At 37.8% G+C, this 221,077-nt stretch overlaps 13 protein-coding genes and 3 non-coding genes across 27 annotated transcripts; 8 read left to right on the top strand and 8 right to left on the bottom strand.

Moving 5' to 3' along the window:
• The first annotated feature begins 1,145 nt into the window (after positions 1–1,145).
• On the top strand, positions 1,146–15,248 carry LOC127645637 (E3 ubiquitin-protein ligase HECTD3-like). Of its 3 annotated transcripts, none has more exons than XM_052129310.1 (21): positions 1,146–1,753; positions 2,047–2,207; positions 3,543–3,635; positions 4,269–4,404; positions 4,513–4,631; positions 5,472–5,585; positions 6,410–6,492; positions 6,603–6,768; positions 6,957–7,038; positions 8,195–8,377; positions 8,470–8,522; positions 9,259–9,323; positions 9,417–9,520; positions 9,664–9,777; positions 10,212–10,301; positions 10,443–10,649; positions 11,219–11,348; positions 11,886–11,960; positions 12,047–12,128; positions 12,230–12,301; positions 14,621–15,248. In XM_052129310.1, the coding sequence occupies exons 1-21, from the start codon at positions 1,406–1,408 to the stop codon at positions 14,703–14,705; spliced, it is 2,562 nt and encodes an 853-aa protein (XP_051985270.1). In that variant the 5' UTR covers positions 1,146–1,405; the 3' UTR covers positions 14,706–15,248. The 3 variants fall into 3 exon arrangements, with proteins under 3 accessions (XP_051985270.1, XP_051985269.1, XP_051985271.1); XM_052129309.1 differs by having other exon boundaries at positions 4,510–4,631; positions 14,621–15,246; XM_052129311.1 differs by lacking the exons at positions 11,886–11,960; positions 12,047–12,128; positions 12,230–12,301; positions 14,621–15,248 and adding an exon at positions 11,721–11,865 and having other exon boundaries at positions 4,510–4,631.
• Positions 15,249–16,238: 990 nt separating this feature from the next.
• On the top strand, positions 16,239–18,642 carry LOC127645230 (40S ribosomal protein S8). Its single transcript, XM_052128778.1, has 6 exons — positions 16,239–16,290; positions 17,096–17,202; positions 17,438–17,537; positions 17,760–17,935; positions 18,170–18,299; positions 18,484–18,642. Exons 1-6 carry the CDS (start codon positions 16,287–16,289, stop codon positions 18,591–18,593), a joined length of 627 nt encoding a protein of 208 aa, XP_051984738.1. The 5' UTR covers positions 16,239–16,286; the 3' UTR covers positions 18,594–18,642.
• LOC127645882 (small nucleolar RNA SNORD46) lies at positions 17,254–17,359 on the top strand. The gene has a single exon (XR_007970849.1). It is a non-coding gene; the product is annotated as a small nucleolar RNA SNORD46 (small nucleolar RNA).
• Positions 17,981–18,051, top strand: LOC127645880 (small nucleolar RNA SNORD38). Its single transcript, XR_007970847.1, has one exon. It is a non-coding gene; the product is annotated as a small nucleolar RNA SNORD38 (small nucleolar RNA).
• On the top strand, positions 18,337–18,408 carry LOC127645881 (small nucleolar RNA SNORD38). Its single transcript, XR_007970848.1, has one exon. It is a non-coding gene; the product is annotated as a small nucleolar RNA SNORD38 (small nucleolar RNA).
• A 7,311-nt stretch (positions 18,643–25,953) lies between the features above and the next one.
• Positions 25,954–31,595, bottom strand: LOC127645371 (uncharacterized). 2 transcript variants are annotated; one of them, XM_052128971.1, is made up of 3 exons: positions 31,455–31,595; positions 28,584–28,747; positions 25,954–28,349 (listed from the first exon to the last, which is right to left on the bottom strand). In XM_052128971.1, the coding sequence occupies exons 1-3, from the start codon at positions 31,465–31,467 to the stop codon at positions 27,558–27,560; spliced, it is 969 nt and encodes a 322-aa protein (XP_051984931.1). In that variant the 5' UTR covers positions 31,468–31,595; the 3' UTR covers positions 25,954–27,557. The 2 variants fall into 2 exon arrangements, with proteins under 2 accessions (XP_051984931.1, XP_051984930.1); XM_052128970.1 differs by having other exon boundaries at positions 25,954–28,747; positions 31,455–31,592.
• A 1,444-nt stretch (positions 31,596–33,039) lies between these two features.
• Positions 33,040–68,608, bottom strand: LOC127645416 (zinc finger protein 432-like). The gene is made up of 11 exons (XM_052129026.1): positions 68,534–68,608; positions 55,446–55,590; positions 55,302–55,366; positions 54,234–55,183; positions 51,759–51,920; positions 45,745–45,855; positions 44,114–44,258; positions 41,085–41,217; positions 35,276–35,415; positions 34,270–34,377; positions 33,040–33,548 (listed from the first exon to the last, which is right to left on the bottom strand). The coding sequence occupies exons 2-11, from the start codon at positions 55,463–55,465 to the stop codon at positions 33,475–33,477; spliced, it is 1,908 nt and encodes a 635-aa protein (XP_051984986.1). The 5' UTR covers positions 55,466–55,590; positions 68,534–68,608; the 3' UTR covers positions 33,040–33,474.
• Positions 68,609–68,951: 343 nt separating this feature from the next.
• LOC127645170 (nucleoporin NDC1-like) lies at positions 68,952–92,377 on the bottom strand. Of its 2 annotated transcripts, XM_052128683.1 has the most exons (18): positions 92,236–92,377; positions 91,807–91,927; positions 88,526–88,627; positions 87,687–87,858; positions 85,527–85,656; positions 85,252–85,360; positions 85,112–85,163; positions 84,864–84,996; positions 84,655–84,747; positions 79,780–79,861; positions 79,502–79,666; positions 79,141–79,398; positions 74,704–74,816; positions 74,403–74,453; positions 71,241–71,304; positions 71,052–71,152; positions 70,771–70,931; positions 68,953–70,594 (listed from the first exon to the last, which is right to left on the bottom strand). In XM_052128683.1, the coding sequence occupies exons 1-18, from the start codon at positions 92,272–92,274 to the stop codon at positions 70,531–70,533; spliced, it is 2,010 nt and encodes a 669-aa protein (XP_051984643.1). In that variant the 5' UTR covers positions 92,275–92,377; the 3' UTR covers positions 68,953–70,530. The 2 variants fall into 2 exon arrangements, with proteins under 2 accessions (XP_051984644.1, XP_051984643.1); XM_052128684.1 differs by lacking the exon at positions 74,403–74,453 and having other exon boundaries at positions 68,952–70,594.
• Positions 92,378–96,855: 4,478 nt separating this feature from the next.
• Positions 96,856–97,602, bottom strand: LOC127645680 (uncharacterized). Its single transcript, XM_052129360.1, has one exon. The coding sequence runs from the start codon at positions 97,600–97,602 to the stop codon at positions 96,856–96,858; it is 747 nt and encodes a 248-aa protein (XP_051985320.1).
• A 13,920-nt stretch (positions 97,603–111,522) lies between these two features.
• LOC127645679 (low-density lipoprotein receptor class A domain-containing protein 1-like) lies at positions 111,523–112,240 on the bottom strand. The gene is made up of 3 exons (XM_052129359.1): positions 112,120–112,240; positions 111,870–111,998; positions 111,523–111,671 (listed from the first exon to the last, which is right to left on the bottom strand). The coding sequence occupies exons 1-3, from the start codon at positions 112,238–112,240 to the stop codon at positions 111,523–111,525; spliced, it is 399 nt and encodes a 132-aa protein (XP_051985319.1).
• Positions 112,241–113,026: 786 nt separating this feature from the next.
• LOC127645197 (transmembrane protein 59-like) lies at positions 113,027–117,811 on the bottom strand. The gene is made up of 8 exons (XM_052128733.1): positions 117,578–117,811; positions 117,265–117,370; positions 117,063–117,157; positions 116,705–116,857; positions 115,232–115,304; positions 114,851–114,983; positions 114,598–114,715; positions 113,027–113,696 (listed from the first exon to the last, which is right to left on the bottom strand). The coding sequence occupies exons 1-8, from the start codon at positions 117,728–117,730 to the stop codon at positions 113,541–113,543; spliced, it is 987 nt and encodes a 328-aa protein (XP_051984693.1). The 5' UTR covers positions 117,731–117,811; the 3' UTR covers positions 113,027–113,540.
• A 2,655-nt stretch (positions 117,812–120,466) lies between these two features.
• On the bottom strand, positions 120,467–148,362 carry LOC127645233 (U2 snRNP-associated SURP motif-containing protein-like). Of its 4 annotated transcripts, none has more exons than XM_052128781.1 (26): positions 148,295–148,362; positions 134,824–134,922; positions 133,065–133,176; positions 130,024–130,142; positions 129,842–129,909; positions 129,668–129,756; positions 129,472–129,507; positions 129,265–129,347; positions 129,019–129,184; positions 128,680–128,891; positions 128,023–128,066; positions 125,752–125,856; positions 125,222–125,288; positions 124,961–125,139; positions 124,668–124,830; positions 124,504–124,583; positions 124,293–124,380; positions 124,044–124,181; positions 123,661–123,841; positions 123,381–123,464; positions 123,219–123,282; positions 122,901–123,057; positions 121,750–121,860; positions 121,557–121,666; positions 121,125–121,292; positions 120,467–120,980 (listed from the first exon to the last, which is right to left on the bottom strand). In XM_052128781.1, the coding sequence occupies exons 1-26, from the start codon at positions 148,337–148,339 to the stop codon at positions 120,842–120,844; spliced, it is 2,907 nt and encodes a 968-aa protein (XP_051984741.1). In that variant the 5' UTR covers positions 148,340–148,362; the 3' UTR covers positions 120,467–120,841. The 4 variants fall into 4 exon arrangements, with proteins under 4 accessions (XP_051984741.1, XP_051984742.1, XP_051984743.1 ...); XM_052128782.1 differs by having other exon boundaries at positions 123,381–123,461; XM_052128783.1 differs by lacking the exon at positions 129,472–129,507.
• Positions 148,363–151,251: 2,889 nt separating this feature from the next.
• On the top strand, positions 151,252–155,294 carry LOC127645269 (alpha-tocopherol transfer protein-like). Its single transcript, XM_052128830.1, has 5 exons — positions 151,252–151,624; positions 151,980–152,133; positions 152,217–152,410; positions 152,690–152,800; positions 152,890–155,294. Exons 1-5 carry the CDS (start codon positions 151,430–151,432, stop codon positions 153,097–153,099), a joined length of 864 nt encoding a protein of 287 aa, XP_051984790.1. The 5' UTR covers positions 151,252–151,429; the 3' UTR covers positions 153,100–155,294.
• A 1,604-nt stretch (positions 155,295–156,898) lies between these two features.
• Positions 156,899–175,226, top strand: LOC127644943 (probable serine/threonine-protein kinase kinX). Of its 3 annotated transcripts, XM_052128392.1 has the most exons (11): positions 156,899–157,044; positions 162,210–162,365; positions 163,455–163,499; positions 164,175–164,243; positions 169,306–169,377; positions 170,198–170,260; positions 170,598–170,830; positions 170,873–171,461; positions 173,889–173,930; positions 174,940–174,984; positions 175,080–175,226. In XM_052128392.1, the coding sequence occupies exons 1-11, from the start codon at positions 157,005–157,007 to the stop codon at positions 175,085–175,087; spliced, it is 1,362 nt and encodes a 453-aa protein (XP_051984352.1). In that variant the 5' UTR covers positions 156,899–157,004; the 3' UTR covers positions 175,088–175,226. The 3 variants fall into 3 exon arrangements, with proteins under 3 accessions (XP_051984352.1, XP_051984351.1, XP_051984353.1); XM_052128391.1 differs by having other exon boundaries at positions 170,598–171,461; XM_052128393.1 differs by lacking the exon at positions 163,455–163,499 and having other exon boundaries at positions 170,598–171,461.
• A 1-nt stretch (position 175,227) lies between these two features.
• Positions 175,228–182,497, top strand: LOC127644944 (inositol monophosphatase 1-like). Of its 3 annotated transcripts, none has more exons than XM_052128395.1 (9): positions 175,228–176,200; positions 179,519–179,612; positions 179,755–179,888; positions 180,014–180,118; positions 180,283–180,328; positions 180,512–180,620; positions 181,294–181,402; positions 181,852–182,003; positions 182,168–182,497. In XM_052128395.1, the coding sequence occupies exons 1-9, from the start codon at positions 176,172–176,174 to the stop codon at positions 182,296–182,298; spliced, it is 909 nt and encodes a 302-aa protein (XP_051984355.1). In that variant the 5' UTR covers positions 175,228–176,171; the 3' UTR covers positions 182,299–182,497. The 3 variants fall into 3 exon arrangements, with proteins under 3 accessions (XP_051984355.1, XP_051984356.1, XP_051984357.1); XM_052128396.1 differs by lacking the exon at positions 175,228–176,200 and adding an exon at positions 178,283–178,543; XM_052128397.1 differs by lacking the exon at positions 175,228–176,200 and adding an exon at positions 178,283–178,550.
• Positions 182,498–182,645: 148 nt separating this feature from the next.
• LOC127644942 (uncharacterized) lies at positions 182,646–194,967 on the bottom strand. Its single transcript, XM_052128390.1, has 21 exons — positions 194,734–194,967; positions 193,471–193,561; positions 193,133–193,198; positions 192,863–193,029; positions 192,606–192,772; positions 192,407–192,483; positions 191,745–191,915; positions 191,563–191,667; positions 189,290–189,535; positions 188,878–188,969; positions 188,618–188,800; positions 188,312–188,491; positions 186,607–186,705; positions 186,421–186,510; positions 185,749–185,863; positions 185,547–185,665; positions 185,347–185,460; positions 185,073–185,136; positions 184,866–184,959; positions 184,336–184,504; positions 182,646–184,224 (listed from the first exon to the last, which is right to left on the bottom strand). The coding sequence occupies exons 1-21, from the start codon at positions 194,776–194,778 to the stop codon at positions 184,054–184,056; spliced, it is 2,625 nt and encodes an 874-aa protein (XP_051984350.1). The 5' UTR covers positions 194,779–194,967; the 3' UTR covers positions 182,646–184,053.
• Between the last annotated feature and the right edge of the window lie 26,110 nt (positions 194,968–221,077).

Raw genomic sequence — 221,077 nt, 5'->3', positions numbered from 1 at the left:
TCATTTACATAATATTAAAGGTGCAGTCTGTAATTTTTTTATGCATGTTGTCATGGATTTACACTGACATCTAGAGGCATGGATGTAGCAAATGTCGTCAGTTACTATTATTGTCTTTGTAGAAATTCACTATTCAAAATCAGTCAGCCATGATTAATTGAACCCATTAGTGAAAGTGTCCAATAATAGTGCGGTTTTTGAGTTTGGAATTGCATACTACCATACTATTCTTAATATTTCTACCATAGACAGATATGGTAGAAGAAGTACAAGTGTGGTAGCAGAGACGATCACGGGTCTTTCATCTGAAGTCCGAGTCAAGTCTGAAGTCTCTGATGGACAAGTCTGAGTCAAGTCTCGAGTCTTTTAGCACAAGTCTGAGTTGAGTCTCATGTCACCAAACATTAATTCTTTCATTATATATTTTTTAACATATTTATTTATTTTCACATAAAAATCCTATTTGCAAAAATTGACTGCACAGCCAAGAGTAAATAATGGAATTTCTTAGAAACTTCCACTATAAATCTACCAATAATCCACTGATAGCATCTTTTAAAGGTAATTGTGTTTCTGACCAGTAAAATTGATTGTTTGTGAGTCTGAAACTTTGTCAAGAAGCATTTAAAAATTAAGATATATATATATATATATATATATATATATATATATATATATATATATATATATATATATATATATACACTTTATGATAAGCCAATTTTCTTTTTCTATCTTTACATCACTCTTTTTATTCTTTCTTTCACTCTATCACTTTAACACCCTAGCAACTGCATACAAACTAGCAACCATTTAGTGCACCCTAGCAACCAAAAACCCATTGACTGCCCTTCAAAATGGCTTAGATGGATATCTCCTGATCAGAATGTCATAGTCTTCAGGTTTGACTCATTACACTCAGTCCAGCAAGCAGCCTTTTTTGCTGGATTTACCCTGACAACTTTCTGGCAACCAGATGGACTTACCCTAGCAACTGTATAGCAAAACACATATCTCTGCACCACAACAGCGAAGAGATTTTAGTAATTTTTATACTCATTTGAGGAGACCACTGCGTGTATGTGTAACACGATCTATCCAGTAGGGGGCAATGAGCGGGATAAACACACATGAGTGGACCGATTCATAGCTGCCTTGACAGATGCCAGTTGGCGCTGATATCAGTCTCCACGAGACAGATCTGCCGGGAGTAAAAATTCTTGACTTTGACTAGACTTTTGTCACATGGTATGTTTGTTGCACCGAATCTGAGTTAAAGCCAGGGAAACAGGTGGAAAAACTAAAAGCATATATAAGCGTGATGTTTGCTGACGGCAGAAGTGCTCAGTGTTGTTGACACATCCTCAGCTACCCGTCCGGTCTAGCGTACTGAAACTTGTGGAGAATGACTCCGGGCGACAACCCTCACACTCTCCTGGGAAGGATACGGTTTTTAAACAAGTGCATTGAATGTTTCCGAAAAGGTGAACCTCTGCCGGAGTCTTTATGTTACGTGGCGAAGGAGGTTTGTTATAAAATCTGTAAAGATTCGTCATCGGGCTCCGCTTCCTTGTCCTCGTCAACAGCTGGTAACTCAGGTGGGAAGAGTGTCGTGTCCGTATGGGAGAGCCCACATCAAGCGCCACATAAGAAATTATGCAAGTGCAACATCGAGCCAAAGAAAGGGACGTGCATACGGACAACAGGGGAAGAATACTGTAACAGCCATGGCCTGTGGGTCAAAATAAGCAAGGTAACACCCCTATATGGTATATTAATTCCTATCGTGAACTGATGTCAGAAACCATTCTGATTGATCTGCAGTTTTATTATTGCTAATATGTGCACTAACCATGATGGCACAGGACTTCCTGGTGCGTGACGTCACGGCCAGTAAAGTGTCGATTCATGTATGGCTTTCAGAATTTTCCAGTCTCATAGTCAGAGGCTGCTTTAGTGAGGTGGGCATTCAAATGAGAACCAGCATGTTTTGTTTGTCAATTAGCCTTTGTCATTGTGTTAGTTTGACTGTCCTGTCCATTGCAGGAGCAGTTGGAGGAGTATCGTGGTGGTCTGGACATAGAGGAAGGCTGGATTCTGGTGTGTAAACACACAGAGGGTGGAGACAGGCTTGTACCAGTGGAATCTCCTGATACAATCAGTCGACAACAGCAGCTGTTTGGCTATGACCACAAGCCTTGTAACAGGTCTCTGTACATTTGTCATTCTTTGCCACCCTTGTATAAAGGTGTGTCTCAATCAGCTCCCCATGTCGTGAACAGGGTTGGGAGGGTTACTTTTGAAATGTATTCCACTACAGATTACCGAATACATGCTGTAAATAAATGCTGCAGCATTTTAGCTACATGTAAAGCTGACAATTTACACAAGGGTTCTTTCTATTTCTTCTGCTCCAAACGTCAAACTTCTCTGTCTTCTCGTATAAGAAAGTGTTTCACCGCTGTTCAAATACACTTTGGATTGCATAATTTATATGTATAAATGTTTTCCATCTGAAAGGAATAAATATTAAATGAAAGAAATGAAAATAAAATGCAAAGTAATCTCTTCAGTAATCAAAATAGTTTATAAATGTAACTGTATTCTAATTACCAATTATTTAAATTGAAACTGTAGTGGAATACAGTTACTTATATTTTGTATTTTAAATACATAATCCAGTTACATGTATTCTGTTACTCCCCAAACCTGGTTGTGAATCAGTATATTTTGAACTCAAATTCAGGCACTGGCAAGGGTGTTTATCCATTGAGCATTGGAACACTGCTGACTCGATCACTTGCGACATGATAATAAGCTTGTGCATTAAAACACCGCTTGTATAATCAACAATATCACTGTATACATTTTTTACATTCTAACAACTCTAATATTTAAAAGATTGTTTCTCTTTCATGATCATTATGGATGAAAGACATTACAAACAACATCTCTTTTAAAGAGAAAATAGGGCTTTGACTTCATAGTTTTACACTTGTGCTTGTCTTCTAACGACTTCAAAAGGCAGGACAACATTTCCGGTAAGGGAACATGTGAGCAACGGTGCCCCCTGGAAATTTTAGTGAGCGAATGTTTCAGTGCACTGGAACGATTTTGTGATTGAGACAGCCTTAGACTCCCAGACTACCTGATCAGTGCCCAGAATCCATGATTCATGCTAGAACACATGGTTATTGTAAAGCTTTTATAATTCACTGTAACCCAGATTTTTGCAAGGGAAGTTTTGCTAATCAACATTATCCCACAAATGCTGTCGATTGAGCTTAATTTGTATTGATCTGGGAACATATCTTTAAAAATGAAAGCATTAGATGCCATTAAAAGTTGACTGGGAACAAAGCCTTTTCAGCTTAATAACAGCTCAGCACTTGAATTGCTCACTGTTATTAGCAGCCAAGGTGATGAATGGGACACACTTACATCAACATACAAAAATGTGGTGATTGTGAATGACTGTGCAGCTTGCGATTTTGATTATTTTCGCTGTTAAATGACATTTGTCGGGTTACTTGGCTCTGCAGATGGGAGCAGGTGGTAGATGTGGAGAACTCCTTGCACATGGGTGCCAAACCTAAGGTGGCAGAGCCAGATGAGGCTGCTGTTCATAAATTGAGGTGAGTTGGATTTTGTTTACACAGTGGAAAATACAAAGGAAAATGTTTCAGATGCTATTATCCAGATTCTGACAAAGTAAGAGATGTCTTTCATAACTTTCGGGCAGTCCTGTTATAGTTAAAATGCATGGCCAAAAGTATCTTAATGCTATGTTATACAATTACTTTTTAGAGAACTGTGTGCTTCCAACTTTGTGGCAACAGTTTGGGTAAGTTTTTGTTCCAGCATGACAGTGCCCCTGTGCACAAAGCAAGGTCCAAAAATAAATGAATGTCTGGTGTGGAGGAACTTTCACAAAACTTCACAAAAATCAGATCTGAACCATTTTCAACACATTTGCGATGAACTGGATTGCCAACTGTGTGTCAGGCCCGATCGCCCAACATCCCTTCCTGACCCCACTGATGCTCTTGTGCCTGAATGAGAGTACATCCCTGCAGCCATGTTCCAACCTTTAGTGAAAAGCCTGTAATTTTGTTGATCCTAAATGTTCAAGTTAGGTGCTACTTTTGTCCTATTGTTACTTTTGTGAATATGGGTCCAGTCTGGTGTTACATACAGTACTTTTGGCCATTTAGTTTAATTGATTGATGGATGGTATGCATTTAAAGTGAACACTCTCTGTTTCCTAGGTATGTACCTCCTACATGGACATTTGAATGCGATGAGGACCTCGTCCGCTACTTCTATGACCACATCGGGAAGGAAGATGAAAATCTCGGCAGTGTTAAACAATGCGTGACCAGCATTGATGTGTCTTCTAGTTCGGTATGAGAGTGCTGAGGATCATGTTGCTTAATAATGCAGAGCAGCAAGCTTTTAATACTGTATATCAGATATTCAAGACTAGTAAGTGAGTTGTTATGCTTGAAGGAGGACCCCAGTGGTGGTGTAAGTTGCCTGACGGATGGGGACACTGAGACGTACTGGGAGAGTGATGGCATGCAGGGACAGCACTGGATCCGTCTGCACATGAAGAGCGGCACTGTGGTCAAGTAAGAACCACTGATCTGCTAATGACTATTTCAAATATTATGTCTCACTTAATAGTAATTGCACCGTTAAAATGCATGACCCCTGCAACTGTATTACTCAGTCTTTTATGATGTTTATTAAAGGGATAGTTCACCAAAAAGTGAAATTTCTCTCATCATTTACTCGCCCTCATGTCATCACATATGTGTATGACTTTATTTTTCTGCTGAACACAAATTAAGATTTTTAGAAGAATATATCAGCTCTGTAGGTCCATACAATGCAAGTGAATGGTGAACAGAACTCAGAAGGCCCGAAATTACATAAAGGAATCATAAACCATAGACTCCAGTGGAGTCATAAACCATAGACCCATACCTTCTAAAGCAATCAGAGTCCATTTTTACTATCAATCTCCACCTTTGACCAGCCCCAACACCAGTAGGTAGCTGAATGTATAAATGAAAGTCACTTTCAAACCAGAATGTTGAAGTGAAAGTGTAGATTTACAGTTTTAAAAAGACTTAAATATTTATCACCCACACCTATCACATTGCTTCAGAAGAAATGTATTTAACTACTGGAGTCATATGTATTACTTTTATACTGCCTTTTGGCCCTTCAAAGTTCTGGTCACCATTCACTTGCGATGTGAGGACCAACAGAGCAGAAATAATATTTTAAAATGCAGAAGAAAGTCATACACATCTGGAATGCCATGAGGATGAGTACATTATGAAAAAAAAAAAAAAAACATTTTTGGGTGAACTTTCCCTTTAATCTTATGTATCAATTAATTGACTGCATGCTGATTATCCACATCCTTGTTTTAATGTTTGTTTATTTTCTCTTACTTTTAGCAAACTGATATTAACAGTGGATTCAACAGATGATAACTACATGCCCAAAAGAGTGACTGTGTATGGTGGAGAGGGAGAAAACCTCAAGAAATACAGTGACGTCACAATAGATGAGTAAGTCTCACACTACAGATATACAGTGGCCCCAAAATGTTTGGAGCATACTTGAAAATGTATGAACATTGCACTATGACTATGCAAATGACACTACACCATTTCTCAGAACTAACTTAACTCTTGGAATGTTTTGATTGGAATTTTTTTTTAAGTAAAATGGGTGAATAAGTATGTCTATACATTAAATACAAAGAAATTGTGAAATTCATGTTTGTTTATTCACTATTTTACTGAAATTGTTATGCTTATATAAGCAATAAGGTACAAGAGGACTTGTGATGTTGTCAGTACAGTCACGGCTGAATAGCGATTTTATGCACGATGCAAAGTGAAGTGCCTGCAACCTCTTCAGTCGTGATTATATTCACAATATGCCGTAACCTTTAGTGCCTTATTGCTTTTATAAAATGGTTACCATATACTACAAATATTAAGGACACAAATGCAACAAGAAATGCTGTACAGTGATACAAATAGATGCTCTGTGAGGTGGCCATATTTGTGCTTTATCCAGGACGAGAACTATCTGATTTATAAAATACTTTTCAACCTGTAATATAAATATTACCTGTATTAATCTAGAAAAATTCTAAATAGGAGCATGTTCACGAGTGGAGTAGACTCCACTTTGTTTGACATATTCTTACCTAATGCATTGAGTTACAAACATTTTTAAGTGTGGCTTAAAATACATCCAAATACATTTTGGGCCCACTGTATAAATGTATCATTTTACATTTTAAGTTCTAACAAAGCACTTTTTAAGGTTATAAATGTGTAAAGGTTAAGTAATGTTGCAACGGTACGCCTTTCACTTGCAGCAGTTTAATAGGAGAGGTTTGTGTTCTGGAGGACATGATGTCACACTTGCCTATCATAGAGATCAGGATTGAGGAATGCAGAGGTAAGACTGATCTGAAATTACATGTGCTCTCATCTGAGAGAGAAAGATATACTCATGACTAGTTGCCTCTCTTCATAAGTGTTTTTTCTTGGAATTGTGCTTTTCTCTAGATGAGGGAATAGATGTACGGATCAGAGGTCTAAAAATTAAATCATCCTGTGAGCGTGACCTGGGCCTAAATGCAGAAGTTTTCCAGTCTCCCAACCTAGTGCGTTACCCAAGACTGGAGGGCACACCCGCTGATGTCCTCTATCGGCGTGCACTGGTCATTCAAAGGTAAACAATGTGTGACTTCAGGTTTGGCTCACAAACCACATTTGAAAACACAGTTTAGTAGAATCAAGTACTGTTATTGGAGAAGGGGAAACAAATCTTTTTATTTCAATGAATTGTTTGTTATATACATAATCCCTCCCTGATTGCATAGTGCATTGTATCTCGCAATGTATTCTGTATGCCAATAGGTTCATCACACTCCTGGACAGTCTGTTGCCTCATATGGTGCCTGCATGGGACTACAGCCTTGGGACATTCAACCAGATCAAAGTTAGTATGTAAACAGCTTTATTAGTTATAAAGTCATATGCAGGTCTACACGGAATTAGTGCTAACATAAATTCTTTGGAAGATCTGCAGATTTCCGAAGAAATGTTTTAACGCCTTTCATGTACCAAGTTCTACACTTCCTGTGAATATGTCTTTGGATCTTGTTTTGTTATACAAGAGAAATTGGTTCTATTGTCCATGTGGTCATCTGTCACACAATTGTAATGATTACTTTCATGATTATTAATATCCAGTGTTAATGACTGCGTTTATTTTATTTGTGTTTGATTGCATAGAAGTATGTATATTTTACTAAATGTCTTTGCTTTCCTCACAAATGTAAAATCAGTAAATTCCATTGTGCCTTTAATTTCTGTAGCTCAAGAATATTGGGTTTTATTTTTAAGGAATAGTTCACCCAAAATGTATTATTTTATAATTTACTCACCCTCATGCCTTAAATGTTTATGAATTTTTTCTTCTGTGGAACTCAAATGAAGATATTTAGAATAATATCTCAGCTCTGTAGGTCCACACAATGCAAGTAAATGGTGACAAAACGTTTGAAGCTCAAAAAAGCACAAAGGCAGCATAAACGTAACCAATAGGATTACTTGTCTCTTGGCTCGCTCATGATTTCGAGCTTGATTACACTTCCTAGTGCTTGACGCTTACACAGTATTTTAGTTTGAAATGATTGCTAAGGAAACTGCTGATGTCAAGATTTATAATGAAAAAGGTGTTACATTTGGTTCTCACCCAAATCCGATTAGAGCGATTCTGAAGGCAATGATTAAACCACTGGAGTCTTATGGATGACTTTTATGCTGCCTTAATGTGCTTTTTGGAGCTTCAAAATGTCATCATTCACTTGCATTGTACTGACCTACAGAGCCAAAATATTCTTCTAATAATCTTAATTTTGTGTTCTGCAGAAGAAAGTCATACATATCTGGGATGGCATGAGGGTGAGTAAATGATGAGAGAATTAAAATTTTTGGGTGAAATATTCCTTTAACTTTTGTTTACTGTGTTTCGAATTTGAACACTTCTCTATAATGATCACAACATTACACTATGCTAAGTATGTCTCAAATTTGAGCATGCTTCAAACTCTAAAGATTTTCAATCTTCGAGTCTTTTTTTTCTTCTTCAGTGTATAAAGCAGTTTCTGTTGTTGTCCAAGCGTCGTTCTGCCCTAATCACCCAATGCCTGAAGGACTCTGAGACCAGTAAGCCTAACTTCATGCCACGCCTTTACATCAACCGTCGCCTCGCCATGGAACACCGTGACAACCCCACTCTGGACACCACATGTAAAAATGCAGTCTTCACTCAGGTATTTCACAAATCAAGTGCCAATTAAGTTATAAAAGCAACCCTCTGTTTGATTTTAGAGGACAAAACTTGAAATACTTTTATATCATATAGGTGTATGAGGGTCTGAAGCCATCTGACAAGTATGAAAAGACTCTAGACTACAGGTAGTTGCTCTCTGTTTTAGACAAGCAAAATATATCGTTAAAGGTATAATTCATCCAAAAGTGAAAATTCTCCCATCATTTACATTTCAGATTTGTATTACATTCTTTCTTCCACAGAACTTAAAACAAAGATTTTTAGAAGAATATCTCAGCTCTCTAGGTCCATACAATGCAAGTGAATGGTGATCAGATATTTGTAGCTCCAAAAATCACATAAGCAAACATAGAAATAATCCATTTGACTCCAGTGGTTAAATCCATATCTTCAGAAGAGATATAATAGGTGTGGGTGAGAAACAACAATGTTTATGTCCTTTTGTGTCTGTTTTTACTCTAAATCTCCACTTTTACATCTGAAAGTTAAAGTGGAGATTTAGACTTAAATATTGTTCTTTTTCTTACCCACACCTATTATATTGCTTCTGACAATATATATTTTACCACTGGAGTCTTATGGATCACTTTTATGTTTGCTTTATTTGATTTTTGAAGCTACAAAGGTCTGGTCACCATTCACGTGCACTGTATGGATCTACAGAGCTGAAATATTCTTCTAAAAATCTTCATTTGTGTTCTGCAGAAGAAAGAAAGTCATACATATCTGGAATGGTATACGGGTGAGTAAAAAATAAGAGAATTTTCATTTTTGGGTGAATATTCCTTTAACTAGTTACTATCATGTCGTTATCGTCACTTTATTTACTTTTACAAATAAGTATTTTTCTGCTTGTTCCAGGTGGCCAGCACGGTATGACCAGTGGTGGGAGTGTAAATTCATTGCAGAAGGCATCATCGATCAAGGTAAAATAAGCTTCTTCACACCCATGTGATTCACACAGAAACATTTCTGAGATAAACAACTATATCCTAACCTGCTGTTTCTCTTTCTTGCAGGTGGTGGATTTCGAGACAGCCTGGCAGACATGTCTGAAGAGCTGTGTCCCAGCTCATCAGAGTGCTCCATGCCTCTTCCATTCTTCACTCGAACTTCTAACCAGGTAACACCTCATACATATCACACACTATCCTGTTTCTTTAGCCTATTGAATTTAGGCTCACTCAGTGTTGTCTGATGTAAGTGACAACCTTTCAATGTTTGTGCATAATAATTCAACTGTTTTTGAACTTATGATTGTGTTAGGGAGCTGGAGAGGCCAGAGACTTCTATGTGCCGAGTCCTTCGTGCAGAGAATTCCACAAGTTTGAGTGGATTGGGCGACTTATGGGTGCAGCTCTTCGTGGGAAAGACTTTCTTGTCAGTGATTGTCTTGTATTGTAATTGCAGTGGGGTAGTTAACATGATATTTCAAGCAGTGGCCTGCAGTGTGACATGACATACTTCATCTAAAATATTTCAAACAGCATTTTCACTCATGCAGATTTGCCATTTCAGTTATATTCACTGAGAGATTTAAGTCGAATATTTGCACTTTACCAAATTTTACTGCAGGACTATTTAAGTGTAGTGCAAAATGGCTGGTTTATAAATGCAGGACAAATACATAGTGACCAGTAACCGCACCTAATATATACACTTTCCATTATGCTAATCTAAAGTGTTGAGATTAAATCCATGTAAATATATCCATGCTATTTGTCAACTATCCAGTAGCACCCTTGTATTAAGTTAATGTTAATGAACATTTGATTGGAGGCAGGGTGTAAAAGTATTTATTTATTTGTTTTCAGGTTCTGGCTCTGCCAGGGCTGGTGTGGAAGCAGCTAATTGGACAAGCTGTCAGCTGGAGCAAAGACTTCCCTGCAGTAGATTCAGTGCTGGTGAGAAGCTGAAACATCTCCCTGCACGTTCTTTTCTATGCATCTTGGCTCCTTGTTAATGCTAATTGCTTTCTCATTCAACATGGAATCCGTGGGACTACTAGCAGTGTGTGATTGAACGTGTTTGGTGTGATTCTTTAGGTGAAGTTGTTAGAGGCTATGGAACATATGGACAAGGAAACGTTTGACTTTAAGTTTGATCAGGAGCTTGTGTACACCACACCCTTGAGTGATGGCCAGCTGGTGGAGCTGATTCCAGGAGGCAGTGGAGTAGTGGTCCGATATGATGATCGCAATGAGTTCATACGTCTGGTACAGAAAGTGAGGCTAGACGAGAGCAGAGAACAGGTATCGCTACATACAGTCTGTATAGTTCTGTTTTGTCATGAACATTATTATGTCGGGAATTAGCAGTAAAGCAGCATGCTGGTAGCAACCCTTTTTCAGGATTCCCACGATTATGGAAAACCTGGAAACATAATTCTAAAACTCATGGGAAAAGTTATAGAAAGTAATAAAATATTGAAAGTCATGGAATTTTCTCTATTTTTTTGTTTTTATAGGTTAATAATTGTTCTTAAATAGTTGTTCACAACCCATATTGATGCCTGATTTGTGAGTGAATTATTATTTTGAACATTCTATTGAATGTTCTTGTCAATAAATCGGTCAAACAGGTTCACAAATCAGTATGAATGATTCATTATGAGTCTGAATTTAAATTATTTTAAATAATACATCCAGAAATCACATACAACTTGTAAAGTCGTTAAAATTTGTGGGAATGAATTTGTTCCAAAAAAAAAAAAGTTGAGCCTTTTTTTTAGACTTTGTTCTTCCTGAGGACATGCCAAGAGGATGTTTCACTATCATCCATAAAACCTGAATTTACTCAAGGCTGTATTTCTGTACTACAGATAGCTGCCATGCAGGCGGGACTAGTGAAGGTGGTGCCACAGGCTGTGCTTGATCTCCTAACATGGCAGGAAGTAGAGAAGAAAGTGTGTGGAGACCCAGAGATCACAGTGGAGGCCCTTAAACGCCTCAGTGAGTCTTGCAGGCACTGAATTAAAATAGTGGTTTGAAATGAAAACATTACTGCTCTATAAAGCAAAGTAATAAAAAAATACCATGTTAAAATTATTAACATGACATATTAGGCTGAAAATTTACAATTTTGTAAATGCACAAACAGCAGAAGTGTGGTTTATCAGCAGATTAATCAAATACTTAGCCTGATATTTGTATTACTTTTTGCCTTATTACCAATTAGGATGTGAATTTGTGAGTTTCATTGTGAAAGATATGGCATTTTATCCTCCATTTTAAAGTTGATAAGCCTATTTATTTTGCCATCCTACTGGTGCACGATTATATGGTTGGGTGCACTTTATTTGCATTTATTTATGTTTTTTCCAGCTGTCTGGGACCATATCAGAACAGATCTGTGATTCACCAGTTGTAGAGTCGAACCACTGCTATAGAGGATGCATGATACAATTTTATCTAAATGTTTTTTAATATAATTTATGTTGTCATACACTAATCCAAAATTGAAGTGTTAAATTGTTTACTTTCAATCAGCACGCTATGAGGACTTGGAACAAACAGATGTCAGAGTGCAGTATTTATGGGAAGCCCTGATGAACTTCACCAATGGTTAGTTAGGTTCCTTGTTGTGCAAAGGAATGGTTCTAGTAATATATTCTATGTTGCTCATGCTGATATATTAATGCTTTTACCAGAGGATCGTAGCAGGTTTTTGAGGTTTGTCACTGGCAGAAGTCGTCTTCCTGCTCCAATCTACATCTTCCCAGACAAACAAGGGTATGTAAGCTGACCTTAAAATAACACAGAGATCATAATAATCATGATAATCTTTTAGCTTGTGGTCTGAATAAACATTGAACAAATGCATTTTAATCAAGGTCTGAAACCACAGATGCACTTCCACAATCATCCACTTGTTCCAGCACTCTTTATCTACCCAAATACCCAAGGTATGTTTATGTACTATAAAATAAAGTATATTATACACTGGTGGCAAAAATTTGGGGATAATGTACAGATTTTGCTCTTAACGAAATTGGTACTTTTATTCACCATAGTGGCACTAAACTGATCACAATAACGTGAAAAATGACTATTACAATTTGTTTTTAAAATACTTAAACTAATTAATTCAAAGAGTTCTCAACGAAATAATCCTCCATGTTCAGCAATGACAGATTTGCAGATCCTTGGCATTCTAGCTGTCAGTTTGTCCAGATGCATTTCACCCCACGCTTACTGTAGCACTTGCCATAGATGTGGCTGTCTTGTCAGGAACTTCTCACACATCTCACAGTCTAGCTGATCCCACAAAAGATCAATGGTATTAAGATCCATAACACACTTTTCCAATTATCTGTTGTCCAATGTCTGTTTCTTTGCCCATTCTAACCTTTTCTTTTTGTTTTTGTGTTTCAAAAGTGGCTTTTTCTTTACAATTCTTCCCATAAGGCCTGCACCCCTGAGTCTTCTCTTTACTGTTGTAAATGAAACTGGTGTTGAGCAGGTAGAATTCAATGAAGCTGTCAGCTAAGGTCATGTGAGGCATCTATTTCCTAAACTAGCGACTCTGATGTACTTATACTCTAGTTTAGTTGTACATCTGGCCAGCCAAATCTCTTTCTGTCCTTGTTAGAGCCAGTTGCCCTTTGTCTTTGAAGATTGTAGTGGACACTTTTGTATAAAATCTTCAGTTTTTTTTGGCAATTTCAAGCATTGTACAGCCTTCATTCCTCAACACAATGACTGACTGATGAGTTTCTAGAAAAAGCCATTTTTTACCTAATCTTGACCTTAAGACATGCCAGGCTATTGCATACTGTGGCAACTCAAAAACAAATACAATGTTAAGCTTCATTTAACAAACCAAATAGTTTTCAACTGTGTTTGATATAATGGCAAGTGATTTTCTGGTAACAAATTGGCAATCAGTAATGTCCTGACTATACTTGTGATCAGGTGAAGACCACTTTGGTGAATTAAAGTACCAATGTCCTTCAGAAGCAGCTAAATCTGTACATTATTCCAAACTTTTGGCCGCCTGTGTATGTATATGTATATTAGTTGAAGCCAGAAGTTTACATACACATAGGTTGAAGTCATTAAAACTAATTTGTTAACAGCGCCACAGATTTAATATTAGTAAACTCTAGTTTTGCCAAGTTGTTTAGAACATCTACTTGGTGCATGACATGAGTAATTTTTCCCAAAAATTATTAACAGATGGATTGTTTCACTTTTAATTGACTATATCACAATTCCAGTGGGTCAGAAGTTTACATACACTAAGTCAACTGTGCCTTGAAGCAGCTTGGAAAATTCCAGAAAATTATGTCAAGCCTTTTAGCCAATTAGCTTCTGATAGGAGGTGTACTGAATTGGAGGTGTACCTGTGGATGTATTTTAAGGCTTATCTTCAAATTCAGTGCCCCTTTGCTTGACATCATGGGAAAATCAAAAGAAATCAGCCAAGACCTCAGAAAAAACATTGTGGACCTCCACAATTCTGGTTCATCCTTGGGAGCAATTTCTAAATGCCTGAAGGTACCACATTCATGTGTAAAAACAATAGTATGCAAGTATAAACACCATGAGACCACACAGCCATCATACTGCTCAGGAAGGAGATGCATTCTGTCTCCTAGAGATGAATGTAGTTTGGTGCAAAACTAGGCTGCAAATGGGTCTTCCAAATGGACAATGACCCCAAGCATACTTCAATTTCACAAAGCCCTGACCTCAATCAGATAGAAAATTTGTGGACAGAACTGAAAAAAACTTGTGTTAGCAAGGAAGCCTACAAATCTGACTCCGTTACATAAATTCTGTCTGGAGGAAGGGGCCAGATTCTTATTGTGAGAAGCTTGTGGAAGGCTACCTAAAACATTTGAACCAATTTAAACAATTTAAAGGCAATGCTACGAAATACTAACAAAGTGTATGTAAACGTCTGACCCACTGGGAATGTGATGAAAGAAATAAAAGTTTAAATAAGTCATTCTCTCTACTATTATTCTGACATTTCACATTCTTAAAATAAATTAGTGATCCTAACTGACCAAAGACAGGGATTGTTTTCTATGATTAAATGTCAGCAATTGTGAAAAACTGAGTTTACATGTATTTGGTTAATGTGTATGTAAACTTATGACTTTGTGTGTGTGTGTGTGTATTTATTAGTGGTTGGATTTATTTTTCATAAATACTGATTTAATAAGATGTTGTGTCTCTTTGTTTGATTGCATTTTATATGTAATCCCAATTGGCAGTGCTAAAGTTTGTGAAGAGAAGCTTCGCTATGCTGCATATAACTGTGTGGCCATCGACACAGACATGAGCCCATGGGAGGAGTGACCTGATCTTGACATGTTTACGACACCAGAATTTTTTCATAAAAGAACTGTAGCCTTCAGCACCGTGCACATGACCATGTCTACACTATTGCCAATTACATCTGTACAGTATAAATAAATATGTTATGAATGGACCCTGGTTTTTACTTTTTCCATGCTTATTTAAACTGTTTAAAATGAAGTTGGAATTCATTAAGGACAATAAAGAAATGTATATAGTAGGGACCAAAAGTCTTAGGCCTATTAAGCCTTAAGTCTATTTTGCATTCATTGTTAATAATTAAAAACAAAAAATATATGTATGATTATCAGCATAACATATTGAGTGAAAGTTTTAGGTATGTTTCTTTAGCTTTTATAACTTCACACAAACTGGCAATGACTCCAAGTTTGTGCAAAACCTAATGATCCATGTTATCCCAGCATGATTTACGAATGATCCAAAGAGCATCTTGTGTGCTTAAAGGGAAGCAATGGAATCACCTTTTGTACAAAGGAGTTAATGGACAATGTCACAAATATGCTTGCATTTGATTGGAGACCTAGAAATAGTGTAGAATTTTAAATATTTCTTCATTTTGCATCATAACATTTCTTTGTTTTAATTTTTTCAAAATCCAAAAATATATTATTCTAGAAATGTTATGTTATAGAATAAAGGTATTCTATAAATGCTGTACATGTATTTGTTGGGTTTAAATGGGTGTGGAATCAAGATTGCCAATGTCAACTGGACAGCTCAGCCAAAAATCAGTAATTTCTGTGCTATATTAAATGATTTAATAGATGCTTAAAGGTTATTTGTATTACACTCTCACTGGAGCATCTTGGTATCAAGTGCCTTACTCAATGGGGTTACAGTGGGGGGTAACACGTGGATTGTCTAATGCAGGGTTTTTTAATGGGACCGGGGACCCACAGGGGGTCAGAAGTGGGTGGTAGGGGCTCCACGCAAAATTTTAAAGAAACATTCAAACACTCATTCTTCTGCTTTGCAAAAACTGGTCGGAAGGACTGACCAAAAAAAAAGGCTGCAAGTCTGCTTTGGAACAATTTTTATTGCTATAAACACTTTACAAATATATTTTATTTTAGTTTCAAATGTTTCTCGTCAGGTTTATACGTGTAACATTGTATAAACTGTAAACTTAATAAATTAAGAGTAATCTTTAGTATATCATTTATATAGGATCATATAATTTTAAAAAAAAAATGGCTTTAGTACAATGATAATATAAATGCCAATGCTTTTTTTATAATATCTATATTATGTATATACATTTAAAGTTTAACAACTCATTGAGAAACATGCGCCCTTAGTGTATTTTGTGCTCTCGGGTCCTCCCAAGCACTGCACATTTTGTCTCTCTTATATCAAAACACACTTCCAGCACTATATGGGAAATTATTTAGCTAAAAAACTACTTATACATGGGGTGAAGTGTTTTCTCGCTGAACAATCAACAAAGGATGTACACGGAATAATTTCTCACGTGAGTTCTCCAACTATCTCGCGATATGTTGTTGCTTGAAACCCGCCCATGATCCTTTGCTGTTTCTCTTTCTAGCCGGGCGCCTGAGAATGGGTACGTGTTTTCACTGTCTGATCGCTGCAACAATCCGTCATCATCTGTGCTATGTGATGAGCGTTTTCATTACAATCGTTCTGTGGTACATAGCTAAAATGTTTTACCATCGGTATGGTTTGAAATCGTACTGTTTAATGTATATTTTCACATTTTTGCGTTAGAAGTTTGCCAAGTGATTGGAGACATGTCTCAAGATGGCTGCACTCCTGGGGTACAGTGCTCTCAAATAGCGTTTAGACTGCAGATAATGCTGTAGTTATGCACCGGGACGCGTTCAATGCAGGTTTTCTATGTATAGTTATACCTACATAACTAGGTTTTCTGTTTTTGAAGTATAATTTAAAGGAGAAATGTGTTGGCATGGCATGCTACACAGACATGCGTCACGTATCAACTAATGGGAGCCTGCATGGCGAGCTAACGTTAACTGAAAATTTGATTTGGATGGTTGATATTAGTTTCTCAACTGTAGTTATATTCATATATTTTCGTCATAAACGATGTTTCTATCATTTAAATGGCAATTCGCGTTAACAAATTTGCTATTAAGCGAAGCTTCCTATCAAGTCTGTTAGCTTGATGCTAAGGTGAATATGTTTGCTTTGGGACGAAGTACACGGAACTGGGTTGGGTTTTTTTTTTATAAGCTTGAGTGTGTATGATGAATCCTATAGCGGAATCCTATTTTATAATGCGGATAAACACCTTGGAGAACTGAACACTCAAGCTTACTATATAAATAGATGGCTTGTGTTCACTCAGAAGAGATTCTAACGCATTTGACAATCTCATTATATTAAAGGTATCTCAAGGGATAACTGGCACAAACGCCGTAAGACCGGTGGAAAACGCAAGCCCGTTCACAAGAAAAGGAAATATGAGCTCGGGCGTCCTCCAGCAAACACCAAGGTAAACCTGCATGAGCACGTGTGGCCTTGATAATGTAGCTTTCTCTTTGGCAATGTGAGTGATGTAAACACATCCTTAGGTTGGTCATTTTTGGCCGTTTTGGTCGAAGTTTTTGACCTTCCAGTGTTAGGATTCGTCATAGTTACTCTGACACATGGCCACACTTATTTTTTTTTTTTTATGCTGCTGTATATGTTTATGTAAGGTTGTTTAAATCTTACTTTTTCTTCTGTAGATTGGACCTCGTCGCATCCACACAGTAAGGGTCCGTGGTGGAAACAAGAAATACCGTGCTTTGAGGCTTGATGTGGGCAACTTCTCATGGGGTTCAGAATGTAAGCGTTTCTAAGTGTTGGAACTGTTTGTACAGGTATAGATCACTTGTTGGTCTTTCAATGAAGATATCCTGTCCAGTTCTGCTGCTGAATGTCAATGATGGATATGGTTATGTTCCAACTCTGAGAAAGGCATGTTTGACTTGATCTTTCCTGTGTCTGCTGAGCTTGATGCATCGCATCTGGCTGCTTTTTATACTAATGTGTTATCAATGATTACAGGTTGTACTCGCAAGACCAGGATCATCGACGTGGTGTACAATGCCTCCAACAATGAGCTAGTGAGAACCAAAACCCTGGTCAAGAACTGTGTGGTCCTTGTGGACAGCACTCCTTACAGACAGTGGTATGAGTCTCACTACGCCTTCCCACTTGGAAGGAAGAAGGGTGCCAAGCTGGTAAGCTAATGATTAACTTTTTTTTTGTTGGTTCTGATGTTGGTCTTTCATTGATGATAACATTGTCCAGTTCTGCTACTGAATGAAAGGTGATGCAGTTTAAGACTCTGAGAAGACCTGCTTTAAAAAAAAAAACATAAGAATATTGGTATTGACATTTTTTGAGCAAGAAGTGCTCCTGAAAATGTGATTTATGCAAATGACTGATTGCCATTTTTTTGTGTGTCAATCCAGACCCCTGAGGAAGAGGAGATTCTGAACAAGAAGAGATCGAAAAAGGTCCAAAAGAAGCTTAATGACCGCCGAAAGAACAGCAAGATCAGTCCTCTATTGGAGGAGCAGTTCCTGCAAGGAAAGCTTCTTGGCAAGTCCCCTTTTTACAAGTCTTGAAATGTTATTAATGTCGATATGATGAAAACTTTAACCAGTTCTGCTACTGACACAACAGTGATGAGCTTATAACACTTCTGATAATGCACTGAAATGTCTGCAGTGATCTTGACTACAGATTTCAATGTTTTAATGTTTGGTTTTGTGTTTCTCCCCAGCATGCATTGCCTCCAGACCTGGACAGTGTGGTAGGGCTGATGGCTACATCCTTGAAGGCAAAGAACTGGAGTTCTACCTGAGGAAGATTAAAGCCAAGAAAGGCAAATAAATGTACAGCACTCTTTGATATGACCATTAAAGAAAATACCCAAACTCTGCATGTTTCTCTGGTCTTTTCATAAAGTTTTATGTTGGTTGGTTATTTTTCCTTTTATTTGGTTCAATGTAAACTGGTAGGTGTGAAAATAATTAGTTTTTAGTGTAATGACCAGTGGTGTGGCTAAAGTTTGTCAGCAGAATTCTTGAAAGTTCAGATGAGGGAACACTAATCAAATAACCTAAAATCACTTAACAGAAAATAACTTGCTACGAACTTTAACAATGTTCAAAAGCCTGTATTAAAAATGGCTAACGTGTCACAATGATAAACTTTTTATATAGCACTTTTCATGCGAAAAACGCAGTTCAAAGTGCTTTACGTACAAATTATATAGTCTAATATCAACAGCAATGTCACGTTTAATGAAAAGCGTGCATCAATCATAAGATAGAAAAAGATACTTAGTCATGAATGACAAATAAGTAATCAGCTACAACACAAAAAACAAAGACAGATCTGCCTTGACCAAGCGTGCAAAATTTAAGTGCAAATGTTTATGGATATCCCCCATAATCTTTTCTTCTTGGTACATTTTGAGTTATAAATACTAAAGTCTTTTCAATCTTGAGACAGAAGAAATTTAAGAAACAAAAACAGTAGGCTATTTGTGTTCCAATTTGTTAATTCAAGTAAAAAATAAAATTAATAAGGACCACTTTAAAGTGCTATCAGTCCTCTTTTCCCCATATAAATTGTACTCTTAAATGGATGAATTTCAATTTTGGAACATTTGTATAAAATCATGACCACCCAAATGAGATGAAGACCTCAGTCATATCACTAATCTTATAAAAGATGTCAAATTCTACATAGAGCAAGTCCCGTTATGGGGATAGCCATATTGGGATCACATGACCAGCCGAATTCTACTCGCTAAACTCACCCCGTTTTTGGACTTTTCATTCATGGATGAAAATAATCATGTTTGACTATAAATCGTAAATTTCTGCAATGGCATTGGTAACTGAAAGCTATTGACTTTGAATGTTGCTGCATTCATGGCACTAGGTGTCAGTATAAGTCCAGGACGACATAAAAATGACTTAGATGCACATTTAATTATTTTTTGTATTAATGACAACTTTAGGGTTTATAGTGTAATGGTAACTTGACTAGCGAAACATATAAAAAAATAAAATAAAAAAAAAAATTTGTTTGAGCTGTTAGTATTTACAGTGTATGAGAGATGAGGTTAACAAATGTGTCAAAATGTAACTTCTGATTAAAGTTGAAATATCTGAAGGTTATATATATTTAGTATATAATTTAGGGGACTTCTTGATTAGCTGTTTCTGTAGATTCCGGTGACCCCATCCATTCCTGGTGTTGACTATATATATATATATATATATTTTTTTTTGCCGAAGTAGTGGCTAGAATTTAATCTTAAAGGATTTTCAAGTGTTCTGACAGAGCGTTCACGCTTACATTTTGCTCAGCAGCAGCAGCAGAGACACAGTTACTGTAGGCCTTTACTCCTCTGCTTTTGTATTTTGTGTGTAGTTGGCCACACACTGATGGCAAGCATTGATTGATTTGTTGGTACAGATTCGTCATTTTCATCATCAAGTATCCTAATAAATATAATATCATGAATATATACAGACAATAGGAGATCAGTCACATTTTCACGGCTCTGATGCACAAATGTAGATTTAGGTGAAATCTGATGATTTTACAGATGATATTGTATTTATATCTTAACACATTTTCCTCACATCATGGTGCCTAATTAAACATGCTTTTTGCCATTGCCACAGCACCTGTCTGTCTCTATGTTTTCTTCTTCAAGGGTGATTCCACAATTGCGGTGCCATTTGCATCCCACTGTCTTTACATTTGCTACTATGCATCTTAAGTAAAAAACTCCTTTTTAGAATTAAGGTGAATGACATTCATGACAACATACATGTATGTTAAAAAAAAAAAAAAAAAAGGTAAAACATGAAGCGCTTATAAATGATCACTCTTTTTTTGCATTAATTTTTAGAACCATTGTTTGATTTATGTTTAAAACACATTTGGTCATGAGCAATTAACTTATTTTAGGTGTGTCTCCTACTATTGACCTTCTTACATGAACACATTCACCCATATTATTTGTGGAAGCTGTGGCTCAGGTGCTAGAGTGGGTTGTCCATTAATCGCTGGGTTGGTTGTTTGATTTCTGGCCCTCATGACTCCACATGCTGAAGTGTCCTTGGGCACTGGACCCCAAGTTGCTCCCAATGGCAGGTTAGCGCCTTGCATGGCAGCTCTGCCATCATTAGTGTGTTTGAATGTGTGTGTGAATGGGTGAATGAGATGCAGTGTAAACCGCTTTGAATACTACTAAGGTGAAAAGGCACTATATAAGTGCAGACCATTTACCTCTTAAATATTTGGAATATTCCATAAATCACATGTTCAACAGGAAGACATTGTCTTATCTAGTGAATCCCATGGGAAGATGGACGGTATTGATTTCATTCTTTTTTCTGTGTTTTCAATTATATTGTGATCTTTATTTACACTGGAGGAACTGGTCAAATTTCAACACTATTACCTAAATGATAGATAAAAGCCATTTAGTAATTACAAATAAATATATTTTATGGGAATCTGTTGATTGCCCTCAATGTCCACATGGCATTAGAATAGACATGTGCTTGCATTATTTTGTGTGTAAAAACTCAACCATGTTAACCCATGTACATTCAAGAGTAACAAGGTTGAATATATATATATTCCACTACAGATTACTTGCTGTAAAATGTCATTTGTAACGTATTCCATTAGATTACACAAGGCCATTCGCACAAAATAAATATTTGCGTCCGTCCAAGCTGTTTTTTTAAATGTAAAGCAGTGTCTCACGCCATTCCTACAATTCTGTGTCAGTTCCCATTACAAGTGTGTGTGGTATTTATATTGTTTAATTTCACCCAATTACAATTTTGATAGGCTTGTTAAAAAACTGTGTGGACATGTGTCAGAGTAACTCATTTTACAAAATGAAATAAATAAATAAAATGTTATGAAATTTGGGTAGAATCTAGCTTGTAGGCTCCATTAAAAGGAAAAACTGACTTTGTTATTGCAAAAATAAATTACATGAATATGTAGATTATGTACTTTTGCATATACATAAAAAAATAATATATTAAAAATAATAGTCACTGTTCATTTTTTAGAAACAGTGTTGAGAAACATGCAGCCATTCTCCACCAAAAAAACACTTGGCCTGAGAATTTCCTTAATGGCACTGCAATTGTTGAATCACCCTCAAGAACTTAAAATTCAATACCAATGTCTTTGATTAAAGATACATTTACTGTTGAAAAATCCATACTAATTATAGCTCATTAGTTTTTTTTTATTATTATATAGTTAACCAAACCAAAAATATCAATAATATACTGGCAGTGTCAACATCACATGAAATTTATGTGAAGATTAAGCCATTGGGAAAATGCTTCTGTATTTTGACCTTCTCCCTAATATATAAACCTGGGTAATTAATTAATTAATTAATACTTAAAAAGTATTACAGCTAATCATTTTACCTCATGTCATGTGTTGATCCATGAAGATTGGCTTCATAGTGGTAGAAGGATATGAGGGGCCCTTATCCACCCACTATTTGCCCTTTTCAAGGGAGGAAGGTTTTGGTACATGTCATCTACAGAATAGAAACCTATTAAAAACAAATGTTGCCATAAGTGATTATGATTAATTGTCTGAGTCCTTCAAAATTGGGAGGGAATTTATTATTTACTGACCTGAATGTTTTGATCTATAAGTTGGTTAGTTTCAAAATCATCATCATCTTCTCCAAATGGGTTGATAACAAGTTCCCCTACCTTCAAAAACACAAAATCTGCATTTGACATGTTGCAGCCTTGATCTTCAGGAAAAATTACACATTTTGCATTACAATATATACAGCATGCTACTCCATCATACCTTTAACCAGCCCGCATAAAAGAAGAATTCCAGTAGATTGAAAACTGGAACATACAGGTCCAGATGAACTCTTTGCTCATCATGATTCTCAGATTTCACAAACCATCACCCAATTAGACAATGTATAGAAGGAGTACACAGCCGAGGTCACAACATATATCAAGACACAATTTAGATGACGTGAGAGGCATACATTTAGCCATACCCAAGATTATTTGGATAAGCTATATGTAAAAATATAGATTTTTTAAAGAATCCCATAGAATAACATTGACGGAACTTTTGTGAATTCAAACCCCTACCTATATCTATATATATATATATATATATATATATATATATATATATATATATATATATATATATATATACACTGTAGGTATATCTCAGATGGTTTATCTGATAATCTTTCTGTCTAGCTATCTATCTAGCAAGCAGGAGGTTTTTCTTACTGTAATGTCTGTTTAACCATCAAACTATTAAAACTAGTTTAAACTTTCAGACAAGGCTTTGTCAAGCTGACATCAAAGGTTGTCTTGACAAACTGTACCTATCAACTTTATTTACTGTAAGTGTTGCTATCTAATCTTTTGTATTTAGCACACTCGTTGGGTTCTTTACCACCATAGTAGAGAAGAGCCTGGAGGTACCATCACAACATGGCATTTTCTAGAATCTTCAGTTGTGGTATCTTCCAAGCTCTACTTTATGGGCCTCTCACAATCCTCAAGAAAAACCTAAAGATAGCACTTCCATGATTACCTGAATCATAACCCAATCTTATTCTGCTTAAAAATGAACTTCTTCTCTACTCTATCGTATGCTATTCTGTCTCTTAATTAGCTTGTAGCCTATCGTTCTGGTTAACCTTGTAAAAGTGTCTTACAACTTTTCTAATGTTGTTAATAAGTTTAAGTAATTTGTCTGGATACAATTGTCATTTTCATTAAGTGTAAATTAAGGTTATTGGTACATTTGATCAGATTATTATAAATATCTGAACTTAAAAATGTCATGGTACCTGTATAAAACACTGAAGAAGCTGTACATTAAACAGAAGACAAGGAATTTTCTGTACAAAAGCTTGTAAATGCTTCCTCTCCACCTGAAGAGCAACTTTGTGCACACTCCAAACCTAGCATTTTCCACCTTAAGAGTGTAGGACACAGCCATGATAAACTAGAAACAACACAAAGAATTTGACTGAAAAAAGTTTCTACTCTGAAGTCACACTTTTGTTATTGTAGTACAAGTAATTCTTACATCAGTGTTTCAAGACAGTCTACTATTAGAATGACATTTCCCCTTTTGTTTTCGCCTTTATATCCCTTCTATCAATCCATCATCTGACTTGATTTATATTTGTTTTAAAGGAACATGTCCAGCTGGTCATTGTCAGTTTTACATGAATGATTACTCTGGAGAGCACAAAGAGTAAAGTTCTAATTTATGACAAGGTGTTTATCATGGGAAATGCATTTGTTAAATTATCTTTTATTGAAGATATTTGGTCTTTATTTAGAATAATGTTTCAAAACAGCAAAAAAGAATGTATGTAAGAAGACCGTTGATCTCTGACAATACACTGTACATTCGTGCTAGCCACAAACTTTGTGTCTGCCCCAAGGGGATCACTCTATGGGAACCCATGAGCTGTAATGCCTGTATGTTAAGTAACATTATATATAACAAGGGAAAAAACTTAGGTTCCAATTCAGCATGTGCAATAAAACTTTAATTCCCTGAATGGCTATAGTAAATCATGAGTATAGATGCAATGTACAAAAGTGTTTACTCACAAATACAACTGTTATAAATCCTCTTACATGTACTTAAACCATTATCGTGTGAACAAATACACACCCAAAAGAACACAGTGATTATATAGCCACTACTAGTGCTTTTTATACAAAAAACTAAACACACACAAGCAAGTTAAATCAGTGGAATGTACTTGTCCTGAGAAATTCACTTGGTTGGAGAGAGCTTAGTTTATTAACATTGTTTCTTAACAACTCCCTTTTATATTATAATTAGCCTAAATCATATTGTAAATCTTGCACTCTTTGTGAGTCTTTGTCACAAATAATAACTAAAGATATTTATTTCCAATTCTTGACACACAATCGATCCAAATGGTTTCAAGCAAGAAAAGTAAACTTAAATTTGCTCAAAACCTCAGGCTCAAAGTATATGTTTTTAATATATGTATTTTCCTTTAAAAAACTTGGGATAAGATTATATAGGTTTGAACTATAAGGAGAAAGGAGTATATTTCTAAGTTTCCTGCAGATTTAAGTCGAACTGTTTAAATGCTTTTAACCCTACAGGAAAGAAGAACCAGTCTTTGCTGGTTTAAACTAGTCACCCACCCAGGTCAAACTGGTGCTCAGCTAGTTTAGCTGGAAAGCCAGCTGGTCTCAGCCTGACCAGCTATAATGTGCCCAAAACCCATCTAAAACCAACCAGCCAGAACAGCTTGTGCACCAGCCAAGAACACACAACCATCTTTAGCTGCTTTCTTCTTATTCTTCTTATTCTTCTTTTTCAGCAGGATTAAAAGCATTCAAACTGTCTGATTTAAATTAGCTGGACAATGAGAAATATACTCCTTTATTCAGCAGGGTTACCAAATATCAGATTAGATTATCCTGAAAATAACTATTTCAATCCTTTGAATGAGAATAAGAATTAGTCACAGTTCTCTGATTGCAGAAAAATCAATATCACTAGGCGGTGTCAGCACACGCAGTGAACTGACAGAACAAGCAGTAATCAACCATTAATTCACACTGTATTGTTCAATAAATATTTACCACCAGACTTCACTTTGGGATACTATTTTCAAGCTGAATTCAATGAGGTGAGAAGAAACGGGATAACAAGGTCCTATAGGTATATTTTGTAGTAGTACTTACATTCAACAATGAAACCGTAGGCATCCCTTATTAAACTTAATTAAAACTTGATTAGCAGAAGCAATCATTTACAGTATTTGAAGAGGAAATAATGTGAAGGAAAAGTCACATCTTCACTGTCCCTATGATCTTTGAAATTCCTCCATTCAGCAATGGATTAAGTATTAAACAAGCTAAGACAGCATATGTGTGTTTTTCATAGCAACAGTCACACAGGCCTTACAGCCTTGTGTACAAGTTCCTGGTTTTCATAATGCCCATGCTACTTCTATATGAATATATTTTCTATGTTTAATAAAAACATGCTACTAGAAGCAAATACATGTGTCTTGTGAAGGCCAGTGTGAGACTCTGAAAGTGGTATATTCATGTCATATTTAATCCAATTATTTTGTCCCTTAGGGTAAATGTGTCCAAGAACAATTAACAAATTTGACAGTTGTATATTAAAGAGTTTATTGTATTGCATATACATATACATTTATTGTATATGTGTTTGCATTAGAGTGCAGATTTTGCAATTAAGACTAAAAGAACTGAACATAAGCCTTTAAAACATGAATATTTGTCCAATACATTTTTGAAGCCAAGAATTAAACATCCTTTCACAATTTCAGGATTACCTATTAATACTCAAATGAATTTCATACATAAATTATTTTCCAGTGGAACTCCACACACCCATAATTCCAAGTATCCTTTAGTTCACAAAAAAGTGAAAAGATAAAGAAGTCCTTTTTAGATATTGGCCTAGATTTGTTGTTCTACCATTTCATTTATAGAATTACCGTAAACAAAAAGCCATGAAACAGCACCCCTGGAGCAGATAGGATCAAGGGCCTTGCTCAAGCGGTATCTTGGCAGTGCTGGGGCTTGAACCCCCAACCTTTCAGTCAGTAACCCAAAGCCTTAACCACTGAGCAACCACTGGTCTGTCTTATGAGTTACATCAAGTAATCAAGTAACAGATAGAGAATTGCAGGTGACCACTTTTTTTTCAGTGCAGCTGCAGCAGCAGCCATGATACAGTGACTATGATAAAGATTATTTAATAGGTAAAGGTTGAGTGTTGTTTAGTGATAAGTTCTGTCAGCTAAAATAAGACTACTTGACCTTTTTTGATATATTCACCCTTTCCTTTAAAAGCTGCTTATGTAAAAGTTTGTTTGTTAAATTGACTTCATCTTATCTGAGACTGAGAGCAACTTAATTTGATTATAACAGTTTATTCAACATGTTTACATGCTAATAGAAAATTAGTTTACAAAATCTAAATAATTATTACACATTGTAGACCAAACATATATGCAGTTTCGGAAGGCACTGCAGTACCAAATGCGGCTGTTGCCAACATCCGTACTAACCAGATCTTATGGTCATTGTTTTATACTCATTTACATTTAGGTACATAACTAGTAACCTTCCATATTTCTCTTTGTGAAAGAAATGTGAGCAAGTCACATCTCAAAACAGTAAATTGTAGCAAAGTACTTAGTTCAATTTTAGTTATCATGACAAATTTGCTTACTTATGATAAGGACTGGGCTGGGCTGTGGTTGTGTTTAATGTCCTCTTGCTCTAGAGTTTATCCATGAATGCAAATATATGATAAATATAAATATTGTTCTGCTTTATAATTATATTTTATGCAACAACATATACATATGCACTATAACTGAATGCGAAACACAAAGTAATATTATGATAATAAAACATTCGCAAAACTTTTTTTGCAGGACATACAGTATAAAAATCTCAATATAACGAAACTATCCAGGTGACAGCTATATGATAGCTTATCTTGACAACAGACCGAGTCTGCAAACAGCTCCATTTGGCAAATTATCAGTGCAGTAATTCATTCATGTTGTACGCAAAAGGAATGGTTTTGCATTGGTGCAGTCACTTCCTTTACAACAGCTGCTGTACTTTTTGCATCCAAAGACAAGTTTAACCACATTGTTGTTTAACAAAATTGAACAATATAGACAACAAAAAAAATCCAATGTACTCGATCTCCCATATATAAAATGAGGGCATTCCTTTAATGTCATGAGAGGTCCACACTCTCATACTCAGCATGGTCTGAATCCTCAATTTCCATCCCCGGTACTAAGCTGTAATATTCAGTGGACTGTGTCAGGTATGCTTTCTCCCGATCAGCTGAGTCCTTCATCACCTCGCTCACACTCACTGCATCCAGGTCCTGCTTGCCTGCAGTCCCTTTAGTGGAGCAAGTGGACGATGGACGGGCCAGCGAGTCCACAGAGCCCAGTTTGATCTCCACCTCCTCATAGATGTCCTGAGTGCTGTCTAGCAGGGTGGACGAGGGCTGAAGCATCATCTGGTTCCTCAGTATGACCTCCTTTCCACTGTCTACAGATGCTGGTGACTCCCCAGTGGGCAGTTTGGCATGTGGCCACCATCCATTGCACTGTGAGCTGCTGGACCTTTTGCGAGCTGGACTGAAAGACAGGGTCTCTTTCCTTTTCTTCTTCCTGCCACAGCACCAGCAGAGCACCAAACTGAGGAGAAGGAGAAGAGGAAGAAGAATGAAGAGAGCCGTCAGGTTGGCCAATTGGCACATGTCACTTCTCTGCAAAGACCATACCGCCCGTCCTGCAAGCTTTTGAGGAGAGGCACAGGTCAGATTAACAACTAGATCCTGAAAGCTGCTAGAGTTTTCATGTTGATCACCCTGAAGCCCTTCCCACAGTGTGCATGTGCAAGCCCAGGGATTTTCAAAGAGCTCCACATGTTGTAGAGACGGCTTAAAGAGCGAGCCCGGGAGAGAGCTCAGCTGGTTCCGTCCAAGGATCAGCACCCGCAGGTTGTCGGAGTTCTGCAGAAATTGGTCGGGTAGATGTGTCAGATAATTAATTCCCAGGTCCAGCACTTCTAGACTATAGGCTTTGGTGAGGAAGTCAGCTGGAAGAGATGACAATTTGTTCTGGCTAAGATATAGCTCTCTTAAGAAAGTCTCTCCAACTTCACTGTGATCAATGTGACTGATATTACAGTTAGTAAGATCCAAAACTTGCAGGTGTGTCTGAAATGAAAAAGCCACCCAAGGCACCTGGTTGAATGTGGATCCCGAGTTGTTTAAGCAGCAGGTGTCCTTAGGTATATTTGATGGAAATTCAGTCAAAATGGTGGCTGCTGGACACCCACATTCCCCAGATCTTCCTTCAGTCACGAGCACCATAAGGAGAGTGAACAATCCCCAAAATAAGGTAAGTCCTACAAGAGAGAAACACAAGCATAAGATAAATCATAAAATTTGTCACATTTATGTTACAATACCAGTTGAATATCTGGACAGTGGACACACTTGACTGAATTTATGCTTTTCCTGATCTTAATCCTTTTGATCTAAAGACATCTGCTTAAATGCTTGAATTTATATTTGTACACAATGGATGGAGTTGGACAGTTAAGGACAAGCAGCCAACAAGTGCATACATGGAAACTCCTTCAATACTGTTTAAAAAGCATCCCAGGTGGATACATCACAAAGTAGGTTAAGAGAATGCGAAAAGTGTGCAGAGCTGTAATAGGCAAAGGGTGGAAATCATGACGAAGCTAAAATGTAAAATACTTCGATTTTTCTTTTTTTTTATATATATTTTTTGATTTAGCATTTTGGTTAGAAACAATATACTTCCATCTGTGTTATTTCGTAGCTGTGATTTTGTTTTTTAAATATGGTAAATGGAACTAAGTATGCTCCATCTTTCAGTGTTTGTACAAACAGGTAGTCCTGTCCCAAACATTAGTTGAGCCAGAAGTTAACATGTCAGATTGCTCTAACAAACAAATAAATGTTTTGACACTTTTTCGGTATGTGAACAAACAAATTGCTTTTAGGAGAAAGTACTTTAAGAATGAAAAAATTTACACACTTCACAGATGTCAAACTACATCTTATTCTACATATACTGTATATCTGAAGAGCTGAATATACCAAATGTCTCATGCATGCCTAATCTATTCTCTCTCTTTCTGTTATGTTCTTGGTTGACCTCCAGGGATCTGTTAGCTCAGGTTGAGCAGAGCGCTAAATTTCCTGTGTGCATAGCAACACTGCTGGGTCTTCGACACTGTTGTCATTTGTGTGAGAGCTGGCATGGTGATGAGTTGACTCTGGGATCAGGAGTCCACAGTTCATGGAGAAACATCTTATCTGGCAACCATATGCCTCATTGTTGGTTGGAAACCGAACAAATACAAAGCAAGCATATACTTTGATGGCTGAGGTGCAAGACAATGAGCCTCCATCAGCTAGTGATTTAATGTTCATGTACTAAACATAAGAATATACTAACAATTCTAAAGCTATGACAACATAGAATGTATGCAAGCACTGATTATTGACAGTAATCACTGCCTTTAGAACAATATGACATTCATCCATTTTACTTATTTGTAAATTGTTACTTTTATTTTATTTTTTTACATTATTGGTAAATGGTTTTAGCAATTTGGTAATTGTCGATTCATTTCAGAAACTATTATAAATGTTGTTGTCTTTTAGAGAACTGTGTTTCAATATCTTTTTTCCTGCACTGCAGAGAACTGCACATCTTAAATCCAGCAGTATAGCACTGGCATCCAACTTTCCTGATGTAACCAATGGGAGTAGAATGTGCATACCATCTGACATCACAGAGCATCCTCACCAGGAACAAGGCATGAGAAACCAGGCCAAACATACAGTACTGCTGAAACACTCATTTCATTATAGATATTATCTACAGGTGTGTGTTTACCCATCACCAGCCTTAATACAACTGTAACTATAACCATTTGGGAATTTCATCGGTACATGTTCAGAATATGTAATAAATAAAAATTTTATAAAGGCAATCAAAAAGTTAGCTAATATTATTATAAGAGCAATAACATGGAATAGAGCAGTTAGACCATTTAGAGATTTAATCTAATATGCCCAATCCAACATTAAATCCATAAATTCATAAAGTGCTCTAAATGATTTCTTTTAAGCACTTAATGCCATTTGAGGGAAACAATTATAGCTTAAATAACATCTTGGTATTGACTCAGCATGCAAGTCCTAACAAAACAAGAGCCCAAAGTTTGAGCCAAGTAGATAAGTGCTGATCTCTGTTTCAAACACATTTTCACTATATTAGTGAGGAAATGACGCAATGGTTTGTGTACAGCTGAGGTTTTCCTTTATATGTTAGTGGATCTAACTGAAACAGTCTTCAATACAGCATGAGAACACAATTTCTGAGCAATTATTTCGGAATGACTGTTGATTGCTGTCAACAACAATCAGACAACGTGGTGTTTTTTATGTGCTCTGGAATAAATAAACATGTAAACTGATTTTCTTTAAAATCACGTCTGGCATTCTGACTGATTGAGTTATCCATATATTGTGTAAAGAGGATCAATTCTGTGGGGTTAAAGGTAAAAGTGCGTTTGTAGCGCAAGGTTTGTTATACCTAAAACGGCGGGGAAAGGGGAGAATGTTACATGCACACTAATAAGTTATCCTCCTAATGTGTGACCGAATGCATTAAAGCGATGGGTAGGCTATATTCAAACTTACCCCACATGACCTCATGCAACAACAATGCGCGCTGCTACACCCATTCCGCCAATTTCCTCTTGAGATAACGGAGCTTTTATTTTCCTCAAGCGCAACTTCACAATGGGCCTGGTTAACACTGATGAAATACAATATAAAATCCTCGAAACACAATCTAATTTTCATTGCAAGGCAGAAAACGTCAACCTTATGATGTGTCTAATTCTGAAATGTATTTGTATAGCCTAATGACCAAAAGACCAAATACTCTGCCGGAGCAATATAAACTTCTCGCAACTAAACTTCTCTCAGGCAACTACAGTACATAGATGTATTCAGAGGCAAGCTATAGTGAACATAGTGCGAATAGCATGTACATGTGACGCTTACCTTCAGGGGTCATTGTGAGCTGTTGCTCCTATGATAGAGCTGTCATTCAGATCAGTGCAACACAAAAGCGCTGAGAGCAGCTCTGTCGCGTCACTACTGTATGTGCGCTGCCTGGGTGTGCCTAGATCTAACACAGACTGGAATGTGGAAATTCGGCTTCCTGTGCCTGTGTTTGAGAGAGTGTTGGGGATACAGTAGCTATAGGGAAACTTTGACCACTTTGAAACTAAGTGACATAACACAGTGAGAAAGGGGAACGTGCCTGAGCAGACTTTCATCGTTTGCTTTATTGCGCACTCTCTGGTGCAATCATTAAATCACTGTTTAAAAAATGTTTTATTCACATTTCTTGCATAAAATGGAATTCTATTGAATAAAATAGAAAAATACATTTAGAAAGCGATAATTTAAGAGGGCCCAAATTAAATATGTTGCTTGAAGGCAACAATGGAAAGAATGAAATAAAGTTTTTTGTTTATTATTATTTATTATAAAGTGGGGAGTGACTCGTGAGTAACTACATTTTGTGGCTGTCAGAATATTAAAAATGGTATTAAAACAGCAATGTATAATGCTGTTCAACAATTAATATACATTTTAGTTTAAAAAAAACTTCTGCTGTATTACACATGTAAAATTAGTTTTTCATAAATGTAACATAAATGCTGAAAAAAGTAGATAGTTTGATGTAATTTTAAAAAGCAAAACAATAATAATAATAAAAAAAATTCCCACTGCAGTGAGTGCACCATGCTAGAAAAATTAAATAAAAAACTTTTTTGTTTTATTCAAAACCATCCCTTTATAACTCACCATGTTACTGCCATCTTATGCATCATGTGCTTGCAAAGTAATAAAAAAGGGTTTGTTACCGAAAGGCAACACGGTATAATAGAGAATTGAAACATCCTGTTGAGGAATAATCTGCTAAATCTTTTTATTTATTTATTATTATTTTACTCCCCAATTTGGTATGCCCAATTCCCAATGCGCTCTAAGTCCTTGTGGTGGTGTAGCGACTCCACGTGGCAGTGGAGGAATATCAGTTGCCTCCGCTTCTGAGACAGTCAATCGGCGCATTTTATCACGTGGCTTGTTGAGCGCGTTACCACAGAGACATTTCGCGTGTGGAGGCTTCATACCATCCACCGCGGCATCCACGCACACTCCCCACAGAGAACAAACCACATTATAGTGGCCACAAGGAGGTTACCCCATATGACTCTACCCTCCTTAGCAACATAATCTGCTAATTCTGATTCTATTCTAAAAAAAAAAGTGAAAAATTAAGAAAATTTTGCTATAAAAGCTCAAACTTAATTTTAGAACAATATAATCAAAAAGACGGATTATTAAGAGAAAGTAGAGCTATGCATCAAAAGATGACAATTTTTCAAGTGTTCTATTCAAGCAAACCGCAAGGTGGCGGCATACCAACAGATCATAGTTTAGCGAAGTCTTCTGTAAAACTGCACACTGAAGCAAAGTCCACTTTTATTGCTTGGGTTTTTCTAATGGTAACACTATACTAGAAAGCAAAATAAATTAGTCAAAATGAACAAAAAAACATTGGCAAAGTCTCTTTCCTCTTCGGTTTATTTGAGAAAGACAAAATGGTAGCCTACATAATGTAATGTTGAAGAAAAATACAACATAAATATTACTTAAAGAATCGTGTCCTGTTACTAACTCATTGTAAACAGTATCACTCCTTAATCTTATTCTCTGGGCAAACTAAACATAAAAATTCCACTGTTTTGAATCCAAACATAAGGCTGCATCATCATTATCAGTACCAAAGTTGCAGAATTTCTCTTTCAAGAGCACAGCTGTCATTAAAGGTCTGACTCACTGCTCAAGGAATCTTTGAGAGGATATTGCCCAAGCAAAGTGTTTTTCACACAGTTCTGTTGTGATTGGAGAATCTTTATCCAGAATTCCACTTCCTTAATCACCCATGTCTTAATGTATCGTCACCAGTTTTTAAACCATTCCTCCACAGATCTGACTGAGGCAACGGTCATAGATCCCAACTGGAACATGGAGGGGGGTGATGCCCACTCACTGGCTGTGCATCCTGGGTTAGGATGTGGCCTGTCAATAAAGAGAACCTTTGTAGGATTTACTATATTTTTGAAAAAAGTAAAAGAATATATATTTTTTTAAATCAAGGTAACAAAGCATTAATATTTTCGAGCTCATAATATCTAAAAATAATTAATTATAATAACAATAGTCTTAATATTTGTCCTCAGTACACTTAACCCTGCTTTGTTTGGCCAATTTGGATTTGTTTGTTCACTACAAGCTAATATAGACTGTTGTTCATCCAAGAAATTCTTGTCCAGCCAATTATCAAAAAGTTTCATTTGTACAAGTTCATGGCTCATATGAAGTGCGCTCTGTCAATCTCGTCTTTGAAGAAGAGATGTGTCATCTTGCCAAGCGAAGGCATGGTGACCTCTAAACTTAATACAGAGCTCTGAACATCATCAAACAACAAATAACTAACTAATGAAAAAAATCAACAATGACAGCATAATGAGTCAGCAAACAGCACAAGCCTCTATAACATTTATTCATGTTGCAATGTATTCTGTGAGACTGCAAATCAGCAACATTGTTCAATTTCAAACTGTTTGTTCAGATGACTGTTAACTAATGGGACATTTGGGGAATAATGCAAAAACCTTGTTTTTATGTAGATTTAACGTAAGTTAGATCACTGTATCTTCGTAACATTATTATTTTTTTTACAGTATTAGACCAGAAATGGAGGTAAAGAGTTGATGAGAAATGACTGACATGAACATACCAGAGGAATTTATACAGGTTAAAGGGAATCCATTTTGGTCAAAATTGTGCAGATCATCTCTTCCATTACTGCAAATCTGCTCAACTCCATTAAAAGTGGCCTGAAAAACTAGAGAGAAAAAAACAGTCATTGTGCACTATTTTTAAGATTTATGCATTTCAGTGTCATAAAATTCCATCAGACTGAATTGGATAATCCTTAAAATTAAAATATTAAATTTTGACCAAATGTAGGTTTTATTATTTTATTTTGTTAAAGATCACTAATTTGATAAATGTGTATATCTGAAAAATAGGCTAAAATATATTAACAGGATTAGCTAAATACAATTCAATAACAGTAGTCCCATCTGTTTTATTTGAACAATACCTGATATTAGTTGATATCGTTATTCTGCTCTGGCTGCAAAACCAAGCTTAATACATCTACATTAACCCAATAAAATAGAAGGAACACATATTTTAAATGACATAACATCAATATTTAATTAAAGGATTTCTGGACCATCCTAAAAATCACATTGTGTTTACAAAGGGGTCTAAACATCGTCTCTCCAGCTTAAGTCCTGGCTAACACGCACATGGATCTGATTAAATGATCTAATTTAGTGGTTTTCAAACTGTCACTGAACACTGATTTAACAGAGCCAGATTTAAATCATTACCACTTGTTATTATAAACTAACCACATAGACAATGGGAAACAAGCAAATGCAACCATACATTTTTAACAGCAACAATGGCCATCTTCATGAAACACTATGTGTACCCGTAAGGCCATCCTGAAAAGGCTGTCAAAGTGGTTGAAGTATTGTCCCCAGACTTCAGTCCACCTACTTTGCTGACTAACGCTGCCTCGTTTAGAAAAGTTTATGCATATTCCACCATCAGTGCCAACAACTTGTCAGTTTGCGGAAATACATTTGTGAAAAAAGTTGGGAGTATAAACTGCCATAAATGTTTTTTTTTCAGACACTAATGAATGTAATACAGAATAGTTTACAAACCTTGGTGATTTATTGGTACTTCATTAAACATCTGGTTGAGTTTTTGATGTGGGTTTAAGATGAAGTTGTGCTTGTCAGACACAGCATGGAGCTCATTTGTACCACTGACCAGGCTGATTCCACAAACCAGAGGAGAAAGTCTGAAAGAAGACAGCAGTTGACTTAAAAATGTAATGTATGTGAAATCATGAATGCTTAACATCTCTTAAGTTCATTCACAATCTACAATATAAGATATGGCTATACTATTTTTTTTAATTACAATTTAACAACTAATGAGGCCATTCTAGGGACTTCTTTCAATTCACATGGACATATTGTACATGTATGGATCAAACAGAATCAAGTATTTCACAAAGGATTTATGAAATATATGGTAAAAACACAGACAATTGGGGGAAAATTTCTTAAGAAAGGTAGAAATATGGAATAGCCACAATGTCTTATGTCTTACTTGTACAGTTGTGGCCAAAAATATTGGCACCCTTGGTAAATATGAGCAAAGAAGGCTGTGAAAAAAAATCTGCATAATTTATACTTTGATTTTTCATTCCAAAAATTCACAAAAATCTAACCTTTAATTGAAGAAAAACAATTGAAAGAGAGGAAATATCTCATTATTAAATAAATATTTATCTCCAAAACATGTTGGCCACAATTACTGGCACACCTAGAAATTATTATGAGTAAAATATATAGTAAGTATATTCCCATTCATATTTAAAAATTGTTTGTGCAACTGGGTGACTAGGAACATGAAATTATTAAGCCATGACTTCCTGTTTCAAAGGGGTATAAATATGAGGTAACACACAGGTAAAGTTCCTTTAATCATCAATCACAGTGGGTTAGACTAAATAATTTAGTTCTGATGTGAGGCAATAGGTTGTTGAGCTCCACAAAATGGGAAGTGGCTAAAAGAAAATTGTCAAAGCAATTCCACCATCAAGGCAATAATTAACATGTTCCAATCGACTGGAGATGTTAAGAATTGGCCTGGAAAGGACGTGTGTCAATATTGTCTCCACGCACAGTGCCAAAAATTCTCCAAGGATCACAGCTGGAGAATTGCAGCAATGATCTTCCAGCAGAACAATGATCCAAAACAAATATCAAAATCAACACAAAAATGGTTCACTGACCTGAACCCCATAGAAAACCTGTGGGGCGAACTAAAGAGGGGAGTCCACCAGCGTGGACCTCTGAATTTAAAGGATCTGGAGAGATTCTGTATAGAGGAATGGTCTCAGATCCCTTGCCAGGTGTTCTCCAACCTCATTAGGCATTATAGTACAAGACCCAGAGCTGTTGCCTTGTCAAAGGGAGGTAGTAAAATGTATTAAATAAAAGGGTACCAATAATTATGGTCAATGCTTTTTGGAGGAAAATATGTATTTAATAATGAGCTATTTCCCCTCTTTCAATTGTTTTTCTTCAATTAAAGGTTAGATTTTTGTGAATTCTTTGAATCAAAGATCAAAAGGACAAACGAAGCAGATTTTTTTCACAGACTTCTTTGCTCATATTTACCAAGGGTGCCAATATTCTTGGCCACAACTGTATATCCATTTTGCACCTTATTATTTATTATCTTCAATTAAAATACTAAATAACAAGATGAAGATGCAAAAAGAATATTTCTTTTGGAGTGTTTTTATTTGAGGTATTTTATGTGTCTGTATACTCTTAAATAAGGCATTATGTTTATAGTTTTATAATGTATTCTTTAAGATTTGTTGAGATGTTTTAACTGTTATTAATATTTACCACTCTTTTTTATAAAACATATATATATGTGTTGTACTGTATGTGCACAACACCACAATTCCAAGATAGATTTTACTTCAGAGACAAAGTATTTGAATCTGTTTCAGTTCTATTCGCTGATTTTTATGCTAGTTTTTAGCCCCAGCTTAACAACCATTCAGAAATAACGGAAATTCAGCTCAGAATTTGGTCAAGTGCACAGAAAATAAAATGTCTCCAGTTATCAAGTGCCTTTTACGTGGTGTTGTGTTCGATCAGTGGGCTACACAGTAAGAGGGGCCAATATGTACAGTGTATGGGAGCCCTGCAGCTCTGCCATGTGTGTTGTGTCCCAATGGAGCGGTTGTCAACACAAACTCAGAAAACAGGTCCACTCTTCATATTTTTACAGCCAGCCTCTCTATACACACTAATCACAGCCAGCTGCCAGCACCCACCCTTAGGCAGGAATGAGAGGAATCTTTCATGCAATGTTTAAAATCCCCAATTTACGCATCACACTGATTCTCTTGGTTGTCAGTGCGTTATTTTCGCCAGCACTCTGTAGTAAACGACTTGCTTAAAGAAGGCTGAGTAGAGTATTCTGTCATGTTTGAAGAGCCCAATAAAACTGAATGTAAGGGTTCAGATATACACAACAGGAACATTTATTCTAGAATTATGTGGATCCAATGATCCTCTTTTTAAGTACACAGGTTACCACATATACCAAACACATACACTGGTCAAGATAATTTAATATTGTATTTTTAAGTAACTCTAATTCTATATAGATACAATAGCAAAATAAAAAGGCTGATCTACTTTCAAAAGGAAGAAGAACATGCATTCCATATCTTTTGTTGTGACATCAATGGCAGTGTGTCCAATCAAACTCTACTGTATTTTGCCGGAATTCACTTGGTAGAAGGTTGCCAAGTTAGGCAGATTCCAACATGGACAAAATGACACAATGTAAAAACATACGGTCAGATGCACAGATGCTGTCTCAACCTGCTGGGCTTTATTTCCTGCTGCACCTCCACCAGTGCCTTCAGTCATCCAGCAATGGGGCCATCACCTGGGATCCACTCATCACAGCTGTATCACCCCATTAATCCCGGAACATCTCCTGGTGGTGTGGCAGCAGTCAGGAACATCTCCCTGCCATCCCCACAGCTGGACACCATATCCTTTCCATTGTTTCTAGCTCCTTCATCCCCATCAAAAAATTCCTCCTTTAAAGATCATACCATGCAGCCAGGGTTCGAGCCACCCTCCATGAGCAGACCTACACTACATCCAAGGCATGTTAGAAAATGCTTTTTTCCAAGACAAGCTTTCAGAATACACCTACCAACTTCTAATGCCTATCCGTTAACCAATCCCACAAAAGAGTAAGTGGAAGAGCGGCATGAGAGGTGTCGTGGAAAAACAAAAAACAATATCTTTCAACCATGTCAGTCCACTGGCGGCCATCTTTAGAACATTCCCGGGAAGCTATTTCCAGTCATGACAGTGTAGCTCTTATCTACTTTAATAGGGAAAGACGAAATCCCCTAAACTGTTGGTCTAGATTACGATCAAAAAACATATTTCAAATTAGCAGTAAAATCTGAAAACACTGGTCTCATAAATTGTATCGTAATCTTTACCTCAGGTTAGTCTTAAATGTGCAATTCTCCCAGCTTGCATAGATAATGCACATTCTCAAGATGATTGACAGGTGATGTCTGCATATAAAAGATGATTGGCTCTTTTAAATGTAAGATGGGACTTCCTTTCTACATCAGTTGAACATTGGGTGCTAGAGCTCCTTGGTTGAGTGTTCCAATTTCTCCTATTCATTTTAAAAGTGGCCCGTCTCTGAAATTATTCAGACTAAATTAATTACAAGTTTATCTGCAAGAAGATTTAACATGGTTTTGTGCAGTGAATTATTGGCTGCTGGGAGCATGAAACAATATTAAGACATAATTATTATACCACCATCATAAACCAACTAATACATTTCAGTGTTTAGTTTTAAGGACATTTTGTATGATAAATAATTTTGGTTCTGGGTAGGGTTGCCACTTGATGTCCAATGTAAAATTTGGGTCCTAAAACAAAACTGTAAACTATCAAAATGACTTATTCTTTTGGCAAGAACACTGAATAGCAAAGACTGATGAAAGCCTAAATATTGTTTCCAGAGGAACTATAAATTATATACTATGCCACATCTTATGGCAGAAATAAGTCAAGGCAGCATCTTTTTCTGATAACTGCTTTATAAGCTATAATAGTTTCATTTTAAACAAATGCCAAACACATTCACCAGGTCATTCAATAGCCTCATATTTCATAACAAGGTTTTGAACTAACAACAAAACTCTCAAAATAATCAAAGCATCCTAAATCGTTACATCTTACCAACATATTTATATACAGTATATACTGTATATATACACTACTGTGCAACAGTTTTAGGCACTTGTGAAAAATGTTGCATGGTGAGGATGTCTTCAAAAATAATTACATAAATAGTTTTCACGTAGCCATTGTAGCCACATTATAATAGTTATCATGCAAATTCCAGTAAACATAAAAAAGTGAAATCAATAATTGATTAAATCAATATTCGTGTGACCACCTTTGCATTTAAAACAGCACCGATTCTCCTTGGTACACCTGGACACAGTTATTCTTGGTTGTTGGCAGATAGGACGTCCCAAGTTTCTTGGAGAATTCGCCACAGTTCTTCTATCTATTTAGGCTGTTTAGGATGTTGACTTTATTTTGGCATCAAAAAAACTGAGCCTTTATGTGTTTTGAATCCATCTTAAGATAGCTGGTAACTGACAAACATGAATTGTGTCATGAATTGTTTAGGAAGTTCTGCTGAGATGCTAGTTGATAAATCAGATTTCCAGTTCACTGCCATAAAATGATTGTTGTTTACATAATACAAATCATGACACATGTTCTCTTTCCATGTGTTTGGATAAGTAAGTACAGTAACAAACACTGTCCTGTTTGTGTTAAGTGACAACAAAGATCTTTTCAAGCTGAGGTTTGTAATTCTAAAGTTTGCGCCATAAACATAATGAAACAGAATTGCACAAATAATGACTGTTTTTTATTCCCTGTTTCCTAAACAATCCCCATCTGCCATTAGTTGGACATGCATAGAACCCCACCCCAAACTCACACCATTGGTTGGGCAAAAGTTACTGTTTAGGACTTGTTAGGATGCTCAAGCAAGACTATCAAGTTTTGAAAGCACCACAGTGCTTTTGGAGAAATGAACCTTCAATTGGCTTACTTAGAGCTGACTCTGCATATGAGACTGGGATTTAAAAAGTGTTTTAACACTGAAAACATTACACATTTCAGCTTAATGATAAAGAAAAATAATGTAGCAAATTAAAATAGTCATGTCCACAAAGCTTATAGCGACCATGCAAATTATACTCAGACTGAGGGTATTTAAATTTTCCATATGGAATTAGATAATGAAGAAATTAAGATCAGATCAAATCACTTCTCAATCTGCAAATATTTGCATGACAGCACAATAGCAATAGATAAAGTAGAGGTCACGGGTTATCTGTTTGTTGTAAAAAGACCCATGCAAATGCATTATGATTATGATTATAGTTTTCAAGTGAAGAAACATGTGCTGCCGCTCTTCATAATGACATCATTCTCAGGGCAGGGAGAATCTGCCATATCGACCATGTTATTTTAATCGAACAACACATGCACATGTTGCTAACACTGCCAGTTACTGCTCTTGAAGAATCAATTATACAGTATATGTGTTGCATATGACTCTAACAGTCACTGACAAATAGCCAAATAGTCACAAATAAAATTGGTCCATATATATTGAAGAGACAAGCTGGACTAGTCCATGTTGTATGTTTTTAAAAATGTATGTTTTCACAATGTTCTGAAGACAAGCCTTTCAGAATTCAGTCAGCCATTATTTTACCTAGATATCCTGCCCAACTCTTGAAATGCAGCAGTCCCTAATCACATTTACCATGTACATATTTTCAGATGTGTTGATCCTTACCTCGGCTGATTAATCTTGTTATTGGGTAGATGGTTGTGGAGGCTAATACTGCAGTGTCTGGTGGATTGCTCCAGATTCATATTGATGGATCCTGATAAGACTCTGCTGAACGATTCATCATCCGCAGAGTATGCTGTAAACCCATCAGAACAAAAAGGATCTCTTTAATTTCTCTAAGGTCACTTTAATACATTAACTGTTTTTTATAGAGAGCAATGAGAATAAATGGACAGTGAATGGAGAATTTTGCTTAGAGGTAGAGACACACAAAAATCTCATGTTGCTTTAAATAGGACTTTCTTTTACCACATGGACCACATTAATAGAACTTTTAAGGCGCTTTTTTTGACAGACCCGGTCCCCATTCAATTTCATTATATAATGTAGAAGAGAATGGTCATGATATTCTTCAAAACTTCTCCTTTTGTGTTAAAACAACAAAATAAGGAAAAAACAAATGGGTTCGGAATGAGTGAGTAAATGATGAAATAGTAAATGATGTACATTTTAGGGTTAAATTCTTTTAAATCTCCTGAAGTCCTCTAGAAAAGAGAGTCAAATGAGGGCATCCCAGTCGTCATACCGAATATAGAAATGTCACATGATGCGTTTTGCTAAATTTGACTGATTCAGTAGCAGATAAAAAAAATAAAAAAAACATGTTAAAGATGTTACATGGAGTGGTGGTGGTGTAGTGGGCTAAAGCACATATCTGTTAATCAGAAGGTCACTGGTTCGAGCCCCACGACCACCACCATTGTGTCCTTGAGCACGTCACTTAACTCCAGGTTGCTCCGGGGGGATTTTCCCTGTAATAAGTGCACTGTAAGTCGCTTTGGATAAAAGCGTCTGCCAAATGCATAAATGTAAATGTAAAGAAATCTAAAATCATTAGGTTCATTAAAGAATTATTCCTAGAGAGTGCTCTAAAATGAAAAACCAACCATTGCCTAAACTGATCAGGAAGCAAGCGTCACAATGTAGTATTTAAATATCACCTATTCCTCCTGATCTAACATTCATCAAGGTTAAAAATGAGTAATGTAGGCAGTTCTGCTTGCTGAAGTAAATCATCTTTTACAACCACTCTTAAGCTGAAACACTGAGTTGTTTGTTTCTCATTCAGCAGAATCAGACCACTGAAATATCTGCGGCTTCTGTCTGCCTGCCACATCTCTTCAAAAAGTAGTGAGCAGTCTAAGGGAATTAGTGCAGACAGCCCTCCTGGATTTTCACATCAGGTGTTGGCTAAAGGAGCTTTGCTCTGTCTGACAGCTTCTTGACTCAGTCACAAGCATTTGAAGGGAAAAGCGGCTGGAATGGAACAGATTCTGGAGAGTGCGAGAGACGTGCGTGGGGCTGGCCGCTTGCCAACCGTGGGTGCCCAGTGACTGAATAAACACTGCTCTTTTGAGCTCATGGAACATCTGATGTCAGAAATAGTATGTAGTGCAAATGATGGGTATAGGGAATGAGGAAGGGAGAGGACAAGGCTAGTCTGAGAACATTCTCCCTCATACACATCTGTAATGCTAGATGGCATTTACACATAAAAGAAATTTCAACCGACAAACATAGGCACACAGTGCACTTGGATTTAAAAAAAAGTGGATAGTGTAGAATTATACAGTGTGATGTTCTATAATGTCATCTTTCACTAACATTGGGTGCATCTACACTCATTGACCACTTTATTTGGTACATCTGTACACTCTCATGCAATTATCTAATTAGCCAAATGTGTGGCAGCAGTACAATCCATAAAATCATACAGATACGTGTCAGGAGCATCAGTTGATGTTCACATTAACCATCAGAATGGGGAAAAATATGATCTCAGTGATTTCGATCGTGGCATGATTTTTGGTGCCAGATGAGCTCCATTGTGGTGCCATTCTGAATAAACTCTAGAGACTTAAGAGTGAAAATTCCAGGGGTCCGCGGTTACCTAAATACTCAAACCAGTCAGTCTAGCACCAAAAATCATGCCAAGGATGCTAAATCACTGAGCTCACATTTGTCCCCATTCTGATGGTTGATGTGAAGATTATCTGAAGCTCCTGTCCCATATCTGCATGATGTTATACATTACACTGCTGTCGCACGATTGGCTGATTAAATAATCACATGAAGAAGTAGGTGTAGAGGTGTACCTAATAATAGTGCATATACCTCTTTAGCTAATCATGACACCCAAAAATGAAAATTCTATCAACATTTACTCACCCTAATGTCATTCAAAACCTTATGATTCATCAGCTGTTATGTCAGTGAGTGCGTTTACATTTTTAAACTGATTATGTTTATTAAGTTGACAACGTATGTGGTCTTGTAAACAAATTAAATGGCTTTCAATCATCGGTGTAGTTGAATAAACCGCTTGACACGGGTAGGTTTGCCATTACACAGATTCCGCTTTACATGTAAATGCTTTTACCAGAGTTCTTACGGACTTATCCAATGTACTCACACGTTGTGCACATGCCTCTTCACGGTTTGACGTCAAAAACTGAGAATAACTCGGTTATTTCAAATGTCACGTAAACATGCGTTTCATGCTTTGTTGGATTTTTTAAATAAGCTGATTTATGTGAGTTATCATTTGATTGGTGTTCATGCAAAAAGGCTCAATGAGCTGATTTGTTAATGAATCATTCAGGCCGGTTTTGTGATAACCAATCAATTGAAAAGATGGAACTCAAAATAAATTATTCGATTGCAAATCGGACATCGCTACTTCTTTCATAAATGTGACAAAGAGAGCTAGGCAGGAATGCTAAAGTTTTTGTTAATTTTAACGGCATGAAAATCAGTGACCATTACAGTCTAATTTTCCAAATTTCTCCTTATGTGTTCCAAGGAAGAAAGCAAGTCATACAGAAAGTCTTACACAATGTACGCAGGAATTATTTGGTACTTTTACATTCAGTAGTACAATACAAGCTCTTGAAAGGGTTCTCAGGCCTTCTACCAAAGTCAAAAGCTCAATTCAGTGAAGGCACACGAAGACCATTCAAGAATAAACCTACCAGTAAAGCTTTCCTGATGAATCTTAGTGAGGGAGCTGGAACACCTGTGGTCTGGGATGTGTACTGAAGGAGTAGATCCATGGAGATGCTGCAGGCCAAAGCACACATCCACAACTTCCTGCTCCACCTTATTACGTAGCTGGCCCTGTCGTACCACAGAAAGCATATAAATAGTGGAGACCAGGGCAAGATGTCACACTTTTAACTCCAGTGAATGTTTAAAATCAATTACTGTATAGCCAGATACTTATGTCTCGACTACAAAAAAAGCAGTTTAACATTTTCACCATTAATGCCCAGGAATATATATATATATATATATATATATATATATATATATATATATATATATATATATATATATATATATATATATATATATATAGTTGACTGAACATGCATTAACCTTTTTTGAAACTCACCCCAGTAGTGGGGAATGTTGTCAGACTATATGGGGAAAGTTGTCATAATCGAATCTGTCATGAAACCAGTGGAGGGACACATTCCCCATAACACAACACTACATTCACTTATGTAACACAGAATAAAATCTATGCCTTTCTTTTAAACCACACCTGCATTAAATATCCTTGTTTATAGGCTTGTTTAAATGTAAATAGTAAAACAATTATTAAACAAAATTTGTATTAAGCAAAAAACAACTGAAACAACAAAAATGAATGGAAGAAAATTTCGATAAATTGTATACATTTATGACATTCACAACACGTGACAACCTGCCCTGTTAAAAATTTAATAAAATGGTCCGACCTGACATTCATGAAAACTGTCTTTTTTCTTTAGAACAAATTAAAACCTTTTGGTAAACATCTGCTTTATTAATATAGTTGACCCTTGCCTTAATGTATGCTAGTGTGATTTGATTATCTTCACTTGTTTACCCAAGAGCTATTCCAAAAATATGATGATGGTAAAAAATGTCCCTTTTGAGGGCAGAATTCACATAAATGTTTCTAATTTAAGAGGGGTTTTGAACTAGGTATTTGAGACTAATATACAAAACTTCCAGTAGACTAAATATTAACATTCCTGAGATATAGCCCTAGTGACAACTTACCATTGTGACAACTAGCCCCAGTCACCGCTATACCTCTGATGTGCTACTCTGATAAAGCAGACAACACAGCCTATTGCTCAGAACACATCTCTGGAAAGAGATACTGTCTGACTGAGTGCAACAAAGTCCCATTGTGGCTGAAACAACTTTCTGTTCCTGATTCATTGCAGCATTCAGTGGAGCTGGTGGTGAACATGTTTGTTATTTGCATGTCACATCTGGCCTCCTGAGGAACATCACTGCACTGCTTATTAACTATATTACGGGTCGGGAACACATGTGCTCTTGCTTAGAGTTCCAAAGCCATGGGAATACACAAAGATCTGCCTCATTCTTCTTTGTTTGAGAGCAGGAACAGCCCATAAAACAATAGGCATTTTCATTAAGGATCCCTGGGATATAGAAGATTAGTGATGAAGTTAATGCATTAAACGATGTGACTTCATTTTTCAGGTCATTAAGCTTATCAAATTATATGCACATTGCATGTTATTTTAGATTAAGTTATAATGAGACTCTTGATATAAAACTAACAAACACTTAAGAATGTTACCTTGTCCTGTGCCTGCAGGGCTTTACTGAAGTGGGCCTTGACGTGTTTGCGCAAAGAGCTGGGGTCCGTATAGCGTTTGGTGCACCCTGGGAGCTGACAAGCATATGGCTTCTGCAAGGAGTACGACAAAAATGAATGAAGCACGAGCCACAGCAGAAGAGAAAATCATGAATTATTAGTCACTCAGATGCATTAGAATTAACTGCTTTATGAACAGTGAACTAATGAATGAAAATATCCCTATATGGCACAGCGTTGGCATATGGCAAAAAATAATTATTCTTAAATTGCATTGTTGGAATTAAAAGGGCAGTTTTTTAATAACATTCTGTTTTTAAGCCATGTAACATTACATTTTCTGTGTTTTGACAAGGGTCACCCTTACAGGAAAGATGCAATCATGCTGAAATGCCCCTGAAAATTTCAATATTAAACACATTTCTTCTACAGTACATCTGGATTTTTATGCTGCATCATTGCTAATTTTAATAGATGTGTGTGTGTGTGTGTGTGTGTGTGTGTGTGTGTGTGTGTGTGTGTGTGTGTGTGTGTGTGTGTGTGTGTGTGTGTTCACAGATCAACTTTATTAAAGCAAAAATGGGAAGTATGAATGAAATTACATTTCCTCACCGGGACTTTTTATAGATAGTGGCATCAATTATATTATTGTAGTTTTTATTTATTTGTAAGTGGTTTTGTATTTATGAATAAATAACATAATTATTATTTGTTTCATATGTTTAGAAAAATTAACATAGTTGTATTTTACCGAAAGGCCAAAAAGGAGTGCGCACAACTACTCTGACAGTGAGAATGATCAATATTAAATGAAAACGGGGGGCCTGGGTAGCTCAGCAAGTATAGATGCTGACTATCACATATGGAGTCGCAAGTTCGAATCCAGGGCATGCTGAGTGACTCCAGTCAGGCTTCCTAAGCAGCCAATAGGTTGCTGGAAGGTAGTGACACATGGGGTAACATCCTCGTGGTGGCCATAATGTGGTTTGCTCTCAGTGGGGAGTGTGGCGAGTTGTGAGTGGATGCCGCGGAGAATAGCATGAAGCCTCCATACGCGTTAGGTCTCTGCGGTAACGCGCTCAACAAGCCACGTGATAAGATGCGTGGATTGATTGTCTCAAATGCAGATTTGTCCTCTGCCACCCAGATTGAGGTGGGTCACTACGCCACCACGAGGACCTAGAGCACATTGGGAATTGGGCATTCCAAATTGGGGAGAAAAAAAAAGAAAATCATTTTTAATGAGAAAGTGCTCCAAATGTATAAATATTTCCCAATTCATAAATGAAACATAAATTGGTTCAGAAGAGAAATTCATACTTTTTTTAAAATGTCTATTTGTAAAAAATTTATTCATTTATTGGAAAATAATGGCAACATTTCTCCAAAATGTAAGCATTGTTTCCCCCGAAAAATCTCAGGTCAAAACTATCTAGAGGGTTAAAATATAAAAAATTAATATGTACCACAATACATTAGTTATAAGATATAAGATACATAAAAAAAATTATCATTTATAGTGTTATGAAAATTATAGAACTACTCAGGTTTCTAAACTTACAATGTCTCTAGAACCGTTCATGACTTTAGAACTATGGAAAAAATGATGAGTATTTCAGATGCTTCACATAGCATACATACATCAAACTCATCCTCAACAGGATGTGACACAGGTGCGGGGGATACACAAAACCGACTTTGTAAATATTAGGATATCGCCACATCTGTCCATTCTAAACATTAACCACACGTCACCCTGTGCTGTACAAATTCTGAAAACAGCGGCAAGGCTATTAAGTAGTAATGACATGGAAACATAAGTTTCAACTGCGCATTCAGAAAGCATGATTGTCATAGAGAGTTGGGTGAGAAAGAAGAAAAGTGAAATGTAATAACTTTCCTAATGTCTTCACGCTGAGGATTAAACATTGTTTAAATTAATAACAAAGTGACAAAGATAACAACCCTGAACAATCACTCACACAAATGTGCTCCACTAATGTAGACTTGATACAATTTAATTTATATAGTGCCTTTCCAGAACTCAAGGGTACTTTAAAATAGTAACACAATAATACACAAACAAAGACACAGTTCAGATAGCACAGTCATTGAGAGTGAATACATAACACATTAAGATAAATAACACTGAGAAAACAAAAAAGTTTTAAGCTGAGATTTAAACTCAGTGATAGAAGAAATGCTGTGAATTGTCAGAGTGAATTCCATATATAAGGTGCTACTAAACTGAATGACCTGCCACCCATAGTAGAGCGGTTACTGAAACAGTGGCGGTGAATGAGTTGACCTAAAGGCAGTACATATATAATGAATAGTAGAGGTCCAAGAACCAATCCCTGAGGGACACCTAATTTCAGGGAAACAGTAGGTGACTGATAATTTTGCACTGAAATGTAAAACCGATCTATTTATGAAATATGAGATAGGTGCAGAGATGACAGAATCTCTGTTTCTCCAGAAGTTTGAGGAGTGGTCTGGCAAAAAACTAAAATCTGAAGCCTCATCTATAAAGCACTGGTGGACAGCATTCAACTTTTACTTGAAATAATTCAGGAAAGAACAACAAAGTTCATCAGATGCATGAACATCATGAACTGGAGTTTGGGTGAGCTTAACAAACAAAGTGTAAAAAAAAAACCTTAACAAAACCTTAAGTGTCAAACAAAATCTTAAGTGCCACAGCTGCCATCAAAAGCTTACTGACAGCAGTGAATGAAACCACCCTACTGTGAATAAATCAGCTCTGTTGATTTAAGTGTGCTGTGGAAACAGATATCACTCAAGGGCTGGTTGTTACACAGCTTTACAGGCTGGCACATGACCTAAAGTGGTAAAGCTGTAGAGAGATGAGCAACAAGGACTGGTAGCCGCTGAAGTGGTGCTCTTTTTTTCCCTCAAGTCATTAAAGTGAAAGAAGATCTCTCCGCAGTGATAGACTATAATTCCTTACTCTGAATTTATTGTAAATAAATCCGTTATTTTAGAGGACTACAACATCTGGAGAAAATGACAAGTAAGCTTCCCTCACTTGGTTGTTTTCATTAGTGGTGATATGGTTGATTATACCCTAATGCCTTAGAGTAGGAAGACAAAGGCAAAGACGTGAGGAGAAATACATTAATTTAAAGTGCATTTCGTTTAAACATGTAAACAGAAAGAGCTAATGAACATATTTTAACCATTCAGACTGAGGGGACACATGCCCATTGCTACATCCTGTGGTCCATACAATAGAGCATGGCACTAGAAATGCCAAGGCTGTGGATCTGACTCCCAGGAAACACATATACTGGAATAAGGTATACCCTGATTCAATTGCAAGTTGCTTTGTATAAAAACGCCTTCCTAATGAATAAATGTAAATGCGGACCCTCTCGCATTTTTTGAGCCAAATGGATTTCCAATGTAATTCTTTTTTACCATACAATGAAATTGCATGGTGATTAATGGCTGTCAAATGTAGATGCTTTATTATGAAATTGTATGTATTAACATTAAAATATATATATATTTTTTTTTATTTTAACCTGGGACTCCTTGCACGCCAGACCAGGGGTTTTAAACATTTTTGATACCAAGGATCCCCAAATATGGTGGTCCCCTTGTAAAGGACCCCCTTCTTAAAGTATAAAGGCATCTACTGTATACAGTTGAAGTCAGAAGTTTACATACACTTAGGTTGAAGTCATTAAAACACATTTTTGTACATTAAATACATTAAATATTAGCAAACTATAGTTTTGGCAAGTCTTTTAGGATATCAACTTTGTGCATGACTTTTGCACATGAACTTTTCAAACAATTGTTTACAGACAGATTGTTTCACTTTTAATTGACTATATCAAAATTCGAAAGGGTCAGAAGTTTACATACATTAATTTAACAGTGCCTTTAAGCAGCTTGGACAATTCCAGAAAATTATGTCAAGCCTTTAGACAATTAGCTTCTGATAGGAGGTTTACTGAATTGGAGGTGTACCTGTGGATGTATTTTAAAGCCTACCTTCATACTTTGTGCCTATTTGCTTGACATCATGGGGAAAAAAATTGTGGACCTCCACAAATCTGGTTCATCCTTGGGAACAATTTCCAAATGCCTGAAAGTACCACGTTCATCTGTACAATCAATAGTATGCAAGTATGCACCATGGGACCACACAGCCATCATATTTCTCAGAAAAGAGACACATTCTGTCTCCAAGAGATTAATGTAGTTTGGTGCAAAAAGTGCAAATCAATCTCAGAACAACAGCAAAGGACCTTGTGAAGAGGAGGAAACGGGTAGACAAGTATATATATCCACACTAAAACAAGTCCTATATCGACATAACTTGAAAGGCTGCTCTGCATGGAAGTAGCCACTGCTCCAAAACTACCATACGAAAGGCAGACTACAGTTTGCAAATGCACTTGGGGACAAAGGTCTGATTTTTTTAAGAAATGTCCTCTGTTCTAATGAATCAAAAACTGAACTGTTTGGCCATAATGACTATCGTTATGTTTGGAGGAAAAAGGGTGAGGCTTCCAAGCCGAAAAACACCATCCCAACCGTGAAGCATGAGGGTGGCAGCATCGTGTTGTGGGGTGCTTTTCTGCAGGAGGGACTGGTGCACTTCACAAAATAGATTGCATCATGAGTAAGGAAAATTATGTGGATATATTGACACGACAATCTCAAGACATCAGCCAGGAAGTTAAAGCTTGGTCCCAAATGAGCCTTTAAACTGTACAATGACCCCAAGCATACCTCCAAAGTTGTGTCAAAATGGCTTAAGGACAACAAAGTCAAGGTTTTGGAGTGGGCATCACAAAGCCCTGACCTCAATCCATTAGAAAATATGTGGGCAGCACAGAAAAAGCATGTGCAAGCAAGGAGGCATACAAACCTGACTCAGATACACCAGTTCTGTCTGGAGGAATGGGCTAAAATTCCAGCAACTTATTGTGAGAAGCTTGTGGAAGGCTACACTAAACATTTGACCCAAGTTAAACAATTTAAAAGGCAACGCTACCAAATACTGACAAAGTGTATGTAAACTTCTGACCCACTGGGAATGTGATGAAAGGAATAAAAGCTGAAATAAATCATTCTCTCTACTATTATTCTGACATTTCACATTCTAAAAATAAAGAAGTGATCCTAACTGACCTAAGACAGGGAATGTTTTCTACGATTAAACGTCAGCAATTGTGAAACACTGAGTTTACATGTATTTGGCTAAGGTGTATGTAAACTTATGACTTCAACTATATATTTTCATGTACAAAGACCCATTTATAGTGTGTAAAAAAAATTGTAAACATGACATTATAAAGACAACATTAAATAATTGGCTTTTATATTGCCATTTTACGAAAGCCACAAGCTATATTAAGATATAGTAGGATGTTGTTAAATTAATGAATTAATTAATTAATTAATTAATTAATTAATTATTTTTTGTTTTTCAGTTATTGTTCCCCGAAATTTCCAGGGACCCCCTAGTACCCCTATTTGGCCCCGGAACCTAGTTTGAAACCCCTGCACTAGATGGCAACTGTAGCACTAGACTAATACACCTTACATTTATACAAAGAACAACAAAGTTGTTAAAAATGTCTCTTTTTTTCTTTGGCCATGTCTTATCTCAGCTACAGCACTAAGTGAATCAGTACAATGACTGGTGCCCCCTCAGGAAAAGTGCATGATGCCTCTGATTTTAATATACAATTAGCGGCCAATTCATAAATATTGTATACTTTTCTAGGTTGGACCTTATTTGCCCCCAAAAAAGCCTAAGATCTTCATGGCATGAATTCAACAAAGTGTGCATAATAAAGTGGCTATTGAGTGTATATTCATGGTGAACATATTTCATGATTTAAAAAGAAATACATACATCCATACATATTTATATTTATTATATTTGTTAAGACATTAATTTATGGCTTGTGTATTGACCTACTGGACAGTGAGAATGGCATTGTCATACGTACTGTGTCCAGGTGTGTCCGCTGGTGTTTGGCTCGATCACTGGAGTTGCTGAAGGCTTTGAGACAGCCGGGGTGCTGGCATATGTAAGGCTTCTCACCAGTGTGGCTGCGTAGGTGGATCTTTAGGTTTTCCAGACGGGAAAATGCCTTATTACAGCCTACAAACTACAAGAGAACACCCAAATAAACATAGGCACATGAGAAAAAGCCCTAAATTAGGATAACATCTTAATATATTCAGGTCCCCTGATTGAATTCCCATGTACAGACACATAAGCATGCAAATTATGACATATGCTTTAGTGGCAGACACCACGGAATGATTTGCGCTATAAGCAGGGGTTAATAAAGTACATAGCAAATCCATTTAATGAGAAGTAGGAAGAGATAGACATGATAGAGAGAGAGACAGAGACTCAAGATGAAAAATTCTGTTTGGGGAACTATAGATATCAAGTCACACAAAACTGTTCTCATCCCTTCGTTGTAAATCGTAATAAGTGCTATTCATGTTCCCAATTCATGCACATTTAAAGGCCTCTTCTGAAGATCCGCACACACGCTCATAGATACACATGCCACTCTAAAAGTTAATTAAACAGAACATGTTCAAAGCTGATTCCTGTTAGAGCACGCCTCTGCTAAAGATGTTTGAGTTGGAGACAGGCCAGCGAGGGAGTCAGTAACAAGCCCAGCTGATTCAAGGTGGCAGCAGCAGTCATGCTGACTTATGGTTGGAGCAATTCTGTAAAATTATAAAACACATTTTGGCCATCACATGTGTGATGTCATGATGAGGTTATATGAAAAATGAAAAAGCTTTCATTGAGCATCTTGTGTCTCTGCGTTTACAACTTTAAAATGTAAGTACACATTTATGTTTATATTTATTCATTTGGTAAAGTACACTCACAAGTGAAGTACACTTTTCTTGCATATATGTGTATGAATAGAAAGAACACCCTCAGAGTCTATATTAAAAGCAGACTTACTGCACACAATATACTTTTTGTATACATTTATATCATACTTCAATGGAATTTTCATCATATATCTACAATCATGATTGTTTTACAAAATCCATATGGCTGATTATTTTATATTTGATGGCTGTGCTGTTTTAAGAATCATATTAAAACATACAACATTTTTAAATCATATTTATTCACTCTTGATTGATGGTCACAAACTCAAAATCTATGTACGTATGAGTCAAGATCATTATGACTTACAAGCACATAATATTTATTGTTCACATAATGGTAGCCAATAGAGAGCAGCATATGTATTTGATATCTTCCTGAATTATAGTGCTCTGGTTATCATTAAAGCAAGAAATAAAAACAACCTAAAAACAAAAAACAGTAAATAGATGAAATTATATCCCATGGCTACCTTACATCACAAAAAAAAAAAAAAAAAAAAGAAAGAAAAGAAAACTTATGTTGCTCATTTGATTTAGGAGATTATTTTCTGTCTTCCATAAAATCTAAAAGCACGTAATGCTCTGCATATCTCAAAACAGTTGGAACAGTGTTTAATAGTGTTTAAAATGTTGTTATAACTTAGCATACATTTTTGCAAAAAAGCAAGTACTTTCTACTGACAATTGTTGACCGCATTAAAAGCAATGAGGCAATGAATCAGTCTAAAATCTTAAACATTTAAAACTGAAAGATTGTTTCTCCATAGTTGTCATGGAAAGAGTTGATAATATTAATCATTGCAATCTCCAAGAAGGCAACTCTCACAAATACAATTTGTATGTGAAATATAAACAAGAATAATATTTCTAAATCTCTAAAATCTGCAATACAGAATATTTGGAGATGAAGAGAGATTGGGACCACATGCCAATTTTCTCTATTATAAACACTTAAATCACTGAATTGGCAGTTTTAAACTAAAACTGTATAGTTGTTAATCCTTGTTGATTGATACAAGTTATAAGTATTATTAAAATGTACTGTGTTCAAAGGCTGGTTCAAAATTCAAGTGAGTTCCAAGAAAAGGGTACAAAATAGGCTTTGAAACTGCTAAAAAAAAGCTAAGCTAATCTGAATGTTTCAACCAAATGGTCAGTGGACTTTACCTTCAGAAAATGTTGTTTGTTCACATCCAGAGGTCAAAATAAATGTTATATGTTGTTTTATTTTCTATTAATTTATAAGCAAATGTGAGACACCCCCAATAAGTTAATAATTCACAATATAATATTTTTTTAGATTTAAAATCAATATAGACTATAGCAAAAATATTATTTTGTATGAGCTGGATACAGTTGCAATGGTCAGGAGGGGGTAACAGACATTTAATGTGTATACAACTAGCTACTTTTCATACTATCTCAATCTTATGTTAATGTTTAACATATCTAATAGACCTCTCTCTAAAAAACATGGGATTTTTGCCTTTACTGCCCAAAAAAAGAGGGATACCCATTTGTGGATACAATTTGGATGTAAAAATTTAACTCACCATGCACTTGTTGGGTTTCTCACCAGAATGGACTCTCATGTGAATGAGCAACTTGTATCGAGCATTGAAGGGCTTGTTTCGACGGACACATCCTGCCCAGAAGCAGGTAAAGTCCTCCCCTTTTCGCTGATCTATGTGAACCTTCTCTATGTGCTGCACCAGTTCTTCTTTCAGCCCATAAGTAGCCTGACAATCCATCCACCGACATGGCTGTTTATCCTTAAGGTGGCCATTCATTCCCTCATCTCCATGTGGCCAGCTCAGTCCCAAGTCATTCTTACATTGATGCAGTATTGGAAGTTCCTTAGATGGTACTGTCTGACTACTGTAAACATTAAGGTGCCTGGTTTGCTCATTGGTTGCATTTGAGTCAGAGCAGAGATACCGAAGCAGTTCCTTCTTGTTTTCAAATTGTAGAAGCTTCTTGTTACAAATCTGAAATTCAGCAGCAGGTTCCTGATTGGCAAACACACACCCTTCTGGGGGTTTGTTCTGATGCTGCTGTGTACAACTGAAGAGAAGGTCTTGTTGTTCCACAGATGGACCACAGAGGGTTGAAAGTGATGGAGAGTTCTGACAAAACTCTGACAAAGAGCCAGATGAGAGGCTGGAGGAAGGGGAAGAGAAGGATGGAGAGAAGGCATTGAAAGATGACATGGACACCGCAGAGCAGAATAAGGAGGGGGACAAGGTATCGATAACTTGTGATAGGTTATCTCCAACTGAAAGACTGCAGGATGAGTCACTCTTCACTCCATTGATATACAACCCAATGGCACTTTCTGTGGAACAGACCAAATCAAGATCATCTGTTGTTATCGACACAGGTGACTCAGACAGTTTGCACATTTTCAGACCTTCCATGTGCACTGTCTGATCCAAATGCCCATTTAAAAAGTACTCTTCATGATTGCTGTGGCTAACAAGCCCACACTGTTCCAACTCTGCAACTGTGGGACAAAGCATAGAAGGCCTCATACATTTTTTTGAGTTATTTTCCTTACAACTGGAGTTATGTGAGCACATCCTTCTTAATGAGGATCTTCAAACTTTCATTATAGTAATTACTTAGTGGGTTCTGGCCTCTCAAACGGTTTTCGGTAGTGCCACATCTGTTATGATTCTCAAGGTACCTGCAATAAACATCAGTAATATTGAAGAATTTGGACCATGGCTTTGGGAGATATCAGATTAAGTGTGTATGTGAAAGACCTTAAGATGTTCTGGTGCATGTTGAGGATGAATGCGAGCTGGTCACGAAGTTCAAGTTCTGTCCTTTCATCTTCTAAAGTGTCCCTCCCAAAATGCAAAGAGCGGTTTAGATATTTCGCCAGTCACTGTTTAATGTTGAGGCCTCCTGTTTTCACCACAAGGGAGAAAAATTAACTATAAATTCTTTCTTCAATATATGCCAAATTCAGCCTGATCTCATGAATATTTCATGAATGTGGAGACATTTTTGCAAAAATATATTATGTGGTTCCTTATACATTTTGTGACAGTTCTGAGGTAACGTGTCCACTGATTAGTGCTAAAAGTAAGTACAATTTTCTCCCAAATGGATGAGGTTTTATGGTTTATGTGCTATTGAGTTTTAAATCAACAAAACAAACCTCCTTACCCTAAACCTTAAACCAAACTGATAGTGTCATAAAATGCTAATGTGATTGAATAGACGTAATTGTTAGCAGCCATGTCATTTTGTTCTGCTTCTATGACACTTTTGTCTCATATGTTGACTACTACGCTCTTTAGGACTCGTACCAGGGTCCGCTGCATTGCAAGTACAACACTCTATCAGGTGAATTACTGTGCAATTTGATCACACTTGAACAAGCTTGTGAATGCAGATTATGTAATACAAACCTTAAAATATGTTATGCGCTTCAGTAAATGTGTTTCGATGTCATAAGACAGTATTGTGTGAGGAACAGGGCAAACAGTAATTGTTTAAGACCTGATAAACTGCCGATTTATCCGAGATTTGTGTGAAAGGGAATAAAAGTAATTATTCTTTTGGCACCTCTAGAGTTAATTTCATCAGGAAATTGCTGAGATCTGTAAAACATGCCACGTAGAATCTTTTTTCAAAAAGGTACTTGTAGAAACGTCTAGGTTACGGATGTAACCTCCGTTCCCTGATGGAGGGAACGAGACATTAGGGGTCTCTCTTGAGCACCGAATATGCCTCTAATCTATGAAAAAAGGCCAATGGGAATTAGGCAGACAGTATTTGCATAACCCGCCCCCAGACATACGGGTATAAAAGCGGGCAAATACGTCGAGTTCATTCAGGAATTTTCTGAGGAGCCGGAAATGGTCCGGCCACTACAGTGGCTCAGCTCAGCGACGTGGCCGGGAGTACACAATGTCTCATTCCCTCCATCAAGGAACGGACGTTACATCCATAACCTAGACGTTCCCCGTCTGTCGCACACTTCGACGCTGAGTCGAAGAAGCGACACTAGGGGTCCAATTAAACTCACGCCATGCGATGAGCCGTGTACGTGTACTGCTGACACAAGAGAGGGCAGGTACATTTACGTGCAAAGTTGTGTCAGTCTGCACGTACCCTTCCCCAATGCCCCATAAAATGTCGTCGGAACCCTTTTGGTTACCCTAAGCAGGGGAACAAGGCAACGCTTGCCAATCTGGGAACGGGCCGAGCCTAGCCAGGCCTCTTTTCTCTCTATGTTTCTCGCATAGAGCCAAAGCGGCTGGGGCCCTTACACGCATCGTGGGAAGGGGGTCTTACCCAGTTTCCTATTCTTTAAGGGGGAAAAGACCCTGCGGAGACCACACCCGCCCAGAAGGGGGAGGTAAGTGGTGAATACATCACAAGGCCATTCAGATCACATGTGGAAACATGACGCAGTGGTAGATCCAGCCTCAAAGAGGGGGGAGTTGCTACAGTACGGCGACCGGGGGGCAGCTGGAACTGCCCAAGGGAGATGCGAGTCCACTCGCAAGGGGACCGTACCATGGAAAATACACACAGGAGGAGTCCAAGCAGGAGTCCCGACCTGTGGAGCACCTATTCCAGTACAGGGTAGATTGAGTACCCGCAATGGATTGGGTCAGCGAATTCCTCCGCTGAATTGCGGACCCACAAGGGCTAGGGAGGAATCGTCCAGGGATCTGAATGTACGGAATCTCCTGGGAGAGAAAGCGCCCAGTTTTACCTCGACCGAGGGAAAGGGCGCTAGGTGCAAGCGATCCACCCGGCCAATCCATCAGCGTGTTACCGAGTTCTACTGGCTCGGACCTGAGAAAACATGGGATGATACTGACTCAACCCTGAGACTGTAAAATCTTGCAAAGGTATTAGGTGTTGCCCAACCCGCTGCTCTGCATATGCCTGCCAGGGAGGTGCCTCTGGCCAGTGCCCACGAGGATGCAACACTCCTTGTTGAGTGTGCTCAGACCCGCAGGGGGGCACGTCCTGGGTGTGATAGGCCAATGAAATGGCGTCACTACCCAGTGGGAAAGCCTCTGTTTGGAGACAGCGTTCCCTTTCCGCTGTCCACCAAAGCAGACAAAAAGTTGCTCAAAACGTCTAAAGCTCTGCTTGCGGTCCAAGAACATACCGGACACAGCAACAAAGGGGCTCCTCCTGGGGCAGCACTTGCAGGTTCACTACCTGGTCGCGGTCTTAAGATCACATGCGTATCTGCCGGCCCCACAACACACCCTTCAAGGTGGAAAGGGACAGCCTCCCCTCCAATCTATCCTGCAGGAATAGGAGTACTGACCTAACTGCGCACCTCAGTGGGTCTTCAACCCGGGAAGAACCCCAATTTGCGAACAAGCGCCACTTCAGGGCATAAAGTTGCCTGGTAGAGGGGGATCTGGCTTGGCTGATCGTGTCTACGGCGGCAGGTGGTAGACCAGCTAGATATTCCACGTCCCATCCAGGGGCCAGACGTTTAGGTTCCAGAGGCAGATGCCAAAGCGTGCCCCGTCCCTGAGATAGAAGGTCTTTCCTCAGGGGAATTCGCCAGGGAGGGCGAAGGAGTGCGAGGAGTACGAGGTCCGAGAATCAGGCCCGGTTGGGCCAGTAAGGAGCCACTAGGGTGACTTGTTCCTCGTCCTCCCTGACCTTGCACAGCACCTGTGCAAGAAGGCTCACTGGGAGAAATGCGTACTTGCACAGCCCCGAGGGCCAGCTGTGTGCCAGCGCGTCTGCCCTGAGGGGAGCCTCTGTTTGGGCATACCAGAGCGGGCAGTGGGAGGTCTCTCGGGAGGCAAAAAGGTCTACCTGGGCCTCGCCGAATCGTTCACAAATCAGCTGGACCAACTGGGGGTGAAGCCTCCACTCTCCAACGGGCCAGAGTCGTCATGACAGTGCGCCCGTTGCACTCGGTGCCCCAACCCGATCTGGAGGCATCGGTCATGACCAGGACGCGTCGAGACACTTGCTGCAGGGGCACTCCTGCCCGTGAAAAGCAAAAGTCTGCTAGGGTTTGAATGTTTGATGGCAGGCAGGGGTGATTGTTACCCGGTGCGTGCCATGGTGCCATGCTCGTCTCGGGACTCGAGTCTGAAGCCAGGGCTGAAGCGGTCTCATACGCATCAACCCCAGTGGCACGACCACCACGGAGGATGCCATATGCCCCAGGAGCCTCTGGAAAAGTTTTAAAGGGACCATTGTGCCTGGCCTGAAGGTGGCGAGGCAGTCCAGCACTGACTGCGCACGCTCGTTGGAGTGATCTGCTAACATTGATAAAGAGTCTAACTCCATGCCGAGAAAAGAGATACTCTGAACCGGGGTGAGTTTGCTCTTTTCTCGGTTGACCTGAAGCCCCAAGCAGCTGAGGTGCCTGAGCACCTGGTCTCTGTGAGTGCATAGTAACTCTTGGGAGTGGGCCATTATGATCAAGTCGACGAGGTAATTGAGTATGCGGATGCCAGCTTCTCGGAGCGGGGCAAGAGCTGCCTCTGCAACTTTTGTGAAGACGCGAGGGGACAGAGATATGCTGAAGGGGAGGACTTTGTACTGATACGCCTGGCCGTCAAACACGAACCGTAGGAAGGGTCGGTGTCGAGGCAGCATTGAGACGTGAAAGTACGCGTCCTTCAGGTCTACCGCAGCGAACCAATCTAGATGCCAGATGCAAGTTAGGATGTGTTTTTGCATGAGCATTTTGAATGGGAGTTTGTGTAAGGCCCGGTTGAAAACTTGCAAGTCCAAGATCGGTCGTAAGCCGCCGCCTTTCTTGGGTACGAGGAAGTAAGGGCTGTAGAAACAGCGGAGCGGAGCAGATAGTATAGCATCGGGAGGCGCAGACGCGTCCTGAGGCTCTGGTACTGAGAAAAGACTCGAAGCACGTAACTTGCTCTGCACTCCCGGCATGGTGTGGGTTAGTGACTGAGGAGGAGGTCCTGTAGCGGCGTCCTCTGGACTCGTCAGAACCGGCCAGCCGAGGAACAGTCGTGGATCTGAGGGCGGAGGGTCTGCGTCCAGCGTGCCAGGACTATTGAGCTGTGGTGGCAGAGTGCCGTGAAAACGGCATTTGCAGGTCAGGTGACCCAGAGACAAAGGAAATAGCTCTTTTACTGAGAATGTGGGTACACAGGGCTGCGGCAAATTAAATAAATTCAACAAAAGATTCTCCTCCCGGCCCTCCACCGGGGTATGGAGCGGAGTGCTTACTCACTCCGGAGCTAACGTCTTGGTCCCTGGATCGATAGTCTTAAGAGCACCTGGGAGCCTTATGGGTCCTAGAGGGGGTCCGTGAGACGGGGGGGCGTCGACTTCCTGCTGGGTGGGCTGATAGCTGGTTCCAGGCTGAGGTGGAGCAGGGCGTTTCTTCGCCGCAGGAGGAAAGTTAAAGTCCCAAAAAGCATAATAGGGCCTCTTTAAATTTTGTATAAGAACAATATTCATTACACCGAATGAAAAACTTGCCAATAATCGGCATATAAAAACTGAGTAAAGGAAATTTGCTTGTTCACTGGAAAAAATACAAAACAAATATATGCAAGTCCTTTCTTATTTAATATCACCAAAGTTCACTAAACACAGTTGTATAATTTTAGGCTGGAAAATGAGTACTAAAGCAATAGTCTTAATTTTACATTTATTAGAAAATGTTCAAAGCACTTATTTTCTAGAACAAGTACACAATAAGGTCTCGATTCATGGCTCGATTTCGATTCATTAAACAAATGGAAATTATGTGCTGTGTTGATTTTCTTTCTTTTTTTTCATGCTGTGTAATCTGTCATGAGCCAAAATTGTAGATGACATGTTTGTTGCTTCCAGAACAGTACGATTATGTGACATAAATTAACTTGCTTTTAATTGCTCTCATTTATTAGTTCACAGCAGGTGCCAGGCAGCTGTTAACAGAGCACTATGCAGAGGGAAAAACTGTGATGTTAAAGTTTAGAGAGTATTGGGTCGTTTTCAACACTGCCACTTTCAACCAGCCAGGCATCTCTGAAGTACATTAAAAAATGTGATTCAAGCAAAACTAGCAGAATTATCCATCTCTCTTTACTGTGCTTAAAACATGGTTGACGAGACAGATGTGGTCTTGTGGAGAAGAATAATATCACTGCGCTGAATGTACTCATCTTCATAGAAAGCTTACTGAGGTTCATTGTCTGCATATTTAACTCTGTTAATGAGGAATCACTTGGCACAACCAATAATAACAAGGACATTTAATTAATAATTACATCAGTGCCATCAAGAGCTATATTTTCATATAAACTCCTCTTATTTAGCATTTACTTAACTTTAATCAAGCTTTTTATAATTTACGTACTCTCATGTTGTTCCAATGCCATATGATTTTCTTCCATGGGACACAAAAGAGATGTTTGGCAGTATGTTACTAAGACACCCTTCACTTTCATTGCATCTTTTTCTTTTTTTTTTTTCTTTTTTTTTTTACATACAATGAAAGTGGTGACTGAGATAATCTGTCACACAACTACTTTTGTTTTTCTTCAGAAGAATATAGTGAGTAAATAGTGACCAACCCTTTAAACTGAACATGATGCAGTGACAAATTCCAGATACATTTAATGTTGTCATTGGAGGTTAACTAATTCAACAATAACACAAGCCAACTGATACAAACAGTAAAGCATCCTAGTGCTGTTATACTAAATATTAGCATTACTGAAATGTCGCTAGTCCAATCAGATTTGAGGACAGCAACTAACTGTTGTATTACAGTATAGTATACAAATGAAAACACTCATAACACTCGAGTGAAACCGCTGGAATCCAACATTATATTCTTAAAAAACATGAATAATAGTTTTGCCATAAGAACTGGATGTACAAAATTGATACCAGCAGAGTCAAGTTAGAATGGAAACCGCTTCATTCAACGAAAGTCTTCTCTTCTCTTGTCAGTCACACTACAGATATATTAGCGAAACTGATATATCTGTGAGAAAACTCAGCTTAACTCTGAAGCCAGGAAATTCCACTAAAATGACAGTGGTTGAATCCAAACCACTAGACATGTTTTCTCTACAAAATATGGTAGGTGGACAGTGGAGCTGGTACTTGCACATCTGCCAATGGCTTGGCCCCTTAAGCCAAGACAAGCACTCTGTAAAATACAACCAGTTAATTGGTTGTGACTTGCATTGCATATTTCAATAAAAATATTCTGGTTCTGGCTAAGTTAATGTCTATGATTACAGAGTAACAAAAGGAAATTTTTAAATAAGGAGCATCTTGAGCACTGACTGTGAACAAACAAATGAATGACAGCTGATTTAATTTAAGCCATATTATGTTTGCGTTGTATAGTGTATCAAGCATTTCACTTGCACTGCAAGGATTGTGTACAACCAGAGAGATGGGAGTTTTTTGGAATCTGTTCGAAAACAGTGATTATTTTTTAAATTTTGTTCTGTGAAGCTAGTAGGACAGAAATTACACACTTTAGCTTAAAAACCCCCTCAGCTATAAAAAGCCTCCTCTCCTGTATTTTCAACCATGCTTCCAAACCTCAACTCCTTTAACTTTTGTGAATTTAAACAAATCTTTAAACATAAATGTGTACTTGTTTACAGGTGTAGAGTCAGAGGGGCACATTTAAAAAATGCAAATTTGAGTTTTACCTATTAAATACACCACACAAATAAAATCCTAGCAATCGGGACTCACAAATGAATCCTAGGCATATACAGTACAATGGTGCTTTTGGGCTTGTTGCAGAGAAATATGTCATGATCCCCTACAGTCTACTTGTTGGTCTCGGATCATATTTCCAAGCATTCCATGAAAGTTTATGGAATTTTGGTTTATTGGCAAGATGTGATTTATTTTTTTTTTTAAATTTATGGTTTGAGCCAGAGTCAACAGGAACATCATATTCGATAAACTTTAAGAGTGGACCCAAACAATACAAACAGCCAGAGTAGTATGTTTTTAATACATAGACATGAAAAAAGTTAACTGAACCATCTGTTTTATAAGAATATTGTCTTAAATAGCCAATAAAAATAACAGGTCTCAGCATCGCTGATTAGAAAGACGCAATATATAACAGCTAAGAGTTTAAAACTGAGTTGATCGATTTTGTAATGTCCCAAATACTTCAAAAGGGAATTTAAGGAGACTTGTGAATGAATATTTAATTTAAACCAAACAGCATTTTATATAAAATGAATGTAGCAACAACAGAGGTAGGGAAAAGTCAGTAGAATTTTAGTACTACAAGCCATTATAATAGGATTTTGTAATGAGAATATATCACTTATTTTGTCACATCATGGTGACATGGTGATTTTTTTTTTAACTACCATACTCAAGCTTTGATTACTATAATCATATGTCTAATGCATTTACTTACATTCATGAATTGTTTCTAAAAAATGGATAGCATGTGGAGTTTTTTTTCTTGTTTTTTTTTCCTCTAAGTTTTTAACAGCTGAATATTGCAATATTATCATAAAACCAATTTAATCAAAAATTAATTCACATTGAATAATCGTTTAGTTGGACTAGGACCAGTAAAGTGTCTTATCACACCAAAAGTATTGACCAGGGGTCTTCAACCATTTTCAGGCCAAGAACCCCTTGGTGGGTAGAGAGACGGAGCCAGGATCCCCGTTACATATTGTATAAAATTGTGTTGTTTTTTATGCCTAAAATAAAACGTGTATGCATACCATATTATTGTATGTACATATTTAATGATGTTTGCATTGCAAAGCCATTGAAATAATTATTAAATGCTGCCCTGATGAAAAGACCAGCTAAAACCAGCATAAGCTGGCTGGCTGGTTTTAGTTGATTGTCCAGCCTGGTCATAGCTGGTCAGGCTGGTTTTAAAGGGGATTTGAACACTTTTTTTTAGCTGGTCAGGCTGGTCTTAGTTGGTCAGGGTGGTCTTATCTGGTCAGGGTGGTCTTGGCTGGCCTTAGCTAGTCTTACAGTCTGACCAGCTAAAAAGTGTTCAAACCCCTTCAGAAACCAGCTAACTGACCAGCCTGGCTAGGCTGGGTGACCAACTAGAACCAGCTTAGGATGGATTTGCTGGTCTTTTAAGCAAGGATGTACCTCAGGGTTCTACAACATTTTTGGCATGAAGTGACCTTTTCCATTTTCCATGTTAATCCCTGTGCCAAACCTCATCCAAAAAGAAAGCAAAAGACAGATAGATAGATAGACAGACAAACAGAAAAACAGATAGACTCAAAAAAAAAACTTTTATAAGGTTACTAAACTTAAAATTTGTAATGAGGAAAACGATGATTGAGTGCACCTTTAACTATGTTGTTTTAAGAGTCAACATTGTGTGTGTGTAAATTTAAGGATTGTGTATGCCAGTTTGATAATCTAAGCAGTAACTATTTACTTACACCATGCAACCAAGCTATTGTTGAAAATATTTAAAAACGCAATATGTGTTTAGTTTATGTGAAAAGCGCCGCTTTTTACACTTTTTAGCTTGGCATATTACACCATTAAAAACAACATACATATATACAGTATACTAATATATATATATATATATATATATATATGTATATATGTATGTATGTGTGTGTGTGTGTGTGTGTGTGTGTGTGTGTGTGTGTGTCATTTCAATCATTTCTTGATTAAAAAAATGTAATATACAGGTGAAACTCGAAAAATTAGAATATCGTGCAAAAGTTCATTAATTTCAGTAATTCAACTTAAAAGGTGAAACTAATATATTATATAGACTCATTACAAGCAAAGTAAGATATTTCAAGCCTTTATTTGATATAATTTTGATGATTATGGCTTACAGCTTATGAAAACCCCAAATTCAGAATCTCAGAAAATTAGAATATTACATGAAATCAATAAAAAAAAAAGGATTTTAAATACAGAAATGTCGGCCCTCTGAAAAATATAATCATGCATATGTACTCAGTACTTGGTTTGGGCCCCTTTTGCATTAATTACTGCCTCAATGCGGCGTGGCATGGATGCTATCAGCCTGTGGCACTGCTGAGGTGTTATGGAAGACCAAGATGCTTCAATAGCGGCCTTCAGCTCTTCTGCATTGTTTGGTCTCATGTCTCTCATCTTTCTCTTGGCAATGCCCCATAGATTCTCTATGGGGTTCAGGTCAGGCGAGTTTGCTGGCCAATCAAGCACAGTAATACCATGGTCATTGAACCAGGTTTTGGTACTTTTGGCAGTGTGGGCAGGTGCCAAGTCCTGCTGGAAAATGAAGTCAGCATTTCCATAAAGCTTGTCTGCTGAAGGAAGCATGAAGTGCTCTAAATTGTCCCGGTAGACGGCTGCGTTGACTCTGGACTTAATAAAGCACAGTGGACCAACACCAGCCGATGACATGGCTCCCCAAACCAACACAGACTGTGGAAACTTCACACTGGACTTCAAGCATCTTGGATTGTGTGCCTCTCCATTCTTCCTCCAGACTCTGGGACCTTGGTTTCCAAATGAGATGCAAAATTTGCTCTCATCAGAAAAGAGGACTTTGGACCACTGAGCAACAGACCAGTTCTTTTTTTCTTTAGCCCAGGTAAGACGTTTGACATTTGAAGCCCATGTCCAGGACCCGTCTGTGTGTGGTGGCTCTTGATGCAGTAACTCCAGCCTCAGTCCACTCCTTGTGAAGCTCCCCACACATTTGAATGGCCTTTTCCTGACAATCCTCTCCAGGCTACGGTCATCCCTGCTGCTTGTGCACCTTTTTCTTCCACACTTTTCCCTTCCACTTAACTTTCTATTAATGTGCTTTGATACAGCACTTTGAGAACATCCAACTTCTTTTGCAATTACCTTTTGAGGCTTTCCCTCCTTGTGGAGGGTGTCAATGATGGTTTTCTGCACAACTGTCAGGTCAGCAGTCTTCCCCATGATTGTGAATTCAACTGAACCAGACTGAGAGACCATTTAAAGGCTCAGGAACCCTTTGCAGGTGTTTAGCTGATTAGAGTGTGACACTTTGAGCCTACAATACTGAACCTTTTCACAATATTCTAATTTTTCGAGTTTCACCTGTAGTGAGCCATTTATAATGATTTGTAAAGAATTGCTTCTTTTTACCCCATTAATTCATCTTAATGCACCAGTGTTGTTTTTCTTCTCTATTTTTCTGAGGTAACATTTTGAATTGATGATATATTATTAATGAGTTACGGTAATGTTTTCATCTTATTAATGATTGTTATTGATATCATCAGTACTTTTAGTAGTCGGATGAGGACACTATTTGTAGTAAATTGGCATTGTTATTTTTACAATTTTCTCCCCAATTTGGCATGCCCAAATCCTCGAGGTGGCATGATGACTTGCCTCAATCCGGGTGACGGAGGACGAATCTCAGTTTCCTCTGCGTCTGAGACAGTCAATCCACGCATTTTATCACATGGCTTGTTGAGTGCGTTAATGCAGAGACACAGCGTGTGTGGAGGCTTCATGCTATTCTCACCACACAGCCCACGGAGAGGGAGAACCACATTCTAGCGACCACAAGGAAACTCTATCGACCATAGCAACCGGGCCAACAGGTTGCTTAGGAAGCCTGACTGGATTCACACAGCACACCCTGGATTCGAACTTGCGAACTCCAGTTGTGGTAGTCAGCGTCTTTACTCACTGAGCTACACAGGCCCCCAGCTAACAATTTTAACAAAGCATTATCCCATTGGCATATTACCATTGTGATAAAATATCACATTTAAAGGCAATTATATCAAAAGAATATGAACATGTTTAGTCATGTTTGTTTTTTTATTGAATACAGTTGAAAGTCTATTGAAGATGGTTTGCACCACAGTTGATTTAATAAGTGATTTTGTAGGTCATTATAATGAGACTATTTCTCTAATGAGATACTAATCATTATTATGAAACCGTTTTTTTGTGTTTTGAGATAAGGTACTAACTTAATTCACAATAATGTTTTTATCAACTTTTTATCAACAAATTATTCTGACTTATGGAAGCCATTGGTTTTTTTTACCCTTTCATAAGTTCAAAGTAGCTCATATTGATAATGCGCTGAACTGTTAACTGATCATATTAATTATGGCTGAGTTCGAATCTCCTGCATCTGTGAGTTTTACATTTTTTATCTTGCATACTTCTGCCGTTCAATCTAAAAAAAAAAAAAAACACTTATTTTAATCTGTACAATGATGCAAGCATCATTTAGTAAGTTTACATTTGATGGAGAGCAAAATACTGAGTCAGGAGCATGATTTTCGTAATCAACGAATCTACAGCCGGTCATTCACATCTGGTATAAAATGGAAGGTCTCCAGTTAACATGAAAACCAGTTGACCTGTACACCAGCAGCAACACAAAATTAAGTTTCTTCTGGCATTCTTGATTTGATTGAATCAGGCAGAAATAACCTGCAGCAGTGAACTGGCCTGGTCTGACTCAGTTCATCATTGATTTGGTGAGAACACCTCAAACTTTACTGGCTGTGAAAACCAGCAGGTAGGGCTCATTATACTACACTGTAAAAAAAAAAATCCTGTTAAATTAGGGTAAAAACTGGCAGCTGTGGTTGCCAGAAATTCACTGTAAAAAAATACTGTAACCATGTTTAAGGCTTTAAGGGATGTAATATTTATGCCTGTATATTTTATGGTGCATTATCATTGATTATGTTATTAATTATTAATTAATGTATTGTTAAATCACTCTAGTAATTACAAAAGTGCACATGATGACAAAGTTCATCAATAGGGCCCTTCCAGAAGCAATGACCAACAAACAAGTAGAGACAGAGCTCAATTTCACTCAAACAAACACTAAACACCATCAGGGTAACACATGTGAAATTAAAATTATGCAATACACATGAACTAAACTACATCAGATATAACACAGAACACCCCAATGTACATAATATTTATATATAAATCTCCACTTTCACATTAAATCTTCTTTTGTTTTTTGGCGATTTGAATTCTTATAGAGTATTTCGCCACATACTGGTCAGGTTTGATAAAAAAGGTGGAGATTTATAGTAAAAAAAGGACATAAATATTACACCCACACCAATCATATTACGTCAAATGACATGGATTTAAACATGAGTCATATGGGTTACTTTTATTCTGCCCTTTATGCTTTTTGGACCTTCAAAGTTCTTGACACATTCACTTGCATTGAATGAACTAACAGAGCTGTGATATTTTCAAAAAAATATCTAAATTTGTGTTCTGCAATAGAAAGTCAGTCATAATCTGGGATGGCATGAGGGTGACTAAATAATGAGAGAATTTTCTTTTTTGGGTGAAATATCCCTTTAATAAAAATTATTAAAAAGTAACAAAAAATAAAATAAATTAGCCATTATTTCAATATTTCATCTTGTTTTGTATTCTCCTATGATACCGTGGACCATTTCTGCAAACCAGTCTCTGATTGCGGCTTTTGTACGTTTAATAAAATCTAATATTTTGTTTTTTAAGAACCACCTAACTGGTTTATATTCTCCTGAATTGGAACATACAAATCACTTCATAAAGATAACAATAGTGAAATCAAGTGTATAGCCTCTCTATAAGAACATCAAATAACCTTGAGTGATATCCGCAACCAAACCACATTTTTCATGATCACTAATTTCATTTTTTTAAATTAAGAACAAAACAAGATATGAAACACACATTTGTTAACGGTTCCCACGAACTGACCCTAAAATATGAAAGTTGAACACTGCATGTTTCACTAATCTAAGTTTAGAGATAGGTTAAAGTCATTTTATCTTCATTTACAAACAAGTTTACAGTTGTATCTGTCGAAAACAGTTTATTTAACTTATTTGTTAAATATTATGAAGTTCATAAGCAATAAACTCACCCGAGTTCGAATCACTGTTGGACTCTTGCTCTCTGCTGCAGGACAAACTTCATGACATATCATCATCCATCCTTCTCAATGTGGAAAGACCAAACCCTACACAACAGCAACTACGCCATCTCATGCTCTCATTAAAAAAACGATAGAAAAAAAAAAAAAAAAATAAAATAAAATATATCTATATATAAAATCTATATTTATATTTATATATATATATATATTCTCTCAACTTTAAAAACTACGTAAACCGGTAATCGAATGGATAAACATGATAAAATAACAATAATAGTAGAGACAAGTCGTTATAAGGCGTCGTGGTCCATAAAGTTTTAATGGACTGTAGACTGCTGCAAACTTTAATTTACAAACAAAACTCCAAGGGAATTACGAAACTACCAAGTCATTAAACCTTTCTACAAAACATCACCACGGAAAATGTTATTATTTAGTACTAACATTATGCAGATACTCCCTGCAAAGGAGAGCGGTCAAAACAAAATATTCAGTCATTAAACCAGTTATATTTAATTGGATTTAAGTTCTATGCAATATTTAGACAAATACGTGTAGCATGTACGCTACATCCGGCAGAACACAAACAGCGCCCCCTACCGTAAACCGGAGGCACTGAACATGACACTTCACAGTGAAGCAAAACGTGACTCCAGCCATTTACAGTACAACATTTTAGAAAACTTTATTTTCATGAAGGCTTTAACCTTCTAATACTTCAAACAAGATATCCAAAAATATGCTATTATGGTAAATAACACAGAGATATTAATGTGGCAAACAGATTCATAAATGGAAGATCGTTGAACCAAAGATCAATGTAACACACCTAGAGAGGCCAATGAAAATTTGCATCCAATTACTGTGCTATTAAAACACACACAAAAACAGAACAATCTGGAAACAATTAAAGCAAGATGCAAAAGTAGAAAAAAAACAAGGTAAGTGTTTAGGCCCACTAAGGGTTATTTCAACTAACATTTTTATTCTCTCATCATTTACTCAACTTCATGCCTTCCCAGCTGTGAAAGAATTTCTTCTGATTGCACACAAAGATTTTTAGAAAAATATCTCAGCTCTGTTGGTCCAAAAAGCACATAAAAGGCAGCATAAAAGTAAACATTAGACTCCAATGGTTTAATCAATTTCTTTAGAAGATAGGTGTGGGTGAGAAACAGATCAATATTTAAGTCCTTTTTTAACTATAAATTCTCCTCCTTGCCCAGTAGGTGAAAATGTGCACAAAGAATGCGAACTGCCAAACACAAAAGAATGTGAAAGCGTAGATTTACAGAGCAAAAGGACTTCATTAATTATCTTTCTTTCTTTCACCCACACCTATCAAATCACTTCTGAAGACATTGATTTAACCACTGGAGTAATATAGATTACTTTTAATCTGCCTTTGTGTGCTTTTTGAACCTTCAAAGTTCTGGCCATCATTCACTTGAATATTTCAGCTCTGTAGGTCCATACAATGCTTCTAAAAATCTTAATTTGTGTTCTGCAGAAGAAAAAAGGTCATACACAAATCAGGATGGTATGAGGATGAGTAAATTATGAGAACATTTACATTTTGGTGTGAACTATCCCTTTAAGAGGGCACAACAGTTCAGTTTACTCTGATGGAGTGTAAAGTCTTACACCATTTCCTTATCACCCCAGAATGGTTTTGAAAATCCTCATCACATCCTTGCACATGGGCACATAACCGTAATAGTAATTACAGTTATGTGTCCATTATTACACAATAATATTCCACATTATAGAATTATATTGTGCATGAAAGATTTTTTGAATGTTACTAGGATTTCAAGGTGCAGAACCAGAATAAATAACAATATACTTTATAAGACCTTGGGTAAAGTACAGTGCTAATCCTCCATATATCAGATCTTTTTAAGACGCATAATTGTCCTGTGAAGTGATGTCCTTCTTTCTTCTCCTGATAGGCACACACATTTAAATCTGAGTGGCAAGGTGCACTATTCTTTGAATTCCAAGAACTGCTGAAGCCTTTTTCGATGTTCTGTTGATATATTCACAGCGCTGAAAACAAAGAAAATCAACATGATTGAGCATAAGCATCCAGCAATGCACTGTGTACAGTATATGCCTGGCAAAGTTCAGAGACATGAATATTTTAATAGTTACATGGCAACAAATTCGACATCTTAATCATTCCCAGAACACTGAGGCACAGTGCTAAAAATGATTGGACTTACTTTAAGTGCTCTCCAAAAGTGGTAGTTATCCTGTATATAGATGTCTTTAGTGCAGCCCGCAGTGCAAATCTTTGAGTTTTGTAGGTGGAGTCACCCATACTGCAGGTAGTCCTCACAGGTTTGCTGGAGGCATGGGGGAGTTTAAACTGTCTGTCAACAGCCTGAAATAAATCAAATTAATAAACCAAATGATAATAATAATTAGACAGTCTCTAAAACCAACCTATCTGAATCTTGATCTAATCAGTCCATTAACACCTACAAAAGCTATGTTGCTTTACCTCAAGCAAGAATACCAAGCTGCTAAGAATGTTTGGTAATGTAGTCTGCACCACTCCAAACTGGTCCTCAGAGAAAGAGGCCACCACCAGATGAGACAGTCCTAAAAACAGATATCGCAAGAGATAAATGTAAATATTCACATATTCATATTAGATGGCATTTCTTAAAAAGGAAAACTATTTTCTGACCTTCGAGAGCCCAGATATGAGCTTGGCTATCAGCAAACAGAGCTTGGCTGGAGGCTTCTGGAAGCTTTTCAATAGAAAAAACTTTTTTTTAATATACAGAAAATACATGTTAAAATACTTTCAGGATTAGATATTAGGTCGGAGCATTGAATTAAATTAACTTTGTGTGACACCGCGGTCTCATGCGAGGACTCGCTATTTTTGATTCGTTATGCGCAATGCATCATTTAAATGAATTTAAGCCCATTGCATACTGTTCAGGACATTTAATTTAAGGGGTAAACTTCTGACGCACAGCAATTTCAGTGAACGGTTTCTATGGGTGCAGCACAACAAAAGCCTCTGGTAAGAAACTTTGCTGTCTTTTTCTGCATATCTCAGCACCGTTTTGTGGTCCATTCTGCATAACGAGGTGGCTAATTTTAGCTTATCACAGCCCACTAGGCCCGTTTCGTGGCTGACCCACCGGCCCGCTCGGTTCTCCCGATGGCCAGTCTGCCCCTGATCGGCCCCAAAGTGCATTGGCCCACTAGGAAAATGCCCGGTATGCCAGATTACCGAACCAGCTTGTCCACTGCATCTTCAGTGGCTCTGATGCCGGGAGTACATGAAGACTCTTTTGTTCACTTTTACAGCCAACAACAGAACACTTATGATGCTTATGAAGCTGAGACATTATTCTTCTCACTGTATCTGCTCCGTCACTTTAGAGCAGAAATGAAAACCATTCATTTTGACACACTGCTTTTGATTAATAGAAATATAAGAAAGAGGAGTGGGTGGACTTTTAACATTGTAGGGTGGTTGTGTAAACACACTGCAAACTCACATTTATGTACAAACGCCATGTAAAAGTGAATTTTGCATAATAGGTCCACTATAACATTAGTAAATGCATTCCTATATATTTACAATGCATTTTCACATTGGGAATAAATGTATTCATGCAAAAGCGGAAAATATTTGCTTTCAGAGGCTTTATATTTTGAACTGTTCTGAGACCAGTGTAGACAGACAGCACACTGGAGGTTAAGTCATTCAGTAAATAGGGAGCATTCTATAGCTTTCTATGCAGTGAAGTGCATTCACTCCAAAAATCCGACCAAAAGTTCAGTTTCAGGCTGCAGATGATGTTTTGACCACTCAACATGTTTGGCAGACATGGTGCTACAATGATAATCAGTACAGAGATTCTGAATTTTATAAAGATACATTTTAATTTAACATGGTAGGCAGTGATTTGATGATGCTGACCATTATTTTTTAATCAGAATTATTTATTAAGCTTTATAGAAAATCAGCTGTAATGACTATAACGTCTCAAATACATTAATAATTAACACTCCTGGACACATAATTAACAATTTGCTGAAAAAAACTTTCTATAGCTAAAAGACTTCATATAGCTTGTTATTCCTTACAATTTCACACCTTAGTCCTGCTGTCCACATATGTGGACATATATTTTTAGTAAAATTGCTTAGGTGCTACCAGTTACAAATCAAAAAGGGAAATGAAAAATGCACACAGCAGTCACATAGGTGTCTCAGTTGGTTAAGAAAATAGATATTGATTTTGAGGTATATCGTAATAGTATTAGTAGAAATATATTGTAACATGAGTTGACAAAGATTAAAACTTTGTAATACAAAGCAAAAAAATGCATGATGATTTGTAAAATTGCATTATTTTTATTTTATTAATTTTTTCATTTAAACTGGGTAAAATAGGACACAAAAATGAATCTAACAACTAGTGCCCGACCGATTTATCGGTTGGCTGATATTAGCCTTTCATGGATATATTGGTATCGGCGTATATGTTTTCCAATATGCGCAGATATTACAACTTTTTTCAGAACATATAATGCGGAAAACAATGCTTGGGGTGATTTTGAATTGGTGTCATTATGTAGTTTGTCCAGGAGAGTGCGCTCCGACTCCATCGTTTACAGATATGAGTTTACAGTGATTCTGCAGACTGTGACACCACTTAACGGAGTTAAGTAGTGTCATCATGGTAAGTTGCTAACTAGTTTGTGAAATACATACTGGAAAGTTAATAAACAATGACCCCATCATTTTCCCTTTTCAATATAACTAATATAACATTAACCTTGTCCCTGACAAGCACGTCACTCATGTTTATCACATCTGTTTGCTATGTTAGCCAGCTATAGTTTGTCAGTGCAGTCAGTAACATAGCAGATTTAAATGCGTCAGAGCATCTTTTTGCAGCTCAGCAGACAACAGTGCGGTGGTGGATTGTCTCTGTTGAGTGTTGATTTCACACTATGTTACCTATTTAGAGATGCAATGCTGGAAAGTAAATAAACAACATCCATCTTTAATTTCCATGACAACTAGCTTATAGCTAACTAGCTAACCACGTAGCTATTTTCATCCCTTGTCAGCTGAATGGAAGCTAATGTGTAAAAATGTATTCACCAATCTGTTTTGTTCAGTATTCAGTTTTGTACACCCTTCAACCAAACAATTCCAGTCATTGCATTTATAAAACGTAATATTTAGAAGTTTGGTTTTCCACCATTGAAAGTTATCCCTGAACATGTATAGCAGAATATAGTGTAACACTGCTGTTTTTCTCTTGTCTCGGCAGGTGTAAATGCGTCTTGTTTTACAACCTGCCCCTAATTGACCGGCAGTATTTAGCTATTTATTTTATTGGTATTTATTTATTTTCTCAGTGTTCATTTCTAGAATTTGTTGACAATGTCTAATAATAATCTCAAATATTCTTTGATAAAAATATTTGTTTAAGAAAGCAGTCTGCCGAGTACATTTGCATAGTCATATCAGTGCAAAATCAGTGCACAATCCACATAGAAAAGGTCTGTTTTCATTCTAGCTATATCGGCCACCAAATCGGTAATCTGTGAATTTCCCCCGTCTAAAATCAGTCTCAAAAATCCCATATCGGCCGGGCTCTACTAACACCTACAAACTAAACACACAACCTTCCACACACAGAGAGACAGAGACACATGGAAAGAGAAGACTAATGGTGTCTGTGCTAATTTAAACAAGGGCAGAAACTAGACACATGCATTTATGATTCCCATGACTAATAATCTATTGTGAAAGCATGCAACATGCAGCTTGAGACAGATCATCCATTCAAGTAATGTATGCTTAACCTTACCTTGTTAAATAAATACACTATCAGCGCCCGCTTTGCCAAAAAGCTTTTAACCTGAGCAGAACAATTGAGAGTATGACAGGAACATGAGTTAACATGTGTCTCTAGGCCATGTAATTGTATCTCTAGGCCATGTAATTGTATCACACTGAAACGTTAACTGGCCTTTGCCACAGCAACCGAACTGGACACGCAAAAGCTGGTCAGTTTTGGTTTCTATGGATACATGCTTGGAAACCAAGTAAGTCCCAAGAAATAATAAAGAATTAATTTACTGTTCAGGTAGAAGAAAGTAATGTAGTACCTGCTCTCTCCTGTTCTGCAGCCACTGGGCCAAAAAGCTGGGTTTCTGTTTGGCTGGAGGAGGACTAGGAACGGTGGCAGGGGAGGCAGAAGGACTTCCATTGGCCTGTGACACTGTCCAGTAAGTAAAATCCAAATGAGCTAGATTAGATAATACTGTATTGTTTACCATTTTAGACATTTGTCTTCAGCTTCTCACAAAGATTTATGAAGGAACAGAGGTCATTAGAATCACACAGAACTACATTAAATCAAATAAAATAAGTACCACAAAAAAAAAAAAAAAAGAATATAATAAAATAATAAATCCCTCTCCGGGAACCAGCACCTTATCGTGGTGGAGAGGTTTGTGTGCCCTTATGATCCTGAGGGTTGTGTTGTCTGGAGCCATGTGCTCCTGGTAGGGTCTCCCAAGGCAAAGTGGTCTCAGGTGAGGGGCCAGACTAAGAATGGTTCAAAAATGACTCATGGAAAAAACGGCAAGAGGAGGAGTTACCCTGCCCGAGGAAGCCCGGGCCCCTGTCTGGAGCCAGGCCCAGATGGAGGGCTCGCCGGCGAGCCTGGTGGCCGGGTTTGTCACGGAGTCCGGCCGGGCACAGCCCGAAGAAGCAACGTGGAACCCCCTCTACATCCCTTGGGCCCACCACCCATTGGAGGAACCGCAGGAGTCGGGTGCGCTGCCATATGGGCGGCAGTGAAGGCCGTGGGCCTCGACGGACCAGACCCGGGCAGCAAAGGCTTGCTCTGGGGACGTGGAATGTCACCTCACTGGGGGAAGGAGCCGAACTAGTGAGGGAGGTGGAGCGCTACCAGTTGGATCTGGTGGGGCTTACATCGACGCACAGTTTTGGCTCTGGATCCGTACTCCTGGATAGGGATGGACTCTATTCTTCTCTGGAGTTTCCCAGGGTGTGAGGCGACGGGCGGGTGTGGGGATACTCACGAGTCCCCGGCTGAGCGCCACTACGCTGGAGTTTACCCCGTGGATGAGAGGGTCGCCTCCCTACGCCTCACGGGTTGTGGGGAAAACTCTGACTGTTGTCTGTGCATATGCACCTAACAGCAGTTCAGAGTATTCGGCCTTCTTGGAGACCCTGAATGGAGTCCTGAATAGGGCCCCAGTAGGGGACTCCATAGTGATGCTGGGTGACTTCAACGCACACGGGAAATGACAGGGACACCTGGAAAGGCGTGATTGGGAGGAACGGCCTCCCTGATCTGAACTCAAGTGGATGTTTGTTATTAGATTTCTGTGCTAGTCATGGATTATCTATAACAAACACCATGTTCGAACATAAGGATGCTCATAAGTGTACGTGGTACCAGAGCACCCTAGGCCGAAGGTCGATGATCGATTTTGTAATCGTGTCGCCGGATCTGAGGCCATATGTTTTGGACACTCGGGTAAAGAGAGGGGCAGAGCTGTCAACCGATCACCATCTGGTGGTGAGTTGGGTCAGGGGTGGGGAAAGACTCTGGACAGACCTGGGAAGCCCAAGCCAGTAGTGCGGGTGAACTGGGAACGCTTGGAGGAGGTCCCTGTCCGTGAGATCTTCAACTCACACCTCCGGGCGGAGCTTTTCAGGCATCCCCGCGGAGGTTGGGGACATTGAACCGAGTGGGCAATGTTCAAAGCTTCCATTGCCGGCCGCAGTGGAGAGCTGCGCCTCAAGGTTTTAGGTGCCGCAAGGGGTGGTAACCCTCGAACACCGTGGTGGACACTGGTGGTCAGGGAAGCCGTCCGACTGAAGAAAGAGGCCTTCCGGATTTGTTGTCCCGGAGGTCTCCGGAGGCAGTTGCAAGGTACCGGCAGGGCCCGAAGTGCTGCGCCTCGGCCGTGAGGGAGGCAAAGCAGTGGGTGTGGGAAAAGTTCGAGAAGCCATGGAGAAGGACTTTCGGTCCGCACCAAAGTGCTTCTGGAAAACCGTCCGCCACCTTAGGAGGGGGAAACGGGAACCATTCAAGCTGTATACAGCAAAGATGGGACGCTGTTGACCTCAACCGAGGAGGTTATTGGGCGTGGAAGGAACACTTTGAAGAACTCCTAAATCCCAACACGCCTCTATGGTAGAGGCAGAGCCGGAGGATGATGGGGGATCAGATTCTATTTCCCTGGGGAGGTCACTGAGGTAGTCAAACAACTCCGCAGTGGCAAAGCCCCGGAATTGATGAGATCCCACCAGAAATGCTGAAAGCTCTGGATGTGGAGGGGTGTCATGGATGACACGCTCTTCAACATTGGCGTGGAAATCTGGGACAGTACCTAAGGAGTGGCAGAACGGGTGGTGGTTCCCTCTTCAAAAAGGGGGATCAGAGAGTGTGTGCCAACTACAGGGGTATCACACTTCTCAGCCTCCCTGGTAAAGTTTACTCCAAGGTGCTGGAGAGGAGGGTTCGGCCGATTGTCGAACCTCAGATTGAAGAGGAACAATGCGGTTTTCGGCCCTGGTCGTGGAACGACGGACCAGATCTTTACTCGCAAGGATCCTGGAGGGGGCCTGGGAGTATGCCCATCCGGCCTACATGTGTTTTGTGGATCTGGAGAAGGCGTATGACCGGTCCCCCGGAGAGACTGTGGGAGGTGCTGCGGAGTACGGGGTGGGGGGTCCTTCTTAGGGCTGATCCAATCCCTGTACGCCCAAAGCGAGGGCTGTGTCCGGTCCTCGCACAAAGTCGAAGTTCATTCCATGTGGGGTTGGTCTCCGCCAAGGCTGCGCTTTGTCACCAATCCTGTTTGTGATATTCATGGACAGGATATCGAGGCGTAGTCGGGTGGGGAAGGTGTGCGGTTCGGTGGGCTGGGGATCTCATCGCTGCTTTTTGCAGATGATGTTGTCTTCATGTCATCATCGGTCCAGTGACCTTCAGCTCTCACTGGATCGCTTGGCAGTCGAAAGTGTGAAGCAGCTGGGATGAGGATTAGCACCTCTAAATCTGAGGCCATGGTTCTCAGCAGGAAACCGATGGAGTGCGTACTCAGGTAGGGAATGAGGTTTTGCCCCAAGTGAAGGAGTTCAAGTACCTCGGGTCTTGTTCACGAAAGTGAGGGACAATGGAGCGGAGGTTGGCCGGAGAATCGGGCAGCAGGGGCGGTATTGCACTCGCTCTATCGCGACCGTTGTCACGTAAAAGAGAGCTGAGCCGAAAGGCAAAGCTCTCGATCTACCGGTCAATTTTCGTTCCTACCCTCACCTATGGTCATGAAGGTTGGGTCATGACCGAAAGAACTAGGTCAGCGAGTACAAGCGGCCTAAATGGGCTTCCTCAGAAGGGTGGCGGGCTTCTCCCTTAGAGATAGGGTGAGGAGCTCAGTCATCCGTGAGGAGCTCGGAGTAGAGCCGCTGCTCCTTTGCGCTGAAAGGAGTCAGTTGAGGTGGTTTGGGCATCTGGTAAGGATGCCCCTGGCCAGCCTCCCTAGGGAGGTGTTTCAGGCACGCCCAGCTGGGAGGAGGCCTCGGGAAGACCCAGGACTAGGTGGAGAGATTACATCTCCACACTGGCCTGGGAACGCCTCGGGTCGCCCAGTCAGAGCTGGTTAATGTGGCTCGGGATAGGGAAGTTTGGGGCCCCCTGCTGGAGCAGCTGCCCCCGCGACCCGACTTCGGATAAGCGGTTGAAGATGGATGGATGGAATAAATCTTAAAAACGTTGCAATTCAACAGAATGTAATTTAAGTAAATAATTAAAAACTCCATCCAAATGAAATCTTCCAAGTGCTTCCCAATATTCGGCTTTGTTTGAATAATTTGATGTCCATTGTGAAAGTGTTACTTGTAGTTCTTTGGATAAAACATCTGCTAAAAGACTAAATGTGTCCCGATCAGAAAAAATTTAATAAAGGACAAGCAATAAAAGCTCTCTATTCCAAGTATATCTGAGTTTTTGTAAAAACCAGCCAAGACCACAACAAGTGTGCTGCGGTAGGACATTCCATCAATCACTTGGTTCAAATTTCTGCGGTATAGGCTGTGATTGTGTCACCAAAGAATATGGACAGACAAATGTCTTGCCACTGGAAATTTGTTCTGTCATACTTGTTGGTAACAGATGGGCAGGTTTGAGTATTTCTGTAACTGCTGATCTTCTGGGATTTTCATGCACAACAGTCTCTAGAATTTACTCTGAATGGTGCCAAAAACAAAAAAGATCCAGAGAGCGGCAGTTCTGTGGATGGAAATGCCTTGTTGGTAAGAGAGGTCAACAGAGAATGGCCAAACTGGTTTGAACTGACAAAGTCTATGGCAACTCCAATAACCGTGCCGTACAATTGTGTTGAGAAGAATAGCATCTCAGAATGCTATTCAAAGAAGCGGGTTGGAGCTGTTTTGGCAGCATGAGGGAGACCTCAATAAGAAAGATAGGTGTTTCTAGGACACAATATTAGGCAGGTGGCTTTAATGTTGAGGCTGATTGGTGTATGTTAGGCTGTGTGCCTCACCTGTGGAGGCACTCCATAGTTTGGGGCCTCTCCTCACGATCTGGGGGCTCTGCACAGTGCCAAACCAGGGAGACTGGGGTTCCTGTTTGCCAGACAGGTGGCGAAGAGCAGGGGAGGAGAAAGGGCTGTCCAGATCTGGGGTGAAAGGAGGAGTCAGCACACTGTGCCCCATCGATGACTTAAGGAAGACTGATCCAGGAGTCCTGAGTGGCATATTTGGTCGCGGTGTCTCAGGTAGATTCTCTTTACCTGATATCACTGCAGAAAAAAAGGGCAGTTTGATTTCTCTGGTATGTTACCATGGTCAGTGCTAATCTTATGTTTAGGATCATATTGTTGAATATTATTCAAGCAGTCTTACCTGAGCTGGCTGTAGAGCTGGATTTGGTGACACTGCTGGCAGAATGAGACTTGACTCTGCCGTTAGAGGCAACTGCATCCTGATGAGCCACCAGTCTGTGTGTCAGCTCACTCAGCAGAGACAGACATTCCTTACTGATCGCATTCCAGTTATGAGGGTGACCACCTACATACAGATGTTACCAGTGATGAAAAGGAAGGAATGTTTTTAGAATTCATTGGTAGCTGGTATGGAGGAATACGATTTTAAATGTTACACAGAAATTATATAGTTTGTACCTGGCTGGCTCAGACTGAAGACTTCCAATCTACGTGGGGGAGAATGTTGGGATAACAGAGCCAGGTCCTGCAGAGCCAAAAACTGCAAAAAAAACAGTTTTTGGGTCATAACCAGTTAAAAGAATGGTTCACCTGAAAATTTTAATTCTCTCATAATTTACTTTTTTTCTTGTGCAGAACACAAATTATGATTTTTAGAAGAATATCTCAGCTCTGTAGGTCCATTCAATGCAAGTGAATGGTTATCAAAACTTTGTTGTTTGTTTGTGGCTTAACGCCATGCCAGATTCTATGGCACTTTTAAGGGTTGCAACATCCAATCGATAAAATCATAAAAAAATTATATCATTGACAACGAATTTCATTATTGATTAGTTGGATATATGCAGCCAGCACGGAGAAGCTCTACCTGTGATGTCACTTTACAACCCAGTGAAAAGTAGGGGTGTTAACAAATCAGCGATCTGCATCGTTGATATCGATTCAACACATAAATATCGATATAGACATTTTTTTTAAGATGTCAGTCACATCCATAACCTTATTACATTAATTTAACATTAGGAGCGCTAAATACGCTTTTCATGTGGGACACGGATATGCGCAGGATCTTTGAAGACAAATTGTGCTCTGCTATCCATGCGGATCCGTGCGAGCACGTCAACTGGGCGCTCCTTAAAATCCGAGCTCTCATGACAAACGCAGAGCGGCTCACATGCACGATTAATTCAGGCTTCCATCGATTTTGTTGTGCATGCAACACATTTGAATTTGACATGAGAATTAGCTATTTTAAAAGTACCATGAAGATGAAATGTGGGACTTCGATATATATAAAAAAATCTATTCTAGAATACATCTTATGGACTGATGAAACTTTTGCTTCACTATGATAAAGGACTGAGTCCATCAATAGATTAGATATAACTAATATTATATCATGAGGGGTGCCAGAGGCTTGCAACATCCCTGCAAGATCTATAAAAAAAGCCCTGATCATCACAGTTAGGTGCACAAATATTAGCCAAAATCTAATTTTGCCAAAGTAAAAAATGTCTCTTCCTAATATATCTTTAATATATCTTTAATCTGTTTGAGACATTTGAATTGTAGATGTTTACTTATCAATGTAATGACTCCCCTGCTCTTACTTGAACCAGCACTAAAGAAAGCATGACCATACCATTTCTTCCCAAATTTTTCAGCTTCCTGCGGGGAAAGATGCGTTTCTTGGAGAAACACTATACCAAATTTATTTCGCTTAAGAAAAGAAATAACATTCCTTCTTTTTATGGGGTGTCCCAACCCATTCGCATTCCAAGTAGAGAGAGATACTCCACTCATATTAACATCTGACATTTTGACATGTGAGAAAAAATTTATAGTGTCAAAAATACAATTATAAAGACCACATTTCACATTAGTGCAACAATCAACCACGAACTTTCCCCAGAACAAAACAAACAGAAAAAAGAAAAACATGCACAGTAACCCTGCATATGACACCGCCAACAGCATTCATCTCTCTAAACTCAAACAGTCCACTTAACTGTCCAAGGTGTGTTCCCCCACCAAACAAGCTCCAGCCGATAGCAAAACCAGTACAAAAAACAGGCCATTCAGTTCTTCTGGCAGTCAAAGTCATTCCAATATCCCACACGAAATATTCAACAAAACCAACTCCAGCCAACAGGAGGCATAATTACCCAAAACGAGCAGATTAATCCACAAGCTGTCCTGAAAAAATAATATTACACAAAAACTCCAGTCGCTAAACGGAACCAGCACAAAAATAAATTAAAAAAGGTGCCCAGTTTCCTCGGAGAGTCAAGTCTATGTTCAGTGAGACAGGTCCACTAGGCGGCAACATGAAAGTCAGCAAATGCTTACTAACTCCAATGTCTTTATGTAGGATAATGCTTGTGTAACACTTGAGCAGGGAGGCAGACGAGGAGATGCGGATCCAAATGCAGTTAAGAATTTATTAAATAAACAAATAAGTAAACACAAAGGAACAACCCTCAATGGGGAAATAAAACATAAAACTGAAAACTAAACACGATGAACACAAACAGAGAACTCAGGCAGGGAACACATACCAGGCTAACAACATACCTCCATTAACAAACAACGACTGACAGAGACTGAACAAACAGACAGGGTTTAAATACATAAATGTGGGACAAAGGGGCCAATGAACAAACAGGACTCAAACAAGATAACAAGGAGATTAACAGAAACCAAAGGCAAATTAACAAGGGCAGGTGAAAACAATGAACAGTGAACACGAGGGAAAACAAGACTGTGGAGCTACAAAAGGGACAAAAGTGAAAACTAAGGAGTACAAAAGTGACAAAAATGGTAAAGAAAAGGGCAACAGTGGAACAAGACAGGGTATACATAACAGCTTGCAATAGCCATGTAAATTCTCTATGGCCATCCTTAGCATCTATTCTCAGTTTGGTCGGAAACATCAGAGCAAAAGTGATCTTCCGTTAATGTAAGAGAAAATAATGTGGTTCTTCCAAGAAAGCTTTCCTTTACTCCTCGCTCTTTATCGGATGATCTCAGAAATTTGGCCAGAATTTATCAGGGCCTGTCTCCCTCAGTGGATCTGCGAGCAAGAACTCTGTGACCTCGCTTGATTTCCAGCTTATGGCCTGTTATGTCGAGCAGACTCGGGAATTGCACCATATCTCTGCCTTCATCCTACTCAGGAATTCCAACAATTCAGACGCTGTTTCGTCAATTACGAACACATTCCAAATCTATCTTGGTCACTGGCGGATTAGCAGATAATACCCTCTCTAATGACTCCAGATAATCGACCTCTAACAATCTTGAAACCAATTCAGAGAATTTCCTCTCTATGGAAGTGATCGATCGACACATTACCGCCAGATCCTCCAAGTCTGCAACAACCTTCGTCAGCATTGCCAACACATTCATCAATTGAATTTTTTGGACATATTGTCTTCCTTGAACATTTAAGAATCAGGGTGTATCGAATCTCACCAGTTTATGACACAAATAGTAATAAAACTAGCAAACTGCAAACGTTCACAAGTCTGCTCCTCGCATAACGTCACGTGACATATCATTTTACTCTTTTTGTCATCAAAAATCTATGGCGATAGTTACGATAGTGTTTTTTTTTTTTTTACCATTTCTTAATTTCAAAATATTAGTCCCTGGTGTGTTTTGGGCTTGTATATTTTTAAAAGTCCCATGTTATGCACCAAATAATCAGTTTTTCTTATTTTGGGGATTCTGTTTGAACAATAAAATGCCTCTGGTATTTTGTTAATCAAGCATTTTGTCTCACTTTCTTTTTAATGTGTATATAGCATGTGACAAGGCTAAATACTTACGACATTATATAACAGATGACCTGTCTGATAGGGACATTTACAGACAGTGTCGTATGATGTATGCACAAGCTAATATGTTGATTTTCAAATTTAGTATGTGCTCAGGATCTGTGAAGACTACACTTTTTAGAGCATAATGTACCTTTATGTGTACTGCCCATTTGTGGGGGCACTACAGAAAGAGCAGCAGAAACTCAATGTAGCGTATAATGATGGAATGAGGTTGCTGCTTAAAGTGCCACGATGGAGCAGTGCAAGCCAAATGTTTGTCAGTGTAGGCATGCTCACCTGCTGTGCAATGTCATGTACATATGTCTGTGTAGGTTATCAGACTCTGCAAACAGTATATTTTCAACAATGACGAACCCAGCACTAAGTTCAGTAAGGTTCTTCTCCAGTATGTTGAAACATTGGCATTTTAGCTTATATGTAAATGGGTGATATTGTGGACTATGTCTGTTTTTTTTCCTCTTTTATTTGTTTGTTTTATTGTTTGTGTTTTGGACCATGTGTGTCCTTAATAAAGCTTTGATTGATTGATATGCAAAACAGTTCCTTTCCATTACATGTAAAACTTAAGTACTGTTTATTAAAGAGTAAAATGATATAAAATGAGTAAAACTGATATATATAACCGATATTCAGTGTAAATATATACAGTATATATATATCTCAATTATATAGCATAAAAGTAATTTATACGACTCCAGTGTCTTAATCAAGCAATCTAATCGATTTTGGGTGAGAATAGACCAAAATATTACTCCTTTTTCACTGTAAGGCAAGATGGTGTATTCTAACCCAAAACTGATTAGATCGCATCAAAAGACATGGATTAAGCCACTGGAGTCGTATAAATTACTAGATGGCGCAATGTGTAATAGAGTTTGAATTCATGATCGCATAGGAGACGGCAGAGGTGAATAAGGAGTAATATTTTGGTCTGTTCTCACCAAAAATGTATTAGTTTGCTTTAAAAGACATGGATTAAACCACTGGAGTCATATGCAATACTTTTATGATGCATTTATGTGCTTTTTGTCATTTCAAAATTTTGCTCACCATTTTCTTGCAATGTATGTACGTACAGAGCAGAGATATTTTTCTAAAAAGTCATTCACGTCTAGGATGGCATGAGGGTGAGTAAAAGATTAGATAAATTACTTTTTTGGGTGAACTCTTTCTTCAAGAAGAAGAAAAAAAGCTACAACATCTGCAAAAAAAGCCCATCAATGAAATTTTAAGATCTCTTTTCAGGGTTCCCACATGTTTTAACCAATGCATTTGCATAAATATTTCCATTGTTCGTATTAACAGGATTTAAAAAAAGAAATCCTTTCATAGAGGGTGTACTAACACAGAGCCATTTCTATCCAACAGTTGAACATTGCTAGAAAAATGTATACATACTATGGAAATGTCAAGTCATATTTTAAAATTCTCTGATACTTGATCACCATTGTGTTGTGCAGAAGAAAAAAAAAAAAGTAAAAACAAAACTGACCCTCATGACTAAAGTGTTCTTCTCAGACAGAACTTTGGGCAGACACTGCTCTGCATCCTCAGTAAATATAGATTGTACTGGAAAACTGTAGGCCTGATGGTGCACAAACATTAATCAGAGATTATTGCAAAATCAGGTTCTTGAGAAATGCCTTTTTTTTTTTTTTTTTTTTTTAGATATCCAAGAAATATAACTTTATATTTATATACCTCTGTGACATAGATCCTGAAGAGAAGCACTGTCATATACCAGGTTAGGTACAGGAAGGTGCCACAGATCAACAGGTAGTAGAAGAAGGAGAAGTCTAAAAGTCCAGTCAATGAATCCAATGGTTGAAGAGAACTATAAGGTTGTAAGGAAAATGAATGTATGTATGCATGAAAAGTTGTTGCTACTTGTTTAGTTAAAATGGTAAATATATTAGTTATTTCAGGCAGTCTTAATCTTCAAATCTGACCTGTCTGTATGTAGATTAAGTGTGCTGGAGATCCATGCCTTGGGAACATACCCTAAAAACAAAGACAACATTCAAATAATCAACTTCTCCCATTAGATTCTCTTCAAGAGGATGTATATTTGATCTTCAGTATAACTTACCGAAAAAGTAATAGAGGACGGCGAAATTCCTGGCTGAATACAAGGACTGAATAACACTGCACTTCACCACCATGGGTAGGGAGCCCTTGAAGCGGAGGTACTTATGTTGCTTCAAAGCCAATGTGACAAAGACAACAGTTGATTTCACATTAATGATTCAGTTAATTCTCTATCTAATGTAATAGGAGACTTTGCAATTATCAGCACAGCCAAATCCTTAATTGATACTTGACAATATGATATTTAGCAACTGTGGTGAATAGCCAAGTACTTACTTGTATGGGTTGAAAGGACACATAGTAAATATTCTGAACCACTCCCAGAAAACTGTGACTGTATCCCATGAAGGCTCCAGTCAGGAGTAGGAACAGATGATACTCATTCAGACAGGTCACTAGTTCACCACTAAAGTAGGCAACATAACATAAGGGACAGTTATTATTATTCATGTAATGTTAAATACCAAATGCCGGCAGAAACTGCTCAGGAATATTTAAAGTCATCTTATGCATTTTAGAGGTGCACTTGTCCTACATTCGGGCAAGACTGACCTCCTGGTAATTGTGGGGATAAGATTACTGACAGCGTTAATTGAAAGAACTTAGTTCTTTCAATTAACGCTGTCAGTAATCTTATCCCCAAAACTGCATATGTGTCATTCGCCTTGCCTGTGTGGAATGACAGGAATACCTAGAATGCAATTAAAGAAACAAGATTCAGTGAGGTTGTTCTTTGATGGACAAACAGAATCAGGTCATGTCATAGACCCGTGGTTCCAAAAGCGGATGATGGTTAGGGGTGCCACAGAATCTCTGCTCAGTTCACTGATGTTAAAAGTACTGGTAGTATCGGATACTGACTGAATTCCCAGGCTGTTTGACTATAGACGGCTGCTTTCAAACACTCATATGTCTGCTCGTGCTCTATAGACCATTTCAAGATGGTTTAAAGAAGAGACTTTTTTTTTTTGTTCGTTTAACATTTCCTGCTAGTTGTGCAGCTTTTCATTAATCCATATATGAATTTTCCTTACAACCTTATAGTTCTCTTCAACCACTGGATTCACTGACTGGACTTTTAGACTTCTACTACCTGTTGATCTGTCACCTTCCTGTACCTAACCTGGTATATGACAGTGCTTCTCTTAAGGATCTATGTCACAGAGGTATATAAATATAAAGTTATATTTCTTGGATATCTAAAAAAATAAATAAAAATGGCATTACTAAATAACCTGTTATGCAATCATCTCTGATTACTGTTTGTGCATCATCAGGCCTACAGTTTTCCAGTACAATCTATATTTACTGAGGATGCAGAGCAGTGTCTGCCCAAAGTTCTGCCTGAGAAGAACACTTTAGTCATGAGGGTCAGTTTTGTTTTCTTTTTTTTTCTTCAGCACAACACAATGGTGACCATGTTCATGGGATTTATCACCCTCCGAAGGGCACTTTGAAGGGAGAACAATCATGATAGTCAGGCTGCAAGATCGCTTCAAACAGAATTTCCAATAAAAAATATTTTAAAAGGGAGTTCCAAATTACCCTTATTTTTGAGCCTTTCAAAGCTCTCGCAGAGGATGGTAAAGTCTTTGAAGTGCATAGGGATGATTACTTCTGAATAGAACGCACCATTCATAGTGACTTCAACACGATTACTAAGCTCTGAAAGTCATTTACTTATACATTTAGTCTATAAGCAGATTCTTTTATCCAGAAGAAAGAGACAAAAGCATTTTAATCATTAAAAAATAAATCCTATCCTTGTTCACGGTGACACAGAAAGCTTAATTGATTAACACAGAAACGGCTTCATTGATTATAAACATAGACAATTTAGCAGAGACATTTCACTTCTATTAAAATTAATGGGAGAAACTGAAACTCCCAGCGGATGTAGAAAGTCCTGCCTTACAGGTAAATGAGCCAATTGCCTTTTAGATACAGACATCAAAAAGAGAAAAGTACTCACTGTCCTTGGCTGGACAACTTTAGTAGCTTTAAGCTCAATAGATTTCAATGACACGTCTCTTTCAGACTAGTTCTGATTGCATTGAATCAATATAAATATATATATATATCTATATCTCACAGGTATAAAGTAGATTTATTTAGCATTAGATAACGTTTTTAATGTTTTAATATTACATTAGTTTTTAAATATTTAATTGGTGCTGTTCCTGAAAAGCCTAAAACACTATTTACATTGTTCTCTATTTTATTATTGGCTCTTGAATAACATCTTTAAAAAGCTAAAAGCAATGTTTACTAAGAAACACTTAAAGGCTACATTATTTTAATGTAATTTGTACATTTTTTCAATAGCATATTTGTTTATTTATTTTTCAGTGGTTTGGGTGCCGTGGGCAAAAAAACACTATAAAGGGGTGTTGTAGTTTAAGGATCCACTGTCATAGATCAATGCACATAACCCACCTCTCACTCCTGCAGGGAGTTCCTAGAGTGCTATAACGTCCGCCAATTATTACAGAGGCACACCACATCACCAGCATGCCCATGGTACAGTACACCAAAGAGTGGACACACTGTCGTGGGTGAAGCACCGTCCACATGAGTGCCACACGTGAACACGGAATGGAAGGAACCACTAAAAGATGTACAAATAGATAGAAATAATTAATCAGCACTCAATGGACCTTAATCAGGGCAGACATCATATTTAATTTACACAAAATTGAAGGCTGTGAGGGATATCCATACAGTCCGTTCCTGAGTTTTTTCAGTTCCTGGAATTTTTTTAATGTTTCATTTTCTGAATGATTAACAACAAAGTAGGGGCTGCACAATTAATCAAATTTATAATGGAAATTACAATTACAGCAAATACAATTTACTAATTGTAAAAAGTGTCAATTTTAGCAGTACATGTAGGTCATGTTGCATCAAACTTTTCTATTTAATCTTCTATTTAACCTGTGTTTTTGCTGTGGTTGAGGATTGTAGCTAATCACAGACAAGTCACAGCAATTACAATTTTTGTCATAATCGTACAGCCCTACAACAAAGTACACAATAATACAACAGTGGAGCAAACAGTACATCAAATCCTCACAGCCTCCAGTTCATTCAGGTTAAATTAAATATAAATCTACCTTGACTGAGGTCTATAAATACAACGAAAGAAAACATTACCATACCACTCAAAATAACTCATGTCATGATCCTAAACAGAACAGTAGTTTTCTTTAGAGAAAGTATTAATTTGTCCATCCAAAAATAACAAATCTAGCCAGGTTCTTCTCCGGTTTACGCACATGTGTAGAACTCCATGTTGAAAATGCCAGTCATCAGAACCACTCCACACAGCACGACAAGAGAAAAGATGGTGCTTGAGGCAGTAAGAAGGCTTGTGCATTCTGAAAGCAAGGTTTGTGTTGATCACCAAAGTGGAATTCAAATATTTACATTATGTATATTGGACAGTTCAGACAGACTAACATTAGCCTAGTTTCCATCCTCTTCTCACGCTGTTTTGTTAAAGTGAAACAAACAAAAAACAAAAAACAGCAAAGGGCAAAATATTTATGCCATCTTCTGCCTGTTTCCATTCAAATGGGCTTTTATTGATAAAATTGGGGTGCGTGATGACGTCATGCCTAAAAACACCTTGTCACATAAGTTTTGGTTTATCGCAAAAGAAATCTGCCCTTAAGCCGTTTCCAATGTTTTTTCCTTTGAAGTTTTGGTAAAATGGGGAGAGTATTGAGACATTCATTGAAATTAGCCAGCTTACTGTCATTTTAATTTCACAAATAAATGCAAACAGAAGACGAGGAATTGCATTCAAAGGGAGCAGTTGCCCTTCTGATAGGACTGTAATATTGGTCCTGATGTTGCGCCTTTTGCAGGTTGCCAAAGGTTCCGACCAGAAAGTGAATCATCGTGGCCCTTTTCAAGCTGGCAACCTACACCAAGTATTGGGGGAATTTTTCGTCTTCGTATAAGGACCATCCATCCATGTGTTTATGCTGTGTGCTATTGAAGAAAAAAATATGCTGTGTAATATCAGGGTTTACATATGATACATTACTGATATTCAATAGGCTATTTTGAACAATCATCTAAAACATTGCTATCACAACTGCATTATGTCCCGCAACTTTGAATGACCAAATTAACTTGATTGTCATCTAAAACTAATTTTAGTGTCATAATGCAATTTACATTTTTCTGATGAAGCTCAGGAAATGCTATCCGAGGTAAAGAGGGATAGATTTAAAATATTTAAAAGTTTTCAAATGTTCAAAAGCTCGTTTTTTTTTAATTGAAATTAGCATTGGACAAATAGTTCTGCTTATAGTCTTGAAAAAGTCTAGAACATTCCCAGAATGTCATTCAGTAGACTTTTTTCATCTACAGAACTGGGTAAAGCTAATTTAAGTTTGTGTAAAGAAAAAGCACATATATAAATATAGGTCTAAAAATATTATTTGGCAATTCATTTTTTGATTTAATGCTTTATTCACTTGGTAGGCTAATTTATTTAATTTAATAATTTTTTTCAAACGTTAGTGCTCCAAAACAGCAAACTGAAGCTTTTCTCCAAGTATTGTGTATTTATTTTTAATTTAAAACATCTTTGTGCACATAAATGATGTTTGTTTGTTATATTTTATGTGGGCTAATTGCATGACTGCAGTCTATTATTTTGAATGGTGTGGAAAAGAAACTTTATAAAATAAAAGGATGGCTACTGCAATTAAATTAATCACAAACAGTGGCCATTAATTTGTTCTCAGTCCACTTGTCGATGTCCATGATACAATTCTGTTGGCAGTCCTGGAAGTGTCAGGTTTTGCAGTTATGCCGTTAAAATCAATCCATAATCACGTACAATAAATTGGCTTTCAAGGATGTATACCGTCATCATGATTAACAGGCTATTGGGGTAAACTCTGTCATGTGACAATACATTTTTGCGTTAATGCCAATTTTCTTGACATAAAGTGTTTCAAAAGAAGTTTTTTGCGACATTTGAAGTATCGACTAGAGTTAAACTGAAAATATTATGTCGACACTTGTGATATTTTAGCGATAATTTACGTTTCCATCAGCTTTATTTTGGTGCGCTAAAACATTTTTTCCATTTAACTCTAGTGTATAAACTCTATGTCGATACATCAAATGTCACGAAAACTGGTTTGGAAACACTTTTTGTCAAGAATATTGGCATTAACGCAAAATTGCAGTGACAAGTTATACATTCTTGAAAGCCAATTTATTGTACGTGATTATGGATTGATCTTAACGGCATAGATCCCATACCGCAAACATGACATTTCCAGGACTGCCAACACAAATATTTTGTATCATGCACACTAACAAGTGCACGGAGAACAAATGAATAGCCACTGTTTGTGATTAATTTAATCTCAGTAGACATCCGTTTATATATTAAAGTTGCTTTTCCACATCATTCAATGTAAATACACAATACTAGGTGAAAAGCTTCAGTGTGCTATTTATTTTTTTTGGAACACTTACATCCCAATTCTATTAAATGATTGTTTAGTTTACTTTTGAAAAAATGCCAGCAAAATTCCCTGTATTAAATTAAATAAATACCTATACATGCCTTTTTTTTACACAAACTTAAATGAGCTTTACCCCATTCTGTAGATTAAAACATCGGCTGAATGACAGTCTCAGAATATTCTAGACTTTTTTCAAGACAATAACTATCAGATCTATTTGTCCAATGCGGAGTTCATTTTCAGAAAACAAGCTTTTGAAAATTTTTAAACATTTAAATATTTTAAATCTATCCCTCTAATGACACTAAAATTTAAAAGTTAATTTGGTTGCTAAAAGTTGCGGGACAAATATGTGGGACATAATGCAGTTGTGATGGCGATGCTTTAGATTAGATGATTGCTCAAAATAGCCTATTATATATCAGTAATGTATCATATGTAAACCCTGATATTACACCGCATCAATCTTTCTTTAATAGCTGTGCACACAGCATATACACATGGATGGATGGTCCTTATAGGATGACTGAAGTTCCCCCAATACTTGGTGCAGGTTGCAAGCTTGAACAGGGCCATGACAATGCACTTTCAGGTCAGAACTGTTCGCAACCTGCGATAGGTGCAACATCGGGACCAATATTACAGTCCTATCTGAAGGGCAACTGCTCCCTTTGAATGCAATTCCTCGTCTTCTGATTGCATTTATTTGTGAAATTAAAATGATAGTAAGCTGGCTAATTTTAATGAACGTCTCAATACTCTCCCCATTTTACCAAAACTTCAGAGGTAAAAAAAATTAGGCGAATTAGCGATAAACACACATTTATGTATGAAAACAGCTTACGGGCAGATTTCTGTTGCGATAAACCAAAACTTATGCGACGGTGTTTTTTTTTAGGCATGACGTCATCACGTATCTTAATTTTAACGATAAAAGCTCATTTGAATGGAAACAGAAATTAGAGGGCATATTTCGCATAAAACCTTTACGCATTTGGATGGAAACTAGGCTATTGTAATTAAGCATGTACTTAGGAGACACTCTTGCCCATTTTCCTCACCTGAAATCCACTGGATAGGGTGAAAAAGGCTAAATCTACTGAAGAACACAAAGAGCGCAGTTGTCACAGGTAGGAGAATCACTGACCATGCAATACTCGCCACCGCCCTCCATATCACAACCTGTAAATAAATATTAAGCGAATTTAGACTCAGTATATATACATTATACACTCCACACACAACTTTGCTTTTTAGCCTGAAAAAAACACATCATTCTACCATTCTACTCTAAACTTTGTATTATTATTATGTACAAACAAGCAAGAGTACACACAAACATGTCACTAAAGCATTATTCAGTGCAGAACAACCCACCATCACACCGAAAAGGTGCAGAACATGTATTGTATTACACTCTGATGACTAACCACTACCTAGTTGTTTTCAGTCGAGTTCTCGAAACCATTACATATTTGACCAGTCTTTACCTTTCTTATGAACCAACAATTGTGTTTGAGGGAAAACATTTTGTCACGCTTGTGTCAGTCCCAAAGCACTCGTGTAAAATCCATATAAACATGGCAAAAGTGAGAGCAATACCCGCGCTACAAATTCGAAGGACCTCGTAAGGACCACTGCGAGTGTCTAACTTATCGCCAGAGTAAAATAACATTGAGCTTAACGGAATAGTTCACTCAAAAATGAAAATTGTCTCATTATTTACTCACCCTCATGATATCCCAGGTGTGTATGTATTTGTTTGTTCCTTAGAACATATTTGAAGAATTATTATTTATTTATTTTTTTAGCTCAGTAGGTCCTTAAGGTGCAAGTGAATGGAGATTTCTCTTTTGAAGGTCCTAAAATCACAGACAGTCAGCATACACTTCATCCATATGACACCAGCTGTTAAATAAATGTCGTATAAAGCGATACGATCGACTTTAGTGTGAAAAAGATAAAAAAATTTAAGTCCTTTTAAAACTCTTGCTTCCAATCGGCAGCATCTACGCATGTGACGTAATCGCATTGGCATTTGAGGCACATAAGTACTGACGCACGTGGAGCACACATTGAAGAGCAGCAATGTTTGATTTTAGTTTAGATCTGTTTTTATCTGTTTCTTTACTCACAATGTTGTGTTTATGTGCTTATCCTGGATGTCTCTACCGAGTGTGATATTACCTTTGTATCCATGGCAACGTGAATACATCGCAAGAGAGACCGCTTGGACTCCACCCTCTCCTGAAGCGTTGGATTATCGTTAAAAAGTTTTTCTTTCGCAACGAAAGCAATCGTACTGCTTTAGAAGACATCAGTTTAACAGCTGGAGTTGTATCGTTGACGTTTATTATAACTGTCTGTGAGTTTTGGCTTCAAAAGAGAAATCGCCATTCACTTGCATTTTAAGGACCTACTAAGCTAAGAAATGTTTTATTTACTCTTCAAATGTGTTCTGGTGAAGAAAGTCCTACCAAAGTCTTTCTGCTGCCATCTTTGGAACGCTCTCGGGAAGCTATTTCTAGTCAGCTCCTATCTACTTGAATGGAGAAAGACCAAAATCTCTGAAATGATTGGTCAAGATTACAATCAACAATAAAATCTGACAATATTGGACTCATAAATTGTGATTCTTAACCTCATATTATGCTAAAAACGCGATTTTCCTGGCTAGTGCATGCACGTTCTAGAGTTGATTGACAGGTGATATCTGTATCTAAAAGATGATTGGCTCTTTCAACTGTAAGGCGGGACTTCCTTTCTACATCCGTTGACCGTTGGACGCTAGAGCTCCTTGGTTGAGCATTCTAATTTCTACCATTCATTATAATAGAAGTGGCCCATCTCAGCAATTACATTTATGCATGGCAGACGCTTTTATCCAAAGCGACTTACAGAGCCTTTATTACAGGGACAATCCCCCCAGAGCAACCTGGAGTTAAGTGCCTTGCTCAAGGACACAATGGTGGTGGCTGTGGGGATCGAACCAGCAACCTTCTGATTACCAGTTTACCAGTTATGTGGTTTAGACCACTACACCACCACCACTCCATGTGGTCCACTCCATATCATGAGGGTGAGTAAATAAGATAATTTTAATTATTGGGTGAACTATCCCTTTAACCATGGCCAGAGATTAAGAGGGCTGGCTTGTGGCAAAAGTTCCCCCAAAAGTGACAAAAATGCCCCTGAAATTGAAATTGTGGGGGCAAAAAAAAAATCATCCGATATAGTTATTAATATTGTGTTATAAGCTTATTTATTTGTTATTATCACAGAAAATATTATTTGATGTTGATTTAATTTTACTGGTAGGTCATAATATATATTCTCAGTCTAATTATTCAAATTCAGAACTTATTTGAATATATGAATGACACAGAATATTATATATACATATATACAATATCAGCCACAACATTAAAACCGCCTGTCTAATATTGTGTAGGTTCCCCTTGTGCTGCAAAAATAGCACCAACCAGCATCTCAGAACAGCATTCTGATATTCTTTTCTTCGCACCACAATTGTACAGAGCGGTTATCTGAGTGACCGTAGACTTTGTCAGTTCAAACCAGTCTGGCCATTCTCTGTTGACCTCTCTAATCAACAAGGCATTTCCATCCACAGAACTGCCGCTCACTGGATGTTTTTGTGTTTGGCACCATTCTGAGTAAATTCTAGAGACTGTTGTGTGTAAAAATCCCAGGAGATCAGCAGTTACAGAAATACTCAAACCAGCCCATCTGGCAACAATCATCCATACGATTATCTAAATCAAATCAAATCACTTTATTGTCACACGACCATATACACAAGTGCAACAGATAAGATTAATAAAGTGCAGTGCTGATATATTGTTTATGAGAGATCAAGTGTTCAAAAGTCTGATTGCTTGGGGGAAGAAGCTGTCATGTAGTTGGCTGATGCGGGTCCTGATGCCTGCGTGACAGCTTCTTCCCCCAAGCAATCAGACTTTTTCATGTGGCAGCAGTGCATAAAATTATGCAGATATCGGTCAGGAGATTGTTGGTGCTAGATGGGCTGGTTTGAGTATTTCTGTAAATGCCATCTACTGATTTTTTTATTTTTACGCTCAACCGTCTCTAGAATTTAATCTGAGTGGTGCCAAAAACAAAAAAAAAACATCCAGTGAGCGACAGTTCTATGTACAGAAATTATTTGTTGATGAGAGTGGTCAACCGAAAATGGCCAGACTGGTTTGAACTGACAAAGTCTACGGCAACTCAAATAATATCTCTGTACAATTGTGTTGAGAAGAAAAGCATCTCAGAACACTATTCTGAGATGTGGGTTGCCGCTGTTTTGGAGGCATGAGGGGAACCTACACAATATTAGGCAGGTGGTTTTAAAGTTGTGGCTGATCGGTGTATATACAGTTGAAGTCAGAAGTTTAAATACACATTAGCCAAATACATTTAAACTTAGTTTTTCACAATTCCTGACATTTAATCGTAGAAAACATTCCCTATCAATTAGGATCACTACTTTATTTTAAGAATGTGAAATGTCAGAATAATAGTAGAGAGAATTATATATTTCAACTTTAATTTCTTTCATCATATTCCCAGTGGGTCAGAAGTTTACATGTTTTACAAGTTTAATATTTGGTAGTATTGCCTTTAAATTGTTTAACTTGGGTCAAATGTTTAGTGTAGCCTTCCACAAGCTTCTCACAATAAGTTGCTGGAATTTTAGCCCATTCCTCCAGACAGAACTGGTGTATCTGAGTCATGTTTGTAGGCTTCCTTGCTTGCACATGCTTTTTCTGTGCTGCCCACATATTTTCTAAGGATTGAGGTCAGGGCTTTGTGATGCCCACTCCAGTACCTTGACTTTGTTGTCCTTAAGCTATTTTGCCACTAATTTGGAGGTATGCTTGGGGTCATTGTCCATTTGGAAGACCTATTTGTGACCGAGCTTTAACTTCCTGGCTGATGTCTTGAGATTGTCGTGTCAATATATCCACATAATTTTACTTTCTCATGATGCAATTTATTTTGTGAAGTGCAACAGTCCCTCCTGCAGCAAAGCACCCCACAACAGGATGCTGCCACCCCCATGCTTCACGGTTAGGATGATGATCATCAGGTTGCAAGCCTCACCCTTTTTCTTTAAGAACCAGACTTGTGGGGGTCCACAATTATTTTTTCTGAGGTCTTGGATGATTTATTTTTATTTTCCCATGATGTCAAGCAAAGAGGCACTGGGTTTGAAAGTAGGCCTTAAAATACATCAGGTACAACTCCAATTCAGTACACCTCCTATAAGAAGCAAATTGTCTAAAGGCTTGACATAAATTTCAGGATGCTTAAAGGCACAGTTAACTTTGTGTATGTAAACTTGTGACCCACTGGAATTGTGATATAGTCAATTAAATGTAAAGCAATCTGTCTGTAAACAATTGTTGGAAAATTACTCATGCCATGCACAAAGTACATGTCCTAAACAACATGCCAAAACTATAGTTTGCTAATATGCAATATGTGGAGTGGTTAAAAATAAGTTTTAATGATTTCAACCTATGTGTATGTAAACTTCTGGCTTCAGCTGTATATATATATCCCTTATAAACATTAGAAATGCCCCTGAAAATGAAATCCAGGGAGAAATTATTGCCCCTATATGAAAAAGTTTGTTTCTGACATTGAGCTGAACCCTGAGACTGAGACATACAAATTTTAAAACTTTAATAGTTACTACCCTGAGAAAGACATACATTAGTGACATTTAAATTAAATGACATACATCACTTTATTACATGATTATCCAAACTGGAGATGAGAAAAGATGAATTACATCTATCTTAAAAAGATCTTATATGTTTTTGTAGACAATAAACATTAACCTATAAAAGTAGAGTAATACTTGAAACTACAGACAAAAAAATAATTGTGGTAAACCTATATACAATAGTCCTGGCTTGAATCAGGTATCTTAATTATTTATACATACAATAAAATGTACTATATACAACTGATATATACAAGTATTTATACATGCATAAATATAAATAATGTAGTTATTTAGTAATAATGTAGTTTTGAATCGTTGCTATGAATTAGCCTCATGTCAACAGAATTAATTGTCAGTTGTGTATTCCTTTTGCTTCATTCTGAATCAATGCATTTTTCTCCCGATGAGTGCCGTTTGCTAAAGTGGTGCTGCGTCTTTCCAGACTGGTTCTGCTCTTATCAATCTCTCGACGTGTCTTGGTCTCAAATGCATTCATTGGTAATATCTGAGTGGAACTGATGGACATCTCTGTCTGGACACCTTTATGAATTACAGGCTTTTGTCCAGGTCTCTGAGGAATGGCAGGCAGTGACAGCTGTTCCCTCTGCGCCTTCTTATCTTCCCATAATTTCAGAAGCCGTCGCTGATTGTTTGTCATGTCCTTCAGATTTTGTTGGAGTGACTGAACTTGGTCCTCCAGCAGAGTCTTTGAGGTCACGGTGTTGGCCAGTTCTGAAGTCAGTTCATCAATTGTCAAACTTAATTTCCCTGATTTTTCAACCAGTGAATCACATTCCTTCTCCTTTTCATGCAACTCGCTGATTATGTCCTTGGTGGTTTTACCATGAAATTTTGGACTGGACTCCAAACCAATTTCAGCCCGTAGGACTTTCACCTGTTTGCGCAGCTCCTTGTTGTCCAAAGTCAATTGCTTCAATTTCTGTTTGAGAGCTTCGGTTGACCTAATTCTAGATTCATATTGTCTCAGTTTTTCCCTCATCAAATTCTCCCGGTGCAAAGCATCGTCTCTTTCCTTTCTACACTTTTCCAACAGCTTCAGAGTTTCGTACTTAGAGACCTTTTCCATTTTCACAGCCATCTTGCAGTCTTAAATCTTATATTGAAAATGCTTGATCCTTGTTGATGGTTGAAGCCTTTTTAAATAAGTTTTCCATGTGAGGTCAAGTTGAGTAATTCAAATAATGGCAACAGATATCCTCCCATGCATTCAAAAGTGATAAAAAAATAAAGTCACATTTCAAATTTTTAATCCACCGGTTCAAGGAAAACTGTGCGCCACAGTGACTTGCGAAGCTGGCATTGCTCCACAGAGGTTTTCGTTAGGCAGCCAGCATCAGTGTAACTCTAAGCTAAGGCTAGAATGACCATTAATTAGGACACACCACACATTGGCACAGTTTCAAGTGACACAATTTTCACATCGATTTTGTTAATTTGGAAAATGTAGCTAAGCCATTTCATAATACTGGTGCCAACTTTTAAAAAATAATTTATCTAATTAAAATGAATGTGATGGATAAAGGTTAAAAGTGCACTGCTGATGGCACTCTGAGATACATGAAACGGTGCACTGTATCAGATCCTGACATCAAAGACAACATAGATTTTATCTAAGACAATATACCTTTGTTCCTTTTATCTTGATGGGGCAGAAAAGGAAATTCTATGATCTCCACCAAAACCATGTGGCTATCACTATCACCATCAATCCCTGAGACATTATCTGGGGAAAAAAGCCCTATGCGCTTAGCATATGCTCACCACTACCCATTAGTCTATGTTTGTGTGCATGTAAAAAACAAAGAAAACTACTAAATATTTATTACAAAGTAATATCTTGAAACACTGTTAACAATTAATTGGTCTAGGCATTGTACAGTATCTACATGTACAGGCACATATCTAAATACAAATCTCTCATAAAATACACAGTGTACACAAGTATATATATATATATATATATATATATATATATATATATAAGGGCTGTCGATTTTACGTGTTAATTCCATGCGATTAATTTTATAAAAAAATAATAATTTATGCAATTAATCGCAATGCCCCTGGACCATATTAAGGAAGATTCCTGAGAAATGCAAGCTTGTAGTACCACCTGTTTACTCCAGAGGGCAGTAAGTGAAACTTCAGCTGTATGGGCAACACGCTTCAATACAACTATCCAGCAGCAGCACAACACAAACATGCATTACATTCTTGCATTCAAAACACTTGATGGAGCACAAATTCAAACTAAGAGATCTCAAGATGCGTTCTAAGAATTAGATATTTAACTTGACACAGTGACCTAAAAATATATTTTTATGACGCAACACACCCGAGACGCTACACAAGCATGTCTGACGCAGGTGTGACGGGTCCTTAAACAAGCCCTCATAATAAATCTCAAACTGACAAATTCACTTGTGAAATGGATTGCTATGAACTGTATGCCAATGATTGACTTATGTTCAATAATAATGATGAACTCTTCTGCCACAAGAATGTAATGCATTTTAATTATCTGAATATTTTCTATTTTTTATATATATATATAATAATATATATATATATTTAATATTTAAAGATAACTATGTATAATTATTTTATCATTATATATTGAATTATTATATGAGGGATTTCTCAGCAAATATTGTATATGCGATTAAATGCGATTAATCTTGATTAATTAATCGGGACATCATGTAATTAATTCGATAAAAAATTTATTAATCAATATATATATATATATATATATATATATATATAAAACAACGCCAAAACAGCACCAACCCGAATCTTAGAACAGCATTCTGAGATGTTATTCTTCTCAGCACAATTGTACAGAGCGGTTATCTGAATTACCGTAGACTTTGTCAGTTCAAACCAGTCTGGCCATTCTCTGTTGACCTCTCTTACCAACAAGGCGTTTCAGTCCACAGAACTGCCGCTCACTGGATGTTTTTTGTTTTTGGCACCATTCTGAGTAAATTCTAGAGACTGTTGTGTGTGAAAATCCCAGGAGATCAGCATTTACAGAAATACTCCAACCAGCCCATCTGGCACCAACACAAAACAGTAAATTTACTCAGAATGGTGCCAAAAACAAAAAACATCCAGTGAGCGGCAGTTCTGTGGATTCAAGTGTATGTACACGTTCCCAAAGGAGAGTGATCCTTTTGAAAACCATCTCAAACTCAATTATCACATAAATATTTAAACCACAGCTATATACATATCCTCTACTCAGTAACACTACAGTAACATGTGTCTTTAACTGTTGCAACATGTAGATGACTATCTAGAGTTTACTCTGCTCACACACATGCACAAAAATGTGTCAAAATTAGACAATTACCTTCACACAAGACCCTAAGAAGTAGTGAATTCCAGACAACCCACAAGCCCATTATCAAGATATCTGATTCTCTCTAATAAGGCAAGAAGAGAAGCAGCAATTACAGGAGAATAACAATGGCTTGAGGAGCAGAGATTATGTACAGGAAGTCTTGTCTCAAGTGTTAACATGTTGAAAAATCTTGTCAATTGCAATGTCTTATTTTTACATCAGCAACTATAATCAAATGACCGCTGAAGTGCTTGCATAGCCATTCACACATGTTTATACCATTTCAGTGCCACACAACTGAAGTCTTGTATTTTCCCTCAGCTCTATTTCAGTTTGCCTTTGTGGGTGATTAAGTGTTGGTCGTTCTCAGTGACTCAATGTGATCCTCTGGTAGATCCGTCTCATTTGTACTGAAAAAGTATGCCTTCCAGAGAGAAAAGGGAGAGACGGCACAAATCTTTCAGACTTTGACAGCACTTTTGTTCTTTAAACTCCACTAACATTGCATTCACTAATTAAATGAATGTAATTGATGGCATATGATAGCCATAAGGATATGGTTCTGCTCACCTACTGGCATGTTTCCAGACCAGTCAATGACTATTGCCAGTGTTTCCAAGAACACACACCTCTACTGGGAGAACACATTTGACACCAACAACTTTGATCCTTTAACGCTGCAGGAAACACTGCCAATTCTGATAAGCTACAAGCTTGAGTGTTTCAAAGACCCTGTAGCAGTTTTACAGCACTCAATTGTTGAATATTTTGTCAAGTCAATTTCAAACTGGAAGCTAAATAAATGCAAACTTTAACATGAATGATTCAGTTTGAAACAGTAGATACATGTAGTATTTCTTGTTGTAAATATTTGTATAGTAGATACTGTATATGTAGTAGATTAGTTGACATTAATATAATATATATTTTGGATAAATTGTAAGAGCTGTCAATACAGTGAAAATGCTAATGCTCAAAATAATTTAATGTTTTGAGTAGGGAAACATTAAATCATACAAATTAGTTCAAATAAATTAACCTTGATGCATATTTAGAACTTTCTCTTTCTGTTGAATTCATGAAACGTACACCTTTTTAGTAACCTGAATTGTTTAATGTTTTGAGTTTAATGAAAGTGTCTCTTTAAATTCACAGGAACATAAATTTAACTGAAACTGGGAAGGGGCTTTTTATTTCCCAGCATGCTTTACATGGCACTCGACAGGGAGAATAAATGTAAAAATTAAGTGTTATATAGCATGTCTTTGTGTAAGATGAATGTAAAGGGAGATGCTTGTTTGTGTTTAATGTTTTGTTGTGTTGTTTAGAAGAGTTGGTGAATATTGGAGCTTGAGATTAGATTGAGGACACAATATTAGATCATTCTTCAGTATAATGATGTACTTGGTAAGCAATTGCTGTTCAGTGCATGGTTTATTCAATATACATTGATTACATTGCTAACATTCACTGTACTGGTTTGTTCTAACTAGTACTAGCAAGCTAGGTTCCCTCTACTTGACATATTTAAGTTGAGCCTACATGGTGATTTTAAATTCAGCCAAATTTTAAGAAATTTAAAGTGAAGAACCATTAAAATTAATATGTTGGCTTATTCTATATTTCAAGTTAAGAAACAAATCAACACGCATGAGTAGATCAAAATCTGACTGTTCTGCTTACTTAAACTTGTATTTTAATAAACGTAAAAATAAAATGTGTTTGAGTTCTGTTAACTTATTTGGGTTTACAATGTAGATAATTTTAGAGTTAATTACTTGATTTCCAGATGAATTAATCACATATACTGTATCAATATTTGCTGAGAAAGGCTCATTTAAAATAAATAATACATAATAATTCAAGTAAATGTAATTACAATAGCCTATACTGTTATATAATAAATATAATATTGCAGATATTCACCTTGAATATATTGTATTACTGTAGCAGATGAGAAAAGTATTGATTAGACTGTACAAAAAGTGGCTTTAGTAGTCAATATATTGTTTGTTTTACTCACATATAATTGAACATAAACCTATCACTGGCCTACAGTCCACATCAATCCATTTGGGTTTGTCAATCTGTCCAGGGTAGACTTAAAGGGATAGTTCACCCAAACATTTAAATTATCTCATGATTTACTCACTCTCATGACATCCCAGATGCATTATGTTTTTTCTTCTCCAGAACACAAATGAAGATTTTTAGAGGACTATCTCAGCTCTGTAGATCAATACAATGCAAGTGAATGGTGATCAGAAGGTCCAAAAAGGACATAAAGGCAGCATAAATTAATCCATATGACTCCAGTGTTTAAATCAATTGACCAGCCCCAACTACTGAATGTGAAAGTCACTTCCGCACCAGAATGTAAAAGTGAAAGTGAAGTTAATTTTTGGGTGAACTATAACTTTATGTTCTCACAGGACACGTTCTTGTGTTCCTTCTGCACTGTCTGCAGTGCCCTCCACTAATATTGGCACGCTTGGTACATAGGAGCAAAAATTGCTGTGAAAAAAATTCTTTATTGTTTATCCTTTTGATCTTTCATTCAAAATATTCACAAAAATCTTTTTTTTAGATGGGGGCTCATAATTACATAAATATTTTTCTCCAAAACCCATTTGCCACAACTATTGGCACTCATAGAAATTATTTTCTTTGTAAAATATATCTTAAGTATATTCCCATTCACATTTTTTTTTTTTTTATTAAAACACCTGGGTGACTAGGAACATAAAATTGTTCAGCCATGACTTCCTGTTTAACATAAATATGAGGTAACATATAGGACAAATTCCCTTAGTCGTCCATCACAATGGGTAAGACCAAAGAATATAGTTATGATGTGCGGCAAAAGGTTATTGAGCTTCACAAAATGGGAAGTGGCTAAAAGAAAATAGCTTAATAGCTAAAATGCCAATTTCCACCATCAGGGCAATAAATAAGAAGTGCCAATCAACTGGAGATGTTACAAATCGGCCTGGAAGAGGACATGTGTCTTTATTGTCTTCACGCACAGTGAGCAGGATGGTTCGAGTGGCCAAAGAATCTCCAAGGATCACAGCTGGAGAATTGCAGAAATTAGTTGGGTCTTGGGGTCAGATAGTCTCCAAATCTACAATCAGACGTCACCTACATCACCACAAGTTGTTTGGGAGGGTTTCAAGAAAATGGCCTCTACTCTCATCCAACAACAAACTCAAGCATCTTTAGTTTTCCAGACACAACTGGAACTTTAAATTGGACCTGGTTCTATGGCCAGATAATACAAAAATAGATCTTTTTGGCAGCAAACATCAGAGATGGATTTGGCGCACATAGAGAGGAAGCCATATGGAAAAGTACATCAAGCCCACAGTTAAATATAGTGGGGGATCTTTAATGTTGTGGGGCTGTTTTTCTGTCAGAGGTCCTGGACATCTTGTTCGGATATATTGCATCATGGACTCTGTCAACTACCAACAGATAAACAAAATCTAAACCTGACTGCCTCTTCCAGAAACCTTAAAATGGGCCGTGGTTGGATCTTCCAGCAGGGCAATGATCCAAAACACACATCAAAATTAACACAAAAGGGCAATTCTTAGACTATGGGCACTTTCATGTCCTTTGATCATATTTTATAAAAACATTTCATTTTGAAAAATTCACACTTTCATAGTTAACTTTACAATGAAAGTACGTTAGGAACTTTTTACCGGTAGTCTACGATGATTTTTTCACCTTTTTAAACATCATTATAGATGCAAATATTGCTGTTTTGTGCTTGTCCCACACCCAGACTTCTGATCTTCAATAATGAAAAAGAAGTGTAAAAAAATTATTTATCTATTTTTTTAAAATATGACTGAATAAAGTATCAGTAAAATAATCAAAACCTAATTGTGGTATTTAAGGTCAGACAACTATTAATGTGATTTTATATTCAAAATGTAGTTGTCCCACAGTATTGCCGTCATTTCCACCACAACGCTGTAATGTCCCTTTAAAAAGTTTTTTTGAAACATTGTTTGGGTAGTTTCTATGGAGATGAACAATGACATCACAGCACATGTCTGACATGGAGGAGATTTTGAATTTCTTCACCAACTTGAAGAAGAAAACTCAAGGTAAATATTGCTTGAAATGAAAATATTTTTATTGTATGTCATTTCCAAACATGGCGTAACATCAACTGAGTTTGTAAATAAATAGATTTTTTAACATAAATAGATGTATTTTGCATGCATGCAATGCTAGCTATCAATTCATAGCTAATCTGTAATACTAGCTTGGATTTTTTACAAAATACTGCAGGATTGTCATTTCCACCACCGTCATTTCCAACACATTACCTTCTTGGGTGGAAATGACAAAGGTGAGGTGGAAATGACATTTATGCTTACAAGCTGCAATTCATAGATTGTGTGGCTACATATGTATATTTTATTTATTGAAATTTACAATGCTAATGTATTTATTCAAATATATATTTGTTGAAATGCCTTTTCATCTATTTTTAAGATGCCGTGGAAGTCAACTGCTGAAAGGTCTCAGTCCTATAGGGACAGATTAAAAGAGGACCCTGTCAAATATGAAGAGCGACTGAAGAGAGACAGGGAGAGATACATGAGGAAAAAAGAAAGAGGGGTTGTAAAGCCAATTGCAGATTTGTCAAAGCGAGAACAACGCAAAAGAAGGAGACAATGGAGAACAAATCAAAGGAATTATCGGGAGAAGATGAACAAAGCTCATAAGGTACAGGCCTACCTTTCTACCACTACACCACCAAACTCTCCAGATTTTGTGCAGCCAGAACATGATGTTGATCCACCTGCCACACCACCCTCACCCCAACGTTTAAGTCAAAAACAAAGGGGAAGGAAAAAGGTTCTAAGAAACCGTTCAAAGTTTATGCAGCATTGTATAAAAGCAATGCTAAGCTTGGGAAGGCTCTGCAGAAGGTCGAGAGGTACCGCAAACGGTATGACCGATTAATGAAGAAAGTGAAGCAGGCTGACTCCCCAAATGCCAAGTCAAAAAAGCAGATGACAACACCACCACACACTCTAAGAAGAACTTTGGTTTTCCATAATGCTCTTCTTGCTGAGCTGAGAGACAGATATGAAAATCTGTCCTCCGAGAGAGAAAAACAACTTATTTCGAAGATAATGGCAGGAAAGATCCTCAAGAAGTATCGCATACTGAAAATGGCTCTCTCACACACATATCGTCTGGTCACCATAATTGCCCTCTGGACAAACCTCCATGCGTACCTCTCTCTCTTTCTCTCTCTCTCTCTCTCTCTCTCTCTCTCTCTCTCAATCTCTCATGCACACACAGCCCTTGTGATCAAGATGCTTTACAGTTCATGTTATGATATAGTTTAAGGTGTCTTTTAAATGTTCTCTTCAGAACAGTGTTCATCTAAGAGACTGATTAGAATTTTACAATACCAAACTCACTCACACACAGTGTGTGCATGCTCAAGATGCTTTATAGTTCATGTTACAATGCATTGGCATGACTAAAGTTTAGTTTTTTTTTTTTTTAAGAATTCCAAAATTCAAAACTGTTCATCTAACCAATTAGAATGTTACAATGTTACAATTTTACAATCACAAGTTATGTGTAACTTACATTTTTCATGTGACTATTTGTGGTTAAAGTTGTTTACAGTAAGACTGTAAATGTTCATCTGGTTATGGAACCAAACAGACTAATGAGACTAAAGATTTGTTGGAATTGTCTGCTTCAGAAGGTTTCAAATAAATGTCTTCTGTTTTTCTACATGGACGTCCATTCATTGTCATTTCCACACCACCCAGTCATTTCCACCACCTTGTATGTTTTTTGAAAATATTTACAAAACTCTAATCACTCATTAAAAACTTCTGCATAGTTTATGGGCTAATGGTCCACTTAATGTAATAACACAAGTAGTTATTTTTCTGAAATGTATCTAACCAATCCAATATTATATTTCAGGTTGTGGTGGATGTAAGCTTTGTGTTTGGGCCTCATGACAATTCATCCATCCATCGTCAACCGCTTATCCTGTGTACAGGGTCGCGGGGGGCTGGAGCCTATCCCAGCTCCTCATGACAATTAATTTACTTAATCCACAAATCTATGGTAATTGCAATATAGGTATAAACTGGTAAAACTATGTGTGAAAGTGGTCTTACACTGTTAAGAAATTATGTATATCATAATATTTGTAAATAATAATCAAATATTTACATGTGATGGAAATGACATTTGTTCAGTGCGGATCGGAAAACATGTCAAAAAACACCAATTTGTCTTATAATGTAAGTGTGTTCTCTTATGGATCATTAAACTAGACTAGTTATATTTAACTGTTAGATTGTGAAAATTTTGATTTGAACACTTTTTTTCCCCCCTCAAGTTCACAAGGCTAAAAGTGCCTGTAGTTGAAGAACCACCCAAAAATGGTTCACTGACCATATTTTGAATGAAAAGATCAAAAGGATAAACAATACATATTTTTTTTGCTCATATTATCAAGGGTGCCAATATTAGTGGAGGACATTGAAAGTACATATGCGTCATACAGACACCTTAGGAGCATCTCACTGGATTTCAGCATATTAAACATCCCGTTTTTAGTCAAGTTAAAAATAAATTGAAACTTTGAAAATCGTGTGTCAAGACAGATCTAGCTGTCAAGAACAATTCTTGTGTGGCTGTGCTACTTGTGAGGTTTGTTGAGGCTTAATTTATTATGTGTAAAAATTAATTAAAATATACCTTGCAACCAACTGCAAGTAGGACGTGAAGAATCACATGGCAGACGTAATTGCAATTCTAATCCATGGTTTATTGTCCCTGATGGCTGGCCAGAATGTCATTACCAGCACAAATCCTGAGAGACACAAAGCTACCACAATGGAGCACCACCTCAACTTTTCACTTGGTATTATCCATAGTATCTGTTAGGGCTGCACAATTAATCGAAATATAAATCGAAACCGCGATATGACCTTGTGCGATTATTAAATGGCAAAGGGCTGTGATTTAATTAAATAAATAAATAGTCTGCTCCCTTCAAAGTTTATTTGCGCTGCTCAGTCCGGTCTATATTAAACTAGCGCATTGTTACAGTGTTTTCAGAGCAGTTCTGTGCTCCACAAATCTCTCTCATGCTTAGAGTAACAGAAGTGCTCTGAGTTCGGTTCCATTTGCTTATGTGCGCTAAAAGCTTTATTTACACTAAACTGGAGCGTCCCGCGTGAAGTGTTTTTTATTATTATCTGTCGTAGCAGCATCTCAGTCTCTGCAAGGCACAGGTATCATATTAATATCGCAGAATACGATGGGATATAATTCAAACATCTTTATTAAATGATTGCTGAGCAAACAGCATTAACAGTAACACCTGTAGAGTTCAGAAACACTGTTTACCTCACGAGAGAGAGCGTGTCGCACTTATTACACTCCCCACGGAAACAAGTGAAAGCGGAACTAACATCCAACAAATTGAAAAGGAACATACATATAATAAATCTATATAAAACATTTAGTTACTATAATATAATGCATTGCTAAATGTAATATACTTAAATAATTAATACAAATAATTAAATGAAATGGTGACAAACTAACCAATATTTTCACTTTAAATTTAATTACGCAAATAGTTATCAGTTCAACTTCAGTTTGACATTAAGCCTCATTTAGGACTATCTTAAATACAGTAAAGAATAGTTTGTATAAGCCTACTAGTTTTTAAGGCCTAGAATAAAGAGTAACATTTATATTTAGCATTTACTGAATTATTCAATCAATCAACATTATGTTTGACAGCAAAAACTAGGCATCAGCTATGGTTTTACCAACAGGGAAATGTAGTTAACAGTGACATTGAGCTTACATAAAACCAGTTTTGACAGCTGCTGATAAAAAGTTAAATGATCAGTATCGATTGATGAGATGAAAATTGAGATCCGTATCGGATGTTAAAATCCTGATTGGAGCATCCCTAATATTCAAGTTGACCGTTTCAAAAACTACTGATGATGATTAGTGTGCTGAGATCCTGTCACAAAATGGATAAAAACAGGTACACGGTGGATGGTAACAATTGGATATGAAGAAGACTGTTTCACTGTTTATATATTTATTTGTTTGTGGTTGAACTGAAAAAAGGTTTGTTTGGTTCTTTTTAAGAGGGCTCAAATGTGAAACCCCAGTAGCCTTTTTGCAGTTGAACATGTGGAAAACATTACCATCACAATCGCAGTTCAAATCGCAATATTTTTCAAAATAATCGCAATATGACCTTTTTGTCCAAATCGGGCAGTCCTAGTATATCTTTTTCATAAATGCACACAAACGGGTAAATAAGCTGTAACGGCGATTTAATAACAAATAATGATGAAAAACAATTCATCAAACTGTGATGCATCATATTTTTGAACTGATGTGATAATTATGCACATATTCATGTATAAAGATTGTATTACTAACCACCGCAGGAATGTAGATGAAGAGGGAGTAACCATAGACACAGACTATCTGCAGGAAGGAATAGGACACCAGGCTTGTGACCTTCCTATTTCGCTATGTGAGAAACCCCAATAGAGCTAATGGTACTAGCCATGCGCCCATGGTTACTTGAAAAACAAGGCAAAAAGAACAATTAAATTTTTTTTAGGTAAGAATTATGGGGTTTGTTATTTGCAATCTTCACAGCATACCAAACTTCTTTTTAATATTAAATGAATCAAATTTAATTTCTTGATATATGTTAAACTAATGTAATATATTGTATATAGTTCACGCAAAATTCACCCTTATGCAGTTTAAACATCATAGATGTATGATGTGTTTATATCCATACATCGCACACATACTGTTTCGAAAGCTTTATTAATTATAATGGAAGAGGTTGCGTCGCTTTCAGTGCGTCAGCGCACAGCCATTTTCAGATCTCTCCAGAGATGTTCAATCGGGTTCAAGTCTGGGCTCTGGCTGGGCCAATCAAGGACATTCACAGAGTTGTCCCGTAGCCACTCCTTTGTTATCTTGGCTGTGTGCTTGGGGTCGTTGTCCTGTTGGAAGATGAACCTTTGCCCCAGTCTGAGGTCCAGAGTGCTCTGGAGCAGGTTTTCATCAAGGATGTCTCTGTACATTGCTGCATTCATCTTTCCCTCGATCCTGACTAGTCTCCTAGTTCCTGCCACTGAAAAACATCCCCACAGCACGATGCTGCCACCACCATGCTTCACTGTAGGGATGGTATTGGCCAGGTGATGAGCGGTGCCTGGTTTCCTCCGGACATGACGCTTGCCATTCAGGCCAAAGAGATCAATCTTTGTTTCATCAGACCAGATAATTTTGTTTCTCATGGTCTGAGAGTTCTTCAGGTGCCTTTTGGAAAACTCCAGGCGGGCTGTCATGTGCCTTTTACTGATGAATGTATGGCTTCTGTCTGGCCACTCTACCATACAGGCCTGATTGGTGGAGTGCTGCAGAGATGGTTGTTCTTCTGGAAGGTTCTCCTCTCTCCACAGAGAAATGTTGGAGCTCTGTCAGAGTGATCATCGGGTTCTTGGTCACCTCCCTTACAAAGGCCCTTCTCCCCCGGTCACTCAGTTTGGCCAGGCGGCCAGCTCTAGGAGTCCTGGCCTGAGTTTCCCGAAACCTTCTTAACGCTACGTCGTTCTTAAGTTACACCTTAAGCTGTACCTTATCGTTAATACGTATTTCCCGAAACGTTCTTAGTTAAGTATACCTTCTGTAAGTCATACGTTCGGAAGGTTGGTCTGGAGCACTCTTAGCTATACCTTTTCACTGTTGGCAGTTCACTCCGCTAGTGGGCACCACTGCAAAAAGCTTCTTTACATCTTAATCTATACGAATATTATTTTAAATTGAATACACCCAGTGTTCAATTAGGCTAATTCAAGTGTTTTCATGCAAATGATAAAATTGTCATCACACTGATTGTTGTTAGCTTTTTAATTATATTATCCAAAGGTACATCAGCTGGCAAACCATTCGAAAGTAAAGGCTTATTCGTCTATTTAAAGAGAATGACTGTGGTGGGGAATTTGGTCAAACTATGGCAGCGATACAGCGAATAGTTGTGCTAAATCAAAGACGGCGCCATCCGCGAAGCCATTTAGTGTATGAGCACTATTATATTCGCGAAAACTTTAGTCCCCTGGCTACCATGTCAGAAGATACAATTCAAAAGAAATTTCGCCTGGCACGACAGCAAATTCAGCAGCTTTTAGATCTTATTAGTCCGGATGTGTCAAGACAAACTCCACGGAACCACCCCCTCAGCCCCGAAATACAGCTGCTTGCGGCTCTCCGTTTTTATGCAGTGGGGAGTTTTCTGGAGGTGGTTGGGGATGGATATGGACTGAGTAAGACCTCGGTGTGGCGGTGCGTTCGTTCAGTCACAAACATCCTGCTCCGTCATACCACAGATTATATCCGCATGCCTTCCGCCAGGCATGAAGTGATGGAGGCGCATCAAAGCTTCCATGCCATTGCCGGTATACCACAAATAATAGGGCTTGTCGATGGGACACTTATCCCCATAGCCAACCCATCAGCGCTCAACCAGGCCTTCATCTGTCGTAAGGGCTTCGCGGCCATCAATGTCCAGGTGGTGGTGGACCACAGGGGGATGTTTGCAGACGTGGTGGCAAAGTGGCCTGGTAGCGCACACGACAGCTTTGTATGGGCCAATTCAGTAGTGGGTTAGACGCATGACACGTTTGAGCACGAGGTTGTGCGTTCGCGCACTCTTTCCGAAATTATATAAAATATCCAGGGTTTAATTTAGTTTGCAATTTGTAATTTATAATTTTTTATAATATCCCATGAGTCCAAATAAATGCAATTTCCACTATTTCTGAAGTGCTTCTTTTAAAAAAGAACACCGCTTTCTCACATAACGCAGTGAAGCAGCTCCTGCACGAAAGAATAATTGATTCTCGAGCCATCGATATCAACAAATTCAGCACCATCGCCACGGACAGCACCGGGTAACGTCGCACGTAAGAAGGTATATCTTAAGCGGCTTCCTAAGGCATGGGTCGAGGAACACACCTAGAAATGGTATACCTTCAGTTAAGTTATACCTTAAGAGTGTTCGTAGCGCGCTAAGAGAAAACGTTATCGGGAAACTCAGCCCTGATGGTTCCAAACTTCTTACATTTACGGATGGAGGCCACTGCGCTTGGTTTGTGCTCTGACATGCACTGTTAACTGTGGGACCTTATATAGACAAGTGGGTGCCTTTCCAAATCATGTCCAAATTAAAACTAAATTTATTCCAATCTAGTTGTAGAAACATCTCAAGGATAATCAGTGGAAACAGGATGCACCTGAGCTCAATTTTGAGTGTCAGGGCAAAGACTGTGAATACTTAAGTTTTTTATTTATTACATTTGCTTTGCTCATGTTGTCATTGTGGGGTATTGCTTGTAGAATTTTGAGGAAAATAATGAATTTGATCCATTTTGGAATAAGGCTGTAACATAACAAAATGTGGAAAAAGTGAAAACTTTCTGGATGCCCTGTAAGTTATGACAGACAGCAGAATTTCACACAATAGTGAAAATGGAAAATACACATTCTGACTTGTACGCAGGACAATGTATTTTGAGGAATGTCTGTATTTTAGTCTTTGATGCAGATGTGTTCATCAGACCAGTCAAAACAGTGCTGTCTTCCGTCCCTACAAAGACTGCGGGGTATACAATAACAGTATTGAAAGCGCACAGGGATGCAGGCCCACCACTCTGCTCCACAGGAAGGGCAGCTTGTGTCTATCCAGAAGCACAGAATTAGTATATGAATCTTAACAGGACAGAATGATCAATTACTGGGCATTATCACCATGATTAAAAGCTTTACCGACTTGTGATAGTTACAGCTACAGTAAATACCCAAGTGACTGATAGACTAATTCAGAAATGTTGGAAACATGTTGCAAATTAGTATTATATATAATAAAAAAGACTTACAAATTCCAGTTTCATCCGAGCAATCTCCATAATCATTAATAAAATTAAATTTTTTGTCAACGAAGATCCAAAAGCGTGGATTGCCACAACGGAAAATAATGTTACTTGGAAGGTTGTTTGGTAGGTCATCTAAAATAAAAAATGGCCCGCTTTGCATGAATACATTGTGAAACACTGAACACTGAACTTTCAGCATACAGTACGTATGGATTTACATGTGCCTCTGTTACTAAAACAAAATGAAGCTTACTACATATGAGCTTGTCCTCATCTGTTCCACTGGGACAGTTGGGAGCTCCATTACAAAGATAAGAAGGTGGGATGCAGGTTACTCTGTCATCACACAAAAATCCAGATCCATTTTGTGGCATCCTACAATCTCTATTTACTATCCCAAAAAACAAAACAAAAACACCACAATTGTCTGAAACAAAGTGCAGATTTTTCATTTTTACTAAAATCAATGTACACAATATTACAAGGACAAAATGTCAGTGTAAGAAAAACAGTTGTCCACATAAAAATGAATGAGAACATAATTAAGCTTGATGAATTTGATCAAATGAATATTTCTGTTCATACAAAAAGGAACTTAAAAGTCCAAAAGAAAAGTACATCTTACCTCCCTCTTGTGTTTCATTTTTTCTCAGATGTTGTGTCATCAAACTGTCTCAGCTTGACAATCAATAACAGTATAAATCCAATTACTACTGAATTAAAGATATCCCTAATATACTGTATATATATTCCCAATTCGATTTGCAGTTTGAAGTGTTATGTAGCCTCAATTATAATTTGCTTACCTGAGGACATGTTAGGTTTCATATTTATTTGGATAAAGATGATTCATAGCTCTAGTTAATCTGATTTACAAAATACACTTCTTGAATCAAATATCATTCAAAAAAAACGTGGAGTCTTCAGAAGTCTATATAAATGGTCAGAAGTGTGTTTCAAGCTAGTAACTTACCAACTACATCAGCACATGTACATAAACAGCTTTGTTGCCAGCACTGACATGCCCACACAAATAAAAATTATGACAGTATGGACAGTTCCAAACAAATGACTAACCACAAACACTGTACTGCTGCAAAAACAAGGGCTACTTCAATCTTATCTGGATTAGTAGAAACAAAGGTACAAATGAGACTGAACACATTTTGGTATTTTTCTTTATTAACAATTTCAAGATGACAAATCTGAGGTTGCTAAATATTTTCATTTATATTGCCTGAAATTCTACTATGAGTGATTCTGTAACAGTTCAACAAACTTTCACCCACCAATGGCTAAGATTTCTGAGATAGCATAAATCGAAATAAAATTTCACTGTGCAACACAAATGTTGTACCACAAATCACAAAATGTTATTGATTTCACCAAGAACACACAAAAGAAAAAAAAAAAAAAAAAAAAACACTTTCTCTCTACAAATGGGTAGAAAACACTACAGTGCTTTCATTATGATTGGTAATGCCTTTAAAGTGCCAAAACAATGAAAATATTCCCCATAGTCCATACTTATCAAATTTGAAAAAGGAGAAACCAAAATATTAATAGTAAATAGCAATATAGTGTTTTAAGCAACAATCACAAAGTTTGGACTGAGAAGACCAAATATCTATCATTAAGACTTAAGGAGTTCCTTTGGATGATCCTACTAGACTCTTAAATGTTAGATTGATCTAGGTTGACCTTTGATGGAAGAGGTCCTGCTTCCTGCTCCTCTCCCCTAGGAGATCTGATAATCACCAGAGAGGACTGCACATAAGACATCAGTTTCTGGTCCTTCTTGTCCTCCATATCCCCATATATGCTTAGTTTCTGATAAAGGAAAGAGCAAATATGAACACAACCCGAGATCACATTTTTATCTGACTTGTTGCTACCATCACTAGTTGGTGCATGACTAAATGGCCTGCATGTGTAAACTGGGTCAATTCCCTTGTCTCAAGATCATAACTACTTATCTGTTTAAGATAATAGCTTCAGGATACTACTAACAGCTATTACAAGAGTTTTCCACTTACTGAATCTTTGCCTTGTTGACAAGTCTTTCTTAAAGATCCTGCAAGAATGTAACAACTCAAAGTGATTTCTCACTAAAGATCAACTAATATTGTTTGTTTTACAACCAATGTGGAGAATTTACTTATAACCAATAATGTTTTTAATAAGTGTTAGATGTGTCTAATAACTGATTTTTTACTGTAACAAATTACTGTTTTATTTCAGCTTCTTTACACAATAAAAAAAACTGACTACAATGATGAAAATAATCAATAATTTTGCTTAAATTGTTGTCAGTTACATATAAACTGTAATGATTTCAAATGATAAGTGGCAAACACCACTTATTTAGTAAATCTACCTTGTTATACATATACAACAATATACATTGTTTCCTGTTGAATGCACAACAGGTGGTGTAGTGGTTGGCTGCAATTCTTTAGAGACTCTCCAGATGGAATTTATCAATAGACCCAATATTAAAAACCCCTTAACCGTTTTATCAGGTAAAAATATACCTCAAATATCAGATTAATTTTATTAAGTTTTTCTAATAATCAGTAAAAGAAAAACTAGTGGTATAAACAATCTTCAGTCAAACTCAGTTTCTTACTGATAGTATCGCCTCAATATACAACCACATTAGCAAAACTAAGTTGTGTGTATCCCCATTTATAACAACCATGATAAGGTTGTTAAAGGTCAAGCAGTTTACCTCAGCAGGGACATACTGCTCAACAGCTGTGGACACTGTGGCACAGCAGATCCAGATTAGAACAAAGACAGATAAAATCAGTGTGGTGGTCAGGATCCAGCCAGGCAGCCACGGGTTCCTAACAGCAAACATGTGGTTGATGATGGTGGTGGTGGTGGTTCACATTCAAAATAGCCAACCGATGTAATAATTGCAGTACATTCTAACTAAAAAGGCCAACATGATTTTCTGTACAGATCAAGATGTGACCAACCTTGAGAGGCAGCTGAAAAGGTTGTACTTGTCCTCGGAGTTGCTTCCATCAATGAACATGTCTCTGTCTCTCTCCTGGATGGAGCTCCTCGGAAAGTCTTTATAAACAGGATTGTACATTTCCCGATTTGCAACTTTGAAAAAACACAAGGGGTCAATCAATGGTGTGATTTTGAAACCAACTATTTTATGTCACTGACAGTTTGATGATGCTAAGAGATGCTATCATAATTACTTGGGCTGGAAAGCAGTAATGACTAGTCAGAAGAGGCCCTTGGAGAAACTAGTAAAACTGTGACATTTTTCAAAATCTGTTCATTTATCATAGAGGAAAAGAGAAAAACCCAAAGAGACGTAGAAGGGAGTCATTTTAATCACTTACAAATGCTCCGTGCCTCATCTGTCTCCTCTTTCTGAAACTCAAACTCAGGGATAAACTGAACTTGCGGCTCCGACTGCAAGTATAAGAGAACAAAACTTAAGCAATGGCACTTTCAAATAAACTTTATTATTTATTATACATGTATTGCCATGCAGAAAGAAAATAAATCAGACGTATACTGTTTGCTTGCTCAAGTCACTGAAATAATACATATTTTGGCATACTTTTGATTCTCCAGTCTGGACAAAAACAAACAAACTTTTTTATTTTGCTGACAAATGAGAAGTGTTCCATTTTCATATCTTATGAAATATTATTATTTTCTGCACATCATACTGTCAAACATAGTCAAATTAGTGCCCGACCGATTTAACGGTGCAGTGGTGGATTGTCTCTGTTGGGTGTTTATTTCACACCATGTTGTTACCTAGTTGGTTAGACACAATGCTGGAAAGTAAATAACAACATCCATCTTTAACACGTAGCTACTTTCATCCCTTGTCAGCTGAGTGGAATACATGTGTGAACATGTATTCACCAAACTGTTTTGTTCAGTATTCACAGTTTTGTACCCCCTTCAACCAAACAATTCCAGTCATTGCATTTATAAAATTTAATATTTATAAGTCTGGTTTTCCACCATTGAAAGTTTCCCCTGAACATGTATAGCTGAAAAGTATAACACCGTTCCCGCTGTTTATCTCTTGACTCGCCAGGTGTAAATGCTTCTTGTTTTACAACCTGCCCCTAATTGACTGGCAGTATTAAAATAGTCAGCATTTGAATGATACTAAACTCAGTACTGCTGATGTTTATTTAGCTATTTATTTTATTTTTTAATTATTCTGTTTTAAATGGTCAGCAACTGACTGATACTAAACATACAGTACTGATACAGCCCATTTGGCACCAACAATCATGCCATGCTCCAAATCACTGAGATCAAATCTTTCCCCGTTCTGATGGTTGATGTGAACATTAACTGTAGGTCATTTAATCACTTTTTATGCTTTAAAAATGTGTAGATCATCCACGTTTGTATCTCAGTGTCAGTATTGGGTGCTTTAGGTGCAAAACTTTAATGTGTTGTAAGATCACTGAATGAAAGACTGATGACAATAAACACCCTTATTATTATAACTTAATTAAACAAAATGTTATAAATCAGCAATATGCCCTTACATATGGCTTAATGATTGTGTTTGCGATGGCATATTAGCATTATATAGTAGAGTCATAACGTGATGAAGTAAATGACCTGGTGAATCAGTTTTTTTAAATGAACCATCCGAAAGAACAAGTTCACGGAAAAGTATCAGACTTCTCATCACTAGTTAACATTTATTCAGTCACCTTGGCAGTCATAGGGCTGAACAACTGCAGTAAAAACCCACCTTACAATTCTTTTTAACAATACATATGAACGAGAAAGCCCAACAGTAAAAGTTTAACATAACGTTATTACAAAATTACCTGGAAAATGACAACTTTACCATCATCTGCCTGGAGGTAAAATGTCCAAGACGAGGTGATGAAGTTGTTGGCTTGACTCATCATCTCTTCCCAAAAACCCCTAACCAGTGTCAGCGGGTATAAGAGATGGATTTTGGGCAACATTGTCATCAACTTCCCATCCAAAAATAAATAAATAAAAAAGTTACTTCAAATAACATCCTCCATCAGCATTTTTAAATAAAAGTGGAAATTATAATATTTAGACATAAAGCGTATGAACAGACAAAGAGGCAATTATTGTAGATGATCATGCAAGCAGGCAACTGTACTATACATAAGGCGATGACTGTGTATTCAAATATGTTCCTCACATTACCTGTTCCATTCTTTGCTCTGCAAATGGTAGTTGACTCTGACATCCTAGATTGCATGCGTACTGCTCATCTGACTGGGCGTATGCTTCACGACAGGCTGCGGGAAGACAAACATAACAGGTTGCATAACAATTGCAATGTTATTTCTTTCTTTGAGAACGCGAGAGCTTGAGGAGTTAAGAAAAAAATACTACTTTATATTACCTGACTCGCATTCAGATTTGGTTTCATTGAGATCTTTGCTGTCACCTACAAACTGGCAGATGGAGAAGAGACGGCAACCTCTCTGGCAGGCGTACAGAGTTTCCTCCTATCAACAACACATACAGGCCACATAAACACACGCACCTCATTCCGCCTTTCCCACGGTCTATTTTCACAGTTACAAAGTGCAATCTCTTAAACAGTTTAATTAATGGGTCAAAATGTCAATAACGTTGGTCAAAATATTTCTTTGAATATTAAACAAGTCGAAGCTTGTTGAATGCTTCGCTGTTGCAGGAAAGCTTGCACTCACCCGTGGATAAGTGTGCAAACTGTGCATCTGACATGTATTATGACAAGACGCCGTGTTTCCCAAAACACTATCGAACACATCGGAAGATCCGGAGGCGCTCACGATTATGCAGCATAAACTCAGCAAAATCCGGAAGGACTTTATCGCTCCCATTTTTGAGAACCACCAAACATCGACTAAACGAATCTTTTCCTTGTTTGTGACGAAGATACCGCGAGAGCGACATGCAAACGCGCTCTTCACGTCGCGTTTCACTGCGCATGCGATGCACAGTCAGCGGCTGCGTGTCGTTTGGAATGCTGCGGCCTCCGAAGGTCGCGTTTGTGGGCTGCATACGTCATCGAAGCTGTCTCTTTTCAGAAAAGGGAAGTAGGTCACATTTTTTTTTATTGCTTTAATCAACATAACATGACAGTCAAACCAACTGAAAGCATCAGAAATAAAATAAAAACAAACTAAGAAAAAGGTATATCGACAATATACATAATTCTAAAGGCTATAAATTATAAAATATACAATGCATATAATATTAAGATTCAAAAGGGAATATTCAAGGCTTTATAAAAGTTCATACTTTTTAGTTCTTTACTGTTTTTTTTTACTCCAGTTAATATATTAAAGTCATATTTTACTTCTATTTTGAAGTGTGTGAACATTGGTTTCTGTGACGACCATTTACATTTATGAATAAAACATTTTCCATAAATCAACAGTAAATTTATAATATACCATGTTTTATGTTCAATTTTACTATATAAAAATAAAACAAAACACCGTCTTTCCTTAAATGCATAGGCTATCAATACCCGTATTCATCTTAATAATATATTCTCAATCACACCAAAACATTTTTGTATAGATTTACATTTATGCATTTGGCAGACGTTTTAAAGCGACTTGCAGTGCATTTATTACAGGTACAATCCCCCCGGATCAACCTGGAGAATGGTGCTGGCCGTGGAAAACGAACCAGCGACCTTCTGATTAACAGTTATGTGCTTTAGCCCACTACGCCACCACCATTTATTTAAATCTTGCAATAACTTGATAACATTAACAGGGTAAATTCTGTGAATAATCTTAAAGAAGACCTCACGAATCTTACTGGTCACACAATATCTTGTAATTTTAAAGGTTTCTTCCCAAATATTTCATTCCAAAATATTTTGGCTGATGGAGAGCAATGTTATAGTTTAATAATTCAATAAGTTCAAAAGGTATAGCATAAATCACAGTCATAAATTAGGTAAAAGATACTGGGAAGAAATATTTTTCAGAGAATTCAGAGTAAGAAAATTACCATTAATATTAAATAGTTGTGTCACAAATAAATTATATTTATATATTTAAATTATAGACACAACTGTCAAAAAAAAAAAAAAAAAAAAAAAAGAAGGAATTATTCCCATGATTAATGTATTTATTGTTCCAAATTAAACATTTGTGAGGGGAAAGTTGTGCCTATACATTATTTTTGTACAAATTGTAATACCCATATAAGAGATTTGGTCTTTAATTGGTATACCATAGAGTTCATACAAATAATCAGGTCTGCTTTTGAGAGCAAATAATTCACATTTCTTAATATTTATGTTTAACCCAGATACTAAAGAAAAATCATGGAGACACTCAAGTGGCAATTTTAATTCTTTTTCGTTTTTTAGAAATATAGCTGTATCATCTGCCAATTGGGAACATTTAATTTCATGATCAAATATCTGAATGCCTTGAAATGTATTCACTTTAATATTGAGACACATTACTTGCATGACCATCAAAAATAATAAGAGATACTGGATCACCTTGCTTGACTCCTCTGCTTATATTAAATCTGGGTGGTCCCAAAGGGTAATTTAATAGAGATATTACAGTTATTGTATAGTGTTTGAATTGCACGAATAAATGTATTGCCAAAGCAACAACAACAACAAATAAAAAAGTGTAGGACACTTCTAATACAGCCTTCGACTGCGACCTACTTTCTCGAGAATTCGGATGCATGAGGTGTATCCTTCGTGGGCACTTACAACCCACAATTCTTTGCTTTAACTGAAATGTCTTTAAAAAAAAACAAAAGGCTAATTTGCCTGTAAATTATGATGTTCAAACGCCAAGGAATGTTAATTCCCAAGTTGAAGTACCTCAGTAGATGGGTTTAGAGTATATCATATGTATAATAATGTAGAATTAAAATATAGTATTAGACTAAAAGTACACATGTAAAATCTATTTTCTTTTCTCTCCACATAATTATACATCTCCTAAAATGTACCTCATATATTCCATTCCAAAGGAACTTTGTTCCCTTGCGCTCGTGCTTGTAAGGAGTGGCTGCTGTCATAGCAAACATGACACGTTCAGTTTTTGCCTAGGAATGCCGTCTCGTTTAAACGAGGCTTGTTTAGAGGATACTGTATACTGCAGCCTTCAAAGGACGAGTTCTACCTAGCTCGCAGCCTTCAAAATGAGACACAGCCAGTTATTAGCGATGGTTAACAATTAAAATATGATTAAAATAACCTAATGTGTTAATTCACGGCAAAATATGAATTCCTTCATCCTCGTGTTGTTCCAAACCCTAGCGTTGAACTCAAAAGCAGATGGACAGCCCTCAGTCGCCATTTTTTTTTTTAAGGTTAAAAAGTAAAAACAGTTAAGACTGAGATTGTCTGTACAGCTTTTGTGTTCCAGAGAGGTTTGAGAGCCATGCAGGTTTGAAGTAACAATGGGGAGAAAATAACTATTCATTTTCGTGTGAACTTTCCCTTTAAAATAAAATTACCTCTAATATCCTAATTTATCATCAATATATTGCATTTTAATATTTTGTAGCTTTTATACAATATGTCTTAAACTTGCATGTTTATCTAAAATCTCATCTGTGCAAAAACTGGCATTTCAAAGAGGTCACATAAATTGTGTCTTTATTGAAAAGCAAACACCTATACAACTGAAACTTGCACTATTTTAATAAGTCAGTTTCAAGGGATCTAAAAACCATGACAAAAAAAAAAATACAATAATAAAAATAAAACAATAGTTTTCATCTTGGAGTGCACCAGCCACTGTAGTTATTTTCTTTTCTGACACCCTGAACATCAAAGGAAGCTGTCAGCTCAATGACATTATAAAACACCCCACAGATTACCCTGGTCAATGTGAGTGAGCTCCAAAACGGAGGTGGTAAAGGGAATGTCTCCCACACTGATTTAAAGGAAAAATTTCAGGCACAAAAGACAATCCAGGCAAATTTTCATAACAGTCTCAGTGTTTGCTCTTTTTGGATTTCTTGTGAGAACGATGAGGCGATCGGGACAGAGATCGGGATTTCTTTGAGGATTTTTTGGGTGTTCTTGATTTGGACCTGCGTGACCTCTTGGGTGTTCTTGGTGGGGAAGGAGACCTACAAAAGAAGAAAACATGTTTTTATTTTTTATTACTTCTTCCAACAGGGAATAACTCCATAAACAAGCATATGACAAAACACCACAATATTTAAGAATTCAAGTTTATGCTATGACTATAAACAGATTAATCATAATTTTACCTTTTAGTTGACTTCCGGTTGCTGTCTCTTGGAGAGTCTCTGTAAGAAGATCGAGAGCTGTCCTTTGTGTACGATCTATCAGAGCGCTCTGATCGTGGTGAGGGCGACCTGCCACGTCTACTGCTACTACTTCGAGTGGGGCTGGGGGAGGGACTGTGCCTCCGTTTTCTGTGTGTGTGTGGAGGGGGGGAGGAGGGGCATGATTACGTTAAGAGTCAAACACACTGCAGCTCATAAGCTGTTCACATTCAACACTTTTACATAACTACTGTAATTTCATCATAGAAAAGAAGTATTTGTAAGTATTTCTGAAGATGCACAATCTTAAGAGGTAATAAAAGAGTAGAACATTTACAAAAGCACATGCCTCAACATTGAGATTTTTTCATTCATATGCTGAATGAGTTTTGGGTTCTTATGCATTTATCTTACTTTTCTTTTCTACTTGGTGTGGAGTCATCTTTGTCCTTCTCTTTGTGCGACACATCAGATTTGTCTTTGTCTTTTTGCTCCTTTTCTTTCTCTTTCTCCGTCTCCTTCTCCTGAACAATAAAAACCCAGTAGTTTCGACAATGGCAACAAAAATAGAGGAATGTGATTCTCAAACTATTTAGTTGATACCAACCCTCTGTAGTAATTTGTCCCGATAGAGCTCTACTTGTTCTTGAATAGTCTGTCCAGATTTTTTGGGTCGCTTCCCAGATTCAAGCTCATCTTGAAACTTCATGACTTTAAGCTACAACACAAGAAAATAAGGCAAATTATTTTTGCACATTGCTTTCAGTAATGTTAAAAGGATAGTTCAACCAAAAATGAGAAATCTCATCATTTACCCCTCATATCATCTCAGATGTTTATAACTTATTTCTTCTGCTGAACACAAAGATTTTTTAGAACAACATCTCAGCTCTGTAGGTCCTCACAATGCGAAGTGAATTCTGACAAAAACTTTGATGCATAAAAAAAAAAAAAAAAAGCACAAAGGCAGCATAAAATGAATCCATAAGACTCCGGTGGTTTAACTGTCTTCTGAAGCGATCCACTTGGGTTTGGTCGAGAATGGAACAAAATATATATACACAGTGCATCCTGGAAAGTATTCACAGCGCTTCACTTTTTCCACATTTTGTTATGTTACAGCCTAATATACAAAAATAATTTATATAAATTTGCAAAGATTTCAAACAAACTTCTTTCACGTTGTCATTATGAGGTATTGTTTGTAGAATTTTTAGGAAAATAATTAATTTAATCCATTTTGGAATAAGGCTGTAACATAACAAAATGTGGAAAAAGTGAAGCGCTGCGAATACTTTCCGGATGCACTGTATTTTTCACTATAAATCATGACATCTGCAGTCTCCTTGTCGATCATGATTTCAAACTCCATTACACTTCCTAGCATCACATTGCGCATGCATCAAGCACTAGGAATTGTACTAGAGGTTGAAATCATGATCGTGCCTTGGGAATAAGGCATTATATTTTAGTCTGTTCTCACCCAAAATCAATTTGATTGCTTCAGAAGACATGGATTAAACCACCAGAGTCTTTACTTTTAGGCTGCCTTTATATGCTTTTGGAGCATTAAAGTTTTGGTCACTTTTCACTTGCATTGTATTGACCTACAGAGCTCAGATTCTTCTAAAAATCTTCTTGTTCAGCTGCAGAAAAAAGGTCATACACATCTGGGATGGCATGAGGGTGAGTAAATAATTTGTTTTGGGTTAACTATTCCTTTACGCTTAAGGTTTAGTACATTCAGCTTAAGTATACCTCAATTTCTCGCAGTTTGGCACGTTTCTCCTCACTCATCTCAGAAAACTTTGCCGACTTTGAATCATATTCTTCTCTAATAGGATTAGAGTAAGATTGCTGTTCTGTGGAGCTGGAGCTCTTGAAAGAATCTTTGCTTTCAGATTCATGTGTTGTTCTATGACACAAAGTATGTAAAAGTGAGTTCAAAAATCCATGGCAGATAGCAGTTTGTGATACACAATCACAATCTTTTTTTCAAACCAATCCAGAAATTACCAATAGAGTATAAACCGCTAAAATAAAATTAGGAAAAAAATGAGAGCTAACAGATCATACCCATCTTTACATTTCTCTGATTCTTCGGGCAGATCAAAGATTTCCCATTTTGATGTGGTTACGGCTAAACAACAAAGTAAAATCATCTTTCTGGATTCATATACAGTATATGAAGCTGGAAACTGAGGTTTAAATAATGTGATCAATGTAATTTGAACCAACCTTGAGCCTCCAAAGCAGCACCATCTACTGCCTCCCATTTTGACGGTGCTAACTTAAAACCTGTTTTTTGCCCTGAGTGATCTACTGAAGAAAAGAAAAAAAAAGATTTATAATTCAAGTTTCTTTTAGAGTGTCTGCCACTACATTATCATCAACTTCTGCAAGTATGTCAATGTTGATGAGATTCTGTAAAGTACTTCCAAAACAAGAGTGTTATGTAAAATAATGAACAAATTGGGAAGTGACAGTATGATTAGTAATGAGTCATGAGAATGCTTACAAGGAACACCATCTAGATCATCATCTGCTCCCTTGATGGGCACTCCATCCAGATCATCGATTGGCGCTCCATCAATTGGTGCTCCATCGATGGGTGTGCCATCCACATCTTCCAGAGGAGCACCATCCAGCTCCTCCTCCACAATAGCAGCACCATCAATGTCCTCTGTTCTTTCTGGTTCCTAATTCAAATCGCATAATATGCTCAATCCTCCAGCCCATGAGTGCTACTCTGACTAATTAGAACAGCCAATAACTATTTGATGCCAAAAATTACAGTGACCAGAGCAAGAGAATCCAGAATGGGTGATATAATATATCCAAGCATCTATTCTTAATCTATGAATCAGAATAACTGAATCTGATTATTTCTACCAAACTAACCTCTGGCACTGGCTCTACAATCTCCTTCTCTGGATCGAGACTCACAAGCCCCAGGAAAATGTTCTGCAGTTTAATCAAGAAAGGATCAGGATACACTGCCCAGTCCTCCCATGCACGAAAACAGGACATTACACGTTGCTGTGGAGATGAGGAAAAGAAAAATAAACTCTAGACTGTGCATTCTGTCTGTGTTCGAAATCCATCTGATAAGAACGAGGAAACAGAAGTGTAACAAACTGGAAAGCACACCTTGAAATGCTCTGATTGTAAGTGGCCCTGTATTGTCTTGTAAGTTGCATTGAGGTCAGAAAATATCTGACTGAGTTTTATTTCAAAGCTGTAAAAGAATGGCAAGAGAAACATTATATAAACAGATGAACAAAAACTAAAACTTGAGTATGTACTTATTATGTATAAGAGGAAAAATTGAAAATGAGTACTGAAATCAAGCCACACTTACAATTTTCTGTAGTAAGAGGCATTAGCAACTTTTGCAGAGGAGTTATACAGAACGTCTGACACCAAATACAGTCTTGCAATCTAAAGGGGGGACAAAAGTGCACATGAATGAGAAAATGCATGCAGAAATATTAGTTTATCCTAATTTTGTTGCACAAGTCTAACCTTCTTTGGCAGAGGTGTTTTAAGTATGGACAGAGACTCAGCGATGCATTCCACAATCTCCTCGGCCGCATCTGCACGCATGAGGCAGAAGAGCATGGCCCCAGCTATGTCGCTCTTCCTCAGCGTGAGACCTCGCAGCATCTCCTCCAGTTTATCCCTCTCACTGCAATATAAAAGAACCCTAAGAACATACACCAAAAATCCTGGTAGCTCTATTCTTGCTGATGAGTTCATATCTCCATGGAAGGATCCAAGATTAGGAAAGCAAACAACATTTTGACACTGATACATACTTGTCTTTCAAAGCACCCTTCTTGCAGGTTTCTTCATCGGCATCATCATCATCATCATCTTCAAGTTCCACATCTTCAGGAGTGCCATGTAAATATGGGTTGAGAGGAGGTGGTCGCCAATGAGAGCCATTTTTAAACATTCTGAAGTCCTCCGTTTTCCATTTTGTAGGAGATTCGCCCTAGGAACGAACACATTTACCTTGATTTTTGGACACCAACAACTAAATTCCTGACAAGTAGGCAAAGATAAATATCACTAACCTGTAATATGGTGTATAACTTCCATCGATAGTAGACGTGAGCAGGACTTTGATTTTCAAATAAAAACCTGTTGAATCCGTGAAGACAAATGTTTGTTGTGAAACTTTTCTAAGAGTACATCTTCAACCAAGACAAGTAGAGATTGTGAAAATGTAAGACTTAAAGGGATAGTTCACCCAAAAATGTTACTTGCTTTATGTTGTTCCAACCCATAAGGATTGACTCAAACAGACATGTTAGTCATAATATTAGTGGCTGACACACTCAGTCGGCTTTCATTTCCATTGCATCTTTTTTTACATCCAAAAAAGTGAATTATGTCCCAAGCTAACATTCTGCCTAAAATCTCCTCTGATGTTCCATGGAACAAGGAAACTCGAGAGTTTGTGACAACATGAAGGTTGAAAAATGATGACAGAACTGTAATTTTTGGGTGGACTGCCCCTTTAAGATTTAAAGCACTGAATTTGTTGCAAATGTTTTGAGTTGGAAAGAAAACAGGTACAATAAAAAGCATGCCTTTAACTCACCGGTAGAGCGAATTGTTGATCTCTTTGTTCATGATCATAGCCTCAAACAAGGGTCCCTCACGCACCACAAACTCGATCATTCGATGGATGAGAGAGAGCAAATTCCTACGAGAAAAACACAGTTAAAGCGAAACAGATTCAGCGCCATCACAAGCCACATCTAAACAGCTCCTACTGCTTCAGTATAACATCTGATGAAATATGAAATATTTTTGGCACTGCTATCCATAAGTCAATAGACATGTTCTTTTGAGCTTTTAAGATTTAAAACTGACTGGCAGTGTGGCCAATTTTAACAAAACTTAAGAGTCTCAGCCATAGCATTCTTCCCTCATAACTTCTACTTCTAGTCACCATTTGTGAGGCAAAGTGTCAATTCTTCATATTTTCTTTGTTAACAAACAAGTGTGGATGAGAGGGACAAATAACCATGTAATCACTTCTAGAGTCAGTTAAGGGATAGGGACAATAATAGGGTTCCAGAGCTGGCTCGTGAAGTGGCCGATAAATCAACAGATGATGTTTCTCAAATGTACTGAAACACAAATCACAAGTATTGGAGCCGATCATACCAATGTGAGGCAATCATTCTGTATACTTTCCCCATTCCATCCAGTGACGCTTTTCTGGTCCCTCGCAGCTGCAGACAGTTCAACTTCTGCTGCTCACCAAGGCCAATGTCAAAGGTCACTGAGACTATGGGGGATTGGGTGTCGATTTTGAACCATGCTACTGTGGTAGTTTAAGTGAGCAATAGCCAGAGGTGTGGTCTGTGTGTAACTGAGACTAAGTGAATGTGTAATAAGTGCATTCTTTAATGTTTCAGTTGGTAAATTAGTAGTAGAGGAATGGATCACATCAGAGCAAATGTCAGTCAAACCCTTAGCAACATTCTTAAGGCGCGAGTATACTTCAGTTTTCGCATTCATGTTCATATTCACTCGTGGTCAAAAGAGTATACTTTCAAAAGCTGAACACTCAACAATCCAACACATTAAGTATACCCAAGGCTTTGATGTGGTAGTTCACCCAAGCATGAAAATTGTGGCATCATTTACTCAGCGTCATGTTGTTCCAAACACAAATGACATTCATTCTTCTGTGGAACATAAAAGGAGATGTTAGGCAAAAAGCTTGTTTCAGTCACTATTGTCTTTCATTAAAATTAAAGTGAGTGGTGCTTGAGGCTTACATTCTGCCTACAAACTCCTTTTGTGTTCCACAGAAGTAGTCAGTCAGTCAGTCATACGGGTTTATAACAACACTATGATAAGTGAAAACAGAACTTTCAATTTTGGATGCAATATTACATCTCACTATCAAACTGTCAAGCATGCCTTAACATTGACACCTAAAATACACATACAATATTGATTCATAATGTCCACAGAAATAATAAACTCACAGAATTACCTCCTTAAAAAAAGAAAACAACTTATTTACAAAGAATTCCTAATGAATTTCTCAATTTAAATTCTCAATTTACTGACCCTCATGCCATGTTCTTCAGCAGATCACAATGATTTTTAGAAGGATATCTCACCTATGTTGGTCCATACAATGCAAGTGAATGGGGGCAAAACCTTTAAGCTCCAAAAAGCACATAAAGACTGCATAAAAGTAATCAATATGACTTCAGTGGTTTAATCCATATCTTCTGAAACCATCTAATCTATTTTGGGTGTCCCTTGCAGTCTCTAGGCACGATCATTATTTCAAGCTCGATTACACTTTCTAGTGCTTGATGTATGCGCAGAGTGCTAGATGGTGCTAGGAAGTGTAATCGAGTTTGAAATCCAACTGGACCACTTCAGCAGACTTTGATTTACCAACTGGAGTCTTGTGGATAAATTTATGCTGCTTTTATTTTATTTATTGATGCTTTTTTGGGCTTTAAATTTTGCACACCATTCACTAGCATTGTGTGGACCTACAGAGCTGCGATATTCTTTTAAAAATTGTTGTTTGTGTTCTGCAGAAGAATGAAAGACATACGCATCTTGGATGGCATGAGGGTGAGAAAATGAGAATTTTCATTTTTGGGTGAACTTTTCTTTTAATTTCACTATCTGAGCAGTATGACACAAACCCTTTGTAGATAAATGCAATGTGTGTATACAGCTGATGTACTAGATTTTCATGCAAGGCCTCAACTTTTGCTCACCCAAACCAGCCTCTGGTAGCGTGCGTATATCCAATGTTTCAAACTACAGAGATGGGGATAAGTTCTCTACATTTCATAAGAATTTGGAAAAAAAGAAAAACATGTACCTTTCTGTTGGGATAACCACTTTGACTATGGCTTGCGACAGAGTCTGGATATGAAGTCACATCAAATAATAAACATAGAATATATGTGAGTATTGTTAAAAAGAAACAAGCATAACACTAAATGCAACATATACTCCTACAAAAACAGATGTGTTCTACAGTGTCAGTTTTAAAACTTGACAGAACACATTCCTTAGAGAAAGAGGCACTGAAATGCTACACCATCTGAATCAACAATATAATTTTTTTTCATTCTAGGTTCTCTTTACATGTCTCTAAATATCCTTTTTTTTTTACAAAAAAACTAAACATTGCAACAATCAGACAGTATCAAAAAGAAGCACAGTTCATCCTAACTAGACTTTGGAAAACACCATGGCCTATAAAATGATTTGTCCAAAGAATATTCTACACTCAAAAACACTTACCAGTACAATCAGCATGGTACATATTTAATTGATATAATGATTTAGTAACAAAAGTTGCTAAATTTTGTAAAATTACAAGTCTAAAGCAAAATACTTTAGTATAAAGGAGAATAAAACTAAAGTATTTAAGCCTACACCTCTTTCAAAAACATTACAAAAAGAAACTTATTTCCCCTAAGTTTTTGACCATGCTAACCGAAATCTTTTTGTCCCACGTATGCCAAGTTACCTTCTCAAACTCGTCTTTGCTTTTTGGCGGGGGAGGCATAGAAGCACTGGGGTTCTTCAGTCTCTCTTTGGGCTGGGCATTGAAAGGCAGTCCAGAGGGTGGAGGCGGTAGAGTGTGCTCCATCATAGAAGGTGGAATGTATATTGGGTGTGGTGGAATTGGTACACCTTTACCCCATCCCAGTTTCATTTCAAAATTCATTAACATTTTGCCTGAAATGGACAGCATTTGCTTAAGTAGTCATAGATTTCAAAAGGGGCAACAGTAAGTCCTAAGGGATACCAATAAATATATAGACAGATAAATGAACAGACAGAAAGATTAGATAGATAGATTTACCATTTAAATTTTTAAGTGCACGTTCAGCATCTCTCCTCGTCATGAACGCAACAAAGCCACAGTTCCTCTCTCTGGCCCTCTCTTCATCAGTCCTGGGCCACATGATTTTCACACTGGCTAATGGACCATAGCGACCAAATTCCTGACATAGCATCTCCTCGTTCATCTGTAATATTAAAGAGTATTTTTTAGGATGAAACATGATGGGGTTCCGTAAAATTCTGTAAAAAAAAAAGCTTTAGTTACCTGTGGATTTATGTTCCCCAAATAAAGATTTGTAGTTGTTGGATCACCAACATCATGTGAGCCAGGAGCGGACTCATCCAAAACTGAAAAACAAAACAACAGCACTGAATAATCACCACACTTTTTATAATTTGTCCTCCATGATGTGTTACATATACACCAAAATGGTCATTTAATTGCATTACACAGTATATAAAACAAAATTACCACTGGACGGACGGTTTCTTCGTGAAGAACCATCCGCTAAAAGAAGCAGAGAAGCAGTGTGAATTTTGTTTCCTTGATTAAAGAATAAGCTGCTGAATTGTGGGAGTGGCCATGATATGCGGGTCGAGTCTGACTCCATGAAAAAACAGAGGGGACTTTTTTTAGTGGGAAAAAAATATACAAAGAAAGAACTTACAGGATCGTCTTCCTTCCATCGTGGAAAGAGGCTCAAAACGACTGACACGGCCCTTCAACTTGTGACGTTCATCACGCTCTTCCTGTATTCTACAAAAACAACGGAGGATACCATTTAATTTCATATTAAAGGGCAAAGTGTTTGTTAAATATTCAAAAGGCAAATAACACCAACTGTTTGAGTTCTTCTTTGAAGAGTTCAAGGTTGCTCTTTTTCTTTTCCTTTTCTCCCTTCTTCGATGTCTAAGTAATATAATTGGAAAATATTGGGTAACAGGATGAAAAAAAAAAATTGTGAAATATAAATTAAACAAATAATAAATAAATAAATAAAACAGGAATAAAAAAAGAACATACATTGTGTTTGTCTAGTTCAAACTGTGCTGGAGTTTCCAAAGGTAAAACACTTTTTGTCTCCAAAATTCTTGACTTCGGTTTGTAAAGCTTTCCTTTCTTATCATCGACTGCCACTTCCTCTGTAAGGGAAAAAGCAGTTAAAATAAAAGTACGTAAAAATATTTATCCATCTTGCAGTACTATTGTAAATGTCAAATTAACCTTGTTCCTATATAGATTTATTTATATTCATATATGTGTGCATCCATGGCATTTGTTTTTCTATTGTTTTAATCTACAAAATGAACACACACTTTGGCCAGGAAACACATAAGGAGACAATAAAGGTGTCTTTACACAGCTGAAATAAAAGGATCATTGACCCAAAAATGAAAATTCTCTCATCATTTACTCCCCCTCATGCCATCCTCGATGTGTATGACTTTCTTCTGCTGAACAAAAACGAAGATTTTTTAGGAGAATATTTCAGCTCTGTAGATCCTCATAATGAAAATGAATAGGTGCCAAAATTATGAAGCCCCAAAATCCACATAAGGGCAACATAAAAGTATTCCAGACAACGCTGGTGGTTAAATCCATGTCTTCTGATGCGATATAATAGGTGTGGGTTAGAAACAGATCAATATTTAAGTCCTTTTTCCATCACCTTCTCCTTCAGTTTTTGGTGAGTCGCATTCTCTGTGCATATCACCCCTACTGGGCAGGGAGCAGTATTTATGATAAAAATAACTTTTATATTAATCTGTTTCTTAACCACACCTATAATATAGTGTCTGAACACATGGATGTAACCATTGGAGCCATATGGATTACTTTTATGCTCCTTTATGTGGATTTTTAAGCTCCAAATTTTGACACCAATTCACTTGAACTGTACGGACCTACAGAGCTGAAATATTCTTCTAGAAATCTTTGCTTGAGAATGGAGAGGAGTTCCATAGCCACCGTTATTACAACTAACTAGCTGGTAGCCTGCTACTCAAGAGGACTGCGCTAATTTTAAAATTCCATTAACAGAAATAAAGGATCCAAAGGAAATCACACATTTTGCATTTCTGAGCTTTCATCGCATCTGTACTGTGTGAAGAAGATAAATTGATTTCTAGATTACTACAACTTTTTCCTGGGATGACAGATATAAATAACCAGATGTTTATCGAGAGTGGGTAATTTAACTTTATTATACACTAAACTGTCATTAAATCTAGTTCACATGAGGGAAGAATTGCATGCCTGATACTGCATAGTTAACTTGCATCAAGACATCATTTTTAAGTCAATGAGTGAGTATTTCAGTACAGGCATTTATGCAGAGTTATAAAAGCTTTATTGTAAAAGATTGTTGATAAATAGGTTTATAGTGCATTTTCAACATGTTGTACACTGAGTTCAACATGAACTCCATGGTTCAAGCATGCTTTCACTATCTTGTCTCTCCTCTCCTTCCGGCTGCAGCACGAAGCACCTCATGCCCCTAATGAGCACAGTTTAAACTGTAAGCTGAAGACACGAGCTGCGTCCAAAAACTGGAAAATGCTGCCTTTAGAGGCTGTATAAATATATATGAAATAAGGTGCTTTTTAAACTGTTAAGATAGTTCCATTCAACCAAAAACACTGTTGTGTAACCCATTAACAAAAGGGCAGCTGCCAACATTTTCCGATGCAGCCAGTTATTATAAAACAGCCCTAAACAATAAAGGTGTAGCTGATCCCGGTGATCTCTGTCGGTGGTGTAATTTTGTTGTTGCTATTGAAATGTGCGTGCAAATAACGTCAGAAAAATTGTCGATAATAGATGACGTCACTATGGTAGTTCCTTTGTGAATGTGAATGTAACAGGGTGTGAATGTGAAATGCAACAGGGTGAATGCAAAAGTCTCCGTTCCTCGTAAGAGTTCTCATCTAGACTGTTACAGAGGGAAAAGTACCAGGACTGTAGGTGGGAAAGGGCCTTTAGACTGACTTTTTAGCGCCTACTCCAGGGTAGGTACTTCTACCCCAGAAGGATTGTGGGAGATCCTGAAGCCTGTGATTGGTCAAACACAAAGCAATGAGACTCTGCAGCTGTCATGAGTAAACAAACTGTAGCTGCTATCCTGCTTTTTAGAGGACTATGCTAATTTTCCAATTCCCTTAACAGAAATAATATAAAACCAACAATGTATAAGAATATCAAGAGGGGTGAGCAGATGCGTTTTGTGTTTATCGCATCTGTACTGTGTGACAATACAGAAAATAGAGGGATTTCTGGATTACTACATTGTTTTGTTTTTTTCTGGGATAACAGACATAAATAAAAATATGTTTATTGTAAGAGGGTAAATAAGATCTATTATAAACTTAACTGTCATAAAATCTAATTTACATGTGGGAAGTGTTGCATGCCTGTTACTGTGTAGTTAACCTGCATTAAGACATCTTTAGGTCAAAGCATTTAATGTAAAAGATCGTGTTGATGAATAGGTTTATAGTGCATTTTCAACATGTTTTCCACCGAGTTCAGTTTGTGCTGCACGGTTATAACAGGCTGCTCGCCTCATCTCTTACTGCAGCTTCAGGGACACCACAAGCAGACACCGCTCACACACCCAGTTTAAAAACTATGACTGCATGATAACTGAAAGAAATACTGCCTTTGGAGTGTGTATAAGGAGGTAGAATAAAAATAAGGTAACTGTTATGAAACCAGTTTCCTTAGGAGTTCCATTCATTAAAAAATATTATTAATTATGTAAATTAATACGTTTTCGGATGCAGCCACAGTTTGTTTAAAATTGCCCTTACAAAAGTGTAGCTCCAATCCTGGCATGTTCAATCATTGTTGTTGATTTTGTTGTTGCTCTTTAAATTGCATGTGCAAACAACGTCAGAAGAAAAATGGTTGACACAAGATGTCACTACACGTCCCAACATTTATGCCACCTCAGTGCAGCATTAAACAGTCTGTGTAAACACACCTTTTCTTGTTATTTTGCAGTTCAAAGCTAGCTTTACATTAACCTAATGGCCACTGCAGCAACACCCAGATGATTAACTTACCTTTTGTGGCATTGGCAATGCCACCACGGACAAAAGTCTTAACTTTTCCTTCACCTCCCTCAAAGGCAGCAAGAAATTCCTCGTAGATCTCTGCAGCTGCCCTTTCATCCTCCTTTGAAAAATCATAGAATGCTTTAGTAATTTAGCAATATAAATGTTAATATTAGTTCATAAACCTATGAGCATTAAAAAGATGTATCAATTAAAATTGTGTGTGTGTTCTCTGCATTGATAATACTGTTGAAAACTATCTGTAACAGGCACTAGGGCTGCACAATTAATCGAAATGAAATCAAAACCGCGATATGACCTTTTGCGATTATTAAATCGCAAAGGCTGCGATTTAATTAAATAAATAAATAGTCTGCTCCCTTCAAAGTTTATTTGCGCTGCTCAGTCCGGTCTATATTAAACTAGCGCATTGTTACAGTGTTTTCAGAGCAGTTCTGTGCTCCACAAATCTCTCTCATGCTTAGAGTAACAGAAGTGCTCTGAGTTCGGTTCCATTTGCTTATGTGCGCTAAAAGCTTTATTTACACTAAACTGGAGCGTCCCGCGTGAAGCGTTTTTTATTATTATCTGTCGTAGCAGCGTCTCAATCTCCGCAAGGCACAGGTATCATATTAATATCGCAGAATACGATGGGATATAATTCAAACGTCTTTATTAAATGATTGCTGAGCAAACAGCATTAACAGTAACACCTGTAGAGTTCAGAAACACTGTTTACCTCACGAGAGAGAGCGTGTCGCACTTATTACACTCCCCGCAGAAACAAGTGAAAGCGGAACTAATATTAACAACATCCCAAAAATATGTTATTACACCAATGGGTTATCAGTTCAACTTCAGTTTGACATTAAGCCTCATTCTTTAGGACTATCTTAAATACAGTAAAGAATAGTTTGTATAAGCCTACTAGTTTAAGGCCTAGAATAAAGAGTAATATTTATATATTGTGTATACTGAATTATTCAATCAATCAATATAATTTTTGACAGCAAAAACTAGGCATCAGCTATGGTTTTACCAACAGGGAAATGTAGTTAACAGTGACATTGAGCTTACATAAAACCAGTTTTGACAGCTGCTAATAAAAAGTTAAATGATCAGTATCGATTGATGAGATGAAAATCGGAGATCCGTATCGGATGTTAAAATCCTGATTGGAGCATCCCTAATATTCAAGTTGACCTTTTCAAAAACTAATGATGATGATTAGTGTGCTGAGATCCTGTCACAAAATGGATAAAAACAGGTACACGGTGGATAGTAACAATTGGATATGAAGAAGACTGTTTCACTGTTTATATATTTATTTGTTTGTGGTTGAACTGAAAAAAGGTTTGTTTGGTTCTTTTTAAGAGGGCTCAAATGTGAAACCCCAGTAGCCTTTTTGCAGTTGAACATGTGGAAAACATTACCATCACAATCGCAGTTCAAATCGCAATATTTTTCAAAATAATCGCAATATGACCTTTTTGTCCAAATCGTGCAGCCCTAACAGGCACTGTCATTTGTACTATTGAACCCATACTCCAGGACCAGATTTTGCAAAAGGAAAAAAAACTCATGACACTACATGGAGCTAAAACATTGCACAGATATAAATATATGTACAGATGCATAAAGCACTAGCACTAGTAAATGCTATCGTATCAGTTTAACCGAGGAATGAAAAGATAGTTTCTATTCAATCAATCAATACTGCTTTATGAATGACTCAACCCAGTAATAATTAACATTGTGTACTACTTACCTTCTTCTTAAGTTCATCCTGCTCTTTCTTACTTAGTGTTCTTTTTGCAACTGCCATCTTGCCGATACTAAATGCCTTCAACTTACTTTCTAACAAAGCCTGCATGAAAATAAGAAAATAATCCATTAACACAAGTCATACTTGACATTACTTCACACACCTGCATAATCTTGCCAATGTAAATTACATTTGTTAACATTATAAGGACTACTAACAAAATACAACAACAAAAATAAACAACATACTAAGAAGCAGAGAAAACAAGAATCAATCTATAGCATCATTTTTATTTCACCTGAACTTGAATTTGAAAAAGCTTATGAATTCATGATCTTGAAGAAAAAAAAAAAAAGTGTAATTTTATGCTATCGAAGATTTTTGCTGTTAATTTGAAATATCTGAAAAAATTGTTAATTCACCAAAAAAAAAAAGAAATCTTTATTATTCAAGTGGAGGATTTCATGTCGTGAAATACGGGTCTCAATATTCAGGTTGTTGAATCTGGGTTGAAAAATTTGAGGATGATATCAGGGAATACAAAGAACAGCTAACGAGCGAGCCTCAATGTAATCCACATCTCTATTGGACAATCGTAAAGCAATGGAAACATCTAAAACATCATTTTAAACTACTGTGACAAAAACATTGTGAAAAAACTAAAAAGGTTTACTTTAGGGATACTTATGTTTCATTAATGTGGTTTGAAGAAAAGATCAACTTGAACCACAGTAAATTGGATCCTTTACCTAATAGCAAGTTTCATCAAGAACCTAATTTCCTTCATTTCCAATTTCATCTGAGCAAAGAACATTTACTAGTGGAAATGAATAAATCAAACTAACTCATTTTAACTGCAAGCCTGCAAAATAAATATAATGAAATCTAATTTTAATAGTCGTATTAGCAGAAGTATTAAATAATAAATCTAAATATAAAAATACATATTTCTATACATCTGTTAAATGGTTAAGATTGGAAATGGTTGAACATTTATATAACTAATATATAAAAATAAATTAATCATTACACCAAGGTCATATGAATCTGGTAGATAGCTACCTCTTGTTGTTACTGTAAATAAGTCAATCCAAAATATTTATAATAATTACATTTCACTTTCTCTTGCACATTTGTGGTAGTGGTGAATGAAAATATATTGAACTCTGTATGTACAACACACATTCTGTACCTTATCGTTTACGTTACCAGTCTGGATTGCTTGATACATGCCCTCTCAATTTTAATTATTTTTATAAAATGCTGGATAGTCTAATCTCATATTTATTACATATGTAGACTACTGATGATTTGTCAGCATCTTATTTATTATTTTCAGGCACATAATGTTACTATACAGATCTGGTCTCAAATGATACTTTACAGGAGTGTTCTGTATTATGTGCATTTGTATTGTACCCCTTACTAAAATCAGACAGCAGTATCCAGTTATAGTTTTTTTGTCTTGCATGTAATGCATGTGTGAAAGGTCAAAATAGAGAAGTGGTCATTACACGAGTCATTTAACCTTAAATGTCAGTAATTCTGTTCCTCATATTTCCTTTTAAGTATTAACAACAACAACAATAAAATAATTAAACAGAGGCCAATATAACAAAAGTATTTTGCCATTTCCTGAAGATATTATTAATCAGGAATTATATTAATTTATTTTCTTTTAAGACACTCAATTTGTACATGTACCAAAAAATAAAATGGTAATGCATGAGTAAATAAACCCGTTTCATGTGACATTACTCTATGACCAGGTTGTGAACAAAATTCTGTTTACTTTCAGACATTGTGCTGCACTGTGGTATGCCACAAAAGTAGGGCTTCCCCCTAATAGTCAACCAAATGATAATCGATGAGAAGAGTCTTGGTCAACCAAGTTTTGATTGGTCTGTTGGTTGCAGAAAAAACTAATTAAAAACTCCACAGGTGGCGGCGAAGTCACGCAGTCAGTGACAGACAGCCATGATCATAAGCACAGCTGGTCTATGCAGTAATTATTTATTCATGTTCAAACTGACCAGCACCGGTATTACAGCTGGTTGGATGGTAGGTGGTACTATGGGGTAATTTTCGTTTAGCAATATCCTCCACAATAATGCAAGGCAGCTTGATTTCAAACTTTGAACATAATTTATTTTAATTAAAATAATCAAATGAAACTGGAAAAAAATTAAGTGCAATTAAAATGTGTATAGATGAACTTTTTGAAAAGATGTCTTTACAACAGTTGTAAAGGGCAACATCTCTCTGGCAAAGGACATCTGTGCATTCTCAACCGATCGGGTATTTCGTTGTCTGGGAAAATACATTGTGTGTGATAAATTAGTTCTGTTCCCTCCTTCACGATTTTATATATATATATATATATATATCTCCATCCATCCAAGTACATTGTGCATGTCCGCAAATTATTTGCAATATTACTTTGATAATAGCCAAATAGTAATAATAAAATACATTAATGGGAAAACAAGCCAAATACCGTCTCGACATCAAAGGCATCAGCTATCGCCAATCACTCTGACAATCGTCAATCCCCGAGATAGTCTGTTGGCACAACTCTGTGCATTTCTCTCTATAAATTAATAGAACATTCAGACAGCCTCCTGGCTGGTTTTTCCAAAACATTCAGGATCATTAGCATTTTGCCGGTGTCGCTGCTGCTCGCTTCAAGCGTGCCCTTGTAAAATGTATATTTGAAAGGCTCATTATTACGGTTTAGTATTTCTCTGTAATGTAGAACTTCTAACATTCATTCTCACCCCTGGAACTCAAACCATTTTCCGATGCCCCCCCCCCAAAAATATATATTTATGTAATTAAATTAATATCATAAACGTGTGACAACTAGTCAACTAATGGCTTAAACTAACGACTACTACAGTAGTGGCCAAAATATTGGCACCCATGGTAAATATGAGCAAAGGCAGCTGTGAAAAAAAGAAACTGCATTGTTTATCCTTTGGATCTTTCCTTGAAAAAATGTACAAAAATCTAACCTTTTAATTTAAGTAAACAATTCAAACAGGGGAAATATCTAATTATTATTAGAGATATTGAGGTTTCCATAAAAAGCTGTATAACCAAAATTTGTCACGTGCCATAACACAAAGACAGCTGTCGTGGTTAAAGTAAAATACAAATAAAAACTGGTGGTTTTGCAATACCATACACAGAGTAGGGCTGGGTTAAACGATTCTTTTTTAAACGATTAATCTAGTGATTATTTTTTCGATGCATCGATTAATCTAACGATTCATTTTTCCAGTCCGATTCGATTTCGATTAGATTATCTCCTCATTAATTGACTAATAGCAATTTATACATGTTGATTTACATATCTGAATGAAAAAAAAAATGAATTCCTTAACATTGCAATATATGTTTATTGTTCTTAAAATCCCAAAATAAAAGACTATACAAGTGCAAAGTAATGCATTCTTAGTCAGAGGTAGCATTGCTTGAAAACACATAGGCCTAGCTTACTGAAAAAAAGTGCATCTTGTAATTCTTCTTTCAGAATAAAATAATGCTAGACATCAAGTTGTTGTTGTCTAGCATTCAATAAAAAATAAAAAGGTCACCCAGCCACCCTTTCTTAGAGCTATTGAAAGAATACAATAACTATTGTAAACTTGGGGGCTTTAAGCTAATACAGAAAGTGCTTTTCCAACAAAAAATAAATGATGAAAATAAACATTCAGAATTCAACATTTATGTTGAACATACTGAAAAAAAAAGCATCTTCATTCACATGCAAAGAACAACTTACACTGACACTTTCCTTTCACCTTAAGAATACTGTGTGCGTGTGTGTGTGTGTGCGCGTGCGGTGCCTCTTAAGGTGCTGGTGCATTGCCGTGGTGCTAGAATGGAAGGCCATCTCCATTTTGCAAAGACGACATATCACGGAATTGTTTCCTTTCATTTAAAGGAATTCCCATACTTTAGAGGAACGAGTGCCTTGCACTTCTGATAGTCTGAGGAGCCACTCGTGTTGCTACTACTCTCCGGCGCCGCCATCTTTGTTTTGGGTCTGAGGAATCGACGCGCATATTTTGGGTTGACGTATTTTCATGCGTTGTCCCAGCCCTAACAGAGGTAATAACTTATGTTTTTTTTTTGCATAATCAAAAATGGTCATGCAACCTGTGCTAGACCAATTGAGATCGGACTGCCCCATTATTATATTCAAATAGTCTTTGATTTAATCACAAAACTCTCACATTACATTAGGCTAATGGCAGCATACTTTAATATGGTATAGAAATTAAGATGATGATATCATATAATTTTTTATCATAGCAATATTTTGTTAGTACCGGTATACCGCACAACCCTAATTTATCGATAGTTTTAGTTGTTGCTTAGGAGACCTGGCTGGAGTCACTCAGCATGCACTGGATTCGAACTCGCGACTCCAGGGGATGGTAGTCTATGTCTTTTCTCACTGAGCTACTCTATAACATTTTTGTTTTATTCTATAAAGCATTGACATTTTCAAAAAAATATTGTAATTTAGAGCATTTATTTGATGAAAATGACATGAAAAAAAAGTGTTAGCATACCTCAAATAATGCAAAGAAAAAAAGTTATTCATTTTAAACAACACAATACTACATGTTTTAACTGAGGAGTACAGAAAACAATATTTGGTGGAATAACCCTGATTTTCAATCACAGCTTTCATGCGTCTTGGCATGCTCTATACCAGTCTTTCACATTACTATCGGGTAACTTTATGCCACTCCTGGCGCAAAAATTCAAGCAGCTCGGCTTTGTTTGATGGCCTGTGGCCATCGATCTTCCTCTTGATCACATTCCAGAGGTTTTCAACAGGGTTCAGGTCTGGAGATTGGGCTGGCCATGACAGTCTTGATCTGGTGGTCCTCCATCCACAACTTGATTGACCTGGCTGTGTGGCATGGAGCATTGTCCTGCTGGAAAATCCAATCCTCAGAGTTGGGGATCATTGTCTGAGCAAAACCAAGCAAGTTTTCTTCCAGTATAACGTGGCTTGATACATGCATCCCTCATAAAAGACAAATCTGCCCGATTCCAGCCTTGCTGAAACACCCCCAGATCATCACGATCCGCCACCAAATTTCAAAGTGGGTGCCACGTACAAGGTTAACCTGGATGAAAACGTTCTTCCTTCTGCTCTGACAATGTTCCCCAACTCTGATGATTGTTTTTTCCAGCAGGACAATAGGGCGGGGCGATATGTAAAACTTATTTTATCAATAAGTTAAATCAATAATTTTTTGTCAGTGAATCTCATTTCTTTATTGTTGTTGCTTTAAAAATGTAAATAAAGTATTGAAACATAAGACACTTCTAAACTCAAATGGCACTTTAAACAGGAAAAAAAAAAAAGTGTTACCCAGCATCAATGAGAAAGATTGGTAGAGAGCATGGCAATACGTATGAATGCTGTGATTGAAAATCAGGTTTATTCCACCAAGTATTGATTTCCAAACTCTTCCCAAGTTAAAACATTAGTATTGGAATGTTTAAAAATTATATGAACTTTCAAGGTCAGAAAACACTTTTTTTGACCAGTTGTCATTTTCAGCAAATAAATGCCCTAAATGACAATATATTTATTAGGCATTTGGGAAAAATGTTGCCAGTAATTTATAGAATAAAACAAATGAGTTCATTTTACTCAAACACATACCCACAAATAGTAAATCCAGAGAAACTGATAATTTTGCAGTGGTCTCAAATGTTTTGATCTTTTCCACATCTTTTACATCTATGGGTGTTGGGACGCATACACACTACAGCCTCACGTGTGAGCCGCATCTCTGGGCATAACCAGGGTAAACTAGCGTTTTTCCTTGATGCCTAAACACAGCCAATCACTGGCACTTTTAGATTTGGGCACATCTAGCATACTACATGCTTAATGACAGTGACGAGATTAACCCCTTAGGTATCGAAATTTGAAAATGTATTTCAGGCGCACCGTTCCCAAGACGAAGTGCGCTCCGAAACAGAACGCAACGAGACAAGCAAAGCATAGGCTACTTTGGGTTTCATGTGCGCGTCTAAACGATCAACTATACACAAAAATATTTCAAAACGATCGGCTTGGAGATTCACTTAAACACATTTTATGTCTTAAATGGACGTAGTTATGGAAATAGTTGGGAGAAAATATGGTGCATCAGGAGCCTATTAGATCTGCACTCGGTTTTAAAGGGGAAGCAGTCTAATAAACATGCTGACGATTGAGCCATTACTGCGAATCAAACAACAAAAGGCAAAGAGAAAATCACTTACAGCTCTTGAATGAATAACTTCTGCTTTAATAAGCATTAATCTATGATAAACTATGCAGTGTTATTTTACAATTGATTACTTTATTAGATTTCCTGAACAGTAATGTTAGTAGACCTTACTGAAATTAAATCACTGTGCCTATATAATGTTTATCTTTGGGTAATTGTTTATCTATTGTTTAATATATATATATAACAAAAAGAACCGTTAAGAATACCGGATCGATAAGCAGTATCGGTAAGAGTAGTAATACCATTAAAACCTAACGATCCCCATCCCTAGTTATGCCTGTGCTTCTCTTGGATGCTCTGAATATTGGATTACGTGTCTGGATTGCTGCTTAATTAAAGCTGCATTTGGATCTCAACCTTCGTGTCTCGGAACAGTTCGTAACACCTGCTTCGTTTATTTAATATATTTGTTAAACATTATTTATACAATATGTTTTTACATTATACATTTTTAATTTAAGTGTACAAGTGCAGATTGGTCAAGTGTTCAATAAATGTATTTGTTGAGAAATTTTGACTAAAGTAGTTATTTGTTTTACATTTTATCTTTCAAATAAAAGGTTCAAATAAGAGGTTAAAAACAAGCACATATCGGCCAAAATAAATCTGCAGCATTTATCGGCCATTGGCTGACCCGGATTTCAAAAGATGAAAAAACCCTTATCGGTCGACCTCTAATGTAGACACACACACACACACACACACACACACACACACACACACACACACACACACACACAAAAGTTTGGATATATACAGATTTTGCTCTTACGGAAAGTAATAGATACTGTTACGTTCCCTCTCCAGTCTAGGGTATTTTAAAGAGGGAGTAACAAATAAAAATTAATCACCAAAAAAAGTTTTATTCACCAAAGTGGCATTCAACGGATCACAGAAAAATATTACAATTTGAAAAAAAAAATCAGAACTTAAACTACATCAAAGAGTTCTCATAAAAAATACTCCATGTGTAGCAATGACAGCTTTGCAGATCCTTGGCATTCTAGCTGTCAGTTTAGATACTCAGGTGACATTTCACCCCATGCTTCCCATAGCACTTGCCATAGATGTGGCTGTCTTGTCAGGCATTTCTCACACACCTTACCATCTAGCTGATCCCACAAAAGCTCAATGTGGTTAAGATCCATAACACTCTTTACCAGTTATCTGTTGTCCAATGTCTGTGTTTCTTTGCCCACTCTAACCTTTTCTTTTTGTGTTTCAAAAGTGGCTTTTCCTTTACAATTCTTCCTATAAGGCCTGCATCCTTGAGCCTTCTCTTTACTGTTGTACATGAAACTGGGAATGAATAATTCAATGAAGCTGTCAGCTGAGGACATGTGAGGATCTATTTCCCAAACTAGAGACTCTGATGTACTTATCCTCTTGTTTAGTTGTACATCTGGCCAGCCAAATCTCTTTTTGTCCTTGTTAGTCAGTTGTCCTTTGTCTTTGAAGACTGTAGTGGACACCTTGTATGAAATCTAGAGATGTCCCTATCAATCGGCCACTAATCAAAATCGGACGATATTAGTCTTAAATCTGTGATCGGCGATCGTGCCTAGATTTAGGGCTGATCTTTTTTGCAGCATGCAGGCAATCACACATACACACTGCTCCTCTAATGAATGAGTGCTTTCTCAGCCCTTGAAGCATGACAGAATGGCCTATGGAGGGTGAGTTGTTTTAGGCACCGACCGAATTGCCTCTAAACAATCAAGTATCAAAAAATGTATTGTTGTTCAGTACAATATTTCGATACCTAAGGGGTTAATCTTGTCAACATCAGTGATAAGCATGTAGTATGCTAGATGTGCCCAACAAAGTGCTGGTTATTGGCTGTGTTTAGGCATCAAGGAAAAACACTAGTTTACACCAGTTATGCCCAGAGACACAGCTCGCACGTGAGGCTGTAGTGTGTATGCGTCCCAACACCCATAGATGAAAAACAGTGGTGGCTCAGCAGTTAAGGCTCTGGTTACTGACCGAATGGGGGTAGGGATGCACCGAAATGAAAATTCTGGGCCGAAACCGAAAATCCAGGATGCACTTGGCCGAAAACCGAAACCGAAACTTTTACCTATTTAAAAAAAAAAAATTAATCAATAAAAATTAATTAATCTGAATTGAAAAACTACAAACCAATAAAATAATCACACTTTTATTGAAAGTAACACCAAAATTGGACAAAAAATATATTAAAACTATATTAAATATTATTCTTTCAGTTCTGTAAAAATCAAATTTTACAGATTTTATTAACAATTATCCAAATAATGTAAAGTTTTAGAAAACTATTATATGCAAAACAACAGTCAAGTAATGAACTTAGCTAGCATCTTTCAAAAAGTTTAAATATGCAACAGTAATTTTAATTAAAACAAAAAGGCAGAACACAGAATGGCAGAGGGCCTCTATTCCACTGATCTATAACTATAATATATAATTATATATATAGATCAGTGCTCTATTCTGTTTATGTAAACGTATGCACACTTTAAGTGAACATTATTGTGCAAAACAGCAGTAATTGAACTAAATCCAAAGGCAACTGTAAACGACAGATGTATCCTCAAGTGAAGAACAAGTGTAATGTAATTGCTTTACACATCATATTGGACCGCTTTCTATTTAAGTACAAGTGACAGGTTTCTCTTCAAGAACAAAAGTTGCTAAACTTTCTGACAGTCTCTCCTGTCAGAAAGCTCATCAAGAACATGAGATGCTGCACTGAACAGTCTCTCACTCTCTGTGCTGGTGCTTGGGCAGATAAATACCTGTGCGCAATCCGCGCAAGCAAAGGAAAGCGGTCTTTGTTTATGCGCCCGTAGTCAAGGGGATTGTCGCTTCTGGCGTAGTTCAGATAAATACGTCTCAAGTTGTGGTGTAGCTGTGCTAGTTGTGACATTTTCCTGTAAAATCTCTTGCTGTACTCTGTATATATATATCTTGAAAGTTCTGCTGAATAAACACTGCAGATCGCAAATTTGATGTCCTTATCAGAAACTTTGAAGAATTTCCACACCGCTGACATGATCGGCCTTTGTTTGGTAGCGCTGTGATAAGGGCTAGATCGATCCAGAGTGAAAACTGAGCACTGAGGGGCGGGGCGAGGAGGTATATATTTTCGGCTCATATTTTCGGCCTTTTTTCTCTTTCGGCCGAAAACAGAAAGTGCCATTTTCGGCCGAAAATTTTCGGCGGCCGAAATTTCGGTGCATCCCTAGTCGGGGGTTCAAGCCCCAGCACTGCCAGGATACCACTGTTTGGCCCTTTACCCTATCTGCTCCAGAGGCTGAAACAGCTTAGTTTGAATATGCGAAAAGAACTGCATTTCATTGGCTCTGTACCTGTACTCTGCACAATGACAATAAAGTTGAATCTTAATCAACAGCGCACAAGATAATTGCTGCCAAGACCGGAAGCATGACAAATCTTTTAAAGCATTTGACAGTGCAATAAACTTGAGCGCACACCAGGTGTGGTAGTGGACATAAGACAAAGAAGCAGCGCATATACACTCACCTAAAGGATTATTAGGAACACCATACTAATACTGTGTTTGACCCCCTTTCGCCTTCAGAACTGCCTTAATTCTACGTGGCATTGATTCAACAAGGTGCTGAAAGCATTCTTTAGAAATGTTGGCCCATATTGATAGGATAGCATCTTGCCGTTGATGGAGATTTGTGGGATGCACATCCAGGGCACGAAGCTCCCGTTCCACCACATCCCAAAGATGCTCTATTGGGTTGAGATCTAGTGGCTGTGGGGGCCATTTTAGTACAGTGAACTCATTGTCATGTTCAAGAAACCAATTTGAAATTATTCGAGCTTTGTGACATGGTGCATTATCCTGCTGGAAGTAGCCATCAGAGGATGGGTACATGGTGGCCATAAAGGGATGGACATGGTCAGAAACAATGCTCAGGTAGGCCGTGGCATTTAAACGATGCCCAGTTGGCACTAAGGGGCCTAAAGTGTGCCAAGAAAACATCCCCCACACCATTACACCACCACCACCAGCCTGCACAGTGGTAACAAGGCATGATGGATCCATGTTCTCATTCTGTTAAACGCCAAATTCTGACTCTACCATCTGAATGTCTCAACAGAAATCGAGACTCATCAGACCAGGCAACATTTTTCCAGTCTTCAACTGTCCAATTTTAGTGAGCTCTTGCAAATTGTAGCCTCTTTTTCCTATTTGTAGTGGAGATGAGTGGTACCCGGTGGGGTCTTCTGCAGTTGTAGCCCATCCGCCTCAAGGTTGTGCATGTTGTGGCTTCACAAAATGCTTTGCTGCATACCTCGGTTGTAACGAGTGGTTATTTCAGGCAAAGTTGCTCTTCTATCAGCTTGAATCAGTCGGCCCATTCTCCTCTGACCTCTAGCATCAACAAGGCATTTTCGCCCACAGGACTGCCGCATACTGGATGTTTTTCCCTTTTCACACCATTCTTTGTAAACCCTAGAAATGGTTGTGCGTGAAAATTCCAGTAACTGAGCAGATTGTGAAATACTCAGACCGGCCCGTCTGGCACCAACAACCATGCCACACTCAAAATTGCTTAAATCACCTTTCTTTCCCATTCTGACATTCAGTTTGGAGTTCAGGAGATTGTCTTGACCAGGACCACACCCCTAAATGCATTGAAGCAACTGCCATGTGATTGGTTGATAAGATAATTGCATTAATGAGAAATTGAACAGGTGTTCCTAATAATCCTTTAGGTGTGTGTACAACAGGCGGGTGTTTCAAACAAATAGACAGAGTGCAGCTAAGCGTCTTCAAAACGGAACTTCAACTTAACACGCATATTAAAACCGTGATGTTATGGCGTCTCCTGTTAAACCAATTTTGCGATTTGAAAATAGACGGTTCTGACGGTCACTAAAAAAAATGGGTGCGCGCTTACCAAGATTACCACAGTAACCTGGAAGAACAACAAATAAACGAACGTTGTTGTGCACATTCTTTCATTGGTAGGGCAGCGAATTTTCACATAATGACAAAATTAAGCATTGTAGTTTGATTATGCCATCTTTTGTACATTTTGTAACAGATTATTTTATAACAGCATATAATAATTAATAACCGATACACTGGAACAAAAAGACGAAATGCAGCAGCCAAAGTCGTTTGCCAGACATGTTATATATAAAGTTATGTACATCATTGTCCCTAGAGTACTCAAGTGGGCAAAATGACCAAAATGCCCATCCCTAGTCATTACATTGCTTAACAAGATTGTCAGAGACGACATCTAAGCAAAAGACGACAGGTAATGTAATTACTTTATATTGTATGAAACTATGGCTTAACTTGCCAAGTAAACGGTTACAGTGGAATCATTATTAACATTGGTGCAGCAGATGGTTTTTACATTTTTGCCATAGCATATGATCTTATTGATTGAGAATCCCTCCGTTTTACTTAACAGATCTTCCAAACAGCCGCGATCTTCCAAACTGAGTCATGAGGGGTCATATATCCCCTTACAGAACAAAACAATGCACAAAATAATATGAACAGATAACAGTTAAAGAAAAGCTAACAAAGTTGGCATATATAACAACACACTGAGATCAGATGCAGAGGACACAGGCGATTCAATGTTTATCACGAGCGTTACTGCCCAGATTAGTTAGCTGGCTGGTCGGTGTCCAAAACATCATTGATCCATCCACTGTTGCTTTTGCTTATGCCCGTCTTATGATCCCTGTACTACATTAAGTGCCTTTCAATTTGTTTATGATTGGTCAATTGACCGATCGAAGGCGGCGTGCATCATGTACTGTATCTTCATTCTTGTGGTGTATTTTCCCTTTGATCTCTCAAGTTTATCTCGGATCTTCGTAAATACCATATCGCAAGTAGAGCTCTCGTTTCGTCGTGTTACCTGAATGGTGGAAAAGGGCTATCTGATATACTTCCCACGAAATAAAAAAAATTAACGGGTGTGATATCATTTAGAACTAAATCTGGCCAAAAAGAATGTGCTTTTGCGTTCATTTCGGTGGTTCGTAACAGCTCGCTTTTCGGCTGCTAAACACATTCTTACTGCCATTGGTCCACGTCATCGGTAGGTGTGACCTGGAGCTCCACCTACATTGAGGCCGATGGCTAATTATTTTTTGTTAGTCTACAAAAGGAATCAAATCTTCTCAAACACTCAAGTGCCCATTCACTCACATGCCATCTGCAGCAAAAGCCATTCACACATCTGTCTAAAGATATGCCTCTATAATCGTTGTTTTATCTTGTTCTGTGGAATCGTATCAGTGTCATAATAAATTACAATAACAAGAGTGTAACTAGCGCATATTATGACCACGTGTAGTATGTTATTAGCATCATAAAATCAAGTGGTTAAAAACTGCTTATTTTACTGACCTCATGTGAATTCTACTCAGAATGAGCCATTACGTCTTTGATAAATTTTTACGGTTTTAAATGTAAATTCCTCATGTTAAAACGTACTTCTAAACGCCTCCCACATCGGTGTGGCGGGTGGGTGTCTGAATGTTCGGAAACATACCGTTGCTTGGCTGTTTAGAACTTCCTTTTAACCCTGAACGAACAACTTCAACGTTAGTATTTGGAGGCCTTTATTGCAGACACGGTTCACGTTGCTAATGATTTTAGCTAGCGATATCATAACCATGTTAACTCTTCTAGCTCTATGAAAACTAATACATTCAACCAACTATGGACATATGCACACATAATATTATTTTAATATTAGCTAAACGAAATGCAGCCATGATACAAAACTATAACGTCCAGTCAACATAAATAGGGTTTCTTCAGGTCCATATTAGCTTTCCCAGCCAACAATAAACACACGCCAACTTATTTCGTTCCCTATGGCCGTGTCAACAATATGTAATCGAAACAAATAAACAGGATCACATGTAGCATACACTGCAGTCAGATTTGAATCCGTTAAATGTTTTATTATTGAAAATATGTGCAGCCGCCGGAATTCTCGCTAACAACACTGCTAGCGAGTTAGAGTCTCAGCCGAGAAGCTTGAAGAGCTAATCATCCTGTCACAAAACAGCACACTACTGACTCAAACACAAAATGACTGCACTTTAATCTTCGTAAGCATGACTTAAGCGTAGTGATATGAAATTAAAATGTGCTCAAATACCTTGGAGTTGGCTTTCTGCGCCCCACCTGGCGTTTTGTCGGCCATTTTGCCCAACACTGTGCTGCGTGAAGCGCGTTCACACTGAGGACGGGGGGGGGTCTCCTTCTTCTTCTGTGGGTTTACTGGCGGGCTGCAAACCAACTAAATAAATGCATGCCGCCACCTACTTTGCTGGAGTGTAACGAGGATGAAGTCTAGGAATAAACAGTTTCCATTTCCTGGCATGCATCACATAAACCCCATTTTATGTTTGCCCATGATGTGAATTGTTGCGTTAAGTTTAGTACTATGACCCATTCTTAAGTGTGTGAGCATGACATGTTCCTCTCTATTTAAGTTATGAGTAATTTTATCTTGACTTACATTGCTTTGTATTTGTAAGTACTTCTGCCATTTGTAATAGCAAGCTTCTGAAATAAAATGTTTCCCATCCGCCCTGCTCAAATTGACTGTTAAGCTTATGTTATCAAATTGAAGAGCTTCCTTATCCAATTTATCTGCTTTGTTGTCTTGTACCCCCACATGTGCTGGTACCCTTTTAAAATTTACTGAGATTCCAATCTGCCTTCAACTATTTAAACTGACCAATATTTTTGTCAAGCTATCATCTCTACACGTTTGAAATGTTTGAAGGCTTAAGAGTGATGCCATTGAGTCCGAACATATATCAACCTTATCTGGCAACACTTCCTTGACCCAACTAAGTGCCATTTGCATAGCAACCAACTCTGCAGTGTACACTGATGTCCCATCCGTTAACCTCCCAAAGTTTCAGATTTAAACTCATAATAGACTGCACCTGTTTGTCCAGCGTCAGGGTTTTTGAGCCATCTGTGTACACTGGAATAAATGCATAATGGGCAGTTCTAATATGTTCCAATGTTATAGATTTTACATTATTTCTACTCTAATTTTTGAATGTATTCATGTAATTTAAAGTCAAATTTTGGCTCACTGAATAATCTCTGGGGCATCAGGGATATTTGTAACAGTTGGTCCAAATATTCAGACCATATTTTCCACGTCTAGTATTGCATTTTGAAGAAATGATGTTTTCCAATCTACATTTCTTCCTCTTTTCCATAAGATGCCATCATCAGCATGCAAAACAGCTCCAATTCCTAATCCTATTTCATTAAAAAATGTCGTATCATAATGTTAAATAATATTGGATTAATCACACTTAATTGTGGTACTCTCTATATTGTTTATTCAATGCGTGGCACACCTTTACCCTGAATGAGCTATTCGTTAAAACTGCAGTATTCAGTTATACATCCTCCCTTGTATCCCCATATTCTGCAGCTTGATTAATAATCTTTCATGCCTTTTAATATCAAAATACACTGTTACTACATTGTAATACACTGTAAATACTCTTCTTTTCTATTTCATTACTAAATTTCGTTAGTGCATCCAATGTAGACCTTCCTTTCCTAAAGCCTCACTGATATTGTCTAATCTTTCTATTATATTCTTGATAAAATTATATTCTATATAACATTTGTGTAAATTGATGGAAAAAAATTCTATATACCATAATTTGTTCCATCAATTTACAAAAATGGGATGTTAGGGCTATCGGTCTGTAACTTTTGGGACTTGTTGGATCTATTCCAGGCTTTGCAAATGGTAGCACAAGTGACCTTTTCCAGTTTGTTGGTATCTTACCTTCTTTCCATATTCTATTAGCTTGAGTATACTTTTAAGTATTTGTGTTGGCATATGTTTTAACATGATATAAAATATTTGGTCTATATTTGCATCCATTAATTGCCAGGTTTAATTCATCTAAACTAAAATCAATATCTAATGTGTCCTCGAAAGGTTTCCTTGGTATATTAAGATCTGTTTAGCTTTTTAATATTTCTTCACATTTATCACTATATTCACTGTCCTTACTCATGTGTTTACTTCAGCAAATGTCTTTCCAATTAAATTAGCTTTGTCCTTATCATTTGCATATACAGATCAATGTTCTGTCATTACTGGTACATTGTTGCAATGAAGTACCAGGTTAAAGTTGAAATTTTGTGTCTGTTGAAATTATGATTTGAAGCCACTGGCATATTTTTTTCTTTCATTTCTTTTTCTTTTTTTTTTAAAGGGAGATGTAACGATGAGTGCCTACAGAGGACACTAACACACTGAGAAATGTAAGTGTAGAGGTGAAGAATAACAGAGTTAATCGATGGGGTGATGTGTCTGTGGTTTGTGTGAGCTAAATGAAACAGCCTAGTTCCGAAAATATCAAGTTACCAATTTTGATGTGTATTTTTTAGATGACCCCCCCCCACCATAAAAAAAACGAACCAAAAAAAATAAATCAAGTGAATTGGAGAGCTGCAGCTATTATTAACCACATTGATGTTGACACCTCCTTCACATAGCCAAGCTCACTGACACAAATAGTGCATGCCTAAATCATACAAGTCAACAAAATGAACATCAACAAGATGATTAATTAAGGGTTCACGCTCCAATTTTACTTTCTTGTACACATTTGGAATAACCAACCGTCTGTCTAAATATCCACGCAATCACAGAACGTTCCCCAAACGTTTGCGTATGGTTCCCGTATGGTTATTTTTTGGGTAACCAATTCCTTTTCGGAACGTTATTTGTTATGTTTATTTTGTTTTAGAACCATTAACTTAAATTCCCAGAACGTTCTGTTAAGATGGAATGCACATTTTGGATAAGGACCAAGTGGGTTAATGTGTCAAGAAGCATCAACTCCAACAAGTCCCGCTGCTGGCCAAACCGTTTACTTTATTGACGTATCTGTATCTGACGTAAGCTGGTTGTGCGCGACTATTACTATAGCTATTTAGTTCGGGAAATATGCTGGTGGTGTTATAACTCTATCTTTACTGGTGTTAGTTGTAACGTACTATTTATTTTCTAAAAAAATTAAAAAAAGTTGGTCTTTGTGTGGGAGTTTGTCTTTGTGCCAGTATGGGAGCGAGAAAGACAAGTCTATAAAGTTGGTTTGGCTAATGTTTGACAAAACTTGACCTGTACAAAGGTAAAACAACACTGAGCTACATGAGTAGTTTTCATGGGATCGGGATGTGAGGGGCTCATTCCCTCCCCTCTTACGTAAGCCATGAAACTCGATCGGGTCCCGCAGATATGAAGTGTGAAGAGGCTGAAAACATTGACGAATTAAATAATATGCCTGTTGATTCTATACGGATCGAACCATATTTATCGAAGCTGAAACTAAAAGCAGAGGCAGAAAAAAGCATTCGATTCTTGGATTCGTCAAAAACCTTTTTGATAAGGTTTTTGCGAGCCAGAGACTTTGATGTTGAACTGGCGCTCAAGGTTTGTTGCACGATTTTGTTGAAATGATGGCTGAACTTAGAGGTGCGAAACGATTCACCACAACGGTATTTGATTTCTGTAGGCTATAGTAGATCCTATACGTGTTTGAGCCGCAGTGCAAACCATGCATGGTTGACGTCTGATTTCTTTTTAGGTTATCATGGTTTACCTTTTTGAAACTTGATTCCCATTGTATTGTATTTGTATGCTCTTTACTCACGCTAACTTAAAATAACATACAGTATATGTAGGCTATGTACAAGATAACACTCCTTCTTTCCTTTTATATCCTGGAGGGAAAAAAAGAGACCTTTTGATAGTGTCACATGTCTTGGATGCTGTCTTCTATCCACAGCTGTTAATTAACTATCATAAATGGAGACAAGAATGTCCAGAAATAACTGCTGATCTGCGTCCATCATCCGTCAGAGGACTGCTCCAAAACAATTACCATGGAGTTTTGACATCACGAGATGATGCTGGAAGTCAAGTTTTAATCTATCGGGTTGGCAAGTGCATACTTAAACGACGTTTGAAAAGTTGTTTCTGCCGTTATAATGGCAAATATCACACATTTTCTATCACTTTTCAGGTCAGTGGAACCCCAAAGAATTCACTGCTTATGAGGTTTTTCGTGTGAGCCTCATTACATCTGAGCTTATCGTTCAAGAACGGGAAACTCAAAGAAATGGACTCAAAGTCATTTTTGATCTTCAAGACTGGTGCTTTGCTCATGCTCTGCAGATAAAGCCTTCTTTGGCAAAAAAGTTATCATCTATACTTACGGTAGGCATCTGTTCAAATGTTTTCTTCTTTTTGAAATAAATTACTTGTTTAATGGTGGTAAATGTTTACAATTATCTGTACATGTAGGCCTATCTGGTTTTAACTGACAGATGGCTTAAGCATAAGCTGGCACTAATAACATTTTAACAAACTTTTTTGTAGTTTGCCTTAGATACTGTATGGGAATGTCATACAACTTTTAACATAAAAAAAAAAAAACATTTACAGCCACAAAGCTCAAATTAATTAAACAGAACAAACATCATATTTGTTTTACAGGACTCCTTTCCTTTGAAAGTACGAGGCATACATTTGATAAATGAGCCCATTTTTTTCAGTCCCGTCTTTGCCATGATCCGTCCATTTCTACAAGACAAAATCAAACAAAGGGTTAGTATTATTAAAGTACATGCAAATAGGACATGATTAATCTAGGCTGATGCCACTAACAGTTCTCATTGCTGTGTTTTTCTATATAGGTTCATATGCATGGAAGTTCATATGCCCAGAGTCTCTGTGATTATTTTCCGAAGGCTATCCTCCCACCTCAGTATGGAGGCACAGGACCCAGCATAGATGAAGTGTGCCAAGAGTGGACAGAGTTCATCATGCAATCTGAAGACTATCTCCATAAGCTCTCTACAGTCTTAGGCAGAGGAGATCCATCTCAGTTATCTGCCCATGAATGAATACAATGAAGGTACAAGATGCCATGTGCTCTTTGTTTTAGGTGATATTACAACTGCTGCTGTGAAAGTATACATTCTTTCTGTGTAATTTCAGTGAAAATCATCAGAATAATATTACAGAGACTTCACACGCCACCAGGCTTACTATGAAACAGATGTTTGATAATGTATTCGGAATGGAATGTCCCAACATAGCATTTTCTATCTTGGACAGAGCTGAGATATACCTATTTCTGACACTTACTATTGCTGAATTTTTCTTATATTGCACAGGATTGAATGGTGCAGCTTTTCAAATTGTCTTCTCATACTCCAGACTGGAAAGATAATTTGCACTGTCAAAAGTGACATTCCCACAGTTACTTATTTTAATAGTCATAGTTTTGGATAATGAGATTTTAATGAAATCTTTATATTTGACATTGCAAGTACTTGATATACCTCTGATGATACAATAATGTATGTGATATCTGTTTGCACAGGAAGTCACTAACTAGAATGTTGTCCAAGATTGTAACATGAAAGTGCCTTCCTTTTACTTCTGAATTACTTTTGTTTTAACAATGGACAAAACTCTGGAATTATAAGTCTGTGTGCTTTGGGAATAAGATCATAGTCAAGCATAGTCATGAGCCACTTAATTATGCTGCAACTGTTTAAAGTGATCATATTCTCTGAAATAAAGGAACTATAACTGGACCTTTTTTTAAATATATTTTAATTAGAAAGCCTCTGTTAGATGAAATGTAAATTGAAGCCTTTTGCATTTACAAAAACAACTTAACACATGTGCTTATTCTGTTTATAGCAAGTAGCACTTTGGTCTATTGCCTTTAGCTCAGCCTCTTAAACAAATAAGACTAATGACCTTACAATAGCTCTTCATGTTGACCATTTCTTTAAATGTTAACATTTTGAAACCATATTTGTACATATTTGTTTTTACACGTTATTTTCTATCACATGCTGTGTTTGAAAATCACTCTTTTACATTAGTATTTAATTATTTAATTGTCCTAATTTGTAACTCTAATCTCACTGTTTACTTTAAGAGGCACTTTTTTATTTACATATAAATTATAATGTGATAATAAAACTCCATCTAGACAAATATATTAATGCACAATGTGCAACTTGACAACCAGATAATTGCAAAGGTCATTGTGTGAAATTCCTTACCAACTAACAGAAAAGGTTTTGTTGTGACATTTAGAGTAATACTTGATTTGATCATACTTTTATCTACTTTGGGAAGTTCTTCATTATTAGCTGCCACAGCTCTAAAGTTTGATTTTATGTGCTTTCCCCCCTAGCCTTTTAGGAGTCTCAGATCACATTTCAAATGTCAGAACTCACATTTAAATACATTCAGAATATACCATAAGGCTAAAAGTATGTGGACACCTAAACACCACACATATGTTCTTGTTGAGGATTTAATTTTAAAATAATTGTCATGAAAACTGAGTTGGTTTTCCCTAACAGCTTACACTCTTCTGAAAAGGCTTTCCTATAGATGTTGGAACATGCTGCAGGAACTTACTCCCATTCAGACATAAGAGCATCAGTGAGGTCAGGCACTGATGTCGCATGCATTCGGTGTTAAATGGGGTTCAGATCCAGGCTAGGCTAGACAAGTTCTTCCACACAAGACTCACTAAATCATTTATGGACATTAAAGGGGCATTATCATGCTGGAACAAGTTGGAATCTATGATGATGTATGGAGTAACATAAAGTTGTCTCTTTACTGGAATCACAGGAATAACAAAAACCTGTTAAACCAAACCTATAAAATCATAAGAAGGAGGTGTCCACATACTTTTGGCCATATAGTCTATATTCAAAAATCATTAAAAAATAGCATAATCTTATTTTTATATCTTAGTAGTTAAGGACATAATATGCTGGGTTGCCCCTATGGGGCAACCCAGCAACTAAGGAGATATGAAGATAACAATCATCACCATTTTGACATTTCGCAATTGGGACATAACCTTATGTTGCTTCATGGGGAATGTCTGAATGTGGAACTGGTGTACAAAAAAGTTGTTTTATATATATATATATATATATATATATATATATATATATATATATATATAAACAGAAGGTTATAGTTCAATTGTCTATTTTCAAAACAAATAATTATTGTGTGAATAGTAAGGTAACAACGCAACATTGTACTCCAGAGAAAGACTATTTTGTTTAAAACTGTATGAATTAAAAAAAAAAATTATAATTATGTTAACGACTCAGAATAATTTTTAAATCAGATTAACACACACACCTCTCTCCTACAGGTGCCAAATGTTATAACAAATGTAGGCTGCTGTATTGTGGGAAAACACCATTTGGTTCACACCTGTTTCACCTAACCATACCCATATTTAAAGCCAATAAACAGCACAAAAATAATATAATTATATTACAATTATAATTAACCTTCTTCAACAAAATCGCAAACTTTAATCCTGCCAGTAAATCCTTATGTTATAATTTTTATGCAAGTAAACATTTGGGACAGATGACCATGTTAGCCTGATACCTGAACTGTTTCATCAATTATTTCCAATGGTTGCCTGAAAGAAAAGAAAATCTGCTGATTTGGTGACCCCTCCTCTTCTCCACATTTTTAAAGTGGGTGATAATAAAGGACACATTGCCCTAACAAAGTGGACTACATAGATAACGTAGAGATGAGAACTATGAATAAAGCCACATTGTCTAAGTGTTCAGAATAGTCCTGATCCAGCCAACCGAGCACACATAAACATTGCAATGGCAAATAAAATCATAGAAGTACATTCTTTATATATTTTGGGACGGGTCATTGCTTAGATAGCATACGTGGGTGTGTTCTGTAGCTGAAGGCTGAAGTCAAATACAGGATATGGTTAAAATAATTAAATTTGAAAAGAAAACAGTTAGTAGGCTACCTCATTCTTTGTATCACATTTGCCACATACTCGTAATGCTGAATTCATATGCTATGCTCTAAAGTTATGATATCTTTTAAAAGCCCAATTTAAGAAAAGTAAGAAAGGAAGTGCTTAATTACAGTTCTGAACATGATGCATAGATAGGAGCATGCATACGGGCATGCATAGAGCCTCGTGTGAGTGTAAAGTTACACAGTGAATAACCTCACTTTAGGATGAGGTGGACAAAAACGGAGAGGGTGGGATGAAACATAGGCTATATATCGGAGTCAGACAAGTAGGAAGCACATTTTTCACTAAGAACAATTAAATAATTAATTTCAACATATAACTCATTATTAAGATGAAACCCAGTTAAATTGCCTATAAGAGTTGATGGCATTAAAATGCACTCGGTCAACCGAATTGTGCATCATCCATGCCATGTGTACTTTATACTGCAGGCTTACACAAGTATGAAGCGTTTACTCCTTAAACCTACGAAAAGATCTTACAGGGTCCGCAGGAAATCCTATGTCGGTATTACCTACCATAGACCACAACAAAATAAATTCAAACAATAATTCAAACGTTAAACCGAACGACATATGTTATCATAATACTACGTACACTGGGAAAAACATCGAGTTCGATCTCGCGATAAGTGCAATCTTCCATCTTGCCACGTTCCAGTGCTGTTAGAAAAAAGGGCAAAAGGGGCGGTATATCCCTCGCTGGTATCCACACGATTGAATAAGGCATCTGCCTGTGGTTGCTGATTGGATAATATTTCAATTAGCTCCACCCACAATGGCTTTGTATGGCTAGCACTGGTCGAATGCTTTGTCGCTCAAAAAGGGGACGGGGTTGCTATGGGCTTCAGTGTATGAAGGCAGAGGGATTTCATTTTGCAGGGCACCAGAATAGAGACAGGAATTTACAGTCTGTTAAGCTTTTACGTATCACGAAGAACTAACCATTGCAATGGCTCAGAAGAAAAATGCAAAAGGGAACATCAAAAAAGGTTTGTATATTTACATATTTTCGTCAAAAATGCGCGCAGTCTTCTTGCAGAAGGCCTGGAAGTTAATCGGGCGAATAGATTTATTATTGTTGTTCTCATTCTAAATGCTTGGTTGTGCTTATCAACAACGATGAGACATTAACCTGATGGCAAAACGGGCTCGTGGAACAAATAATTAACAATATCCCTAGTGCAGTATGTCGACTAAAGCCGTGAATTATATATAAACTATCTTTGGTGCGTTACATTGTAACCGTGCATATTTATTTAATCGTCTACACATTCTGAGCGAACAACGTGTCACTTACAGCAGTCCGAGGTATATTGGCTTGTCATGCTTGTTTACTTGGAAATCAGTAAAAAAGGGTGCAGAGTGTCTGCATGCTCTTGCACAAGCCCAACTTGGCCTAGTTTATTTGACTGTTTTTGTTTAGAAAGCAACTAGTTATAGACCTATATTTCTAGACTCACGTTTGCTCATTGCTGGAGTCAGAGTTGTTCCAGTGCTCACGTGTCAATATTGGGAGAGCGTGGGAGGGGTTACACGTGGCCTCTAGGGTCTCGAGTCAAATCCCATACCCCCACAGACTCCGTAATTAAAAATAAAGCTTTGCTGTATTACTCCAATCTTCTTGGTAATCAACGTCCGTTTGTTGGGGTTAGCTATTATTATTGATTTTCGTAACCGTATGTTTATGTAAGAGTGGTCAAAGTGTCTTAAATCAGACTTGATTTAAAAGTATGCGTGTTATACGTGAATTAACCTGTAAAATTACGACACATGTCTCTAGTTTTGCCTTCTAGTCTGACTTTGGGTGTCGATGTTGCCTCAGACTTGTGAAGTGAAGCACGCTAACTGGGATCGTCAGATATCTGCCCCATATTTCTTCTCAGTCGCTATAAATAAATATATATAATATATATAATCTCTATATCCGTATTCTTGATAATGTAATTTAAGTGCTATTTCGCAACCTTCGCACGTGGAAAGCATTCCAGTTTGTCTATCATCAAACATCTTGAGTATCAAATATTATGAAATACTTTTCTTCTAATGATAAATATCTAGAGCCACGTGAAGGCTCTGAAGTTTATTTTCATAATTAGTGCGACTGTCCTTAGATTGTTGGTCCAGCAAGCATTCATAATTTTTTTTTGACTTTGAAACATGTGTATAAAATAACTGCATAAAACAGGTCTTATTTTATATGGGTAAGGTCTCCTCATTGGTGCTGCCAGGTTGGAATCACATGACCAGCCATATACTACTAGCATCATCTTAGTAACCACCCTGTCATTGGACACTTATACTTGTGGATTAAATTTATCCTGGTTGACTGTGACTGGTCATTTTCTACAATGGCATTGTTAACTAAAAACTATATCAATCGAATGTTGCTGAATTGATTGATATAGTCATCCAAGATGACAAACAAAACATTTACTGAGTGCACCTTTAATGCCTTGCAAGCTGTTCATAGAGAAGTGCAATGCTGCCTTTTTTTAAATTGTTGGAATTACTCCTTCAGGGATCTTTTCAGATGCACAGGATTATTTGCAGACTGCCAAAGAAATGGTAAAGAAACCTTTCATGGTGCATTTGTGTGTTTGTTTGTTTTTCTAAAGCATCTCTCAATTAATTGAATCAATCAAATAACCTTGCATGTTTCCACCCCCAGGGCATTTAATCTGTTGCAGTTCTCTGTTGTGTGTGCTTTTGTAGTAATTTTTATTTCAGTCAGTGAAGCAAATCGGTATGCATCTCTCAGAGACTGGAATTAATGTTCACTTTTCTGTTTCATGCAAAGTTTAAAGGTGTGCAATTTTTAACATAAGTCGAAGTAACATTGTTATTCTTTTGGGTGGAAATACAAAATGGTGAAAACACTATAGAGTGTGCATAAAAAAAAATTAATAATAATAGACTCATAATTAATAGATTTTTAGTCTGCTTCAAGATTCCAGATGGGGGTGTTTGTTGATAAGGTCACATAAGGGGTTAAGGGTCGGGGTATGCTCCTGTGACCAGGCAGGAACTGTTTTTTACTCAGAATGCGAAGCAGTGGGGTGTGTGTGTATGTATGACTGAAGAAAAGAGCATATTTCAAAGCAGACATTCCACTAGATTGATATGTAAGCGTAACAATGAACATTTATTACCCACAAATGCACAGCAACTTCAAAGGCAGTGCTTGAGTTACAAAAAGTGTTTGAGCACAGTTTTTCATAGCAGATTTGTTAAACAAATGGTTGAGTGGAAGATGTTAATAAGGGCACAATGGCTGCCATTTGACTCCCTGTGAATTAAAAAAGGAGTCGATCATATGTGACTTAGAGGTGTGGCTTTTGTAAACATTGCTCAAATAGCATGCAGCATTGACCTGGCTGAAATATTTAAATGCTCTATAAATGTATGTCTTACTGGGTATTGAGGGTTGTTTGATATCATTGACTATATTTGAAATGTTCTCATCTTTGTTTCTTGTGTCCTCACAGGGCTATTTTAAGTACATAATTTACCAGTTTGTTTGACACATGTTTTAAAATTCATTTTATGGTTCCTGCTACATGGCTAAATGTTTCTGACAAGTCCAAGGTGAAGCCCCTGCTAACATGTTTGTTTCAACAAGAAACTAGTGAGACCTGTCCTTGTATGGTAAATTAATAGCTCAATGGCAGGGAGAGTCACTGAGTTTGCCAAGATTGACATGCTCCTCCAGGCTGGAGGCTGTAAAATGCTTTTTAAAGTTTGATTGGCTTGCGATTAACTTATACATGCAATGAAGCAGTAGGCCTCTGTCCTTCCAAACTGTACTGTATGACTTTCTTCCACTGAACGCAAAAGAAGATGTGAGGCAGAATTTTATGGCACTTTTCCACTGCACATTACTGTTCAACTTGCCTCAACTCTACTCGCTTTACTTTTCTGAGTTTGCATTTTCCATTGCAGTTTAGTGCCACCTCAACGTTGGTGGGATTATAGGCTGGTCGTCATAGTTGCGCCACCTCTACTGCCATGACATCGTCTTAAAAACAACACAAACTGACCAAAACAATAACACGACCGCTAGCTGTTAGCTACTAGCTCATTCTGCTGCATAAAGCAGTTGTTGCATGGTGATTTTACACAAGTGTAACAGTTAAATTGGCCTGGTTGTTTTAAAAGCAAGCTTTCAGTAGCTAGTCAACTAAATAAAGTGAAGCTTTCAAGCATAGTATAGAGTTAACATGGCAAAATATACCATCCTCCATCGTGGATCAATGCCAGTCCAGGGTACTCTCCCCGGTTTAGATGGCGTCCATTTGGTCGAACCACTTCCAATTTTCCTTGATGGTTCTGTAGTCACTTAACTTTTCCCTACATTATTGGTAGGTCCGGTGGTAGCCGTGTGCGGCCAACAGCTGATACACTTCCTGAGAGACTTTCGTTTTGCTCATCGCTAACGAGTGGACTGTCTGTACCTTGTGGTTTTGCGCACAGCCATTTTTTCACAATTCGAAAGTCGCGTGAACAAACGATACTGTTATCGCTGTTCCTAACTTTAAAACTAACGGGTTGATGTTGCATGTCTGAAATCCAGTGACGCTGGTAGTGACGATACTCCATGACCAATCGGTAATCTGCAGGATTTTGACTTCACATTTAGTATCGGCTCGGCTCGCTTGGAACCTCGACCGAGGTGGTACTAAAAATGTATCAGGAACCATGTACTATCCACAGTGGGAAAACCCCAAAAAAGCTAGCAGAGTTGAGTCGAGTTGTACCTTGCAGTGGAAAAACCCCATTAGGGACTGATAGCCTCAGTCACCATTCACTTGCACTGGATGGAAAAAGGGTGTAATAAAATTGACAGAGGCTAACATTCTTCTGAACCTCTCCTTTTGTGTTCCATGGAAGAGAGAAATACAAACGGGGTTTGAATAAAAAAAAATGTAAAATGTTTTTTGGGTTGAGCTGACCTTTTTAAGTCAAGTAATTTTGGTGACCAATGAGCTTTTCAGCTTTCATATGTGGCTAAGAAGAGCAGGATGGAGTGGGGTTTACCCCTACCCTTACATATGAGTGCTCGAGATTTTCTGGCTTCAAGCAGACAGTTCTAAAAAATAATCCATTTGCTGGCTAAGTTCCATCTCAAGTTCCAACTCAATTCACCAGGGACACAAAGGCAGGAGACCTGCTGTTCTACAGGTAGGTTTGGGGTGAAAGAGGCTCTTTTGTTTCCCACTTGATCTAGAGGGATGGGGGAGCTGAAGGCAGAGGTCAAGGTGGTGACCGAAGGGACTGATATTATATATATTGAGTGCTTTGAAATAACGAGTGACTAGTTCATTATGACTAGTAGAGATGACATTTAATGAACAGTCGGGGGTATGATATAAAAACGTAACTTGAAATTCCATTATGATATTTTCACTGGATATACATTTTATTTAATCGTTTTTGTAATTTTAAGAGACCGCAGCCACAATTTAATGTTATATTCTAAATGACAAAAGTGCATTAAATGTTTAGGTTTTCTTTGCCTTTGCAAATAATTTATTTGCCTTAATGCTTGGAGTGTTGTAATTACTTTGTATATCTTTAACATTTACATATGCCATTTTTTTTTGTGTGTGTGTGCGTGTGCGCGCGCATGAAGTCGTTAGTGTGGTTTGACCTAGGAGAATGTAGCTGACAAAACACCTGTTCATTCTTCCTTCTAGAGATCAACATGCATATGTATTTATACCATGCTTCCATGAGTGTCAACAGCCCTCAGAATAACTCCGAGCCTTGAAGTTTTGTCACCTTGTGAATACTATAGATGTGTTTTGAGATTTAAACATCTTTAAAGAAATCTTTTGTGTGAGTGAATATGTGATATGGTTTGGATTTTATCCATGCCTAGTAATATGAAAGTAATTGTTTTGTCTAGATTCTCAGCTTCAAAGCTGTAATTATTAACTACATTAACAATCAGCTATGGTGGCCTTAAGAAAATGTGCTTAGTCATGCTATGATTCTAAAAGACTAATCCCGCTTTAAAGGCGTAGCTTTATTATAAAGCATGTATTCCTCTTTGATCCATGAACAGGGTTTTGACTTGATTGTGCTAAATGGCAATCAGTGTTTGTTTTTGTAGTACTGCTTGACTGGCATAATCTTATTCTTTGTTGTTCTTCAGATGCTAAGCCGCAACAGGCGAATAAGAATGGGAAGAAAGCAGAGGCTGCTGGAGGAACCTCCTTCTTCTCCTGGTTCATGGTGCTGGCTCTCCTGGGTGTCTGGACCTCTGTAGCTGTGGTGTATTTTGACCTTGTTGACTATCAAGGTGTAATTGGTGAGTCAGTCATCCATATATTGCACTTTTTTTCATCCTCTTGCAGAATTGATGGATATCATCTTTAGGGGTGGGCAATATACCGGTAGAAATTTGGCAACTGTTATACATTTTTGATTATCGTCTGTATCGTGGTTCCGCAATACCACCACCATGTGGCAAGAAAAGTGTACCTCGTTCTATTCACGTACACATTCTGTCTGAGAAATTGAGGAGGAAGGCGGAGTGGCTTTACGTGAGACTGAGATAATTGAAGAAATCTGTTAGCTAATTGAAGCTATAATTGAAGCTTCTCATAAGACACACGCAGCTGTGTTTTACATGACTTTCGCTCGCGCTGTCTCTGAAGCATGAAAGTGTGCAGCAGGCTTCCAGATTGGGCTCCACAGACTCTTAGCGCTAAACTCGGTTTCTCTCTATCATGGCACGAACTTCAAAACTTGCTTGACCCATTGAATTCTACTGAGTTTTGAGTTTTTTACCTTAAAGCACTATAGAGGAAGTCAAACATCTCAAATATTGAAAGAGCCTGACCTTTTAAGCAACACTGATGAAGAAAACTGCTAAAACTGTGTCATCTGCCCATGCTTATTTATTTATTTATTTATTTTTATATAATGTTAGATGTTAGAAAACAAACTGGCTTTGCTTTCAGAGATTCAAATATTGTTTGCAGAGATGACTCAAACCATTAAGAGCCTAATGAAGTGTTTTTTTTTTTTATAATACTAGTCAACACCATCAGACTGAAATGTGAAATGTAGCCTTGATTACCACTTTTTGAATCCCACCAATTGTTTTGTTTTTTTATTTAAATTTATTTACTCTGTTTGTCAAGTTCCATATAAAGAGAAAATTATACAAGAGGAAGTATTTATTTATAAAGTATTTCAATCAATGACTGGATTTGTCAAAAAAGGCATTATAATATGGTTTATTATAATGTTTTTTTTTTTAAATGTAACTATCGTAGTAAATATCGTTATCGTGATATAAGATCGCCCACTCCTAATCTTCAGAAAGTAAATGTATTTATATGCTCCCTTTTATTTATAATTTTTAAATATCTGGCCTTAATTTTGCATGCAGCCAAAGCGAAGGACTTGCGCTGTAATCTTTCAGAGGCATTACAAGGTATGAAATCTAAACCAATGATTAGGATCACCATCATAAACCTCATTTCATTGATAACCCATCATCCTTAATTATAAAATGAGTGAATGTGCCATTTCAGATTAGTTCTGTTTTTAGTATCCTCGTTCATACTTCAATTACTGTATCATAAGTTGCATAACATCTAACGTCCAATACTTTTTGAGGCATTGAGATCATAGAATCTATATGTACATAAAATAACAGCATAAAGGATAAAATCTGCCCCAATGCATTGTGTGAATGATAAAACGATAACAAGCACAACTTGTAACACTTGTAAAAATATAAAACCTTTAAATTTATAAAAAACATTTAATAATTGTTACACAGCATTATGTAATGCTTCACAGATCAGTAGTTCATGTACATTCATTTATGAACTTGTAGAAAAAATAAAAATTATGTATTGAATGATATGTAATGATGTCCTAACAAGGGTGGAGTTTTGTCTTGAAAATTGTGGGTTTGCAGAGTGAAGCATTTACATGTTTCAATTGATCATGGTATAAATGTTGGGGGGTTAATGCTAATTGTAACCTTAAGAAAGCACCAATTACTGTACTTGGAAAAGTTTAAGAGGATTCCTCATGCTTATGGCATTGTTCACCAACTTGGGTAACAACTGACTAAATCAGGTTCAAATTACTTTACTAGGTAAACTGGTATCCTATGATGCTGATGGTGATGGAGACTTTGATGTGGAAGACGCTAAAGTACTACTAGGCAAGTGCACTGATGTGAAAGAAATTGCTACCATATTTTGCATGACTGACTTTGGTTCACTTTTGTGCAATATTAAAATTAAATCAGACCAATGCACGCGCATGGCACTTTCATGTTTTTGAAATTATAGTTTTTAGCTCAAACACACCATTTTGGAGAAGAGATGACAGGTTATCTTGCATGCGAATTAGATCAACTTTTCATATGCAATATTAAAATGACAACATGATGTCACGAGAGAAAAGAGAGATTTATTTTCTCATGTTTCAGGCAGTTTAGTCGTTTTAACAAATAAGTTACTTAAGCCGTACATTCATCAAGAACCGCTCCATTAGGATTTCTCATGCATGGCCAGTGTCTGTCATTTTCCATACCCCAGCTTATACTTTTAAAGCATCTTCACCCTCTTTGTAGCACTCGTCCTTATCTACTAAATCTTGCCAATCACTTCTATCCTTTCTGTATTTTCTTGTTCTTTCCCCCCCCCCGTCTCTTTCCTTATCACGTTGGCATAGGGCTGACCAAAGATGGCAGCAAAGAAAACTCAGACTCCCTTGAGGAAGTCCTTGATATTTTAGCAGAAGAGGGCAGTGATTTGTTCCAAAGTTTCTTCACCTTCCTTTATGATGTTATGAGTCCCTTTGAAACACTAGAGGATGAAGAAACTGAGGCAGCAGTGGAGGACGTTGCTGGTGCATCACAGACTGAAGAGGTTCAGGGCCAAAAGACATGCATTATTTTAGGTCTTCAAAATCAGTAGTCATGTTTTCTACTGTAACTGTGACAAGCACTTTATTAGAAGAGGACTTGCTCCCTAGAAGACTTGATTCTGTTCCAAACACTTGAAGAAATATTTTGTTGGGAACATCACCAACAGTCATTTGAGGATCTATGAACACTTTTGCGACGATGATGTCATTTTGCACATTTACACCTTTTGTTAATATTGAACTTATGTAGTTAATGCTTTGTGGCTCTTTTGCAACAACCATTTCCTACTAATAGTATACTATTTCGCTTTTTATATACATACGACCGTAGTGCTGTAAGTTCAGCCAATGTAACGTTCCACCTTTACTGCATGTCTCAGTTCTATTATACCATAATCAATATAGTAGATATGTATTTCTCCTTGAGTTTTCACATGTGACATCTTACGCTTTGTTTTTCTGTTTTTGATCTATGAACAGTTTATTTTGAGCTAATTTCATAACCAGCAGTAATTGCTTTTTTGGGTAATTTATATCCTTGGCAATGAAGAATTCTTTAAAAAAACATTGTATACAGAGTTGGTACCTCTAAGCACAGAATGGGTAGTTTGACATATCATTGTCAGTTATTACTTTTTTGTGTTTCTTTGTGCTCATGGAACTTATCAATATTGTTCATTTCTTTGAGGAGGAGAGCGGCAACTTGTATAAGTATAGCCTGATTTTTGTTAACTACAGTCTCAATAGACGTGAATCTAACCAAAATATTACATATGGCATTAATAAAGGCACTTCAATAGTTGTTCCAGGCAAAAACTTGTTGATGGTCCTATCTAGGAGTCTTCTACTGAACCCCAGAATTCTGGAACCATCAACAATTTGTTCCTATACTGCCAATCTAATGAACCAAAAATGGTGTGCCTATCAAATGATATGTAGATATTATATATGGATTCTTTATTACCAAGTGGTATTTGAGAGGGTTAGAAATATTAATAAATGAAATACAGCATTTCCTACAAGCACATCAGGAATTATTTATACATACATGCATGCATGCATGCATACTCAGTGCATCCGGAAAGTATTCACAGCATTTAACTTTTTCCACCTTTTGTTATGTTACAGCCTTATTCCAAAATGGATTAAATTCATTATTTTCATCAAAATTCTACAAACAATACCCCATAATGAAGTTTGTTTGAAATCTTTGCAAATTTATTAAAAATAAAAATGAAAAAAAATCACATGTACATAAGTATTCACAGCCTTTGCCATGACACACAAAATTGAGTGTGCATCCTGTTCCACTGATCATCCTTAATTTTTCTACAACTTGATTGGAGTCCGCCTGTGGTAAATTCAGTAGATTAGACATGATTTGGAAAGGCACACAACTATCTATATAAGGTCCCACAGTTAACAGTGTATGTCAGAGCACAAACCAAGCCATGAAGTCCAAGGAATTGTCTGTAGACCTCCGAGACAGGATTGTATCGAGGCACAGATCTGGGGAAGTGTACAGAAACATTTCTGCAGCATTGAAGGTCCCAATGAGCACAGTGCCCTTCATCATCCGTAAATGGAAAAGTTTGGAACCACCGGGACTCCTTGAGCTGGCCGCCTGGCCAAACTGAGCGACCGGGGGAGAAGGGCCTTAGTCAGGGAGGTGACCAAGAACCCAATGGTCACTCTGACAGAGCTCCAGCGTTTCTCTGTGGTGAGAGGAGAACCTTCCAGAAGAACAACAATCTCTGCAGCACTTCACCAATCAGGCCTGTATGGTAGAGTGGCCACTCCTCAGTAAAAGGCACATGATGGCCCACCTGGAGTTTTCCAAAAGGCACCTGAAGGACTCTCAGACCATGAGAAACAAAGATTGAACTCTTTGGCCTGAATGGCAAGCGTCATATCTGGAGGAAACCAGGCATCGCTCATCACCTAGACAATACCGTCAAAGCATGGTGGTGGCAGCATCGTGCTGTGGGGATGTTTTTCAGTGGCAGGAACTAGGAGACTAGTCAGGATCGAGGGAAAGATGAATGCAGCAATGTACAGAGACATCCTTGATGAAAACCTGCTCCAGAGCGCTCTGGACCTCAGACTGGGGCAATGGTTCATCTTCCAACAGGACAACGACCCCAAGCACACAGCCAAGGTAACAAAGGAGTGGCTACGGGACAACTCTGTGAATGTCCTGGAGTGGCCCAGCCAGAGCCCAGACTTGAACCCGATTGAACATCTCTGGAGAGATCTGAAAATGGCTGTGCACTGACGCTCCCCATCCAACCTCATGGAGCTTGAGAGGTCCTGCAAAGAAGAATGGGAGAAACTGCCCAAAAATAGGTGTGCCAAGCTTGTAGCATCATACACAAAAAGACTTGAGGCTGTAATTGGTGCCAAAGGTGCTTCAACAAAGTATTGAGCAAAGTCTGTGAATTCTTATGTACATGTGATTTATATATTTTTATTTATTTAAATTATGCCAGACGCAAAGAAAGCTGTTTTAAAAAAAAAGGTGTTTTGCACACTTTATTATAAGTGCATGGAGCAGACTTGCCAATTGTGGTTATGGATTTTAAAAGGGTTTTTCTAAGTACTGGATCAACTTGTTTGCAAGTTACATCAAAATGTCAAAGCTACATAATGTTGTTTTTCTGGTTAACCAAGGAGTCTTTCAGTAAAGTTATGAAGCCCTCTTGCAGTTGTTACTTGCAAACCTGCATGTGTCTTGACCAATGAAGAACTACATGTACATATAATTCTTTAATCTAAGTCTTTTGATAATACTAGGCAACCTTGTACTCATCATAAACCTATAAATCCTAAATCCCATCACCTTCCATTGTAATCTATGGAGGATGTTTCCAAAGTACTATTGAAGGAGCTCTGAATTTTGAATCCTGTTTACTTGCCAATCCCCAACCATTGCAGAGCCAACTAATTGCATTGGAGTTTGAGGTGTGTGTAGGTATTGTAGTTTAGTCACAAAGTTCTCACTCGAGTTTTTCCACGCCAAAGATGTTGGTTTGAAGCTAAGGGAAGCTCTGAAGCAGCAGCTCCCCATCATTCATAAGAAAGTGGAGGCCAGGAAGATTGCTAAAATGGCACTGGCCGAGATGAGGAGCATCCTAGCCGAAGAGAGTACCATGAACCGAATAAGGGAGGAGTCTGAAGCCAAGGCTTGGGAGAGGGCTGAGGTGCGACTGAAGGAGAGAGAATAGAGGAGGATGTGGAAAAGGCCATGGAAAGGTTTAGAAAGAGGAAAGGGAGAAAATGTCAGATACAGAAGAGACAAAGGTGTCTCAGAGGGTGAAAAAATATGAGGTAAAGGAAAAGCCAGATATGGAAAAGAAATTTCATGATAAGCCTGTTGTTGATGTAATAATGTTGAGAGCAATGGAAAAGCCAAAGAGTCTGATAAGGCTGCATCTTAAAGGAAACTGTATTCCATCTTATAAAAATGGAACACTGGTTGGTAAAGGTTTATACCAATAACGAATGTCAGGTAATTTTTCCTTAGTTTAAATTGTGTTAACCTGTGGCTGAACTGGATCTCAGTCCATTATGAGGATACTTCAGAAGACCGCCCCTTATAGGCATGAGGCAAAGAAATACATTTTGTCTCAATGTGAGACCAAAATCAACAATGCGAATCATGTTGTGTAATTCTCTAGAGTGGCAGGCAGCAAAATGTTGAAGCATTTGATTGGTCTAAAGCAAAACAATGTGCTGTTTGCTGATCATCATGCAGAAATTGCATTTCTTCTTTTTTTTTAGGGTAGTATCTTATGAAATTCTAGCTATAGTGTGATATTTCAACATTGATAATTTTCTGCTGTTGTAATGCACAGCAAATAAAATAGGTTGTTACTTGATGATGAGGGAGAAGCTTATTATGTTGTCAATAAACACTATATGAGTACCCTGAATTAGTTTTCCAGTGCCTTTTTTTTTTTTGGAGTATTTTTTTGTTCAGTGTTATAGTTTTACTGTATTAGTTATTCTATTATGCTCAAACATGTTTTATTTATTTTTTGATTTTTTTTTTTTTTACAATAATACTAATCTTTTCTCTAAAAAAAATATATTTTGTCTTCTGTAAGTTATCACTCATCCTCTTCCTATTGGTCTGTTTCAACTCTCAAACACATACCTGTCTGTCTAGAAGATAAAGCACAGGAAAAAAATATTTTGTTCAAAAGTAAACCAAAAGTTGTCAACAGTTTTGTTTTGGAAGCATAGATGCTATTCTTTGAATAAGATGGACTTCAAAAGAGCCATGTGCTTGTTTTGTGTGACTGTATTCTACACATGCCTCATGTATGCACATCCACATGTAAAATCCTCAGGACTGAAAGATAAGCCCACCATTGTGACCAGTGAATCAGTTGAGGAGGGCCCCGCTGAACCTGCGGAAGAAGGTAACGTTTTGTCACATAGTATTACACCGTAAACGAGGGGGGTGCCGTAAACATTTATTTAAAAGAAACTGAAACCTATTTGTATGCATCAAAAAATGAAGACTTTCACATTTTTGTATTGTAGAATTGCCATTATTTTCTTGTTGTATTTAAAAAAAAAAAAATAAACCCAAACAAACAAACAAAAATCACCACTATAATCAATGTTGCAGTATAAAATGTACAAAATAAGAGCTCTATCTATTGTGGTTTGTAAAATCTTGATAATGTAGTCATACATGTATGAGGAGCCCTTCTAACTTCCCACATCATTAATATGAGCATTCATTCATTTGTTTGACTTTGGTATAGACTTATCTTGAAGTTGTTAAACATTAACACTATATCCATAAGACACCTGTGCTTTATGTAGGATTTACACTGATAGACACAAATGAGTAAAGGGAACATGAGCAGTTTGTACCTGCAAGACAGCAATGATAAGCTGGTTTTGCCACATACCACCAAATCCTTGTTTAAACTTGACATAAAGGGCTTCCGTATTGAACTGCAAGAAACCGCAATCATGTAAGCCTAATCACTGAAGCATGATTATACAAGCATCTTTTAACAATTAAACAAAGACCCTCAATCCATAAGTACAATGATTGTTTTCCTTTCAACGAAGACAAGTTTAATAGTTAATGAAGCATTGCCTGCCAACAAATACTTTAATCGGTGTTAGACATTTAGAAATATTATTAATCCGAGCATTGAATGGCTAATCTGGTAAAGGGTTGAAGAATATGTTGGTGTTTATCTTTTTTTGTTTCTTCGTCAGCGCCTATTGTTGAGGAAGAGATCAAAGCCACTAAAGTTGAGGAAGCTGCTCAGTCACCACCAGGTATAGATTTTGTGAGCATTTAGAAATTCCAATTTGTAGTTGTTGCAAATTTTTGGCTCCGAAGTAATGCTGTAACAATTCTATAATTTAAAAAACATTTTTTTATAACAAATTTGGTTTTAATCCTAAAGTTTCTGCAGTGATTATTGATGGTTCTTGTAAAAAGTAGTACAACTAGACCCAAACGGAGTCTGCGGCATCTGCATCATTCACAAATGTCTCCACCCTTTACATGTTTACATTGTTATAATTTGACAATGTTTTTAGCTACCAATAAGAGTGCAATACTCTCAACTCCATTTAACAAAATTTTCTTAAACATTATGACCCCCCACAGAACCAGAGACTGTGGAGCAAGAGCCTGTTGCTGAAGAGGAGCAAGAGCCTGTTGCTGAAGAGGAGCAAGAGCCTGTTGCTGAAGAGGAGCAAGAGCCTGTTGCTGAAGAGGAGCAAGAGCCTGTTGCTGAAGAGGAGCAAGAGCCTGTTGCTGAAGAGGAGCAAGAGCCTGTTGCTGAAGAGGAGCAAGAAGTTCCGGAGGAAGAGCCAGAGGTTGTGGAGGAAGAGCCAGAGGTTGTGGAGGAAGAGCCAGAAGTTGTGGAGGAAGTGCCAGAGGTTGTGGAGACTGTTCCAGATGTGGAAGATGCCACGGCAGAGGCTATTGAGGAGACTATAGAAGAGGCTGCACAAGTAGAAGAGGCAATTGAAGAACAAGTTGAGGAATCTGTACCACTTGAAGTGGTAGATGAGGTTGTTGGAGAGGAAGCTGCGCCAGTGGAAGAAGCGGTAGAGGAAGCTGCGCCAGTGGAAGAAGCGGTAGAGGAAGATGCACCATTAGAAGAATCAGTAGAAGAAGAGGCTTCATCAGTTGAGGAAGTAGTGGAGGAGGTTGTACCAATAGAAGTAGTAGTTGAAGAGGCTTCACTCGTGGAAGAAGCGGTAGAGGACACTGCACCAGTGGAAGAAGAGGAGGATACACAAATGGAAGAAACCGTAGAAGAAGCTGTGGAGGAGGATGAACAAGTAGAGGAAGCATCTGAGGAGTTAGAACCAGTGGAAGAAGCACCTGAAGAGTCAGCCCCTGTTGAAGAAATGGTAACCGAAGAGGAGCTAATAGAGGCAGCTGAGGCTGTTGAGGAGGATGATGAAGTACAAGATGACTCAGAGGAACCAGAGCTTGAGGAAGAGAGTATAGAAGAAGAGGGTAAGTTTTCATTAATTCAATCTAATGGAGATCATGAAAAGGAAAATATGATCTATGGACAAAAAAGGCAACGAAGCAATGCTTAAATTGTCTAATGTTGTTATTATAATGAAGTGATGCATTAACAGTGCAATATCATTAATGTGGATGTTCATGTTATCTTTTATTTTGTGTCAGTGACAACCTTGTTTACACCGGTTACTAAGATGCGTCTCGGGTGAACCGATCATATGTGGTCAGCTGAGACTGCTGTTTACACCTGGTCACTTAAATGCATCTCCTGTGACCACTTGTGTTCAGATTTCGAGGGGAGGGTCTCTTTTTTTTTTTTTTTTCATGGTGACATGCATCAACTACGTTATGCTAAATATGCTACTTCCTGATGCAGCTGAAATTTATTCAAAGCACAAACATTTAGAGCAAAATTTCCTGTTATTTTAGGGACTTTCCTGTATTTACCTGAGCTTCAAATGTCTGTGATTGTAATCTGTGCCCCTGCGTGTTGATTTCAGATACACCATAGATGATCTGTGTAGTTATAGTGCTTGCGTATGTATCTGCTTTTTCAAATTTTCTGATCAGCAATTTTTTCTTTTAAAACAGATAATCTCGTAACCGGCAAAGTTTAAATTTGTTAACTTGTTTTAGCACAGTGGTTAAATGACAGTGGAGGGGTGGTGCTTTACTGCTGTCTGGGATGCATTTAGGAGAGAAAACATGTGATGTGGTCTAAAATTTTATGTGGTCATGTGATTTTGACTACCTTCGTATGTTGTTTTTGGGATCAGATCAGAAAATGTTTTAGACACTGTAAGCGCCTGTATTTAAGGCTTACCACTTGTGACAGATCACCAGAAATCCATCTTAATACCAGGTGTAAATGGGCTCAGAATGTTTAAATGTGCAGTTGTAATTGAGCTAATTTAGTTTTTGCATAGAGCTACAGTCATCATATCTGTCCAAAAATACATGGCACATTGAATGATTGAATATTTGAAGAAAGGACATCAGTGGACGTTTTAGACTTAACCTTTTGTGTAAAGCCTGCTTCTAGCTATTCGGTGACTTTTTAAAAAGGTTCGTCATTCCTCTTTTTTTTTTTTTTTTGTCCACACATGTATTAAAACACAATAAGTAAATACTCTTGTTGCGAAATAAAGCGGAGCAGGAGCTCAAACAAAACTTGCACATCAGACCATCTTTAAAGGAATCACCCTGGTGTTATATCTTTAATGCATCCTTTTATTAAAGTAAAAAAATAAGGAATCAAGTAACGTAAATAAGGACAAACTCCGAAACTAACATTTCACTCTGCGGTCAGCGCTGCTTCTATGAGTCGCGTGAAGTGACCCGATCTAAGGGGTAGAAATTGAAACTTCACCCGGCTGATTCACACTCTGGTCCAGGGACACACATCTCTTGCATGCTTGATGCAGCTAGATTATAAACTGATGGCTCGCAACGTATTCAGTCATAATATATGTCAAGGTGAAGAAATTGGCGATACGAAGCTCGATTAAGAAGATAATCATTTTTAATGAGTTTTTGATTTTGTTGTTGTTTTGGCTTGTTTTCCAATATAAACATTAAAAACTCCATTTAAAACAACATACATTTACTTTAGGAGCTCTACTGCAGGAGAAAAGTGTGTTATATGAGAATGTTGAATATAATATTAAATATTTGAAAATATATAAAAATCCTTATACAAGATTAACTTTCCTCAGAAGCAACATTCCCCAGAGTACATTTAGATTTTCAGAGAATATATCTTGAATAGAAGTATATTTTATCTTTACTGCACTGGCAAAAGTGTGAACTAGTGAAAAAATGCACTTATAAAAGCAAGCCTTATATATTGCTTCTGGGGCAAATTTTTTTTTAAACTATTTTGAGATACTTTTAAATGGAAAACAAGACATAAAGCACTTGATAACATTATGATTTTTTTGCAGTGAATGTATTAAACTTAATTTGATTCAGTGAATGTCATTTAGGGGTATTTTTAAAAGATGATTTTGTCCTCTTTATTGTTAGTAAGCACATTTAATACAACCTTTTAAGTCAAGGCACAAGCTGAATAGTCAGTTAAGAGCTAATGCTTAATCGTTGCAATAATCACTCGTATAATCGTTCTAATAAACATTCGATTAGTCGATTTATCAAAATTATCATTAGTTGCAGCGGCCCTATTATCTAGGTCTTTTTTTTTTTTGCCAAAATCACTTCAGACTTTACACATTTAAAAAAGTCAAATTATTGTTTTAGTCCCACCTAATTATATTATCCCAGTCCTCACAGAATCAGGTGTAAACAAGTAAAATTAGGTACAGACAAGTTCTACAGTTCTCTTTTATTTATTTATTTATTTATTTATTTATTTTTTTACATTTGCTTTATTGTAAAATTGTCTTTGTCGTGTTACAGATGATGTAACTGCAGAGGAAGAACAGCTTGAGGACATTGCAGGTTGGTCATTCAATTTTATGTTTATAGAAAAGATCTAGAGCATGGGTCGGCAACCTATGGCAGCACTGGCACGCAGGGGGGTAATCACTGGCACATCAGCAAAGTCGAGAGAGTAGACCATTTTATTCATATTAAATGCCGCACTTGCATTCCACTCTACCTTTTTTTTTCTTCATTTTCTTCCCTTTTTCTCCCTATTTGGCATTTCCAATTCCCAATGTGCTTTTAAGTCCTCATGGTCACATAGTGATTCGACTCAATCTGGGTGGCGGAGGACTAATCTCAGCTGCCTCCGCGTGTGTCTGAGACCGTCAACCCGTGCATCTTATCACGTGGCTTGTTGTGCGTGTTGACGTGGAGACCTAGCGCGTGTGGAAGCTTCACGTCATCCACCGCGGCATCCATGCTCAACTTAACGCGCCCCACTGAGAACGAACCACATTATAGTGACCACGAGGAGGTTATCCCATGTGACTATCCTCCCTAGCAAGTGGGTTAATTTGATTGCTTCGGAGACCTGGCTGGAGTCACTCAGCACACCCTGGGATTCTAAATAGCGAACTCCAGGGGTGGTAGCCAGCGTCTTTATCACTTTACCCCCACACAATCTACATCTTGATGTAATCCTTCCTCATGATTATGCAGCGTGCTTTCATGAGCTGAATGGGAGGCTAAACGAAAAGTTAAAATGCGACGAGACTGCAGTATACCCTACAGACTTGTGCAGCGTGTGCAAGCTATTAATGCATCATGAGGGCTCTTCAAGGTGTTCTTCTGTCTGCGCTTCACTTTTTGGATTCGGTCAGTCAAAAATCTGAGTCTATTCAAAATATATATTAAACCTGGAAATGGTTTAATATATACCAGGAAAATAAAAAATGGCACTCCATGTCAAAAAGGTTGCTGACCCCTGATCTAAAGAATGGAGAATACTTTCGTCTATACTAAGTCTGTGATTTATCTATATGTCTTTTTGTATCTTATTCTTTCTTAATTACTTGTTTAACAGAGGAAATTACCCAGACAGAAGAACAACTTGAAGAAGAGCCCTCAGGTAATCAAAGTTTTGCCACAGATATTTCTTGTCATAATCATGACATCCTACAGCAGCTTAAGTGTATTCCATATCAATCATTTTGTGTGTTACAGAAACATAAAATATTGGGCAGTGTGTAAGATACAGAGGATCAGCACCACATAGCATCCCACTGGAATTGAGTAGCTGCCAATTTTCACCATGGGGTTAAAAAAAAAAAAGAGAACACAACTAGTACATTCACCACCACACCAACCCCCTTTTTTTTTTTTTTTTTTTTTTTAAAATGAATCCTATTTGTTAATTGATAACAGTCTTTTGTGCGCAAGTACACATTTTTTTGTGTACACAAGTTTTTGTCAACTTTTGTTTGATTGTTTGACTTTTCCCATTTCTAATTTTCCTCTAACATATGTGTGAAGTAGCCATTTTTGAATGATCATGGATGTTAGTTTTGGCTGTAGTTTCCTATCATGTGTATACAGAAATTTTCTTGTTGCTTTGTAGCTCCGAGATCTTTACATTTTATTCAGAATTTAATACCTGAGTGTCTCCAAGTCGTCTGTCGGAATATAAAACTAACTTTTTGTTTTAATGTGAACATACTATGCAATGCTGCACTGATATTTCACAGTCATTTCCCCCTTACATTTCCAATGTTGCATATCAAGGACAAGTTTAGGTTGGCATGTTAATCAAGATAATTATGTGATGTGTATGTGAATTTTTGCTTGTGCGTGTCTATTTAAATGTTCATGTTTAACTTTATGTGAAATTATCTTTTGAGCCATGTTGTCATGCTATTTCCTCATTTGTCTTTTTTAGCTTGCTGTCAGCCAATTTAGTACCTCTCTGTTGATACCTTGTCAGTACTATAAGTATATGTTTTGCTTGATGAGAGCGAGCTTGCTTGTTTTTTTTTTTTTCATATTTAGGAAACTATTTTCAAATTCAGATATGATCTCCCCCATCCAGTCTTTTTTTTTTTTTTTTTTATGAATACTTTTGCCTTTTGTCAGTAAGTTGCGTTCTACCATGTTAACTTTTGACTGTGATTCTGCTCTTTCACTTGGATATACAGTGGGCCAAGACCGTGTACAGCACCTGCAGCGGGTTGTGTTTGTCAAATTTCAGTACTTCACAGGCTCATGATTTGATAAGCTCTCTGTTTCAGGCTGATACTCCAGCTGCTGTTCAGTTTGTATATGACGGCCTTTGTGGCAGGAAACCTGAGGTAAATTCAAAAGTGTTGTTTCATGGGAAGTGTCATTATTGTAAATGCTCCCCACATAAATAGTGCTTCAAATATGGCGCAACTAAATATTTTTTTATATCAAGGGAAAGACTTCTTCCTAGTGCTTTTTGTGGGTCATCAGTCAGCATATGCCAAGTACTTTTGTCAGATGTCATGCACTGCCTATATGCTGCCCCTTTTAATTGCTATTGGCACAAAAAGAAAAAAGTTTTGTTGGCCACATTCAGAAGGAAACATGATTAAAGGTATCTTGTCACTAATAGCTTATCAAGAACAAATTAGTTTGCATATACTATTAATGTTCTTGTCATCATTGTTATCATGATTGTTATTATAGCGCAATGTAGCTCTCACCCTTGATACAGAGTAAATGGCTAAAAATTTTGAAACCTGTTTGATCTTTTGAAGGAAACTCAAGTTTGGCACCTGAATTGTTTCACTGTGGATTAATTTTTTTTATTTTTTATTGTAGTGTTATATGTACACTGTGGTTTTGCGGGCCTGACAGAATAAATGTTAATGTGACAGGGTTTAGGAATTCCTTCGAAACAGTGGTTCTCAACTCACAAGTGGCTGCAATATAGAATTTAGGGTTTCTTTTTCTACAACACTACAGGGTGTTTTCGACTCAACACTTTTGAAGTTAATGTGAATTTTTCATGCATCATGCAGACTTTTTCTTTTTTAGAATTTGTAAGGATTTCTCTTTTTAGTATTTGACAGTTTGTCAAATAAAATGAATTTTACTAAAGTGTTAACTTAAAGCCATATGCGAATGGTTGGATTTAGCAGCCTTAGTATTGACTGTACTTCAATGGACAGACACCTCATGACCAGAAATAAAACAATTTGTAAAGAGGTCATTTTTTTATTTTATTTTTTAATTGTAGTTAATTTTTAAACAAGTTTCTCAATGCTTTCTACTCAGAGGTTTACATGAAATCCTGCTGTATAGGCTAACTCATTCTAAGTTATTGAGTTATCACATTTTAGGGAGTTTTGGGTGACTTTTCACAAATCTGTAAACAATTGTACAGTACATGTTCTGTTTGAATGCAGCAATAAAGATTGGGACAATAAAGACACCTGTTTTCTCTTTATTGTTCCTGTTAATTTCTCATGAAAGTTGTTGTTTAACATTAATGCAATTAATAATACTTTAGATTACTTTTCTTATTCTTTGCATGTATCTCTAACCCTTGCACCACTGCAGAGTGGTGTTCACTTCCCTCTATTAAAGCTGGTTAAAGGTGCAGATTGTAATTGTGGCTGTTGTCTGAATGATCTGGCTGTATGGGGTGGAAGATGACTTGCTTGACCTGTTATGCATCGGAGAGACCATTTCCCATAATAATTAAGTCTTAATTGTTGCGTATTAATACAAAACACTGTCACTAAGGGTTATATATCTTAAATTAAAATGACCACTAAGAGATCAAGTTTACTATGTAAACAGTCGTCATATTTTTCACTCCGGTGAAAATATACTGCCAACACCTTATTGTTTTGAGGAAGGGAGTAGGCCTGTGATTTATTATCCTGGTCCGCGGGTTTTTTTTTGGAGTGAGAACAGTACAGTATTTGGTAATGCACAGTGCATTTTATGTTGAATCATAAATAATCCAGTGAGATCAGTTGCACAAACCTTGAAGTTTTTTAAACCAGTTTTTTTTTCTTCCATATTCCAAAGAACATATTCAGCGCTGTTGGTTACCCACAAGATGGTAAAAAGCACACTCCGAAAATAAACTTTCAACATATGTTCAAGGAATTAATAGGGGAACAACGAAATCTCCAAAACGGTTGTTCAATATTACGATCAAAGGAGATATTTCAAATCAACAGTAAAATCGGACAACAATGGTATCATAAATGGTTAATCTTTACCTCGGATTACGCTATAAAAAACAAACAACGCTATTTTCCTGGCTTGTCAAGACAGTGCGCATGCGCGCTTTCGAGTTGACTGACAGGCGATGTATGTTTCTAATAGATGATTGGCTTTTTAAACTTTAAGGCGGGACTTTTTTTTTCTACATCCGTTGACCGTCACCGTTCACCCATTCATTTTTAATAGAAGTTGCCTGTCTCTGCTAAACTGTCTCTGGTAACAGTATCTTTAGGGGCAAACACAGTATTTGAAGAACGTTAGAGCTAATCGACACTGATTATTTTATAATCAATATATGTTGTACAAAATGCATCGGTCGTTGGCTGAAAAACACTGATAGTTAAGAGTTAAATCTCTTCTTGTACTCGACAAGAACCCGGAAATGCTTGTCATGTAGGAGGACTGAAGCTGACAGCTTGTTCATTTCGTCGGTCAGTGGTACACATTTTGTGTTATTGTTATTTTTGTGGAACGGTAGTTTGAACATGTTTGAAATGTTTTCTTTGTATATGTGGCTAGAGGATAATGCATTGTTTGCATCAATATTTATGATCAAACGTAATTATAACTGGTCCAATGACGAAAAGAGGCAAATGGTAGATCCGTAAAGCATAGATGATATAGGTCGTCTGTCATGTATATCATCTGTAGTGGTAGTCCAAATTTGTAATGAACATGTATGACCACAACAGACATGGATTGCATAAACCTATGTATCGATTTAAATCGATTATCCATGCACACATGTACGGCAAAATACCATAATTATACTACAGGTATTGTTTCTAAAAAAATGTAAGAACTTCTGATTAGCCACCACTGTCAAAAATAAATTGATCTAAATGACAGATCCTGACAGGTACACTTCGGAGAAGACCCTATATTATTTTTATGATTTTACAGTGACAATAACTATACTACTTTTTTGTTGGAAAGGAACATTTTGTTACATGGTATTTTTTTTTGTAAGTATACTAGGGTATGAAAAGTAAGAAGACCCATTTGGAAGTCTATTTATAGGAAGAACACTATATAAGGAATTTGTCCAGGGATTAAATGACCGCCAGCAAAGTGAAAAAAAGAAAGAAATCAGAAACAAAAAGTACCTCCTCAGACAGACCCTTGCAGGCATTGAAGACTTTATCTGAATCTATGCATCTCAAAACCTTTGCCTAACTAGACATTTTAGGAAGCTGCTGCCTATGAAGCGTATCCTAGTTCTTTTCGGTTTAAAACGCTGTTTTATATAGACAGCTGCCCATGTATGCTGTAGATAGTAAACTCACTGGGGTTTGAGATGCAATTTTAACTCCTAATTGGATGTACAGCAACATAAAATGTTACAGCATCCCTGTGCTTGAAATCAGAAACTGACAAGAATGAATATTTTTTTATTTTTTTGTCAGATCAAAAAGTAAGTCCTTACATAAAGGCAAAATGCCTGATCTTTGGCAAGATGCGATGGACCATGCTGTGACTGTGGCCAGGAAGGCAGGAGAGGTGAGAATCCATCTTTTTTTTTTTTAGCTTGAGTAATATTTCCTAAAAAAATAATAATTTCAAAGTTTCTAAAAACTCACATATATATATATATATATATATATATATATATATATATATATATATATATAATTACCAACAGATGGTGAGGGATGCTTTGCAAAATGACCTGAAGATCATGTGTAAAAGTTCCAATGTTGATCTGGTCACTAAAACAGACCAGAATGTGGAGCGCCTAATTATTACATCAGTAAAGGAGAAGTTTCCTACACACAGGTATTGTGCCCATGCTAACACAGGCTCAGAGGATTTCTAATCCTACTTGTACATACTGTATAGGTTACAGGAGCATAGTACCTCTTGTAAATAAAATGGTCAGGCTCTGCTCCTATTTATTTCAGTTTCATTGGTGAAGAGTCAGTGGCTGCAGGAGAGCCTTGTGTTTTGACTGACAATCCAACATGGATTATTGACCCTGTGGATGGGACCACTAACTTTGTGCATGGGTAATGTATTAATATTGTATTCATTGATGTGATGCTGCATATGTCCAAAATATCCTAATTATGTGTGTGATTATGAGAAATCCATGATCAATTACATGATTAATTAAAATTTTGGATTTTCATATCTTGAAGAAAAATAAATAAATGTGTCTTCCATTGTTCAGATATCCATTTGTGGCTATATGCATTGGCTTCGCTGTCAAAAAAACGGTGAGCAACATTTGCTTTTTAAGTGCGTTCTCTTTCATTTTAGAATACTTAAGTGACAGCATTGGTAATGGATGTTTGTGGTGAGATGTAATATCACACAAGTTTTACTTGTGGAAGTTTGCAATTTTGAAAGTTAGTCCAATGGGAAGAACGGCGGTCAAACTAATTATTCCTCTCTTACAGTTAGAGTTTGGTGTGGTCTATAGCTGCATAGACGATAAGATGTACACAGCTCGAAAAGGGCAGGGTGCATTTTGCAATGGACAACCCCTACAAGTATCAGACCAAAAAGGTATTTGTTCTATGCATGTTGATCAGGATATGAAATTAACGTTTTTGCCCATCAACCACAGTGGCTAATAAATGCCCAATTTTACCAACCACTTTAATTTTGCACGCACGCACTCCATATTATTTTTATCATAATGATAATTTTGCAACAGATAAATTGTTAGTACAGTCATAAATATTAGGAATTAAGGAAGTCGAAAACAAAGTTACCCTGCTGATCTCATAATGCATGTAAAATAAACTACTCCATGGAAATAAAGCTAACTAAAAGATGGTCTGAGATCTTTTGCAGTGTTCGCATATTCTTGCAAACTGTTTTCAGATGACTGAGGAGTAAGAACACTATGCTTGTGCTACACTCATGAGCTGAAAAGCGGCATGAACATCTGAACACACAGTGTGCATCAACTGCTTTTCTTTTGTCTGTTCTTAAAAATATATATAATTGACTGTGTTTCTTCAAGAGTGCATTTTTGAGTCAAACGGCATTTCTTGCCCGCCACTGTTGCCTGTAGATAATGAGCAAAATTACCCACCACTGTGCATAAAATACCCACATTTGGTGGGCTGGTGGGTGTTAATTTCAAACCCTGATGTTGATCCAGTTTCACTCCTTGTCTGTTGAGTTTAGAGTCTTCTGAATTCTCTCTAATTGTTCACAAATCTAATAACAGAGATCAACCAGTCAATCATCGCCACAGAATTTGGCTCCAATAGAGATCCTGATGTCGTTGACAAGATTTTCTCTAGTATGAGGAAGATCTTGTGTCTGCCAGTCCATGGGTATGTCCCAGTATTCTTCCATAAAAAGCCTTACAAGAATAAAAAGTTTTGCTCCATTATAATTTTCTTGATTTGGTACTTGTTATTGTTAGTCAGAGGCAGATGGTATTAGGGGGAGGGACATTCCTAGTCTAGACAGAATTTTATTTGGCAGAAGTTTAATATGCAACGGATGCAGGATGAGTTATCATCAATATTTTTGGTCTGTTTACCTGAAAAATATAGAAATATAAAAAGTAAATTTTATTGCGTATATCGGCAAAAAATATATGGCCAATTTTTTGGAGTACACTTGTATATACATGTCTCAAAGCTAAGAAAAAACTCCAATTTTGATTTCACAATGCCTATTATTAATACTACTTAGTATTTATATATGTATTCTTATACCTGTAATGTGCATCAACTCTGACAAATTCCTCTCATATGATTATAAATAACCTCTTCAGGATGCGAGGTGCAGGATCTGCTGCCCTCAACATGTGCCTGGTGGCATCTGGTTGTGTTGAGGCCTATTATGAGATTGGCATTCATTGTTGGGACATTGCAGCTGCAGCAGTCATAGTCTCTGAGGCAGGAGGAGTTCTCATGGATGTTGAAGGTAAAGAGTAATCAATTGCTTGTGACATCATTTTAAATTTGATACAGATTGTTAATTTAGTAAATTTTGGCAGTGTTTGGATTTCAAAACATTTATTTTAGCTTGAAGTGAATATAATTGTCTATTAATATGATTTAATGATAGTTTGTTCTAAATGTCCTCAGGTGGACCAATGGACCTGATGTCTAGAAGAGTTGTTGCAGCTAATAACAAAACAATTGCAGAGAGAATCATTACAGAGATTGAGGCATTTTCAGCTGTAAGAGATGATGCACCTGTAGACCCTTTAAAGTGAACTTTCTTTTCCTTTACAAGTTAAGCTCCTATGTTAATGCAGTTTAGTTACTAAGACATTTAAAATTAAATTGCATTTTTTGGCATCTTTTGTATTTGTGTAAGTGATCACTGTCTCACAATGTTGAAAAAAATGCATTCAACTGTAATGCAGCTATGTATAATGAGGTCATGATTGATTATAAATTTGGTTGTTTTTACCTATTGGATATACCATTCTTTTTCTTATGTTTCCATTCAATTATAAACATATTTTGCAACATTAGAGTACAGCCGTGGCACTAAAGGCACACCTTAAGGAAAACTATATTTTTTTTCTGGTCCCAAAGCGTGTCAAGAAATACTTTGATTGAATGTTGATGGAGCAACATCATTTTTGTGAAAAGAAAGAAGAACAAAAGTTTGTTTTAAAAACATTATTATTTAAAAAATAAAAAAATTGACAAGGGGCCTTTTACCCCACACCTGAGGTAAATGGCTACCTCACTTGGGGTAAAAGGCCCTCTGGGGGGTATAATGTAGATACCGGGGCAATAGTGGCACTATTTGTTAACATATGCAAAAACTTTTAAGACAGCAAGATGCTATTTTGAGTAACAATTTAAGAAAATGCTTATTCAAAATAACCACTTTAGAAAAGGGTGCATCATTTCTTGTTCATTTCAATCTTGACATTTTATTACATCTCAAGTATTCTTTAAAGAAATTAATCTCCATTGTGATTGGATCAGTCAACTTGAACCCACTTTGAACAAGTTTCATAATAAATCTATTCCCCCCACTTAAGAAAAGCAATGCGTTTAAAAGGGGCCTTTAGCCCCTGCAACGGGACCTTTTACCCCAAATACTATCCTTTTATCTATTAGACAGTTATTGATATTCTTTTAATATAATCACCCTGAACAAAATTAAAAATGACAAATGTGATAATTTCCAGGATTTTCATTTATACATTTTTTTAAAACATTAAATAAAATTGCCTCAAAATCAACCTTTACACACAAAGATCTCATGGATTAGGAAAATGTTGCAGTGCATAGTGACACATGGGTGTTTAGGAAAGTCCTATGGTAGTTTTTGATGCTATTTAGTGTTTTGGGAGAAAATAAATCAAAGGAGCCTTTTACCTAGTGAGCTTTAGCCCCTCTGTACCCTATATTGTAAAACATTTAAATGTATATAAATATATAAAATACATATTTTACAATATTATATTACACAGAAAAAAATTGACTGTTAAAAATGTGTTTAATATTCACATTAATTCATACAATAATCATCTGCAACACATAACCTCTCACACCTCTTATAGGTCATGCTATTACCCATTTCACATTCACAATGGCCAAAAGTGCAAACTTGTGCTCATTAAAATGCATATATAGTATATAGATTATTTCATATAAAATAATACAAAACCTAACAACAGTTACAACATAAATCATGTATTAATAGACCATCATTGCCAACAATTAGTGAAATCCACAAGCTTTTCAGCAAGTAAGGTTATGAAATATGACTTAAGTAGGATACAGGCATCTTAAGTGCTTTAGAACCTCTAGTCTTGATTTTATTGTTAAAAACAGATATAAATCCTGCATTATTTCTGGTTGCTCTGCCCATTGTTAAGCATTTTTTCCTCTGACATGGATTAAAAACAATCAAATACACAAAAAACAAGTTGGCTAGATGGAGCTTTGCCAATGTATAATAGACTTGACATGAAAAGTTGCCTAAGTGTCCAGGGCTGTGCTCTTCAATCAGTCAGCAGCAGTAGTTGCTGGGAGTCCTCAGGCATGGCTCGAATCAAGACTGAGTACCATGGAGCTCCAGCCGCAGGAGGAGAAGTTGGGGAGGGTGTGGGAGGAGCAGCTAGCTTCAATCCAGGGGCTGCACCACTGGTCAAAACCACCCTCTCTTTTAAAATCTGAGAGAATAGTACACACTTATTACACAGGATATGAAAGTTTAACATAACTGCACTGTGTTCATAAATTATGCTTTACTTTTAATTGTAACATATCCAGCTAGTACCGACCTGCCGAAGTCTGTCCTCGTACCGCAGATCTGCCTCTAAAGGTTGTTTCTCCGGGACTGGCACTTTCCAGCGGTCAAGTTCTGCCCTCAACTCTGCACTGTCTAACAGTACCACAGGGTCCAATCCACTCTTGTTTATTAGCTCCACCAGACACTCTTTATAATGTAACCTACAAGTGGGCAAAACAGTTGAGAAGATCTTGCGTTTTTTTTGAATGTGCATATTTTCCAATGACATTTTTCTTTCAGTTGTTTGTGATTACTAGATAAAGATTTGTAATATTCCTTTTATAGAAATTGCAACCATAAAGAGCAATTTCTAGCCAAATAAATATTTTAGAACAGAGCATGACTAGAAAAATGTAAATTCGCAAAAGAAATGTCCATAACATTTAATTTTCTTAAGTTTTCCAGGCCTGTAAATCAGAACTTTCCAATTCAATGATAATTATAGGTTTTCCATAACTGTGGGAACCCTGTAAAAGTCAATCAGAACTTTGACACCAGGGACTATAAGCAAGTGTTCCTTACATGCAGTAACCACTGTATTCAGGGAAAGCTAGCCGACCACATGGCTCTTCTTTAACAGCTCCTGTTTCTTGGAACTCCATTACACCACAAATGCCTATAACAGACACATTTGAACACTCACCAAAATATCACATGACCTACACATACAGCCAAAACTACATGCAAATAACATTCACCAGTAGGCACATATCAAAGCAAAAGATGTACCTTTTAAGTGTCCCCCTATTGTACCTTTGGGGCTGAACATTAGAGGATGTGATACTCCATAGTACTGAAAGGGTAAATAAAGGTTATTTAAAGATAATGTAACCATAACTGCATGAAGTGACTGTCAAAACGCACACCATGAACAACATGATTAACCTTTTTATGAATCTGTTAATCTAAAATGTTTAACTGACATTGTGCATATTAGGTTCTTATATTATATTATGAGTTTTATGTTCTGTACACAAAGGTTTTTTACTCATTATTACACTACCTGCAGCAGGTTCCGAAGTCTTGGGACACTCCAATCTCGCAAATGATATAGGCAGTCTCTGGGGTGATGAGCATGTAACCCTTTAGCTCCACACTCAACCGAAAAATTACAGGTCTGCAGAGACACCATTTATAACAACAGATACTCATTCTTAATAATTGATACAGAGCTCTTTGGTAACCACAGAGAAAGGAACTTACAGAGCCCTGTTTAAATGCCTGACTGCAGCCTCCACAGAATTCATGCTGGCACTGAGTGCATTTAAAATGCAAACAGCCTCCTCTAGCCAGGAAGAAGCGGAATTTGCATTTTGGGCAGTCTGAAAGGGGCATGAAGATTGTTACAGAGGATTACTTGGGATACAATAAGCAAGCTTCAGTTTTTGTTTTGTCCAGGGTTTACCTATTTTGTTCCTGCTGAGGAGCTGCTCCAGTCTTGGGTTTTGGTACTCAGGGCTGTTGAGTTGCTCCCACTCTTTGAACATCTCACAGGAGATCCCTTCATGCTGTGGAGCCCACTAGAAAACAAGCATTCAGAACATCAATCAATATGAGATCACAAGTACTATCAAAGTGCTTGGCCATTGTGAGCATTTCAGAATACTCCAGGGTTCCCACAACTTTTGACCAAGGAATTTTCCAATTGTTCATGATAGCTTGATAAGGGTGATTCAACAAAACCTACTAAGAAAATGTTGTGGTCCCCTTTTACCCACAAATCAAAGGAAACAAATAAAAAGTATATTTTGCAAATAGAAAATGGAGCCTATTTATAGGAGGTAAAATGTGAAAAATAGAATTTCATATTTGTTTTTGTATTGATTATTAAATATGACCAGAACAATTTCTTGACAGGCTTTTTTTTTTTTTGCTAAGTATACAGTATCTAGGACTATTTGTATTCCATAACATTACTTTTTAAGATGATTTGAAATTCAGTGACATTTCCAGGCCTAAATATCACAATTTTGAAATTCCCTGATATTTCCAGGTTTTCCATGACCATGGGAACCCGGATACTCTGACTCCAAAATTGCACATAAAGTGATCTTTGGTTTGTAATGGGATGACCTACAGGCTTTTTGCACTGAAAGCATGAGCTTTTCCTACAGCTGGGGCAGTCCATCCTCAGCCTGTCTGCTTCATGAAGGAGCCCAAAGGAACACTATGAAAGAAACATAAACACCTCTACTAAAATGTAGAAACAGTAACATTTTATTGTGGTCAGACCTGAGGTTATGTTTAACACTTGCGAACTTACATGTGCACACCAGCGGAAGTTGGGCATTTCCTGCAGTGCCTTGTCTCTGAGCTTCCTTTGAAAGAGCTCATGGATCTGAGGGTCCAAATAATACCGGATCTACAGGTATAAAGGATTTACAGAGGGTCATTTTTTATCTATTCAGTCTTGTTTAGTTCAATGAATCCAGCAAATGGTATTTACATACAGTACAAAAAAAAAAAAAAAAAGAAAGGAGAAAAGAAACCTATCGTAATTCAGCTTGTCTTTTAAAACAATGTTTATCAATTGGTGGGTCACCAAGGTCTGTTTTGGTACGATCATGGACAGCAGGGAAAAAGTAACATTAACCGCAAATAATAAAATGCTACTAACTATATGATCATGCATTGACAGTAAAATAAATAGATTTGTCACCTTTAAAAGCATCCAATTGAACTATAATATTTTGACATAAATTAATCTGCCACTTGGTACAAACTAGCCAAATTAGGAAGGTGCCAACATGGAGAGGTTGGCTATATATAATGTAGATTACATTATATATAAATTCACTTTTAGCAAGGATAAACATGGTTTGTGCCAACCGCAACATTTTTGTGCAGTCAATTATTTCCTGCCGAAAGCAAGAGATCATAGATATTGAAGAGACATTTAGAAACCACAATGATAAATTTTCCTATTCAACATTTGTTATGTATGCTTTGTTAAAGGGATAGTTCACTTAAAAAACGAAAATTCTCTCATTATTTACTCACCCTCATAATATCCCAGGTGTGTATGAATTTCTTCACTAGGACACATTTGAAGAAAAATATCTCAGTTCAGTAGATCCTTAAAATGCAAGTGGATGGTGATCAGACATTTGAAGCTCCAAAAAGAACTTATAGTCAGCACAAAGGTCAAAGAAACGACTCCAGCGGTTAAATTAATGTCTTCTAAAGCGATACGATCACTTTTGGTGCAAAAAAGATCAATATTTAAGTACTTTTTAACTATAATCCAATACTTCTGGTAAGCTTCAAAAGAGGGTGGAGTTTAAGCGGTCTCTCGTGTGATGTATTTGCATTAGCATGTTACGGACGTAATCTCAAATTCTCCTCTTGGTTGAGACATCCCAGATAAGCACACAAATGCATAAATGTGAGTAAAGACATTCAGATCTAAACCAAAATCAGTGAAGCTTCTGTACAGCTTTCCTTCTACTCACTTAAACAGCGCTGCTCTTCCATGTGTGTCGCATGTGCCTCAGTTCTTTTTCACGTGCCAACGTGATTACGTCACACATGCATACTGCTGCTGAAAAAGCAATCTTGTTGCTTTAGAAGACATACATTTAACAGCTGTTGGCGTTTGGATGACATTTACGCTGACTGTCTGTGATTTTTGGAGCTTCAAATGTTGAATTATCATCCATTTGCATTTTAAGGACCTTCTGACCCAAGATATTTTTCAAATTTTCTTAAAATGTGTTCTGCTAAGAATGAAAGTCGGCACCTTGGCATAATAGTGAGCGCACAAGCTCTGACACATTGAGCTGTGCTGCTCAAGTGGGCAATGCAAGTTTAAATTTGGTGTTTAACATTTCCCATTCCTGTTCCTCCACCTCTCTCTCTCTCTCTATCACTTATTGCTCGCTCTCTCTCTCTCTCTCTCTCTCTCTCTCCCTCTCCTCTCCTCTCAATAAAATGGCAAAAGGCCAAAAAATGTGGTTGGAGCTCCACACCTGAGTGTCAAGCAGACTAAAGTATTCCATAGAATCCTCCCTACGGCCTCCCCGCACATCAGGAAGATTACAGAGAGGACACACTGCATGTACTATACTCTTCTCCTTGATGACAGAGGAAAAGTATTTCTTAAAACAGCTCTCACAGAATGAGCAAGAGCAGTGAGTCATGGTGATCATCTAAAGAGAAAGAGACAGGTTTCAGACTGTGAAAGAAGTCAAAATAATATGACATAACTAAAATGCATAGCTAACATCAAAATGGCTCCATATCTTTATGGCAAGTGTACAATTATTTATTTTCACCCTGTTGAAGGACACTTGCTCCTGGCATATGGGACAGTCATGGGAGAGGTATTTCAGAGCAGAGTCAAGGTTCCGGCAAGACTGCACTGCTTCCAGTACATCTGTGGGGATGAAACTGCACCCCTCCAGACTCAAGATGCGCTTGAACATTTCCGCCTTTTCACCTTGCAGATCATCTGGAATCTGACAGTAGGTTCATTGTACAGTGCAATCCTGCGAAAAGCAAGTGAAACAAATATTCTCAATTGGCCTCCCCTTACCTCCATGTCCTCAAATTTCCTCAGCTGAATAAGAAATCGCTGCTCATTCATTGTAATCACCCTGTCAGGCTGTTTCAGAACCTGCTCTGCATCTGGAAAAAAGAAAATACACAAAAGTCAACATTAAAAGAATTATTCCATGAGAAATGTGTCCGATTATAGGGGGGATATAAACATAAAGCGAGTGGTATCAGGCTGGTCATGTCATTTCAACATGGCTTCCCACATGAGGCGACCAGCTCCATGTAAAATAAAACAGCTTATCATAAAATATTTTCTACTTTTTTCTACATTATAAGTGAATGGTGACTGAGGCTGTCTTTGTGCCAGAGCTTTCCTTTTGAGTTTTGTCATACGGGTCTTTTTTGGGTGAACTACCGCTTTCAACATTATCACTTATGTGCTATAGTACCTCTGTAGTCTCTGAAGAGGACCCAAGCCTGGTCTGGCTGGGCTGCAGGATATTTGACATCCAGAACTTCTCCCCCTGCATTGTGCTTTCTCTGGAAGTAGATGGTGAGCTTGTTCTTCATCTTGCTGTGAGAGACCCCCACAGGAAGCCTGTTCACCACCACCTTGTGACTGTTATCCAACAAGGCTGGTTGAACCACAGGGCTGCCACCATCATCCTGCCACTGTCCCCCAGCATGGAGAATGTCTTTAAGAGAGTGGTAAATTTAGTATTTATTCAGTGGAACATCAGCAATATTTTCAGTGGTGTTTAATTGGCACCAAGAACTGTTACAATGTTACTATTTACCAATTAGTATGTGGACACTTAAAGTATGGAAGTCTTTGCATAATTAACAAAATATCTTACCAAGTGGCATTTATTTTAAATAAATATAGCACAAATGCATTTTTCAAGCAAAACATTTCAAATTAAACATTTTGAATAAATACATTTTCACAACAAGGTAACATTTTACAATAAGGTTCAATTTGTTAACATTCGTACATGCAATAGGTACGTATCATGAACTAACAATGAGCAATATATTTTTTCACCGCATTTAGCCATTTATTAATCTTGTTAAAATAATGTTCTGGGTTCAATACAAGTTAAGAACAATTGTCAGTATTTGTGTTTTTTTTTTTACTCATTCCTCCTTTTCTTTAAAAAAAAAGCAAATATGAGGTTATGGGGACAATGAAAGTGGGGGTTTAAAGGCAGGAATTTGAAGCTTATAATTTTATAAAAGCACTTACATTAATTCTTCAGTTAAAACATGTTTATTGTTTGAGCTGTAAAGTTGTATCAATTGTAATTTTTACATTCATTTTAGAGTTTTAGGGTTTGTTAACATGACATCTTCATGGTAACGAAGGTGTAAAATTGGCTTTCCACAGTTTTCCTGAGCAAACACTCCATGCTATGATGATTCTAATTGCCTGTTTTCTGTTTCTGGTCTCGATAAGCAATGAAAAACTACCAAAACAAGCAATTCAAATGGAGAACAAAAACCATTTCAGTTTTTTTGGAGTAAAACTTAATTTCAGGCTAAACTTGTGCAGATGTTGGCAGTCATAACAACTAATATAAGTAGTTAACGATGATATCAACATAACTAACCTCAGACCATCACTTCATATCTTCAACACATTCAGGTGATGCACTGAAAAAACAGTCATCTCGACTCTGTGAAGTATCGGCACAATAAAGCACTTTAAAGCAATTTTTACAAACTTAATACTTTTAAACACCACATTAACCGCTAAGAATATATGCCAATGCGAGCGAAAACACTGGAGACCGGAAATTTAAAACAGTCAATACATGGAACACTTCCGCATTCAGGAAAAAGATAACTTTACCCAGAAAATGTTTTTAAGTGATTTTATCACACTAAAATCATGTTTACGTGTATATCCTTTATATCTTGCATCTAAACTTTTTAAACATTTGAGTATTTTAAGCCCCCATTCACTTCCATTATCAAAGCCTCACTATAACCTCGAGATCTGCTTGTTTTAAAGAAAAGGAGGGTCAAGTCGACATTTATTTTTGTGATAATCAATATTATGCCACAAATGCTGTCGATTGAGCTTAACCTGCATTGAACCCAGAACATTCCTTTAATGCAAGATTATTAAAATAAACTATTAACTAATGTTAACTACTAACATTATTTATTAGCCTTTTATAAAAAAAAAATGTATCTATTAGTACAGTACTGTGTACTGTATGTTAAAAATTTACTTTAAACCATATGAATAAATGCTGTAAAACTATTGTTTATTGTTAGTAAAAATGGAACATTATTGTAAAATCTTACTGGCATCAAATCAATCAAAAGTCATGGAAAAATTTACTAAACAAGGGAAGATAGTTTTGAGTAAAGGTCTAGCATGATTTTATTTATTTTTAGCTGTTCTGGAACTTCCACCAGACCAGCGGTTGAATTATCCACGCCCCTCTTTCTAAAACTCTGCAATCCAAAGACACGCACGCACAAACGGACAAACTAAAGACTGTTGTGTTTGAGCAGATGAAGGGCGATGGATATCTTTTTACCAGCTGTTTACAGAGCCTAGGGCTGTTACAGAGACAGGTATGATATTTCATGGCAGCTATTTCAATAATATCTGACAAGTAATAGGGATGTTTCTGTATGTTATTTCATAAAAATAAAAAACAAAAACAAAATCACTTACAGCATTAATAAATTATATGTTGTCAAATACCTTTGTCTCTGTTGTCCATCTGGTACATATTGACTACTCCTTGTAATTGAAGGCTTTTGAACATGTCATCTATGTTGTTTAAATCAGAAGAACTACTGGCTGAACCTAAAGCAGAGATAATCTTTGATTAATTCAAAAGATATCACAAAGATCTGAATATTCCTAAATTGTACGGTCTGTACCTGAGGCAGGAGAGATAAATGGATTTGTTTGGTGGTTAGTCTCCAAATCTTGTGCTCCAAATGTGATCCCAAAATCCAGCAACTCTTGTGTATATGATCTCCTTACCCTACTCATCTCAGAGCCAGTGGCCAGTGACAGACTGCTCTGGGACATTTTACTCTTGGGTATTGCTATGGTTGGAAACCGCATGGTTAGCAAGGAATAGAAAGTGAAAGTTGGCAATACTAATTCTTATCAGCAAACCAATATACTTGAGTGTAATGGACTAACATGCTCCATTTTCTGCTTTAAAGTGCATTAAGTTTGTAGGGAATTTCAGCTTTGTCTACCAATTCACTACATTTCACAGAGGCCAATACCCTGTGCCATTATTGGTAAATGCACAAAGAGATGATGCAAAGACATTGAGAGGTGATCCTTGCTTCTGATATGAAAATAAGTAGCCCATGAAAAACATATTTATTAACCTCCATAAAAACATATAATGTAACCGTCAGCCCTAGTCTTATAAATTGATTGGAAAAACGGTGTTGCAAGGGTGCGGATATCTTGTATCACTGTTTGCATCACTCCACATAAAAATTCTATAAAAAATAGTTTAAGATTTGGAGTAGTGAACAATTTATTTTAGACTAGTATTGAGCATAGAATCAATGTTTACTATTGCTGGGATGCTGAGTCACTCCATGTTGCACGGCTGATGACTTCTGCATGGAACTGCTACCTGCATGCGGCCAGCTTTAGCACAAACAACAAAGAAGGTTGAAATATGCATCAGTGGCTGATCATTAAAAAAAAGTACCAAGAAGAGATTGTCAAATGCATTTCAAGAATGATTGAACTGAAAATCAATCACTAACCTGCCATAGGATGAAAAAGGACTTGGCTGAACTACCCGTTTTTCAGGCAAAAGCTTTGTCTGGGAAGGTAGAGACGGGGTTCTGATTGGATAGGTGGCAAAAAGGGGAGTTTCCCGCTGAAAGGCAGCAATCATCTCCTCCAGAACTATTGACAAATTTGACCACCCCTGGGAATCAAACACCAGAGTGAAACACACAAATGTTTACAATTATCAACATAATAAGTAAAATGTGAAATAGCTATTTAACAGACTTACAATCTTCCAGTTGCTGAGACAATCAAGAAGAATGCGGCCGTATGCATCCACACTGCTGCTTTTAGCATTGATCACCATAGAGGGTGAGGGGCAGACGATGCACCTGGGTGGGTTTTTGGGATGGGTCTCATGGATCCAGATGCAAACTGGAATGTTATACTTGTTGCCTTAGTAAGAACATGATACAGATATTATGAGCTTCGGCAAGTCCATGATATGCCATTTAAACATTGTTTGGAGTTTTACCATAAAGCTGTTGAAATCATTTACCTTCATATGTTACAGGTACAGTGCCGCCCAAATTAACCAATTTCTTCTTATCATTGTTGGGGAAGTCTTATTTTTAGAGAGAAAAAAGGCTTAAGAATTTGTACAGTGCAAGCTAAAGTCAAATCGTCTGCATAGCTAGTCAGTAAATCGTTAACTAATTTTCTGATGTTTTTTATTTCAATGAAGTGAACTAACAACACCACTAATAAAATTAGCTAGTACCCAACACAGTTTCCATGCAATATTTAAACAATATCCAAAAGCATCATTTGTAGATCCGCATATGTTCACAGTGATATGCATCTAGATCTCAGATGCGCTTTCAGTGAGAAACTTACAATAATAGTCCACGTAAAGCAGAAGGTCTGGGAATTCAGTGGACACAACTTTAATGTCATCAAGCACCTCGTTGGGGTGACAGTATTTGCACTATTGAAGATGACAAGAGGAGAAATAAATATCAGCAAAATCTTATAAACTTTCAGCAGGTAAACACTGTCATGCACATTAATGGACATTGCGCTTATAGCACATGTACATCACCCAACCAGACGTCTAGTTGATGTGCGTGTTGACATCTGTAAGATGTATTTTTTTATGTTGTTTTCTCATCTGGAATATGTCTATAAGACGTTTCCTCTTGGATGTTAATAAGGCATTCATGATTTAGATTGCATGTAAATCTCAACTTTTTAAGATGTTCAGCAGATGATAGTTAGAATGTGATGCTTTCCAAATGAAACACTCTTAAACACACATCTCGGAAACGTAAGTGTAATCTTGGTGTACTATCTGGTATTGGGGAACAACAGCTACTTTTTGCAGAGTACGGTCTCTGACCCTGATAGCAAACATACATCACACAAACGTCTATTTGATGTGTGTATTTACATCTGGAAGACATCTTTTACGTTATTTGCTCATTTGCAATACGTCTATAAGACATTTGTCAAAAAGTATGCCTAAAATCAGGATGTCAATAAGACATTCAGCAGATGTCTTTGAGGCATCTATGATTTAGAATGTTGGTAAATATTATCTTTTTTAGATGTTTAGCTGATGTTAATTAGATTGTGATGCTTCCCAGATGAAAAGATCTTAAACAGGCATCTCAGAGATGTTTGTGTGCTATCTGCGGACGTCCCAATTCCAAGCCTCACACAGGACAAATTTACATTACAATGGTAACCATCCTATAGTTAGTTATTACTAATAGTTATTACTATAAACCTCTGGTAGCTTTATTTTAGCATCCACTGTCAAATATAATAAACAGTTAAATAAACATATGAAAATAAGGATTTGACAGCTTCTTCTTGGAAGGAGATCCCATTTTAACTCAGTATGGTTTTACAATAATAACGACAACGTCGTAACTATGACATTTTGGCCGAAAATATGGTTATCATGGTCAATTTTGTAAGAGTGTCTTGAAATATCGAGTTCAGTATGCCACCTGGCTTAGTGGCATTTGCACAGTTGAGCACAACATGCAATGCGAGCTGAGCTTAATGCTCTATTATTGTTAATTAGCTTGTTAGCTTATTAACCATTACAGCTTGGTAAACCTTATCTGCCTCGCTACTGCCAGTAAAACGTACCTCGACAAGGGTTTTAAAGTGAAGATCAGCTGCAACACGCGACATGTTCACCCTTTAACTACAACAGCACCAGTCACACACTCAACGTCAAGTAACGTTATATTCAGATTGAAAAATAATATATGTTGCTTCTTCCATCGTTTAAGTTTACAATGTCATTAAGCCAGTTTCGGGTTTCGTTTTCCGAGTGGCAACAAACGTCACAACGCCTAGTTGATACAGAAAGTTGGCTATAGTAGTCTGCCATGATGAGTGTGGCAAGGAGCACGTAGGTTTAGTACTTTTATTACATACATTGGTTCAGGTAAAGTGAATTTGTGTTTTAGAAACTGACATAATGTGGAAGGTCAAGCACAGATTAAAAAACGATTCCTGATTGTTCAGTAAATAGCTGATACTCCTGATACTGCGGCAGTAAATAGCAGGATTGGGAGTCGATGCCTAAAATGACCGATTCTTCTACTCATTGAGAATCAAGAGTCGATTCCAAAGCGTGGACATATGTTTAATCATTTTTATTGGTATTTGCACAAAAGTTGTGCACTAAAACCTGGATGTTTTAAAGAATATATATTGTTATTATTTTTTAATAAAACCATCAACCTGAAATTTCATTTTTGGACTTTTTATTTCAAATATTCCTTTTAAATAAGGACAGCTGTTGAGGGGTAACGTGTAGGCGAAATTATGCTTTTAACATTATTTGCGGTAGTTCAGTGGAATGCAGATCTGGAGCATTTGTTCAGCCATATAGGGCCATATTTATTATTACAATATACATTAGTCTAAAACATAGAATTAAAGTTAATTAAATCAAGAAAAGGTGTCTGAATCGTTCCAATAGATTCAGAAAAGTTGGAATTGTAGTCGACTCCAAAACTTTCAGGATTCGAACAGCTCAAACAGAAAGGATGTTTGAGCTGTTGTTCCTGGAAGGCTGCAGGAACAACGAGCTTCTGCCTTTTACAGGGTATTTAGGATTTGCTTGGGGGCGGGGTTAGGGCATCTGCTGCCTGACAGGAACAAACAGTTGCCACTGTGTTCAAAGGACAAACAACTTCCAGTGATGCACTAATTCCCCCACCCCCCTCTAGCTCTTATATTCAACGCTAGATGTCGGTATAATACATAAAATCTCTCTATCTGAATCTGCAAACTAATAGACAGGAAAGAAGCAAATGTGAGTTGTGAAGTAGGCTATCCTTAAAAAAACAAACAAACACTGCAAGCATGTTAATTAACATGTTGTTTTAAAACAGTGAAAAATAAGCAAACAAATAAAAACTAAACAAAAATATTTTAAATTATAAATTTATTTTTAAACAAATCTTTTTGCTTTATTATTTTTGCATAACTTTACCATCGTAAGATAACACTGCTATTACAAATAATATTATTATATTATTAATAGTATTGTTATAAAAGAAAGGTTGACATCTTTGTTACAGTGGTGAAAAAAGTGATATTGTTTTCTTCAAGGTAGAGAAGGAAATAGTTTTTCAACACACACATTAAGAGACATAATTCCAAAATGTTTTAACAAGGTGGCAATTTCAAAACAAATTGGATAATGTTTCTGGTTAATCTTTACAGAATGCATATTTATAAGTAGCCTATAGCTTTACAGGGCAGTTTAGAAGTGTCTGTGAAGGTTTATCATGTGTCTTGACCTTTGTAGAATGTGTTGAATATACTCGTAGGCTTTGATTTCCATTTACTTGTAAATAAATTCAACACTTTTTCCATTCAAACATACAAAATGGTACAAATTTACATATTAAACAAATGTTTAATCAGTCAATGGAAAAAGAAAAAGAAAGTTCAGTTGCTTGTGAATTCATTCTACCACACATATTTGCTTGGCAGCAAATATGTAGTCTCATGGGGTATTTTTCTTGTACATTTTACGTCAGATATGTCAAAATCATGATTCTTTAACCCTAAAAAGGTTTTTGTATCCTGGGGATACAAGCATTTTCGAGGCTGAGGAAAGGGGCAAGGAATGATACATATTTGTGAAAAATATTGAAAAGCTATTCCCTGCAAATACAGAGGACATGCAACTTTGTATATAAAGTCTGGCATCAACTCACAATCTTTATCTAAAAGTAAAAAAGCAGCTGACCTCGAGCCAAATGTTCCTATTCTTTCAAAGCTATATTCATGATTTCTACAAGCTATAAAATTAAAAAATAAAGAATAAATTTTGGAGAAAAAAAAGGAAATGTAATGTGTCATGTGGGCCCTAATGTGTTAAATAATGAATTCACTTTTAAAGGGCACCTTTATATGCTTGCTCTTTTTAGCATCTGCTTTATTTCTATACTTAAGACTGATTCTACATTATAAAAAACTGTTAGATGGAAAACAATGGTAGATTACAGCTCAATTCATGGTTTTATAGTTACTGACAGCATCTAGACTTTAGGTTCTGCATAGTTGGGCAAAACAATCTCGTACTAACCTACTAAGATAACACAGACGCATTTTCAGACTTATTTTCCACCCCAAAGTTAATTGTTTCTACACCTATGAGATGACCAGGACACAGGACTGGGTGGGTGGACAGGCAGGGCGCAGAAAGAAAAGTGATTTATGATGGCGAGGTACAGATAAGAGAAGAAATGGAACGAATGTAGTTGTCACTCATCTGTGATGGCACAAACCTGTTTCTGCTGATGACAATATCTACTTGCCACGTGTGATTAAGCCATATTGTGAAGGTGACCCCTGAGAGTACTTTTGCTGAAAGTTGGGACAATGCATGGGGGAAATGCACATATACGATTTATCTAATCTTGATCTTTTTATTCTCAGTATCAATTTGGTTTAAGCTTCCTGTTCTTTTGGTTTATTTCAACAGATGAAAAATGTCTACTATGACCACATGTTCAATGTATGTTTTATTCAACCCTTATCTGATGGCAATTTAAAAAATTGGGTCTGCCTAGGCAGTCAGTGCACTTACAACTGAGCTAGAGAGCTGATTGAGACACACCCTATGCCTTTATATTTTAGCACATAAAAAATGTCAGTGAGTACACTAACAAGATGACTTTTGCAAGGTGTTCCTTGACCCCATAAGCGTAATAGTTTTCCAGAAAGCACTCTTAAGCTCTTTGTGTGAATCACCTGACTGTAGCATAACAGCTTATGTCAATCAAGGGGAGATGGTCTCCTAGGTCCAGGCCTCATTGTTCTACTGCCCTACTTCCAGACAATGGAAGCACACTTCATTGCACAGGCTCTCCATGCATTACACTTTGGCCCTTTTCTGTATTGCCCCTGAAGTGAATTTACCCCAGATGTGCATTAAACCTGGCTAGTCACTCTTTCTCGTCACATAAACGCACACACACAACCACAAAGTGCATACACAAGGCTTGACAGTCTTTATTGGTTCTGGGTTAGGCTGTACACAGCTGCTGCACACACTTGAAGCCAGGCTCAAACAGACCAATGATGTCTGAGGACCGTTTTGAAAACCTCTCTGAGGTTCAATACTGCCGACATTACTAGGAGCTGAGTCTCTTTGTCACATGCAGTGCTTTCCACATGAAAGTGGGCATGGATCGCACATTCCTGCCTGGAAGGATATAAAAGTCCCACAGGCAACAAGGCCCTTTAAATTAGTAGATGTGCACATCTTTGTGGTTACAGTATAGCAAAGCTATTGGTCCCAACCAAATAGCTCTAATTAAATCCTGATGTAGGGTGGAGGGCTTTTGACTGTCAGGGTGGGACTGTGAAGTCAAAGCAATCCAGATGGAAAAGTGGAAAAGACAACTTCTCGACTTCTCTTACTACAATAATTGCTTTCTTAGATCTATAACCACATTACTTTAAAGTGAAAAGATTGATAGATAAGATAGATAATTGTTATCATGTATTGATTTATTACTTTTTGCACAAAGGAAGTGATCACTCTGATGATATAAAATTTGACTTGCCTATTTATGTGGAAATGGCCTTTAGACAGCTGGTGGCAAAAATTAAATTAAGGAAAAAAGCATGAAAAAAATAAACAAATAAATAAAATAAAATAAATTATGAACATATGAGATAGTGTGTATTACCAAAAGGTATTATTCATGTATTTTTGTGCATTTATACTGGCTGAGGGCTAAAGAGGGCTTGTCAGGTCCACTCCAGCCCAGAGAGGGGGCTCTCTAATGGGGTTTGTCATCTGCTAATGATAGCTCACAGCCGCAAGCCACCAGTGGTTTAGGGGTGCTTTGCAGAAAGGGAAGGGATCCATAATGATTTGGCATCTCTTAATGAGAGCCAGTGGGCATCCCTGACCAGTGCTCAGCTTGCTTTACTAGAGGGAAAAGGCAAGAAGGAAACCCCCCACTGGAAAAGAGCAGTCGGCTGTTAACCCCTCAGCCTACCACAGCACATTTAACATCAGCACTTCTTTAAAGCTATCCACGCCTGCATTAACGCTTCAAACATCATCATGTGCACATTTAACACAAGCTATGCTATTAAGCCAAAGGAACAATGACATTTCTGCCTAAAGGCCCTGAAATACTTGAAGCGAAATTAAAGAAGGAACGGTTGTGACGTCATTTCAAGCAAAATCTAGCCAAAACGAAGTTTTTTTTGTGTTCATTTCGGTGGTTCGTAACAGCTTGCTGTGGCGAACTTTAAGGAAAAATTCTTATCAGCTGCTAAATACCTCCTTACTGTCATTAGTCCATGTAATCAGTAGGTGTGACCTGGAGCTCCACCTACTTTGAGGCCGACAGTTGCATTCATTCAAGATCAGTCAACATGAACACACTGGCTTGCAGAGTTGCCAAGCTGGTGCAAACTTTCCTACATCTTTACGGTCATTTGCATAGACACATATTTCCAGAACAGGTCATGTGATTTTTTAAAAATTTAAGATTTTCTACAAAAGTAACTAAATCTCCAATATTCCTGAAATGCCCATTTACTATGTTATTTGATATGATACTTTACTCATTTGCTGTCTGCAGCTGAAAAGCCATTCACATATTCACACCAAAGTGAGATATGTTTTTTGTTTCTAGTTATCATTCTACATTTAAATTTACATATATTCATTTGGCAGACACTTTTATCCAAAGCGACTTGCAAAAAGAGTACAACATAAGCGATCTTAAGGAGACAGTAGTACGAAAAATGCTGCATTACAAAGCTTCAATTGCATCAGAAAAATAAATCCAATACAGAGATTAGAGTGTGACAAATAAATATATACTGTATATATATATATATATATATATATATATACTGTATACATATATATATATATATATATATATATATATATATATATATATATATATATATATATATAAACATGTATGTATTTATGAGTGCATGTCAAGTGCTCATGGAAAAGTTGTCTTTAGCCATTTTTTGAAGACAGAGAGAGAGAGTCTGCTTCGTGGATATAGTTGGGAAGGTCGGTCCACCATCGAATTACAGTGATGCCGAAAGTCCTGGAAAGGGATTTGGTGCCTCTTTGTGTCGGTACATCAAGGCACTGCAAATTTGCAGACCACAGGCTTCTAGTGGGCATGTAGCTCTGCAGAAATTATTGTAAGTTAGCTGGAGCAGACTCAGCGACTGTTCTGTATGCCAGCATCAGAGCTTTGAACATAATACATGGAGCAACTGGCAGCCAGTGTAGAGAGACAAGGAGGGGTGTAACATGCATTCTCTTGAGTACGTTGAAGACCAGAAGTGCTGCTGCATTCTGTATAATTTGCAGAGGCCTAATTGTGCATGCAGAGAGGTCAGCTAAACGAGCATTACAGTAGTCCAGTCTAAATATGACAAGCAACTGAACAAGGAGTTGTGTGGCATGTTCAGAGATGTTTGTATTCTGCTTATTGCCACTCATTTATACACCCATCTTTGCAGTAGTATCAGTGTCATCATAAATTACAATACAGTCGGCGCCGCACTAGCCAATTTTCCCACTGATTTTCAAGTGTGAGCTTAATTAATATCTTTATTAACAGTAGTTAATGTCTCAGTAGGTGAGAGGTGGAGCGTGAATTAGTGTCTGCCAGTGGCAGGTCATTTATCCCTTGACTGTTGGGACTTCCTGCTGAGTTATTGGCTTCAAAAACTGAAAAAGCACACCAGGCGTGTTTGAAAAAATCGTTCTGTCACTGAGTCAGCCTTTAGTGTTCTCTTCAAGTGACCACTGAGCTTGTTTTACTGAAGAACTGACAAGACGTCAAGCTGATCTGAACTTTTTTATTGCGCTCAGTTAAATATCATCACAAATGCTAAATGTAATGTCACATTAAATAACTTAATTAAGATGACTTCAAAACACCAGAGTACAGTTGCATTACTGACTGAAAAACATTATACTAAATAAGTATTCAACAGTACTCTTTTTATTAACATGGTACTGACCTGATAACTAACTCCTACTCTAGATCTATAGTTCTAAATTTGTGGCCCTAGGCATAAATACAAACAGCAGAATTATAATGAAATGATTTTGATTTCGACAACCATACAATGTGCTCTGTGAAAAATGTATAAACTTTTAAAATAAACATGATTATGTTCCTTTTCACAAGCTTGTGGTACCATCACATGTCCTTGAAGTAACAATGACCATATATTTTTTTTCAATAAAATCAATCAGTCAAAATCAATTATCTTTATATACAGTAATGCCCAAGTCACATCAATGAAACAAACCTTTGTGGGACTGTACAGTCCTTTACTGCCCATCCAAACACTGCTATCAAGCTTTCAGAATCGCAGTCTACTTTTGTATCACTGATATTATGCAGCAATGCTTGTGGGTGTATTTGCACTCTTGTTCTGTCTGAGACTTTTGTGGTTCTAAGTGGGTTTCTCCCATCACCTGAGATTTGAATTAATAAAATATATTACACATAGTACAAACTAGGCTTCAGATGATATTGCGTCACGTTACTGCAAGCTCTCTCAACAAGACTTTAACTTGAAGCAAAGTACCACAATTGTCATTTGATAAGATGTATTAATAATGAATTGAACTCAGGCCAACTTGCCAATACATTGATCACATTCATTGGTGTAAAAGAGGTCAATTAGTGGTAAGATTAAAATGAGTTCTGTTAAATCTGTTGACCAAAGTGATTTACTACTGTGCTGATAATATTTGTAAAATCCACTAATAAAGAGAATTATCTGACGTTACAAGGTTGTAATGTTAAATAAAGTCAACCCTACCCTAGTCCATCTGAAGACTATTGCTGACTAAATTACTTTACTATATACTAAGGTATTAATAGCTAAATTCAAACAAGCTTCTTAATGTATAAACAACATTAACTGATATTTCAATTAGAGCAAAAAATAAATAAAAAAATCACATGGTGAACAGGTTACATAGCTTAGCAACAGCATTCATTCCCTTCAGACACTATATACATGCATCAGCTTTCATTTCATGATATGCTGTTTATAGAAAACTGTTGTTAAGGCTATTTTGGACTACATTCATGTTGTTGAGACTACATCGGACCACTCTGACTCATAAATGAATCTGTTCACCACAAAATCTGAAATATTTCACCTCACATGCCTACACAACCAATTTTAAAGTAAATTATAAATCTAAAGTTGTGTGGTACATGAAAGGGATAATCCATGGCAAGGAGTGCCTTCAACAACTTTAAATCCATGAAGTGGAGGCGAAGAACCACCCGATGCGAAGGGCATTTAAAATAGTTCAACGCTCACCTAGTCGTGGATTATTCCACTTGTAACATGGTCCCTTGCACTAACAAGTACTTCAAGGTTGAACCGAGGTTAATGTTTAGAGTGAATATTAATCCGATTAGTATTTCCGATTAGCGATATGGCCCTACTGAAGTTGTCCATTTAAAGCTATTTCCTAGTTTTGGTAATGTATTAGTAATATGAGCGATCATGGAGCGCAGTTCTATGTAAACAATGACTAACGGATTCACTTTATGTCACCAACTCTTTCATATTTAACACAAAAATGATCTTTTGCCACCATCTTTTTTTCTCTTGTACACATTCTAAAGGCATGTTCAAGTAGTTTTCCTTGCCCTCAAATGAAAAGATAAATTACCTCTTTATCAGCTATTCTGCCTTTTTTCTATGCTTATGTGCTATGCTCCAGCTCAAAAGTCTGCATGTTTACACCAAAATGTATATTAATCAGCAGAATTTTCACCTGTTATTCCTTACAATTTGGTGAAGTTTAAATTAAGCTGTTTGGAGAAGAACTGATACTCAAAGGATTTCTGTTTTACACCATATCAAACTTTTTCTTTTCATATGGTAAATTAAGGTGGGTGAGTGGAAAATAAACAAGAAATCACTTCAAAAACACTGCATATTGATTTGTACTTGGACATTTTAGAAAAATGTAAAGGGATAGTTCACCCAAAAATAAAAACAATTCTGTCATCATTTACTCACTCTTGTTCAAAAACGTAATTAATTTCTATTGTCAATGAAACACAAAAGGAGATGTTTGGCAGAAAGCTTTAGTCACCATTCAATTTGATTGCATCTTTTTTTTTCTCCATACAATAAAAGTGAATGGTGACTGAGGCTAACATTCTGCCAAACATCCCATTTTGTGTTCCACATTAAGACCACAGTGGACTACTTCAGAATTAAGAATAACTTCATACAAAATTGAAACACGAACATGTGTGACATCATTTCAAACTAAATCTGGCCAAAACAAAGTGGTTTTTAATCTGTTTCAGTGGTTTGTAACAGCTCGCCTTAGTAACATTTCAGAAAAAATGTGTACCTGCTACCAACACCATACTGCAATTGGTCCACATCACTGGTTGGTGTGACCTGGAGCACCACCTACTTTGAGGCTGACATAACTGGCACCGTTATTAGCAAGCTGCTACAAACTTACCTCTGTGAAAGCTCATGTATAGACATTTTTCAACTACATTTCATGTGATTTTTCTTTTATTTAGTATTCATCTATAATAGTAATCAAATCTACTCAAATATTCGAAGAGCCCATTCACACTGTTGTTTAATATACTGCTTCACTCATGTGCTGCCTGCAGCCGAAAGCCATTCACACTTCTGCCCAAAGTGAGATATGCCTCTTATTATACTTATTCTGCCCATTAACACTCTTTTATACATCCATCTTTGCAGTAGTACCAGTGTCATCATAATCTAACATAATAGAGGATAACCAGTGAATATTATGGCTGCATTAGCACATTACAGTCCTAACTGCAGAATGTACTGTAAACATTACAAATTACACATTAACTATTGCAGATATATTACTTAAATAAATAGTCTTTCAGTGGTTTAAATAGCTTTTTATACTGATCTCATGTGAATTCTATTAATAGAATAAGGAACAAAGTCATTAACCACACATTTTAATGTCACATTTGTTAAGGTTTTACATGCAGTCTTGTGCATCCTCATATTTAAATGAGTTAGGTAACGCCTAATTATGCTGTAAGCGTCTGACCGATGTATACTTTGGGCTTAAAGAGGGAATGACCGCTGATTTAACACTCGCATTTTGTCTTCTAATCATCTTGTAGGATGATCAGCATTGTATCTAAGTTACTAAATCTTCTCTCAGAGATCAATAAAGTCTCACTCTCTTTTCTTTTGTGCAGTAAAAAAATTATTGCAGATATAGCGCACACTAGCTAGAAGTTGGCACACTATTAATAACCGTAGTGTGCTGAATGGTCTTTGGGTTTAATATTTCATTGATCCCTAGGTGACTTACAGATTTGAAATATCCTGGGTTTCCATGGTGACCTACCACCCTCTTTTCTGCAGATCTCTTTGACAGAAACTTGGCAAGTCAGCAGCAACTTCTGAGAACTAAAATAATTCCCCCAACCAGCACTAAGGCAAGTTGGCTTATGCTGTCCCCTAATCCCCTAAAAGTGCCAATACCGTAGGAAAATAATAACTACAAGAATTAAATAAAAATACCAGACCTTCCTTAATACTGTGTAATCTGTTGCACTGTGTACTGTGCTGGACTGTGTTTAAAGTTTATTCATTTTTAAAATCTGTCTTTCTCGGCCCTCTCAGTTGGTTGCTCTAAACATCTGTAACCAATCATTTGGAAGAATTAGGACTGTGCTGAACTTTGAAAAAAAAAATGTTCCAAAACAATTTCAGTTTTTCAAATTCTGCTGATCCCCCAACCCATCTGCAAGTCTTTCATGAAGAATTTTATCACTCCTTGCTGTATTATATGTTTACAAAAACATTCGATTTTCACTATATGTAAGGGTTCATTTACATGTGGATCAGCACATAAAAGGGTTTGTTTTGCAAAAAAGACTGGCTTGATGACTGTATATTATCATGCTGTTTACTCGGCCACTGACAATAAAAAAAATACATAGACATGACATTTTTATTTGAGTTAAAATATGTTATTATGTGTAAAGAAAGAGAATGCAGAGTCTCTGTAAAATAACTTAATTCAATCTCCAGTTTGCATCAGAATGATGAACAACCTGTTAGTGTTTATTTTGCGATAATGACTGTCTAACTGTTCAATATCCCACTTATTACACAACTACTTGCCAAAGAAAAAAAATACTTGGATGGACATAAAGTATTGATTTGAGTTAAAAAATATATTTGCTTTACTTAATCTACATATCGTAAAGCGATATGAGAGAAAATGTCTAGGTTACTAGTGTAATCCCCGTTCCCAGATGGAGGGAACGAGACTTTGTGTCAATTATAGTGACTCAAGGGGCTTCTTTCAGGAGCCTCGGATACCTCCTAATATGAAAAAGGCCAATGCCAAATTGGCGAACAGAATTTGCATGTTCCGCCCCTGGAAATACGGGTATAAAAGTCAAGTTCTGCACTGAGGAGCCGAGAATAAGGTTCGGTCATCACAGCGGCTTGGTACAGTGATGTGGCAAGGGGGACACAACGACTCATTCCCTCTATCAGGGAACGGGGGTTAAACTAGTAACCTAGACGTTCCCCTTCTGTCACTCACTCGACGTTGTGTCGATTGTAGTGACACAAGGGGTCCCTATTCAATAGCGCCACCTACACTGAACCGTGTTACGATCTGCTGATGCTGGTGCAGCCAGCTGTAGCATGCCAAGGAGCATGAGTATCAGACTGCACGTAACCCTCCCAGATGCCCCACTAAGACGTCATATCTTTTTCATTAGGTTCCCGGCATCTGACCAAGGATTCCCTTGGGGGGTGGGAACAACTGACGTGGCAAGCATGGGAGCAGGCTGCGCAAAAAAAGCGCACGTTCGCCTCAATGGAGGGGAAAGACGCTAACACAAGCGGTACACCCGGCATCTGTGGTGACTACGATCCATCTGGACACCTGCTGCATGGGGACTCCTGTCCACAGAAAGCGATTGGGCTTCGAGAGGTGCCCAATCGTCTAGCCGTGAGGGTTGAGGGGAGGACGGAGGGTTCCAGTCCAGCCCCACGCTCATGGCGGCCTGGGCAGCCCAGCCGAGTCCTCCGCGTCAGACTCCATGACGCTCTCCGTTGAATCGGCGACATCTTCATCCTACTCCATGGCTCCAATGGAGACATCAGACTGGCTGAGAGGCGAGCCAGTCTCACGTCGAGACGGGACGGAAGCAATTGAGCTGTGAGGCGGGTGGTACGTGGGGATTTACCCGGTGAAACCGTGCCTGCTGAACTCCCGAAATCGCTTCCATCACCAGCCAGGTCGTCCTCAATCCTGTGGGAAGAAAGAGCAACACAGGGGCGGCTGGAGTGGCGTTTCCTTTGAGAAAGGAAAGACATGACCGCAACGATGCCATGGTCAGGTTCTCGCAATGAGTACATGAACAATCCACAAATGCTGCCTCAGTGTGATCGTGACCCAGACACACTAGGCAGCGCCTGTTGCTGTCAGAAGCGGATAGGTATCTGCAGTATCCAGGAACAACGCAGTTGGAGGGCATCTTGATAAGGACACGTCTTTAAAAAGATGCCAATGCAACGCCAAGGCGTTAACCAGGCCCGGACTGGCCATCGGGAGCACCGGGACAATTCCCGCTGGCCTGGCGACTAAGTTGGCCTGCTGCCAGCCAACGGTTTTTTAAATTTTTTTTAAATTATTATTATTTTATATTACTACCTTTACCAGTGACCATTTTTGAATTCGTCATTCAATAAAATTATTTTTAATATTAATAACAAAAACAAAAAATCATGAATCTGTTAGTCTTGACTGGCAAGGCTACGATTCGACTTTAGACAAACGGTTAAACAGAAAATGCGAGCAGCACTCGATGATGGAGAGAAAACGGCCAGGTGGAGCAGAGCGGGAAAGGACAAAAAAAAAAAAAAGAAAGCACTCAAAGAAAAAGCAGCAAAATGTTGCAAAATTACTGACCTGTTCAGGGCTTCAAGTGCAGGTCAGTTTCATCTGTAAATACTGTACTTTTTTCTTCGTTAACTTAGTATTGAACTGCTAGCAAATGTAAGCGGTAGCGCCCGTCTAACGTTACATTCGTGGAGAAATCAAAACAAATGAGTGCACACAGAAAACTCACAGAAGAAATGTACTGAGGTAAAAATTCTAATTGTTGTTTTTTTATTTATAACATATGATTTAGTTTAACATAACACAACTAAGGGAGCTGTTTTGCTGAATATTATCACGATTGAAAATTTTACATTGAATTTATTGTTCAATAAACAAGTAGCGTAGTTAATATTTATTATTAAGTTACTTACATTTTAGACACAAACCATATTAACTGTTTTTGTTCCATTTCACCGACTAAAGTAGTTCCAAAGGAAAGCTACAGCAGCGCAGTGTTTTGTTACTGAATGATTCAGCGTTTTGAACGAATCTTTTGTATGAATGACTCACTAATTAAGACGGTCACTTGTCGCCACCTATTGGCGGTTTATTTTAATGTTTAAGTATTGCATTTTTTTTATATTCAAACATTTATTTAAAACATCAATCTCATAACATTATTTATTGCAGTTGTAATTGCAGTGCACAGTACGTTATGTGCAGACCCATTTGATATTAGGACTGCTTTACTTCTATGTTGGTTGTTTATGTTTTTATGTTATGGAATTAAATGTAATTTTTGGGGGAGAAACAAGGTTGTCCGTGTTTCTAAATTTTATTTGGGTGCATAGGATGGCCTGGATGGGTGTAGGATTTCCCGGCCTGAAATTGTGTCCCAGTCCGGCCCTGGCGTTAACTCTTTTATTTTGAAAGTAATACTCTTTTAAAGGAGTTTTGCTCTTTTAGAAGAAAATGTCAAAGCTAACAGGGGCCCAGGTCACTCATTCGACACAACGTCGAGTGAGTGACAGAAGGGGAACATGAGCACACAACATAAGTAGGAATGTTGTTACAGTCAAATATCAGTATTAGCCCATATCTACAGCCAATATTCAGGAATATTTTACAGCTTAATGCTTTGATTAACCAATCAGAATTATAGGAAGTGAGGTGCTCTGAAAGAGGAATATTCCATTAATATCCACAACAGCATGGTGCAAAGACAAAAGATGAATTGTGACCCAAAGGAAAAGAGTGGTGAAGAAAGCTTGAAGAAATGTTACCCTTTATAAAAACATAAAAAATTCATAGTCACAAGGACCTTTTGGTGTTAATAGTGTTGTAAAAGCCATTTTAATTGAATGTGAATGCGGAAAACATATCCGAGGTAGATGCTGATGGAATCTCACATTCATAGTGCATTATAACAAAATTTGCAACATAATTTTATTTAATTTTTTTAATTGTTGTTGAATATGGTTGCTTTTGCTCATTAATTGATAGTGATCAGGGTTCTTCATTATGCAATGCAAAATGCTTAGTCCTGAAGAAAGCTGTATAAACTTGAAACCATAAACAAAGCCATCTCTTGGCCAATTCACAATTTCAAATTGAGAATTTAGTTTCTGGAATTGTCTACACCAGTATTTAAAGAACATAGTTTTGGTCTCTTAGTACTCTTGGCTTAATTTTTTTTATTAAAGTAGCTAATTAACTAATTTTCCTTCAACTTTATTCTTGTATATTGTGTGCAAATAACGTTTCGGGTTACATGTGTAACCCTTGTTCCCTGAAAAAAGCGGAACGAGATGCTGCGCTGCTAAGCACTTGGGGAACAACTCTAGCTGTGAACCGAGCTGAAATAGTGTGTGTAACACGTCAATGAACATTGACCGGAATTTATAGCCTCGGCTGATGTAATCATTAGATGCACCTGTGGCGAGGCTATAAATGGATACGTCACCAGGTGTCGTCAGATACTTCTTTTTGAAGAGCAGTCCTGGGACATCCCAGTGCGGCAAAGCAGCGCAGCATCTCGTTCCGCTTTTTTCAGGGAACAAGTTACACATGTAACCCGAGACGTTCCCTTTACAAAAAGCTTCACTACGATGCTGTGCTGCTAAGCGCTAGGGGAACGCAATACCCACGCCGCCGCACTTGGGGCTGTCCGGACCCCTACGGTTGTGCAGTGTACTCACAAAACCGCGAGAGGTCTCAGACATGAGCTTGAGATTTCAACTCAAGGGCATAAGAGCCCGGAGTAGCATAAACATCTAAACCATTCAATTTTGATGAATGTGTGCAGAGAGGACCAGCCTGCCGCATCACAAACTTGTTTAGGCATGGGCTGAGATGTCGACTCAAGGGCATAAGAGCCCGGAGTAGCAAAGCATCTAACCCATAAAGTTCGATGAATGTGTGCAAAGAGAACCCTATCGCAACATAAACTTGTCATAAAAACTGATGAATGTGAGCGGAGAGGACCAGCCTGCCGCATCACAAACTTGTTCAGGTATGAGCTGAGATGTCGACTCAAGGGCATAAGAGCCCGGAGTGCAGAACATCCAAACTAAAAAAGTCCAGTGAATGTGTGCGGAAAGGACAACCTGCCGCATCACAAACTAGCTGCAGAGGGAGACCTCTAGCCAAGGTTTTAGAGGAGGAGAGCCCTCTGGTAGAGTGCGCCCTGAAACCTACTGGCGAAGCTTGACCGCGCGCCTCGTAGGCCCGGGCAATAATGAGGATGCCTCTTTGAGGGCACCCCGCCCACCAAGCCGTGGCAAACCGCAGTGGCCACATAGAACCTGGCAGTGGCGAGGCAAGTGCCCGCTGACAGTTCTTTCTACAGAAAATCCAGAACTGAAGCAGACTGGCAGTTAGCTGGTTCTGTAATAAGAACTTTAGTAGAAGGAAACGCATGCAGGCGCATTTGCGTTACTACGTTCAGCCCCTCCTGAGGGGGAGGGGGGGACTGGGCGACTCAGGGAGAAGTAGAGGAGACATTGCGCTATCAACAGAGGCGAAGAGGTCCTCTTCTGCCCTGTAAAATCTACCCAGATCAGTTCCAAGTGGAGGGAGCCCTAGCACTTGAAATGGTCTCGATAACCTCAAGAGAAAACCCTGTGAACCTCATTTGGTACCCTTAGGGGTCAGACATGAAAGGTTTCACAATTCGGGCCAAGGATGAGAAGGTCCTCCCTGTTCGGAATCGCCCAAGGCGAGCCGTCGAGGAGAGGAATTAACTCCGAGAAACATATCCTGTTCGGCCAGTGCAGCGCCACTGACCCTTGCTGGTGAACATTGCCAAGACTCCCGGGAGCAGAGAAACCGGGGAAAGAAACGCATACAGACGCATTCTGGGTCATGTATGTGTCTTAACGTCCAGACCCAAGGGGGCTGGGTGATTTCAGGGAGAAGTAGAGGAGACATTGCGCTATTCATAGAGGCGAAGAGGTCCTCTTCTGCCCCAAGATCTCACCCAAACTTGTTCCAAGTGGAAAAAGCCCGGCATTTAAAAAGGTCTCGATAACCTCAGGAGAGAGCCCTGTGTCCCTCAATTGGTACCCTTAGGGGCCAAACATGAAAGATTCCACAGCTCGGGGCAGGGATGAAATATTGCCCTGTGCCTGAGATAGAAGGTCTTTCCTCTTCGGAATCGCCCAAGGCGAGCAGTTGATGGAAGAAATTCGCTCCGAGAACAAAGCCCTGTTCAGCCAGCGCGGTGCTATCAGTAAGAGGCAAAAACCCTTGCTGGCGAACTCTGGCCAACTACTGCCTTAGGGTGGAGTTCTTAACTCCCCCGTTGGTATTTTCTGTCTGGACAGTAAATCTGCTCCCATATACGGGCATCCAGGTATATAACTGACCTGAGTGACAGGAGCTTGCCCTGGGCCCTAAGGAGAATCAGACGTGTCAGAAATACAGCTGACAGGAACGTGGGTCTCCTTGATGATTTATGTAAGAGGCTACCGCTGTATTGTCCACCCGCACCAAGACATGGCAGCCTCAGGAGGAGATATTTCAGGGCCAGAAATACAGCCATCAACCCGAGACAGTGACTGTGACAACCAAGCTGACGACCCTCCTATCCCCTTAAGCTGGACGACCACTTAAGGCCGCTACCCCGCCTGTCAGGGAGGCGTCTGTCGTTAGCAGCCTGCGACAACAAGACGCACCTAGAGTGGGACCCAAGGCAGAAAACCGGGATCTGAACCACATAGGAAGGGAACGAAGCCTGAGGCGCGTAACCCTATTTAGCCTAGGGGTTTTGGCCCTTGGAAGAAATCCCCTGGCTTTTGGCCACAACAAAAATGGTCTCATGAGCAGAAGGTCCAGAGGGATCACCGTGGACGTGGTTGCCCTGAGACCTGGAAATCGTTGATACTGATAGCAGTGCAACCTTGACCTAGCCTGACTTTGCTCAGGGTGATCTGAATGGACTCAATCCTAGCGGGAGACAGTTGTGCCCGCATTGTGATTGAACTCCATACGATGCCCCGATAGACAGTGTTCTGAGTGGGAGAGAGGACGCTTTTCTTGGCGTTGAGCCTCAACCCCAGAGAAACAGATGAGCTAAGACGATGTCCCTGTGCTGAACTGCCAGCTCCTGGAACTGCGCTTAGGATCAGCCAGTCGTCTACGTAATTCAGAATGCAGATGCCCCGAGTCGCAAGGAGCCAGCCTACATCATGCATTGTGAATGTGCTGGTAAAAAGGGCTAGGCCGAAGTGAAAGAACCTAATCCTGGAAGACTTCGCCTCGAAGCGTAACCTCAGGAACTTTACATGTTGTGGCAGAACTTCTAAATGAAGTATAGAAGTGCGTCATAAGATCGATGGTGACCAGCCAAACGAAGTTGTAGGGCTTGAGACACGACCGCCTTGACAGGCATCATCTTGGACTTGAACACCCACGGGCAGTTCAAGCTTTAAGACCTAAGCCAGACGCCACCCCTCACCCTCCATGGGAAACGGGAAGTATTTAGTGTAATAACCTAACTCTCTCTGGAAGGGGAACACATATCATGGCCCCTTTAACCAGGAGATTGAGCTTTTTTTTTTTCATAAAAAGAAACCGGCTTACGGTAGTGAGAACACGCCGTGGAAACACGGAAAAGAGGCGAGTGAATTAAATCCTGACGCCCTTATAAGACCCACAGAAAAGCATATATCTGGCAGAAGTTTCCACGCTGCCAGGATCTCTGAGATGGGTACTATATTTGAACACTTCCTGTTGAGGGGTTGTCGAGTGTTTCGCGTCCTGAATAAAATGCAGGAACAGCGAAAAAACACCCAATTTTGACGGAAGCCTATGCAACCCGAAACACCAAGAGGTGGCGGGAATGGAGGGGCTTCGAGGGGGTACCGGGAGGGGTGAAGTGAAGTACGCGCCCAGTCCCGAGGGGAGCTACCCCCTAATCTAGGCGCAAGACCGTCAGGGTTTTCTCTTACTAGAAATGATAGCCCTGAGGTCTTGCTTCGGGGGCTGGCGAGGGAGGCGAGACTGTCCCCAATCCCTGGGAGGAGGAGCACGACTCGCCACGCTTTGCTCTTGAGCCTCCGTTCAGACAGGACTGAGGCGGGTCTGAGGCTTGCTCGTCAAGCACAGAACCCACACTCAGGTCGTCCGGGAGGTCATTCTGGTACGCCTATAAAACAGCATAGTGTGCAGAGCAGCACCAGCCTGACCTGCTGCTTAATAAGCCCTTCCCACTAAAGTGGAGGTTGTCCTACAAGGCTTTGAGGGGAGAGAGGGCCTCTTAAGTGACGATGCCGAGCCCGGCGAGAGATAGCCCGCAAGCGTCTCTTCGACCGGCGGCATCACTGAATACCCCAGTGCCTCAGCACCCACGATGGTCGAATATAATGACGTCGAGGGTATGTGAACACGGAAGAAAATATATATATATATATATATATATATATATATATATATATATATATATATACAGGCCAGCTGACAGTCTTGCCTGGGCCCGGGACAAGATAATCTTAGATGGGCCCCCCATGCCCAGATCTCTCCTTTTCCCTTGCTCTTCCTCTCCTGTTCCCCTCCTCCGCTCTTCCTCTCCTGTTCCTCTCCTCTGCTCTTCCTCTCCTGTTCCCCTCCCTCTGCCCTTCCTCTCCTGTTCCCCTCCTCTGCTCTTCCTCTCCTGTTCCTCTCCCTCTGCTCTTCCTCTCCTGTTCCCCTCCTCTGCTCTTCCTCTCCTGTTCCCTCTCCTCTCCTCTCTCTTCCCTCTCTCTGTTCCTCTCTGCTCTTCCTCTCCTGTTCCCCTCCTCTGCTCTTCCTCTCTTGTTCTTCTCCCCTCCTCTGCTCTTCCTCTCCTGTTCTCCTCCTCTGCTCTTCCTCTCCTGTTCCCCTCCCTCTGCTCTTCCTCTCTTGTTCTTCTCCCCTCCTCTGCTCTTCCTCTCCTGTTCTCCTCCTCTGCTCTTAATCTCCTGTTCCCCTCCCTCTGCTCTTCCCTCTCTTGTTCTTCTCCCCTCCCTCTGCTCTTCCTCTCCTGTTCTCCTCCCTCTGCTCTTCCTCTCTTGTTCTTCTCCCCTCCTCTGCTCTTCCTCTCCTGTTCCCCTCCTCTGCTCTTCATCTCCTGTTCCCCTCCTCTGCTCTTAATCTCCTGTTCCCCTCCCTCTGCTCTTCCTCTCTTGTTCTTCTCCCCTCCTCTGCTCTTTCCTCTCCTGTTCTCCTCCCTCTGCTCTTCCTCTCTTGTTCTTCTCCCCTCCTCTGCTCTTCCTCTCCTGTTCCTCTCCTCTCTCCTCCTGTTCTTCCTCTCTGACGGAGCTACCAAACTCAACTGTTTCTGTCAAAGATAACGCATCACTCTCTCTGTCACCTGACTGCAGCTGGATCTCTCTCCTCTCTGTCTCATCCTCTCTGACGGAGCTACCAAACTCAACTGTTTCTGTCAAAGATAACGTGTTGTGTCAGGCTCTTATACTAGAGATGCACCAATTACAATTTTCTAGGCCAATTCTGATTTTAGCCGATTCCGTTGTTCTAACCACTTTACAGCAGACTTCCATTTTTTTTATTTTTTATAAAACACCATATACTTTTACCCAAACTGAATAATAAAAACACGTTTAAATGGGTACATTTTCTATAAATGTTTTCATTTTTTTTTCTGACATAGCCTACTGCAGTTCTTGTTAAAACATACTAGACATGCAAAATCTGTGCATTTTGGGCACTTTTTGTGTGAAATCATATTTATTTTTTGTCCATCAAAAGTGTGCTTTCACTTTTAATTAAGCATGAGCAGCGCAGCAAAAATAGACTCGGATCTGGCCCATTATCTGTTCACCGATGCCAACAGTGACGCATTTCAGCCGGCTTTTTATTTCTCATCTCCATAAATATATCTAGTAGTAAAGCTAATGCAAGGGCTAGAAATCAATGAATTCTTTGCTAATACTTCCTCGTCATCATGGAGAGCGCAGTTCGCACCGCTTTCTCCCTTCCACAAGCGCGTGCTCTCCCGTGGCGTCTGTCGTTGCTATGCAACAATGAACTTGCGCGCCTGTAAAACGAGCGCGCCGCGTCGCTATTATGAGCTAATATCCAAAATATTTCCATATGTGTCTCTTTCCTCCTTTCTTATCAACAAGTGGATTTACAGCCACCACATCAGCAGCACCGCCGGTCGCAATCTCTCAGCACTTTTATGAAGAGGACGCAACTGCACGCGCTTCGGGCATGCACGCGCATCAAGTACCGGGTTTGAGAAAACCTGGTACCGTGGCGTGACGTTTAAAACAAAATTAGTACCGACTTGGTACCGGGTCTTTGACAACACTCATAAACGTTGGCTGCGCTGTTTCTTACCTTGCTCTACGTTGACTTTACTAACGTTAGTTCCAGCTTCTCCGTCACCACCTTTTTTAAAATATTTGTTTAGGACATCTCGAAGGCCTCTATTTTCTTCTTCCCTTCTTCTCTTTTCTTTTCTTTTCTGAGCACCAGACTTGTGACCGGACATTTTGATCGTAACGTTAGCCTACTGAACTTCAAATCAAATGACAACATCAAATTTTGATCAGTGGCCAAACCATTTTTGTTTTGGGGGTGGGCGGAGGTTCTTGACCACTATTTCAAGGACAATTAGGAAGAAAACAAATAAAAAGCTTTCATGTAACTTAAATATTTGATATTTTTTCCACAAATATGCCTATTTTATTTATTTTTTAACAATTATTCCATAATTTAATGAGGGCCCAGTTCTGGGCCCCCCCCCTACCCTGGGCCCGGGACAACAGACCCGTTTGTCCCCCCCTGTCAGCGGGCCTGTATATATATATATATATATATATTTTTTTTTTATATTTTTTTGGGGTTCCGCCATGAGTGAAAAAGCTCTTCATGGAGGTTATCAAAGAAGGGAAGGGACTCACGAGGCGTTCCCTTTCTTAGACTGGAAGATAAAATCTATCCCCTAATTTAGAGGGTTTGGTGTCCCTTTTTCGCGTGGCCAGTCCAATCTGGCAACTGCTTGAATAACAACATCGACCAATTCCTTAGTAGATTTTTTTATCGCGGACGGAAAGCTCGGAGGTGGGAAGAGAATCGCGATCCTCCTCATGATCCGAAGAAGCGTCGGAACGCACTTCGAGATCATGTGAAGGACCAGCTGGGTTTGGGGAGAGAGCGAGAGAAAGGGATCAACCTGTCTCTTGCTCCTCAGCCAAATACAAGAGCCCCACGAACGATCTTTCTTTTTACTTTTTTGTGAGTGCTGAATCCCGGAAGCAAGCGAGGCGAGCACGAAGCACTCTGCCTGTTAAAGCAAATCGCAGTGCTCGCACCCGCCCTGCTGCAACGCGAGAGCAGCATGCTCTTACCCCCAAACAAACAAGAGCAAAACTAATGTGTGTCCTCTTCAGCTATAGAGCAAGAAGAGGGGAACACGCACCGTTTGTGGCTTTCAGTCATTCTCTCTTTTTTTTTTTTTAAATATATATATATATAATATTTTCTAAACAGAAGAGGAAAGAGAACAACATTCACTGCACACTGCCTAACTGATTCTAACTCCTAACAGAGGAAAGAAAGTTTTGACAGGGTTTGTGAAACACACAGAAACAGAATCGCTCTGAAAAAGAGTTTTTGACGACACCTGGTGACGTATCCATTTATAGCCTCGCCGCAGGTGCATCTAATGATTACATCAGCCGAGGCTATAAATTCCGGTCAATGTTCATTGACGTGTTACACACACTATTTCAGCTCGGTTCACAGCTAGAGTTGTTCCCCTAGCGCTTAGCAGCGCAGCATCGTAGTGAAGCTTTTTGTAAAGGGAACAAACAAATAACACCATACATTTTTTTATATGAAAATTTAATGATCTCAGGAATATTAGGTGTTGCTAAACAACTTGATTTCAAAACTATGCACCCACACAATTTCTTTTGCCTGCTGAGAAAATATGATATCCCAGAGATAGAAAATGTTTGCTACAGGGCATTTTTTCCAACCTCTAAATCACCATGTTCTGTAGAAAATCCTGAAAGAAATGCCTTGTGGATATTCTTCATTAGTAGGCGAAACTGCTTTGTAGCTATGTGTGAAACATGTTCTTCTGAGGTAAAACATTTATACTTGTGAAACTTGTTGTAAGTCCTGCCCACGGGTTTTTTCTTGGTTTGTAAATTGTGGTGTAAAGCAGTACACTTCCAAAAGCTGTTAGAGCAGAAAAGTGCTTGTCACTTTTACATAAAACACTTCCACAGCGACTCATGGCAATTCACATCACAGACGTCTTCAAACTTTGCCTCAGATATTGCTTTGCTGAAACAAACTTTTTACCTAAACAACCAGAAAGAGTAATCACCACAAACACTGGAAGAGAGGAACAAACACATGATGCTTGTTTCTTGTGTGTGCCTTTAATGTGCCTTTTCTAGCAAATATCACAACCTGTCTTCCCTAGTGGAGTGGTTTTGGTGAACGGTGATTAAGACTTTTCTTCGGCATCAACTGTGCAGTCTCCCGATTCTGTCCAGCGTGTTTCCTGAGGCCTGGCCCTGCCCACCTCAGGGAATCTACCGTAATGAGATTGTACTCACAGACCAGCACAGAGATATGTGAAGGGGGGGACGACTTAGTGGAAGGTGAAAACAAGAGCATTATGAATTTCTAATCCCTGATACATTATTCATTCATTTTACAAGCCCAGAACACAAAGGCGGCCAGGAGAGCACTCACTTCAAACATTTCTCTGATATCTCGGTGTGGGTAATCGTTGCATTCTTAAAATGAAGGCAAGGTTTTTCAAATGCATATATTAATGTCTGAAAATAACCGGCGCATGCCATGTAGCTCTGCTCCTGTAATGGGGGATGAATGAAGTGAAACAAAATGAGGATGAATAACAAGGTAGCACATCTGTCAGAAATGTGATTCTTTTGCAGGCCGAAAGACTGATTTTTATTGTGTTCTTTTATCTCCCCTTTCAAAAAAGGCCACCTAAAACAATTATTCGGCAGCGGCTGTGGCTCAGTTGGTAGAGCGGGTTGGCCACTAATCACAGGGTTGGTGGTTCGAATCCTGGCCCACACGACTCCACATGCTGAGGTGTCCTTGGGCAAGAAATTGAACCCCAAGTTGCTCCCAATGGCAGGCTAGCACCTTACATAGCAGCTCTGCTGCCATTGGTGTATGAATGTGTGAATGGGTGAATGAGTCACAGTGTAAATTGCTTTGAATACTGTTAAGGCTTAAAAAGGTGCTATATACTGTAAGTGCAGACCATTTACAATTATTTATTTTACCTCAGTCACATTCCTGACTTTGCAAAGCAAACTTTCCTCTGTGCACCCTGTTCCCCACACCAACAAAGAATGTGAAAAAGATTAACTTTTGAATGGGAATGGTCTTTAAAAGTGATGAGAGTAATTTAATTATTTATTCATTCTTATTCCAGGTTACTTTCAATTTGAGCTCAATTGACAGCATTTGTGGCATTATGTTGACTACCACAAAAATGTATTTCATCTAATACCTCCTTCTCCTAGAAGAAGCAAAAATCAAGATTACAGCGAGGCACTTTAAGGATGGGCCGGTTTGAACAATGACATATGTAAAGAAGAAGAGATGCGGTAGTAAGCAGGAAGCTCTAGTCTATAGGTCACAGGATTTATTTGTCTTATGATGTGAAATGGACCTACATACCTGGGTCTGAGCTTCCTGCATGGTAGCCGCAATCGAAGATCGCTTGTAGATAACCAGTCTCACTGGCCTGGCTGGTAGTTGGGGTGGGGATGCCTCCTACGGTTGGCCTGAATACGTTGAGCACGGATGGCACGTTGAAGCCTGACATGAGCGCTGTCCCATACTCTCTCACTTCTCCTGACCCAATCATCCACAGCTGACACCGTTGATGGGTCACCTGACCAAGGGAACATGGGTGGTTGGTAGCCCAGAACACATCGGAAGGGGATGAGTCCTGTGGAGGAATGGGTGTGTGAATTCTGAGCATATTCGGCCCATGGAAGAAGTCACTAAATTTTTTCTGTTCACAGCTGAGAGCAGTTACAAGTGACAGGTGATCGTCACTTGTAATTGCAACAAAAAAAATTAAGCTCTTAACTATGTTTCTTAATTAATTCTCACGTACCTTAAGTCCACATACTTATCTCTGTTCATTTCAAGTTGGACATCTTGGGAAAGTAATGATAACTTGACATCAGAGTCAGATCATGTTTAACCACTCTGTGGATTCAGTGAAGAAATTGCTAGAATGACTCAAAATGACAGCTGTTTGTGAGTCTTTCTGAACAATTCATTAAATGAACTGAAGATTAATACATTTGTGAACCGGCCTGATGGAGCAGGTGAGTAAATAATGAGAGAATTTTCATTTTTGGATGAACTATTCTTTTAAAACAGACCAATACATAAACATAAGGTAATAAGTTTCTTTTGACCAATTGTGTTGGGATTTCCAGCAGAGGGTCTCTGATTTTTTCTCTTTATATATCACTCATTGCAGGGGCGTTAGAGGGTCAGAGCTTTAGGGGTGCTGAGCACCCAATGAGCCCCACTGCCACCACCCACCCTCTTTTCACACAAAAATAAAAAATATGTCTATTGAAAAATAACTTTATCATTTTAACATTGGTTCAACTAACTCCAAAATCCAGATTTGTTTTCTTCTTTTTTTTTTTTTTTTTAGACATTTTCAGAGCACCAGCTTAATTGTGAGAGTTCACATAGACAGCCCCCTGTAACAAACACAAAACCTTCTTCACTCAGCTGGTTTTCCTGACCGTTAACTCCATGTGCCTCCTTTTGTTTCAACAGTCATCAGATTGGTTAGATTAGATTCAACTTTATTGTCATTGAACAAAGTAACAGGTACTTGGACAACAAAATGTAATTCATCTTCTGTAAATTATTTACAAAAAAAGGTTCTTGAAAGGCTCTTTTTAGTGTGCCAAACTGAGTATGAGGGTATTGAGACAGCTTTAACTGTTTAGGACCAGTGTCCTTATCCCCTAAGTCTGAACAGCTCTCTTCTGTCTCTGCTGCTTTGGCTTGGTGGTCTCTATGTTGCACTCCCTCTGTCTCTTCATTTCTTTCACTAGTCAATTCCCTCTCATCCCTTATGGACTCTCCCTGTTGTTTTCCTCCTCCTTTATTATGAAAAAATGTGGTGTAAAATAATGTTACAAAAAGTAAATGTAATATAGGCTACTTAATGCCAATAAGTTAGTATAGAAGTATGAGTAGTTACTGTTTTGCTTGCCACTATTCACTATATGTCAATTTATTGTTGTTGTTTCCTCACCTGGTTCTTCCTGCATGCTCTCCCTTTCCCTTTCTCCATCTCCCTGACTTGGCACTGACAATCATACACAAATATATTGTAGGCAGGCGAGATGAGGTCAGTTTGTCATGTCACAAAAATGTCATGGAGACCATTTACAGATTCTAAGGATATGATCAAAAGGCACACAGAGGCGTGCCATTTTCAATGTCTTTATTATTACTGGGCTTAGAAACTTTAAATCACAAATTCCTTTCACAAGAGAAGCTGTATTCTCCATTGAGGGTTTGAAATAAATAAAAAAAATAAAAGCAGGGGACCATTGCCTAGATAAGTAATTTGATACAACAACAGATAGCTGGTTTGCATTATCTGTTACTTTAGCTTAACACTTTTCAGAAGAACAAAAAAAAAAAAAAAAAACAAGACAGAGGTCATTATGGACTAGTCTCTCACCTGAATCTGTCTTTTTCTTTTAAAGAATTGTTGTATGTCCATTGTTCACTGGCAGGCCCCCCCCCACCCCCACACACAGAGAGAGAGAGTAATGCTAGGAGTTCAGGAGTTAAGCCTGGTTCAGGTTAAATCCTCTGTGTGTGAGGAATGAATAAATACAGCAAAAGAAAAACATTAAACTGTCTTTTATTGTCTAGTTTGATAGTCAGCCACAACTGAAAAATAACAGATATAAATCTAGGAATGAATAACAATTCATTTAAAAAGCCACAGTGAGTGTTTTCACACACAATGGTGGTATACAGTGATATGTTTGTTTTACTCTGGTCCAAACGCCAGGGCTTCATGTTTCCATGACGATGACCAGAAAAGACGCACGTGATATCATGTTTACATGACTCCCGATTGTTAAAATGAGTATGAAATTAACGATAAACTTTACCAACAGAGACACACGTACGCACTACACAGGTACGCAGTTTATTTGTCGCGCTGCTGTTTTTGTTTCACGCTCTAGCGGTTAATAAACAGAACTGCATGCGTCTTGCGGAAGAACATTGTAACCGGCGCTACTTCTCTACGTTTATAGGTGTGTTCGACATCGGCTGCTGCTGGATGTAACCGATCTGCGAGAGTTGCCGCGTGCAGGCGGGGAGGATCTGCAAACGGAGATATGAAGCCGGACACGTTGTGGCTCCCGTAGTTTGCTGCAATTACGTCAGTCATGGCAGATCACGTGGTGTTTGCTTGCTTTATCGCAGACGAGCTGGTAGCGATAGAAATTTTTGCATGACATTGGGCACAATGAGCAACGAAGGTGAGTTAAATGGTTA

This window comes from Xyrauchen texanus, chromosome 6, assembly GCF_025860055.1.
Source record: "Xyrauchen texanus isolate HMW12.3.18 chromosome 6, RBS_HiC_50CHRs, whole genome shotgun sequence".
Taxonomy (NCBI): Eukaryota; Metazoa; Chordata; class Actinopteri; order Cypriniformes; family Catostomidae; genus Xyrauchen; species Xyrauchen texanus.
The sequence above is the reverse complement of the archived record's forward strand: the minus strand, read 5'-3'. Positions and strand labels throughout refer to the sequence as shown.

Bases quoted from the DNA above. Each gene is read 5' to 3' on its own strand.
- LOC127645230 (XM_052128778.1), top strand. The intron at 17,203-17,437 runs GTAAACCTGCAT...TTTCTTCTGTAG, and splicing joins GTCCTCCAGCAAACACCAAG to ATTGGACCTCGTCGCATCCA. The intron at 17,936-18,169 runs GTAAGCTAATGA...GTGTCAATCCAG, and splicing joins GGAAGAAGGGTGCCAAGCTG to ACCCCTGAGGAAGAGGAGAT.
- LOC127644943 (XM_052128391.1), top strand. From the start codon at position 157,005: ATGGCTCAGAAGAAAAATGCAAAAGGGAACATCAAAAAAG. The intron at 164,244-169,305 runs GCAAGTGCACTG...TAAAATCCTCAG, and splicing joins AGACGCTAAAGTACTACTAG to GACTGAAAGATAAGCCCACC. The intron at 169,378-170,197 runs GTAACGTTTTGT...TTTCTTCGTCAG, and splicing joins CGCTGAACCTGCGGAAGAAG to CGCCTATTGTTGAGGAAGAG.
- LOC127645269 (XM_052128830.1), top strand. From the start codon at position 151,430: ATGAAGTGTGAAGAGGCTGAAAACATTGACGAATTAAATAATATGCCT. The intron at 152,411-152,689 runs GTAGGCATCTGT...TTTGTTTTACAG, and splicing joins AGTTATCATCTATACTTACG to GACTCCTTTCCTTTGAAAGT. The intron at 152,801-152,889 runs GTTAGTATTATT...TTTTCTATATAG, and splicing joins AAGACAAAATCAAACAAAGG to GTTCATATGCATGGAAGTTC.
- LOC127645679 (XM_052129359.1), bottom strand. From the start codon at position 112,240: ATGCCACAAAATGGATCTGGATTTTTGTGTGATGACAGAGTAACCTGC. The intron at 111,999-112,119 runs GTAAGCTTCATT...TTTTTATTTTAG, and splicing joins TGAGGACAAGCTCATATGTA to ATGACCTACCAAACAACCTT. The intron at 111,672-111,869 runs GTAAGTCTTTTT...GCTTCTGGATAG, and splicing joins CTCGGATGAAACTGGAATTT to ACACAAGCTGCCCTTCCTGT.
- LOC127645416 (XM_052129026.1), bottom strand. From the start codon at position 55,465: ATGCACCAGAACATCTTAAG. The intron at 41,218-44,113 runs GTAGGTTTATTC...ATGGGTTTACAG, and splicing joins TCATCAGGAAAGCTTTACTG to CATACTCTGCGGATGATGAA. The intron at 35,416-41,084 runs GTAAGGATCAAC...GTCTTCTTTCAG, and splicing joins AACAAGATTAATCAGCCGAG to ACTTTCTCCTCTGGTTTGTG.
- LOC127645680 (XM_052129360.1), bottom strand. From the start codon at position 97,602: ATGGCTGTGAAAATGGAAAAGGTCTCTAAGTACGAAACTCTGAAGCTG.
- LOC127645637 (XM_052129309.1), top strand. From the start codon at position 1,406: ATGACTCCGGGCGACAACCCTCACACTCTCCTGGGAAGGATACGGTTT. The intron at 8,378-8,469 runs GTATTTCACAAA...TATATCATATAG, and splicing joins AAAATGCAGTCTTCACTCAG to GTGTATGAGGGTCTGAAGCC. The intron at 9,778-10,211 runs GTCAGTGATTGT...ATTTGTTTTCAG, and splicing joins TTCGTGGGAAAGACTTTCTT to GTTCTGGCTCTGCCAGGGCT.
- LOC127644944 (XM_052128395.1), top strand. From the start codon at position 176,172: ATGACGGCCTTTGTGGCAGGAAACCTGAG. The intron at 179,889-180,013 runs GTATTGTGCCCA...TATTTATTTCAG, and splicing joins GAGAAGTTTCCTACACACAG to TTTCATTGGTGAAGAGTCAG. The intron at 182,004-182,167 runs GTAAAGAGTAAT...AAATGTCCTCAG, and splicing joins AGTTCTCATGGATGTTGAAG to GTGGACCAATGGACCTGATG.
- LOC127645233 (XM_052128781.1), bottom strand. From the start codon at position 148,339: ATGGCCGACAAAACGCCAGGTGGGGCGCAGAAAGCCAACTCCAAG. The intron at 128,067-128,679 runs GTAACTTGGCAT...CTTCATATCCAG, and splicing joins GCAAAGACGAGTTTGAGAAG to ACTCTGTCGCAAGCCATAGT. The intron at 125,140-125,221 runs GTTAGTGATATT...GTTCGTTCCTAG, and splicing joins AGTTATACACCATATTACAG to GGCGAATCTCCTACAAAATG.
- LOC127644942 (XM_052128390.1), bottom strand. From the start codon at position 194,778: ATGTCGCGTGTTGCAGCTGATCTTCACTTTAAAACCCTTGTCGAG. The intron at 188,970-189,289 runs GTACTATAGCAC...TCTTTTTTCCAG, and splicing joins CCTCTTCAGAGACTACAGAG to ATGCAGAGCAGGTTCTGAAA. The intron at 186,706-188,311 runs GTGTGGAGCTCC...TTATACCTGTAG, and splicing joins TTAGTCTGCTTGACACTCAG to ATCCGGTATTATTTGGACCC.
- LOC127645170 (XM_052128683.1), bottom strand. From the start codon at position 92,274: ATGTTTTCCCTCAAACACAATTGTTGGTTCATAAGAAAG. The intron at 85,361-85,526 runs GTAAGTACTTGG...TTGGCTTTGAAG, and splicing joins TGTCCTTTCAACCCATACAA to CAACATAAGTACCTCCGCTT. The intron at 79,667-79,779 runs GTACAAACTATA...ATCTGTATGTAG, and splicing joins CTTCAGTCTGAGCCAGCCAG to GTGGTCACCCTCATAACTGG.
- LOC127645197 (XM_052128733.1), bottom strand. From the start codon at position 117,730: ATGGGAGCGATAAAGTCCTTCCGGATTTTGCTGAGTTTATGCTGCATA. The intron at 115,305-116,704 runs GTAATTTTGTAA...TTATACTTGCAG, and splicing joins GTAAAGTTGTCATTTTCCAG to TCGGAGCCGCAAGTTCAGTT. The intron at 113,697-114,597 runs GTAAACTGCTTG...TTCCTTTATCAG, and splicing joins AGCAGTATGTCCCTGCTGAG to AAACTAAGCATATATGGGGA.